Consider the following 266618-nt stretch of genomic DNA (forward strand, 5'->3'; position numbering starts at 1 on the left):
AACTAGCTACCATCACATGTACCTTAGCTTGACTTAAATGTATAATTAAGTGATATCAAAAATATAAACAACTAATGTCATGCAAACATATTAACAGAGCTCTCAAGTCTCACGCATTTGGCGTGAGACACACGCATTTCACTCCATTCACACGCTCACACGCCACACCTTGTATATTTCTCATGCAGAGATTTCCTTCCAGGGTCCATTTATATATACAGTCTATGATATAATCACACAAATTCTGTGTTTTATATTTAATAATTCTGTGTTCTTTATTTATTGATTGTTCAATACATATGTATAATATCAGTTAAAACAAGTGCTTCGACATAGTTAACATTGCTGGAGGTATGCAAAAATATTGATAGATGTCTTGTAATGCACTATTGAGGCACCTGCGACCCAAGTTTTTCATTCATTGCATAACTACACCGTTATGTATATGATATGTCAATAAAACTTAGAAAATCTTGAAATCTTGAAAGGGATGTGCAAAATAGTCATTATATACAGTCTTTAATTAACTATTAGTAGAGAATAACGAGTAATGAATATACTTTATAGGGATCCTATTAATATCTAATAATAAAAATAATGAAATTCAATAACATGCTTTAACCACTAGGTGTCCCTTTCTATCAGCTGTGCACCTTTATGGTGTAAATACAGCCTATCTACCAATTGGATCAAATATAAAAGTGAGCCGAATTGGTGTTGATACTGCAGGAGACGTATTGTGTGAAAAGAAATGTAAGATGTTGTTTAATTGCTGATATATTTATGATCCACGTCACGTTTTCAGTGTTGGCGGCAGTTCCTCATGTTTGTCTAGAAGTCTTCTCATCAGGGCTCTATAAATAGAGAACTACGGCAGATATGTAATATTTAATGCAGCCGAACCGTGTATTACAATGCCGTTATGTGATGAATTTCAAAGAGAAAAGCAAGCACACTCGGAATAAAGTATTATTTTATTTGTTTTAAATGTTTTCGGTCTGTTTCCGGTATTTGTTAATGACGATGTGATGTGAGATGTGAGACTGGAACTTCACAGGGGAAAATAACGTATCTATGCCACAATTTTAGATGCGGATTTTGTTAAACTAATATGTTTGCGCTGTGGACCAACACTATACATTGACGGGGAAGGGGGTAGCAATAAAGATAAGACAATTACAGTTACACAACATAACAGAAATAATATCGATAGCAGCGTCCCTAGCAACCACCTTGGTAACAATGAAAACGTTGTATGGACACAGTTTCCTGAAGTAATCTTCGTAATAACTAGCAAACTAAAGATCATGTACATCCACTGCACACATAATCTGATATAACAACTCATATTTCTCGCATCAAATGATATCAAAATGCATTTTAATGGCCAAACTAACTTTAAAATAGGCATTTTCCACCGAGAATAAAACGAAATTCTGCCATGTTTTTTTTTTGAAGAAGATCAAGTGACATAGACGCCAGCCATTGGAATGAATGGAATGCAGTTGGAGGTCAACCAATCACAGAGCTTGAGAAATAATCACGGGCAGCGCCATATAGAGAGAAGAGTTGCGACAACGGAGGTCCAAAATGTCATATCCAAAAATCGTCACGTGGTTCAGGGAGACCCAATAGTTTCCCGGAAGTTCGTGGCGGGCCATTTGAATCACGATTTGAATGCATTAATACCAGGATAGAAATGCAATTTTTGGTAATTAGTGGTGAATAAAGGTTTTGATTTGCAATATTTATACAACATATCAATATGTGTATGTAGTTACATCAATGTTTTTTTTTTTTTTAAAGTAACATTTGCTAATATTTGAGGATTAAGATAAAATAAGAAGTACTTTATTGATACCAATTGGGGAAATGTTTACGCTGCAGCAGCAAAAGACAAGGCATTGTACATCAGACAGTTAAAAGACTATAATTAAACATTCGAAAATGTACACATCTTAAATAGAAATAAAATAGCATTACAAAAAGTAGAAAATATACAGTGTGAACAGCTATCTTACCTGTTAACACATACATGTTAGGCTAACGTTGCCTTGGTTATAGAGCCTGTTTATTGCTTTGAATTCTTTAAAACAAATATTATCTTCTTAAACCTGTATGGTAGTCAGGAGCATCACATCCTAATGTTTATTGATATATTTAGAGGGAGGGGATGGGAAGGAATCCTTCAAAATTCAGATTAGATACATTTTTACCATTTCTTTAATTCATGTTGGTTTCAGTAATCCCCTGGTAATTGAGGACACAAGTAATCTAAAGTACTAATGTAATCCTTATGACTTTCAGAAAGGACAGGAGACCCACAGGTGCCTATCAATGATTGTCAACTGAGTCAAAGCACTAGCAGCAGCATGATGTTGATGTTAAATGTGTTGTTTTAGGAACATCCATTGTAAATAAATGGAATTCAATAAACATTGAATAGCATATCATATCATGCAGTTTGTCTGTGCCTTTTCCTCTGTGTTGTCCTGGCATATCGTCTCCCCCATGGTTTGCTGTGCTGCCTGGGGATGCTCCAAGCACTCAGAGAAAGAAGTACACATGTAAAGTTTCCCCACTGACACAGAGAGGAGGAAAGAATGGCTGGCTCAAGTCAGCAGGAGCAATTTAACCATCACAAAAGACAACAACAGCAACAACATGTGAGGTAATCATATTTTTCGCAAAACGAAGACCACACCATTGGGAAGCTTAACGTCTGTTTAATCAAAATAAGGAACAGGGAGAGGCTTGCAAAACTCTGGTAGTTGAGACTCAGGTGCAGGGTGAGGGTCTCATTGCAGGTCTTCAGGCTCCGTTGAATCCCCTTGGGGTTCTTGTGCTGAGAGAGGGAGACAGGAGAAAGGGTTAAATACATCTAGCAACCTATAGGATGGGAAATTGCTGACCTATTTGAAACTTACCTTGTGTTTTCACTCTCACTTCAGTCCCTCTCCCTTTGCCATCAATGCAAAATCAGCTGAGCTGCAACATAATACAGACAGGTAATAATCAACAGAATCACAAGGACATCATATGGCTCTGCTAAAAACACTCACCCATAAGTTACGTTTCTGTTTACTGTTTGGAAGTCTCAAATATGCACTCTAAATCCATATCAATAGCGATGTATCACACAAATAGCTCTCTTCCCTATTATTGTGTAACGTGAACGATATTATACTAGCAGGAACTCTAAAATGGATATCCTCATTTCACCATCTCCACCCACTACAATCACACGCCCCAATGTTATATTTAACTAATATTTAACTCCCTCCACCCCGGATAAAAGCACGTAAATAAGCCCCTTTTCTCGAATTCCACAACATTGGGTTGAAATAACATTAAAAGAACGGATTAATAGGCTGTTCATGGTTAACCTGTGTTGCTAACGTTATCCGGAATCCTAGCCTAATCTGTTATCTGTAAACGTTCCCTAAATCTACTGATTTAGGGATAATCTTCACGGAATCCACTAACATCCTTTAATAGGTTGGTTTCACTTGACGTCACACCGCTGCGTTCCTTTGGCGCGAAATTCCATTGGAGGTCAGGAAGTAATTTTTATACAGAGGATCTAGCTGCTGTTACCATTGTGAAAATGCCGGTGTGTTGTGTAGTTTACGGTTGTTCCAATCGATCCGGCCGAGAGAAAAACAAGAGGTTTTACCGAGTGCCGAAGGTTGTCGTCCATAAAGCTGAGCAATTTAAGAAGCTAACCGAAGAACGCCGGAAAAAATGGCTTTCAAACCTACATCTGCGGTCGGGAGGAGCAGAGTCGTCTAATGCACGTGTCTGCAGCGACCACTTCATCAGAGGTATTAGCTAACTTGGTTTTTGTGGCTTTGTTTATGTATTATTGGGTTGTGGTTAAATGCTTATGTACTTAGTAATACTGATCATGTTTAAGTTACCTGTAGTCTAATATGGACTTTGTTGGGACTTTTTAGGGTGCCCTAGCGCTTTGGGTGACGTTGAGTCTGTAGACTGGGCTCCCACTGTTAGCCTCGGTTACCACACAACAAGTACAGGACTGTCTCAGAAAATTAGAATATTGTGATAAAGTTCTTTATTTTCTGTAATGCAATTAAAAAAACAAAAATGTCATACATTCTGGATTCATTACAAATCAACTGAAATATTGCAAGCCTTTTATTATTTTAATATTGCTGATTATGGCATACAGCTTAAGAAAACTCAAATATCCTATCTCTAAATATTAGAATATCATGAAAAAGTATACTAGTAGGGTGTTCAACGAATCACTTGAATCGTCTAATTAACTCGAAACACCTGCAAGGGTTTCCTGAGCCTTGAAAAACACTCAGCTTGGTTCAGTAAACTAAATCACAAGTATGGGGAAGACTGCTGATCTGACTGCTGTCCAGAGGACCGTCATTGACACCCTCCATCAGGAGGGTAAGACACAAAAAGAAATTTCTCAAAGAGCAAGCTGTTCACAGAGTGCAGTTTCAAAGCACATCCACAAAAAGTCTGTTGGAAGGGGGAAATGTGGCAGGAAACGCTGCACAACCAAGAGAGATGACCGCAGCCTTAACAGCATTGTGAAGAAGAGTCGCTTCCAGAATTTGGGGGAGCTTCAAAGACAGTGGACTGAAGCTGGAGTCCAGGTATCAAAAGTCACTGTTCACAGACGTGTCCGGGAAATGGGCTACAATAGCCGTATTCCCATGGTCAAGCCACTTCTGAACTCAAGACAACGGAAGAGGCGTCTGACTTGGGCTAAGGAAAAGAAGCACTGGACAGTTGCACAGTGGTCCAAAGTCCTCTTTTCAGACGAAAGCAAGTTTTGTATTTCATTTGGAAGTCAAGGCGCCAGAGTCTGGAGAAAGGCTGGAGAGGAGCAAAATCCAAGTTGCTTGAAATCCAGTGTGAAGTTCCCACAGTCAGCGATGGTTTGGGGAGCCATGTCAGCTGCTGGTGTTGGTCCACTGTGTTTCATCAAGCCCAGAGTAAATGCAGCTGTGTACCAAGAGATTTTAGAGCACTACATGCTTCCGTCTGCTGAAAAGCTCTATGGAGATGAGGAATTAATTTTCCAGCATGATCTGGCACCTGCCCACAGTGCCAAAACCACCAGTAACTGGTGTACTGACCATGGCATTACTGTCCTCGATTGGCCTGCAAATTCCCCTGACCTGAACCCCATAGAGAATATGTGGGGTATTGTGAAGAAGAAGCTGAAAGACACCAGACCCAACAATGCTAATGAGCTAAAGGCCGCTATTGAAGCATCCTGGGCATCCATAACACCTCAGCAATGCCACAGGCTGATTGCCTCCATGCCACGCCGCATTGATGCAGTAATCCGTGCAAAAGGATTCCCAACCAAGTACTGAGTGCATTAATGGACATTTTCAAATGTTTGATTGTGTTTTGCTGTTATAAATCTTTTTTTTTTACTTGGTCTGAGGAACTATTCTAATTTTTTGAGATAGGATTTTTGAGTTTTCTTAAGCTGTATGCCATAATCAGCAATATTAAAATAATAAAAGGCTTGCAATATTTCAGTTGATTTGTAATGAATCCAGAATGTATGACATTTTTGTTTTTTTAATTGCATTACAGAAAATAAAGAACTTTATCACAATATTCTAATTTTCTGAGACAGTCCTGTAAGCCCAGATCAGAGGCATCTCTTCGACGAGAGCAGAAGATGGAGCTCAAGGAAGACCAACAAAGACAATCAGAATGTGCAGAGGCTTTGTTGGATCTCCTGCAGACAACCGAGAGCTCAGAACCGACGCAACCCCCGTCTGACAGCCCACAACCAGAGGACACCAGTGGGATATTAAATGACCAACAAGGTAAATTAACCACCAGCATTATTATTAAATATTACAAATGTGATTGTCAGAAAATCAATGCAAACTTTGAATTAGGTTTAGGTTTAGAAAATAGAGTACTAACTTGAGAATCTGCAATAATTGGAACAGAGAACTTGCATGTGTGTAAAAAGGTTATCAAAAAGATAACATCACAACAATTCACATTCATATTTGACTATTTTAAATAACTAATTATGCTTGCTACTGCTATATTGTATGCAGATGCAGGATGCCAGACTGATTTAACGATGGAGGACATCGAGAGGATGGAGGATGTTCTGAGACAGAACACAACAGAGCTGGGAGATCTTCGGACAAAGGCACTGGACACAAAGTTCAACCAGGAGTCCTTTGAGAACAACAAAGAGAAGACAAAGTTTTACACCGGGCTCCCCAACTTCTTAGTTTTACTTCAGGTTTTTCAACTGTGCGAGCCCTACATCACCTGTGGCCCGATGTCTGTGCTCTCCAAATTTGAACAGTTCATTTTAGTTTTGCTGAGGCTGAGACTAAATCTCCCTCTGAAAGATTTGGCTTTCAGGTTCAACATCTGTCTCTCCACTGCTTCTAGAATTTGGCATAAGTTAATTGACATACTTCATGAGAGTACAGAATTTATAATTGAGTGGCAAGAGCAACATGTACTTCAAGCTACAATGCCAATGGGATTCAGACAGGCCTTTGGATGTAGAGTTGCTGTGATTGTTGACTGTTTTGAAGTTTTTATTGAGAGGCCCTCTAATTTACTAGCTAGAGCACAAACATGGTCCAACTACAAGCATCACCATACTGTTAAATTTCTGATTGGTGTTGCTCCCCAAGGCTATGTCACTTCCATATCTTGTGCCTGGGGAGGAAGAGTTAGTGATAAACAGATCACAATACAGAGTGGGCTCCTAAAAAACCTGTTACCTGGAGATATTGTCCTAGCAGACCGTGGGTTCGATATTGGCGATAGTGTGGGATTTTACTGTGCTTCACTAAAGATGCCTGCATTCACCAGGGGGAAAAGTCAGCTGTCAGCATACGAGGTGGAAGAGACAAGAAAAATAGCTAATGTGCGTATTCATGTCGAAAGAGTCATAGGATTAGTCAGAAGAAAATATCAGATTCTGCAAAGCAGGGCTGTGCCCATAGAGCACATGCTAACAAAACCAGGTGAGGCACGAGCATTAATTGACAAGATTGGGGTTATTTGCTGTGCCTTGTCTAATCTGTCAGTGTCTGTCGTCCCATTGGAGTAAAGTCATGGAGCTGTAGTCTTGTAAATAAGAAACCATGTATTATTCAGTATCATTTAATCTTTTCAGTAAACATCTTTTTGTGTTCAAACATCTTGTGTTCAAGTCTTTTCAGTAAACATCTTTTTGTGTGTTGTAAATTGTGTAGCCCTAATCAATATACAACTTTCATCTACATTCAGGCTTAATTCATTCAACAATATTCTAGAGATGACAATTGGTCTGGTGACGCTCCCATGTATGGCCATTGAGGGTTATTGTAAATGTAAATAAGAAACCATGTATTATTCAGTCTTCTTAGTATCATTTAATCTTTTCAGTAAACATCTTTTTTACAATAGCAATATATCACACAGCCCTACTTCCTCTAGTGAGTGTGGTCAGTGAATATGAAGGTGCTGTAATGCAGGTTAAAGAGCTGCCACTGTGCAAATAATAATGCAACAAGGAGAGAACCACAACTTCCGCTCACAACAAAGTCTTCTGCCACCATGGGGCAGCCAATCAGATCCAAGGAGCAGATGAATGGTTCGGAGGTTTTTGGATCTATTCCGGCGATCACAGGCTCGATGTAGTATGGCCCAAACCTGATGAGAGCATGACATTTACCATTTATGCAGGTATTTGTGCCTACTGTAAGCAGCTTAAATGTGGACATGGGTCTATATTAAGTTCAGTGCACTCACCTCTTCTCGTACAACAGGTTGGACACCATGCTCATGAAGGTCTTGGGCTTGATCTGGCGACCCTCCTTCAGCTCGTACAGTATCAGTCTGAATTTAAGCCTCTGGGATCTACACACAAGGCAAAGACGTCCATCAATCCTCAGATATTTACATTGAATTCAGTCATCACAAATCTAACTTATTTCAAAGCTATGGATAGCAGAATTTCTAATAACATTTTCTCCCCTATTTATTAGAATGCATAGTAATACTATTCAACTAAAACACTTTTGTTGTTGGTATAAACATTATAGGTGTAGTATTGTACTTGACACTCCAGGCTTTCTCTAAATGAGAAGTCTTACTTAGTCTAGATCTGAGAGTTGTAGCTTTATAGAGTTGTAAATCAATCCTGTCATCATAGTACCCTGGTGTTCACAACTGTTTAGCCACTTTGAGAGAACAAGGTGGAGGTCTACACACTCACACTGTCTGAACATCAGTGGCCAGTCCTGCCAGCCCAATATACAGCTTATCTCCCATGGGGAAGATCTTCTGGAAGTCTGTGGTGAGCATCTGAGCCTGGATGCCAAACCTCCGGTCCGCTGCTATCGCCACACAGTTCTTCCCTCGCATGGCCATGAAGGCCCCTCCGTTATAGGACATAATAGACTGGATGAAGAAGGAGAAACGTAAGAAGAGTTAAGTTAGTCAGAGCTTAAACCATTGATAGATCAAACAACTGATTAAAGAGACAAATCAAACTATTTAAACATAAAGCTAATTTTTAAGCACATTCATTGAAATAAAAATTAAGTTTAAGTTGAGGTCCTTCTATACAGCAAAACATGTAAAGAATATCCTAAGAATATGTATTATTTGCAACATGCAAATAAGATACTGAATAATGTTGTCCTCAAAATAAATGACTGAAATCTATGTATTTCATTTAAGGACCAAAAACATGATTCAGGGTTATTTCCAACCCCCCAAATGTGTAAACATGGAGCATAACGTTCATCTAAAATCATTTCAACGATCAAAAGAAATAAAAGTAAGATAAAATAAAAAGTGTAGTTGTAGAACATTATTATTGAACCAAAGTCTTTATTATCCCGCGTTATACATGTTTAAATGTAATGATGCATAGTGAAACCTCGTTGCTGGGTTGTTGAAGTTGTTGCAGCTGTCTGCTGTCACATTAACAAATTGCTGACTAGCTTAGTAGGTTGAAGCTTTAGCTAACCAAACTAGCAATGTCTAATTAATCAAACGTTAGCTGATGTTGACCCAAACGCAACATCAGCCCTTTAAGTGAACCGGATTTATTGAATCATAATGCCATTAAAGTGAATTCGGGGAATGATTGTAACAGTTAAGTTAGCCTACAAGACACAACGTTAGCTCGTGTGCAGCTAGGTAAGCTAAGTATTTAGCATTGCAGCTATGCCCCGGCTACCATCACAATGAAATGTTTTGTATAATTAACTACAACATTGAATATATTGAAATGTTTAGAGTTGTGAGATTGAAGTTACTTGCAACCCCAAACTTAAAATATGTTTTCATTGAATATTTGCTAAGTTTAAGCAGGATGGAGAAATCCATAAGCTAGCTGGCTACCAACATTAGCTTAGCCATCTCTTGTAACTGTTACCCTTAAATACTAGTTACATTTGACCATTTACCTAAAAACACATTGGCATGTGATCTAATGTCTGGTGCTCTTACCATTGTGAGTGTGTTGTGATTTTTTCACGATATCTGCGGCGTGCAGGTTCATTTAATTGTTTGACAAAGTCGGTGTCCTCCATGATTCCTGCGTTGATGAATGATTGCGTTTTCACTTCCTGACCTCCACTTGAATTTTGCGCGTCATAGAAGTCACGTGACTGAAACCAAGCTATACACATGTTAATTTGACTCAGATGTGCTCATAATATCCGCAATATAAATCTTTAAACGTCTTCTTACCTTTAAAAGTCCAACACGAACGGTGTTGTAAATTCCCCTTGTTTTCTTTGGTCTGCGTTGTGTCGTTTGTGTTTTTTGGTCAGGCACATTTGGGGACAGCTAAGTAGCGCAGCCACGGGTCCTCGAGCTGTTTACCCATGTGCGTTTGATGACAGGACATTATTGCGGTCGCATCGTCACCTACATAATTACCGTCAAAGAGAGAATGCGTTCGTGAAGAATGTGAGCATATATGCAGATCTTTAGTGTTGGTAATGTTATGAGATTGTATGCATAGTGTCCTGCTGAGTCAGTGTGTTAATTAGTCTATTGATGTCCCGTTTTTATCTGCTATGCTGTTCAGAAATGGAGCTAATGCTACCGCTAGCTAGTTAGCTAGGTTAAGCTATTCAGTGATAGTGTGTGGATGAGATGCTAACTTAGCCTTGATTAGCCATGTGTGTGTTTGCAACGTGTCTAATGTGTGTTAGCCTCAATTAGAATGGCTGTTGCTTATTATTAATAACCAGAGTCTGGTTAGTTATTGTAATGTGAACCTCTATTTCTGTGTATTTTGCAGAAACCATTCAATCATTCTACATTCATTCATCAATCTCCATTCAACCATTCATTCATCATTTAATACTGCTACAGCTGTTGTAAGAAGCATTCAAGCTGAAATAAAGTCCAAAGACTGTATTTCTTGTCTCCGCGTCTACACTCTAACCGGAGTGCTGTTTTTGGATGAAGCGGCTCTGGCACAAACATCACACAACATAAGATTCCCCAACATTGGTCCTTCGAGCCGGATAGCTTCACCCACGACAGCGCCATGGATGCACAGGAAACAGCAACAGCTACGATTGGAGCTCATGGAGGAAGACAGCGACAGCTTCCAACACACCTGCAAGGCTATAAGGTCAGTTTACCACAGTCTCTCTTGCCTAATCCTACCCCCCTCCAATATGACAGTGCGCGTCAGCTGTGGTCACTTAGCCTGCAAACCGGGTTAGCAACCTCCCTCTTACTCTTTGCCAGGAGCAGCAAATAAGGCAAATGTGTGGGACATGGCACCTTATGCTAGCAGCATGCCTGACCTGCAGAATATGTGTGTGAGGCCTCGACTGCCATCTCCTTCAGAGCAGAGCTGCTACAGTCATCAATCGTCAGAATACAGCCTCAGTGAGAACGGATCTGGCCCCCTCTCGTCACATCCACCTCCAACCCACTCACACTGGTTGGACTCACAAGCAGATAACCGCACCTTACAGCAGCAGCTGTTATTCATCCAGCTGGGACAAGCCACCAAGCATCAGGATAAGCTGCCAACGACAACACTGCTGTGCACGACTACAGCGACATTCCAGTCTCAAGCCCTCCCAGCCTTCATGCCTAGTCAGAATCAGGAGAGAAGCATATTGACTCAATCTCTACCACCAACAGTCACATCTGCACGGTTGTTGTTCCTAAGCCAACAGCACTTCTGGCTAGAAGCACGGTCATGTCGTCACCTATCGTCCAAGGGATGCAGGCAGCCGGTCACGTTGGCCAACAACTGCTGACAACTACAGGGTACCAGCCTGCTCACCAGCCATACCAGCCTGTACCTCCTCCTGTGGCAACCATGTATGGCAGCATGCAGATGGCAACACAAATCCCATATCAGTTTATGACGACGACATCCGCAGCAAACCAATGTGTTCCGGCTGCACCTGTCCTACCACCATATCAACCACAGTAAGCACCAGCGCTGTACCCGGCTCATCAGCTACCAGCTACACAACAGCCAGTGGCCCAACATCCAGCTGTTATGCCTCAGCAATCTTCCTACGTGCCACACAACTGGTCTGTAGCGCCCTCACCTTATAAACAGTCTGATGTCCCCCAGCAGACAGCGTATCAGTCTCTGCCTGTCCTTCCGGCACAGTATGCGTACCAACAGCCGCAGTACCAGCAGCCGCAGTACCAGCAGCCGCAGTACCAGCAGCCGCAGTACCAGCAGCCGCAGTACCAGCAGGGCCATCTAAAACCGGCGTACCAACTGCAGCCTGGCCCATCGGCTCAGCCAGCCTATCAACTAGTGCCTTCCACCCCTGGTCCATTAATGCAGCAGCCTGTACCAGCCCTGCCAGTCCAGTATTCAGTTCAACCACAGCAGTCACTGTACGGGTCAAGTGCTCCCCTGCCTCCTAGACAGCCAGTCCCAGTACCTAAACTGCCTAAATTGGTGCGTGACAGCGAGAGAGAATTTACTGACCTAAAGATGGCGCTGGACCACTTACTCAGTGACCACACTGAACTGTCTGAGCATTACAAGTACCTTGTTCTCATGGAACAACTAGTTTTGGATGAGGCCCAGTTAATAGCCCAGTTCTGCAGGCACTACGCCCAGCCTTACACGGCCACCATGCAGGCCTTACAGCGGCAATATGGACAGCCACAACAGCTCGTACAAAGCGAGATGGCAACTATACTGAACTCTCCTGACCTCAAAGCTGGAGATACCAAAGCATTCCAGAGCTTCGCGCTAAGCGTTGACCTATTAGTAGGTATGCTGACGTCGCTGGAGGGACCCAACGGGATGGAAGTGATGTCGACTGGCCATGTCGATCGGCTCCTTAGCAAGCTCCCTAACCATTCAAGGGACGGCTTCGTGGAGCATCTACAGGTTCAACGTCGCCTTAACACAAATAGCCTAAACCCGTACAACCTCCGCGACCTCTCCAACTGGCTAAGGAGGAAGGCCGAAGCTCAACGACTGTCCGCAAGGATGGCACAGCGCCATCGGAGTGAAGGTATAAATCCCCTTAATAGAGACAATCAATTTCCTGCACCAAGGCCTCGCAACCATCAGGTCTCAGTTTACCATGGCTCTGACAAGTCTCCAGCTGAAAACCGTCATCCTTCAGAGACGACACGGCCAGAGGCTAAACAGCAGAAATTCAAGAGGATGTGTCTCTTCTGTAAGAGTGATGAGCATTACCTGTCACAGTGTTCAAACATCATCCAGTGCTCTCAGGAGAAGGTTGAAAAATGGATAGTAGACGGCAAACATTTTTGTAACTGCGGTCACACCAACCACCGGCAAGAAGCTTGTAACTTAAAGAAAGCATGCAGTGAGTGCCAGGAAATACACCTCAGAGTTCTCCATTGTGTTGCTAAGCCAAGTCCACGCGTCTACCTTATCACGCCAAAGAATCTTGCTCTGCTCTCCAACTCCAACTCCAAGCAAGGAGGGAAGGTCTACCTCAAGGTGGTGCCAGTCATCATCAGCCATGGGCACAAGTCCCTTGACACCTACGCGATCCTGGACGATGGAGCTGAACGAACAATGATGCTGCCAGCTGCAGTTCAACACCTGGGACTCAAAGGGGAAGCTGAGTCTCTCTTTCTGCAGACCATCCGCCAAGATGTGGCCAGCCTCACTGGTGAGTCTGTTAACTTCCATGTGGCCTCTCTGACACAGCCTCCTAAGCAGCATCTCATTACGAGTGCCTTTACAGCGGGTCAGATAGTCTTATTAGAGCAGTCCTACCCTGTGACCGCACTCCAGAAGCGTTATCGCCACCTGAAGGGGCTTCCGCTGAAGAACTTTAGTAAGGTTCAGCCGTTACTGCTAATTGGCTCGGATTGCACCCACCTGATCATAGCCACGGAGCCAGTCAGGTTCAGCCCCAAAGGTGGACCCACAGCCATAAATACAGCACTCGGCTGGGCACTTCAGGGTCCAGATGGGCTAACATCTCAGTCGACTTCATGCTACTTTGCATCTGTCAAGCCAGCAGCAGATGACCTCACCCGTGGCAAGACAGTAGCTGAGCTGGCGGCACCAAATCGGTGGATTCAAGGTCCAATATTCCTACGTGGCCTGTCTGACCAATGGCCGTCGCTTCCTGCCCCCACAGAGCCCAAAGATACTGACGAGCACAAACGAGCTACCTTCTGCGACTTAACGCGAACCAGTTCAGTAACTCCAACACCAGATGTTACACAGTTTGACACATGGACAGACTTAGTCGAGGCTACCAAGCAGTTACTTCACGGGGCTGCAACTGACCTTTCCTTGCCTCAGTCTGACCTGCGTGACGCTGAAAGCCTCCTGTTGCAGCGCAGCCAAGCAGAATGCTTCCAAGAGGAGATTGAGTGTCTTAGGTCTGGAAAACCAGTCAAACCTGGCAGTAAGCTCAGTATGCTTTCACCGGAGATTGATCCTGCAATGGGTCTGATCCGCGTCGGGGGAAGATTTTGCCACATGGAGACTTCCTGTGATATGGAAATTATCCCCATTGTTCTCGATCCCAGCCATGGAGTCACAAAGCTCCTCATTAAGGACATAGACGAGCGCTTGCTCCATCCAGGGCCCGACAGGGTCTTTGCTGAGACTAGGCGCCAGTACTGGGTCCTGCGTGGAAGACAGGCCGTTAAGCTTCATCGGAGGACTTGCACTGAATGCAGGAAGTGGAAAGGGAAGCCAGTGATACCGATTATGGCCGACTTGCCTTCTGCCCGTCTGCGGCTCCTCAAGCCTCCATTCTTCTCAACTGGGGTCGACTGTTTTGGGCCGTGTACCGTCAAGGTAGGGCGGCGCAGTGAAAAAAACGGTGGGGAGTCATCTTTAAATGTCTCACCACTCGCTGTGTCCACCTAGATCTGCTTAATAGCATCGATGCAGATGCTTTCCTCTTGGCCTTGAGGCGATTCATCGCTCGGCGCGGCACCCCCTTCGAGATTCTCTCAGATCAGGGGACAAACTTCCCGGGAGCAGCTAGGGAGCTTGATGAGGCGTTTGCTGGAATGATGCCCCAACTGCAAGAGGAACTTGCCAAGAAACAGATCAAGTTTCGCTTTAACCCTCCAGCATCTCCCCACTTTGGTGGTGCGTAGGAACGCGAGATACAATCAGTCAAGAAGGCTCTACAAGTGGTGATCGGCACTCAGTCTCTCCAGGGAGAAGTCCTCCTCACCTTGTTAGTTGAGGTGGAAGGTATCTTAAATGCCAAACCCTTAGGCTATGTGTCATCAGACCTCGCAGATCCAGATCCTGTGACGCCAAGCATGTTGCTGATGGGGCGGCGGGATGCCTCCCTTCAACAAGTATCATACGCTACAGACACCCTCAGCAAGAGGCGGTGGCGTCATTGTCAAATGATGGTTGACCACTTCTGGGTGCAGTTCATCAGAAGCTACTTGCCATCCCTTCAAGTCCGCCAGAAGTGGCGGCAGCACACTGATGGTCTTCTTCAAGGTACTGTCGTGAGGATAGTTGATCCTCAACTTCCACGTGCCCACTGGCCAGTGGGGAAGTTCGTCAAGCTGAAGGCCAGTGCTGATGGATGCATCCGGTCGGCTGAGGTTCAAGTCAGGGACAAGACGTACCTGCGACCCGTGGCACGCCTTGTGCAGCTACCCGCTCTATCGGACGACGATGCTGATCCAGGGACTTCCGCTGCACCTTAGGGAATTTATTCTGTTTTACATAACAGCTATGCTATTCTGGGGGCGGCTGTTGTAAATTCCCCTTGTTTTCTTTGGTCTGCGCTGTATCGTTTGTGTTTTTTGGTCAGGCACATTTGGGGACAGCTAAGTAGCGCAGCTACGGGTCCTCGAGCTGTTTACCCGTGTGCGTTTGATGACAGGACATTATTGCGGTCGCATCGTCACCTACATAATTACCGTCAAAGAGAGAATGCGTTCGTGAAGAATGTGAGCATATATGCAGATCTTTAGTGTTATTAATGTTATGAGATTGTATGCATAGTGTCCTGCTGAGTCAGTGTGTTAATTAGTCTATTGATGTCCCGTTTTTATCTGTTATGCTGTTCAGAAATGGAGCTAATGCTACCGCTAGCTAGTTAGCTAAGTTAAGCTATTCAGTGATAGTGTGTGGATGAGATGCTAACTTAGCCTTGATTAGCCATGTGTGTGTTTGCAACGTGTCTAATGTGTTTTAGCCTCAATTAGAATGGCTGTTGCTTATTATTAATAACCAGAGTCTGGTTAGTTAATGTAATTTGAACCTTATTTCTATTTCTGTGTATTTTGCAGAAACCATTCAATCATTCTACATTCATTCATCAATCTCCATTCAACCATTCATTCATCATTCAATACTGCTACAGCTGTTGTAAGAAGCATTCAAGCTGAAATAAAGTCCAAAGACTGTATTTCCTGTCTCCGCGTCTACTCTCTAACCGGAGTGTTGTTTTTGGATGAAGCGGCTCCGGCACAAACATCACACAACATAAGATTCCCCAACAAACGGTCTATTATGCTGCAACTCTACTGCGCTGCTAGCCGCAGATAGCCCCGCAAGTCAGCGGCAAGCTAACTTCCGGGGAACTATTTAGAGCTCCACGATCCGCCATTGCTGTAAAAAAACTGGTCCATTGGAGTGAACGGAGATGTCGTAACTCTTATATTTATATGGCGCTGATCACGGGGCTTGTCAAACAGAGCACATGGTGTAGTCCTAAACGATAGCGGGGGATTCTGGGTAGTGTAGTGCCTTCTGCCATCCTTTACTCCGAAAAAATATTTGTTTCTCTGAATCGAAGGGGAAAAATACAAAAGCATTGCACACAATTTAAACCAATCAATTTTGTGTAATTAACAAGGATAATCTGGTGTTTTTTAGTCGATGAGTAGTGCAGATATCACTGGAAAATCAATCGACAGTAAGGGGAATACTTACTTCCGGGTGTACAATTCTCCGTTATCCAATGGGAATGGACGCTCACATTGCCTTTTAAGGGCAGCCGAAACAAACGAATGCCATACTTCCATCAATCAATCAATCAATGTTTATTTATATAGCCCAATATCACAAATGTTACATTTGTCTCAGTGGACTTCACAGTTTGTACAGGATATCAATATGACAATACGACACCCTCTGTCCTTAGACCCTCACATCGTACAAGGAAACACTTCCGGAGAAAACCCCACAGTTTAAAGGGAAAAATGGGAGAAACCTCAGGGAGAGCAACAGAGGAGGGATCCCTCTCCCAGGACGGACAGACAATAGATGCCGTGTGTAAATTGAAAAGATAATACATTTGTAACATAAGTAGTCCAAATGTTTGTAAATGCATCTGTGTATAATAGGAAGATGAATCCACATATCCATCCAGGACTTATGATCCAGGACCACAGCCAGGACTCAAGATCCAGGACTCGTGATCCATGACACAGGACCGCAGGATCATCCATGACTCTGGATCCCGGCGTATATAGACACCAAAAAGAAATACATTTTGGGAAGCTGGGTTAATCGGAACATGAGAGTACACAGGTATAAACAGAGAGAAGGAAGAAGTAAGATGTGGCTGAATCTAATCATCTAATCATCCCTAACTATAAGCTTTATCAAAAAGGAAGGTCTTAAGCGCACTCTTAAAAACGGATAGGGTGTCTGCCGTCCGAACACAAACTGGAAGCTGATTCCACAAAAGTGGAGCTTGATAAGAAAAGGCTCTGGCTCCCATTGTACTTTTAGAGACTCTAGGAACAACCAACAACCCTGCATTCTTGGAACGCAATGCCCTAGTAGGACAGTAGGGTATAATGAGTTCTTTAAGGTAAGATGGCGCCTGCCCATTAAGGGCTTTGTAGGCGAGAAGAAGAATTTTAAATTATATCCTGTGTTCTATAGGGAGCCAGTGTAAGGCAGCCAGAACAGGAGTAATGTGGTCCCTTTTCCTAACTCTGGTTAGTACACGAGCTGCAGCATTTTGAATCAGCTGAAGCGACTTGACTGACTTCTTGGTACACCCTGATAATAAGGAGTTACAATAATCCAGCCTTGAAGTAACAAATGCATGGACCAGTTTCTCTGCATCGTTTTGAGGCAAGATATGCCTGATTTTTGCAATGTTACGTAGATGGAAGTAGGTGGTCCTTGAAATTGATTTGATGTGGGTGTTAAAGGATAAATCCTGATCAAATATAACACCAAGATTCCTTACAGTCTCACTGGAGGCCAAATTAATGCCTTCCATAGTTAGTATATCTTTAGATAATTAGTTTCGTAGATTCTTCGGGCCAAGTACAATAACTTCAGTTTTGGTCGTGTTTAACATCAAAAAATGTAAGGTCATCCACGTTTTTAAGTCCTTGAGGCAGTCTTGAATTGTATTTAGATGATTAATTTCATTAGGCTTGATTGATAAATATAGTTGAGTATCATCCGCATAACAATGAAAGTTTACAGAATGATTCCTTATAATATTGCCTAACGGAAGCTAGGGCTGAACGATCTATCGTTTTAGACCGAAAATCGCGATCTCAGACAACACGATTTTGGGATCGTCAAAGCTGCGGTTTTTCTTGGTGCATAATAATAATAATTTCGTCAATAATTTCACATGAATGCCCAAGGCTCTGTGCCAGCTACCAATCAGAAAGCTGCAGCCTGCGCGTGACCAGATGACGTGTTCTCCACCCCAATCAGTGTGTAGCTCGTCATTAAATTTCAAGCATGGCAGAAGCGGGAGCAGAAGCGGAGCCGACTAAATTAATACCAAAAAGAAACAGCACGTCGGTCATTTGGCAGTATTTTGGATTTGAGGATGATGATGAACACCAGAAACAGGTGATGTGCCAAACATGTCGTGTAAAAGTGGCTACATCGGCTGGCAATACCACCAATTTACATCGCCACTTGAGAGTTCACCACCTGAACTTGTATGAGCAGTGCATGGCGAAAAAGAACCGTGAAACATCAAGCAGCAACCATACTTCGGCAAGTCAGCCAACAATAACATCATCGTTCGCCAGTGTGACGCCTTATGAAAAAACTAGCCGAAGACACAAGGAGATTACCGCTGCCGTAACGACTTACATATCGAAGGACATGGTGTCTGTAAACACAGTGACCAAAGACGCATTTAAAAGTTTGCTACGCACAATGGATAAGAGGTATGTTCTGCCCTCCCACACATACTTCAATCAAGTTGCCATCCCACAGCTCTACACAGAATGTAAGGCCAAAGTTCTAAATGATCTGGAAAACACTGAGTTTTATGCGTCAACTACTGATCTGTGGTCAAGCAGAACGACCGAGCCCTACATGAGTTTGTCCGTGCATTTCGTCAACGCCAACTTCGAGTTGTGTAGCCGCTGCCTGCAGACAGCATACTTCCCCACTGACCATACAGGGGAGAATATTGCCATGGGGCTGAAGGAGTGCTTGGCCAACTGGGGTCTAAAAGAAGAGGCCCAGACGTGCATAACAACAGACAACGCTACAAATATGATCAAAGCAATGGAACTTAACCAATGGACCAGACTGCAGTGCTTCGGACACAGGCTGCATCTTGCAATTGGTAAGTACAAGAATGTGTGTTCGTGCGAGTGTGTATGTTTACAAAGTTACTACAAGTGTGAGAGTTCGTATTATCCTCGCAGAGGCCCTAGTCTCTGCTATATTACTCTGCCCTCAAACACAGTTGGGAGGGGGGAGGGACGAAGCGCCGAGAGGTTTGTTGTCAAGCTGTAGTTAGCTGACCAACTGTTAGCGCAATGCTACTTTAACATACTGTTTATCCTAGTGAGAAAAATGAACCCTTTCATGGGTAAACTTTAAAACCTCCCAATACTGCTTGCTTCTGTTTAATTGCGGATTGCCGAGAGATGCAAAGGCGGTCTCCCCTATTTTTGAAGCCCTTACTAATGGGTCAATGACGTTTTTGTAGTAGCAGATGTCAGGGTGGTGCAACCACAGCCGATGCCACTATATTACGAATTAAATGATTTTTTGTTTTTTAGTGGAATATCTAAAAAGCATATTCCTTGCTTGTACATTAATTACCAATTACAAATTAATTTATGGGCAATAACTTACTGTGGTAGTACCACCTGACGTCTGCTGCTAAAAAAACGTCATTGAACTTAATACAAGATGACAACAGATGTAATCAATATGTTATGAATTCTGTGTTATGAGCTATCCTTATGGCTTTTCATACTGTAATACATGTAATGTTTTCCACCAGAAAATGCTGTCAAAGATGATCAAAGAATCAAACGGGCCACAGGACTTTGCAAGCAGCTGGTTGCGGTCTTCACTCACAGCTGGAAGAAGAAGAGGGCATTCAAACAGGCACAGCAAGACTTAAACCTACCTCAACAGTCACTGGTCACTGAATGTCCGACACGATGGGGCTCCCGGCAGAAAATGATTGGGAGGGTGTTGCAAAATGGCTCAAAGGAGCTAGCTTATGAACTCTGCACTTTTAAGGTAAGACTTATTTTTTTGCTCCACTTTGTTGTTATAATTTATAATTTGTATGTAGCCTACGTTATTTTACAAAAGTGCAATTATTTTGATGCTGCTGAGCCATTGATCTTTTTAATGCTTGATATTTTGTTAATAAACAGTCTTGCATTTGAAATCTGTTGCCAGCCGTTTTCATGCTTGCATTATCTTAATGAAATTCATTGTTTTAATTAATTTACACTGAAACTTGATTTAAAGAAAATAAATCGTGGTTGAAATCAAAACCGCAATCTCTGCCAGAAAAATCGCAATTTCAATTTTTTCTTAAAATCGTTCAGCCCTAACGGAAGCATATATAATGTGAACAAAATAGGTCCGAGCACTGAGCCCTGTGGCACTCCATGGCTAACTTTGGTTTGCGTGGAAGATTAATCGTTGACACGTATAAACTGAGAGCGTTCAGATAGATAGGACCTAAACCAGCCTAAAGCAGTTCCCTGTATGCCAACTAAGTGCTCTAGTCTTTGCAATAGGATATCATGGTCGATAGTATCAAATGCAGCACTAAGATCGAGCAAGACAAGAATAGAGACAAGTCCCTTGTCTGAGGCTATTAGAATGTCATTTGTGACTTTAACCAGAGGTGTCTCTGTGCTATGATGTGTTCTAAAGCCAGACTGAACATCTTCAAATAAATCATAGTTTTTTAAGTAATCACACAGCTGTTTTGCGACTGCTTTCTCAAGAATCTTTGAGAGGAACGGAAGATTAGAAATAGGTCTATAGTTGTCTAAAACCTCTGGATCGAGGTTGTGCTTTTTAAGAAGCGGTTTTATCACTGCTACTTTGAATTATTGTGGAACATAGCCTGATAATAAAGACATATTCATAATATTTTATAAAGAAGTGCTAATTAATGGAAACACTTCTTTTAACAGCTTAGTTGGAACCGGGTCTAAGATACACGTTGATGGTTTAGAAGAGAGAATCATTGAATTTAATTGTTCAAGGTTTATGGCTGAAAAGCATTCTAGTTTACTATCTAGTGTAATATTAGAACTTACGTTTCCGGGAGCTGTTGATAACACTATACTGGTCAAAGGCAAGAGGTCATTAATTTTGTTTCTAAGAGTAACAATTTTATCGTTAAAGAAGCACATAAAATCATTACTACTGAGTGCTATGGGAATAGAAGGCTCAATCGAGCTGTGGCTCTCTGTCAGCCTGGCTACAGTGCTGAAAAGAAATCTTGCATTATTCTTATTCTCATCTATTAATGAAGAGTAGTAGGCTGCTCTCGCTTTACGCAGTGCTTTCTTATATTCATTGAGAGTGATATGCCAATTTAAACGAGATTCTTCAAGTTTAGTGGAACGCCATATCCTTTCAAGTTGTCTCGACTTTTGCTTTATTTTGCTGGTTTCAGCATTATGCCATGGAGCTAATCTATGTTGTTTTTTTTTTTTTTTTTGAGCGTCAAATCCCGCCGCAGATGGGAATACGATGCAATCAGTTGAAAGCTATTTGCGTCCCTTTTTATGAAGCTGAAGGAGCCTAGGAGTGTCACAACTGCACGCCACGGGACCCTGACCAAGCGTCGCTCCTGGACGATTATGGAGTGAGAGTGTGTTGACGTGGGAGGCATCTATGCCTGAAGATCGGTCTACAAGAGGGTTGAGGGTGCAATTAAAATCGCAACCCATTATAATGTTACCTCTAAGTGAAGAGATATTTAGAAAAAAATTACTGTAAAAAAGTTTGTCATCAATATTTGGCTCATACACATTTATTAAATTAAGTTGTCCACCCAATAAGGTACCTTTTATTATTATATATCTACCCCCTATGTCCGCATTGATGTCCGTCACTTGAAAAGGGACCGATTTATGAATGAGTATTGCCACTCCCCTTGAGTGTGAAGAAAATGACGCAGTTATGACCTGTCCCCGCCATCGTCTTCTTAAACGCAAAATCTCAGTGGATGTTAGGTGGGTCTCTTGCAGGTATACTACCTTGGATTGCAACATTTTAATTCTAGTCATTACTTCTTTTATTTTAGATAATCCCCCTGGCCCTCCAACATTCCATGATGATATTTTAAAAAGGTTATCAAGTGTCATTAAACCATCTCTCCAAAATGATCAAAAGGGACCTCATTGTAAATATTGAAACAGCAACTACTTGTCTACCAGACCACATTGTCACATCAAGGATCACATATAAACAAACATAAAAATACAAAAACACACCATAAGAAAACATGAACCCTCCGTCTCCCCAAACGAGACGTGAAACACTCTCACCAGCGGCCTTAACGAAACGCGCCGTCCTCCTCACCTCTTCCATGTAAGAGCTCCTAGGCCAGGGGTCTCCAACAGGTAGCTCGCGGGCAGCTTTTCAGCAGCTCGCCGCTCGATTATCGATTATATCGTAGTAAGGTTGCTTCTTGATTTTTTGGCCGCTGCTGGACAATAACGTTTTTTTATTTTAGAATTGTTTCTGACACACAAATATAAAATTGGTCGGTGACGCAGAGATCAAGGAACAGACGTGAAAGCAGCACAGCGACACCACATACGGAGCAGTCTGCTTTCTCCACCAACACCAGTCCAGAACCAACAGCAGAATGACCCGCTCTGAATCAGTCCGTGTCGCTGCGGCTCAGAGACACACAGGGAGGGATGTGTTTTTGAAAAACACTCGTTATCGTCATGTCAGGTTTTTGGTGGATTTAATCAAGTCTTGGATTGCAGAGTATGCATGTCCTCTTGCCAATTTCAGTTGATAAATGCAGGAGGAAAGCTTCCGTGATCACCGTCTCCTCCGTTCCTCCAAACCCCGCCCCCTCCTGAAAAATAATAAGTGACAGGCTGATAGTGACCCGATAGAAACTTTATTATTCACTTAATCACTGATTGAGATGATGAAGCTAACTTAGTTTCATACATTCATGGGATTTATGCAACAGTAAGACAAAGACTAAGTGTGCACCCACATGCAGTATTTTTGTGTTTATAATGCTGTTGTAAATACTCCTGTTGTCTGCTGTGTTCAGACTTAAGTCATGTGTGTGATGCCACATTCAAGACATTCAGTGTCCTTTCTTTAACAGAAGACTTTTGCTAGAAGCTGAAGCTAGACTGCAGAAGCATTAGTTTTTTGTTTTTGAGGATGGAACAATTTCACACACAGATATAGGGAGGCTAGACCTATACAATTGATTTATTATGGTTTATAATTTAATGTCAAGACGAAGACGAAGAAGAAGAAAAAGATGGCTGAACTGTTCAGTGTCAATCCTGTGGAGATGGAGATGGAGGTTATAAATCTCCAAAATCATGCTCAGCTTAAGTCTCGGCAAAACTCACAACATTTCTGGAGCCTTGTAGACCCAGAAAACTATAAGAACATTCACCAAGCAGCACTGAACATGTCTGCTTTATTTGGCTCTACAGACCTTTGTGAAGCAGCTTTTTCTGACATGAATGAAATTTAAATACAGAACAAGACTGACTGATGAACATTTAAATGACTCTATTAGAGTGAACCTAAGTGGGTCCAGCATACACCTGTATGGTGGACTCCATGCAGTGCCATTCATCTCACTAACTGAAAAAGAGTGAATGCACTTATTTTATACATGTGCCATAAGATGTTTGTACGGTGGTGATTAAGGTGATGTATTTACTATGTGGGCCATAATAAGAAGTGAAAATATTTTCTTTTTTTTCTTGGACATGTATTTGAATCTTCAGTGATTTGGGCCATAATAATATGTGAGACATTTTTGTTTTCTTGGACCTTGATGTGAAGTTAAGATTTTTGATAAGCTTTGGGTATTGATTTCACAAGTGTACAAAAGTAGCTTAATTCAACTGATGAGTGCTATGTGAATAAATGTAAGCGATGCGATGCAAGTAGCTCTTGGCCACTTTCATTTTTTCAAAGTAGCTCTCAGATGGAGAAAGGTTGGAGACCCCTGTCCTAGGCTATTTAACCGATCCTTTAAGACAGGGATGGGTAACTTTGATGGTGTTGGGGGCCACATAATTGGCCACCAGGGGGCCGCAGATTCACTTGGAACACACACACACACAAATTCCATATGTTGTATGTACGGTAATTATTAACAAATATACTAAGTCTGACATCTTCATTGACATTTTACAATCAAAGGGAACATCCCCAAACAATGGGAACATCTTCTAATAAGCTCACTAAACACATATCAGTTCACAGAAATGTTATTTCATTTTTACAAGTGGCATGTTATTATTGAACAGGTTATTAAACAGTGGAATAAAACTATTTTAAACTATTGGAAAGCACGGAAAATGTGTGTGTATTGAGATTAACCATTAAGATGACATAAACATGAAGTCATGAACACTAACCCAGATATTAGTTGTCTAACTTTAACCTAAAACACTTGTAGCCAGTCTCTGCATTCCCCTTATTCCACAATAAGGGGAATGTCACTAAAAAGACACCTGTCAGCCCGCACTCTGCTGTTCCTCAGCGCCACTCCCCTTCCCTCCCGCTGCATTATGAATGAAAAGCGTAGTAATCATAGATAACACGGCAGGGTCCGTGACAGTTTGTTTTCATCTGATTTCAAATAAACAAAGTCTTTATTTTAAGAATATTAAACCTGTTTCGCCAAATTCAGATGATAAATACAACTTTTACGCTTGTAAAGGCATAATTACAAGAGGCAACTTAACGTCACAGCAGACATAACAACAGCCGGTGTTTCTTGTGAGGGTTTCCCCGGGAAACAAACACAATGCACAGATTATTTTGCGGTATTTGAAATCATGTAAGCAGCTCGCGACGTAACTAGGAGTCTAGTGGACGGTATCAGTAGGCTACTACAAGTAAAAACAATTAAAAACAATTAATTTTATTTTTATTTTTTATTAATTACGTTGTTTATAAATTAATCTGAGGGCCGCAAAAAGAGGAGGTGGGGGCCGCATACGGCCCTCGGGCCGCCATTTGCCCATCCCTGCTTTAAGAGGAGCAGTTAAACCAATAACTAACCACTGCAAGAACCCCTCATCTTCGACCAATATATATTCGAGGGATGAAAGAGATCAAAAGCAACAAATCCGAAATATTGCAAAAACATTAAAAGAAATTAAACATCCATTCAGTATTTTTAACACACCCTAAACATGAAATGTGGTGCATTCAACACTGTTTTAAATCACTACCACAGATCGAGATAACGGAGATAAGCTTAAAAGTTAGTTGGGCGTTACAATGCATGAATGAGCTGTAATAAGCCTGAACAGTGATATGAATGCAGATGAACCTTCAAATGACGTAATGTGGATCGTATCATTTCCAAGTGAAAACTAGTGACCAATAGTATTAGCTTTTTATCTTAATTCCAGCAGAGCATCATTATTCCGTCCGGAACAAACTAGGGGCATAGCAGAGTATCAAACCTAGTGAAATTACAGTGCGTTCTTCATCAGTAACGCCAGGATATATCCATAGGCTTGAAGAGTTGAAGTCGGTATAAACCATAGTTGAAGTTGTACAGTCAGTATAGGAACAAAATAAAAACAAAAAAATGCTCCGCTGGATGATCCAAATTATGTAAACTCACCACATCTAGCCGTTATCTGTATCCTTTCCATCTCGAAGAAATGACTCAACCTCTTCAGGAGTATTGAACACACGTCTTTTCCCGTTGTGCAGTGTGTACTTCCTGGCAGGGAAAATAAGGCCGAATTGTATTCCCTGAGCTGTTGCTTCACTTCGCCATACTTCATACGCCGCTTCGTCACCTCCGCTGAGAAGTCGGGGAAAAACATGATATTGCGAGTCCCGTATATTACCTTTCCTTTGGCTCGTGCCGCCTGCATCACCCTGACTTTATCCCTAAAGTTTAAAAACTTGATGGTGAGAGGTCTCGGGGGAAGAGGGTAGTTGGGCTTCGGCCTGCCACCCGGGATTCGGTGAGCTCGCTCAATTACCAACGGTGTTGGGAAGTTTTAGGGACGGAGTACTTCTGGTATCCATTTCTCCAAAAACGATTCCACGCCTCTACCTTCGGCGTCTTCTGGGAGACCAATAACACGTAGATTTGACCTCCTATCGCGATTCTCAAGATCGTCTACTTTCTCGGTGAGTGCTGTAATCACCTTCTACATCCCGTTCACTGTGTTATGAAGCACCGTCACTTTATCCTCTGTCTCACCAATGCGATCCTCGGCCTGTGTTAATCTTCCCGAGTAGGAGCTGAGATCCGTTTTAATTTCCGAGATTGCTGCCAGAATCTCATCATTACGGGTGGTAACGTCTGCTCTTAGGGAGTGGATTGCTTCTAATATTTTGCCGTTAGATTCAGCTTGGGCTGAGCTAGCTATGAGGTTCGCGCTGGCTCCACCGGCATTGGCATTAGGCGTGTCCATCTTTAGCTTAGCTTGCCTGGTTGTTGGTGGAGTCCTTCGTGTTCAGGAACAATTCGGCTTCAGCTTTGGTATTTGTTTGGGCATATCAGATTGCCATTGCTTTATGTCTCAAACTGTGGGTTTTTATGATTATTTAACTGGTCAGTATTAGGTAAAAGGATGGAATTGATTGGAGAGTCGGGGCTCGTCACCTGTTCAGCCATCCGCCATTACCGGAACTCCCCTCCCCGTATTTAGTCTTGTCTCTTCCTGTGTTCCCCTGTCGGTTCATTGTTTGTTTGTCCTCCCTTCACGTCACGTTTCATGTTTTTCTCTCCGGTCTTCCTCCATGTTTTTCACGGTCAGTTTTTGTGTTATTCTTTTCCTGTGCTACGGTTTTGATTCATGCCATGTTTTGTTTTCAGCTTTTAAATAAAGCTCGCTTTTTGTTTCTAAACCTTTTTCCGTTTTTGTAGTCTGCATTTGGGTCCTACCTTTTTCCACGGTCCTACAGAGATCATAACAAGTTCACTATCTAAACACTCAGAGTCCTTTAGTTCACTGAGCCTCTCAGTCTGACAGGAGAGGACTCTCCTCCACCTTGTTGTTGAAAAAGCTCTTTATATCCGTTAGCGTAGCTCGCTAGCACCAGAAGCTAACAACAACGATCTCCGGCGCGCTCTCTCTCTCTCTCTCTCTCTCTCTCTCTCTCTCTCTCTCTCTCTCTCTCTCTCTCTCTCTCTCTCTCTCTCTCTCTCTCTCTCTCTCTCGAACACAAAATGGCTCGTTCCACGCACACACAGAGCCGAGCTTGAATGAAACAGAGACCCAGACATACTTGTACTGTATCATATTATTTTCTAATCAATAATATTTCAAATTATGATTTTTTTTAAAAACATTTTTTCTCCTGGTCTCTCGCCCCCTGTCATGCCTTTGCGCCCCCAGATGGGGCGCACCCCCCACTTTGAGAAACATTGACCAAGGTCAACCAATAACAAACAAGAGACTTTAGCTATACAAATGCTAATGCAACATTTGTTTAACAGTATGATCCCTAGCTATGCTCTGACTTTGACGAAATAAAGTTATTTTGCATTGTACTCTGCCTCCAGCGACTTCTTCTGAGCCTGTTAGAATTTTACTGCTACGAAATAAGTTAAAGTATTGAGAAGGAGGTCATGACTCTTCAACTGGCCAAGGCCAATATTTCTTCCAACAGCTGGAGGAGCTATAAATATATGATTGCTTCAACTGTGAATGGTGGGTTTTGTGGATCCATTTGGTATTGTATTGTCGTTGGTGGGCGAGACATTCGTGTTGGAAGTCAGGTGCCTCTGAGATTGTGATTTTTGTTTTGTATTCACTTTTATTCTGGGATATTTGTTTTCACCTCATGCTTTTTCTACCTGCTACAGTGCAGATGAGGATCTCTTTAAAGCAGATGCTCGGAGAGTGGCAATGAACCCTTCGGGAAAAACTACTCCATTTGGATTCTGTGTTATCTGAGCAGTTCTGGGAAGCCGAATTTAGTCTATCTTCCAGCTGTGTTTAAATGTTACGGTTGGCTTGCATTAACCGTTTCTCCAATCTGATATTGGACCCCAGCTCTAGGTCACGCAGGGTCACAGGGGGAATGGGAACGCAGGGTCATCCAGCATTCAAAGGATTAGCGTAGGCACTCAATTTCTCTCCAGGATGACCTCCCAAGTGAGGTGACCTGGGCTGCACTTGTCAAAATCTGGTATCAGGTTTATTCAGGTGGTGTTTAACACATGTAAAGTCAATTGCATTGATCAAAATGATAATCTATGATTAATCATGGTTAAAAGCGGCAATGAACCCTTCAGTTGTTTTTAGTCATGATTAATCAAAACTTTTAAATACTAGCATTTACTTGTATATTTGGGATAAACTTAATACATGTGTGGTGTTGTTGTTACCCTCTATGTGTACATAAGACATGATTGGTAGTATATGTATCGTATAACCCTCTGTGCTACACAGGAAATATGCTTCTGGTAGTATTGGTATTGAGATTAACCTCTGTAGGTTCCTGGGAGTGCACTTGAAGTATAAACTGGACTGGAGGGACAACACTGATGCTGTCTTCAGGAAGGGACAGAGCAAGCTGTTCTTCCTGAGGAGGCTCAGGTCCTTCAACGTGTGCATGAGGATTCTGCAGATGTTCTACCAGTCTGTGGTGGCCAGTGTGCTCTTCTTTGCCGTGGTGTGCTGGGGGCTGGCTCTGTTGTTGGAGAAAACGAGGTGGTGGAGGGGAGGATGAGGAGGGAGCTGGACAGTATCCTAGAGAACCCCTCCCACCCCCTGCATATAGAGCTGGTGAAGATGAGGAGCACCTTCAGCCTCAGACTCATCCCTCCTCGGCACAGCACCAAGCTCCTCGGACAGTCCTTTGTGCCTGCAGCCCTCAGGCTGCACAACAAGGGCTAACCATGTACCAGTTAAAAGTAACCCGTACTGGACATACATCAAATCTGCACTGTTTATACAAATGACTTTGACCTGCACTCGCTTCTGCACACTTACACGTAAATATATCTAAGAATTTGAACCCAAATATGTATATATGTTCATTCAACTGTTGTGATATGTTGTTTTAACAGGTACTATATGATGTTATTTTAAATATTTTGTGTTCTTTTTCTTTACCTTGTGTGAATCTTTACTGTCCTGTTTTGAACACTCACTCTGTTGCTGCTTTAACCTTAACTCCCGAATTTCCCAACAGGGATAAATAAAGGTCCATCTTCTCTTATTTTATTTATAACGCATTACAAAGGGCATATGTTTGTATGGGAGTAATCGTTTTGCAATTAGCCTCTGTATAAAATGCGCCACACAGGACATATGTTCATATGGTAGTATTCTTGCAGCTCCTATGATATTGCGAGCACTATCTGTTCCTACAGTGTCAACCTTGCAACGTCTGCTATCTCACACCTTTTCAAGAAACTGGGGCATGCTTCCGCAAAAATGCCTTTTCAACATTTTCACCACACCTAAATCTAGCGAGCGATTTATCGATTATTAGGTGTGCTGTTACACTGAGTTATACACCATGCGATCTATGGAGAACATCCGCTCTTCAATTACCGGAGGAGGTCAGGGTCATACTTGGTAATATGATTAAATTGCGTTATATTTTATTTTGTATGCGCTAGGTGTCTATATTAATCGCATGCGGTATGTGTTAACATTGACTGCCCTATTTTATGCACATGAAGACTGATTGCTAGAGTAACATTTATGGTGCGATATGCACTAAATGGATTACATTACACACCACATGCTGTATTAATTGGCAATGTTATCCTTGGAATTAAAGCATGGATGTGTGGCATGTGTGCTGTGAAGGTGTTGAAGGTGCAAAGCAAAATGATGCTAGGTGGCTGTCAGCTGAATGCAGAGAGACAGGACGTTGATAGCCTGAAAGCCCAGGTGGACTAGATCAACTGATCACTCTGCACTGACAGCCTCTAATCTGTGTTTAGTGTGTCAGGTTGGACATAAAGAACATGCTAACATACATACAGACATACATACTGTAGAGACTTCAGGAAACAAACTACAAGTCGTCGAGAGGCTGAGGTCAGCCCTTTGTCTGACAGGCTACCAACAAATGTGCTGAGACTAATTTACATTGAAAAATGTAGGTTTAATAAGATATGATACAATTATTATTTTGTACAAACACACACACACACACACACACACACACACACACTGAAACATAAACATGCGCATACGTACTTACATTATGTACAAAAACACACACATGTATACAGACACACACACACAAACGCACTACAGTGTACAATAATGTCATGTTATAAAAGCCTTACAGAGCCCTTGCTTTAATTTTACAATATAACATTTTCCACCATTTACTGAGTGTTTATACTTAAGTATAACATAAAATGTCCTTCATCTTTATACTTTTTTAAATACCTTAATCTTACAAGTAAATATTGTAACGTTTTTCTGCCAGCTTTAGTGACTCTTTTTGTATATATAATGTTCCATTGCAAAATGAAGTGATTTTAAATGTGTGTTTTAAATGAGTTTTGATCAACTTGTTGAGGTTCAAGGTTCAAGGCTTTTATTGGTCATGCATATATAGCTACAGTGTAGTTATGATGATGACAATACATCTTATGTCACAGGCTCCTCCAACAGTGCAACACAATAAAACAGAAAAACAGAAAAAATTCTGCAAGTAAATACAAAAAGAAAAATAGTAAAAAAGTGAAATAGTGGAATAGCGCAATAAGAGTGCAAGTGATTGAATATGATATATTAGATACATAATTTCTAAATTGCCACACAAACAAACACACACACACACACACACACACACACACACACACACATACACATACACATACACACACACACACACACACACACACACACACACACACACACACACACACACAACACACACACAGACAGCGTTATGAAATGCCTCTGTAAGCTATTTTAACTACCTGTATAATAGAAGTGTGCATTTGTCGGACTCAAATATTATCAGTGGCAATTTCAAATTTCTTTACCGCTGTAGGAGAAATTCTACGCAGGTTTCATCCCACAAGGAATAACGATAACAATTTCACATCCCAGTGAATGGAGGCCTTATTACAAACAGAAACAATCTGCAGCGTCATAACACTACAGCTGTCATTGCAACAATTAAGTCAGAGTTTGAAATACAGTATAAATTAATTAATTCCTGTTCTGTCCTTTCCAGAAACATAATCCTCTGAGGGTATAACAAATTGGGTCTTTTGTCTTTCTGTGCATGTGCTGCCCCAGATAGCCATGCTGTTTACCAGAGTATGGTTTACAGTTTGCCGCTTTGTGTATTGGAGATTGGCAGTGTGTCTGGAGAGCAACTTGGGTTTCAGGTCTTTGGAAAGTGCTATTTCAGCCATGTATGGCATGCCAAGTGCAGAGAATATCAATGTGTGCTCATGTTACAAACTCAGTGTTGATGGATAGCTGCACACGTCAGAAGAGCTGCTCTTCAGCCAGTGGGCGTGGGACTTTTAGGCCCAGGGTTATCCAGTGTAGAACTTGTATCCAGTTTTGGACAACTGATGGTGCAGTTGATAGGAGCAGCAAGGCAACGTCTTTCCAAGAGTGCACTAGCAGGCTGAGATCGGCCCTGCTCAATGGAAACTGCTGAACCTAAAACAAAATGAAGAAAATATTTTTCTTAAGAAATAACTTTGCACCTCAAAAAAAAAGTATCAAAGAGTTGTGTGATTGAGCTAATTTTAGATATAATGTAGAGTTGCAGGGTGCTGAAACACCTGTAGTCTGGATAAAAAAGTTGTACAATCCGACATACAGTAGGACCCCATTTTCAGTTTGACCATCCTTAGTTTCTCTCCTCCCATCTTAGACCCATTTCCTGCTCTGTTCACAGGTCAGAGGATCATGAACCATTGATTAACAAAATCTAAAAAAGATGAATGTCCCATGGTTGCATTCTGGTTGTGGTTTCAACTGATTTACGGGTAACTCATTAGACAGGTCTGGTGACATAAGTAATGAAGCGGGGGTATTTTCACTGAGGACTGAGTTACACCAAAGGCTATTTCGAGCAGTATCAACTGTGTCCTCTTGGCAATATACTACCCAAATTAAAGAGGGTAATATGAATACCGGTACTGTTGTTTAATGAGTTAAAATAACTATAAATAATGTTTACCTTTCCAATCATTTGATTTTGCTCACAATGTTCAGACAAGTAAACATGTCTATGTCAGGATTAATAATGCTTAAAATGATATATAAATGAAAATCTTACATAATATAAATATGAATACCTTCATCTGCACATCTCATATTCTTTTAATTGTATTATTGATTGCAAAAAAAGGTAAGGTTTAGGGTTACTATATTGAAACCTTAACTAACACTTGGTACCTATTTATTTGGAAACTCTGTTGCAGTTGCTCTGTGTGGCGAGGTCGGAAAATAACTAAGACTAAAAAGGGGTAGAATCAAAATAGTTTCCGACAACCCCACCTAGGTTAAAAGGAGCCTAGGACTCCTACTTAAAAGGCTACAAAGGTTCTTTAAAATCAGGGGTGAGCAGAGTTAAGAACCACAAACAAATAACGTTGACAACAGTTTATTATGTTAAAAATAGAATAGAAATGCCCCAGCCCAAAGTCTCTCGAGAGGTCTTGCGTCTTGTTCTTGTCCCTCTGGGTAGCCCGAGGACGCGCTCCAAGATCCCCTGAGCGGATAAAAACAATATAGTCAAGCCACTGTGTGAGACACACTTGGTTAAAAGCCACTCCACACAAACACTTCACGTCACTGCACACTTAAAAGTATCGGGAGTGTGTCTCGATTATTCAGGGTCCCGTGGTTGTAACCCTGTGACGTTTCACACAGAGGTCAATGGATAGACGATATGGGATAGACTTTAGGAGCTGATATTTGGACTATTCGAACGCAACCCTGGCCTTGCTTGTTGCTGATCTCCGTGGGCTCGTTGCTTCCTGCGATTTTCCCCATCTGCTCGTTGCCTCCTGCCTTCTCTGGCTGTTTCTCAATGTTGAGTAAAGCTGCTGCAGAGCCACTATTTCAAGTATACTACGTCATCGAATGGGGCTAAATGCTGGTCATTTAAACAGTCCTTCGGCGCCACACGATGACGTAGTATACTTGAAATAGTGGTTTTGCAGCAGCTTTACTCAAAGTTGAGTAAGCTGTCACCATCCATGTTAACCTCAGCTTAGTTCACTGAAACAAATTATTTTAAGTGCTGGGCAATTTAAGCATACTGAGAAGTATCATGAAGTGGGACAACATCTTTCCGATACTGTAGCATAGGTAGCATGTTGTTGTTTGTTGATGATTATTTGTGCTTTCTGAATTTATCTCCAGATTTACCCACCATTAATCTTGATATCCCGAAGAAATGTAAGACCCAAACCAATATCTGTTGAGTCAAACCGTGAGCTGATGACAACGTGAGACAGGACCAGAGCATGGTTCACATACCAAGATGATGTTCTGTTAAGCTTTGGGGATGGCAAGTATGTCTCAGTATGAATCTCTCTAGTTATTCCCGTTCAGTTGGGTGTCATCACCATAGCAATGCAACATGTATTTTTGAGGATCAGTCGACATTACAGTGAATCTTGAAGGACAACACATGGCAAGTGGTCAGAATAATAAAGTAGTATCAAAGTAGTCAAAAGCAGACTTATGCTGAGCAAGAGTTTTAGCCTGTAGATCAGAATGTAATGGTCTACTGTATCACATGCTGCACTGAGTTCTAAGAGTAAGAGGATTGCACAATTCCAATTGCTATCATCCTGATATTGATGTGCTTGTGCAATGTCTACCTAGGCTCATGGATTTATAGTGCTATAGGTCAGGGGAGGGTAGGAACTTAATGTGCGTGCTACAGAAGCCTACACTGATGCATAAAACACTAGCATACTATCAGGGCCGCCCCTGGCCAACTTGGGGCCCCAAGCGACATTGTGAGATGAGGCCCCCCCCCCCCCCAACCGACAGGAGTGAAAATAATAATAATTGGAAACAAAGTAGGCTACTTTGCAAATATAATTCCTGTTTATTAATATTATCAACACAGTTACTTTTTTATACAGTGAGGTAAATGGTAAATGTGCATGTATGTCGTTCAGTATGCGTTTACAGGGTAATGTCCACAGTAATGACATTTACATGTCTAATATGTGTAATATGTAATTGTAAAGCGCTTTGAGCACCTGTAAAAGCGCTCTAATAAAACATTTAATGCATTATTATTATTATTATTATTATTATTAATACGTCTGCATTTCCTGGCAAATCAAAAAGATTAAAAATAAAATGAATGCAAATAAACTACTTCTAATAATAATAATAATAATCAATAATATAAATACTATATTTTATTATAATATAGTTGTAGTCAAGACAAAACATGCTTATGACATGCTCAAAAACTGATATTCCTTAAATCTGTATTCCAATGTAGTTCCCTCTGTCAGCAATGTATCAACTACACACACATTTCTATCAGTATTTCTCTGTGTTGTGGTTGACATGATGATGACTGTTAGGAGTTAAGGGGAGAGGCTGAGCATCACCTTGAAATGTGCAAATTGACATAAAAATGAATAAAAAGGGGGAAAATGCTCCATGTTTTTTAGGCTGTAAACTTGAACTGTTATGTAAGCCAACTAGACAGACAGTTTATCACTCTTCCTCCTGTACATTAGCAGAAAAAAAGCATAACATACTTGAATGAATGGTAAATAAAGAATGCTGGAAATAACTGCATCTCCACTACCCTATATCAGTGTTTCTCAAACTTTTTCATACCAAGGACCACTTAACCAATAAAAAAACACTCGCAGACCACCTAACTCCACAAATATCCAAAACCACATCGTTTTTCTAGAACAAATGACAAATCACCTGAAAATTATACAAACAAGTGGCAACATGTGTGATGAAGGTTTTGCGCCGGGCTATATCATGCAATTGGAAATTAAACTTAAGCTCGCTCCATTGCCGAGATATTCCCGCGAGAGTGCGGAAAACTTAAATTCATTTATTTATTTCAAATGTGAAATGTTACCAATATACTCACGGACCACTAGGGGGAGCTCACGGACCACCAGTGGTCCGTGGACCACACTTTGAGAAGCACTGGCCTATATGCTATGCAGAGACTGCCTTCTTCATGTTGTGAATTGCAGCTGATGTTTTAATATGGCAATTGGCAATTTGACTTATACAACATTCGCAAGTTGTACATTTGACTCATACAATAACCCACCTTCGAGTGATCTTCTAGTTTCTTCATGTTTAGTTTTTTTCCCCCTCTTGCTTGCGCCGGACTGAAACTGTCTTTTCACCGACATCTCTTCACCTGCACAAGGGGCTGTATCAAAGCCGTGATTGGTCAGATGTCGATTCATTGCAACGGTGTCGGGTTACAGACGTGCTCCCCTTGTCACCTCTCACTCTTGCGTGTCAGCGGGGGGTGCGCGGAGAACTGCGCACAGTAGCCGAGGCCCTCTGGGCTGGGCCCCCTGCGCAAGGCGGGGCCCCATACAGCCTGCGTGATTGGCCTGTAGGGAGGGGCGGCCCTGCATACTATACACTGCAAGTGTTTGTGCAGGTTGTGGGAGTTCAACCCTGTCTCCTAAAAATTACGTTCCCACAGAACTAAACTGCATTCTCAATTTTTTTTTCTCCCACGTTACGTTCGTTATGAACGTATCTCAAATACCTTTATTTTCTACACATCTTCTAGAAACATATTTTCTCCCACGTTACGTTTCTTATGAACGTATCTTAAATACGTTTATTTTCTACATATCTTTGCCATTTATTGTCTTGCTTATAATAATGATAATAGTCATTTATAAATATCATTTTAATGTATGTAGATATTATAAGAAATGTGTAGAATTTCACAGTTTAATGGTGGAGGTTTACACACATATTGATAGATGTCTTGTAATGCACTGTTGAGGAACCTGTGACCCACGTAAATTCATTCATTGCATAACTACACTGTAGTTGTGTATATGATATGTCAATAAACCTTAGAACATCTTGAAATCTTGAAAGGAATGTGTAAAATAGCAATTATACAGTCTTTAATTAACTATTAGAAGAGAATAACGAGTAATTAATATACTTTATAGAGATCTGCAGATAAATGTTTAGTCTTCTCAAGCACCAACTATCAAATATCTTTCCTGATTGACAATCACCTTTCCCTGAATTTTACTCAGGTGTAACTAAAGTCGGCTTTAAGGGTTGTTTATATTTCACATCATTAATCAGAATCTGCAAAGTAAGTAAAATAAATGTAGCGGAGTAAAAATACCAGGTTAACCTCTGAATTGTAGTGGAGTAGAATTACAAAGTAACAATGAGCTGTTATGTGGGTATATATTAATGCTGCCTATTATGGATGCAAGCGATTTTCACCCTTTTAGTAATTACATGTTTTAAATTTGTACACACCAATGTGTTTCCTATCGCCTAAACCTCCAGGGCTGTACACCGTTTAATACTGTCAACTTCTAATTTTGGGAAAAACGAAAACGTCTTTAAAACTACAATTCCCAGTAGAGACGTGCCATAGAGAACATGTTGCGAAACACAATAGCCAGCATGTGTAGTTCTGGGGGGGCGTTCGAGTCCAGTTTTGAATAGTCTGCCGTGGTTTCGTTCCATTTCAAAGAGCTTGACGCTCGGCGTAACCTTGGCACTGCCACTCCAACATCCAATCTCAGAGCTTTAAGATTAATCATGGGGTTTGTCAACGGGACTGTAGTCCCAAACGAAAGCTGGGGATTATGGGTAGTGTAGTGTCTTCGGCCATCCTAAACTGAATTTTTTTTCGGATATCATATCGCATTAACAACACCACATCTGGCGTCACAGAGATCTTCTATTACTGTCCTTTGTTCTTAGAGGAAGTACAGAAACACGTAACTCTGGATTTTTTTTAATGTTTGAGGTGCAATAAACGACACAGAAGCTTTTTGGCATGTTAAAACTATTATTTTCTGCCTCGCTAATGAGAGTAACAGCTGGCGAAATTACAGCCTCACCTACTGATTTCAAATGTGTGCTCTAAAATGATATTTATAAATGACTATTATCATTATTATAAGCAAGACACTAAATGACAAAGATATTGTAACGTTCACAGATGGAGTCGGAAACAGGCTTCCAGTTATTAGGCTTTAATAACTCTTATTTTTATAGGATCACAGATTCAGGAACAGCTTGTGGGTTCAACCTCACACACTCTGACTCTAAGTCCCACACATACCCATATATATATCCCTGTCTTCGTCACAACTTCCCGCCCTCCCCCGTCTCCATCCCCAACCACAGGCCCGCACCTCAACCAGTATCACGGTACAGCTCTATGATTGGCAGAGAGATGGAGGATACCTGAGTGACACCCTCAGCATCCTATCAGGGTCGCTACAATATGTAGAAAATAAATGTATTTAAGATACGTTCATAACGAACTTAACGTGGGAGAAAATATGTTTCTAGAAGATATGTAGAAAATAAACGTATTTGAGATATGTTCATAACAAACGTAACGTGGGAGAAAATACGTTTCTAGCTAAACGTAATTGAGAATGCAGTTTAGTTCTGTGTGAACGTAATTTTTAGGAGACAGGGTTGGGGAGTTTTACTGCGCATGCGCCAACCGTTGCAGTTGTTCCGGTTAGATTTTTACAATTTTCCATCGGTATAGCTTCCGGACTGTTTGGGCAGCGTTTCCTTCAAACAACGTTTCTTTCAATGGCTTCCGGACTCTTGGGCCAACAAGGATTGCATTTGATGCACTTGATCATGTCTTCACCATTATCCTGAGTTCTCAGAGGTCTCTGTGCTGTGGAGGACGTCCTGTCCCTGTTTCACAAGGACTTTTTTGCACATTTTTACTTTAACCAATGTTTACATAAATATATATTTTTTCTTCTTTTGAATATAGTGCAACATTCACAGAACCAGGGTTTATTAAAGTATTTTGATTGATTCATTGAATAATAATTGTTAATTGGTAAAAGGAAGAAGAAGTATTGTGTATGATGAAACACTTTAGTAGTATACGTGGGAGTAGGGGTAACAGCAGTACTAGTGTTAATATTAGCTTTTTTTAACTTAATGGGTAGCTTCAAATGTAACAGAGCACATATGCACAACAGTATTAAAAAGGCATTTACTAAATGATTGTTAATTGTCCAAGAGGGAAATTAGTATAGATCAGGGGTTGCCAACACGTCGATCGCGAGCTACCAGTAGCTCGCGGAGGTTTTCCGAGTAGCTCACCAGAGGGCGCTAAAGTGCAGTTGACATGTTGAGACATATTTATTTATGTAGTATATTTTGAGAGTAAGAAAGATAGAGAAAAAGAGATGTAAGATGCAGTCATGACAACTGAGGAAGGTCCGTCAAAGAAGAAATCTAAAATATACTACTTTCATGACGAGTGGGAACATGAATTTTTATTTACGAGCATCAAAGACAAGTGTGTGTGTTTAATTTGTGGCTCGAGTGTTGCGGTGGGGAAGAAGGGAAATGTCGAGCGGCACTTCACAAAACTTCACGAAAACTTTTCAAAGGAGTATCCCGCCGGCAGTTGCCTTCGCGTTGAGAAGGTACAACAATTAAAAGCTACGCTACAAAGGCAGCAGTCATTGTTCACGAAGCCTGCCAAGAAAGCTAGCCTAGCTACAGAAGCATCGTTCCGAGTCGCTCAGTATTTGGCAAAGAACAAAAAAGCTTTCACTGATGGCGGTGTTCTTAAGGGAGCGATGTCTGTTATGGCAGAGACTTTGTTCAGAGACCACAAGAGCAAGTCGGAGATAATGTCTGCCATTGACGATGTGCAACTGGGAAACAACACTGTGGCGAGGAGAGTGTCGGCGCTGTCAGTGGATGCCATGGGACAGTTGGAGCGGGACATGGTCAGGTGCAAGTGGTTCTCCATACAGTGCGACGAGTCGGTGGATGCGAGCGACACAGCTCAGCTGTCTGTGTTCATCCGGATGGTGTTTGAGGATTTTACGGCGAAAGAGGAATTTCTGACACTGCTTCCACTCAAAACAACAACAAGAGGTGTGGACGTGTATAATTCTATTAAGAATTATTTCATAAATAAAGGCGTGCAAATGGAGAAGCTTGTATCCATAACAACTGATGGAGCCCCGGCTATGAGAGGTCGCCACAACGGTTTTATCGCAAATTGTAAGTCAGATCCATATTTCCCACGTTTCCTGAGTTACCATTGCATCATTCACCAAGAAGCACTTTGTGCCAAAGTTATGGACTTCAATCACGTCATGAAACCTGTGATACAAATAATAAACTCTATCCGAGCGAAGGCAAAGCAACACAGGAGCTTCAAAGTTTTTCTTGAGGAACTGTCAGCTGAATATGGAGATCTCCTTCTCCATGCTGAGGTGAGGTGGTTGAGTAGAGGGAAAATCCTACAGCGCTTCCTCTCCTTGCTGAATGAGGTAAAGCTCTTCATGGAAGAGAGGGGGGAGGACACCTCCATCTTATCTGATGCTGGTTGGGTTCTTGACCTGGCCTTTTTGACTGATCTGACAGGAAAATTAAACCAGCTTAACCTCCAGCTACAAGGCAATGGCAAAACAGTATGTGACATGATTAGTGCTGTAAAGGCCTTTAAAGCAAATCTGTGTCTATATCTCCAGCAAGTAAAGGGAAATAAATTGCATAATTTCCCCTCTGTTCAAAAAGTACTGCAGGAGAATAAAGCTGCTGCTGGCTTTCTTGACTTATCAAAGTACTGTGACTGCTTAACTAAGCTTGGGCAGGAATTTGAGGACAGGTTTCTTGACTTTAAACAGCTTGAGCCCTGTGCAAGTTTCCTTGCTAGCCCATTCAACATCGTGGATGTTACTGACATGTCCGAGCAACTGGCCAGCCTTTTCAGTCTCAGTGCTTCAGAGTTGGAGCTGGAGATAATCAATCTCCAGAATGACATTCAGCTGAAAGCACATCAGATGGACAAAGATTTCTGGAAGCTATTGGACCCAGAGAAATTCAAAAACATTCAAACTGCTGCACTGAAACTGTCCTGCTTATTTGGGTCAACATATCGCTGTGAATCAGCATTCTCTGATATGAACTTTATCAAATCAAATTCAGGACAAGACTTACTGATGAACACCTCAATGACTCAATCAGAGTGAATTTGTCAGGATACACACCCCAGTACAGTGCTCTGGTGGATGCTATACAGTGCCAGGTGTCACATTAGCTGAGTCAGGAGAAAGACAACAATGCAGTGACAGACTGAATGTTTGAAGACATATGTTTGCTTGATGCAAGCTGAGAAAAGCACAAGCCATATTCCCCTTTTACATGTGAAACAAATTTGTGAAATGCTTGAAATAATTTAAATTATAGAGCTAGAAATGTTATTATTACAATTAGGAACTTTGCACTCTTATCTGTAAAACTGTTTACTGTAGTTATTGATGTTAAAGCAGAACTCAGTATTGCATGGTGATTATTTGTCTTTTTTTCTCTTCATGAGAAAGTCAAGTTTATTCATGTTAATGTTAATGTTTCTGCTCTTGAGTCACGAATGTGATATGTGCACTGAAATCTATATAAAATAACATGAGTAGCTCTTGGCCACTTTGTTTTTTCAAAAGTAGCTCCCGGTTAGAAAAAGGTTGGAGACCCCTGGTATAGATGTTTATCCATAATTTGGTCATGTAGATCTTTAGATCTTTAACCTTTCTGTAAAAGACGCTCAGCAGAGTCGTGCGAGAACATAAGAACATGTAATGAAACACTGATTGAAGCCCAGATAGACTGTCAGGACACCAGCTTTAGATCTATCAGGACACCGACATGATGATATAGATAGAGTAGGCTTAGGTTACAGATGGAACATGTGCTGCACACACATTTTGAACATGCGCTGTATACACAATAATTCTTAATTTTACATGAATGTGTTTTAGTGTGAAAATCCAAAAACACTTCATGTGTGCACACCCGGAAGTACTCTAAACCCTTCCTGAGGAAATCAATTTACAGGAGCCATTGGTTGCTGTAGCTTTTGACCTAAAATGTCAATAAAACAGGAAAAACAGGACAAATCACACACCAGCAACAACTGACATAATTCAACTTGTGGAAGCTATTCAGTATTTTTCACATTTATTTAATGTATTTATTTGTTATTTTTTGTTTTGTAAAATTAATTAATTTACAGCCATATTATTTAACCTGTTAAGCCCCAAGGTCCCCTGGGTTTTTTGGAAGGACACTATAATTTACAGTTTTTTACCATGTTCAATCTGAATTTTCTTTAAAATAAAAAACATCTATATTGAATCTGACTTTTCTACATCCAACTGACAGGTTTATCATTACTTTGAGAAAAAAGATTATTAATTTAACCCTTTTAGAAGGGAAGATATGGTCATTTGTTCTGGGAATGTCATTTTCGAGCCGGAAACCTGAAAAACAGGCTCTGGGTTTATTTAAGTTAAGTTGTGTTCCAGCTAAAATGCTTTTATTTTGAAGGTGATGGGTCAATTTGGGCACACAGCTTGGTTTATTTAAGTCAATCGGGGCACAGCAGCAGTCGGAGGGCACTATGTTTTTTTTTACCAGTATCAGGGCTGAGTTCAGCAAACATTTCAACACCTTTTGCTGGATTGTTCTTGCCAAGGTGAAGCTAATAAATACCACAAAAACGTTGATGCCTTGTCTGGACAATGGAGTCATCACCAACTCAAGATCTGCGTAAGATCCACTATACCTGGTGCCTCAGTGGCCTTTTGAAGTTGTATTGTTGTTGACAAATAGCCACTACATAAAATAAAAAACCTCGCTTATTGAAGCGGACACTTTTATTGTTTTTTGGGGATTTTTTGCACTGCATGGACGTTTGGACTGGAATCACCACCACGCTCAAACGGAGATGATCATGCTGATCAAAGGACAAAGGAACATGGACGCCGGCGCATCAGCGTTTGATCTGGAGATCTGAGACAATGCTCATTGACTTTGTGAAACTTTGAATTGCATGTTAAAGACACGATCGGAGAACAGAGGACCACCCACGGCTTAAATGGACGCCGCACAAACCTAATCCACAACAACATAACATTGGTATGTGAAGGATAATCTCTCAGCTTTACTGGAAAAAAGCAAACTTATTTGGAGTGACTGAATTACTGTTTCGCTACAGGTTGATGAATATTGGGAGTTGTTGGACTTGAAAAGACATTTATTCATAAATCTCCGACATGAAGTGTCAATATAATTGCCTGTGTGAACTCAATCAGACAATATGGAGCAGCTGGTTGAGACAAACGAGACAATGCCTGTGGTTGATTCAATTGTTTCAAGTGTGGAGAATGTTGCTCTGCACGAGCCCTCTGTAGAACGGGGCCTCAAGTTTACCCCAAAAGGCTTGGCGTTTTCCTTAGAAACGTGCCAAGAAAAGAGATCGGCAAAAATCAAGCAGGCCAAAATACATTGAACCAATACGTGTCTGGATGAAATCTAATGACAATGTCTGTGCTAGCTCATTTGTGCAACTTCATCAATTGTTATGAGGACGCGAAGGACATGCATGAGTCTTTCATAGATATGGATTTGCCCGAGGAGGAGGTCAAAAGGCAAAATACATATTTCAATGCAACAATGATGACATTTTGTAATTTCACTGAGTCTGTAAAGGATTGTCCTGCTGCTGGGTACCCTCATGTGGAATCAAATGAAAATGTTGACAATGAAGTTGAAAATAATGACAATGTTGACAATTAAGTTGAAACTAATGACAATGATGTTAGCAATGTTGATGTTGAAACTGATGTTGAGACTCAAACTAAACAAAGTGCTGTTATTGATATCAATCCGGAGGACAGTGCCCCTAACATTTCAGGTCCAAAGGAAAGGCAACACAAAACACACTAATGTATCTAAAACGTCATCCACCGCATCTGCCAGGCTAAAAGCAGAGGCTGATAAAGCAGCAATTGTGGAGCGCATGAAGGTTTTAAAAAGAAAACATCAGTGTGAAGCAAAGGAGGAGGAACTAAGAAAAGAAAAGGAGGAACTAAGAAAAGGAACAGTTTGCTTTGGAGACCGAGCTAGCTGCAACTAATGCCAAAATCAATGTTCTGGAAACTAGCTCAAAATGCAGCTCCAAAAGGGATGGAATGAACTCTTATCTGGAAAGGAACAAGGCTCAGAGTACAAGGCAATTCAATTCTCAGGCTAATCAATTTGTCCCACAGAGAAATGACAAAAATACCATGCAAAATGAATTTCATCCTAATGCCCAAGCTGTCACTGTAAGACCAAAGGAAACCTCACAGACCATCAGGTTTAAAGACACATCACAAACTGTCAGGCCTAAACAAATGGCAGTGTTACAGACGGACCTCAGACCACTATACACTCAAGCACCAACAAAGGTGGTTTATGATGCTTAACAGACAGGACTAGCATCCTCCTTGAATATGACATGCAATAATGACACCCAAAATGACATTGTGAATATCATGCAACGCTGGTGGTGATGGTGATCCTTTTCAGTATCATTCTTTCATCAGATCCTTTGAAAATTGTGTTGAGGTTAAAACTGATAATGCAAGTGATTGTTTACATTTCTTGGAGCAGTTCACCAGGGGGCAACCAAGAGACCTGTTGAAAAGTTGTCAGGTGCACCTACCCTCTGTTCAAGGATACCAAAGAGCCAAATCCCTGCTTGCTGAACATTTTGGAAATGAATACAAAATTGCTTCTGCTTATATGGACAAAATTGATAGCTGGCCTCTGGTTAAAGCAGAAGATGTCAAATCACTGAAATCCTTTTCTCTGTTCTTACGGGAATGCTCAAATTTAACACAGCGAATCATGCACATGAATGAGTTGGACATGCCATCAAACCTCAGAAACATCATGATGAAGCTTCCTTATAAGGTGAGGGAGAAGTGGAGGAGCCAGGCATGTGATTTGCAGGAGAGACGTGGTTGCAGAGCACTATTCATTGACCTTGTGAACTTTGTTGAAAAACAAGTTGGAATTGCCTCTGACCCACTGTTTGGAAATATTCAGGACTCAAAATGTACCAGCTGCAACAAACCCCCCATTGTCAGCGAACCAAGGCATAGGAAACAGGGCACCTTTGCCACCGGTGTCACTGCAATGAAAGAAAGAAACAAAGGCTACATGGATAATAAGATCAAGTCCTTTTCTGCCCAAAGTCACAACAAATGCTGTTTATTCTGCCAACAAACCAGCCACTCACTTGAAAAATGCTCACAGTTTAAGTTAAAGACACAAAAGGACAAGATACATTTCATAAAGGAGCATGGAATTTGTTTTGGTTGCTTGAAACGGGGACACATAAGCAAAGACTGCAGGAGTCGATTGGATTGCAGTGTGTGTCAGCAAAAGCATCCTTCAGTCCTTCACATTGAGCAGAAGGGTATAAGTACACCTTTTAATGAAGCACAAGAACCTGTGAGCCCTCTGAGTGTAACATCTGGTCAGTCTCAAACATGTGGCCATATAGGGGCCAGAGATGAGTGCAATGCTGTGTTTTTGATTGTTGTAGTTCAAGTGAAAAGCCAAATGAGTGACAGAGTTGTACAGACCTATGCATTTTTGGATCCGGGGAGTTCCGGTACCTTTTGCACTTATAGCCTTGCAAAGAGACTGGGGCTAAGTGGCGAGCCAGCCAGTATTCTATTGCAAACAATGGGGCAAAAGAAAATTGTGAGTACCAATGTATTGTCTCACTTGGAAGTGTCTGGCATGGATAAGAATGATTTTATTGAATTGCCCAATGTCTTAACCCAAAGAGTTATGCCAGTGTCACGTGTGAACATTCCACGACAGGATGATGTGGAAAAATGGCCTTACTTGAGTAACATAAAGCTGCACGACTTGAATGCAGATGTGGATTTGCTCATCGGAACTGATGCAGCAAAAGTGATGGAACCATGGGAGCTGATCAACAGCCAAGATGAAGGCCCATACTCAGTCAGAACAAGAGTCGGCTGGGTCATTAATGGATCACTTAGGAGTGGAAGTAACGGCAGAGTTAAGACTGGCTACTCTTTTGTCACAACAAACCGCATATCTGTGGAACATCTGGAAGAGATGCTCATTAAGCAATACAACCATGATTTTAATGAAAAAACATCAGAGGGGCAATTGGAAATGTAAAGAGAGGACATTAAATTCATGAATATAATGAGAAGTACTACAGAACTGAAAAATGGACATTATTACATTGACTTACCTTTCAGAGAAGAGGAACCGGTCTTGCCAAATAACCACTGTGTTGCAGAGCAACGACTTCAAGGCCTGAAGAGGACATTTGAAAATAACATCAAGTTTAAAGAGGAGTACACCTCATTCATCAATGATATGCTGGTTCAAGGTTATGCTGAAGTTGTACCCATTGAACAGCTGGAACAAGATGAGGGAAAAGTTCGGTACATTCCCCACCATGGAGTACATCACCCCACCAAAGGAAAGCTGAGGGTTGTATATGACTGTGGAGCCGCATACAAAGGAACATCTCTGAACTGTCAGCTCTTGCAGGGCCCCGATCTCACCAACACTCTTATGGGGATCCTCATTCGCTTCAGAAAAGAGCCTGTCGCAGTCATGGCTGACATCCAGGCCATGTTTCATCAGGTGCGGTTGCCTGATAAACATGTGAACTTTTGTCGCTTTCTTTGGTGGCCTCAGGGCAACACTGACCAGGAACCAGCAGAATATCGAATGAGGGTACACTTGTTTGGAGCTGTTTCGTCCCCCAGCTGCGCCAATTACGCCTTGAGGCGAACTGCAGAGGACAATGCAGCTCACTTCCCTCCTGAAGTGATCAAAACAGTCAATCACAACTTTTATGTAGACGACTGCCTGAAGTCTACAGCCTCGGAGGGAGATGCAATTAAGCTTGTAAAGGATTTGACTCTGCTCTGCAGTCAAGGAGGATTCAACCTCCAAAAATGGGTGACAACCAGCCGTTGTGTCTTGACGTCAATCCCAGGTGACATCAGAGCAACAGAGATGAAAGAGCTGGATTTGGACACAGATCACCTGCCTATGGAAAGAGCACTTGGACTGCAATGGTGCGTGGAGTCCGACCAGTTCAGCTTTAGGACTTCATTACAGCCACGCCCACAGACCAGGAGAGGTATCTTGTCGGTGGTCACCTCTCTGTATGACCCTATAGGATTTTTGGCTCCTTTTACAATGCCAGCCAAGTTACTGTTGCAGGAGCTTTGCCGGCAAAACCTGAAGTGGGATGAACAAATTTCCCCCTCCTTCTCCAAACAGTGGTCTGATTGGCTGAGCGACCTCCAAAAGATGAGTGTATGAGAGGGAACTCGAGAGGAGACTTCAGAGGTGACTTGAGACGGTCGGTAAGCCGACAGGACACAGGAAGCTGGCATCGGCCGAAGAGCCAGTACTGGAGCCGAAACTGGAGTCGGGAACATGGCTACTGGGGCCGGTAGTGAAGCCGGAACCATGGCTGCTGGGGCCGGTACTGGAGCAGTCTGTAGGTGAGTGAACAAATGATTCATCTGTGCAGCCAGTTGTTGCGTGTAGAGATGTTTTCCTGAATCTCTGCCTGGCGTCCTACCAGCTCTTTTATTTCCTGGGCGGCTGTGCCCAGCTGTTCCCCGTGGTGATAAAGCTTCTTGCCTCGTGCTGACAGGGCAGCATGAAGCGTTCTTGGGTCGGCTGGGTCCATAATGGTCAGTTCGTTCTGTTAAGAACTCAGGCGCTTAGGATGTAGGACCCAATTGCACGACCCGGGAGACAGAGGTAAAGTATTGGTAAGATACTTTATTTTTCCAAAACAGGCAAGATGAACAAAAAAAGGTCACTATTGAATCTCAGGTTGAGATGACAAAAAATAAGAACAAAATGAAATCGCTCACGTAGTGAGGAACAAAAACTTATTAAGAGCACATAGAGAGCATAGACCTGACTGTGGCAAGAGACAAGACGAACTGACACTGAACCCTGGGAGACAGGGGAATTTAAGCACATGACAACAAGACACAGGTGAAAACAATCAGATGATGAGCACAGGAGACACACAAGGGGTACAGGTGAACACAATCAGACAATTAAACACACCAGGGAAACTAATGACAGAGAGGAAAACACAGGGAGAAGGACCAGACAATATACAAGGAGGAAAACATGACAGGGAGAACAGCAAAACACCCATAACAAGACAGACAAAACTAAAAACGTGACATAACACAAGAATCGTGACAGTAGTTATGCAATGAATGAAAAACTTGGGTCGCAGGTTCCTCAACAGTGCATTACAAGACATCTATCAATATGTGTGCATACCTCCACCATTAAACTGTCATATTCTGCACATTTCTTATACTATCTACATACATAAGAGTATAATTCATATGTATAATATCAGTTAAAATAAGTGCTTCAACATAGTTAACATTGCGGGAAAGCAATATATTAGACGTTAAGTACTTTGTCAGGCTTAATATTTATCTGTTGATACCCCCAAAGCTTTTTTCTTATTTAAAAGAAGACCTTAATCTAAAGTATTATTTAATGTTTAAATAAAGGTTAATTCATTTTTCTGTTTTGCACCTCCTCCTATTAATATCTTTGTACAACACACTCTCACTCCATAATCGTCCAGGAGCGACGTTTGGTCAGGGTCGCATTGCGTGCAGTTGTGACGCTCCTAGGCTCCTTCAGCTTCATAAAGAGACGCAAATAGCTTTCAACTGATTGCAATGTATTCCCATCTACGGCGGGATTTGACGCTCATGGAAGCACGGCATTCGTTTGTGTCGGCTGCCCTTAAAACGCGGTTTGTCAAACAGAGCACAAAGTGTAGTCCTAAACGATAGCTGGGGATTCTGGGTAGTGTAGTGTCTTCTGCCATCCTTTACTCCAAAAAAATATTTGTTTCTCCGAATCGAAGGGGAAAAATACAAAAGCATTGCACGCAATTTAAACCAATCAATGTTGTGTCATTAACAAGGATAATCTAGTGTTTTTTAGTCGATGAGTAGTGCAGATATCACTGTAAAATCAATCGACAGTAAGGGGAATACTTACTTCCGGGTGTACAATTCTCCGTTATCCAATGGGAATGGACGCTCACATTGCCTTTAAGGGGAGCCGACACAAACGAATGCCGTGCTTCCATGAGCCTCAAATCCCGCGCAGATGGGAATACATTGCAATCAGTTGAAAGCTATTTGCGTCCCTTTATGAAGCTGAAGGAGCCTAGGAGTGTCACAACTGCATGCCATGGGACCCTGACCAAACGTCGCTCCTGGACGATTATGGAGTGAGAGTGTGTTGCTTTGTACATCCTGCACTAGACTGTTTTATTGTAGAGATCACTTATAGTATGTTCTTGAATTTTTTATATTCTATATTTCTATCATTGACCTTCTACTTTCCCCCTATGAAAGTATGTACTCATACAAATATAACTCATAAAAACATATAAAGTGCTTTAATCACAAGGCGGTGCACACAAGGTACACACAGCCATAATAACTGTGTATTATTAGTGTAGGACACTTATGTATGTACAACATCTGAAGATGTGTAGTTGTATTCATGTTTTCACATAATTTTACAGCATATTTCAGACTTAGTATTTACATTCTTATATTCAAAGAAAATCAGTAATATCTTTAAAAACTTCAGGTCCTTTTATATCAGCTGTGCACCGTTATGGTGTAAATATAACCTATCTACGAATTAGATCTAATGTAAAAGTCAGCCGAATTAGTCTTGATATTGCAAGGAGACGTATTGTGTGAAGAGAAATTGAAGATGTTGTTTAATTGTTGATATATTTATGATCCAAGTCAAGTATTCAGTTTCGGCGGCATTTCTTCCAGTTTGTCCAAAGGTCTTCTCATCAGGGCTCTATAAATAAAGAACTACGGCAGATCTGTAATGTGTAATGCAGCCGAACCGTGTATTACAATGCCGTTATGTGATGACTTTCAAAGAGAAAAGCAAGAACACTCGGAGTAAAGTATTATTTTCTTTTTTTAAAAAATGTTTTTCGGATTTCATATCGCATTAAGACCATATCCCTACGTGCATTGCGGCTAAAACATCCAATCAGCGAGCTTAAACCATAGCTGAGGATCTTGGGTAATCAGTTCAGTGGCTGTGTATCGCAATGATGCTCGAAATGTCCCTTATAGGCCTACGTCTGTTTCCGGTTATTTTTATTTTGAAATTCAGTTCCTGATGGACGCCAAAAAAGCCAGAGATTATGGAATCAAACAAATAAATAAAAACAAGGATAATTGTGTGTTATTGGGTGAGTAAATAACAGTGTGTTATTTAGAAAAGAATAACCAATTAGAAGGAAAAAAAGATTTTAAAAAATACAGATTTCAGTATTTTGAGGCTCTGAGCCCAACACGTTCTCACTCCCAACCCGTCACATGTTGACGGACGGTCAGGGCCCCTCCCCGTCACTCTATTACGTACAGGGTACCCCTTGGAAGTCGGTTTTCAACGGGCAGGGCGTCCCATTGACTTGCATAGAGCTCCCTGAACGTTGGTAATAGAGGAGTTTGGATCGCGGCGAAATGCTATCCGCAGATCCATTCTCACAATGTTTATCAACCTTTTTCTTACTCATATCATGCCACACTTAATGTTTTTACTTCTTTATTTTAATTGAATAATGTAGGACTTTTGTTGCCTTCAGTTATGGGGAGAGTAGGGGCTCAGAATACTGAAATCTGTATTGTTTCATCATTTTTTCCTTCTAATTTGGTATTATTTTCTAAACCACACACTGTTATTTAGGCTACTCAACAATAACACATAATTATCCTTGTGTTTATTTATTTGTTTGATTAATAAACACAAGTTGAAGTCCGTCAGGACCGAGGGTCGGAGTAGCTCATAGTAGTTGCTTTAGAGAATTTTAGACCCGGAAGTAAGTATTCTCTCCGCTTCGTTTGACAAACCCCGTGATAGTCCTAAAGCTCTGTGATTGGATGTTTGAGTGTGCGCCGAGGGTTACGCCGAGCGTCGAACAACACTTTGAAATGGGATGGAACCACAGCAGACTGTCCAAAACTGGATTTGAACGGGTCCACCCCCGTTTTTTCTTATTCAAAATAAGACCTTAACCTAAAGTATTCTTTAATGTTTAAATAAAGTCTTGTTAGTTTGTCTGTCTGTGTCTCCTATTAATATCTAATAATACCAATAATACATTTCAATAACGTGCTTTAACCACCAGGTGTCCCTTTCTATCAGCTGTGCACCGTTATGGTGTACATATACCAATATACCGATTGGATCAAATATAAAAGTCAGCCGAATTAGTATTGATACTGCAAGGAGAAGTATTGTGTGAAGAGAAATTGAAGATTTTTTTTGATTGCTGATATATTTATGATCCACGTCACATATTCAGTTTAGGCGGCAGTTATTCCTGTATGTCTAGAAGTCTTCTCACCAGGGCTCTATAAATAGCAAACTACGGCAGATATGTAATATGTATTATGTAATGCAGCCAAACCGTGTATTACAATGCCGTTATGTGATGACCGTCAAAGAGAAAAGCAAGCACACTCGGAATAAAGTATTATTTTATTTTTAAAAAATGTTTTCGGATTTCACATCAACAGGAAGTCTGGTTAACTCATCAAGCTCCACTGGCTCCCCATCCCCCAGAGAATTCAGTACAAGATCCTCCTGATGACGTACAAAGCCCTCCATAACCTGGCCCCATCCTACCTGACTGACCTCCTCCACAGACACACTCCCACTCGCTCCCTCCGCTCTGCCACTGCCAACCTCCTGCCCCTCCCCACCCGGACCAACCTCAAGTCTTGGGGCGACAGAGCCTTCTCCGTTGCTGCACCCACCCTCTGGAACTCACTACCCCAATCCATCAGAGATTCTTCCTCCCTCACAGCATTCAAAACATCACTCAAAACCCACCTGTTCAACACTGCATTCAACCACTGACCACCCCCCTCCCCCCCTATTTTCTGTTTTGTTTATCTCTTTTTGTATTTCTTTGTCTTTTTTGTTGTTGTCTTTTCTTAATTCTCTGTCAAAGGGTCTTTGAGTTTCATGAAAAGCGCTATAAAAGTCCCATGTATTATTATTATTATTATTAACTATAATGTCCGTGTGCAACGATACCCCAACCCATAGATCCGCGAGTGAATAATAATCACCACATTACACACATCCCTTCACATTTAAATTTAAATGTACATTAAAGTATTTCGTGAGGCCTTCTAAAATGTTTTAAAATATAATTAGGGTTGTAGTTGAAGAGTTTGTAAATTATTGCATTGCACACTCCACACACATGGATTAACATCGATTTAATACATTAATGTAGCCTTTGTTTCTGCTAAAAGAGGTGTCGACCAGCTGGGGCAACAAGAAAATCGGCGAAATCGAGTGTGACTATTTAAAAAAGTATTATTATATTAATATTGACAATAACAACCGACTGTCGGGGTAGCATTTGCCGGGGAGCGTTCTCATGGCGTCTATTATCAACGCTATGGGAGGTCTATGAAGGTCTATGGGACACCCTGCCCGTTGAAAACTGACTTCCAAGGGGTACCCTGTCCGTAATAGAGTGACGGGGAGGGGCCCTGACCGTCCGTCAATATGTGACGGGTTGGGAGTGAGAGCGTGTTGCTGAACCCCATTTATTTTCCTCACAGACGACAAAAAAAATCAGACATTATACGATTTAAAATTAAAAACAATAATCATGGCTTGATATTGAGTAAGAAGATGTTTTTATGAACTCCACAGCTTCCGGTCTTCCAAGACCCGAACGGACAAAAAGACGTGCTGCAAGCACGAAACATACTACCAATAGAAATACATTGCTTTTAAAATCGTTCTGTGTGACAAGAAAAAAAGTGGAAAATCGTGTTGGTGAACACGAATCAATAAATTAAATGTCGTGACTATAACACGAAATGCCGTGAGACTGGGTTGTGTATACAAGGGGGTGACTCCATTTAGGTGCATTAATGTTCCGTCATACTAATTAACTATCTAAGTTTTAGTTTGAATTAAAACACCTTTAATTCTTGACATCTTAACTAACTATACATCCATTACTTCACTCAATTATCATAATTACACAATTACTTAATTTGTTTCTTCTCTCTGTCTCTCTGTTGAGTTAAATGAGTCGATTCCCACCCTGATTTGTCCTCTATAAATCCCTCAAGACTGGATTACAATATATTGGTGCCCAGCTAGACAGAAAGGCCCCAGACACTAAAGGTTCATTGACCAACAGGGGATTCTTATAAGTATTGTTGTCAGTTGGGCTAATCTGTGCTTATGATATGATACACTTTAGTTTCATCCATCCATCCATCCATCTTCTCACACTTATCCGTGGTCGGGTCGTGGAGGTAGCAGTTCCAGCAGAGAGCCCCAAACTTTCTTTTCCCTGGCCACATCAACCAGCTCTGACTGGGGCATCCCAAGGCGCTCCCAGGCCAGCGAAGAGATATAATCCCTCCACCTGGTTCTAGGTCTACCCCTTGGTCTCTTCCCAGCTGGACGTGCCTGAAACACCTCCCTAGGGAGGCGCCCAGGTGGCATCCTAACTAGGTGCCCGAACCACCTCAACTGGCTCCTTTCGACACGAAGGAGGAGCGGTTCAACTCCGAGTCCCTCCCGGATGACCGAACTTCTCACCTTATCCCTAAGGGAGACAACAGCCACCCTGCGGAGAAAACCCATCTCGGCCGCTTGTATCCTCGATCTCCTTCTTTCGGTCAGGACCCATCCTTCATGACCATAGGTGAGGGTAGGAATGAAAATGGAGAGCTTTGCCTTCTGGCTCAGCTCCCTTTTCGTCACAACGATGCGGTAAAGCGACTGCAGTACCGCTCCCGCCGCTCCGATTCTCCGACCCATCTCACGCTCCATTGTTCCTTCACTCGAGAACAAGACCCTGAGATACTTGAACTCCTTCACTTGGGGTAAGGACTCATTCCCTACTTGGAGTGGACAGTCCATCGGTTTCCTGCTGAGAACCATGGCCTCAGATTTGGAGGTGCTGATCCTCATCCCAGCCGCTTCACACTCGGTGGCGAACCGATCCAGTGAGTGCTGAAGGTCGCAGACCGATGAAGCCATCAGAACCACATCATCTGCAAAAAGCAGTGGTGCAATCCTTAGTCCACCGAACTGCAGACCCCCTCCCCCACGACTACGCCTCGAAATCCTATCCATGTATATTACAAACAGGATTGGTGACAAAGCGCAGCCCTGGCGGAGGCCAACCCTCACCTGAAATGGGTCTGACTTACTGCCGAGGACCCGGACACAGCTCTCGCTTTGGGAGTACAGAGATTGGATGGCCCTGAGTAGAGACCCCCTCACCCCATACTCCCGCAGCACCTCCCACAGTGACTCCCTGGGAACCCGGTCATACGCCTTCTCCAAGTCTACAAAACACATGTATACTGGATGAGCGTACTCCCAGGCCCCCTCCAGGATCCTTGCGAGAGCAAAAGCTGATCCGTCGTTCCACGACCAGGACGAAATCCGCATTGTTCCTCCTCAATCTGAGGTTCGACAATCGGCCTGACCCTCCTTTCGAGTACCTTAGAGTAAACTTTCCCGGGGAGGCTGAGTAGTGTGATGCCTCTGTAATTGGCACACACCCTCTGATCCCCCTTTTTAAAAAGGGGAACCACCACCCCGGTCTGCCACTCCTTCGGTACTGTTTCCGACTTCCACGCAACGTTGATGAGACGTGTCAACCATGACAGTCTTTAGTCTTTAGTTTCAAACAATTTTAAATGTGTAGACTTTCTGCCGTGCTGACATATAATATATAATCATTTGCAACCAGGATGACAAAAAGCTGTGTTCTTATTGAGGGCACAATGACGACAGAAGACAGGGAGGCTGGCTGCTATGGCAGGATAAAGTTCTTAAGTGACAGCAAGCAGTGCAGTCTTTGTCGAGAAGGTTGTTCTTATCTTTTAAAACGAGAGCTTGCTCAAGTGCTGCGGAAAAAAGAGACGTCCATCATTTTTCTACATCAGATGGGTTGAGTGTGTAGTTCATTTGAAGAGGGTTTACTTTTACTTCTGAGAGTGTTTGAAAGGCAACCAGTTTTAAACTTAAAGTTAAAGAGATATAGGTGACAATGGGAAGATGATCAGGAACAAAAGACAACCTTATACCCTGTTGCTCGAAGGTTAGAGGGGATAGGGTCCCAAGGGCAGGTGGTGTCACGATCTTAGTTTTATGTCACGGTTTTAGTTTGGTCTGTCTTGTCATGGTTTTATTTTGATATTCTGTTCTCCCTGTGTCTTGTCTTCCTCCCTGTCGTTAGTTTCCCTGGTGTGTCTCTTGTGTTTCTCCTTCCCTGCCCGGCTGTTTCTCGTCTCGTGATTACCCCTCCCTGTATTTAGTCTTGTCTCTTCCTGTGTTCGGGGTTGGTTCATTCTGTCAGAGTTGGGGAAAAATAGGACCCAAATGCAGATTGAGGAGGAAGCAGGTTTCAAAAGGAAACAAAAGGCGAGCTTTATTTACAAAAGCTGAACAAAACAAGAATCCATGAACAACTACGAGGTAAAACAAGAATCCGTGAACAGGTACGAGGTAAAACAAGAATCCATGAACAGGTACGAGGTAGCATCCAAACAAAAGGTGACTGTGACCAACATGAAGGGAGACATGGATGACAAATAATGAACCAACACAGGAAGAGACAATACTAAATAGAGGGAGGGGTAATCACGAGACGAGAAACAGCCGGGCAGGGGAGGGGAAACACAAGGGCAACAGGTGAACACAATCAGACAATTAGACACACCAGGGAAACTAACGACAGGGAGGAAGGCAAGACACAGGGAGAACAGAGTTGCAAAATAAAACCATGACAAGACAGACCAAACTAAAACAGTGACATAAAGCTAAGATCGTGACAGGTGGTAGGGCAGGCTGAGCTACAGGAGAAAGAACCTGATTGGAAGAAATGGGTTAGAAGGAAGAACTTTGGGGAAACAATGGGATAAATTGAACAGGGGAGGTCAGTTGTTGCTTTAGGAAAAAAAGAGAGTATGATTTCTCGGTAGAACGGCAGACTGAGTGGATGAGGAGGGTAGAGAAAAAGGAAAAAGAGGGTTGAATTTTAGATTGAGATTGTCAGCACGCACTGCGTTAGTAAACCAAGAAGACCCTGCCAAGAAGTGAGAGGACAAAGAGAGTCCAGATAGGGGTACACCGCAAGAAGAAAATGATATGTGGCAGAGACGAAAGAGTCAGATAAAGGGAGAGCTAAGTGCGGCAAGAGGAGATGGGGAGCGAAGGATACGGCAGACAGGTATAGTATTATATGAGATATCAGTTTGGGAGAGGGAGAGAGATTACTGTGAGCATTGAGGTAGAGCAGTTTCTTGTGAATATAAGGTCAAGATGGTTGCCAGCTTCATGAGTAAGCAGCAAAAGTTGCAAGTCTGGTAATCTTTCTGGCTGGATGTTGAAGTCAAGAACATAGCCATTTCCAGGCATGTTGGATAGAAGGTCGTTTAATTCCACAGAGAATTCAACCAAAGACCTGTTGGATGGTAAAGAACAATCTAGGTGACAGAGAAAGAAATCCATTTGTGGAAGGTCAGTAAACCAGTACCTAAACATTTCTATTAATACACCTAAATGGATGGAGGCCACAGCATACAAACCCAGTGACACAGCAACACTCAGTGTGTTGGGCTATAGGTGTTTAACAGCCTGCTGTGGTCAGCAGTGTTTAAATGTAGCCCCCTTGCCTTCATTATGCACTGTGTATAAGGTGGCAGTGTCAGGTAATTAGATTTCATTGCAAAAGTTACGTTTTTGAATATTGTTTTCTTAAATGTTTTTTTCACTTCTCATGCTCTATCAAGCCAGCTCTTCAAGAACAGATGTGCTGGATCTGTCCACCTTATATCAGCAATACCAAACCTGAACTGGTGGGTATGGGGACCCTAACCCTTGAGTCTTTTTGATATTGCTATAAGCGCTAAATTAAAGTATATTAATTCTTGCAGGCTCTCAAAATCGTTTGCAGAACACACATTGGAGCCGTGTTCTTCACACCTCTCTCTGTTCTGCACAGAAGCCTGGCAGCTGGGGGCTTTACGTTCTGTAGTCACTAGTTTGAGCCACGTCAGCAGAGCAAGTCAGCTGTTTAGCTGTCCTTGGGACTGATTATAAAAAGATTTCATATTCCGTATGATTCATTTGCAGATGATATCCAACTCTACTTTTCATTCTAACCTGAAGCTCTTATGTTGTCTAGGCTTCTTCGCTGTCTAAATGCTGTAAGTCATTGATCGGCTAACATGTTTTACAGCTCAAAACTGATAGATGGAGGTGCTGCTTGTTTCCCTCCCATGATTATTACATTGCTTTTATTTGGCTGACGCTTTTATCCAAAGCAACTTACAATAAGTGCAAAACAACAGAGATGTTCAAACTTGGAACAACAAGGAAAGGACTAACTTTTGAAATTGCTTTATTTTTATTTATTTTTTACAACAATTTAATGCCAAGGTACAATCCAAACAGATGCGTTTTCATGCATGCATCTGGTCTGCATGTCATGCATTTACATTGTATTTGATTGTGTTTCAACGTTTGCTCTTTAAACACGAATATGTCATTTGGTATGTTGTAAACGCCCTTGTAAAGCATTTTATTATGAATATCTGATTTATAAAATGTCACTTCAATGCCTACTAAGTTAGGCGTTAGTCTGTGCAACATTTTGGTCCAGAATGAAATATATCTCAACTATTGGACAGGCTATATGAAATTTATAAGATTTCCCCAAGGGGAAGAATTCTTGCACACACACACACTCACAGCAGGCTGTCAGTAGGAAACATTGGAGCCTCTGCCCCACACTGTTGACAGGGGTGATTTACATACACACTGGGCTCTTTTCACATTATACGATACACACGCACGCACGTACGCACGCACGCACGCACGCACGCACGCACACACACACACACACACACACACACACACACACACACACACACACACACACACACACACACACACACACACACACACACACACACACACACACACACACACACACTGCATTGGTCCCCTAACCAATGGGCAGGCTAAAGGCACAAGGGCATTTTAAATTTCAGCCAGGTGCTTATAAGAGCCGCTGGCACACTTGCTTTCCTGGCAGTTACACACACCAGTTTGGGGTTCCCTCACACTTGCTCCCAGTGAAAGGAGAAGAAGGGGGAAGGATTTTCTTTTTATTGCCTGTCTATCCATTGAATCCTAAACCGGCTGGATCAGAGAGACAAACAGATAACCCCATAGAAAACCAGACAGAGTGCTAGATTCAGATCTTCCTGCAGAGAAACAAGAGGAAACAGCCATCATGTTTGGTTACGGCCGAAAAAATTTCACCTGGAATGGAACGCTGAAAGAGCTGGAGGGCAGCTACCCAGGTAAGCACGATGTGAGAGTGTCTATGAGTCTGTGTGTGTTTTAGTCGTATCAAAAAGAGAGAGAGACAAAGAGATCAATATCCTACCCTTCATCTGGTTTTCATATTGAAATACAACTTAATAAGAATAGTCTGAGGTTCTGTTTGGAGTTACAAACCTTTTAACCTAACCAGTCATCTTCCTCACTAACATCCTCATCACTCTCAAAATAAAAAAACGAATTCACACATTGTTGCTGTGACTGACACAATGCAGTTTTTTCCTGTTTTGTTGAACCGTGTTCCCATTTCATGGTGCAGCACAGCTCTACACAACGCTCTATTTTTGGTGTTCCACCAGTATAGGTAGTAGGGGTTTCACAACTACCAATATTTACTAGTCAACACATTTTTCAAAATAGTAGTCGACTAGTCGACTAGTCGTTACGTCATAATAAAGACACACAAAGAGAGGTGTACAACTGTATTTTATATTGGAACTCATACAGTAACATTAAACACTGCATTTTAATTTGTGTTACATGGCTGAGTAAATAACAAACAGTAACTGGACTCACCAAAATCGACAGCAAAAAACTCTTGTTTACATAAATGCCACGTAAATCCAGTGCGCAACACTTTATTCGCTGTCCTCCACGATAACGTCCACCTTTCCATATTTTTGGTTTGGTTTGAACACCAATGCATCGACATGTGAGGGAAGGAGGCTTGACCGCTTTCGGGTGACAGTGTTGCGTGCCAGGGAAAAAACCCTCTCACTCGGGGTGCTTGTGGCTGGAATAGCCAGGTAGCTCCTCGAAAGCGGGGGAAGCGGTGCACGTTTTCTGCCCACCACTCCAGTGGATTATCCATTGTGGGGATATGCGGTGTCCGCTGGCAGTAATCCCGTAGCTCATCATCCGCATCACTGTTGACCCGTGTTTTCTTGCTGTTCGTTTGCCTCTGTTCAGTGCTGACGCTGGTCCGTTGCTCACTGGTGCTAGCATTACCGCTAGTGCTAGCTGTCGGCAGCGGGTGTCTCATCTTCAGATGGTTGCGCATAGCAGATGCATTTGTGTTTTACTTCAGTACAGCTGTACACAACTGACACTTCACTGTGGAGTTGGTTACATCTTCGTTGAAGTACTGCCATACATAAGAATGTCGGACGTGTTTTGGAGCATTTTGCAGCACCTCGTTTACCTCAATTTTTTTCACGACAAGTCAACTAGGGCCTACAGCGCCGACTAGTGGTAAAGGTAGTCGACTAGTCGACTAGTCGATTAGTTGGTGAAACCCCTAATAGGTAGTGGTAAGCACCCGGTACTTTTTTTTTATTACCACCTTGATCCAGGTTTTAAGCGACCTGAGCCCACACAGCTAAAACCCTTAACCTGCATCCTTCGATTGGTAGATTCAATTCCCTCTATGCATTGTGCTGGATGAGCACCAACACAAGTGTTTCTTCTGCCATTGAGTAAACCATGCCCACACCTTAGATTAGTGATGGCAAAATGAAGCTTTGAATGAAGCGTCGAACCACTTGGGCAATTGTGTCGGAAATAGGTTCATTTCTCGAAGCTTCAGTTACAGCGACCTCTCCTGGCGAAGTGCAAGGCTGCAGTGGGTTTAACGTATCTTTGCCTTGAAAAATATTCGATGCACACACACACACACACACACACACACACACACACACACACACACACACACACACACACACACACACACACACACACACACACACACACACACACACACACACACACACACACACACTAAGACTGAATATCATGTTCTATTTGCATTTAAAGATTGATAATAGTGTGTATTGGGTTATTGAGAAGAGACTAGAGAGTGCTTGACATTTTTTTGGGCGGAGAGGGCCTTTTATCAGTTATTAAAGTATTAAAGTTGAAAAGCAATGATTAAAAGTTGAACTATTCCGAGCTTTGAACCAGCTGCGCAGAGGATATCGCCACATCCTGCCCGCCGGCTCTATCCACTGGACTATCAATTCCTTAGACCATCGAAGTGTTTTTATATTACTCATTGTCTTTTTGTTCACAACTTCTCCACATTTCGAAGTGTTTCACGAGCCAGAACGACCTATTTTTCTTCCTGGCTTGCTCTATAATGATCCAATTCAAATGCAATGCCAACAACAACTCAACAGCAACAATGCAAACTACGACAACAACCCACACATTGCGCATTGTTTAGAGCGGTTATAAAGTGTTGAAGCGCTCAAATTTGAAACTGTTTCAACCTGTCACCTGTCAGGATCGAGACGAGGCAGTGCATTGAATCACCTGATTGGACGGCGAACCAGTGAGTTGATTAATTCAGGAAATGAAGCAGTTGCTGGTTCGGACGTCGCATGTCACGTGATTTGAAGCAGTTGCTGCTTCGGACATCACATGTCACGTGATTTGAAGCAAGCTTCGAAGCACTGCTTCTATGGAATAGGAAGTCCAGGGTTGAAGCTCCGTTCGAAGCTTCAGTGTCAAACTGCCATCACTACCTTAGATCTCTTGACTCCAGACACTTGAATGGATAGAAGGATGAGGAGAGAAGACTTTTAATTGCTTTATTCTTAATTGCATTTTATGATTACCTATCCTGACCTTTACATTACTATTAGTTTCCTGAACAAAATAAATAAATAAACATCTTATGTTTCATGTTTCATAGCCCTCTATACTAAATGTGTCTGCATGAGTAACCAAGATCACTTCCCCTGATGTGTTTGTCAAAGCGTTATTGACCGCTTCATTTCATGTTAGAATAAAATAATTGTAAAAATGCATTACTGCAAATCAGTAATGCATTTTTGATGCATTGTTTTTTGCATTGATATACAGTGTGATGTTTGCCAAAATTGGAACATGTTCCACCAACTGCAGCTACTTAAAATGTTAAGTTTGTGTGTCGTTGTTGCAACCATTTTAGGTACTTATTGGATACCAAGTTGTGCGCAGAGCAGATAGCAACACTGCTGTTCAATTTTAGCACAACATAACCTTTAGAATCCTGTGCTCTTGTAAGTATATAGGTGTATTTTTAATGTAGGTGTTATGCAAATCATATAGCACCCTATATGAGTGTTAAGAGGGGGCGAGTTGGGGCCATTGCTTTACTGCTGCATCATGTTAAGTAGCTATAAGCAGACTTGTGAGAATAACAGCACAGTTCATGGATTAGCTTATTTTCCACTTCAGCCCTGCCATACACATTTAACAAGCAGACACACCTATATTGTTATCTTAAGTTATTTCCTGATCTGAAATTGTTTTCTCTGTCAAAGGAGGTAAAGAGATACTTTTTTTCTTTTTCATCTCAGCTGTTATTAGATCCATTATTTCCTCACTTCATTGCATTATAGGACACAGTTTCTGTCAAAACTGTTTTCACAAGTACAGTTACCAGCCGAGACACAGAGGAAGTACCACATAGGCTGGAGTACTTTTTCTGGTGTTATTTTTCTGACAGATGTTGTCATTCGAGCGGCAGTCAGGGAACAGGTGTGTAGTTAAGATCGAAATGAAGGGCAGATTTGACGATGGGGTTAGTCTGAGCACGGGCACTAAAGTAGGGGGCAGGAAGCAGGGAAGAGGCCACTTCCGGCACGCAACTTCAATGTTCTGGATCAATTTCAGCGTTGTTATAGAGAACAAGCTCTTAAAGCTAAGACACACTACCAGCTAAGCAGAAGACAGCTGCCAAACTAAGAGAAAGAATACCTGGCGAAAAAAATAATGGAGTCGGTGGGGACCAAAAACAGAGCAGAAAGAGAAATAATATATTGGTATTAAATACATTAAAGCTCACCTATTAGGCTATATTTTAACAATATATTATATGGCCACAAAACATGCCTCTGAGAGGTTTTGCTCAGAATACCAAACAGATCACCCCTCTATTTCAGCCCTGTTACAAAAGTGCTGGTTCTGGGTCTGGCCCTTTAAATGTAGCCGCTGCTGGCCACGCCCCTTTGGAGCGTCCGCATGCAAGCAGTGAGCTCTGTGAAGAGAAGGCTGTCTACCAGCAGAAACTCAGCTAAACGCTGCAGTGATTAAACACCATATTATGTTCCAAACCACTGAGTGTTAGCGATGCTTGCTAATGTAAACACAGACCATAGTACGTCCAAAACACGTCACGCATTGTTTCTGATACAACAACGTTTCTGATAGGGGACGATAAGGCCGTGGACATAAAGCTAGCCCACATTTCCATAATGTCGTCATGAACGCAGCAAATCTGGATCAGCTCCGTTGTACCCCCGTTTTTAGAGATGTGGGTTAGGAGGAAAATAGAGAGGGGTGTATTTTCTGATACTTTGTGAGTCTCCTGACACACCGGGGACACATATTATATAAAAGACATCAAAAAGTGCATTTTGCATAATGGTGAGCTTTAAAGAGGCCCCTTTCCTGTAGTGTGTTATATAGGTTATTGTGCATTGAAATGGTCTGCGTAGGCTTTTTTTGAAAGATCAGTTAATGCATGTTTAAAGAATACTGTGCAACAGGATTTTCTCAATTAGTCCGTAAAGATCTGCCTTTTTCAAATCTAATATGAATACTTATTATTAAGAGCATATCTGGTTAATTTATGGCCATAACATTCTTTCTTACAGTTTGACAATGTTAGCGATGTTTTCTTTAAAGTTTGGTTCTTTCAACTAATGGTGGTGGTGCTTTAGCTTCTATATTTGGGAAGGAGCTGTTTGTTCAATGCTCCTGAGTGCACGCTTTATGATCACAGGAATCGTAAAAGGGGAAACGTGTGTTACAGTGACTTTTGCTCCTGAAGTATTTCTTGTTGCATAGGAATGTAAAGTGGTTTGACCCTGACTTCAGTAGTTACTACCGTGATCATGCAACACGCATGTAACTATGGCAACGTCACAAAGATGTTACAGATGAGGGAAAAGGGAGATTGACAGCAAGAATGTGCGTCTAGCTGTCCCTCGAACACAATGAGCGCTCTTAAAATCTCTGAGTCTACCAGAGGCTTGTTGAAGGTCAGCATTGAAATTACTCAGCATATCGGGCAAATCTATTTGAATTCAACTTTTAGTATATGAAAGCTCTAAGGGTGATCTGTGTGTGGCCTCAGAGAGATTTCTCTTTGACTTTTATGCTTTGATACTGACACTGCTGACTTGCCTCTTAACCTTGTTGGCAGTCAGATTTCTATCAAACTACAACAGAGTTGACAGAAAACACTCTAAATGCAATAAAAATAGCGCATAATGCACTAGAATTAGAGTTTCTGCTAGATCATAGAGCTATTGTTTTTGGTGGTTACTATCAGCAAACACACTCTTCAGACTAGTGTGGGCACCGGAATCAGATTTCTTCCTATCAGATCTGTGCTGCTTTTATACTGTATGTTGTCCTGAATCGAAATTGGGTAATACAAACAGCAGGAACTCAACGCAGAAACGAAGTGCGAGTTTTATTTAGGGTAAAGCTGGCACAAAAACTAAGGGAGCAGATGTTAGTCCCATTTTCTTTTGTGATGACTTTTGAGAGTTAATCTTCCATGACATTTTCTGGTGAACAGATGATCCCAAAAAAAATAGAAGATGGGATACGATTATTATATTTTAGATAAATTAGTTATATTTTATGATAAAAAAATGATTGCATTTGTAGTTCCTGTGCCACCTAATGAATCAAATCTTAGTCGTTCTTAGGTGTATTTTACCATTCTATCTAGATTGTATTCCCTTTACATGAAGAAACTTGAGATTGCGCTTTATTTATTTAGACACAAGGGCAACTCAATCATACAATCACACAGGCAGGAAAACAGGAAGTAAAACCACACAAGACACAAGTAAAGACAGGAAGTAAAACCACACAAGACACAAGTAAAGATAGGAAGTAAAACCACACAAGACACAAAGAGAAAATGCATTTCAAAATAAAACATTAAACACCAGGATCATGATAATGTACACAAGAAGTAAATGGAATGTATATTTTTAGCGATTTATCCAGTTTTTATGAAACCTCAAAGCACTTTACATTTACAAGTCATCATTCACCCATTCACACACATTCATAAACCACCATACCATCGGGAGCAACTCAGGGTTAAGTATCTTGACCAAGGTCATATTGACATGTTGACCTGCAGGAGTGGATCGAAACGTTCCAATTGAAAGAAGACCGCTCTACCTCACGGCCACAGGTAGTATTAAAAGACTAGAGTGTATATTTAAACAATATAAACATAATGACTCGGTGAGAGAATAAACTGAGTTAGGGTCTAAAATAGAAGCAAAGTAATGTGGGAGAGATGATACTGTCACAGCCTGTTGTCGGCAGGCATCAGAGGAGAGGCTTAACGAGACAGCTGCAGCAACACACAGGGTCTTCCCTCATAATTAGGGAAATGGAAATGTGTGTGTGTGATGAGCCTGGAGAATCTTATCTGAGACACAAGTGTGTAAGTGATTTCACCTGTGGATTAGCATTCTATCCCCCGAGGGGAGGACAAGGCCTATTTCAGTGGATCCATTTGTCTGAAAGCGTGTGTGTTTGATGCCATGTTGGGATTACCCTTGGTGTGTGTGTGTGTGTGTGTGTGTGTGTGTGTGTGTGTGTGTGTGTGTGTGTGTGTGTGTGTGTGTGTGTGTGTGTGTGTGTGTGTGTGTGTGTGTGTGTGTGTGTGTGTGTGTGTGTGTGTGTGTGTGTGTGTGACCTTTTGAGGAGATAGCATGCGGTAAAGTTCATGCTGGCTGGAAAGCTGGCTATGAGCTCACTGGCTGAAAGTTAGGATTAAAGATGGGTATAAGCAGTGTGTCCTTCAGCATTTGTCCAAGTCTGTCTCCATTACTCTCTCTCTCACACACACACACACACACACACACACACACACACACACACACACACACACACACACACACACACACACGCAAACTGGCACTTCATCTCATCTGGCAAAGGAAGAAATGAAAATAGATATGAGATGCTGATGAGGGGAAAGACAGAATGGGACAGAGATCCACCGCATAATAACATATGGCTTAATTGAATACTCTTCGCCGATGGTTAGTTTTGGACATAATGCGGTCTTCTCTTTTTTTCGATATTCGACTATTTCTAAAAAGGATGCTTTGAGAAAGGGCCTGTGTGCAGTTATATCAATGCGCAAAAAGAAGTGGAGCGAAGGGGCGGAGCTATCAGAACAACGAGGCGCAAGCTTGGGTCAGTCACACACAAGTGACTACTGTTGCCCCTTTCACACCAACGCAGCTCCCGTTCTAGCTCCGTGCTTCGCTCACAACAACAACAACAACAATGGGGGACTGCGTCGGGTCGATGACCGTGTTACTTTTACTACTTCTCCAACCTTGTACTTTTCTCCAGAGTGTCCTGGTTCATTGTTTATTAATGTGGTACAGCGGCATTTACCGACCGCTGCAGTGCTGCTCGTCCACCGGAGTTTATTCTCCCGTTAACTCACAGCAGCGGCCGCTGTAAAGTATTCACTGTCTGACTGTCACACAAGCAGCTGATAAATATCCCCAATTCCCCAAGTAAATGTGTTTCAGTATGAATTGACACTGTTTGGCATCACAACGCTTTTATGAAAGTTTCTCTGGTATAAAATGGGTGATGTGAGCATAGCAACCGAAGCTAAACTGACTATAATGACTTGTAGCTTGTTGTTATAACTTGTGGCATAGGCTAAGCCATTTTCTACAGGCACATTTTACAGGCGTATTTTTTTTTCATTATGACTCTACTTGTGATAGTCGGACATGACAACCTGAGCAGCCCATGTATTGATTCCATCTGATAGCTATAATAGAAAACAAAACGTCTGCCCCCTCCACAATGATCAATAACAGCGAACGGATGGTCAAATAAAGAGAATCACACGAAGCCTGGTTACTGGTTAGTGTTGCCTGACTTTATAAAGTGTGTTTTCTTTACAAGTGTGTGTGGTTGCGTTCTAGTCACTTTGCTCAGCGCTACTGCTTGTTTCAACTTTTATTTGCCGTATAGGCTAGGCTACTCTCCATAAACTGTCAGTTCAGGTTAATCTCGCCCCCCTCCGACGTAAGGGTGACGTATGTGGTTCTTGCCTAGACCGACACATTTTTTGTGCTTGAGAGGTTGTAATAACCAAGTTGCAGTTGTAATGGAAAATATATTATAAATATACATATTTTTCAACATGAACGTGAACATTTCATCACTAAGTTCATTGTTTTTCTACAAGCTACAAAACTTTTTTTTTCTTCTGTGACTTCAAATTTGGTTCCGTGGATATTTTTATACAAGTGTAAATGTATGCACACAAGCTCAGATTTTTTTTCTGCAAGGGCTCACATCAGGTTTACACGCTCTCGCATTTTGCACCATGTCTACCTTCATATTTAAATGCCATTTTGAATACATGAAATCGCTTGTTTTTTTCATGATAAAAACAGAATTTTTTTTATTTTCCATAATACATATCTGGGGAATGGCTTTTTTTTATCACAGTCTTGGATATGTCAAAGATTAGCAACAACATTTATTTTTTTCCATTATTATTTTTTGCACAAAATCGGATTAAACAAAAAACTCCCACATTAGTCATTCGGGACAAACATTTCCACTTCTAAAAACTGCTATAAAATGATAACAACTTTTTGGGCGTAAATCTTTCAATCAACTTCAGTCCTGATCAAAAATACCAAATATTTAATTGTTTTCAGGATTTTAACCCTTTAACTGCCAGTTTGAAAACACGAATTCGCGTTTTCTATGAAAAACGTGCACAAAAAGTCAGTTAATTACCATATAATAAATGTTGGGGGGGTGGCTTTTTTTATCACAGTCTTGGATATGTCAAGATTAGCAACAACATTGATTTTGGTACATTATTAGTTTTTGCACAGAATCAGATTAAACAAAAAACTCATACACACTCGTACATATTAAACCTCCTTATACCTTTTGTGTGTGAGTGATTGTGTGTGAGAATGAGACAGGACTAAGTGTGCTCTCATGGCGTTTTGTTTTTCATTTGTGCTGTTTCATGTGTCTTAGAGGTAAACAGATGTATGATCTTGACCCAGCTTGACCTCGATGTTTTTGAATTGTTTGGAACTTCAAAGTCCTTTGATAACGTCTCTTTAGCAAACAGACATACATACACTCCTTCAAGTAAATCAAAACACCTGGCTGCAAAGCCAAAGCTTCAAATATGTGTAGTTTGGCTGGCTGGTCATTTAATTCCTGTGATACGCAACAAGCAGCAAGATGAAGAGGAGCTACTCTGTGTGACAAGAGGTCTCATGCAGCCCGTAACTTCAGCTGCAGGACTCATCCTCTGAAACAGAAAAACCCTGAGAAGGAGACTCTGGTGTGGACCTACCCAAACGGTTATAATGGGAGTGAATGGGACATTTGGTGAATGTGTGAGTTTTTTGTTTAATCTGATTCTGTGCAAAAACTAATAATGCACCAAAACCAATGTTGTTGCTAATTTTGGACATATTCAAGACTGTGATAAAAAAAAAAGAATTATTATATGGAAAATAACTGCCTTTTTGAGCACGTTTTTCATAGAAAACACAAATTCATGTTTTCAAACTGGCAGTTAAAGGGTAAAAATACTGAAAATAATTTAATATTTGGTCATTTTATAGCAGTTTTTGGAAGTGGACATTTTTGTCCCGAATGACTAATGGGGAGTTTTTTGTTTAATCTGATTTTGTGCCATAACTAATAATGCAATTTATTTTTATTTTGCTGCTAATCTTTGACATATCCAAGACTGAAAAATCCATTCCCCCGATATGTATTATATAGAAAATAACTAATTTTCTCTGTTTTTATCATGATAAACAACAGCGATTTCATGTATTTAAAATGGCATTTAAAGGGTTAAAGTCCTGAAAATGATTAAATATTTGGTATTTTTGATTAGGGCGGAAGTTGCTTTAAAGATTGAACCAAAAAAAAGTGGTGAATAAAATATTTTAATATAATGTTTTTATCAAAGTCTTTGGCAGCGGACATTTTTGTCTTGAATGGTCAATAAGCGTAGTCGATTTCTAACACAGTGAATTAAAGACCGATTTGAAAAATGTAAATTGGAATTCCAAAAAAGATTGAGAAAATAGCCTTGTTACAAAAAAATCAGGCCATTTGCAACAACACAACCAAAGTTATTACAAAATGAAATGTGATAAATGACCCATATGGACAAAAACGTCCACTGTGATACCGGAGGGTAGAAATGAACTTGTGAAAGTTATGCTGCTGTTGCTGCTGTTCCAGCTGTTAAAAGCATGGAACGGACAATTTTTTCTTTGCAGAAGCAATATCAATCAATCAATCAATGTTTATTTATATAGCCCAATATCACAAATGTTACATTTGTCTCAGTGGACTTCACAGTTTGTACAGAATATCAGTATGACAATACGACACCCTCTGTCCTTAGACCCTCACATCGTACAAGAAAAAACTTCCAGAGAAAACCCACAGTTTAAAGGGAAAAAATGGGAGAAACCTCAGGGAGAGCAACAGAGGAGGGATCCCTCTCCCAGGACGGACAGACGTGCATTAGATGCCGTGTGTAAATTAAAAAGATAATACATTTGCAACATAGGGAGTCCAAATGTTTGGAAATGCATGTGTGTATAATAGGAAGATGAATCCACGAGGATATCCATCCAGGACTTATGATCCAGGACCACAGCCACGACTCAAGATCCAGGACTCGCGATCCATGACACAGGACCGCAGGATCATCCATGACTCCGGATCCCGGCGTATATAGACACCAAAAAGAAAGACATTTGGGGAATCTGGGTTAATCGGAACATGAGAGTACACAGGTATAGACAGAGAGAAGGAAGAAGTAAGATGTCCCCTGACAAACTAAGCCTATATCAGCAAAACTAGGGGCTGAATCTAATCAGCCCTAACTATAAGCGTTATCAAAAAGGAAGGTCTTAAGCGCACTCTTAAAAACGGATAGGGTGTCTGCCGCCCGAACACAAACTGGAAGCTGATTCCACAAAAGTGGAGCTTGATAAGAAAAGGCTCTGGCTCCCACTGTACTTTTAAAGACTCTAGGAACAACCAACAACCCTGCATTCTTGGAACGCAATGCCCTAGTAGGACAGTAGGGCATAATGAGTTCTTTAAGGTAAGATGGCGCCTGCCCATTAAGGGCTTTGTAGGCGAGAAGAAGAATTTTAAATTCTATCCTGTGTTCTATAGGGAGCCAGTGTAAGGCAGCCAGAACAGGAGTAATGTGGTCCCTTTTCCTAACTCTGGTTAGTACACGAGCTGCAGCATTTTGAATCAACTGAAGCGACTTGACTGACTTCTTGGTACACCCTGATAATAAGGAGTTACAATAATCCAGCCTTGAAGTAACAAATGCATGGACTAGTTTCTCTGCATCGTTTTGAGGCAAGATATGCCTGATTTTTGCAATGTTACGTAGATGGAAGTAGGCGGTCCTTGAAATGGATTTTATGTGGGTGTTAAAGGATAAATCCTGATCAAATATAACACCAAGGTTCCTTACAGTCTCACTGGAGGCCAAATTAATGCCATCCATAGTTAGTATATCTTTAGATAATTTGTTTCATAGATTATTCAGGCCAAGTACAATAACTTCAGTTTTGGTCGTGTTTAACATCAAAAAATGTAAGGTCATCCACGTTTTTAAGTCCTTGAGGCAGTCTTGAATTGTATTTAAATGATTAATTTCATCAGGCTTGATTGATAAATATAGTTGAGTATCATCCGCATAACAATGAAAGTTTACAGAATGATTCCTTATAATATTGCCGAACGGAAGCATATATAGTGTGAACAAAATAGGTCCAAGCACTGAGCCCTGTGGCACTCCATGGCTAACTTTGGTTTGCATGGAAGATTCATTGTTGACACATACAAACTGAGAGCGTTCAGATAGATAGGACCTAAACCAGCCTAAAGCAGTTCCCTGTATGCCAACTAAGTGCTCTAGTCTTTGCAATAGGATATCATGGTCGATAGTATCAAATGCAGCACTAAGATCGAACAAGACAAGAATAGAGACAAGTCCCTTGTCTGAGGCTATTAGAATGTCATTTGTGACTTTAACCAGAGCTGTCTCTGTGCTATGATGTGTTCTAAAGCCAGACTGAAAATCTTCAAACAAATCATAGTTTTTTAAGTAATCACACAGCTGTTTTGCGACTGCTTTCTCAAGAATTTTTGAGAGGAACGGAAGATTAGAAATAGGTCTATAGTTGGCTAAAACCTTTGGATCGAGGTTGTGCTTTTGTCACGATTCTCATGTTATGTCACGTTTATAGTTTTGTAGGTTTGGGTGTTTTTGCTGTTTTCCATGTCATGTTTTGCTTTGGGTTATTGTCTGGTCCTTTTCCCTGTGTTTTTCCTCTTGTCATTAGTTTCCCTGGTGTGTCTAATTGTCTGATTATGTTCACCTGGGCCCCTGTGTTTTCTCCTCCCTCCTCACCTGTGTCTTGTTGTGTGATTGAATCTTGTGTGTATTTAAGTTCTGGGTTGTCTGTCTGTCTTGGTCGGTTCGTCTTGTTCCCTGACTAGTTCTGCGGTGAGTGTTCTGTTTGTGTCATTGTACATTTATCTCATAGCCTTGAAATAAAGGAAGTTCAGTTTATATCTGCATTTGGGTCCTGCTTGTTTCACAAACCGTGACAGTACGAACCGACCAAAAAATGGGCCCAGCAGATCCGTTCGAGTCGGAATTATTAAATGTTTCCTTTTTTTTGGCTAACTGCTTGGATAGATGGAAGAGAGCACCCGGAGTTCAGCAGCGGGAGGCTGTATTGTCGGAGGCGCGCCAGATGGCTAGGGAGAAACCAGGTATGGTGAAGTTCTTACCTGGCTGGATTTCAAAGATCCTCCCTGTGTGTGATTCCCGGCCTGCTAGCCCCAGGCATGCTAGCTCCCGGCCTCCCAATTCCCAACCTGGCACCATACGCCTTGGTGGGTTCCGTCTGAAGTCAACCCGTGCTTCTGCCCCAGTTCCTGCTCCTGTCCAGGAGTCATATTCTGGAACTCGTCTGGCTTATGGAGGTCCACGGAGTATTCAGGCGGCTGCTAAGAGTAGGAGTCGCAAGGCCAAGCTAGCAGCTCAAGCCCCAAGAGCCATGGTTCCGGCTCCAGAACCGGACCTTACAGCCATGTTTCCGGCTCCAGAACCGGACCTTACAGCCATGTTTCCGGCTCCAGAACCGGACCTTACAGCTATGTTTCCGGCTCCAGTGCCGGCCCACACAGCCATGTTTCCGGCTCCAGAGCCGGCCCACACAGCCATGTTTCCGGCTCCGGAACCGAACCTTACAGCCATGTTTCCGGCTCCAGAACCGGACCTTACAGCCATGTTTCCAGCTCCAGAACCGGACCTTACAGCCATGGTCACGGCTTCAGTGCCGGCTCCAGTAACCATGGTCCCGACTCCAGCACCTCGTCTCCGGTTGGCTGTCCGTCCGACGCCAGCTCCCCGTGTCCTGATGGCTGTCCGTCCGACGCCAACTCCATGTCTTGTCACGTTGGAGGTCCCGCAGACTACTCTTCTGCCGGGGGTCCTGCCAACCCCATGTCCTGAGCCGTTGGAGGTCCCGCAGACTGCTCTTCTGCCGAGGGTCCTGCCAACCCCATGTCCTGTGCTGTTGGAGGTCCCGCAGACTACTCTTCTGCCGGGGGTCCTGCCAACTCCATGTCTTGTCACATTGGAGGTCCCGCAGACTACTCTTCTGCCGGGGGTCCTGCCAACTCCATGTCTGGTCCCGTTGGAGGTCCCGCAGACTACTCTTCTGCCGGGGGTCCTGCCAACCCCATGTCCTGAGCCGTTGGAGGTCCCGCAGACTACTCTTCTGCCGGGGGTCCTGCCAACCCCATGTCCTGTGCCGTTGGAGGTCCCGCAGACTACTTTTCTGCCGGGGGGCCTGCCAACTCCATGTCGTGTCCCGTTGGAGGTCCCGCAGACTACTCTTCTGCCGGGGGTCCTGCCAACCCCATGTCCTGAGCCGTTGGAGGTCCCGCAGACTGCTCTTCTGCCGGGGGTCCTGCCAACTCCATGTCTTGCCACTTTGGAGGTCCCGCCGACTACTCTTCCGCTGGGGGTCCTGCCAACTCCATGTCCTGTCGCGTTGGGGATTCCGCCGACTGCTCTCCTGCCGGGGGTCCTGCCGGTCCTGTGTCCTCTTCCATGGGGGATCTTGCCGACACCGGCTCCTGACCGGCCTCCGGAGCTGTCTGGTCTTCACCCCTCCTCGGACTCTGCCTTGCCCCCGGGCCGTCCGCCCGAGATTCCCTCCATGGACTCTGCCTTGCCCCCGGGCCGTCCGCCCGAATTCCCCTTTTTGAACACTGCCTTGCCCCCGGGCCGTCCGCCCGAATTCCCCTTTTTTGAACTCTGCCTTGTCCCCGGGCCGTCCGCCCGAGACCCGTCCTCCAGACCCCCTCCACCCACCCTGCTGGATTTTTGTTTTTTTGGGACGTCTGGAATCCTTCCCTTGAAGGGGGGGGTTATGTCACGATTCTCATGTTATGTCACGTTTATAGTTTTGTAGGTTTGGGTGTTTTTGCTGTTTTCCATGTCATGTTTTGCTTTGGGTTATTGTCTGGTTCTTTTCCCTGTGTTTGTCCTCTTGTCATTAGTTTCCCTGGTGTGTCTAATTGTCTGATTATGTTCACCTGGGCCCCTGTGTTTTCTCCTCCCTCCTCACCTGTGTCTTGTTGTGTGATTGAGTCTTGTGTGTATTTAAGTTCTGGGTTGTCTGTCTGTCTTGGTCGGTTCGTCTTGTTCCCAGACTAGTTCTGCGGTGAGTGTTCTGTTTGTGTCATTGTACATTTATCTCATAGCCTTGAAATACAGGGAGTTTTCAGTTTAAATCTGCATTTGGGTCCTGCTTGATTCACAAACCGTGACAGCTTTTTAAGAAGCGGTTTTATCACTGCTACTTTGAATGATTGTGGAACATAGCCTGATAATAAAGACGTGTTCATAATATTTAATAAAGAAGTGCTAATTAATGGAAAAACTTATTTTAACAGCTTAGTTGGAATCGGGTCTAAGATACACGTTGATGGTTTAGAAGAGAGAATCATTGAATTTAATTGTTCAAGGTTTATGGCTGAAAAGCATTCTAGTTTACTATCTCGTGTAATATTAGAACTTACGTTTCCGGGAGCTGTTGATAACACTATACTGGTCAAACGCAAGAGGTCATTGATTTTGTTTCTAAGAGTAACAATTTTATCGTTAAAAAAGCACATAAAATCATTACTACTGAGTGCTATGGGAATAGAAAGCTCAGTCGAGCTGTGGCTCTCTGTCAGCCTGGCTACAGTGCTGAAAAGAAATCTTGCATTATTCTTATTCTCATCGATTAATGAAGAGTAGTAGGCTGCACTCGCTTTACGCAGTGCTTTCTTATATTCATTGAGAGTAATATGCCAAATTAAACGAGATTCTTCAAGTTTAGTGGAACGCCATATCCTTTCAAGTTGTCTCGACTTTTGCTTTATTTTGCGGGTTTCGGCATTATGCCATGGAGCTAATCTATGTTGTTTTATTTTCTTCTTTTTCCAAGGAGCAACAGAGTCTAATTTTATTCGCAGCGCATCTGTAGCACTATCAACAACATGATCAATTTGAGGTGGTGTACATTTTGTATAAGTTTCCTCCCTTACATGCAGACATGCTATCGAGTTAAGTATTGGTGGAATCTCTTCCTTAAATTTGGCTATAGCACTAACGGATAGGTTTCTGCTGCAGGAGCTTTTGGCTAATGCTTTGTAGTCTAATAACAGTACTTCAAAAGTTACTAAGAAATGGTCGGATAAAGCAGGATTATGCGGTTCGACTAATAGTTGCTCAATTTCAATACCATAAGTCAGAACAAGGTCAAGAGTGTGATTATAGCAGTGGGTTGGTTTATTTACACTGACAGAAACCAACAGAATCTAATATAGAGTTAAATGCAACAGTAAGGCTATTTTTATCTTCGTCAACATGAATATTAAAGTCACCTACGATAATAACTTTATCTGTTTTAAGTACCAAAGTTGATAAAAACTCAGAGAATTCTGATAAGAATTCTGAATAAGGACCTGGTGCACGGTACACTGTAACAAATAAGATTGGCTGCAAAGTTTTCCAGGTCGGATGCGTAAGACTAAAAACGAGGCTTTCAAAGGAGGTATAATTTAATTTTTGTTTAGTATTGATAAGTAAACTTGAGTCAAAGATTGCTGCAACTCCACCTCCTCGGCCCGTGCCTCGGGCAATAAGAGTATTGATATGGCTGGGTGGAGTGGCCTCATTTATGCTGACATATTCTTCATGTCTCAACCAAGTTTCAGTGAGACAGCATATATCAATATTATAATCTGATATTAAATCATTTACCAATATTGCTTTAGATGCTAGATATCTTATGTTTAAGAGACCACATTTAATCTTCCTGTTTTGTTGCACTGTAGTAGTTGTTACATTGACTTTTATTAGGTTATTATGTATGACACCTCTATTAGGTTTTACCTTAAATTGTCCTTGAGCAGACACACACACCGTTAATATTGGGTATTTTATTGGGTTCGGGATTCCTATGGATGACTGCCTAGGAGAGAGCGCAGAGAAGCGTGTAAGACTGCGACTCTGCCTCCTGGTCTCAAATCCAGTTTGTCATGGATTAAGTCCACAAAGCCCTGAAATGTTTGCCGAAATGAGATTTGCACCTTCCAAAGTAGGATGAATGCCGTCTCTCTTAATCAGACCAGGTTTTCCCCAGAAGGCTGTCCAATTATTTACGAAGCCCACATTGTTTGCTGGGCACCACCAAGACAACCAGCGCTGAAATGATGACATGCGGCTATACATGTCATCATTGATCAGATTGGGGAGGGGACCAGAGAAGATTACGGTGTCCGACATTGTTTTAGCATAACTACACACCGACGCCACATTAAGTTTGGTGCATTCTGATTGGCGTAAACGAACATCATTACCACCGACGTGAATAACAATCCTACTGTATTTACGTTTATTTTTAGCCAGCAGTCTAAGATGCGCCTCAACGTCGCCCGCTCTGGCCCCCGGAATGCATGTGACTGTGGACGCTTCGGTCTCTAAATTCACGTGTCTCATAATAGAGCTACCAATAACCAGAGTTGGCTTCTCAGCGGGTGTCTCGCTGAGTGGGGAATATCTGTTAGATACGTGAACGGGTTGGTGGGGACCTGCGGGTTTCGCGTTATGCCCCTTCTGAACAGTCACCCAATCTCCCTGCTGCTCGGGAGTTGCCGGGGGACGGCTAAGAGGAGCTACCTTTTGCCGGTCCGCACCGGCTAACATGGGCTTTACTGTAACTGAGTTATTTTCTAAAATGCGGAGCCGGGCTTCTATGGCTATGATTCCCGCCTCCAACCTAACAACTATACTACATTTAACACACACACACACACACACACACACACACACACACACACACACACACACACACACACACACACACACACACACACACACACACACACACACACACACACACACACACACACACACACACACACACACACACACACACACACACTACTGAAACTGATACAAGGCTCAGTTCCAAGGAGTCGCCATACCTGTAAAAAAGCTTCAGCTGTGTAATTTCAGCTTGCAGAGGGAGAGTGATCCATGGAGAGAGCGCTTTTTGCTTTCTGTCAGAGAGATGTGAAGGGACAAGAGGACATGAAGAAGAGGGTCAGGAGTTCACGTAAGCTTGTTGCCAGCAACTCAGTATAGATCATTTGGGCGAAGGGGGTGGAAAAGGAGGGGTACACTCATTAAGTTGTGTGACAGAGAATGTTCTATCATCACCTCTAATGAGAAGAAGTAACTACAGATGGACGCTTGTGCTCATCAGACACACACCAAAAACAACATTCCTCCAAATGGATATTTGTCACTTTCCTTTAGTTAGAATTGTCATGGTTAAAAGGAACCAATATCCACTGTTGACAGGAAACCGGAAACATTGATCTCTTTGTTTACCAAGTCTTGTTGACCCATCCTTCCAACCAAACCAAACACATGTACACACACCACTGATTCTAGGCTGGATCAGTTGGAAGGTCTGTGGTTGGAGTGTCCTTGGGAAATCAATCAAATTGTATTTATACAGACCAATATCACAAATTACACATTTGAGGCTTTACAGTGTGTACGGTATACCTCGGTGGGGACAAGATGAAACTCCAGAAGACTATAAGACAATCGAAACTGAAATAAATTGAACAAACCTTGGGGTGAGCAGGGCCGTTTCCAGCTTTTTTGGGGCCCTATGCAAGATGCTGTTTGGGGGCCCTAGTTTTTACAGTTTTTTTTAACTACAATGGGGGGGATTCCGAAGCCTTTAAGAAGATCTGTGGAGATGCATCAATCTGTTAGACTTTAATAGGAAAACAGGCTAATTTCACGAAAACCAAGCAATTGAAAATTACAAAAAATGATATTAAAAAGGTAAACAATAAGGCTCCTCTATGTCAATAAATGCAAGAGATGCAGCATTTTCTCAACAATGTTTAATTTACATGTTTCCTCTTCCTCAGACGTCACTCATTGGCTGACAGCCCAACGATGATTTGGACTTTATTACCCCAAAAACACAAGCCACAGCTTTGCTATCATTGCAGTTTAGTCGTGTTTATATCCTACATTGGATTTTTAAGCATATAATGCTTCACCGAACACAGGAGGGGGCTTGGCTGTATACAAATAAAGACGGCTCATTTGAATTCTCCCCAAATATATTGAGGCTGAACCTGAACTTTGAATTCACTGCTGCCATCATAATCTTGGCGATCTTGTTAAAATTGTGAATGCAGAATTAGAAATACTATGTAACTGGTTTGCAGTTAATAAATCATCCCTTAATGTGGCCAAAACAAATTACATGTTATTCAATAAAAAATCTGATAGTAGAAATGACTGCATTATACGGATTTGCAATACTGAGATAGAAAAAATTGTGCATTAGGACTGCTTGTTGACGAAAAACTCAATTGGAAGCACCATATAAATTATGTACAGACTAAACTGTCATGTGTGTGTGTGTGTGTGTGTGTGTGTGTGTGTGTGTGTGTGTGTGTGTGTGTGTGTGTGTGTGTGTGTGTGTGTGCGGGAGCTGCCTGGACACTGCAATCGTGTTGCGTGCACTATCCGCGCTGAGTGTGCTGACTTTTCCCACAATGTCCCACTGTCTGGCTGCCTGCATGAAGTGAAGTGCTCGGCGCAGTTGTCGGCGCAATGTCACTCTGTTTTCATTTAAACAGCTCCTTATATCCGTTAGCGCAGCTAGCTAGCACCAGATGCTAACAACAACAACAATACACGTAAGGTCTCTCTCTGGCGCCACACATACACACGCCCTCCCGGTCCTCCTGATGGCCAGTCAGTGCCTGCCGGTGAGCGTGGAAGTGTGGTCTGCCGCAAGCGGACTACATTAGCTTGTAGATGGTATTTTAAACTCGAAACTACGGGGCGGCCGAGGACAAAAAATACACATGCGTTAATCTCGTCAAAATAATTAGTGGCGTTAATCTTTTTTTGCGTTAACTTGACAGTCCTAATTTTTATTATTATTCATTTGCCAAGTAGCCTACATGTGTACATATGTATATATTTATATATAGTATTTTCATTTCCAAAAAAAGACAGTGCTATCGACATGTGCAGAAAATGACATAATCCGCCTATAGGAAGAAAAACGGCCCTGGGGGTGAGCAACAGGAGGAGGATCCCTCTCTCAGTACGGACAGACGTGCATTAGATATGTGTGTATAGTCAACAAAAAAAAAGATAGTAAAATTACGCAATCAAAATGACAGCAAATAATGTAAACGTATATAATCCATAAAATGGATCCAGAAATGTGTCAAAAATCTTTCAAATGTTGCAGAAAAATAAGAATGTGTAGCCTCGAGATAAGCCTGATTAGGGAACTATTTAAGTAAGTACAAACTTTCTGAGAAAGTAGGCCTATCGGCAGGGGCGCGGGAAGGGGGGTGCTGAGGGCGCTGCAGCACCCCCTAGTGGCGGGGAGGGGGAGTGGAGCACCCCTGCTTGCAAATGTATTTTATTTGTATTATATATATTTATTTCATTTAATTGTGCCTGAGATTATATTTTACATTATATATTATTATTTAAATGATAATTTAAAACTATATAATACATTATTTTGCTTCAGGGAAGAAAAAAAAAAAAGATGTGGAAAAGAAGTTTGTTGATAGTTTTCAGTCGGCTACTTTTAACGTGACACACAACAACACAAGTAACTGACATGACGCAAAAACGGATATCGGAATTTTTTCTCTCTAAAAGCGCTAAATCTGCTAAAAATATTGAATTAGAAGATGCAGGGGCAAGACATTTGTCTACTACAACCAACGAGCAGCAGCCTCCTAGCAGCAGCACCGATGAAACTGGAGCTAGCAGTTCAGCTGTGGCTAACGCTAGCCATGGCCATACACCAGGTGGTGCAGTTGACAAGCTAGACCCGACACCTACCGTTTTGGGGTTTGATGAGCCGTGTCGACCAGACATACGTTTTCCTGCCAGGAAAATTGGGACAGAGACCTTCGAGCGGTCATTTCAGAAAAGCTGGTTTACCCGGTGGAAATGGGTGCATTATGTCACGGAGAAAGACACCGTTCTTTGCTTCACCTGCTGCAAAGCCATAGAGAAGGGCTTAAGACATAATGACAGAAAGAAAAGTTCATTTACAGTAGGAGGCTTTTGTAACTGGCATAAAGCAACCACAAAGTTTAGCCAGCACGAGTTGTCTGACATTCACTCAGAATCGGAGAGAATGCTTGCTTCGCTGCTAAACACTCCCATTAATGGTCTACTGTAGGAGATTGTTGAGAAAGAGCAAAGAACGGCCAGAACAGTCCTAGAGCTAATATTCAGATCAGTAAGATTCATCGGCAGTTTAGGACTATCATTAAGAGGCCATAACAATCGAGATGGGGTGCTATGGAAACTGATGATGGAGCGGACATTTAGATTGCCAAAATGCCGGGAGTGGCTGCAGCGAAGAGACAACTGGATGTCCGACACGGTACAAAATGAAATACTGGAGATATTCGCCCATTCTGTTCAAAGAGAAATTGTGTCCGAAGCGAGAGAGCATCCTTTCTATGGTCTTACTGCAGATGCGACCACTGATATAAGTACATCAGAGCAATTTTCCATTACTTTGCAATACGTGGATTCAAAACTTGAGGGAGTGAATGCTTTCCTTGGATTTTACAATGCGCCTGATTCAACTGGAGAAACACTTTTTTCTTGCATAAAGGATGTTTTTCTGCGCTTGCATTTGCCACTGGAGCGTCTCAGGGGATTTTGCTTCGATGGTGCTGCGAATATGTCGGGCCGCATCTCGGGTGTGCAAGCCAAACTGAAAGAGCAGTGTCCATCTGCACTATACAGATGTAGCACTCCAGATAGGACTCACAAGGGTGTGTCCCAACCAAAAGCCCAGCGGATCCCAGTGGCTGGGGGTGTTGCCAAATTGCTAGAGGTCGTTGCCAAATTTCCCCATTTGTTCAATTCCAGGATTTAACCATGAGATGGCGCTTCATTCACAAATACACAAAGACAACTGGGTGTTGTAGAACCTAGTCTGTTTGCAATGTTTGCAGCTCTGCAGTTGTGTTTGTTGAATACTGTAGCATTTAATCACTTATGGTTTTCACAGGCTACTATAATGAAAAAACATCAATGTTTTAGATCAAATAAAGTATATAGTTTGCTTTATGCAGTATACTTTTTGTAATATTGTTGGGGTGTTTTTACACAGTACAGTAGATTGAAGTAAATCAACTTATACATTAAGATAATATAAGATGGACCTTTATTAATCCCCGTGGAGAAATTCAGTAGTTCAAACAGCAACAGGGTAAGAGTGAAAAACAGGATAGCACAGATTCACACAGATTAATAAAATCAAAAATAAGATGAGCGATAAAAATAATAATAATGACAAACTATGAAATAAGAAATGAATAAAACTCAAATGTATCATATATTATAATGTATTGTATTATTGTAATATCCTACATTAACCCCATTATAGCAGATGCCACATTGAATGGATGAACACATTTATGCATCAATAATTACAACAGAGTATTTCTAAATACAAGTTGTAAAAATACTTATATGTATTTAATTTGAATAACATAATGATTAATTTCAGATGATAATACTTTTCAGGGTTGCCCGTGGGATTAGGATTATCGGTAGTGAGAGCCGTGCTGCATTTTCCTCCGGTCGGTCGGATGTGATATAAAAACAAAGCGATTATTTTTGTTGTGTGTAAACTCACGTGGATTAAACTACATGTATTAGTGCATTCTTTTCAATTCGCGAACATATGATACATTAAATGATCGTGAGGATGATGATTAAAGATCGTTAGTTTGAGCCGGTCTGCATTTCCTGACAAAAAAACATAGCGATGGTTTTGTACCATCGTGGATTAAACAAAAACCTACGTGGATTAAACAACATTATTTTGTTAAATAAAAACATGGTGATGTTTTGTAAATGATTACATGTCTCTTATTTAGCAGAGAATATGATCCTATCCGTGACATATGGATTTGAACAAATATCCGCTATATCAGATTCCTGTAGATCTATCAGCTGTTTATTTCAAAGACACTACACTACCCATAATCCCCAGCTATCGTTTAGGACTACTGTCCCTGTGATTAATCTTCAAGCTCTGGGATTGGATATTGAGGTGGCAATGCACCAAGGTTACGCCGAGCGTCAAACAGCTGTTTGAAATGGAACGAAACCACGCCAGACTATCCAAAACTGGAATCGAACGCCCCCCCAGAACTACACATGCTGGCTATTGTGTTTCGCAAAAATGTTCTATGGGACGTCTCTACTGAACGTTTTCGTTTTTCCCACAATTAGAAGTTGCCAGTATTAAACACATTGGTGTTATCAAATGTAAAACATATAATTAATAAATGGGTGAAAATCGCTTGTGTCTATAATGTGCAGCATTAATATATACCCACATGACAGCTCATTGTTACTTTGTAATTCTACTCCATTACAATTTAGAGGTTAACCTGGTATTTTTACTCCACTACATTTATTTGAGTTACTTTGCAGACTCTGATTAATGATGTGAAATATAAACAACCCTTAAATCAGACTTTAGTTACACCTGAGTAAAATTCAGGGAAGGTGATTGTCAAGTGCCAACAATCAGGACAGATATTTGATAGTTGGTGCTTGAGAAGACTAAACATTTATCTGCAATTCACATGAATGGAAACGAGTAATAAAGTATATTCATTACTCGTTATTCTCTACTAATAGTTAATTAAAGACTGTATAATGGCTATTTTGCACATTCCTTTCAAGATTTCAAGATTTTCTAAGGTTTATTGACATATCATATACACAACTATGGTGTAGTTATGCAATGAATGAAAAACTTGGGTCGCAGCTGAGGTTCCTCAACAGTGCATTACAAGACATCTATCAATATGTGTATATACCTCCACCCTTAAACTGTCATATTCTGCACATTTCTTATACTATCTACATACAGTACATAACAGTATAATTAATGTGTATAATATCAGTTAAAATAAGTGCTTCAACATAGTTAACATTGCAGGAAAGCAATATATTAGACGTTGAGTAATTTGTCAGGCTTAATATTTATCTTTTGATACCCCCAAAGCTTTTTTCTTATTTAAAAGAAGACCTTAATCTAAAGTATTATTTAATATTTAAATAAAGCTTAATTTGTTTTTCTGTTTTGCACCTCCTCCCATTAATATCTTTGTACATCCTGAACTAAACTGTTTTATTGTAGAGATCACTTACAGTATCTTCTTGATTTTTTATATTCTATATTTCTATCACAGACCTTCTACTTTCCCCCTACGAAAGTATGTACTCTTAATATTTGTTTCATCAAATATAACTCATAAAAACAATAATTCAATAACGTGCTTTAACCACTAGGTGGTGCACACAAGGTACACACAGCCATAATAACTGTGTATTATTAGTGTAGGACACTTATGTATGTACAACATCTGAAGATGTGTAGTTTTATTCATGTTTTCACATACTTTTACAGCATATTGCTATACTATTTCAGACTCAGTATTTACATTCTTATATTCAAAGAAAATCAGTAATATCTTTAAAAACTTCAAGTCCTTTTATATCAGCTGTGCACCGTTATGGTGTAAATATAACCTATCTACGAATTAGATCTAATGTAAAAGTCAGCCGAATTAGTCTTGATACTGCAAGGAGACGTATTGTGTGAAAAGAAATTGAAGATGTTGTTTAATTGTTGATATATTTATGATCCACGTCAAGTATTCAGTTTCGGCAGCATTTCTTCCAGTTTTTCCAAAGGTCTTCTCATCAGGGCTCTATAAATAAAGAACTACAGTATGGCAGATCTGTAATATGTAATGCAGCCGAACCTTGTATTACAATGCCGTTATGTGATGACTTCTAAAGAGAAAAGCAAGAAAACTCGGAATAAAGGATTATTTTCTTTAAAAAAAAAAGTTTTTCGGATTTCCTGTTGCATTAACACCATATCCCTACATGCATTGCGGCTAAAACATCCAATCAGCGAGCTTAAACCATAGCTGAGGATCTTGGGTAATCAGTTCAGTGGCTGTGTATCGCAGTGATGCTCGAAATGTCCCTTATAGGTCTACGTCTGTTTCCGGTTATTTTTATTTTGAAATTCAGTTCCTGATGGACGCCAAAGAAGCCAGAGATTATGGAATCAAAAAAATAAATAAAAACAAGGATAATTGTGTGTTATTGGTGAGTAAATAACAGTGTGCTATTTAGAAAAGAATAACAAATTAGAAGGAAAAAAAGATTTAAAAAAATACAGATTTCATTATTCTGAGGCTCTGAGCCCCATTTATTTTCCTTACAGACGACAAAAAAAGTCAGACATTATACGATTTAAAATAAAAACAATAATCGTGGCTTGATATTGAGTAAGAACATGTTTTTAAGAACCCCACAGCTTCCGGTCTTCCAAGACCCGAACGGACAAAAACACGTGCTGCAGTTACTACCAATAGAAATACATTGCTTTTAAAATCGTTCTGTGTGACATGAAAAAAAGGGGAAAATCGTGTTGGTGAACACGAATCAATCGATTAAATGTTGTGACTATAACACGAAATACCGTGAGACTGGGTTGGTTTAGGATCATCCACCATCCCTGCTAGCATGGTAAACAAACTGGTTAGTTTTTAGGTTGGTTGTTAAATAAATGTTGATAGAAAGATGACTAAAGATGTTAGAGTGATTGGCCCATGGTTTTTGAGGGAGCACGCCTTGTTTTTCTTAGGAACCGGGATGATTTTTTAGGTCATTAGCTTATAGCATATAGCAGTTAGCTTCTGTTAGCTCCTGCGGTGCTGGAAATTGCTACATTGGCAGTGAAGTGTACAGTTCAACTGGATTTGAATAAATAAGATGGAACAATACACATTGTTAGCGCTCTCATGCTAAGACGCGGGTAAGCATTTGAAGTTGAACTCTTTTAAATTGTATTTTTAAATGTATCATTATTTTCTGTTTCCATATAGAGAACCGCAGTGACGCGTCCAAAAACCCGGAAGTAAGTTAGCATTTTTAGCACTTCCGGTTCCTTCCTCAAAAAGCAATGCATTCTTTTCATAGGGTTTTGGAAAATAGCTCGAAATAAGGTCTGTGGTTGACACAAATTTAAGAGATATATCACGTTTTGTTCTACGACATTAAATACATCAGCAGTGACCCCACTGGGGATTTTTGAAGAGTTTCGGTGTCTGAAAAACGATGGTTGTTACCGAGTGGCTGAATAGGACTACAGAAATTGTTGAGGCCGTTGTACGTCATTACGCCGAACACGTAAACACTCCCGCTAAGTTTGTTTCGCCCTGCGTTCTGCTTGAAAGCAAGTACCTGCCTATCTTTAGTATCTGTATATCTATATCTGACCATTAGAATCTGTATTTTTGAAATTGTCGTTTTTAACCCCGTAGTTTTACAAATTATAGAATAATTAATTACCAGTGTTTTCCAATTTTACTCGGCAGTTCGTTTCATTAGCTAACGTTAGCTAAAGCTAGCGCTACTAGTTAGCTACGCAATGGTTTGTTGCTTTGCTCCGGGTTGCAGCCACAGGTCTTCCCATGAAACGTGCTTGTTCTATCGTTTCCCAGGCAATGTTTTCCAAAGGAGAGTTTGGATTCGTGCCATGAGGTAAGCTGACGTTACATTTTTGTCCATGTCACGGTGAAATGTAAATGTTTGGTAATGACTGTATCGCCGTTTTAGAGATGCACTGCTGAAAAGACCGCAACATAGGTAAAGATAATGAATACATCCTATTAAAACCTGTGTGGCTTATATGATAAGTCTAATTAGTACAAGCAGCATGACGTTTCACCATGTAACTAAAGATTGTAGTCAGGGAAATCAGTTTGACATGTTGAACTAATAACAAATCGCCTCTGGCTGGCAGAGAACTCTCTGCTCCATAGCTTCTCTTGGACGTAAAATCACATGTACATTTTACATTTATATTCAATTTAATATTCCATCCCTCACATACTTTTGTATATATAATAACTTATATTTTGTTTTTCTTGTTATGCTGCTGCAACACAAACATTTCCCAAATTGGGATCAATACAGTAATATCTTATCTTAATTAATTAAGAAATATAACTATAATTAGTGTAGCAGCTGACACCTATTTTCAATATGGATTAATCTACCATTTATTTCTTTAGTTCAATTTTCATCTATAAAAATGTCAAAATAGTGAAAATGTTCACGAGACTTATCAAATTGCAAGGTTATATCTTTAGATGTTTTGTTTTAGCCTATGTACTGTATGTCTTAATGCTCTTATATGTGACGGTGTGACTTCCATGAAACTAATATTTTATATCTTCCCAACAGATGAGCTGACAGGAAACCTAACACTCTAACAACCACAACATTGCAAAGGCGAGTAAATGTAAATTAAAAACAATTCACATTTTTTTTATTTCTTCTTCCTTGCAGTGAGGTGAAGCTGACCTCACACTTGGTGCCAGTAAGGATGTTCCTCACGCAGGCTGAATGTTTCTCCTTCCTTACTGACACAGAAGCCCTTGATTTACAACGCTTCACTAATTGTCACTTCCCTGGCTCCGTAGGGACACTTTACCTCCAGCACAGCGGAAGACCCTACCAGACCATCTGGAGATGCCCCCAACAATCCTGATAGCGAGAGCCACAAATCTGACTCATGGACCTGCATCTGGGTTGCAGTGGTGAATGCCCTGACGCCCTCATATTCATTCATAGTCCCCCACTGTACAGACAAAACACCATCAAGGGCCTGTTGTTGCCCTAGCACCCTGGCAATAAAGGAAGCAGTCACACGCTTTGACCTCAGGACAGCTCCAAAGTTGCTGGCAGTCAACCTTCCTTTCCTGAACAGATGCCAGTTTGGGTTGGTTCGCTGACCAGTGGTAGCCACCTGAATTGCCCTCTGTTGCTCTTCAGACAATGCCATGCTTGCCACAATTGCCTCAGGTCCCTGATTCCCAACAGATATGATAATTTCAGGAACAGTAAGTGTTTCCAAGCTGTAGTGTTCCTCTTCTGGCTCGGGGGAGAGAAGCCAAGAAATTCCTGAAAACCTGCCCCCGAGTCTGTCCCTCAGCCAGTCACGATCTTAGGAGGTGGGCTCTCTTGTCAGCGGGTTCAATTAGTTATTGGTTTCAAAAGTGGATCACATCGCTCCTGTTCTGAAGTCTTTACACTCGCTTCCTGTGTGTCAAAGAATAGATTTCAAAATACTGCTGCTCGTTTATAAAGCACTGAATGGTTTAGGCCCAAAATACATTTCTGACCTCCTGCTAAATTATGAACCATCCAGATCTCTCAGGTCTTCAGGGACTGGTCAGCTTTCTGTCCCCAGAGTCAGAACTAAACATGGAGAAGCAGCGTTCAGTTATTATGCTCCAAATATCTGGAACAAACTCCCAGAAACTTGCAGGTCCGCTGCAACTTTTTGACGCTGCTTTTAATTTAACTATTCATATCTTAGACTGCACTGTAACTTTTATCCATGTATTTTTTCTTTTAATGTTTCTTTTATTAGCTTTTCTTTTTAATGACTGATTTTAAATGCCATTTTCTTAATGTCTTTCATTTTTTGTAAAGCACTTTGAATTGCCTTGTGTTGAAAAGTGCTATATAAATAAACTTGCCTTGCCTAATAAAGATTTAATGTGACACATAAAATTGATTTGTTGATGGGAATTAATGTGAATAAATTAACTCTAGGTTAACGGTACTCTTGCTATCACTACTCACCGACACTATAAACCTTGTCCCTCATGCTAGCCCTGACAACACCGGTAAGCACACCTTCATCTAGGCTGCACTGTTACGTGTCCTGACTTGTAGTGGTTCTCTCCTATCTACACTCTTGTCATCTTTGTAAAACGATATCAGACTGGTAATTGACACAGCCATGACTTCTAGTTAAATTCAGTGTGGCTAAAATGAAAAGCTTTGTTAAAATATGCAAGCGCGCGAAAGTCAAAGTCAGCTTTATTGTCAAAAATTCTACATGTGTTATACATCCAGAAATATCGAAATATCGTTTCCCACAGTGTATACATAAAACAAAACAAAAAGGGCCTAGATAAACGTGGTATACATTAAACAAAACAAAAAGGGCCTAGATAACCGGGGTATACAGTTTAAAATGTTAATATATTTAAAGTGTTCAAAGTGCAGTTTCAGTGCAAGTCAGTTGAAACGATCTTAAGTTGGCGTGACGTTGAAGTCGTGCGACCCTGCTGCTGCACTGGCTTGTAGTTCGTTTATAGCATAACGTTAGCATTTCGCTTTTGGTGACTAGATTTATGATTCAAAAATTATAAAAGTAGGGTTGACATGTGGAGATTATCCGGCTGAACAAAACGTGATCCCTCTCTTAAATGTGTGTCAACCACAGACCTTATTTCGAGCTATTTTCCAAAATCCTATGGAGAATTTGCATTGGTTTTTCACGAAGGAACCGGAAGAAGTTTACTTCCGGGTTTTACGACGCGTCACTGCGGTTCTCTATACAGTAGAGGAATTGCAGAACGTTGGATAATTATTGTGATACAGATATACAGTAGGTGTTAATTCAAGCTTCTCATAAAGGTATTTTCACCTGACGTGTCTGTGCTATCTATAACAATCACAAAAAATATTCTCATACAAACTTGTTCATTACCATCGTCTAAGTTCATGGTTAATTGTTTTTCAGCCATCAAAAACCTTGTTGGTGGAAGTCTAGCACTGATTGTTGTGTGTCCTGCAGCTGCCAGTTGGCCTTCTCAAGGCCTTTTTATAGTGGCTGCCTTCTCAACACTGCAGCACAAATGCTTTCTGGAGCGCTTTATCCTAGAGGGGATAGGGTTACACTTGCGCAGGCACGCACTTAGACACAAATACCCATACATTTAACCACTTTTATTGTTGTAAATGTGTCTAATAGTGTTATGGAACATGGAAAGAAACTTTGCTTTTTGTTACAATAGGATGCATCCTATTGTATTTCTATTCTATTTGGTATAATGTGCAGCAAGATGTTAAAGGTCCCCTATTATACTGTTTTTCATCAATATATGATAGGTCTCAGATACAAAACATGTCTCTGAAGTGTTTGGCTTGAAATACCAAACAGATTATTGCAGCATCCCATAGGCCCCTCCTAAAGTGCTGATTCTCTGTCTTTTACTTTAGATGAAAATACTGAGCCACTCCCCACGCCCCTCTGTGAGATATTTGGTTAAAAATAACACAATGGTGCTCTAGGAGGAGATTTAGGTGAACGAAAAATGACACTTTTAGAATCTCTTTCCACAGAGGGGACACATGTTGATGTAGAAGAGACATGAAAAAGTGGATTTGCATAATAGGTGACCTTTAAAAAAAAGACACAATCCCTAGAAAACATTTAAAAAACTGTACACAAACAAAATATACAACAGTGAGAAACACACACACACAAACACACACACGCACCCTGCTCTGGATGTTACTCAAAGCCAGGTTAAGTCAGGGGGAGTCTCTGTGCCTCTCTCTCTCTCCTGAGACAAAGCAGTAATGCTGCGTGTGTGCGTCTGTCTTAGTGTGAAATGGAAATGACGACAAGACTGATGCTCTGAGTTTCATGTGCGTGTGTGACTCTGGATACACAGTGGTGAGGACGCACTTTGGATTTCCTCCCTCTGAGTGCCTCCGCTATTTCCGTCTGTCCGACTTCTCCTGTCCTGTCTTTTTACGACCACTCCGTCTGTGTGTTTGTCTAACAGTCTATTTGTCTGTCTGTCTGGCTGTCTGTGTGTGCGGTACAGAACGAGGTCGAGCAGCTATGACAGCCCCCCTGAGCTCGTCCAGTGGCTTGGAGGTCCTCCTCTCCACCCTGCAGGTAAGGATTGTTTAGTATTGTTTATATTTTTCAATGCTGCACAACTAACCACACAGCTGAGCTGTTTTTGAGTTTTTGCTTTCTGAAATTAAACTATGTTAACTTTGAATACCTTTTGCTTGTATTTATTTTTCTACCAAATGACTTTATTGCCATTAAATGTATGGAAATGTGTCTTTCTCACCATACGCAGCACAACATGAAGTTCACACACAATACACAACAAGTATGCATCTTAAAATCTAAAAGTGGCAGTCATTCTAAAAGTGCAAATTGGATTGGTCCATTAAAAATATCAAGAAAGAGCATGAAACACAGTAATATTAACAATAAATACATGCATATACATAAAATGAATGATGGTCTTGGTTTTAGAATATCCTAAGAGGCATCCTTAAAGGTTCGGAAAGGGAACTTTGAAATGAAGCATACATGAAATATTTAATTTAATGCAATGCACAGACTTACGAAACAATAATTTGTCCTGTATCCACATAAAGGTTTGGAAGCTGTTGCTGCTTCATTTTATTTTAGTATTTCATCATTTGTAAAAGCAGCCATGGATAGTTTCAAACATAAATGTCACCAGTTGATGCACTGCACCAGAGCTTTAAAGTAATGTGTATCTGCTGTTCCTGGGCAGGCCAAACCGAGTCAGAATACAGTATGTTCACTGTTAATCCTCTAGCATTATAAATAGCAGTAGTAGGAGGACTGGTCATATACGTATAAGTAATACGTTCAAGTACTACAGAAGAAATACTTCTGTGGCAGCCTCACAGTTAATATTTCAAATCAATCCTCTCTAACTCACTGTTGCATATAATCTTTCTTTAAAAAGCAAGGAATTCTGACTGACTCATGATAGATTTCATTACATCTTTCTGAGAGTATCATGACCGAAGTAACAGCTGTAAGGATGCTGTGCAGGTGGTCAGAAATGTCTCCTATAGACAGATAATTCACAGATTAAATTACATTTACCTTCAAGTGAAGAAAGGAGACATATATCTAGAATGTGTGTAAAACAAAAACTATGTACAGTATGTTTGGCTCGAAACCACTGGAGATAAGTGAGTTTTTGTAATTTAGGAAAACCGTGTAGGTGCTAGTTAGTTTATTAGGGCCTATGTACACATAGTGCCTTTTTCACCTCAAGAAAAAGCATTTCGCCAAGTGTCTTTTTACTGAGCGCAATGAGGTTTACGAGGTTGAGTTTGTTTTTGGCTCTGTCTGTAGATGAAATAATCACAACAAAGTCCCAAAAGCGAATTTGTTCGATCAGATCTGCCGGTGGACACTTGATGAGGCTGCCGGTGAATGTTGAACTTTTATCTCCCTACGTTGATCATCCTCCTAACTGTATGGCTGTCAGACTGAACGGTAAAGATCAATCATACAAATTGTAAGAGCAAGAATCTTCAGATTGGTGTTCATGGTAAAATAACAATGTCCAACAAAACTATATATAGAACAAGGCAAGGGAGCAATGCTAGGTTTCTCTTACAAAAGAAGAAATGTTTGTCAAGTTTCTTTACGTCCTAATGTTTACTAGTCAAATAGGTCAACTTTTTTAGGCAACATCAGTTTTATAAAATTTTGATTATCCAGTCTGGGACAATAAACAATGTTAGAATCATTCTGCTCTCCTTTTCTTTTGTTTTAAGCTACAACCCTGCTTTATTTAACGGCATGTTGAGTAGGTGGAAAACCTATGTTGTTATGTAAGAGTCTATGTTTAAAGGTTATTCCATGTATCAAACGAACTAGCTGACCAGAGGCGGATATTAAAGCCTTCTTTCTGAGTATGAAGTCCAAGTCAGCACTTTGCCAAAGTCATGGCAGAAGGAAAGAGCTGTAACACCAGCTTCCAGATTGTCTTGAATATAGGCCAGGGACTTCATAATGTGGCAATAAACCTACGTGTATTCCATTACAGCTAGAAAGAAATACATAGAGAGAAATAAAATAACTAAAAGGGTACGATCACATCAAATGTATGTATAGCTTTTGATATGTATGGTAGTACAAGCAGGGTTTAAATTGGGATTACATATGTGGGGGGGCTCATTCACTAAGCCGAAAAAACTATATTGGTCACACTGATCTACTATTTTAAAGTAAAGTCAACACAAATCGACCCTAAATATAGTCTATATTAAGAATGAGAAAGGTTTTAACATATCGTTTTTTGTAAACATATGACAAATTTGCGAGGGTGATGACGTCAGAGCATCGTCCTATGTGCCCGGACAGCCCCGGCCCAATTGAACCACTGAGTACAAACATGAATGTGCTTGATTTGGCCTGCTATGAGTTTCGCTGTATCAAATGGGAATCAAACTTGTACGTACGTCGTATATCAGGTTCTCAGAATTTGGTTTGTGGGTGACACTGGAGCCTTGGTACGTGGGGGGATATTTAGACATGAATAATACTATTCCCTCTGGTCTCTCAACAACATTGACTGGTCTTGAAAGAAGCTTTGAGCTTTGATCGCAACTGCATTGAAAGGCGCTGTTCTAAAACCTAAATCCTAAAACCCAGAATTGGTTTGCATTTTACCACCTCTGTTTCCCTCGTCCAGAAGTCTGCGGTCACTTCGACTGTGTTATGGTTATAGGCCTAAAATAAGGTCTTTGGTGAACACAAGGTTAAGTGATTTTCAAGTTCTATCTCACACAGGCTCCGCCCTCTACTGGACTCTATGGGTACTACTCTCATCAATGATACGCGAGCGTTCACACACTGAAGTTGTATAAATGTAGCCGGCCAATCAGGGAGAGCCTACCTGAATGCGCGCGCAGGCTCACATACAGGACTGTCTCAGAAAATTAGAATATTGTGATAAAGTTCTTTATTTTCTGTAATGCAATTAAAAAAACAAAAATTTCCTACATTCTGGATTCATTACAAATCAACTGAAATATTGCAAGCCTTTTATTATTTTAATATTGCTGATTATGGCATACAGCTTAAGAAAACTCAAAAATCCTATCTCAAAAAATTAGAATAGTTCCTCAGACCAAGTAAAAAAAAAAGATTTATAACAGCAAAACACAATCAAACATTTGAAAATGTCCATTAATGCACTCAGTACTTGGTTGGGAATCCTTTTGCACGGATTACTGCATCAATGCGGCGTGGCATGGAGGCAATCAGCCTGTGGCATTGCTGAGGTGTTATGGATGCCCAGGATGCTTCAATAGCGGCCTTTAGCTCATTAGCATTGTTGGGTCTGGTGTCTTTCAGCTTCTTCTTCACAATACCCCACATATTCTCTATGGGGTTCAGGTCAGGGGAATTTGCAGGCCAATCGAGGACAGTAATGCCATGGTCAGTACACCAGTTACTGGTGGTTTTGGCACTGTGGGCAGGTGCCAGATCATGCTGGAAAATGAATTCCTCATCTCCATAGAGCTTTTCAGCAGACGGAAGCATGTAGTGCTCTAAAATCTCTTGGTACACAGCTGCATTTACTCTGGGCTTGATGAAACACAGTGGACCAACACCAGCAGCTGACATGGCTCCCCAAACCATCGCTGACTGTGGGAACTTCACACTGGATTTCAAGCAACTTGGATTTTGCTCCTCTCCAGCCTTTCTCCAGACTCTGGCGCCTTGACTTCCAAATGAAATACAAAACTTGCTTTCGTCTGAAAAGAGGACTTTGGACCACTGTGCAACTGTCCAGTGCTTCTTTTCCTTAGCCCAAGTCAGACGCCTCTTCCGTTGTCTTGAGTTCAGAAGTGGCTTGACCATGGGAATACGGCTATTGTAGCCCATTTCCCGGACACGTCTGTGAACAGTGACTTTTGATACCTGGACTCCAGCTTCAGTCCACTGTCTTTGAAGCTCCCCCAAATTCTGGAAGCGACTCTTCTTCACAATGCTGTTAAGGCTGCGGTCATCTCTCTTGGTTGTGCAGCGTTTCCTGCCACATTTCCCCCTTCCAACAGACTTTTTGTGGATGTGCTTTGAAACTGCACTCTGTGAACAGCTTGCTCTTTGAGAAATTTCTTTTTGTGTCTTACCCTCCTGATGGAGGGTGTCAATGACGGTCCTCTGGACAGCAGTCAGATCAGCAGTCTTCCCCATACTTGTGATTTAGTTTACTGAACCAAGCTGAGTGTTTTTCAAGGCTCAGGAAACCCTTGCAGGTGTTTTGAGTTAATTAGACGATTCAAGTGATTCGTTGAACACCCTACTAGTATACTTTTTCATGATATTCTAATATTTAGAGATAGGATATTTGAGTTTTCTTAAGCTGTATGCCATAATCAGCAATATTAAAATAATAAAAGGCTTGCAATATTTCAGTTGATTTGTAATGAATCCAGAATGTATGACATTTTTGTTTTTTTAATTGCATTACAGAAAATAAAGAACTTTATCACAATATTCTAATTTTCTGAGACAGTCCTGTATAAGGCAGCTACACCTGCTGACTGTCATCCTTTTCTCTTCAGCGAGCGGGACAACACCTGAGAATAGCATTCGAAACAAGTAAAAAGTATCTTACCTCCAGGCAAGTGAATGGAGTCGCCACTGCAGGAAACCCGGGCCTATACCTGATGCCCAGCTTAATAGCGGGCGCCAATCCCAACCAGCACTGGTTCGAGTTCCTGGGACTAGACCACGCCGAAAACGAGCTCGAGGTGGTGGACGTGGGAGACCAGGATATAGCCCGAGGCGACCCCACCAACATTCGCCATCCCAGCCGTGCAGGTTATGGCTCTGCTTGCTGAAGAATTAGAAGGTGACTTCGCCTGGAACTGGTGCAGCCGGACGATTGGTTCAGAACCATCGACCTGAAGGACGCTTACTTTCATGTTGAAATTGCTCCAAAACACAGGAATTATTTACGTTGTGCTTTCCAGGGGATAGCCTAGGACAGGGGTTCCCAAAGTGGGGGTCGTGACCCCACGGGGGATCGCGAGAGATGATTACAAAATAAAAATGAAAAAAATTATAAAAAAATTAATTAAAAAAGATTGTTTAATTTTGTTTATATTTTTTTTTTTACAATTATAATCAATAATAACGTTTGCATAGACATTGTCAGGGGCGGACTATAATTTCTCCACAACGAGGCTCTGTTTTGTCAAAACAAACAAACAAACTTTACAAACAAATTAATTCACTAGCACCCCCCCCCCCCACCCCCCTAGACAGGGGGTCGCCAGTCTCTGGCACTGTTATTTTGGGGGACGCGGGCTGAAAAGTTTGGGAACCCCTGGCCTAGGAGGTCCACAGACTACTGTTTGGCTACTCCCTGTCCCCACGCACGTTCAGTGTACGCCCCCATCAAGAGCGAGGTGTACGCCCCCATCGAGGGAGAGGAGTATGCCCCCATCGAGTGAGAGGTGTACCATGCGTCACCTACAGAGGTGGTTTGCCAGCCTTCGTTTAGATCCCAAGAGGCATAAACAACATCTGGTGACCATCCCCCCCTTCAGTAGAGGAAAAACTCCGATACTGGGGGTCCCCAAAGCATTTGCTGAAGGGGAGGGACCTGCCTAGAGACAGCTATAGATGGTGGCTTGCCTCTGACAGATACCCGGCACCAGAGGTTGCGCTAGACTTTTCCGCTGCCCGTAATTTTTGCGGACAGGATCGTCAAATTGAGAATGACCCATCGGCCTTTACACAACTCTGACGAGGGAGGGGGGGGGGGGGGGGTGACAGCATGCTCGTGAACTGTCAACGGGGGGGGGGGGGGGGGGGGGTGCGCCGTGTTATGCATGCCCACTGCACCTCACGGGAGCGCGCAGAGTCAAGCCAAAACTCACAGGGATGTCAATGATTTGTACGGCAAAGTTAGGTTTGGAAACGTTATCATTTCCTTTTTGGAGGGCATGCATAACACGGCATAACACTTGAGCCTCGCTGCGGGGAAACTTTGGCGCTGTTCCGAGTTTGTTCTAATCGGTCAAAATGACGGATTGCTTTCAGATTTTTCCGGCTTTGTTAAATATTCGGTTAACTCGACCTCTGCCCGGCACATCAACCTTCTCGAGCTACAGGCAGTAGTACTGGTCCTATATCACTTCAAACCCTTACTACAGGGAAAACATGTGCTGGTGAGGAGCGACAACCGCACCACAGTGGCTTACATCAACAGGCAGGATGGAGTCAGCTCCGCCGCCTTGTTGAGCGCAGCGAGTAACCTGTGGTTGTGGGCCTCAGAATGTTTTTATCTCTAAAGGCCCCCCACATTCCGGGACTGGAGAACAGTGGGGCCGGCCTCATGTCCAGAGGCGGGCCCCTGCCAGACGAATGGTGGTTCTCCCTGGCTCTGCAGAACAATCCACCCTTGGGGGTGGACACGTTTGCATATGAGCCATGGCCAAGATAGCTGCTCTACGCCTTTCCACCGCTGCGTCTCATTCCCCCACTCCTGGAGAGGGTGAGACGGTAACAGTTGTCGGTCTTTCTGGTGGCCCCAGGTCGCCGCTCGGCGCCGTGGTGCGCAGAAGTGACACAAATTATGGTGGGCCAGCCCTGGACAGTTCCTCAGTTCTGGGGGCGCTGTCTCACAAGGCGGGTGCAATAGGGGCGTTACCCACTCTGGGCTCCAGGCTTGGCTCCTGAGATGGACAGGCTGAGAAGGGGTGGGCTGTCTGACAAGGTTATTCAGACTATCCAGGCAGCAAGAGCGGGAACCACCACAGCCTGTTACAGGACAAAGTGGTTGGGATTCCTGCAGTTACTGGAACTGGTGCAGCCGGGCGTTTGATTCACAACCATCGACCTGAAGGACGCTTACTTTCATGTCGAAATTGCTAGAAAGCCAAAACATAAGAAGTATTTGCGTTTTGCCTTCCAGGGGAACGCACGTTCAGCAAATGTGTGGCCACAGTGCTTCAGCTGCTTCGCGACCATGGCATGAGGGTTTTATTTGATCTCAACGACCTCATAGTCATGGCCAGTGCCAGGGAATGGGAAGATGTTCCACACAGACCAATTGATCTTACACCTAACCAAGTTGGGGGTTTGCGGTCAATTGGAAGAAGAGCAGTCCCATACCCCATGCTGGTGAAAAGAGTGGGGCTGTGGGTCGGTAAGCTGTATCTGACCCCCTGGGACATAATACACTTACATTTTCCCATGCCCCTTAGGGACCTGGGAAACATGGTGCACAGTAAGCCCCATAGGCAGGTGGGGAGAGCCTTCCCCACTGAGGTCCGTGCACTCTCTACACGAGGTAAGCGTCTGAGTGTGGAGGACATAGTCCACTTAGGTTTTCCCATGCTCCTTAGGGACCTGGCAAACGTGGTGCGCAGTATGTAGTCACTTGCGCTGGCACCTGCAGGGTGGAGCTATGGGCTTACACAGACGGAGCCCTCTACCTAGGGGCCCTGTCTTCCCTATGCCGCTCGCTGAAGAGGGTATAGGATGACAGTCAGGAGGTGTTGTTGCCTTATAGTGAGCCGGCGCGCGCATTCAGGTAGGCTCTTCCTGATTGGCCGGCTACATTTATACAACTTCAGCGTTTGAACGCTCGCGTATCATTGATGAGAGTAGTACCCATAGAGTCCAGTAGAGGGCTCCGCCTGTGCTTATAGAACTAGAGTTACAACACGTAACCCCTCGTTTTGTTCCACAACATTAAGTACATCAGTAAATAGCCCAATCGTAAATGTTCATAGCTTCTTTGTATCATGAAATTGGCAATTATATCTGAACGTGAAATCATATGACCATGATGTAGTTATTTAAAAAAAATGTTTTAACACTAGCTAACTTCAACGTTAGCTTTTCAGTTTTGGCGACTCCATATAGACTTAAGAAATCTTGTTTATTTTGAACAAAATGTTTAATTAACATGTTTTTGCCACAGATTTAATTTTCTGCAATATTAGAAAATCCCTTTGCTATTTGTCGAGGGAGGCTTTGCGATGGTAACTTCCGGGTCGGCTTACAAAAATACGCCATGACTGCACCACTTATAATGAAGAAAAAAATGATCCACTTCTTAGAGAAAAAATAAAGCTTTCTCTAAATGCGAGAAGACACATTTCATACAAACATATAAAACATTTAGGAGTTTACCAACAGAAAGCTAGCTTGAAGATACAAGTTTTAAGGGCATGTTTGTAATTCCTGTATATTTCTATTCAATGTGACCATCTTGGCATAATGGGTTGGCTAACTTTGCAACCAACAGCTCTGTTGTAGAGTTGGGGGGGGGGGGGACAAGACTGACACAAGTGTTTATTGCTGGTGGGTCATGCGCAGCGTATGACAATCCCATAATACTCCTGAAGACTCTTCACTCCTACAGCTGTTAGCGAAGTCATTGTAACATTTCTGTTAACCAATTTTAAACAAGTTAAAATTGCTCTGCAGCAAAACCTTGCATTGTGTCAGTTACATTAAAGTTTAGTAAATTAATCTGGAAGGATCACTGTTGTCCTTGTTTGACTTTTAACTGAATTATTTTGATAGCTGATAGCTGCTCAGAGCTGATGTAAATACAGCAGAGGGCAGATGGTTGAGGCCAGCAGGACATAGGTTGTGGATAAAACCGTAAGAGAAGGGAATACACAGGAGGGAACAATCCATGAAGGTGCAAGAGTGGAGTATCAAGGGAAACATAACCATAACTCACACAAAAAAAACACACACATGTGCTGTCACACAAGATCTGAACATCAGTGCTGGGGACAACGTGATTGCTCAATATGACTTGTGTATTAGTAGAGAAGAGTAGGTGTACAGCTCTATAGATATAATTTGATAGCTCTATCTATAGACATGCTACATGCTACCACCATGCCTCCACTCACCTCAACCGCGGGATGCAACGGCTGCCTCCGCCTAAGCCAGAAGATCTCTGAGTTGGAGGGTAGAATATCCGTGTTGCACCACATCCGAGACGACGAAGAGATGCTGGACTCGCTGATCACCATGGGCCCCGCTGCCACAACAACTGCCTCGCTGGACTCGCTGATCACCATGGGCCCCATTGCCACAACAACTGCCGGGGAACTGGACTCCACTGTCGCATGGATGGGCGTCGCTGCCTGATCGGACCACTGGACCGTGCTGGGAGCTAAGCCCAAGGCCCCGGTTAGCTCCACTCCGAGAATGAACCATGGATGGATGCCCGCCGGGGAAAACACTGTGGGAAACTCACATGCCGTCCCACTCCACCGCAGGCCCTCCAGCTGACAAATCAATTCTCCATCCTTGACGAAGAGGACTTCTCTCCACTCGCCGGTCTTCGCCCTCCTTCTATGTTGCCGAGGTCCGGTGTTCCCATGCCGTCCCCACTCTGCACGACTGCGTCCAGAGCCTCCGAGCGTCCTGCTGACCGCCGCTCTCGGCGACACACCCCCTTCTCACGTCCAGGCTCTACGTCGCCGAGGTCCAGTGTTCCCCTGCCATCGCTGCCTCCAGTCTGCATGGCTGCGTCCAGAGCCTCTGGACGCCCTGCTGACCGCAGCTCTCGGAGACTTACCCCCTTCTCACGTCCAGGCTCCGTCCAGTTCACCCCTCGCCCCGCTACAACAGGCGACCGGGTCTAGACATCCGGGCTGGAGAGCGAAGGCTCCATACGAAACGCCCCCTCACCACGATACAACTGCATAACGTCATCTGCTCGTCCGGTATCCACAAACCCGACCAAGACCCCCATGCCATTGCCTCCTGCTTCACTGATTATTGATGACTCCATTGTCAGGAATATTTAATCACAAACTGCTGCAACATATTGTTTCCCGGGTGCATTACATTACATTACATTACATTGCATTTAGCTGACGCTTTTATCCAAAGCGACTTACAATAAGTGCATTCGACCAGGAAGATACAACCTTTAAGAAAACAGAATCATATAAGTACATCAGGTTTCATAGAGCCAAACATTTCAAGTGCTACTCAACTGGCATTTAGAAAGCCAGCCCTTTATTAGTATATAAGTGCTTTGTTAGTAATTCTATCGCTCGAAGTGGAGTCTAAAGAGATGAGTTTTCAGTTTGCGTCGGAAAATGTGTAAGCTATCTGCTGTCCTGATTTCAATGGTGAGCTCATTCCACCATTTTGGAGCCAGGATAGCAAACCCACGTGTTTTTGCTGACGGGAACTTGGGTCCCCCTCGCAGTGCGGGTGCAGCGAGCTGTTTGGCTGATGCAGAGCGGAGTGCACGTGCTGGGGTGTACGGTTTAACCATGTCCTGGATGTAGGAAGGGCCAGATCCATTCGCAGCATGGTACGCAAGTACCAGTGTCTTGAAGTGGATTCTAGCAGTTACTGGAAGCCAGTGAAGGGAGCGGAGGAGCGGTGTGGTGTGGGAGAATTTGGGAAGGTTGAAGACCAGACGAGCCGCTGCATTCTGGATGAGCTGCAGAGGTCGGATGGCACATGCAGGTAGACCAGCCAGGAGGGAGTTGCAGTAGTCTAGGCGTGAGATGACGAGAGCCTGGACCAGAATCTGCGCTGATGTCTGGGTCAGCTGGGGACGTATCCTCCTGATGTTGTAAAGCGTGTATCTGCAGCAGCGGGTTGTAGCAGCGATGTTTGCAGTGAAGGACAGTTTGTTATCTAGGACCACACCCAGATTCCTTGCAGTCTGAGTCGGGGAAACAACAGAGGTGCCGATGTTGATTGTTAGGTCAAGAGTGGGACAATCTTTTCCCGGAAGGAAGAGCAGTTCAGTCTTGTCAAGGTTGAGCTTGAGGTGATGAGCAGACATCCACCGAGAGATGTCTGCTAGGCAAGCAGAGATGCGTGCGACGACCTGGGTCTCTGAGCGGGGAAAGGACAGAATTAGTTGGGTGTCGTCAGCGTAGCAGTGGTATGAAAAACCATGCGGGCTAATGACAGACCCGAGCGAGTTTGTGTACAGGGAGAAGAGGAGGGGACCAAGAACCGAGCCCTGAGGGACCCCTGTAGTTAATTGACACGGGTCGGACTCGGACCCTCTCCAAGTAACCCTGTAGGTGCGGTCGTTGAGGTATGAGGTGAGGAGGGAAAGTGCAGTGCCTGAAACTCCAAGTTCTTGGACAGTGCGAAGGAGGATCCGATGGTTCACCGTGTCGAATGCAGCAGACAGGTCCAGAAGGATGATGACAGAGGAGAGGGAGGCTGCTTTAGCAGTGTGCAGTTTGTCAGAGACAGCAAGGAGAGCAGTTTCTGTTGAGTGACCTGCCTTGAAACCAGACTGGTGCGGATCCAGAAGGTTGTTCTGATGGAGATAAGAGGAGAGTTGTTTAAAGACAGCGCGTTCAAGTGTTTTAGACAGGAACGGGAGGAGAGAGACGGGCCTGTAGTTAATAACATCAGACGGGTTGAGAGTGGGTTTCTTAAGGAGAGGGTTTACTCTTGCCTCCTTGAGACTGTTTGGAAAGTGACCAGAAGTTAGAGAAGTGTTGATGAAATGGGTGAGAAATGGTAGAATATCAGGAGCGATAGTCTGAAGGAGGTTTGAGGGGATAGGGTCCAGAGAACAGGTGGTAGGACGGGCAGAGGTAACGAGGGTAAGAACCTCACTTGGAGAGAGAGGGGAGAAGGAGGTCAGTGTGTGGGTGAAGGGAGGGTCTGGTGACCCAGAGGTGAAGGAGGTCACTGTGTGGGTGAAGGGAGGGTCTGGTGACCCAGCGGTGAGTAAAGGTGAGTCAGAAAAAGAAGAGCGAATATCATCAACCTTTTTTTCAAAATGGTTAACAAAGTCGCTTGACAGAAGGGAGGAGGGGGGAGGTGCTTTGGGGGGGTCCAAGAGGGTGGAGAAGATAGAAAATAGTTTTTTGGGATTGGAATAGGAAGATTGGATCTTATCTTGAAAGAAAGTGCTTTTTGCCTGAGAGATGGAAGCAGAGAAAGAGGAGAGGAGAGCCTGATAGGTTAGGAGGTCGTCATGGTGTTTGGATTTCCACCATTTCCGCTCTGCTGCCCGAAGGATGGTTCTATTAGCACGCAGTGCATCATTTAGCCAGGGAGCAGGAGGGGACTGACGAGCCGGCCGCGATGTGAGAGGACAGAGAAAGTCCAGAGAGGATGAGAGAGTCGAGAGGAGAGTTTTTGCAGCAGTGTTTGGAGGCAGGAGTTGGAACGAGTCAGAGGAAGGGAGGGCTGAGAGCACCGATGAGGCAAAGGTAGAGGGGGAGAGGGAACGGAGGTTACGGCGGACAGGAGCAGAGTTAGAAGAGATTAGGTTGTTATGTTTGGAAAGGGGTAGAGAGAATGAAATGAAGAAGTGATCGGATGTGTGGAGCGGGTTTACAGAGAGGTTAGAAGTAGAGCAGTTCCTTGAGAATATGAGATCAAGGACATTGCCAGCTTTATGAGTTGGTGGGGATGGAGACAGTGAGAAAGCAAAGGTGGTTAACAGAGATGTTAGTTCAGATATCTTCCCTGTCTGGAGGTTGACATCTCCGAGAAGTACAGCGGGGCGGGAGGGCCAGTTTCAGGGATGTGTGAGAGGAGATTATCTAACTCCTCCAAGAAGTCCCCCAAGGCGCCTGGTGGACGGTAGAGAACAACAATGGTTAATTGTATAGGATGGGTTACTGTGACGGCATGGAATTCAAAGGTGGAAGGAGTGAAATTAGGTAGCTTGAAGAGGGAAAAGCTCCATTTGGGAGAGAGCAGGAGACCAGTGCCACCTCCTCTGCCAGAGGGTCTGGGTGTATGGGAGAAGGAATATGCTGTGGAGAGAGCTGCTGGGGTGGATGTGTTGGATGGAGTGATCCAGGTCTCCGTGAGAGCAAGGAAATCCAGAGACTGCAGGGAAGCGTAGCCAGAGATGAAGTCAGCCTTAGGGACAGCTGACTGGCAGTTCCACAGGCCCCCTGAAACGAGATGTTGGATCTCAGTGGAGCATGTGGGATAGACGAGAGCAGGCCGGTGAGATCGATTAGGAGAAACACGGGGCCAGTGATAATTGCGAGAAGACACATGAACAGGAATGCAGAAAATACACATGATTATAGCATGAGGGGCTAGAGAACCCAAGAGAATTGAATAAAACTAAATAACACCAGCGATACTTGGCGCAATCAGAGTAGGATTTGCCTCCTCTTTGCCTCCCACGTGACTCCCACAGGACTCTTAATGTCTTTGTCAGTCTTACTCCCACAGGACTCTTAATGTCTTTGTCAGTCTTCGTCTGGCTGACGCTGAAGCTGACGCTCCAGGAAAACGCAACCTAAGATGGATACCTGATTGCTCAGTTCTCACAGCTTTGGGGGCACGCCCCTGTAATTAGTTAACTATTTTCTGCTGATGGGCGACAGCAGAGTCTTCCTACCTATTGTAATGCACACTTGAGGGGCGTGACTCACTGAGACCTGAGTTACGCCTGGAGTTGAGCAGATCTGAGATTTTAAAATCTCTCAGAAATCGCCGTTTTAGCTACAATAACTACAGAACAATTATACAGAGTAGAATAAATGAAACAGAGAAGTCTATTTAAACAAGAATATAACTTACAGTGATTGCTGAGTCAGTATCGATAGTGTCCTCACCGAGTCTGGAAGCACACTGAGTTATTCTGATTTGAAATGCGCTATTTAAAATGTTTTTCAGCTGGGAAGCGTTTTGCACTTCACGCAATCAGCAGAGTCTTCCTACCTATTGTAATGCACACTTGAGGGGCGTGACTCACTGAGACCTGAGTTACGCCTGGAGTTGAGCAGATCTGAGATTTTAAAATCTCTCAGAAATCGCCGTTTTAGCTACAATAACTACAGAACAATTATACAGAGTAGAATAAATGAAACAGAGAAGTCTATTTAAACAAGAAAGGGTGCAAGAGTTTTGGACCTGGTCGCACAAGTTCCGTCACTTCTAGGTAAGTATCCTCTAGCCAGAAACTTTGTCATCCACATCGGCCCCAACAACACTGCATACTATGGTGGCCCTGAAGTGCAAGACACCACAGCATTTCAGAAAACACAACAGCGTTTCAGAAAACGCTACAGCATTTCACAAAACGCCACAGCATTTTACAAAACACCACAGCATTTCAGAAAACGCTGCAGCATTTCAGAAAACGGCACAGCACTTCAGAAAACACAGCAGCATCTCACAAAACGCCACAGCATTTCACAAAACACCACAGCATTTCACATTGGACGGAAAGGGTATTCGTTAGGGAGAACACTTCTTGTTTGTGATTGGACAGAGCCAGCCAGAGAAGCACTGCGGTTGTTTTTGCTGCCAGTCAAGAAATGACGCTTCGTGATTGGCCCGACACATCATCGTTAGCACACAACACACATCGTTAGCTGTTAGCACACACTCAGAGCTCACAGCTCCTCCTATCTGTTCAGAAACTGGACAAAAGTTAAACATATACAAAACACAGACTGTCTATGTCATGGTGAATACAGTCGCTGCTTTATTTATTTCTGTATGACGTTGTTGTGAGTGTGGACGGAGAAGCGACAGGTTAGTTTAGTCCAGGGGTCTGCAACCTTTTTGATATAAAGTGCCATTTAAAAAAAAAATGTTATCAGCGTGCCAACGATCGAGAATTATCAACGGGGGGGGGGGGGGGGGGGGGGGTTGAGGAGCTTGACGCTCGTCAACTATCAGCAGGAGGGCGCGGGAGCCTCGCTGCGGGGAAGAAGTGTGTGGACCTGTCAGCGCAACTTACATGATGCCGAATTTAACAAACACATTTAAATAATTGGTTTAAACGGCATAATAATAAGGACGATCGTCTGTTCTGTGATTCTCCAGAGCACACGTTATGATATTAGGGTCATGCAGAGTGAGATGAGATCGCTGTCCCTTTAAGAGAGAGAGGGGTGTGGCTTGTGCATGTGTGTGTGTGTGGATGGTAGAGCGACAGTGAGGGAACGTGTGTATGTTTCTGGAAGTGAAACGAGGCAGCAGAAAAACAGAGGTCTGTGATGTATTTTGTGAAACAGAAGAACAGCTAAATAAATGCAACGGCCTCCCAAGAAGAGCTCGCGTCTCTCCAGTCATTTAAGCTAAAGTGGGTTATTGAACCTGAAGCTTGTTGCTTCTGCCCTCCTCGACTACGGTCTGGGAGCGGACAGGAAAGTTCAACCCACAAGATGGCCAGTCCGCCCCTTTGAAGCATATTATTTCGATAAGAGATTAACAGATCGCCACTGGGCTTTCAATTAAATTCACAGCCACGCAAAAACTGCAGCATTTGTACAGCTCCTTATGGGTACTGCAATTAGTGAAGTGCTTTCCTCCGTGGTGAAACGATCAGCACTGCACCACTGAGGAAAGCGGCAGAAATTCACCTATAAAGAGAGCGGGGCTGCGTTGCGTGCATGGCTTCCTTCCGCAGGTAACGGGGAGACGCGCTCTGGCTCGGTCAGGATCCAAAAATACAATTTAAATATTTTGCACACTTATTCCACTTATTCCTGGTTACGGTGCCGCGTGCCAATGCTGGCACGCGTGCCAGGGATTGCCGACCCCTGGATTAGCCTGATGGATCCGACCTCGCCCCCTCTCCAGCGTCTTGTTTGAATGACAGGAGTAAACACAGAATTAATGCTTTATTAATTCATGGTTTTTAAGGGGCTTATCTCCATGTAAATACTATGGTAGACTACCCAATATTGGCATCACTCTAATCGCTCGAGTTTCCAGTAGGGCCTGGCTCATTTCGTGGCATCTGCAGGCAGTGGCAAGTACTTCCGGCATCTGCCACAGAGGCCGCTACTCCGTGGTATTGAAAGCAATTCTAGAACCCTGAAGGCAAGAGAGACTGAAAAGAGTCAAGGGAAGCTTATAAAAGTTAACAGCATTTAATTACACAAAATATGCGGTGGTGTACAAAATGAAATGTGCGAGTGGAGGCGCTCTCCACATCCGACCGGTCAGTTCAGGTCAGGGGGTCGAAGAGATCAATTCTTGGCTTGCTCTTCCTGTTGTCATCTGAGGTCTTCTCCTATTGGCCGGCGTTGTCGGGGGGCGGGTCCAATGCAATTCCTGCCTTTTTCTGTAGCTAAATTGCATCATTCTGGCATCTGTGGTTATTTAAACTTCCCCTGCTACACATTATTCAGCGTCAATAAATGAGTGATAATCCCAGTGTGCTCAGTGTACAACATCACATGTCATTTCACCTTGGTTCAAGGTTTGAAATCGTATGATTCCGCCAGATGCTAAATGCTAACCGGAAGTGACGAATTTTCAGAATAAAAGTGTTAAGCTAATAGTGAGAACTTCCGGTTTTTCAGAATAAAACTGATTTAAATCAAATAGTGTATTTAATTCAAATTACGCCATATCAACATTGATTTTAATTTCTAACAGTATCTGTGGCAAGTATATGCCACAGATGCCACAACTTGCCGTGGCAAGTATATGCCACAACTTGCCGTGGCAAGTATATGCCACAACCATGCCACAACTTGCTGTGGCAAGTAAATGCCACAAGTTAAGAGAAGGTTTATGGTAGCTGCCACTCGCCTTCCGTGGCAAATGCTGATATTTAAACCCGTATTTATCGCGTAAAATGTCGCTGTTTTGGCATGACTCAAGAACTCGAACAATATAAATTGTTCCCCAGTTTCAAAACGCAATAAAAGGGTGTATAAAAAAGCATGCATTGTGTCTTGATTTTTAATATACTGTCATGATTGTCTTAACGGAATAACATGGTTTGTTTAGACTCACTGATATCAATATCTAAATACGAATAATCTGAAGCATTTAAATAAAAATGTTCAACCAGAATTAAAATATTAAACAACAAAACAGATACAATGACATTAATCTGTTTATTAACAACGAAAATAATACAAATTAATGACATATGCCTGGATTTAAAATAACACATTTATACATGTGTACAATCAAATATAACTGTCCTTTGCCTCATTTATAAAATATAAATCTTAACATCTCACTAGCAGTGGAAACTGCAATCAGTTACAGCTACCCTAAGTCTGTAGCCAAGTCTAATAACACCATTGTACACATTGCTGTGTCAATACAGATATTTATTTTTTAATTATTTGTCTTTACGAGTAACAATACACCTGGTTATCGTAGCAAGCAGTGTAAACTCCCCTCAAGAAGCGACAATTGCCAAGGGCTTGCGTTGCAACGCTCACTTGCCAATATTTCTTTTTTTATTACAATATAGGCCTATGTTTAGCCTACTATCATAGATAGAGCACGTTTGTTTATTTTAGCAAACCACGTAGGCTATTCCAAGTAAAATTGAATATAAATGATAATTTATTATCTTTTTGAAAAATAGAGATCGCACATCAGTCCTGTGTACAGATGAGTCCGATAAAGTCATGCCTAAACAGCTACATTTTACACGATAAATACGAGTTTAAATATCAGCATTTGCCACGGAAGGCGAGTGGCAGCTACCGTAAAACTTCTCTTAACTCTGGCATCTTGTGGCAACTCCCGTTCAGCATGCGCAAATGCCACGGCAAGTTGTTGCATATGCTTGCCACGGCAAGTTGTGGCATCTGTGGCATTTACTTGCCACGGCAAGTTGTGGCATATACTTGCCACGGCAAGTTGTGGCATCTGTGGCATATACTTGCCACAGATGCCACAGAGTAGTGGCCTCTGTGGGAGATGCCACAAATGCCAAGGCACACGCCACGGCGAGTAGTGGCAACACTCATTGTGTTCTAGTATGATAAATAAAATAACATTGTACCTTGAAAATCAATGCATTCGTTCATTTGACACGTTGGTGGTTTTAGGTAGGCTATACAGCGACCCCTGGCGGTTCTAGTGTGAAGTAAAAGTAGAAGTAGCCAACCTAAATGTTGGAAAACTCTGTTACAAGTAAAAGTCATGCATTAAAATGTTACTCAAGTAAAAGCGCAAAATGATTAGCATAACAATATACTTAAAGTGCATATTACATGTTTTCATTATAATGATTGATCATGAAAGTGTTCTCAAAGCTGGTAAAGGTGCAGCTAGTTTTAATGACTTTGTATACTGTAGTAGGGTATCTTGTGAATTTACTCCAGGAGTAACTATAAAGTCTGATTTAAGACTTGATTATATGTATCATCATTAATCAGAATCTGTAGTGAGTAACTAAAGGTAGCGTATTAAATAAATGTAGGGGAGTAGGCTACAATTACACAATTTACCTCTGAATTGTAGTGGGGTAAGTAGCCTACTACGTAACATACCATTTACATACTCAACTAAAGTGTAGGCTATTTCTAAATCACAAGTACAGTACTTGAGTATACAAGTTAGCCTATTTCCCACCTCTGGTCAACAATGTTAGATCTTTATGTCAACTTACTAATAATATATCTTGAGTATTATCATAAAAATAGCACGTTTATTTATTTTAACAAACCACGTTCTCCAAGTAAAATCTATAGAACATATAATGTTTAATCTTTTTGAAAAATATGATCGGACCATCAGTAACAGATCATCAGTCTTGTGTACAGATCAGTCCGATAAAGTCATGCCAAAACACCGACATTTTACGCGATAAATACGGGTTTAAATATCAGCATTTGCCACGTAAGGCGAGTGGCAGCTACCGTAAACCTTCTCTTAACTCTTAACTTGTGGCATTTACTTGCCACGGCAAGTTGTGGCATATACTTGCCACGGCAAGTTGTGGCATATATAAGTTGTGGCATATACTTGCCACGGCAAGTTGTGGCATCTGTGGCATATACTTGCCACAGATACCACATCTGTGGCATATACTTGCCACAGATACCACGGAGTAGCGGCCTCCGTGGCAGATGCCGGAAGTACTTGCCACTGCCCGCAGATGCCACGAAATGCGCTTGCTGTCTCTCCGAGTTTCACCACGGCTGTCAGCTGTGTTTGCTCCTGTCATTCAAACAAGACGCGCTGGAGAGGGGGCGGGACGTATCTCCATGTAAATCCTATGGGAGATACCAACTACAACAACATGAACATACACGTTTCAAAGTGATGCCGAAGTAACTACATACTGATAACGGTTAGTAAAAACCATGAATTAACGTTTTGACAAGTCTGCAGACAAGACGGCAGGCGAAAAGCTTTTCAAATGCGTGTTTTCTGAATGGAATAAGATCCATTAGGCTAAAACTAACCTGTAGCTGCTCCGTACACACTCACAACAACATCATACAGACATAAATAAAGCAGCGACTGTATTCGCGATGACATAGACAGTCTGTGGTTTTTACATGTTTAACTTTTGTCCAGTTTCTGAACAGATCATAGGAGCTGTGAGCTCTGAGTGTGTGCTAACGGCTGATGTGTTGGGACCACGTTGGGACATATTGCGCTGTCGGGCGTTGACCAATCACGAAGCGTCATTTCTTGACTGGCAGCAAAAACAATCAATCACAGCAGTGCTTCTCTGGCTGGCTCTGTCCAATCACAAACAAGAAGTGTTCTCCCAAAGGAATACCCTTTCCGTCCAATGTGAAATGCTGTGGCGTTTTGTGAAATGCTGCGGCGTTTTGTGAAATGCTGCGGCGTTTTCTGAAATGCTGCGGCGTTTTCTGAAATGCTGTAGCGTTTTGTGAAATGCTATGGTGTCTTGCACTTCCGGGCGACCGTAGCATACAGACAGTCTGAGGTGTTGAAGCAAGATTTCGCCAGTCTCTTTAAAGTACTTCAGGAATGCAATAAATCTGTTTTTATCTCCGGGCCGATCCCCTCTATTCGCCGAGGGGTGGAGCGTTTTAGTAGGCTGCTCAATCTTAATACATGGCTACAGTCAGTATGCTCTTCACACAACTTGGGATTCATTGACAATTTCAATCTGTTTTGGCAGCGTGATTCCTTTCTCATTAGAGATGGCATTCACCCCACTCCACGGGGCACACGTGCCACAGCTGCAAATATTTTTCACGCTGTCTCCTCGGCCAAACGCACATGACAATCTGCTGCAGCATACCTGGACACAACACCGGTCACTGATGGTAACTCTTCTTCACTGCAACATACACACCCCATCCTGCTCACTGACACCACCCAGCGGCCCATAAGGTAACCTTCTCTTCACAACGATGTTTCACACAGACTGTCAGACTGTTTACCCGGTTATCCATGTGTCTTCTCTGATGGACATGATGAGGAGCGAGGGAACTCAAAGCCTATACAACTCCCTATCCCTGTGCTCAGAAGCATCAACAAAAGGTACCCACCCTGCCCTCTACGTACAAGAAACAGTGCACACCTGATAACTGTCCCCATAACACCCCACTCAATTCAAGAGAACGTAGTGCACTTGGCTGTTTTAAACGTCAGGTCCTTGTCAGGAAAGTCACTTTGAATTAATGACTGTATTAACAATTATAGCCTTAACTTCATGTTTTTAACAGAAACCTGGCTAGACGAGAACAACAGTGGAGCTGTTCTCATTGAAACAGTCCCGCCGCATTTTAATTTTTTGGGTGAAAACAGAGCACACAGAAAAGGAGGAGGTGTTGCTACTATATTTAATAATGCTTTTCAAAGCAAGAAAATAGCAATTCAATAATTTCCCTCTTTTGAATACCTAGCCGTTCAATGTAATTCCTTCTGTCGAGCCCTGTTTATAACTATCTACAGACCACCAAAATATTCTGCACAATTTTGTGATGATTTGTCTGAACTATTGTCGATTATTTGCATAGATTTTGACTTAATACTCATGGTTGGTGACTTCAACATTCATGTTGACAACCCCAAGGACAGTAGAGCTATCGAATTTAATAATATTCTGGACAGCTATGGACTAACCCAGCATGTGACAGGGCCCACTCACAAATTGGGCCACACTCTTGACCTAATTATAACCAACGGTCTCAATATTTCTAACCTCATGGTCACTGATGTTGGCCTCTCGGATCACTCCTGCATCTTTTTCAAAATGAATATCAGCATTTCTAATAAAGGGACAACACAGACTCTCACAAAACGACACATAACTGAAGACACAAACAAGTTGTTTATTGAGGCTTTCTCCTCCACTATCAGACTTCCATCCAACAGTGTTGATGATATGGTGCATAATTGCAGGTCAAAAACTACATGTCTGATTGATGCTCTTGCCCCTGCTAAAGCAAAACCAACCGCTGGTAATAAAGCACCATGGAGAAATGCCACGCTAGTGAGGCTGCGCAAACAACATTGTAGAAAAGCGGAACGCAGGTGGCGCAAGTCACATCTTCTCATTCATTTTGAGATATTTAAGGACAGTCTTCATAGTTATAATCACGAACTACGGAACGCAAGATGCTCCTTTTTCTCTGATATAATCAGCAAAAACAGCAATAACACCCGTGCGTTATTTTCAACCGTTGACTAGCTATCAAACCCCTGCATACCAATTGCCCCTGAACTCCTCTTTACTGAGTCATGCAACACATTTGCATTATTTTTTATAACCAAAATTGAAAATATAAGATTAACGGTGAGTGCCTCCATTTCGGGAAAGGGGTCTATGGCAACCATTCATCCTCTTAAAGTACACTTAATCCGCGAGACACAGTTTGATCCCATCAGCCATAATGCCCTTGAAGACATAGTGTTGCATTTAAGTTCTTCCTCCTGCTGCTTAGATAGTATTCCCACAAGTTTCCTGAAATCTGTTTTAACTGCATGGCATCAGAGCTACTAGAGATAGTCAACACCTCCCTCAGCTCGGGACAGTTCCCAAAAGCACTAAAAACAGCAGTAATCAAGCCTCTTTTTAAAAAAAAACAACCTGGACAGCTCAATCATGCAGAATTATTGGCCAATTTCAAACCTACCCTTTTGGGTAAAATTATAGAAAAAGCTGTTTTCCATCAACTCAACTTTTTTTTGGCACAAAATAACTGCTTTGATGCTCTCCAGTCTGGATTCAGAGACCATCACAGCACTGAGACCACACTTATGAGGGTCTTAAACGATATATATTTAAACACAGACAAGGGACAAATCACTATTTTGGTACTGCTGGACGTCAGTGCCGCTTTTGATACAGTGGACCACAAAATATTACTGGACAGACTAGAAAACTGTGTTGGTTTATCTGGCAAAGCACTTCATTGGCTCAAATCGTATCTGCAGGACAGGGACTTCTTTGTGTCTGTTGGTTCTTTTAAATCGCAAGAAACTGCAATGACTTGTGCAGTTCCCCAAGGGTCGATTCTTGGTCCAATTCTATTTAACACATGCTTCCACTAGCCCAGATCCTAAAAGTTAACAAAATGTCATACCACAATTATGCAGATGACACTCAGTTATACATTACAATAAAGCCTGGCGACTACGGACCATTACAATCACTCACCAACTGCATGGAACAAATCAGTAGCTGGATGTGCAACAATTTCCTACAATTAAACAAAAACAAAACAGAGACAATTATCTTTGGTGCCAAAAGGGAGGAACGGGCTGAAGTAAGCGCTAAACTAGAAGCCATACTGCTAAATACATCGGAAAAGGTGAGAAATCTAGGCGTAGTTCTGGACCCCGACCTCAATTTCAAATCCCACATCAACACAATTACTAAATCGGCATACTATCACCTGGAAAACATAGCCAGACTTAGAACATTCATGTCTTAACAAGACCTTGAAAAACTAGTTCACCCCTTTGTTTTTAGCAGGCTTGATTACTGTAATAGTGTATTTACAGGTCTCTGTAAAAAATCGGTTAGAAAACTACAACTAATCCAGAACGCCGCTGCCAGAGTCCTGATCAAAACAAAAAGAGTAGAACACATCACCCCAGTACTCAGGTTTCTGCACTGGCTACCAGCAGCTTACAGAATCGATTTTAAAATAAACAATTATATTGTTAACTTATAAAGCATTAAATGGTTTGGGAACCCAATATATGTCTGACATGTTGCCCTGTTACGAGCCCCACAGAGCTCTGAGATCATCGGGGACGGGCTTACTCATTGTTCCCCGGCTCAGAACCAAATACGCCGAAGCTGCTTTTAGTTTTTATGCTCCCCACAAATGGAATAAACTTCCAGAAAACCTGAGGTCTTCACCAACGCTGAGTTCTTTTATGTCGAGGCTAAAAGCACTACTTTTTAGAGCTGCTTACCCAGAAGCCTTTTAACTTGTTTTAGCACTTACCGTATTTACAATGTCGTTTTTAAACTATTTTATATCTCATTAATGCATTGTTTTTATGAAACTGTTATTCCATTATGTTTATTTATTGTGTTCCTCTCTGTTCTACTATCATGTGTTAATGATCATGTAAAGCACTTTGAATTGCCTCTGCGTCTGAAATGTCCTATATAAATAAACGTACCTTACCTTACCTTGCCTATAGACAACAGGCTTACAGGCGGAAACTCAACATGACTCAAAGTACATGAGTGTGTTCCATGATATTGTGTTACAACAAGAAGCATGTAACTGTGAGTACACTACCACCACGAGGACACTTAAGACAGCAAATATGTACTGTTGTACAGTCAATGGCATTCAGATTGGTGGTTTTGTGTAGTTGATTATCTCCATTTCAACCTTTGTTTTTTTAATAATAGCTTGCTCCATTCCAATGAGACCCTCGCAGGTCAGTGAAGGGCCCCTACTGGGTCCTTGATAGGTCATTGGCTGAAAAAGAAAACCCCTGTGGATAACATATTGAGCGCTTGGCAGATTCGTTCCGCCCCCATGGCACATGTGGAAATCATTTGCATGGTGACATTTGACACAGATACCTCTGTAGTTATTAGGGTCTGTTGTATTCCATTTTAAAGATAGGGGTGATCAACCCATGGTTCCTGGCATCGGAAAAACAGCACCATGTTAAAGGGGCCCTCTAATGATTTTTGGGGGTTTCCCTTTCCCATAGCGCGTTATACAGGTTTGTGTGCATGTAGATGGTCTGCAAAGGCCTAAATCCCTGTGTTCCCTTTAGAGGGAGTTTCTCTTCCCTTGCCGGAAATGCTTCCATTGGACTCCTTTGTTTACTTCTGTAACATAGTGACATCACTATGTAACACTAAAACTTCTATACACACTTCTATTCACACATCTCTTAACAGTTGACCAATCGCAACAGAGCCGGCCAGCTAACCAATCAGAGCAGACTGGGCTCTGGTTTCAGACAGAGGGTGAATAGAGGTGCTGCAGCACAGGCAGTATGAGAAAAATAAAGACCATTTTGAACATTAAAGCATGGAGACATCTCACAGTAGAGGCACAAAATAACATATTAACCTGAAAATGAACATAATATGTCCTATTGAACAGTTTATCAATTACTGTTTTATTTTGTATGCAATCTATGCGAAAAAGCTTTTATGAATTAAGACTTTTCAGTTAGGGCTTGGATTAGGGTTAGGATTGACATACATTTGGTAATCTAATCAGTTTTGGTTATTTGTAATGGTTTACTCAAAGTTGATGTATTTTTCTCAGATCTGTAGGTGGGATAATTTGGGACAGAAAGATTAAAATACACTGAACAAAAATATAAACTCACACACTCACCCCCTGTCTGAAACGCTTCCATTGGTCTCCTTTGTTCCTTTTAGAGAGATTAAAATACACTGAACATCGTGTAGTTGTCCCCATTGCTGTCTTTATCTTGTATTGCTATGACAGCAACCCTCTACCATACAAAACAACGCCTGTAAATAACCCAATTTGTGTTCTTTGAAATTGAAAAGGATATTGCATTGTGTTTGTTACTTTCATTGCAGTTGTATGTCTTAAGTGTAATTTGGCTTGGCTTCCTATTTTGTATAGACATGCTTTTATTTTGAAGGCAAGTTTACACTGTTGACAGGAAGTTGTTGTTGCTATGGAAACAATGTGACGGAGAAAAGGAGCGAAGGTTAACGGAGAAAAAGTAATATCTACATCAGGGGTGCCCACACTTTTTTGGCTGGTGAGCTACTTTTGAAATGACCAGCTAACCGAGGTCTACCAACCAAAAATAAAAACCCAAATTGCAAGGGTTGCTGAATAACACGTTTTATTTTTACATGGGATAACTACAATAGGGCTGCAACAAACGACTAATTTGATTATCGATTAATCTATAGATTAATGAAACGATTAATCGACTATTCGGACTACTACTGTGTGCCTTGCACAATTTCTCAAACGCTCTTATTTAGCCATCAACTTTTAGATTTAGTTTGAGGTTGTTTTAGGCATGTGGAAACTAACAATGATGACAATAAAGATGAATACTTGATTCAAAAATACATATATTATTAAATTAACTTAACAAATTGTGAACAAAATTAACATTGCTTTTTATTTGAATTAAATAAATAATATTTCACATCAAAAGAAACAACAATGTTTTAACAAATCTTATTAAATAATCTGATGACAGAACTGGAAACAGAATAGCTGAAACTTTAACAAAATAAATAACTCAGTTACCTCTAATCATTAACCCATGTTTGTATAATGTAGTTAACTCCGTGTGTTGCTGCTAGCATACATAACACCTGACGTGGAAACGTTACTCGTGGATGGGGCTACAGAGCTACTCGAAAGACAGTCGAACCCGGTGCATTCCTCCGTCTGAATGTGGTGCACTTTTGCTAAATGTTTAGACAAATTGCTCGTGTTACCGCCCTTACATGCTAAACACTTTTGGTGACGAGCATTGTCCACCTCAAGACGGGTAACATGTAACCACACCTTGGAGCGCTTCTCTCCACCATCTCCTCCGTGTGTTGCTGCATGTAGCAGATGCGTGTGTGTAAACTGCCCCGCCCCCTTGCAAACAGACGGGGGAGAGAGAGATCTCTTCTGGATTGGAAAGATAGAAAATACACCGACCATAGACGCATTTGTTTGTCTTTTTGCATGTTAGAAACGAGTTGGCGACACTAAGACTAAGAGATAATGTTTGTGTAGCAATAATACATGACCTTTCTCTTTCTCAACTCGCTACTCGGAGGGAAGTCGCTGTCATATACCTTGTGAACACTCCGATAATGCCTCTCCACGTTACCTTTCTTTGGCAGAGCGACGCTTGCTTTACAAATAAGGCAAATAACCTTTGAATGTGACATCACACAAAAAAGATTCTCCCTCCCATTCTGTGTGTAAGTGGTATGTCTTTAGCTTTTTGTTCGTTCCCGCACTCATTTTGTTGTTTGTCTCTCCCGGCACTTGACTGATTTTGTATCGCTTTGCATTCTGTGTTAACAGACTGGAAAGCAATAGGTCGCTTTTTCTGTCAATCAAGTCAACTCCTGAATTAAGTGGCAGGGAGGCCAAAGGAGGAGGGATCAAAACCTGTTTTGTCTATTTTAACGGAGCTGGATTTTTTTAAATTTATGAATGACTCGCGATCTACCAGCATTGCCCCCGCGGTCGACCGGTCGACCGCGGTCGACGTACTGGGCACCTCTGATCTACATATAAAGACGGAGAAAGTAAAGGATAAAGTTTAAGTGTTAGCACCCCCCAAAGAGGCACAAGCTCTTACTGTAGCATTTCCCTCCGAATAAGGGTCAAAGACTTGACTGTTGATATTGGAGATTTCAATAAATTAATATCATCAGGCAAGACTTCGACCACTATTCAGACTTATATAAACACCTATCATGACAAGGCACCCACAGCTAAGTAACAATTAAAAATGAATTAAGTCGGCATGGCGGCCCACATTGGAAATTACTCAGGCCTACCTTAGATGATCGAATCACTTAAACACAAAGTCCATCCTCGTGTCCTTTTGGATGAAGTACTTGATGGCGGGTTCATGCAGCTGATCCTTTGCCACTCCAGTTTATCATTGTAACTCAATCTTGAAAATGACTCGGTTAACATTTTCGAAACTATGTCATCAGTGATGACATCGTGAACGAGTTTATGCTAATTCGCTACTTCCGCCTAGCTTGACCCGTTGTTATTATAAAACATGCATAAACTTCACAGCGGGCGGAACTTGTCATAAAGTCTGCGATGATAAAGCCCACCCATTTAGGAGGAATATATGATTGGTAAATGTTACTGTCAGTTTACATTACTCTCTCGTTGAGCTACTATAGAGGGCCCTCTGTGAATTCATAGCTGGACCGCCAATCAGCTCCTATCTTCACAGTAACTTGCAGAGACGGCTGAAGGAGCTCCTTTCATTTAACCCTTCACATTCCAACAGAAACTGAATAGGCAGATTTGAAGGATTTATTTCTTTGTAAATATTATTTTAAATACAATTAAATCAAGTTATTTTGGTAAAACTAATGAAAAATATAACCTATTAAAATATTAAAAAATATATATATATATTTTTAATGTTTTTAAATATTATTTTGTAGAATATCTTAGGCCTCAGAGAGGGCCTACAGATGTAGCGATTCATTTCAGACAGTTTGAAACGCGAGGGCCGTGATTGGTACGTGATCTGCCCTCGCTCAAGGGAAAACCTCCAGCTTGACTTGAGACCGCCCCCGTGATAGATAAATGTTATTATAATGAAGCCAGCTGCAATGGATCATTGATCCACCAGGGGGTAGAGTGGGGTTCCACACTGGAGCTCATGTGAAATAAAGTGAGATACAGTACGCTGGATGTACAGCGGAACTTTGTTAAGATCCATATGTCACGGATATCATACTACTGTGCTAAATAAGAGACATGTAATCATTTACAAAACATCACCATGTTGTTATTTAACAAAATAATTTTGTTATTCGAAAAAAACGAACGGGAGGAAATGCAGCCCGGCTCTCGATTTTTAATCCTAATTTAATCATCATCTTCACCACGATCATTTATGTTTATGTTCGCCGAATTGACATGAAATCACTGACACATATGAATATACTGTATTCAACTTCATTAAAACGTTATTAACGTGCCTAAACTCAGTAATTCATCAACAATTTGTATATTTTAATGGAGCTTCGTCGGTCGATCAGGATCCCAAAGTGTAGCGGACGGATCCTCATCTGGATGAAGGGTGTTATTTTCCCCATAAGGAACAAGTCGCTGCAAATTATCCCGCTTATTACATGGCCACATTCTCAACAAAGTAACGACATGACTCCCAATATTAATTGAAATGCTTTTATCGATTTAGAAAATGTTTTTATTGATTTAAAAAATAGTTGTATGTATTGATTTAAATTGACATGCATAGAAAAATAGTCCGTTGTTACCGTTTTTTAAACAGTCTGAATGAAACGGCAGCTCTCAGCTGTGTATTTACACAACTAATGGCCCATCAACCACAGCTCTCTCCCCCCCCCCCTGATCTTTCTTCTCCAGCAGCTAAATTAACAGTAGGTTACTCTGAGTGACCATAGACTGTATGTGACAAGCTTACAGTTAGTGACGTAACAACACCATAAAAGCTGGTGGGTTGAAAGCAATATGGGAGGTAAAAATAACTAGAATAATTGTGATTTATTTATTGTGGCTTTTATGTTTTTAGGTATAAAATGTTAAGTAATTCAGGCTTATAGTTCACCCTTCTCTAAAAGCCTTCAACAATGACAATATTCATTGTAATTTAATAAATCATTCCAACACATTGTAAAAAATAGCCTACTGTAAGTTAAGAAATCATTTCAATATGTACATCCTCTGATGTAACAACAATAACATTATAAATAGTAACATAGCTGAACATGGTATTGCACATTTAGCTTTGAGTGTTACTGACCTGAGATGTTTTTATTACATGAATTAAGGTGACTGAGGCTTTTTAACATACAGGGATGCATACTCATCAGGTATGAAAAAGGTGACAAGGATCCGAGCCCCCGGCTCCCCCACCCCACGGAATGACAGAGGATTTTAGCAGTCAGAACAACTAAAGCAGCAGTGTTAATAATAACATAAACGCCAAAGAGTCACATCTAATAGAAATATATAAAAGGATTTCTTTAAATTGTGGAGCAGTCAGTTTATAATTTTGGCAGCACTGTTGAGCATTTTGAAAATGTATTTTCATGCCTCTGTGCAAGGCTTAAGTCTTTTTATCTTTATAGCCACATGGTGTAAAGTAACTAAGTTCATACACTCAACAAGTACTATACTTGGGCACAATTTTGAGATACTTGTACTTTATTTAAGTATTTCAATGTTTTGCTACTTTGTTCTTCTGCTCCACCACAGTTCAGAGGTACATGGTGTACTTTGACTCCACTACATGTATTTAATACCTTTAGTTACTTCACAGATCTGGATTAATTAAGTGAAATATAATCAAGTGTTAAATCAGACTTTAGTTCCACCTGGAGTAAATCCACAAGCTACCCTGCAGTATACAAAGTCATTCAAACTAGCTGCATCTTTACCAGCTTTGAGAACACTTTCATGATCAATCATTATAAAACATATCATATATATTATTCTGAAATGGACCAATCTGCACAATGACTACTTTTACTGTCGCTACTTTCACTATATTTTGATGATAATACTTTTCTACTTTTAATTGAGGAACATTTTGAATGCAGGACTTTTACTGTAACAGAGTATTCCTACACTCTGGGACTATTACTTTTACTCAAGTACAAGATCTGAGTACTTCTACTTTTACTCAAGTACAAGACCTGAGTACTTCTACTTTTACTCTAGTACAAGATCTGTGTGCTTCTACTTTTACTCAAGTACAAGACCTGTGTGCTTCTACTTTTACTCAAGTACAAGATCTTAGTACTTCTACTTTTACTCAAGTACAAGACCTGAGTACTTCTACTTTTACTCAAGTACAAGATCTGAGTACTTCTACTTTTACTCAAGTACAATATATATATACTTATACCACCTCTGTTTATAGCCTATGAAAAAAACTATTAGAAATAGAAGGCTAAAGCTAACATTAGCAGATAGTGACAATGTATGCTAGCTAGCTAGCTCAACGATTCCTTAAATAATATTGCCACAGAAAAACTTTTCAGTTCACATCACGCTCTGCCGCTCCGACAGGGAGCTCTGCTCTGAACACCTGAACAGCCCGTTCTAACAGCTATTCACCAGCGGTCCAGTCTGTGCCACAGTGACTCCGGATGCACAGTTAATATTAACGAACGCACCCGTAGGTAATGTTGCTGCTGAAGCTAGACCATCATCTCGGAGCAGCAGAGCCTTATTCATCCATGAGCAGAGCCGACAGGCAGGAATACTCGAGCACACAGCTCGTACTTCATTATAATATATATAAAAAGAACACCATGCGTGTCATGATGGCACATAACAGCTCACGGCCGCAGATTACTCCGGGTCCCAGCCCCCCCCATACCCCAAAAATATTTGTATTGCAGATCTACATGAATCACACAAACGACTTATTTTGGATTCAAAACGGCGAATTTCGCCAAAAGGTGACAAGTTTGCATCACTGAACATAGACAGAGCACAACTGAAACACAACATCTGAAACGATGTAACAACATAATACACTTGTGGGGATGCTTGGGATGTGAGGAGTGAGGGACACGGCTTAGAACGGGCGTGTCGCCTGGCAGGACAGGAGAGTGTGCACTGTGCACCAGTCTGCCTTGATCTATGAATTCATGTCCGTGACACTCACTGCTGCCCACAGCTGTTTTATAGAAGGAAATTCCTTCACTTCATGAAAGTGTTTTAACCACACACACACCTCTACACACACATGACGGGTGTTATTTTCCCCATAAGGAACAAGTCGCTGCAAATTATCCTGCTTATTACACGGCCACATTCTCAACAAAGTAACGACATGACTCCCAATATTAATTGAAATGCTTTTATCGATTTAGAAAATGTTTTTATTGATTTAAAAATAGTTGTATGTATTGATTTAAAAAATAGTTGTATGTAGGCTATTGATTTAAATTGACATGCATCCGCTAAGAAAAATAGTCCGTTGTTACAGTTTTTTAAACAGTCTGAATGAAACGGCAGCTCTCAGCTGTGTATTTACACAACTAATGGCCCATCAACCACAGCTCTCTCCCCCCCTCCCCCCTTGATCTTTCTTCTCCAGCAGCTAAATTAACGGTAGGTTACTCTGAGTGACAAGCTTACAGTTAGACACAACACTGTCATTGCAAGTGACCCTCAGTTAGTTGACTTTTATGTTCAACTGCTAAATTCGTTACTGATAAAAAAGGGCTTCTACTGTACCTAATTACCTTAACACTAGAACCGCCAGAGGTTTTTGTATAGGCCTACCTAAACCCGTCAAATCCCGCTATTAGAATGCAATTTTTAAAAACATAGGGTGTTACATAACACACTTTCAGGAAAAGTCACGGACTGGGAGACTTTAATATTTTATTGAAAAAAAGTTGCATTGCACACACACAACACACATCACACAAATTGACCCGATTGGCGGTTCTAGTGTTAAATAAACTCACTAATTAATGAAACCAGTTCAATACGCATTATTCTTATTCTTATCATTCTTTATGAGCGCAGAAATAGTCTTAAAATCAGATATGTTTTTTAAATGAAATCTGACGGCAGGCAGTTAGCTCTGATCACCTATGATAAATGCGCCGCACCTAATCGCTGGCCATTCAGCCACAGACACTGTTCGAAATGGGGGGGAGCTAGGGGGAGCTTGGCTCCCCCGAAGAGGGAGGGAGCTCCCTTGATGGCTGACTTTGAGATAAATAGGGGGAGCCCAAAACAATCGTGCATATTTGTGTCACACAGATTAGAAATGTTGAGTTTCTGTAAATAACAGTTCTTGAAATAAATAATAGTTATTGTTCATTACAGTTTCTGAATATTTGTTTTATATTTGTGAATATGTCTGGGTGTTGCCATCTGTACGTGGCGGCGCTGCATTCTTACTTACGTTGCTATGGTTATGGTGGTGATGCCGGCGCGGTATTTGAAATGTTCATATTGATATTTTTTTAACTCTGGCTGTGTAATAAAAAAATATGGCAAAACGAAAACAGCCAATCGTCACAGCTTTTGGATTCACAAGCAAAGAAGCGAAGGAGTCTAAAAATGACAACGTGAACGGAAAACAACTTTTAGTTGGCCGGCTGTAAGCGGCGTTAGGGTCGAGTTTGACAGCTCCACACCGAGGGAGAGGCCTGCCGATGCGGAGCCTGAAGAGGCTTCAACAACGGCCACATCCGCCGGCATAGTGACACCGTCTGTATTAGTAGAAGAGTGTTTTTATAGCAATTGATCGCATCCGCGCTGCTGCGCCAGTCAACAGAGCGTGCGTGTGACATATTTAGTAGCAGGATGTGCTCTGAAAAATAGGTTTCCCCGAAAGCAAATGGGTAATTCGAAAACTGACAGAGCTCCCTCTATACAAATCAAACTGTAGACGGTGTGAAAGCACCTATTGTTTTAAATAATGGTCGGAATGTGACCTGTGAGCCTTCTGAATTACCGTGGGACAGCACATTCTAAACTAAAATGTTCAATCAATAAAGTAACATCTTATCTTATCTTAATAATATCTTCATATTAATAATAATAATAAATCATACAGTATGTGTCCGAAAGGGAGCAGGAGGAAGCAAACACAAAAATATACTGCATATTAAAGCAAACGATTGTAAAGGTTAAAGTATGAGCATAACAAATAAAGAAGTGTAATGTAAACATTTACATTATAATTATGATTATTTAATATATAAAGACTATATATTATTGAATTACAAGATTAGATATACTTTAGTTGATCTAAAATATTGATGTGTTCAAATGCTCTTCAAAACACAACTGAAAGTCCATGAAACTTGTCTTTCTGTATTTGTGAATGAAACGCCATCTCCTGGTTAAAACCTGGAATTGAAAATCTGGCAACGCCCTCTTGGAAAATAGTGGGAGGGCTTAACATTCCTCTATACTGGTCTTTGGCAGGCCGTAGGCAGGAAGCTTTAAGCTGGAGTCCGAAAGTCAGTGCTACATCTGTATAGGGATCTGACGGCTCGCCACTGTTCAAAGTATTTCTGAAGTGGTGTAGGGTCATGTTGGTTTCTGTGTTTGTTATCTGATAACAGGCTTTTGTGTTTTCTTATTTCTTCACATTTACCATCAAAGCATTTTTCCCATAGGTTTTTGGTTTATTGTTTAATAGTTATTTAGTGTTAGTTTTCATATGCTTTCTTACTTTGTTCTCTTGTCTCTACAGAATGCAGGGGATGTGGAGAGTACCTTAAATATTCTCAATGTCCTGGATGAACTTCTGTCTGCTGGTAAGTTTAGGTCTAACCCCTTGACTGCAATTCAATAAATCAATAGTCAATGAAGCAGGGAGGAATGACCTGCAGGTAATAGAATGGGTGGGAAGGACCAGGTAAGGAGAATCAACACATCGAAAACATTTAAATCCATCAGACTCTTTCAGAAGTCCGACCTCTGTCCTTCACTTCAAGCCAACTTCAGCTGTTTTGAGCTCTAGTATCTCTAGTATCTCTCTCTGTGTTCAGGTACGGATCGTCGTATCCACTATATGATCAGTAAGGGTGGCAGCGAGGCCTTGCTCAGCGCACTGGTCACCACCGCCCGCAGCTTCAGTCCCAACTACACCGTCCTACTGCCACTGCTGCACCTGCTGGCTAAAGTTGGACAGAGAGGTGAGAATGGATGAAAAGGTAAATTAATGGAAAGTTGATATCCATGTGGATCCAATGAGCCGTATTGTATCGTGGAATTATGTCAATACGCATAGTGGTCATTACATTGGTATGACACTTGACTTCACTGAATAAGAAAAGCTGTTTTGAGTGTTCGGATTTTCACAGCCTCGTGAAACTTTACAACCACAAACTACTGAGTAAGATCATTCAGAGGATTACTTATATTGACAATAAGGATATGGTATTTTCAGAACGGAAGTGCTCGCCACCCATGCCCCAAACTTTATTGATCCCAACTCACAGCATTCCTTTCCATTGTCTTCCGCAAGATATTGTCCAAACAATATTTGCTGAAGGGATATTTGGCCCTTTTATCTGATTTATGATTAAAATAACTTGACATACATTTCTGAGCTGAGGCTCCAAGAGTTCAGATGATGTACACCACATAATGTTGACTTTGTATCTACCCTTAAACATTTCTAGTAATGTGCCTATTATAAAGATTCCAACTATTTGTGCACACAAATTGCATGATTTAGACACCTTTGGTGTAATAGGGGAACCTAGACATAACATCATTATGCGACTTTCTCCTCTTCTTACTCCAAATAAATGGTAAGCAACATAATGTAACATCAAAACTAGGAGTTTAAAACCTTTTCAGGTGAGCAATACATTTGTTTTGTGTGTAAGCCAACAGAGCCAATCACGGGGATGGATCAGTAGGAATAATGAATATTGATTATAAAATACATTAAATGGTTAGCTGGTTCTGAACTCTTCAGCTGGACATTGCAATCTAAACATACTGTACATGAATACTTTTACATTTGTGTCTGCACAGACCGCCGAATCGGTATGAAGGCAGATGAGGCAGGAGCTGTGCTGCTGACGCTGAATCTGCTCAGAAAAAACGACCAACAAGCAAACAGGGCAGCAGCGTGCCTCTGGGTAATCCAGGTGTTCTGTTCATCAGGTAGGAAAATGTGTTATGGTTCACCTTAACTCAGCACACTTTACTCTACAGATCGTCCTTCACTGTCTCATTACTTTCAGCTTCCCAAACTATTTTCCCAGACACTAACATCACACAATTGTGTGGTAAGTTCTCACAGACATGAGTATGAATAGCTTTCACCCACTAGATGTTAGTAAAACAGCAAACCACTCATACTAACTGATGTGATAACTTGCAAATGCTCCATTATTTATCATATTTCTCTGCTTGAATCTCTTTGGACATCATCTTTATATTATGAGCAACAATGAAAGCAAGAAACGTGGAAAGAACCAGTAAATGTGTTATTTGATTTTATGTGTTACGTTAGGAAATCTGACTGATTGGTAAAAGTGACTTTAAAGTTAGTATTTTCTATCACATTATTCACAATCTAAGGACTTTCACGCTTTGAGCAGGAGGTCAGAAGAAAATGCATTAACAAAAGGGAGGCAGGTATAACAAACAAAAAGCGAGATTTAAAAATCAAAGGACCAGGCAAAATAATACAAAGCACCTAAACTAAAGATGGAATCAACTGGGATGGCAAGGGGAACAAAGTAGTAAAATGATGGTCAGCTAGGGACGCATGCCAGGCTGTCGTCTGTTTTACCTGATGTTGCCAGAGAACACTGGTAAAGACGGACATATACAGTACTGTGTACTCACAATACTTATGACAAAACAAGACACAGCTGTGAAAGGTAGGCAACACAAAAAGGTCAGAAAAGGTTCAGAAGGTTCAGAAAGGTAAAAACACACAGGTGGAAAGAAGCAGGGCGGGGCAGACAATCACAAAAGGCAGGAAAACACAAAGACAGGAATTTAAAGAAAAAAAGTAGAGGGTTCTACAAAATATAACAGGAAACCCAAAAGGACCAACACCAGGATCGTAACATATCTATAGTAATGACACAATATTTAAGTATCAGAAGCAATCTTGTTCCCATTTTTAGTCCAAGCATTATTGGCCAATAGTTTTATGTGCTTTGGTCCAACTGATGATGGGTTATATCTCTCACAGGCTCCGCCCTCTACTGGACTCTATGGGTACTCCCATGTATCCTATTCATGCGTGCATTCCTTCACTGAGACTTCCATAGAAGTGGCCGGCCCCTGGGCGGGCTTACCTGTATGCACGCGCACCTCATCGCATAAGAGGCGGCCTTGGCTCCTCATTGCTATCCCTTTCTCTTCAGCTAAGCAGCATTGTAGTAAATGAGTGAAGAAAGACGGACAAAGAAAATATTTTTCAAGAAACCTACGGACAATGGACTCATCTGTGGAGCGCCCCTGTCCTTTGTGTCCGGGCTCCATCGACCCCCATGCACGGTGTATCGAGTTCTGGGGTCCGACCACGCGGCGGCTAACCTAGCTCCGACTGCAGTTTGCAGCGCCCTTTCGATTGATTCCTCGCTCCAGTCGCCATCAGAGGTTGGCGTTGTTTGAGGGGTGCTGCGTCTCGCCGGTGGAGGACCCAGAGCTCGACGTGATGGAGATTGAGGACCTCGAGCAGGGAGTGCTCTGCGCATTCGCCATCTCAGCGCCGGACGGGTCCGAGCGTCGGAGAGAGGGACAATGATGAGGACACCTCGTCGTCCGAGATCTCCGGTGACTGTCAGGAAGGCCATCAGCAGAGCGGGTCTGCACGACAGGGCTTCTCAGCGGACTTTGTAACGCTTCCCTCACCGTTGCCACAGAGGCCGGTGAGCCGCCTGCGTCAGGGCTTTTACGGCCCGTCCAGCACAGCCGGCCTTCGTTTCACCCCCCCCTGCCAGACGTCCAATGGTGTTCGGAGACCACGTGGCGGCAGCCACTGAGAACGAAGGCTCCGGTGGCTACTTGGGCTGGAATCCCCTCGGACATGGAGTGTCCTGGTGTGCCCCCGCTGGAGGAAAGCCTAGCGGCCCATCTGCTTCCGCAGACAGCCGGGATGGCAGAGGAGAGAAGGCCCCTGCCCCCGCTGTCGCGTGACCGCGAGAGGCTTGTATATATGGATAAGATATTCAAGTATTTTGCTAAGCTCCTGCTGCAGCCCCTGCTCTGGCCCCGCTCCGGCCCCCGCTCCGGCCCCCGCTGCGCCACAGCAAAGGGGTACCGGGAGGGGAGCTTCGTCCTCCAGGATTGGACTGACGGTGGGAGGAAGCGTCCCGGCGGAGAGAGGTGATTTCTCCGGCCAGGACGCAAGGGCGAATCCCGCCTCCTCCCTGTTTGACCCATTTGTTACAAAGTCTTCTTTTCAAAATAAAAAAAAGATAAAATGTATTCTAGTTTTGGGTGTCTCTTCTTTCCACACACCCACAAAGCCACGTAATGTTGATCTTACAGTTTTCCCACTCGCTGCCCAAGTTGTAACTCCAGTTAAGGAGGCAACTAGTGCGCATGCGCGGGTGAGAGTGATAAATTGCGCTATGCGGGTAAAGGGACATTATGGCCGGCGTAGCAGGGTTAGGAAAATGGGTAGCACTTTACAATAAGACTACCCTTATAAAGGGTTTACGAATAGTTTTTAATTAATTTATTAATTAGGTTGTGAACACTTTATAAATCCTTAATAAGCTTTTATAAGACATGAGATAAACAGGGCGACTGTGACCGGTTGCTTGCCAAATAGTGAGCCCACATCTATCTGTACTTCTAAATCTTATTAGAGATGGTAGTGACTCATTAATAAATGTACCACAGAGAGTACCACAGCTTTATCGCTGGGGCCTCACAGCTGGTCGCACATCACCTATCATAGTGTTATGGGGAATGGAGGCACAGCTACGTGTTAACGGAGTCGATGAACAGGACGCTGAGACTGAGTTATTCACTCCAGTTCTTTTTCTCAGAAGAGGTTCAGGCCTTGGTGCAAAAACAGGCAGTGTCTGCTGTGTGCACGCAAGACAGAGAGGCATTATTCCCTGTACTTCCTGGTTCCCAAAAAGACAGGCGAATTCAGACCCGTTCTGGATCTTCGCAGTCTGAATCTCCACATTGCACGCGAAACATTCCGGATGTTAACTGTGAACAGTTACTGGGACTGGTGCAGCCAGGCGATTGGTTTACAACTATCGACCTGAGGGACGCTTACTTTCATGTCAAGATTGCTCCAAAACACAGAAAGTACTTGCGTTTTTTTGCCTGGGGAGAGCTATAGGTGGGCGCTGGTCTCTAACAGAGACATGGCACAGCAACCTCCTAGAGCTACGGGCAGTAGTGTTAGTCCTCCAACATTTCAAACCCTTAATCCAGGGAAAACATGTAATGGTCAGGAGCGACAACAGCACCACAATGGCAGCGGGGAACTTGTGGTTATGGGCTGCAGAGGTGGTGTTATCTCTGAGAGCCCTCCAAATTCCGGGTCTGGAGAACAGGGGGGGTGACCTCATGCGGAGGGGCGGACCCCTGCCAGGCGAGTGGGCGCTTCACCCGGAGGTGGTGAAACGGATCTGTTCGCCAGCCAGGGCGCAACACCCACTGCACACTGTTGTGCTCCATGGCTCTGAGCGACGACCCGCCTTTGGGGGTAGACGCGTTGCACACGAGCCATGGCCAAAGAAGCTGCTTTACGCCTTTCCACCGTTGCGTCTCATTCTCCCTCTCCTGGGGAGAGTGAAGCGGGAACGTCTGTCAGTCATCCTATTAGCACCGGATCGCGTGGGAGTGCCGTGGTACTCAGAGATGACACAGATGAAGGTGGGCCAGCCCTGGGCGCTCCCCCAAGTTTGGGGGGTGATCTCCCAGGAGGCAGGTGCAACCGGGGCGTTACCCACTCTGGGCCACCCCCTCCAGGCTTGTCTCCTGAGGGGGATAGGCTGAGGCAGGATGGATTGTCTGATAGTGTTATTCAGTCTATCCAGGCAGCTAGAGCGGGATCCACCACAGCCTGTTACAGGCCAAAGTGGCTGGGATTCCGGCGATGGTGTGATGAGCGGAGAATAGAGCCCCTATCTTGTAAATTGGGATCTATTTTGTCCTACTTACAGTTGTTGGTGGACAGAGGGCTTGCTCATTCCACAGTGAAAGTGTATGCAGCAGCCATCTCATCCTGCCATGGGATTTGGCGGCAGGTCAGTTTTTTGCTCAACCGCTAATGTTGCGGTTTTTGCGGGGGGTCAGGAGGCCCAGTGGTGCGTGCCTCTGCCCCGCAGTGGGACCTGCCGCTGATGCTCGAGGCTCTGGTCACAGGACCATTTGAGCATCTGGAGCTCTCTTCCCTGTAAGCACTGTCATGGAAGACAGTGTTGCTACTTGCCTTAACGTCAGCCAAAAGAGTGTCTGAGTTAACCGCTTTATCGGTGCATCCGAGTTGTTTAATCATCCGGGGTGACCGAAGCGGGGCGACACTCAGACTGAACCCCTCCTTTGTGCCCAAGAGCCTAAGGAGTGCGTTCAGGTCGAGGGCTATTCAGTTTGGGGGTTTTAATCCCCCCCTCCATAGTGGGGCGAGGGAGGCTAAATTACGCCTCCTCTGCCCGGTGCGTGCGCTGGCATGTTACGTAGAGCGCATGGCTGTCCTTAGACACACAGAACAGCTGTTTGTGTGTTTCGGGGTGGGGTAACTGGAGAAGCTTTGTCCAAGAAACGCCTGGCGGGCTGGCTTTGCGAGTGCATTGCACATGCCTACGGACAGGCGGGGAGAGCCTTCCCTACCGGGGTCCGCGCACACTCTACACGAGCCATGGCTGTATCAACAGCCTTATTTAACGGCGTTAGTGTGGAGGACATATGCACAGCGGCATCTTGGTCAACACCAGTTCCCTTCATTAAGTTTTATCTCTTGGACATCTCTAGCTCCTTTTCATCGTCTGTGCTTGCTGGTGCAACACAGGACTGGTGAGGAGGGAGAGGGGGGCTGTGGGTCAGTGGGAATCTGACCCCCTCGCCGGGCGTAATGCGCTTACGTTTCCCGGGTCCCCGGCCCCGGGGGTAGTAACGCACACAGGACTCTTTTTTCCCCCTGCATTAAGACAGGAGGAGGAAATCCTCTACGTTATGGCACACCTCCGCGGGGTAAGCGTGTCAGGGTGTGCTCGGCCAGCTGCAGCCTCTTTCTCTCCACGGTTACGACCGAGGGGGAGGTGAGGGAGGCGCAGCGGCTGCTAAACAGGAAGCCGGTCTGAAACAGGGTGATGGAGCGGTGTTGTTGCGAGACAGCAGAGCTGGTATACATCGGGTTCTGCACCTGTACCCATAGAGTCCAGTAGAGGGCCGAGCCTGTGAGAGATATGACGTCGGGTTACGTATGGTAACCCTTGTTAAATAAGCACAGCGGAGCCCTCTACTTATGGAAGCACTGCTGTCCTATGCTGCTTAGCTGAAGAGAAGTAAAGGATAGCAGTGAGGAGGCGAGGCCGCCTCTTATGCGATGAGGTGCGCGCACATTCAGGTAGGCCCACCCAGGGGGCGGCTACGTCTATGGAAGTCTCAGTGAAGGAATGTGTGCATGAATAGGGGGGGGGGGGGGGGGGTATTTTAAGTATTTTGTTAAAGGAGGATGAAAGCGTAATTGAGGAGCACTATTGGAGTGACTTTGATGGTTATTGGATGAAGAAATTAAAGGACGGCGCAGGTGGAAACAATTCACAAAGGGATTAAACTGTTTAAAACACATGCTCAAAGTAAGCCGGATTTTGCTGATGTGTTTATGTGGATTCAAAAGTCGTAAATAATCTACAAAATGGAGGAGACCGATCTGATCGGAGCAACTGTGAAACTGTGAAACCGGCATGGACAATGACTATGTTTTAAAAATGCGCTTATCCAGAAAAGCCTGGTTTGGACACTTTACGGGCAGAAGAAACATTTATATTTATGTTAAAGAAAGATCATGTAATAAAAAAAAAGTCTAAATATGATATTTGGCCTCAAATCATCTGAGGCCTGGCGCCCCCCCTGTGAGCTTTGGCGTCCCCAGGTTGGGAACCACTGCAGTAGAGGGCTCCGCTGTGCTTATATAACAAGGGTTACCATACGTAACACAACGTTTTAAGACTAAGAATAACTCCCTCATCAATAAATATTTTAAAACATATTAATTTCAATTAAAATGACACAATAAACCTCAGATTTTATTTGCCATGTTATCAGTTTGTTAATGTGTGTTATTTTTGAAGTTTCTACAGCAAACCTAATAGGAGAAAATCAAGGACTGGATGTCATCTATCGCCTCATCCCTCACTATGCCATTAAAAATCAGCACACCATCAAGTAAGTATATCCAGCCTTCCTGCAGTTGACACTTATATCCCATATCTCTCGTGATCAAACTCAGTCTCTGGATAACACGAGCTAAAGGACAGATATAGTACTCTGCATTATTATCACTCAGTCATCACCTCCAAGCTAGCATCCTAGCCTCAGCTTGGAGGTGTTAGCTAATGTGCAAATGATTGGTAATTTATGGAGGTTATGGCCCCTGGCTGAGCAACAACATTAAATAAATTCCTTCTCACAGCCCAGAACCAAATTATGATGGGCCACTGACATTCAATCATTTGTTAATTCAATGAGCACCTTATTTATACTTTGGCAGATGGTGTACTTAGCATTAGCTTCTGGTTTCAAAGGCCAACATGAACAAAACGCTTAATTTAAGCGTTCTTACCCTCTCATTTCAAATGCTCAGTGATGGTTTCAGATGTCTGGTTGGTCCAGTTTAGATCTGGTTCATTTTGATCTCTAGATATTTTCCTGAATCCAATAGCACTTCCAGTAGCTGCTTTCTACAGGAAGTTCTTCTTGCTAAAAGAAAGTTCACTTCTAGTGTAAATGTACACTAGTCTGATATCTGATCATTTATCAATGTTGTCTGAATTATGTAATTCTCATCAAGCTTCACTACAGAAAAGTCAACCACCAAGAAAAAAACCAAGACGTTTTTCTCTGTGTTTTTAACTGCATTTTGTGTTATGATCAAAATAAACCTTTATTCGTAAAGCACTTTTCATCCACAGAATCAGCTCAAAGTGTTTTAAAAACAAGGCATACTGTACAACACAAGATAGACAAAAAACAAGATAGAGAAGCCAATTAAAGGGGGAAGTCGCTTATTAACCCTTCTCTTGCGTTTTGGGTCAAAAGTGACCGAATGACTTTTTTTTCATAAATATTGTGTTTTTCATCCAATTGCCTCAATACCTTATGTTATCCTCCACACTAGGCCTCTGAACATACACACTTGATCAGATTTGACCGCCATAGAAAATGAATGGGTGTATTATGTTCATCCTGCAGATGGAAAACATCTATATACACACACACATACACACACACACACACACACACACACACACACACACACACACACACACACACACACACACACACACACACACACACACACACACACACACACACACACACACACACACACACACACACACACACACACACACACACACACACACACACACACACACACACACACACACACACACACACACACACACACACACGTACGTTACGGGAACCTCTCCCTTTCTCGCACTGCATGATACAATGTATCATACCTTCTCACAGGTGCGAGCTCTGTGCCCCTCGAGAAACACAAACCGCAGTTATATTTGTGCCTTGCTCACATTTGACTCATTGACACAATGAGCAGATGACCGATTAGGCTATTTTCTGTACGAGGAGCTCTGGACACATTTTTGAACCAGATGAAGAGGAGATTGAACCAGATGAAGAGGAGATAGAGGAAGATGTCTCAGAAATGGAAGACAACAGCGATCCAGACTATGAGCCTACAACAGACCAGGAAGAGGCACCTGACGGAGAGGCCCCTGATGGAGAGGCCCCTGAGGGAGAGGAGCCTGAGGTGACATTCCACAATTTTGCATTGCCAACCATGTGCGTGAACACACGTGAACACACGTGAGCGCACACACACACACACACACACACACACACACACACACACACACACACACACACACACACACACACACACACACACACACACACACACACACACACACACACACACACACACACACACACACACACACACACACACACACACACACACACACACACACACACACACACACACACACACATACACGCACACGCACACATGCACACACACACATGTTCTGTTGTGGTATATTTCTCTTTCAATAAATGTTCATTGAAAAAAACAGTATCAGTATCCCATACATCATTGGAACAGTAAGAATCTCAGCTACAACACTAACTAAATCATTTCCATCTCCAGTAAACACAGCCTACATGGCAAGCATTTTTATAATATACTGTACAGTAATGTAAAATAAGCACTATCTTTGAACTTACTATCAAAAATAACATGAAATTCACCCCTGGTGTCATTATGTCTGTCATCCCTTGATTCTACTTGCTTTGACTGTTCAAAGGAGATGTCAACCATCACAATTGGATCAGGGGTTCCAGAGATATCACTATGCAAAACCCACCGGTCAATTTTGACCGAAAATAGCATGGGAAGGGGGGTATGACATAACACAAGAGAAGGGCTTATTAAAAGGTATTCTAAAAAAATTATGTTTTTAGTTGATATTTACAAATGTCGACTGAGTTTGCCTCTCTAATATTTCCTGGTAGGGTGTTCCACAGCTTGGGAGAATAGTTGACAAAAGATGGTTGCCGATTGGCTAACCCTTAACCCAGTGGTTCTCAAACTTTTTCTGTCAGGCCCCCCCTTTGGAGAGAAAAAAAAGTCGGGCCCCCCCAACACAAATAGTCAGGCTCAGTGGCGGCGCCAGATTTCTTTTGGGGGTGCTGTGGGGTAGCTTGACGTTTCATAGAGGGTGCTCAAACATTTAGGGTTTCCCATTGATGTACCGGGCGCTACAGTGGAACTTTCTACTGTGTGGACCTCACATAGGGGGGTCCGGGGGCAAGCTCGTCCGGGAAGATTTATTTTTAAATATTGTTAAGTTAAATGCATCAATCTGGTGCACTTTGAGAGCAAAATTAAGAGACACCAATTTGAAACAGAACTGTAAACAGATTTACTTTTTCTTTATGGATATTTTACAAATCACCCTTTTAAACTTTATTCTTGTTTTACTTTTATATAGTATTTCATACCTGTTTTTCATTTATTCTCTTATTTTTTTATAACTATAATGATCATATAAACGTGTGCCTCGGAAATAATTGTTTACATTAATGGTGACCAAAATGTTTGAGACCCACTGAGATAACACTGAGAGAGTCCTTTAGCTCACTGAGTCTCTCAGTCTGACAGGAGAGGACTCTCCTCCACTTTGTTGTTGAAAAAACTCCAACGATCTCCGGTACCGGTGCGCTCTCTCTCTCTCTCTCTCTCTCGCTCGCCTACACAAAATGGCTCGTTCCACACACACACAGAGCGAAGCTTTAATGAAACACAGAGACCCAGACGTAATAGTAATGCATCAGATAGACCCTCCAGAAAAACGCGATTCTGCGATCGCAGAATTTACCGCATAATCAGCAAAATGGCGCAGATTTTCCAAAGGCCGCATATTTATCAAAAGGCTGCATAATCGCCGCATTTTTCCACATAAAGTTGAGAAAAAAAAGAAGTTAACTCGTCTTGACGTGACGTCATCGGCTCGCGCATCACAGCATGTAAACAACACTGTATAGAGTGAACGTGTGGAGCTCACACGATAGAGAAAACACCAAGATGAAAAAATCTAATCCATCTCATTTACCGACGAACATTTCTACTAAAGACCGGGCAAAAAGTGGGGGAAAACTATTCTGCACCCCGTGCAACTGTGTGTTGGAGCAAAAGAGAAAATCGACGGTGACGACCCACTTTGATTCATTCAAATATTCGAAAATGCTTTCTGCTGCTGCGGACAAGAAAGCCAAACAACGCACGTTCACCGAGGCATCAACCTCCAAAACCCTTTCGAGGGCTACAAGAAACGAAGTGAGTAGCCTACAAAATGGAAGCTGGTCAGATAACGAACGAATAAATGAAAACAGAATGAGGCGGAGAAGTGTGTGTGTGTGTGTGTGGGGGGGGGTGTGTGTGTGTAAATAAACATTGAATTTGTTTAATGGAATAGTAAAGGGGTTTAACGTTAGTGGCGGGTTGTGTGTGAGAGAGAATAAATAAGACAGCCCAATATCTTACATTTTTAAAATTCTTTTTTCCCGCATATTTCGCAACTTTCCGCATATTTCGCAACTTCCCGCAATTTCACCGCATAAAATCACATAAAAACCCTGCATGTTTAATCGCAAAATCAAGGATTTTAGCCCGCATAATCAAGGAATTTAGCCCGCATAATCAAGGATTTTTGCCGCGTTTTTCTGGAGGGTCTAATCATATTATTTTCGAATCAATAATTTTTCAATTTATGATATATATATATATATTTTTTTTAATAACCATTTTTCCTAATGGTCTCTCGCGCCCCCCCTGGCATGTCTCTGGCCGCCCCCCCACTTTGAGAACCACTGCCTTAACCTAACCCTGACCCTCTTTATTTCATTGGCCCCAGAGAGAAGAGTCTGAATTTTTGCTTCCTAGCTTTAGTCCAGAACTATGTCAGGCCAGCGTTTCATCGCAACAAAACATAAATCAAATAATCCAATAAAATGGCAGAAACATAAACATGTTTTGGGTAGTTTGCAGTACAATCGGCTGGCATAGTGGACAATTCATACAAACAAGACATTTTTAGCTCCACTGAGGCTCGAACCACATTTCCATCCCAATGTCTTTTTCATAGACGGTATCATAGACGCCACTAGTATCATATCAAACTACATTTAGCTTGATGGTATGGCACTATGAAAGTCTTGGTCACTGTCTGCTTAATTGAAGCTAAATTACAGTTTACAGGGAAACAAGATCAACATATCAACATATTCTCTGTATCAACACCTCATCATTTCTCCCAACTCATGCGTAGACTCTTGACTCTTATGTAAGCCACCATCCTTTCTCCTCTTGGATCGTGTGTCTTCTGCCCATCTGTCTCTGTCAGAACTGATGGCATTTGGCTCAAATAGCCTGCATCCTCCAGTATACCAAGTGGAGCATGCCAAGAGCACCAGAAGTACTGGCCTCTCTGTCCGGCTTCATGCCAGGCATACCAGCTCCTGATCAGCCATAGTGAACATGAAACTCCCCCGCTGGTGTGAGGGAATCGGATGCTTTGAAATTACACATTTATAGCCCTCAATGTGAGTTTTCTGTATCATTTCATACAGAATCCAGCTGTTAATTGTCCTAACACAATTTGAAAAACTCGGAGATTCCAGATATCAAAGCCAGCTGCTACTTTGGATAATTTGCTAAAATTGGCAACTGTGATATCCAGTGATGTAATAAGAGAAACAAGGTCGTAGATATGCCATTTCCCTTCAGTGTGAGGGGAAGTTAAACATGCCTGTCACAGTGATTTATCCAATTATAGCTATGATATGGCGACCGTCAGATATGTCGGTTGGCTGCTGTGCACACTTTTAAAGCAGTAAAGTAAGTAAGTCAGCTGTACAGCTAAATCTGTCCATCTATTCTCAACTGTCAACAGCACTTAATCCCTCAGTCCCATCTGTTAGATTGCAAGGCACCTCAGCACTTCTTACTATCCTCTTTACATTGTTGCAGGTTAGAGCTACTGCAGATTGCAAAGGAGCTATTGCTCTTTGATTGAGAGGTTTTAAATCACAAATAGCTTGTAATGCATGCAGGGGATGTGGAGGTCTAAGGTTTAATTTTGTTATCGATTTACCTTCCGGTTCCCCAGGTTTTCTGGTTTTGGAATCTTTCCTTGTTGACTTCCTTGATATTCGATCTGTCAATTATTTTTGATCGTCTTACCAATATTTTGAAATCAATTATCCAATTTTCAAATTCATGGATAAAGCGCACTGGTACAGACACTGAAGCCCAAGAACACGACACAGAAGCAGGCAGAACATTCAGGAAGTTCGGTTTACTTCAGTCATGCAGGCAGCTTCGAAACTGGGAAATCTGTCAAACATTGTCTGTTTGATAGATTGTCTATTTCCCAAATTTCAACAAATCCTACAAAGGGCATGCACACTAATCAGGGTCCAAAATGACAGGGGGGGGTGGGGGTCAGTAATGGCCAAAACAGATACGCAGACTAATAACTAACAAAAATTCTGGAGAGCTTGGCAGTTCATGTTCAATACGATCAACTGCAATCAATTGAGAGTGAACTGGTAGATATGCTGTGGGGTTAATTAGGTAATGAATAGCAGGTGGGGGGGTGAGCTGAGGGACCCAAGTGAGAGGAATGAGCTGATTGCAAGGGCAGTATATGAATTGACAAGAGGGCTAATGAAATGCAAAACCAGATTAAAAAATGTAAACGGACAGATCCGGGACTTAAACATGCCATTCTCTTTTCTCTTTCACCTATTCACTTCAACCTTACAAACTGAAGACAAAGGGGAGAATATATACTTAAGATGAAACCGTTTTTGGAACAAAGGGCTAACTTAAAGACAAACATTAACAACTACACCACAAATTGAACAAAATAGGACCGTAAGTCTTTCAGCAGTGAGCTGAAACAAAAGCACAACAAAAGGTTGCCAATGTAATCTGGTACATTCTGATTGACTATCTGTTTTCAAGAGTTTGGCTTCAGGAACACATCTTTAGGAGCACCAGCATCCTTAGCACTTGTGACCCAAATAAATATAAAATGCAAACATAGAAATTACATTTCAGGAAAAGTTTTCTTTTCTTATTTGCATATTTCAGATCGGTTGACTTGACTTATGGCCAAGTACACTGACTTAAGCTTTGTTCGTGTTTAACATTAAAAGTTGCAGATCAACTAAGTGTATATTATTGAGGCATTCTTGCATTTTGTATTAATTGATTAGTTTCTAGTGGCTTTATTGGTAGATATAATTGAGTGTTATCTGCATAACAAAGAAAGTTAAAAGAGTAGTTCCTTATAATATTGCCTAAAGCAGGGGTGGGGAACCTTTTTCCTCTCAAGGGCCATTTCAATTTTTTCAACATCCTCCGAGGGCCGTACAAATGATTGACCTCTGCTTAAAAATACTAAAATCACAGCCCATTCATTTCGCCTTTCTTTCATGCTGTGCAAAGAAAAAGCAACCTCTTAATCCAGATATCTTACCATGTCTCGCGCATGCATTCACGTGCACGGTTGTGGCATTACCACCAAAACAGAAAGATATGGACACAAGATGTGTGCAAATGTATTTAGTTTCCTATCCATGTGAAAATTATTTAAGTGGGGGAAGATTTTTTTTGTATATGTTGAAGTTAAAAGCATCAATCTGGTGCACTTTGAGAGCAACATTATGAGATCTATGGATACATCAACATCCATATGAAACAGAACTGTAAGCGGATTTTTCTTTATGGATATTTTACACATCACTCCCCTTTTAAACTGTATTCTTGTTTATTAATAACAACTTTCTTTTACTGTCATATAGTATTTTATACCTGTTTACTTTATTCTCTTGTTTTTTATAACTATAATGATCATATAAAGATGTGCCTTTACCTCACTGGTTGTAAAAAAAGCTTATTATATTCGTTAGCATAGCTAGCTAACCAGATGCTAATAACAAAGAAGTTATTGACTGTATGATCAGTATGACAGATTGATAGATCGCAACTGGGCTTACAACTAAAGACACAGCCACGCAAAAAGTGCAGCATGTGTACGGCTCCTTATGGATACTGCAATTTGTGAAGTGCCGGAGCCACGTTCTGGTGTCCTCCGTCAAAACTGCACCCCTGTCAGACGAGACATAATACCACGTGATGACACGTTAGGCTCGTGTTGTGTTCAAGGACCCTGACCTTGGCCAGGATAAACAGGCACTCGCTTGTTTAATTATTTTGCGGTCTAGATTTCTTTAATTTTTTTCTTTTTTGCGTGTGTTTATAAATTACCTCGAGGGCCGTACCAAATGGTCTCGCGGGCCGTATACGGCCCGGAGGCCGGAGGTTCCCCACCCCTGGCCTAAAGGATGGTGATCAGAAAATGTCCAAGTACAGAACCTTGTTGCACTCCATGACCAATCGTAAACACATACAAATTGAGACGGTTCAGATAAATACGAATCAAGTCAGCTCATAATACTGTTTGTGAATACTTGGACATTTGGAGGACTATCAATTACTATTAATCTCTTCCATAACACATACATAATCACAGTAACACAGTCGTAGCTGTCCCTTTGAAGAAGTGTAGTATTTCCAATCCTCAGTAAACATAGTACAAACCCTGAGGTCCTGACCCCCCTGTGAGTAACACCCAGGTTTACTTGCTGCTAGAAACTCTACACTGCAGAGATACATTCTTCTTCTCAGTACACATGTACAGCATGCACGTGTCTGCTGTCAGGCAGAGTAGAACTAAATGTCACCAAAACAGCTTCTGTACTTGCCAAAGCTCCACCACACAAAGCATGTCAGGCCAAATTATTAGCCATGTGAAGCTTGAGTTGTGGAATTCTGTAGATGTCACTTAAAATATACAAGTAAGAGAGAAGAAACACATTATAGAGACGACAGGATGGAGGAGGAGAGGGATATGATATTAAATGACAAAAAAGAAAGAGAGAATGGTACTGGGGAAAATATTTTAAAAAGTAATTCCATATCACATATAACCTAACTTACTGTACCATGACTGAATAACGCCCCTAATTAAAGTCTCAAACTAGATGCTGACTTTTCTATGACAAGGGATAGAGTTATAGAAGGATGTGATGTTCTTACAGCAGTTTATACATTTGATATATTATGGAGAAGACTGTGTTTTTGTATTGTGTCCAATAATATACTGTTGTGCTGTAAGAGCAAATTCACACATACAATCAAAAATGAGGGTTAGGGTGTTAAAGCGTTTGTTAATTCAATGTCTGAGAGACTAACTGCTCCCTCTTTTTTTTCCAGGGCAGCCATTGATGCCTTTGCTGCTCTGCTGTGTACGAGTAAGTTGCCATGATTTTCATTATTTACCAGCTGATGGTTCTCATCATATACTGTATGCTGTACATCACCATCATTATCATCACTACACAACACTACCCAAACCCTTTCCCAGGTTCACTCAGTGTTTCTTGGGGGATTGTCTTGTTTAATTATATATTTATCTTGTTCCATATACTGTATAGCTGTTCATGCTTTGATAGCGTGATATCTCACTGTACCTCATATTGTACGTAGTGCAGCTACAGTTGGTTTGAATAGGAGAAGCATGAAGGAACTTGTGAAAGCTTGTAGCTCAAGTAACACTAACCGCTAACGTAAATTCAGTCAGTTATTTATCTGTTAGCTAACCTCAGTCATCTGTGCTGCCAAGACTCTGAGCTCTGGAGCATTTTGTCTCAGAAAAATCTCAGTTTAGCACGTTAACATTCTAAAAATGATGACACATTAGGATCCCTAAAGTTATTGCAATTCATCCTGAGAAGAGCATAAATGTTCATCAAACAGTTATTTAATGGAGGACAAATCAAGATATATTGTTGTGTTTCAGCTGGACTGGGTTTCAGAAATCTGGAGATACTAGTTGGTAATTTCAAAATAGTTCAACGCCCACAAAAATATTAATTGTTGTTTATAAATTTAATATATATTTAAAAAATATATATATTTTGAGTTTTCATTTATATAAAATCTCCCTTCCTCTCCTGGTGGTAAATGTGATAATGGGTGGTTATGGGATGTCTTTGTTGTAATGCTTATGTTGTTCCTACAGGGGTCACTTTTGCTCTTTTTTTCAGAACTGTGTCATTTACAAGCTGCGCAGTTGATGGATGGCGTGTGTGTGTGTGTGTGTGTGTGTGTGTGTGTGTGTGTGTGTGTGTGTGTGTGTGTGTGTGTGTGTGTGTGTGTGTGTGTGTGTGTGTGTGTGTGCCATATTACAATAAAAACCATTGGAAAAAAAAAACTCAGTGAAAACACAAATTACATATATATATATATATATATATATATATAAAGCATTCTAATAGTGAGAATAAAAAAAGAGGTAGCCAACATGCAGAGGAAATCATTCCAATGATTACGGCCGACAATTGCAAATGTGTAGACAGCCGTAGATCGAGGAGGATGATCCTAGTACGCCAAAACATGTAAAACAGTCAAAGGTAGCAACATTCTGGGTCCGCCCGACTGATCTGCTTTAAAAAAATAACTTTATCTGGTATGTTAGCTTTCTCTATGAAATAATCTGCCAAAATCAATTTCAAAAGTGCTAGGTTCAGATAAAGGCTCTATGTGGACACAGACCCTAACTCCCTCCTGGCTTCTACAGTATATCACACATGCATCCCCACACCTCTCTCTCTGGTTACTCCAGCATGTTGAAACATGAAATATCCTCCAGAGTGCCGAGGCTCTATGATTTTCATCTGTAGACAGTATGCTCTCTGGGCTTAAGGCCCCATCATGTATTCCTGGTAAAGGAACCAAAGAATAAAAAGTATCTGAGGTCTGAAATATGATATTTTATTATAATACTAACATCCTGAAGTCCTTAGTGGTCCCTGGATGCTGGACGATTAGACAACATGAAAGTGTTGGACCCATTTCATGGTACTAGATGTGTCCTCAGTGTTGTCCTGAATGTGCTAGAGGTAAGGGCAGGGCGCTCCTATAACAGTCGCTTGGCTCTTTGGTTCCCTGGCTGTGTGCCCAGGAGGCATGCTTGGTAATCCATCCATGTTTCATTGGAACAAGAGGTAAACTTGTCCTGAAAGTGGTACTGGAGGAAAGGTCTGGGGGATTATTGACAAAAACAGCATGCCTTTTAATTCGTTTTGGACAAGCTGTGAATTTATATGGACTTGTTACAGAAGACAGATGGACATGGGAAGGATGTTAATATGGACAAAACACAATGATGTACTGTGTGTGTGCGTTCATGCATGATTGTGTTGTTCAGGTTTGGGAGGGTGACTTTAAAAATGAGTTATGTTACAATAACTAAAACCTGTATCCTGATTACTGGATTCTCTTAAATACAGTGCAAATAAGGACAAAGGTGAAATAAATATAGAACATAAATTATTTTGAACATATTTTCTCTCCTTCCAAGACAAAATAATTGTCACATTTCCCTCCAGTGAAAGTATTTTTCTAACTTGAGACCATGATAATGAACTAAAATAGATTTGGTTTCAATAGAGTGCCGATCCAGTGGTCGTTGGACGCGGGGGATCGCCGTCCCCCCATTTATTTGGAGTCCCCACTTTTTTGAAGCATGATTTTTTTTTATTATTCTAATAAATATAAAATCATTGCCAGTGTTATCAGTTGCAAGTGTGAATTTGTTTTAATAATGACGAAAACACAATACATTTCACAGTAATTATAATAAAAACGTAGCTCAAGTATTTATGCAACTTGATTTGAAGCGTGTTTGTGTGTGTGTGTCAGGGGCAGCATCCTGTGTCTGTGTGTAGGGTGACCAAGTGTCCCGCTTTGTGCGGGACTGCACACACAGCATTTTATTTTTCAAATATTTTTTATTGAGAAGAAGCATACAAGTGGAAGCAATAGTGCAGACTTCTTTGGGGTGGAAATCATGGTTCCCTTTTTCAACATAGAAGACAAAAATAACAGCCAACAACAAATAATAATAATAAAAAAAAACATAGCATGACAGGATGCTATGTTTCATGCTTGATGACATACCTAACCATAGTGGGAAAGAACATACAAAATAGTATATAATACAAAGGAAAAATAAACATGTGGTGCAGATGAGCCCAGATTACCTCCCCATCCTTCCCTCCCTGAGCAGTGACACCCAGCCATAAAAAAAAAACGATTGTTTGTGCAATGCATTCCAGCCAACCGTCCCCCTTATTTTAAAGAAACCATTGGACCCCACATCCTTTCGAATTCCCCCAGTCTATCTTTTCGGCTATAGCTGTCATGATTCTTGTGTTTTGTCACGTTTTTAGTTTTGTATGTCTTGTTATGGGTGTTTTGCTGTTCTCCCTGTCATGTTTTCCTTCTTGTGTATTGTCTGGTCCTTCACCCTGTGTCTGTCCTCCCTGTCGTTAGTTTCCCTGGTGTGTTTAATTGTCTGATTGTGTTCACCTGTTGCCCTTGTGTTTCTCCTCCCCTGCCCGGCTGTTTCTCGTCTCGTGATTACCCCTCCCTGTATTTAGTCTTGTCTCTTCTTGTGTTCAGTGTTGGTTCATTATTTGTCGTTCATTTCTCCCTTCATGTTGGTTACAGTCCCTTTTTGTTTGGATGCTACCTCGTGCCTTGAACCTGTTAATGGATTCTTGTTTTTCAGCTTTTGTGAATAAAGCTCGCCTTTTGTTCTATTTTGAAACCTGCTTCCCTCCTCATTCTGCATTTGGGTCCTATTTTTCCCTAACCCTGACAATATCGAATTATTTTTAAATGCAGATTATCAGTCAATGCCGTCATCCAAGCTTTAAAACTGGGCACATTCTTTGATTTCAATAACAGGAGAATACATTTCTTTGCACACAGGAGAACAATAGGACATGAACATGAAGTTGTGCATTTTGAAGTGTGTTACATTGTTCAGATGTGCCCAGTATCACCAACACTGGATCTTGTTGTAGTTGGACTTTAAATGCCTTTGAAAAGAATGAGAATATTGCGACCCAAAAGTTCTGTAGTTTAGGGCATAGCACATAGCTATGAAGTAAGTCTGCCTCTGATTGTTCACATTTCTCACAGATTGGTGACACTTCGGGAAAGATTCTATGGAGTTTTAATTTAGAGTAGTGCATCCTATGTAAGATGTTGAACTGTACGTGGCAGTGCCTGGCACTAAGGGAACATATACTCATATAGTTCAAGGCCTTGTCCCTGGTGTCCTCTGCTATTTCCTTAAACTCTTTTTCCCAGTGTTTTTTTATACATTTTGTATCAACTTGTCCATAGTCTTGTAGTACGTCATATATAAATGACACTGTATGTCTCTCTGCTAAACAGTCTCTCATACAGTGGTCGAGCTTGTCAGGTATTGCAGTCTCAAAGTCATGTAGGTGGGTCCTCACAAAATGCCTAACCTGGAGATATCTAAAGAAATCCGCCCTAGCCAGCCCATACTTTTCCTGAAGCTGCTGGAATGATGTATAAATCGCCAACACTACCCATTCCTAACTCTCTCCATCTGTCAAAGGTTCCATCCATAGTTGAAGGGGTAAACGATGGGTTTGATGATAGGGGAACATTGAAGGACAGGGCCCTAAGTTTAAGCTGTTTTGTCATTTGTCTCCAAATCTGAATGGTATTATGAATAATCGGGTTATTATTATGGTATGACTTTTTAAGACGCACGGGAGACATAACTATGGCACCAAGAGAGGAGGGTATGCAGTCTTCTCGTTCCAAGTCAAGCCAGTCTGTGAGTACAACTGTCTCGTCTAACCAGTAGGAGACACAACGAATATTTGCCGCCCAATAATAGCGCATAAAGTCTGGCAGAGCTAGCCCCCCTTTCGTCTTAGTCTTGCACAAGTGACCTTGCTTAATCCTATGGGACTTATAGTTCCAAATAAAGGGGAGAATTATCGAGTCTAGTTTTGTGAAAAAGGCTTTAGTAAGATATAAAAGTAAGTTCTGAAAGAGGTATAACAGCTGAGGGAGAAAGATCATCTTCACTGCGTTGATCCTACTTAGTAAGGAAATTGGCAGTGTTTTCCAAAACTCTATTTTTGTCTTAAATTGATCTAGAATGGCCACAAAGTTTGCGTCAAATAGCGATTCAATTTTTTTTGTGATCTCTATTCCTAAATAGGTGCATTTTTCCGAAGCCAATTTGAATGGAATACTCTCTAGCAAGCTTGTGTCTTTATAGCATGGGCGTCGTAGCCATTATATGAAGGTGGGACAAGTCCCCCCCACCTTTTAAAATGATTAGTTTAGACCCCCCCACACCATGTGGAAAGTCCGTGCATCGGTCTATCCACTCGCCGCTCTTTGTAGAGCGCTGTGTCAGTGCTTCATTATCAAATCCATTCCACTTGCTTATTGTGCGAATGCCATACAGTCTATGGAGAATGCCCAAATCAATGAAATTCCGTACCATGTTTTCACTGCTACTTCGTACCAAGGCAGATTCTAAGAGCTGTACACATGAGCTGTACACATGCTGCGTTTTTTGCGTATCTGTGTCTTTAGTTGTAAGCCCATATCATACAATAAAGCCATAGAAAAGAATAGGATACAGCATTAAAAGTTATTCTGGGTCTTTGTGTGTCATAGCTCGGCTGTGTGTGTGGCACGACGAGCACATTTTGTGTGAGCGAGAGAGAGTGAATGAGAGAGCGCTAACGTACATAAGGAGTTGTCTCTCCAACAAGGAGGAGGAGAGCTCTCTCCTGTCAGACAAAATCTTATGACGTCAGCTCAGGGAGGTAAAGGACCCTCTGAGAGTTTAGATCGTTGACTTTAGTCTAAGTTATCTCATGTAAACAAGTATTTCCAAGGCACACCTTTTATATGATCATCATAAAAAAACAAGAGAATAACAGGTATATGAAATAATTCCAACTCATACTATAGGACAGTAAAACAAAAATACAGTTTAAAAGGGGAGTGATTTGTAAAATATGCATAAAGAAAAAGTAGGTCTGTTTTAAACAGTGCTGTTTCACATGGGTGTTGTTTAGAGATGTGTGTGTCCATAGATTTAGTCCCTAACTTTGCTCTCAAAATGCACCAGATAGATGCATTTAACTTCAACATTTAAATTCTAATAAAATAGAAACCGAAGACTGTGGTTCCGTTATAAACATCAAAATATTGTCCGCGTATAGTGACATTTTATTTGTAGGGTAGTCTGTATGAATCTCTGTGTTGGCTCGGATTGTTTCGGCCCAGGGCTCTAATGCAAGAGCAAACAGTAGAGGACTAAGTGCACGTCCCTGCCTTGTTCCCCTTTGCAGGTTAAATGGTTCTGAGATAGTCCGGTTAGTGAGGATTCTTGCATTTGGATTGGTGTAAAGCAACTTAACCCACAAGATGAATCCTGTTCCAAATTAAAAAAATTCTAGAACTTTATATAAGTAGGACCATTCCACACAGTCAAAGGCCTTTTCCGCATCCAAACTTAGGTTAAACAAATCCCCTTCCAGCTTTATGGAAGAGTACATAATATTGAAGAGGCGTCTGAGGTTATGAAATGAATGTCTGTTTGGAATGAACCCAGTTTGGTCAGGGTGTACCAGTTTAGCCATATGTGACCTGCTCCATCGAAATCCTTCGCATTGACACATTTGGAGTTGTATACACTGTTGGAAAGAGGACATTCCTAGCTTTCTAATAATATCAGGATTGTTTTTGTACTCCAAATATTAAGCAAAATATGTCACATTATATAATGACTGTCACCAGGTCATCATTTTGAGAAAAAGGCCTTTAAAGTTTCCTCTTCTCTGGAATCCATCGATCTGATTGATTATTAGCATGAGCAAATGATCAAAATACTACGGAGGGAAGATATTTTGGTTTGGATTACTGGTCTGGGGGAAGCTCGCGAGTGTGTGTGTGTATATTGGTGGAGCTCTATGGCACAGGCTATGATAAACGTACAATAATATACAACAACCTTTCATTGGTTCTATCTCATCAGAGTACCTGGTGCTTGTACTGTGTCTACCGGCAACTACTCTTCAATTCATGTGAATAAGAGCGCTTACTGTAGCAGAGCATCCACAGAGAAGTGATTGTGAGTCAGCAAACATTGTCTATCCCGTCATAACTTTAGCTCTTCTTGTTCTATCCACAGTTTTTCTCATCCCCTTGGATACATTCTGTATGGTGACAGTTTAGAGAGTCCCTAATCCATAGGGCTCTGAGCTTTTCATGATTTATGCAATATCCTAGGCACTGCATGTCAAAGTGCCAATTTGCAGAGAACATCAAGGGGACTGCGTTCGCTTATAAACTAGAACATCGAAATGAGCCTGCTCTCAGTGTTCCACTTTGATCTATAATGCAATGTTTGGAATGAACATAAAGGCAACAATTACGCTGATATCAAGTCATATTTGTAGAAAGATTTTCCTTCCTGGCGACTAATATTTAGGTTACAGTTTCCCACAAACTGTATTAAGTAATACACTCTAGTGTTGTAGAGAAAAGGACTATAGCTGGAAATTTTATGAAGAATGAAAATAAGCTTTCATATTCAGTTTTGAAAAGCCTTAACGTTTTTTGAAGCAGCATGTACAGCCCTTATTTTTGCAAAGTTGTTGAAGTTGTTCTAAAAACGTTTCTAGACTAAATAATGTCTTTATTAAAAGGGTGTTTATATGTATCCTTAGAAAGCATGACTATTCTCGCGTTAGCATGACTATGCTCATTTTCTGCTACCCAAATTTAGCACTGCACTCCTGTTATATTGCCTGATCCACGTTTGATTTACATAAAAAAAACCAGATGCACCAGAACCAGAGATATCATCTATTTGTTCAACACCTTCTTGCTTGTCATAACTTGGAGCCTACATTACCCACAATACAACTTGACCATAATGTAATACCAGCAGAGATGAGCGGCAGCTACAAAGGGCTCTCTGCTTTTTGACTCCACTCCTTGAAATTAGTATACAAAACTGTAGTCTTCAGCCGACCCAAGTGAAGCCAAATCCCCAGGAAGTGAGCTGGGCATTGACGCACGTTTTCGTAGTGGTGGTGGCAGTCTGTGTCCTCATTTTGGCCCAAAAATACTTTCCTTATTGACTTACATTCAGAAATGTGTGTCTGTAAATCAGCCTATAATTATTACTAAGGTAGATTTGTGTCCAATCAGCCACTTTTGAAGTAGTTCTCACCGGTAGACTAGTAGCTACTGATGCTTTTCTCTCCCTCCTCTGTGTCTGTGTCTCTCTCACAGAGGCTAATGTGTGCTGGGTGGTATCTAAGGGTTACATCTTTGGCCTCCTGCGGCTCTACGAGGACTGGCACAGCAACGGAGCTCAACATGATGCCATTCCTATCCGCCACTCCCTGCTGCGCTGCCTCCATAAGGTCACTAACAGTACTGCAGGCAGACAGGCTTTCATGTTGCATGGAGGCATCAGAGTGCTCTACGAATCTACGCAGGTAAAGTTCAAAGTCTTATAGTATATTTATTTAGAGTCTGTGATGCTGGGATATAGCGGGGGGTTACGTATTGTAACCCTAGTTCTATAAGCACAGGCGGAGCCCTCTACTGGACTCTATGGGTACTACTCTCATCAATGATATGCGAGCGTTCACACACTGAAGTTGTATACATGTAGCCGGCCAATCAGGGCAAGCCTACCTGAATATGCACGCATATAAGGCAGCTAAACCTCCTGACTGTCATCCTACACCGTCTTCAGTAAGTGGCATAGGAAAAACAGGGCCCCTAGGTAGAGGGCTCCACCTGTGCTTATAGAACTAGGGTTACAATACGAAACCCCACGTTCTATCTCACACCGGCTCCGCCTTCCACTGGACTCTATGGGTACAGTGGGTGGAGCCCCGATGGATAAACGCCCTGTCGCCCTACAACATCAACCCACCACACAGCTACCGCACCCCAACTTCCTATCATCCGGTTGTGACCGTGGAGAAGTCGGGGCTGCAGCTTACTTGGCTGGGTAGAGCCTAACGGCCCGTCTACACTACAGGCATGAAAAAATCTTGAAGCTGGGCGTGTCTGAAGCTTGGCGATTTTTTGCGAGCAACCAATCACATGAATCTCCCGCCCCCGACATACAAAGCAATAGCAATGTTAAAACGAAGTAAACTGGATATAAACTCTCCAAACAGGCGAAAAAACTATCAGTTTCACCCACTGTCTCTGCCACCTCCCTCCATGCCTGGTTCCTCCGGTTTGTATCCCGGTAAATAGTTCCAGTCGTAAAGAACCGGGTGATTTGCTACCGTAATATCTCGTTTGGAATATGAGGAAATGAACTGCGGTCTGGCTCTCCCAGCTTGCACGCGGTTTGATTGGCTGAGCTTGCACTGGCGGGATTTGCATAAACGGAATTTGATTGGCTGATGCCGATAGATGCTCGTGATGCTTGCAAAGCCATGCCATGCTCCCCACAATGCAGTTCGGCGAAGATTAAAAATCTTCTACGTCACCCCATTCAAGTGAATGGGCGAAGCGTTGAAAGCATTTTTTGATGCCTGTAGTGTAGACGTACCGTAATTGGTCTGAATAAGCCCATAGCTCCACGCTGCAGGTGCCAGCGCAAGTGACTATACACTGTGCAATACGTTACTCAGGTCCCTAAGGAGGATGGGGAGAACGTAAGTGCACCATGTCCCCCACACTCACACACGCTTACCTCGTGTAGAGTGTGCATGGACCGTAGTGAGGAAGGCTCTCCAGACCAGTATGGGGCTTACTGCGAACCACGTTTCCCAGGTCCCTAAGGAGCATCGGACAACGTAAGTGCATTATGTCCAAGGGGGTTGGATACAACTTACTCACCCACAGCTCTCCTCCTTTCACCAGTCCTGTGTTGCCCCAGTAAGCACCAACGATGAAAAAGGAGCCAGACATGTCTAAGAGATACTTACCTCATGAACGGGCCTGGCGTAGACCAAGACGCCGCCGTGCATAGGTGGACGACTAAAGCCGTCTAGCTGTATAAGCCTCGACCTGGAAGAACTCCTTAGGTTCTTGGGGACCGAGGAAGGGTTCGGTCTGAGTGTCGCCCCGCTACGGTGACCACAAACCAGAAGGCAACTCGGGTGCACCGATAGAGCGGTCAATTCGCATACTCTCGGCAGAAGTCAAAGCAAGCAGCAAAGCTGTTTCTTTTTGCTTCTCTCTCTCTTAATGATAGTGCCTACATGGAGGAGGGCTCCAGAGGCTCAACGGTTCAGTAACCAAAGCCTCGAGCACCATTCTTTTATGGCAGTTCCCATTGCGGGGTGGAGACATGCACCACTGGGCGCCGTCTCCTGATCCCCTGCAAAAAAACGCTTCATAAGCGATTGGCTAAAGACTGGTCTTCCGCCAAATCCCACATGATAGGACGAGATGGCTGCTACATACACCTTGACTGTGGCATGAGCAAGCCCCTTGTCCGCCAGTAACTATAACTAGAATAGAATAGAGCCCAATGTACCGGACAGAGGCTCTAGACTCCCTTCCTCGCACCACGTCTGTCTGTCCTCTAACAGAGTGGCACGTAGCCTGCCCTCCTTCCCGATGGGGCATACACCTCGCTCTTGATGGGGGCATACCCCTCGCTCTTGATGGGGGCTGCATTGAGCAAAATCCCCAGATACCCCACCTCCTGGTGAGGCATGGGACTGCTATTCTTTCAATTGACCGCAAACCCCCAACTTGGTTAGGTGTAAGATAAATTGGGCTGTGTGGAACATCTGCCCATTCCCTGGACCTGCCCATGAATATGAGGTCGTTGAGATCAAATAAAACCCTCATGCCATGGTCGCAAAGCGGCTGAAGTGCTGTGGTCACACATTTGCTGAACGTGCTTGGGGACAGGGAGTAGCCGAACAGTAGTCTGTTGTACTCGTAGGCTATCTCGCCTTCAGTGGCTGTCGCCACAACGCCTCCACACTAGGGATGTTAAGATTCACCGATTCGCATCGGTGCACCGGCATAAACATTCAAGATGCGAGTGCACCGGTTGAAAGAGTGCACATCGGCTAAAGTTTGGGTTGAACTCGCGATGCATCGATTGAAGCGTCTTTGCATCAGTAAAAAAATGATTCATGAATATAAAATCCTGTCAGCACTCTGCACTTTGATCTTTGCTTCGCACTACGGAGGCCGAGAGTCTCAGTTATCAACACACATGGAAGTCGAAGAGAAAGAGAAACACAGCGCAACGAAAAATACCTACAAATCAAACGTTTGGCAACACTAGGGGTTTCACAACTACCAATATTTACTAGTCGACTAGTTTTTCAAAGTAGTAGTCGACTAGTCGTTACATCATAATAGAGACACACAAAGAGAGGTTTACAACTGTATTTTCTATTGGAACTCATACAGTAACATTAAACACTGCATTTTAATTTGTGTTACATGGCTGAGTAAATAACAAACACTGGACTCACCAAAATCAACAGCAAAAAACTCTTGTTTACATAAATGCCACGTAAATCCAGTGCGCAACAGCACATTGCGCAACACTTTATTCGCTGTCCTCCACGATAACGTCCACCTTTCCATATTTTTGGTTTGAACACCAACGCATCGACATGTGAGGGAAGGAGGCTTGACTGCTTTCGGGTGACAGTGTTGCCCGCCAGGGAAAAAACCCTCTCACTCGGGGTGCTTGTGGCTGGAATAGCCAGGTAGCTCCTCGAAAGCGGGGGAAGCGGTGCACGTTTTCTGCCCACCACTCCAGTGGATTATCCATTGTGGGGATATGCGGTGTCCGCTGGCAGTAATCCCGTAGCTCATCATCCGCATCACTGTTGACCCGTGTTTTCTTGCTGTTCGTTTGCCTCTGTTCAGTGCTGACGCCGGTCCGTTGCTCACTGGTGCTAGCATTACTGCTAGTGCTAGCTGTCGGCAGCGGGTGTTTCATCTTCAGATGGTTGCGCATAGCAGATGCATTTGTATTGTACTTCAGTACAGCTGTACACAACTGACACTTCACTGTGGAGTTGGTTACATCTTCGTTGAAGTACTGCCATACATAAGAATGTCGGACGTGTTTTGTAGCACTTTGCAGCACCTCGTTTACCTCCATTTTTTCCACGACTAGTCGACTAGGGCCTACAGCGCCGACTAGTGGTAAAGGTAGTCGACTAGTCGATTAGTTGGTGAAACCCCTAGGCAACACTGAAAAATCCCTCGCAAATTGTAAACGATGCCGTGCCGTTTTAAAGTAGTACGAGGAACTTAGCGACGCACATAAAGGGGCGACATGGGGTCTGCGGCTGAAAAGAAAAACCTGAAAGTTAGACGTATGAGTTAAATCACTCAGTGAGGTGTTATGTCAGAGAGAGTGATGTTTAGTTTACAGCAGCCTGTGACTGCCAATAATAGTTTAAATGTCTTCCTTACAATTGTAAGCAGTTAAACCTGTTTGTGAAAGGTTATTTGTATTCTTTATTGTTCATATAGAAACCACACCACTGCTTTCTGCTCACTGGTGAGTTAGCCTATGGATGAGTGTTAAGCACATCAGGCTGGCAGTTGTATGGGCATTGCACTAGTTGTTATTTGCACATTGTTAATCATTAGGCAATGCATCCTTAAATTGTTTAACTGTGAGGTGTTATACAATTGTACTGTACTCTGGAGAGTTTTTTAAGGTAAAAAAAGAAACAGCATAAAGGGATGTGCAGTACTAGTAGAGAGAACCAAATATGTAAAGCACTTTTTTGTTAATTTATGATTTGCTGCATATAAGGAATAAAACAAAAATCGTACCATATTGAATTGTATCATTATTTTGCATCGTGTTGAATCGCATCGTATCGCATAATGTTGAATCAAATCGTGTCGAACTATATCGAAACAGGGCTGAATCGTCTGGTCTTTCGAATGTATCGTTAATGTATCGTGGCAACGTATGCATCGCATCGGCCTCAGTGATGGAGATGCACATCCCTACTCCACACACTGCCACATATCTGGCAACGGGGGCGAAATGAAGGCTGGCTGCGCCGGGCGGACTGTAGAACCCCTGGCGGAGGCGGCTCACCGGTTTCCGCGGCAGTGGTTGGGGAGCGGTAGCCCTACACGCTCCTCCGCCATGGTCATCACCAGGGGAAAGTGAATGGCACCATATCCTGGTCCCCCAAACACTCGAAGCAGAGGTGGTTGGGATCGGCGCCCGCTATTAAGCCAGGGCACGAAGGACAGGCCCGAGTCTTTAGAAGTGGCGACTTCATGAAGGTATGATAACTTCTTTCTTCTTCTTTCAAACGTTTTACTTTTCTCTGTCAGGTGTTGTCCTGCTCGCTGAAGAGAAAAGGATGACAGTCAGGAGGTGTAGCTGCCTTATATGCGCGCACATTCAGGTAGGCTCGCCCTGATTGGCCGGCTACGTTTATACAACTTCAGTGTGTGAACGCTCACGTATCATTGATGAGAGTGGTACCCATAGAGTCCAGTAGAAGGCGGAGCCTGTGTGAGATAGAACATGTAGTCTTTTTAAAATCCATCAGACAATAATACTCTTATTTTTGGCTTTACTGTTCCACAATGCAACACGCAACGGACAGAGAGCTTTTAAAGCTGGACAACCACATCAAATGTGTAAAGTGTGGTTAGATCTCACAGCACAAATGCATGCAGTTTTTTGCTGTTAGAACATTCCATTGACTTTCTATAAATCACTATATTACCTGAGTTTTCATCCGTGTTTGCTTCTCTGCAGTCATGTTTGCTGAGTAAAGGTCTAGAGTCTCTGGTGGAGCCGTCTTTGCAGCTCATGAGGAAGTGTCTTCCTACAACTCCTCTACCACTGACTTCAGATCAGTCTGCATACACCTTCCCCCTGCCTGGGAGAGCACACACTGTGCCTGACATAGAACCAGAAGCAGGTACAGCGTCACTATGAGAGCAGCTACTCACATCATTTGTGGATTTGTAAAATAACGACAAAAAACATAATGAATACAATGTTGAATGCAGTATTGTCCTTTTTGAATAGTTGTAGGTAATATTGCTAAAGTTTATCCTTTTGTATTTGTATTTTTACTAACATGTATTTTAATGTAGTGTTGTCCATATTCCTAGTGGCATACAGTGGAACAATGATTTTACATTTTCAAGACATCTTTCCCCAGCTTGAAATTATTCTATGTCTTTGGCTTTGATTCTTACCATCTGAATTCCCTTTTTCAAATTGGTGGTTATGTAATGTTACTGGTTTGCAGATGTAAAAACTGTCAAATGTAAAACATGTTTACAGAATTGCCTCTAATCAGAGCAGCAATACATGTGCTACTAAGTTTGACATGATTGGTTGGAAAAAGTAAATCAATAAAACAACCAATCACAGCCATAAAACCGAACGCTGACATTGGCTGCTCTGTTCCCTATTGTATCCAGATATGAGAAGTGAAGCGATTGATGATGATGATGATGATGATGATGAGGAGGCTGAAGATAACCCAAAGCCAGACTATGTAAGTGACAATTAATGTAGCAGAATTGGTCTGAATGACAGAAAAAACACATTCTGATAAGATTTTACGTAACATAAATACTGCATTAAATCATACTCCTGAAAAATAGTTGAAGTGTGTTAATTCTTTTTTCGAAACGATATGACTTTCACCCAGATTGTATGTCTCCATGCACCCACAATGTGTTTGGTAACTGCTGGGAAAGTACTGCAGTAAATGAGGTGTCCCCTAAAGATTAGTAAAATACGAATTTATGAGAGTCTTACCAAGGAGACTAGAAATAAGGGGATTCAAAAGTTTAATGCAAAAAAAACAACTGCATAATGTTCACAACCTCTTATAAACTCATCGTGAAAAGTCAAATAGAAAAATGCAAACAAGTCCGCTGATTTTCCTGAGGCCAAAAGACACACAACTAAAATGGTACTGGGGTTATTATGAGTACACTGAGATGTGCATGATTTACTCATCTATAATATAAGATTTACATAAATGACTGTATCCACTTTCAGGGCCGGACTGGGACAATAAGTCAGGCCGGGAATTATACACCCAGCCAGGCCACTACCAGTTTTCTTTTGTGCAATTTTCCTGGATTTATTTGTCAATATTTACAGCATTTCTGCCCATAGTACGGAGCCCCCTAGGGGACATGGAGAAGAAAAAAAAGATTATTTGAAAAAATATATATATATAAGTTTTGCGAGATATCGCAAAATCCCGTTGCAGTTTGTAGACGGTCCCTAAGCACTCCTCTCCCTCCTCAAGCTGCAGATTGTGACCAATTCTTGATGTTTAGCTCGGATGACGGCACGTATCAAACTGTTCTGATAAAAACGACTCTGTAGCTCGTTGTCTACCTTGCTATGATTGTAAAGTCATGTTGTTTGTATTTTTACAACGTTATGTTCATGAGTTATTGATGATCGAAATGTTGGACTTAAATGCATCAATTTGGTGCATTTTCAGGGGGAAATAAAGAGACTACACCCATATGCAGGGCCGGCCCTTGGCATAGCAGTATAGGCGAATGCTAAGGGCGCATCAATCAATGGGGGCGCCAAAAATAAATAAATATTTCTTAACAACACAATTTCCAGATTTTGGATCAACAAAGTACATCTTATTATCTTATACTAACAGAACTATGCCTATATTGCGTACAGCGCCCATAAACTATGGTGCAAACCCCCCCCCCAAAACCAAGTTGAACCGCCCCAGCCCCAGTAAAAACCAGAGGTTTATGTGAAATAGTTCTTTTTTGAAATAATGGTTTTAGTGTGCAATTATAGGTTTTAAATGTTGTATTTGTGTTAATTTAAAATAAATTAAACTCCTAAAAAACGTATACAGCTTTTATTACCATTGGAATTTACTGTGTAAGCGGCCGCGGGGGGGGAGAGCTTTAGAGAGCTCTCTCCTGAAAGACTGAGCGGCTCTGATGACCTCAGCTTAGTGAGGTAAAGGCCCACCTTTATATGATCATTATAGTTATATGATCATTATAGTTATACAAAAATAAGAGAATAGATTTTTATCTATTCTCTTATAGTATACAATACTATATGACAGTAAAAAAAAGTTGTTATCAATAAACAAGAATACAGTTTAAAAGGGGAGTGATTTGTAAAATATCCATAAAGAAAAAGAAAATCTGCTTCCAGTTCTGTTTCATATGGATGTTGAGAGATGTTTCCATAGATCTCTTAATGTTGCTCTCAAAGTGCAGCAGATTGATGATTTTAACTTCAATATTTAAAAAAAAAATCTTCCCAGGGGAGCATGCCCCCGGACCCCCCTAGAGGAGGTGAGGTCCACCCCCCACTTAAAACATGCTCAAATAGATAGGAAACTAAATTACCAGTCTCTCAGTCTGACAGGAGAGGACTCCAATCGAGGGCATTAGTGTATGATCTGTATGAAAGTGGCAGAGTCAGACCCACATTTGCGCAGCGTTGCATTCACAATACATACATAAAGAAAAAAATCCTCAGGCCAGCAGGCCACTTAACAGGCCAAGCCATCGGGAAACCTCCCGGTTCTCCCGATGGCCAGTCCGGGCCTGTCCACTTTACTAAAGGAGTAACCAGTTTTTTGTAAACAAAGTTTTGGCGAACAGTCCAAATACATTTTAGCCTGTAGATATTACTAATGTTAAACGTAATTAAAGCCAGTCATTACATAAATAAATGCCCTGCTTTCTAGGCAACGTTAGCTAGCTAACGCGTTACCAACTTGACTCAATAACACTGACAAAAGCATTTGTTTAATTGTACACCCGACAGGCACACAGCAACCCCCAGGACACAAAATATATTTTTGCTAAATGCCAAATTAAGGCCAAGTATCTATTCCAGTGTTTTCCCTACTGTACTGTACTTAACTAGTGGCAGACCGCTAATTAAATCCTGCGGAGCACTGCGGTAAGTCCATTAATGAGACAAGTGTCTGTAGTTAGTTCACAAGTCTGTAATAACCATAAAGTCTGAGGTAATAACAACAGAAGAGTAGTGTATGTTATATAAAGTCAGTTTATCAAGTGAAGTGAAAATAACGTTGTCAGTAGCCTTCACGACATGAACAGCTTGGTAAAGCACGTTACGCTAACGACAGGGATTCTGTGTTTTTATGAGGGAATCTGTTAAACGGTAGTCTGCTACTCCTTTACCTTCTACTTGTGCTCCCAACTACCACACGAGATGACTACATGGTTAAAGTGCTTGTCTTGTCTTTGCTTGTGGGCCAACCATTTTTTAATAGGATTTTGGTTGGTGCTGCCTGTGTTTTGCCTACCAGCTACTGCGTGTCGTCACCATTGACACCAGCTTGGTTACTTTATATTAACAGTAATGAAAGCTTTCCCTGCCTTCCATCAACATACAAGTTAGAAAGGTTTTTGTACAGCTATCAGTGCCATAAATAGTTCTTAAATAGCCGTGCTTCAATAAGCATTGACAGACAAATGTGCTCAATAGAATAGAAAGCCTTACGTTTTAGGTTAGAGTTGTTATTATAAATATATTCATGTCAAGATGAGGGACGCACATAAAGATTAGTCGTCTGAAAGGAGACAAATCATTATTCTGTTGTTGTGCCCTGGGCTCTGCTATTTTAATGTATCTCTAATTGTTTGTGCATTAATGGTTTTGCATTATAAATAGTGCAATCTAAATGTAAGAAACACAGCTCCTCTGTTGGAGGTAAAGACAGCGAGCAATAATGTATGGCACCATAAATGAAATTACTTTAGAAACAATATAATTAATATGCATATATAGTGTTGCTCTGCTCTCAGGGGATTATACCGAATGTTAATCATTAATATTTGCAGGATAGAGGCGGCATCCATCAGCCTCTCTCTGTTATCTATTATAGATGATGCTTCCATAACTCTCTTATTCTGATTTAAATGACACATTATAATCTTATTTAACATAAATATGTTTTATAAGCTGAAATATAACAGCAATGATTAGTTTGACAAGATCATCTTAACTCAAGGTCCAACAAAAAAACAAATTCTAGGGGCTTCCATACCAAACTTGATGGATTTAATCGTCATACATAGCAAAAATGTGAGAATGAATATGAATTGTATTTAAATGTAAATTGTATTCACATGGAATAAGCAGAGGGCCCCATCTTAAACAAAGAACACATGTTTGCCAATCAATGTAATCCCAGGTATTCAAAACTATTAATTGGGATTATTAAATGACTTATTACAACCAATAATGTATATGTCAGTATTTAATAACAAAAAAATAAAAAGTACTGCTTTAGTCAGTCAAGAAAATCTAAAAATATCCATGAGAAATACATGTCTAGATTTGGTGAGTCATTATACCCCTATTGTGATTTTCACAGGTTTTATTTTACTTAAAAGGTCAAAATGTATTTTGAGGTGTTTCACATAAGCTTGAATAAGGATTTCAAAAAGGAAAAGCTATATACTAAATGGAATACTCTTTACACTTTTACTTTGACAGTCCAAGTTGGGATCTCTTTTCATAAAAGTAGCTTACTCAATGATACTTTATAATAATAAAGCTATGTTACAGTTGTTTTGCGTTTCCAATTTAATACATTTATTTTTAAAACAGCACCACACAACAACACTGCCGTGGCTCTGTGCACCATCCTATTTAAAATGTTTTCAAAGTTGGTAAACCTACTTATTAGTGTCACGATAAGCAGAGCAGGGTGGATCCAGATGCAGGAGAACAAATTCTTACAGAAACCACTTTTTTTTTTAAAGGCCTTCTTCAGACAAAGCAAGGCATTGCAAAGCTGAACAGAACTTCCCAAGAAGGACAAACACTGACAAAAACTGCATGTGTATAGAACGTCAGGTTGTTGCAGACCTAATGGCGTTCATGTGAAACTAATAAGTCCAGGACAGACAATCTAAACTAGCAGGAAAACACACAAAGACAGAGAGAAAAAAACAGACATTACACTTCGGCATTTGGGACCTATGTAGCATTTGCACTTGCATTCTTTCTTTAAGCCCGCCTCCAAATGGGGAAAAGAGGGAAAATAACTCATTTATGAAATGTGGTCGCAAATGATTTTAATAAGGACCATTCAAGAGTTTATCCAAGCTAGTTGATTTATGCAAACAAAATATCTGCTGATTTAAGGACTTCCCCTTCCAAGCCTATGTCAATGAAAAAAATTCTTCTGGGGGCTTGTACTGGATCCCATTGGTGGGTACAGATTGAACAAGTCTGTGTTCTGGAACAATGATACTAACTCTGTAAACCTAACTGTCATGACAACTCAAGCACCACACTGTTGTTCAAATAGATCCTTTGTGCTGAGGTTCCCCTCAGAGACAAAACCATCACAAGTAAGAACATTGTGAGTGCTTTTATTCTCTCTTGAGTAATATATAATCAAAATGTCAGTAAACAGGCAGACTGCCAGTGACTAACATGAGGCCAATATGAGAGAGCGCAGGATATTTATGGAGTAATATGTGTGGAAGGAGCTCTGTTCTTCTTCCTCTTATTAGGCAGACACTGCTCATTGGACAGACTTGATTTACATACAATGATTTGTTTATCGTGACTCAGTTACTGACTAATGCTGCAGTCCCAGTGTGGCAGATGTTCTTTGTTTTCTACAGGGGACTGTCAATAACTATGCCAGCAGCAATGGTGCTAAGTGCCACCCACAACACCCACTGATACTGCCTATCAGAAAATGTTCCATTTGTTTTCCACATTCTCGCTGAAGTAAGATATGGGGCATTCTACCGAATTGATGCAAAGTGCGGTCCCACAACAATTTTTTTTTTAACAAAACAATTAATATTCAGACATAGATATTTACTAAGAATATGTTATGGTCTATTTAAACATAAGGAATTCAATTATATAGTGATAAGCTTAATATATACAAAAACATAATTTATAGGGTACTTTCTATTGGGAAGTAGCTGTCCCCAACCCTGACATCTACATTTCATGTTCTGTAAATAACACTTAAAACATTTTATTTTATTTTGTTGAATGGTGTATTTAGAAGAACTTTATGATTACATTCAAACAGAAGTTGGAATATTTATATTTATTGTGAGTTAAATGTTTTAATAAAAAAACTATACTCAAAAAATCATGTCCCCAGTTTTCATGTCACTACCGAAACACAAGGGGTTTTAGTCCAATGGCTGAGCCTGGTTTTTAGCCACACCCCTGCACTTTTGACAAGGCAGTGACACTGCATCCCTGTCCCTCATGGCTGAATGTGTCACGATTCTTATGTCATGTCACGGTTTTAGTTTTGTGTGTCTAATGGGTTTTGTTTTGCTGTTCTTTTCTCCCTGTGTTTTCCTCCATGTCGTTAGTGTCCCTGGTGTGTCTGATTGTGTTCACCTGTTGCCCTTGTGTTTCTCCTTCCCTGCCCGGCTGTTTCTCGTCTCGTGATTACCCCTCCCTGTATTTAGTCTTGTCTCTTCCTGTGTTCGGTGTTGGTTCATTGTTTGTCTTTCAAGTCTCCCTTCATGTTGGTCACAGTCACCTTTTGTTTGGATGCTACCTCGTGCTACAGTACTTGTTCATGGATTCATGTTCTTTCAGTTTTTGTAAATAAAGCCATGGTTCCGGCTCCAGAATTGGCCCCAGTAGCCATGGTCCCGACTCCAGCTTTTGTAAATTAAGCTCGCTTCCCTCCTCAATCTGCATTTGGGTCCTATTTTTCCCCAACCCTGACAGAATGGCAAGTAGCTATATCCCATACGTTTGATAAAAATTAGAAAATCGGTGTGTAAGAATTGTCACTCCCGAACACATATTATCTTCAATTAAGTAAACTTTTTCTGAGTTTTATGCAAAGTATTAGGTTTTTATTAGGGCTGTGAAGTTAACGCGTGAACGCAAAAAAAATAACGCCACTAATTATTTTAACGCGATTAACGCATGTGTATTTTTTGTCCTTGGCCGCCCCGTAGCTTCAGAGCGCATCAAGTTTAAAATACAATCTACAAGCTGATGCTGACAGCCCCGCTCCTGCCATCCGCTTGCGGCAGACCACACTTCCACGCTCACCGGCAGGCACCGACTGGCCATCGGGAGGACCAGGATGGTGTGTGTATGTGTGGCGCGAGCGAGCACGGGCATACCTTACGTATATTGTTGTTAGCATCTGGTGCTAGCTAGCTGCGCTAACGGATATAAGGAGCTTTTTCAATGAAAATAGAGGAGCGACATTTCGCCGACAACCGCGCCGAGCACTTGACTTTATGCAGGCAGCCAGACAGTGGGACATTGCACACTCAGCACGGATAGTGATAATGATTGCAGCGTTCACGCAGCTCCCGTTCGAGCATATGCCTTGAGTTGCACATAGCTCCAATGATCCATCACAGTGTCTCTCCACACAAACACACACACACACACACACACACACACACACACACACACACACACACACACACACACACACACACACACACACACACACACACACACACACACACACATTTACATTGTATTGTATGAGAGAGGTTCCAGGTTGAATTGAGGCGAATATTTGTAATGTTCAGAGGTTGTTATGTTTAATATTCATGAGAATATTTGTCATTGATCAAATGATAATAACAAACATTTGCATAAAGCATATTTGTCCACTCATATGTTGATAAGAGTATTAAAAACTTGAAAAATATCCCTCTAAGTATCATTTAGAACAGATAAAAATGTGCGATTAATTTGCGATTAACTATGGACAATCATGCGATTAATCGCGATTAAATATTTTAATCGACTGACAGCCCTAGTTTTTATGTGTGTAAACCTCTTCAAAAACGTGTATGCTAGCCATGTACTTGCTAGCATTCTTTAGTTATGCTCAATTTTAGCTAGAATACACACTACTGAAACATATGGTTACGGTAGTGACAAAATGGAATGGTAAGCAGATAAATCCCATAGTTTTGAAATAAGTGTGTTTTAAAGTCTGAAAATCAGTGTGTTACTTTAAAGGTCTCTTATTATACTATTTGTAGGCATATATTATAGGTCTCAGATATATAAAAAACATTTCTATGAAGTTTTTTGCACAAAATACCAAACAGATCACCCATTCTAGCCTCATCCCCCTCTATTTCAGCCTGTTACTAAAGTGCTGATTCTGGGTCAGTAGCTTCAAACAATCACACTTCAACATAAGGCATGTTATGAGTAAAGATTAAGCAATAAGGTTGAGGGAATATGATACAACCTTGAGAACTAAATACTGTGGTCACTACCGAAACATCCATCCATCCATCCATCCATCTTCTCCCGCTTATCCGTGGTCGGGTCGCGGGGGTAGCAGTTCCAGCAGAGAGCCCCAAACTTTCTTTTCCCTGGCCACATCAACCAGCTCTGACTGGGGGATCCCAAGGCGCTCCCAGGCCAGCGAAGAGATATAATCCCTCCACCTGGTTCTAGGTCTACCCATTGGTCTCTTCCCAGCTGGACGTGCCTGGAACGCCTCCCTAGGGAGGCGCCCAGGTGGCATCCTTACTAGGTGCCCGAACCACCTCAACTGGCTCCTTTCGACGCGAAGGAGGAGCGGTTGAACTCCAAGTCCCTCCCGGATGACTGAACTTCTCACCTTATCCCTAAGGGAGACACCAGCCACCCTGCGGAGAAAACCCATCTCGGCCGCTTGTATCCGCAATCTCGTTCTTTCGGTCATGACCCATCCTTGATGACCATAGGTGAGGGTAGGAACAAAAATTGCCCGGTAGACAGAGAGTTTTGCCTTCTGGCTCAGCTCCCTTTTCGTCACAACGGTGCGGTAAAGCGACTCCAGTACCGCTCCCGCTGCTCCAATTCTCCGGCCCATCTCACGCTCCATCGTTCCCTCACTCGAGAACAAGACCCCGAGATACTTGAACTCCTTCACTTGGGGTAAGGACTCATTCCCTACTTGGAGTGGACAGTCCATCGGTTTCCTGCTGAGAACCATGGCCTCAGATTTGGAGGTGCTGATCCTCATCCCAGCCGCTTCACACTAGGTTGCGAACCAATCCAGTGAGTGCTGAAGGTCGTAGACCGATGAAGCCATTAGAACCACATCATCTGCAAAAAGCAGTGGTGCAATCCTTAGTCCACCGAACTGCAGACCCCCTCCCCCACGACTACGCCTCGAAATCCGATCCATGTATATTACAAACAGGATTGGTGACAAAGCGCAGCCCTGGCGGAGGCCAACCCTCACCGGAAATGGGTCCGACTTACTGTCGAGGACCCGGACACAGCTCTCGCTTTGGGAGTACAGAGATTGGATGGCCCTGAGTAGAGATCCCCTCACCCCATACTCCTGCAGCACCTCCCACAGTGACTCCCTGGGAACTCGGTCATACACCTTCTCCAAATCGGATAAGCGTACTCCCAGGCCCCCTCCAGGATCCTTGCGAGAGTAAAAAGCTGATCCGTCGTTCCAGGACCAGGACGGAATCCGCATTGTTCCTTCTCAATCTGAGGTTCGACGATCGGCCTGACCCTCCTTTCGAGTACCTTAGAGTAAACTTTCCCGGGGAGGCTGAGTAGTGTGATGCCTCTGTAATTGGCACACACCCTCTGAACCCTCCTTTTTGAAAAGGGGAACCACCACCCCGGTCTGCCACTCCTTCGGTACTGTTTCCGACGACTACCTAAACACTAGTAGGATATATATGTATGTAAGTATATTGACTTATCAAATAAAACGATATGATACTGATTGGTTTAATGAATGTTCAATTTCAACAATCATCAACTCTGCAATCAATATGATCAGTATTATGCATTTTACAAAGAAAAATTGTTTGGAGATTTTTATGAATTGTATAAATTGAACTTTGAAATTTGATTAAAAATTAAATTGTATTGATCTAATTGTGAAAACCCTCAAATATTTGTTAAAATAGGTAAAACAATCTTAACAGGTTAATATAATACCTTTTGACTACAGTGTGTGTACTATGTTTCGGTCGTGACCATTTTTGGTAGAGGAAGAACATTCCAATACAGTCTGAAAAAACAATATAAAAATGTACGGTTCTTTTACTAGGTATGTGTAATTTAGATATGGTGCAAAATATGGACAACGTTTTGGGAAAAAAACAAGCAACATTTCAAAAATGTTCCAACCTGACAGCCTGACCTGACCGGCCCATTCGGTAGAATGGCCCATACTGTATATGTACAAACTTTAACCAAATGTTTTTATTGTCAAAGATCTTAGGAAAACACTGGTACAACATATTTGGTCTGAGGGAAAAAATCAGGTTTGACTTGACCGTACCATTTAGTCTTTATGGTTACCTATGAGTTAGAGATTATGTTTAATAACTTAAATACAACAACAATATCTGCTGCTATGCTAGCATGATGCTAATGCTACGACTCTTGTGTAGACATAGGAAGCAAAACGTCTATGACATACAGAAGCTGTTTTAAAAGATGATATTCATTCTCTATTTTTTGCGTTATTGCTCTATTATATACTTAAGCAATAGCTCACGACAGGCCGTGGTATATGCTCATTATATCACAGCTAAGGGGCGTGGTTCGGCCCGACGCGAAGCTCAAAAGTGAGCTATTGCTTTTATAAAACGGTTACCAAGTGTGGCAATATGAAAGAAAAATACACACTCTAATTTAAATAGTTTTTATTAGTAAATAATGATGTTCAAAATAAATAGTCCTTCCATTGCCTTCTGCACAAAACATGCTATTCAACAACACTAACAGCTAGCGAACATATTAGACAGAGAGCGTTGATCCATTATTTGGCTATTTATTTACATTGTATATGTTGCCGTTTATTGGGCACCCACTGAAAAACTGTCCAGCATCAGTAGAATGGCTTACGTGGTTACTTGTATTGGTTGAGGTTGTTCTAGGGCTGTTGCTTGGCGTGGGGAGAATATTGCTCCACTTTCTCCGGTCCCCGAGATTCGGCTTGGAGAGAGCTTTCGCACCTGTGGCAACTAACGGTCATAATTTCTCTGCTTTGTTTCAAGACCCGCATCAGAAAGCTTTTGAATGGTGGTACTTTTCCAGTTGGTCTACCTGCTCTTCACGTAGCTCTGCATGTCGTCGTTTAGGTGCTTTTTTTCTGGAGATAGGCACTCGTCAATCCACTCCTCCATAGTAAGACCCCCCCCGGAGGTCGAAGTTAATCTTAAATGTTTCCATTTTATGCTTTGTAAGTTTGTTTCGTAACGGAATAAATGTATATTTATAAAACGGACAAGTCAAATCAAGCAATATGATTGGTTGATAGCGTTTTTGCGGACCTTTTTGATTACTGATTTGAAGACATCGTTGCTTGCTTTAAAAGTAGCACAATTCATGATGTCAAACCTTGAAAATTATCTAGATATCCCTGCCCTAATGCCAAAGGAACTGCACACTGAATATGTTTTGCCGTTTGATGTCTATGTCTGGACCGCTGCGTAAAAAGGAGGGTTTCTGCCCTGTTACTTCTCCGCTGTTTTCTTGTCCCAGTTTGAAAAGCTTTCAGCCCAACTGTATACAGTATTTCTCAGACGCGGAGGGATACTGACTTGTCGTGAAAAGTAACTACAATTCTACCCGTGGTATACGCTCAGTATATCACGGCTAAGAACCAATCAGATTGATTGATTTGACTTGTCCGTTTTATAAAGTATTATATATAATTTTATATGACATACTATTCATTTTTCAACCATACTTTAATGACCCCTGGTTTTCCATCATTGAAGTTTTGAATGGCAGCATAAGCAGTTTTTCAGTTGTTGTTTTAAAAAAAAATGTTTTTACCTGATCTACTGGCTATCGGTTCCTCTCATTACATATGCTAATTAAGTTGTCATATGTGAGTAGGATCATGGTGAAAAATATGCCAGTATAATATGCAGGTCGAAAACGGAAAATGCCACAGTGACAGCAACAAGTCCTCAAGCATTTGGTTAATAGTTGTGGAGCATGAGGTTCGTACCACTCCAGCGGTTGTGCTGGAGTGGTCGTTCTTCAATTCATTGTCTGGTTCAAGACACTTTAATTGCCCAAATACTTGTCCAATTTAAAAGTCTTTGAGTACGTTTCTGTTTAACTCTTTCTTTCCAGGATGATGATTTGGAGACTGACCTGAACAAACTTCGTTTCCGTCCCGACCCGGACAGACCCAAAGAGCTGCTGCCACAGTACAGCCGCCTCTGTCCTGAACTCTCACATGACTTCCAGGTAAATACGTGGTAAGGTTTCTGGGTCTCTCCAGTTAGATATTTTTGTTTGAATGACAATTCTTCTTTAAGCTTGGAGATGGGTCTAGCTCCAATCTCACAGTCTACCCACTTCACTGCACAAAAACCCCCCTTGAGATATTTTCCTAACCTTAATTGTTTGTTTGCTGCAAGACCTACTTGCCCTAGGTTATTTTTCTTCTGGTATCACACTTTTTGGACAATAAGGGTTTAGGGTTAGGGGTTTGAACTCTATACTCGGATTAGCCAAATTGGACTTTACACACACACTGCTGGCAGCAAAAAGTCTGAAAGATCTCCGGTCAAAATGATTCCGACATTTGTTTTCACAAACAGCTCCTCTGGGTAATATCAAGATAATTTCATGGTTGCAAGGTATGTGTGAAAGGAGCTTGAGTTCAATAAGGTTGAAACAACAATCTGTTGAAGAGCCGTGTTGGTAAAAGGTGAGCTGATGAGAGGCAGCTGAGCACACTGAGGACATGGAGAGCTGATTGCAGGCATGCATGATGAGCAGGAGGGGAAACCATGCCAACACACAGACAAAACATGTTCGGGGTCGAATTGTCAATAACCGGGAATGCACCTGAATGCCTACGTTTGGAAATTGTAATAGAACCATGGAAGGGGAAACACTAGCAAACCCTGGATAAAATTATAGGGTCATGGCTGTTAAACACAGAGGCAACCATGACAAATACAGAATCTGCAAGAAATGTACGTTTTGGAAGAAGGAGAGGAAGTGAAGATGTATTCTTTGTTTCGTAGCCAGGAGAAAGTTAAAAAGGAGACGAATGGAGTCTCGGAAAGTTCAAAGAAGTAATTTAATAAAGTATCGTTGTATTGGATCAAACAAGCAAGTCTTCACAGCGCTGTGTACAGAAAGAGAGCCCGTGAATCCGCGTGCAGTGTGTGTATATATATACAGTGGGGCAAAAAAGTATTTAATCAGCCACCAATTGTGCAAGTTCTCCCACTTAAAAAGATGAGAGAGGCCTGTAATTTTATCCTAGGTACACTCCAACTATGAGAGACAGAATGGGGCGAAATAATCCAGGAAATCACATTGTAGGATGTTTAATGAATTAATTGTAAATAAGTATTTGGTCACCTACAAACAAACAATATTTCTGGCTCTCACAGAGCTGTAACGTCTTCTTTAAGAGCCTCCTCTGTCCTCCACTTGTTAACTGTATAAATGGCACCTGATCGAACTCGTTATCAGTATAAAAGACACCTGTCCACAACCTCAAACAGTCACACTCCAAACTCCACTATGGCCAAGACCAAAGAGCTGTCAAAGGACATCAGAAACAAAATTGTAGACCTGCACCAGGCTGGGAAGACTGAATCTGCAATAGGTAAGCAGCTTGGTGTGAATAAATCAACTGTGGGAGCAATTATTAGAAAATGGAAGACATACAAGACCACTGATAATCTCCCTCGATCTGGGGCTCCACGCAAGATCTCACCCCGTGGGGTCAAAATGATCACAAGAACGGTGAGCAAAAATCCCAGAACCACACGGGGGGACCTAGTCAATTACCTGCAGAGAGCTGGGACCAAAGTAACAAAGGCTACCATCAGTAACACACTACGCCGCCAGGGACCCAAATCCTGCAGTGCCAGACGTGTCCCCCTGCTTAAGCCAGTACATGTCCAGGCCCGTCTGAAGTTTGCTAGAGAGCATTTAGATGATCCAGAAGAGGATTGGGAGAATGTCATATGGTCAGATGAAACCAAAATAGAACTTTTTGGTAAAAACTCAACTAGACGTGTTTGGAAGAGAAAGAATGCTGAGTTGCATCCAAAGAACACCATACCTACTGTGAAACATGGCGGTGGAAAAATCATGCTTTGGGGCTGTTTTTCTGCAAAGGGACCAGGACGACTGATCCGTGTAAAGGAAAGAATTGAATGGGGCCATGTATCGTGAGATTTTGATTGACAACCTCCTTCCTTCAGCAAGGGCATTGAAGATGAAACGTGGCTGGGTCTTTCAGCATGACAATGATCCCAAAAAGTATTTAGTCAGCCAATTGGTGGCTGACTAAATACTTTTTTGCCCCACTGTATATATATATATATATATATATGTATATATATAATCCCTTTCTCCTCTTCCCATTGGCTGCTTCGACGATGGGCGGATCTTCCTCCCGGCTTTTTTCCTCTGGATTGATATTGCATCAAATAAGGGGATTTAGACGTTGTGTGTTTGTTTCACAACTCCACAAGCATTTTCTCCTCATATTCTCATTCATGACTTTTGATTTAATACTTGCTAACGGCTGAAAACATAGATAACGTAAAACCGGAAGTGACGTCATGTAAAATAAAACGGTGCATTCATTTAATATTCACGTATCATATTGATTTGAATTTCTTACAGAAGCAGAGAAAGATACACCAGGCATGGCAGAGAGGGACAGATGATGTTTTTCTTGTCTTGTTTGTTAATGTTTCTGACAGAGGTTCATTTAGAATGTTTTGTATTACTGGCTTCAATAGCTGTGTTCCAGAGACAGAAAGGCAGGACTGATTTATTTATTGGCAAGAAAAATCTACAAGAGATTGTACAGTGCAATCAGAGAGATACAGTATATCCAAGTTTTTGAGCAAGTCCACGAATCCAGTCTTTGTCAAGTCTGTCACCACCTTCGCGCAGCTGCTGGCGCCACTTCGTCCGGTCCTCCGCCAGCCTCTCCCAGTTATCCGTCGCAATGTCCAGGGCCTTCATGTCACGTTTTACGACATCCTTGAAGCGCAGCAGTGGTCGTCCTCTGCCTCTGGAACCAGCACTCAGCTCGCTGTATAAGATGTCCTTTGGCAGGCGGCTATCTGGCATTCTGCGAAGGGGACCAAGCCACCGCAGCCTCCTGACCTTCAGTGTTTGGAACATTGACTTGCTGCCCGTACACGCCAGCACCGCCTCGTTCATGACCTTGTCCCGCCATGTGATCCCGAGGATGTTGCGCAGGCACCGCATGTGAAAAGCATTTAGCTCTCTTTCGTGCCGCGCTTAAGTTGACCACACCTCGGAACCATACAGCAGGACGCTGACCACGCAACATTGGTAGATGCGTGTCTTAGTGCGCTCGGTGAGGTATTTATTGCTCCAGGCTCTTGAGCGCAAACGACTGAAAGACGTTGCGGCTTTGCCGATACGAGTCTGAATCTCCTTAACCAATGACAGGTCACTGCTGATTGTTGAGCCAAGATACGTGAACTGGTCAACAGTCTCCAGCACATGCTCGTTCACCATTACCGGTGACGCTGCGCTTCCTTCTTGGTGCATAACAACTGTCTTTTTGATGTTGATGATCAGTGCAAATTCAGAGCATGCTGCACTGAATCTGTCCATCAGGCGATGTAGACCAGCTGCACTGTGAGACACCAGAGCTGCATCGTCCGCGAATAAGAGCTCACAAACTAGCACCTTCCGTACCTTTCTTTTCGCGCGCAGTCGGGCCAGATTAAACAGCTTCCCATCTGACCGCGTGTGCAGGAAAACGCCGTCTTCGTCCACGTGATCGCTGAATGCATGATGCAGCACAACAGAGAAGAAGATGCCGAAGAGCATGGGCGCTAACACGCAGCCTTGTTTGACTCCACTGCGAACGGAGAAGCTGTCTGAAGTAGATCCTTCAAAGAAAACTGTTGCTGACATATCCTCGTGAAGCGATTTGACCAGCCCGAGCAGTGTCGGTGGGCAGCCGAGTTTTTGCAAGATGGCGAACAGTCCTTCCCGACTCACCATGTCGAACGCCTTCGTCAGGTCGACAAACGCCATGTGCAGTGGTTTGTTTTGCTCTCTGCACTTTTCTTGCACCTGGCGCACCGTGAAGACCATGTCTGTTGTTGATCGGCCACTTCGAAACCCGCACTGTGACTCTGGGTATACGCGAGCGGCCAGTTTCTGGAGCCGCACCAGCAGAATTCTGGAGAAAACCTTGCCAAGTACGCTCAGTAGCGAAATGCCACGGTAGTTGTTACAGTCCCCTTTGTTGCCTTTGTTCTTGTAAAGCGTGATTATCTTGGCGTCCTTCATGTCCGATGGGAAAGAGCCCGCTTGCCAGCATTGACAGAGCAGCTTGTGCATGTGCGGCAGTAAGCAGCTGTCACATTTGAGGAGATCAGCCGGGATGCCGTCCGTGCCCGCAGCTTTGCCCTCAGCAGTGTGCTTCAGCGCGTTCACTAGCTCTTCCATGGTTGGCAAGTTGTCCAGCTCAGCATTGATGTCAAAGCTGGGTGTTGAGGCCAAAGCCACGTGGATGATGCTCCTTGGTTTGCCATAGAGCTCTGAGTAGTGCTCAACCCATCGTGACATCTGTTGCCCTGTGTCAGTGATCAGTGCTCCTTCTGCAGACTTCAGCGGACAAACCTTCTTTGCTCTCGGCCCAATAGCCTTGTTCAGGCCCCTGTACAGTTCCCGCAGGTTACCAGTGTCTGAAGCCTGTTGGATGTCATCGCAGAGCTTGTTCCAGTACTGGTTAGCACAGGATCGAGCTGTCCTCTGAAGTTCACGCTGCGCATCCTTGAGTGCAGTGAGAGAAATCTGTGTTGCACGTTGCTTGTAGACTTTGTGCGCCTTGTTCTTGGCAGAGAACAACGGTTCCAGGACTACAGCATTTTCGGCCATCCAGTCTTCTTGCGGCGGCCTTTTCGTGCCAAAAGATTCAGTTGCCGCGTCATGCATAGCAGCTCGCAAGCTCTGCCAGTTCTCTTCTGGTCCTGTGCCGGTACTTCTTGCAGCCATCTTCTTTGCAAACGACTTCCGGAATGCCATGACATTTTCTGCGCATTTCATTCTTGCGGTGTTTAGGCGCAGCTTCTTTTTTTGTCTTGGGGTAGGTTTTCGTTTAGGCATGTTCATCTGGGTTAGAAGAAACAAGTGGTCGGTATCACCATCAGCAGTGTGGTAAGTTCTGGAGCATCTGACTAGGCCAATGTCACGTCTTCTGACCAAAGCTAAGTCTAGCTGGTGCCAGTGCTTGGACCGTGGATGCATCCATGTCACCTGCCGACGTTGCTTCTGCTGGAACCAAGTGTTTGCGATGCAGAGCCCATGTTGACTGCACAGCTCGAGAACTCGCTGTCCGTTTTCGTTGATTTTCCCAACACCAAAGTGACCGATTTCATCCGGCCATAATAGATAATCGGCGCCGACACGAGCATTGAAATCGCCGAGCAGCATCACGCAGTCCTCAGGGGGAATCTTGTTCAAGATGCCAGCCAGGCTTTCATAGAACTGGTCCTTAACCGCAGCTTCACTCGGCAGTGTGGGGGCGTAGGCACATATCAGATGTATTGGGCTGGCAGATTGCTTGAGCGTCAGGGAAATTATCCTTTCTGACACACAGACAGGGGTGTCAAACTCTTTCACCAGCTTGTTGGACACTGCAAAGCCTACGCCGTGTGTGCGGTGTTCATCTTTGGCTTTTCCCATCCAGAAGAAAGTGTAGTTTTGCTCTTTGATAGAACCAGAATCGGCTAGTCTGGTTTCCTGTAGCGCGGCGACGTCGACTGCAAGCTTGGCCAGCTCCCGGTCGATCAGTGCTGTTTTGCGTGTTGCACCTTGTCTTTGTACGTTGCAGTCTGGATCCGTAGTGAATCCCGGACACATGGTACGAATATTCCAGCTTCCCAGCCGGAGATGTACATTTAAATTAAAATTTGAATTCCGCTCTTTATTACGGTTTTTAGTTTTTCTTTGATTGGTAGGTGAGATTTTAACGTCCATGGTTGCTGCGACCACCCCATCGAAGCAATAGACGTGGCGGGTCAGAACCCAACTGGCCAGGGGCTGCCTGGCTTGAGGCGGGCGGTTGATGACCATTGGGGCATGATGACCCCTCCCACCGACGCAGACGACCCGTGGCGATCCGTCTTACGCCAATCTGACTGGAGCTTATAACCCGTAGACTGTCGCTCTGCCGTGTTGTTTCCCCGGCGTCTTTACGCCGCCGCGATGAAGTGTCCTCTCCATTGCACTTGCCCGGGCGGGAATGAGGGCTCCAGCGTTGCCCAAGCTGCAGGAACCACACTTGGCCTCCGCTGACAGGACTCCAAGGAAAGACAGAGGTCAATACATTGGCGCCAACATTGGCTGCAGGAGATGGCCGTTGGCTCACGAGGAGCTCATCCGCCCTTTGACAGGTTTTGTATTTAGTCCTGCTGGGTGTCTCCATCACCCTCCACACAAGACCGAGGCCAGGTGGGGGAGCCGGTTTAGTCGCCGACGACCCGACCATGGAACAGCTAGCAATGGTTTACATGGTACCAGTGGAAGTCCAGGACTTAGCTGACAGCTGTGTTCCAGAGACAGAAAGGCAGGACTGATACTGCTGCTATATCATCACCAATGTATTCTACGGAAACACATATAATCATATTGTTCCAAAGAGCAGCATCTGTATTGAATATATTAAGAAGTATGTGGATATGAGAGCCCCATCAGTTAACTGCTTTGATAGCAACATTACCTAATACATGTTTGACGGGTAATCGGCTGCAATATGAATCCTGTAGGACAGAATTGCTTCCCCCGAGGACTGAGAAGTTCAGTCATCCGGTACAGACTCAGAGTTGAGCCGCTGCTCCTTTGCACCTAGAAAGGATGCCGCAGGGCTTCCTCCATGAGGTGGGTGTTCAAGTCTCGAGGACCAGGTCGAAGGATTATAGCTCTACAATGGCCTGGGAGTGCCTTGGTATCCCCCAGTCAGAGATGGTTAATGGTGTCAGGGAAAGGGAAGTTTGAGCCTAGTGGAACTTTTAGCTCTATGATGCGATTCCGGATAAGCAGTTGAAGATGGATGAAGGCGTTGTACCAAGGATCAGATCAGAGGGTCATGGGTCAGTGTATGACACCAGAGACAGCGTTTCTGTTTACTGACAACATCCATTGGCACTTTTCTTAACCATGACCATAGAGGCTGGTTCACTCTATGCGGCAAGAAAATCAGGACCCAAATGCAGAATGAAAAGGAGGCAGGTATTAATGTTTAAACAAAAAGCAAGCTTTTAATTTAATTTCAAACCTTTATTTAACCAGGTGAATCCCATTGAGACAATCGATCTCTTTTTCAAGGGAGATCTGCAGCAGCAAGTTAAACATGAAGACATATAAACAGAAAACAACAGAAAAACAAAAAAGGACATCATACAACACAGTTACAGGTGTACAATTGACATACCTATCAACATTTATAGTTACCAACAGTATGAGATTGCATAGCATCTATCCATGCTTTAAAAACAGGCAGTGGAACAAAGTTGCTCAGTTTCCATTATTTTCGCAGACTGTTCCAAGCAAGAGGAGCTACGCACATAAAAGCTTTCGTCCCTAGGTCAGTCCTAGCACTTGGCACATTTAACAAAACCATCATTTTTTTAGATCTCAGGCAATAGCTACTTGCAACTCTCTGTGTGATCAGAGAGCAGATATAAGATGGGAGTTTACCCAACATGGCTTTATATATGAACATGTACCAATGAGTGAGCCTCCGTACAGTAAATGAAGGCAAACCTGCCCTGGAATACAGGGTAGTAGGTACAGTGATGAGTAAGTGCTTTACAACTAGTAACAAATCTCAGTGCACTGTGATAGGCGGCATCTAACTTGTTCAGGTAATGGGCAGGTGCATTCATATAAACCAGATCACAGTCCAGCACAGGTAAAAAGGTCACAGGGACTGGCCTTTTCCTGGCCTCAAGTGAGAAACAGGACTTGTTTCTGAAAAAGAAACCTAGCCTAACCCTCAGCTTTTTAAGCAGATTAATGACCTGAAGTTTAAACGAGAGACAATTGTGGAGGAAATTCCACTTTAAAAACAGAAACAACCTGTTTGGCAAGAAATGAACAAATAATAGAAGTTTAAAGCAAAGTTGTGTTATTTAATAAAGTCAATAAAAGTCAAAAAGCATTTAACAGAGTTAATCTATTTCAGCCGAAAGGACAGAGTCTCGCACCAAGAAGCCAGCACCAGAACTGCCCTCATCCAAAGAAAATACCAATACTTTATACACTACAAAAGGAGGGAAGTGGAAGGTCTTCAGCAAGCAAATTCACATTACAAGAAGTGTTGACCAGACGGTTGAAACTTACATACATGTTAATTACAAACTAGGGCCGGGACTTTAACGCGTTAATTAAGATTAATTAATTACACAAACATTAACGCGTTAAAAAAATTAACGCATTTTAATCGCACTTATTTTTGCCCTGCGGAACGTTTCTCACTGGATGAGTTTCAGGCGTACCGATTATACTGGAGCACCAACTAACGTTCATGACTTCAGACAACAACAAACCACAGTGAACAATAGTCAGACATGAAAAAAGAAGCTGATGAGACCGCTTTGGTTGGCCCCTTGGATGGGACATTTTGTTTTAAAAACGGACAGATGGAAGCGTTGATAAGAGCACGGTTGTATGCAAAAAGGAATTCGCATATCACCGCAGCACATCAAGCCTCAAGTATCACCTCAATGCAAAACATATAGCAGCTAGCGTGGAAGCTAGCGTGGACGTTAGCCCGACTCCGAGTACAAGGACCCACACCATAGTTGCCCTCAGAAATCGGGAGCATTTCGAAATGCAAAATTTGCGGGGGGGGGGTGCTAGTGGATCGCCGGAGCTGTTAGATTAACATTAACATGCTTATTGTAGTTGTAAGTGCACTGCCTTGCGGCCTGTAGCACCGTCCTTGATGGAGTATATGTGTGGACTGGACCTGCATTTTACAGGAAAGGAGTGAGCAGAGAGTAGAGTAGTTGTCGATTATTTTATCTGTTTTCTGTGAATATCTGCCTTACCCTCTCAGACTTTGAGTTGCGCGCGCTACTAAAGAGACGTGTTACCATGGAAACCAAACAATGGTTTAGCTGTATTAAAGTCCGAGTGGAAACAGTCGTGTGTAAATCTGATTTTGTCAGAAATCGGGAGAAATGCGGGAGAAATATGACCCCGGGAGGAAACCGGGAGAGGGCAATGAAATCGGGAGTCTCCTGCGAAAATCGGGAGGGTTGACAAGTATGACCCACACCCAACCCACACTCAACCAGATGACTGGTTTCAGGGCCAGGATAACTAAGTCCACGTCTGAAAAAAATAACCAGCTCACTGGATTGCACTCGACTGTAGACCACTTGGAGTGGTAGAAGATAAGGGGCTGCAAAAGGTACTACAGATTGCATCGTCTGACACAACATATGAGCTGCCATGCAGAAAGACAGTGACAAAAAGAATCCAGCAGCTTTATGACAATGAAAAGGAAGATAAAGAGAATTTATTGGAGAAAGCCGAATGTGTTGCCCTGACTGGGGATCATTGGACCTCGGTAAGCAATTCAAATTACCTCTGTGTGACGGCACACTTTATTGACATCTTCTCACTGTTATCAGGTCAAATATTTATATGTGATTAAAAATGCGATTAATTTCGATTAATTAATTACAAAACCTCTAATTAATTAGATAAATTGTTTTAATCGAGTCCCGGCCCTATTACAAACCAATGGTTGCAGAGACAGACTTTGGTTTGTTCTAAGGAAGATTAAATTAGAGGCTAGATGTGAATTAAATCAGTGGGAAATAAACAGATAATTAAGATACAGTCATACTTATGATTAAATTAGACTTAATGATAAATTAGTACAACAATTTCCCCTTTGGCCGGACCACCGGCCACAATACATATTACACAATTTATCATGACATCAATGAATACATTTCAAGAGTTTTACATAAACACATCATACACTGATAAAAAGGGTAAGTAAAAATGCTAAAATACATTTCATGTATTTAGTGGTTGGGCCAAGGGAAATAGTTAGTCTAACTCATTATGTGGAGGCCAGATTCGTCATGATATGGAGGTAACTAGTCAGATACTGGAAAATTGTCATGTGTATGTTCAAAGTCTTTGAGAAGTGGGAACTGTTCAGTTAGGGATAGGAGCCTCTACTGGTTCTGATAACATAGTATTTTCAGGATCACGCTGAGGTTGTAAATTCGAACAATACCACAGAATACAGTTTCGAATGTCACTGTCCACTTGCATTTTCCTGATTTTCCAAAAGCTCAGAGTTTCCATTGAGCACCTGTGTCGCTCCTGCATCAGATCCTCAGAGTCCCAATCAAAACTAAAATAATAATGTACAACTGCCAACATTTCTGACAGACACACTGATGGAGTGGACCTAAGCGAAAATAACTCAAACCATGACACAGGGGGACCCTGTATTGCCAGAATGGAGGAATTTCCCGAATTTGTCTGTCTAGCAAGATAAGTCAGGAAAGAATACCAGGAATTCTTATCCCCTTCTCCTGGATCACCAAATCCCCAAGGCTTCAACTTCTTCCCCCCATACAAATTCCTCTTCTGCCTCCGTAGCTCATCATGTTTTTCTGATGTAACAGTGAGGCTTCTGTTGGGAATAGTTTCAACAATGTCTGTTGTTTCCTTGTGTGACTCCGCCCTCAGTAGCAAAGAACATAACATGAGGCAGATTATGAGAATTAGGCAGCAAATGCCATCTCTTGTGCCACACCCCATTCTCCTAAATGGGCTCCATTTCTTCCATATCGACTCCATGCTCCGAACCCCTTGTAGCCGAGGATGTCGTCAAAGCTCAATTTAAATTTCCCTGTGGATCCTTCGGAATAATATGTTCCTCCAAGGGTGGCGCCTTCCTGCAGTGACTGGCGTGAATCCAAGTTATCCTCTCAGCAACCTTCACAGCCGAGTTGGTCACCAGCAAAACCTGGAAAGGCCCAGTCCATAGGCTTCCTCCAATGCCGTCTCTTGTAGTCCTTCACCACGACCCAGTCTCCTTCTTCGACTGAATGCAGACATCCCTCCAATGGAACTGGCAAAGCTGCTTTCACCTGTGAATGCAATGCAAATAGTGGATTCTGGTCCGTCTCTGTAGTCCGTTCCACCCTCCCTTGCTCTCAGTCAGATGATGTAGACACAACGTTTTCGGTAGACGGCTTTTTGTTTTTCAAACAATCTTTTCTCTATCTTGTACCAACTTCCCGGTGCAAGACTCCGTCCCCTCAGCCGAAACAGACCAACTCCGTACATTTCCCTAACATGTTCTTTCTCATTCTCTTTCTTTCTCTTAATTCTGCTTCTTCCCTCCAAACACAATATGCTCTCCAATCTGGAATACATTGTTTTAGACTATCGTTGTCTCTGTCAAACATTGTTTGCATTATTGAGGAGAAGACTGTTGCTGGACTAAGATCATCCTCAGACACAGTTTTACTGTTAAAACTACCCATTATCTCTCTATAATTATTTTGCCTCTTGTGAGATGAACAAAATCTGGTCAAGTTTTAACCAGATCCACCAGATAATAACAACCACTGCAATAATAACTAGACACGTCTGTCTACAAAGAGTTCCCAGTAATACACTTAATTGTGTTAAATAATTGTTGAACAAAGAACAGTATTATCTATTCTTTAGGGCTGTCAAACGATTACAATTGTTAATCAGATTAATCACAGCTTAAAAATGTATTAATCATGATTAATCACCATTCGAACTATGTCCAAAATATGCAATTTCTTTATGTATATATTGTTGTGGGAATGGAAAGATAAATGAAAGAAGGCGGATATATCCATTTTATCATACAGTATGTATGTTTATTATAACATTGTTCTGTGTGTCAAAATGAAAGACAGCCCACACACCTATCAATCATCAAACCGTGGGGTCTTAATTCCTAACGTGTTGATTTCTATCAACGGGGGAGTACTTCAGGAAAGTCTATGGGGGGGGGGAGTTAGTGGAGTACTGCGTGACTACAGAGTGTGAACGTTGTGATCAGCTGTTTTAGCGCAGTTCTCCAGTGAAGGGGGCGAGTCTCCCTCCGCAGCCGGTTGGCGTAGTTTTGGCACAATTCCGTTGTACAGACCAACGTTAACAGCCCTGTCTGTGCACACGGAGACCGACTCTGTCGTCCGGTGATCTAACCGCCTTCTGGAAAAGCTTCACAAGTACGTCGGTACGCAAATGCTCTTTGTGACACAAGTGACGGTACGCATTTCAGATTACGCACACCTGCGTAGCAGTTATGTGGTAGAGTGATTTAGAACGAGGAAGAACTGTGAAAAAGAGAACTGAATGAGTGGGAAGTGGGGAGCACCCCTGTTCTACACATGGTACTACAGCAAAAGTATTTTCCGTCGGGACTTCCTGCAACAACACCACGCCGTTATCTTGATTCTGATTGGCCAGAAGACATTATCAAAGATGTTCTATTGAGAAGACGATCACTACGTGACAAAAGTTTTCAAAACCGTTTCTGGTCTTCGGTGTTTCCAAAGTGGCTACTCAAATCAATCTTACTAACTACTGTCTGTGCAATTCTCGGCGCGAGTTGGCGCACTTTATTTTTCTTACTTTAACATCATTTTTCATGGTGGGGCTAAGCCATTTCTTGGTATGGGTGAAGCCTACCCAGCCAATTAATTACCGCCGTTAACGCGATAATTTTGACAGCATTGCTATTCTTGTCTTACCGCACAGGCTTTCCCTTAAATCTGGATAAGATCTCTGGTCGGGTCCTCCTACCTAGTTCAGCTTCTCACCGGATAGGGAGGAATTTTCTTTTTTTTTTAAGTTGGCCGTCTGTTCTCTTTGGAGTCACCGCCAGTAGTCTGACCCTGCTCACAGCGCCAAGTTTGTGGAGGAAATTCCACTTTAAAAACAGAAACAACCAGGTTGGCAAGAAATGAAAAAATGATAGAAGTTTAAAGCAAAGTTGTATTATTTAATAAAGTCAATAAGCATTTAACAGAGTTAATCTATGTCAGCCGAAAGGACAGAGTCTCGCACCAAGAAGCCAGCACCAGACCTGCCCTCATCCAAAGAAAATACCAATACTTTATACACTACGGAAGGAGGGAAGAGGAAGGTCTTCAGCAAGCAAATTCACATTACAAGAAATTTTGACCAGACGGTTGAAACTTACATACATGTTAATTACAAACCAATGGTTGTAGAGACATACTTTGGTTTGTTCTAAGGAAGATGAAATTAGAGGCTAGATGTGAATTCAATCAGTGGGAAATAAACAGATAATTAAGTTACAGTAATACTTAATGATACATTGTTTACAACAACAATCATCAAGCCAGATACCAACGTATTTATAACAGGCAACCTGTTACGGCTGCTGCCTTCCTGATCGTCTGAGTGTTTTCAGCTGTGTGTTCTATGTAAATGAGCTGTGCGGTTGCCCTCCCGGTATTGGCTCCCATCTCCTGGTCCGCCTCCTGAAGATTGCGATTGGAGCACGCCGGGCCCGACGCACTCCAATCGCAGCGCACAGCCGGCGCACACCTGCTGGAGATGACTACAAAGCTTGGGGACAATCCTCATTCTGGAGGCTCTGTATGTGGACAGATGCCTCTCGCTACTTGCTCTCTGTTCTGGGGTTAAACTTGTGTGGTTAGTTAGAGTGTAGAGTAGCTTAGTTAGTGTTTAGAATAGTTTAGGATTCGGTGACGGTTGCCTGTAGTTTAGTTGTGGTGTTGTATAGATTCTCTAGTGATGGGATAATGATACCTCAAGGAGTGTATTGACACACTATACAAACTGTGTCGGCACTGTATTGATACTGCGCCGGTCACCCAATAGTGCCCCCTGCAGTTGTTAGAAAATCATTGCAGGTAAAGAAATTCCTTGTTTGTGTAAATGCTAAACTGAGTTGGCATGTAAAATTTAGCAAATTTGAGTTACAATTCAGAGTTACAATTTGTGACTTATGTACACAATTTTGTTAACTTAACTGTTCAATCATATGAAATAAAATACTTGAGAAAAGAAGTGATTTGTTTATGCATTTTTATTGAGGAGCAACAGCTTTTGTAGTGTCTTTGCTCCAAGGCGATTTCTCCTCTTTGATACCAGTTCCCCCGCCTTAGAAAATACTCTCTCACACGGCACAGATGAACATGGTGAGCAGAGACATTTCAGTGCAAGTTCATGAAGGTGTGGATACGCTCTTTTGTTGCTCTTCCAATATTGCAATGGGTCTTGTTTTCTGGGTAAGTTGCTTTCTGCCAGGTAGCGTTGGACTTCTAGTATCGAATCAGCTGTGGCATTGGAGGTCCTCTTGTTGTCCTCAACCTCCATGTCAAATGTTTCCCAGAGATTGTGCCCTAAAAAAAATATAATAATAATAATCACAAGTATATTATCACATGACAAAGTGCCACAGAAATATACAAATAAACAGAAAGAAATGTGTTTTCATACCTGAACTGGGTTCTGATCCATGTGAAGAGCTAGGCCCTTCTTCTGCTGGGTCACGCTCTTGGCTCCTCATTTGGTCAGCACACTCCAACTTCAGTCTTTTGACAGCTTCAGTTGCCTTCAGTGAGCTGACGAATCCAATTGTTTTGAACCTAGGATCCAAAAGTGTTGCCAGTGTCATCACACTGAGTGATTCCATGCTAGAGATGCATTCTGTTAGCCGCTTTCTCAGATTTTCTGCAAGCTGTTTAGCAGCTGTTTTTCTTGACGGTGAAGCTCAACGTGGACCATTTTCAGCATGGGAATAACCTTTGACCCAGAGACTCTTTTTTCCTCAGACAGTTCAGTTGTTGCTTGGTCAAAAGGAGCAAGCACCCTGAGCATCTCTTCAATGGTTTCACAGTCTTCCGTAGTCAGTGGAGTGATGTCCCTTTTAATGAGGCCAGTGACACCCAGACTGCCTCCTTCTGCTCAGCCATTCTTTCAAACATGTGGTAGGTGCTGTTCCATCTTGTTGGCACCTCATTGATTAATTTATGGACCGGTGTTCCCAGCTGCTGCTGTATTTGAGTGAGCTTCTCTTTGGCAGTAGTGCTCGATCGAAAGTACGTCACTATTTGTCGTGTTTTGTTACGTATTTCTGTAAGTGTTTCGACCTGATCACATGATTTCCTCACCATTAAATTCATGGTATGGGCTATACAAATGGTATGGCGTATTTGCAGCATCCGAGCACATGAAATCATGTTTGCTGCTGCATCAGTGACAAGACACCTGACCTTTGCAGCTATGCCCCACTCCTCCATGAGGCTCTTTTTAACTGTGGCCATGTTTTCAGCAGTGTGTTTTTCAGGAAAATGCTGCACTCCCAAGACTGACGTATGGAGTTCATGGCTTTCTTTGTCCACATAGTGGCAAGTAACCGCTAGATATGCCTCCATATTCATGGATGTCCACATATCAGCTGTTAAACTAACAGCAACGGCGCTCTGGAGGTCCTTTTTTGTTTTCTCCTTTTCCTTCTCATACCTCTGGCTCACCAAATCCTTGATGGTCTGAAAATAACCATACAAATATTCTTATACCAAAATATAGTTATATAGTACAAAAACATAATAATAACCTTTCTTAAACATACCTTCCTGCTTGGTAGAACATACGAGGGTATGATGAGCTTCAAGAGCTCCCTGAATCCCTCATTTTCAACCAAGCTGAGTGGCTGACAGTCTTTGATGATCATGTTGACCACTGCCTCATCCACTGCTTGCTTAGGAACTGCAAGCCAAAAGGAAATATTTCGTTAAAAGCTTATTTAAGGTCTGTATTATTATTTTTTAGAAACAATGTTAATCTAGCAGAGAAATGCAATAGAGGAAAACTTCCCTGATCGGGAATTGAACCGAGGTCACTGGGGAGTGAGCTCTGAATCTTACCCACTAGACCACCAGGGCTGTAAAGTTAATAAGGAGAACATGTCAACATACCTGGGGTATTCTCACGGGTATCTGCTGATTCTTCATCGCCACCATGCCGAGCTCTATAATGCCTCAGCATTGATGAAGTGCTCTTATTGATGTAAGATAGCTCCGTAGAACAGAGCCGACACTTCACCTACAATGACATAAAAATTTAATTTATCAGAAAACTATTCAAACCACTTACCAGAACAGAGTAACAACTAAGGTGGCGCACTGCATTCACTTGTCAAAGAAAAATGACAATGACATAGGGTATCTATCAGGATCTCCTAATAACAAGATAATATGAATAAAGCAACTGTAAGGCTATTTCACTGACTATCATATGTATCACAGGTGACGTTGTGACGACAAAGTGAATGCAATGCGCCACCCAAAAAACATATGGTATATAATGGAAAAACTAACAGTAAACAGTGCTCAAAGGAGAAAAAGATTTACCTTGTTTGGCGTCAGAAGATCAAAATTATTCCACACTGGGGAAAACTTCCTTGAACGATCCATTATAACGCAACAGCAAAACTCCATCCAACAAACCCACGACATGTTGATGCAGTTTGATACCTTATAAACACACTTTGGCGCAACAAATTCAACCGATACACTTCCTGTATCGGTCACGTGATTAGTTCTTAAAGCAATACACGCACCAATACGGGGTTTCACTCTTGGGCTCTCGGCACAGTGCTGACGCACCAGTGTTGCTCGTCCCATCACTAAGATTCTCTGTGTTAGTTGTACCACTTTTAGAGTGAGGTTTTGTTTTGTTCTTTATTTAGTATAGTATTTATTTTCCCTGTATGTCTTTAGACTCCCTTTTTAGAGTCCTCCTTTAGTTGGTTATTTGTCAACCTGTGTCCTTTTGGCTCCTTTGTTTGTTTCAGGCTGTTTGCCTGCTATTTTGTTTACAGCTGTTTTAAATAAACACTTATAATTAATACCAATTCCATACTGGTGTGTGTTGCATTCCTCTTCCCCTAGTTGGGACGTAACATACATGGGGGCTCGTCCGGGATATCAACTACTTTCCTGGGGTTATAAGTGGTTGTGTATAGCTAAAAACAATTTGGTAAGGTTTGGGTGCAGTTTTAGCTGAGTATGGCAACTTTTGATTTGGAGTCGTTTTTGGTCTGTCCTTCTCATGAGCAGTTAGTTCAGTGTCGTAGAAACGACTTATATGAGATAGCGCAACATTTCGGTCTCCCAGTGGCAAAACAATTGTTAAAAAAAGAGTTAAAGGCTCTGGTGGTGGATGAGTTGGTGGAAAGGGGTTTTCTGGTGCGGCCTGCACAAGCTGAGCTCACTGTGCCAAATGACCGTGCTAAACCAGAGGGTAGTGGCAGCGAGGGGGGCGAGCCGTGTGAAGCACTGCTCAGGCCGCCTCGTAAATGTCCACCCTCTCCGGTTGGTAGTACAGATTCCCGGGAAGGGAATAAACTTAAAGTCCGCCTCGCCCGACTTCAGTTGGAGGCAAAAGACAGGGAGCAAGACAGGCAGTTTCAGTTGGAGCTAAAGAAAATCGAGGCAGATAAGGAAGTCCAGATACGGATTCGTCAGCTGAAGCTAGACTCCCAACTGCGCGCATCCGGTGCTTTTGACTCTGCCGGAAGAAACTTGCCATCTCCACCTCCTCCACCTGCCTTTGACGTGAGTAACCATATTTCGCTAGTGTCAACATTCTGTGAGACTGAGGTGGATGCCTATTTTGGCGCATTCGAGAGCATTGCTACAGCATTGCGGTGGCCGGTTGAAGTTTGGGCTCTGATGGTAACGTGCAAATTACATGGAAAAGCTCGGGAAGCAGTTGTGGCTCTCACGTTAGAGGACAGCCTGCAGTATGACTCAGTAAAAGGTGCCATCCTCAGAGTGTATGAGTTAGTTCCTGAAGCTTACCGGCAAAAGTTTAGACACGATAGGAAGAGTCCTGATCAAACGCACGTAGAGTTCGCTAGGAAAAAGGGAATGTGTTTTGCTAAGTGGATTGCTTCATGTAATGCTACGGATTATTCTTCTCTGAGAGAATTGATCATGTTGGAGGAGTTTAAGAAGTGTTTGCCTGATCGCATTGCGGAGTACGTGAAGAAACAAAGGGTAAACTCTCTCTCTGCTGCCGCTGTGTTAGCTGATGAGTATGTGCTGATGCATTAAACTGTGTTTTCCCCTGTCTCTACGGAGAGATCCCGCCGTGTGTCAGCCGCACCATTTACTCAGCCAGCAAATGTGTGTAACGTGAACAGAGAAGAGAGGGAGTGTTTTTACTGTCATAAACCTGGACATGTCATCGCCAATTGCGCAGCTCTGAAACGCAAGGAACAGCGGCAGAATATATCCCCGCCTAAAGGCATTGGCCTGGCTACACGCGCACGCGAACAGGCAAGTAAATGTGACCCTGATGTTTCATTAGCTGATCCTGTGATTGTGCCTGTGCCTTCAGATGAAGCTGTGTCCGAGGAGAAGCCAGAAATTGTGGCTCCCCCTCCTCCTCGTGAGGATGTCGCGAGACTGGCGCAACACGCCGGCTCAGACAAGCCTCTAGACTTCTCGACACTCCCGGTAACCCGAGAGCGTCAGCTCGTGTATCGGATCTTAGTGTTAGTGTTGGCTCTACAACATGCTAAGATTGATGTTGGACCCAGCCTTTGGCCAATTGTGATGTGTACATGTTACGATCCATTCATATTCTGCCCTAGCGTGTCCACGCACAATCAGCGTCTCCTGCAATGGGCTCGGATTGTGCGGGACTACAGCAGTAGACACCCGTCATTAAAGGGTTCAGAGAATGTGTTGGCCGATGCTTGTCCAGGTTGAGTTTGTGATGTTAGTGTGTCAGGTTGAGTTTGTGATGAATGTGTGTTATTAGGAATTTCGTTAGAGTGCTTAGGTTCACAAAACCTGTGGGTTTGTGTCTTAAGGGGGGGAGTGTTACGGCTGCTGCCTTCCTGATCGTCTGAGTGTTTTCAGCTGTGTGTTCTATGTAAATGAGCTGTGCGGTTGCCCTCCCGGTATTGGCTCCCATCTCCTGGTCCGCCTCCTGAAGATTGCGATTGGAGCACGCCGGGCCCGACGAACTCCAATCGCAGTGCACAGCCGGCGCACACCTGCTGGAGATGACTACAAAGCTTGGGGACAATCCTCATTCTGGAGGCTCTGTATGTGGACAGATGCCTCTCGCTACTTGCTCTCTGTTCTGGGGTTAAACTTGTGTGGTTAGTTAGAGTGTAGAGTAGCTTAGTTAGTGTTTAGAATAGTTTAGGATTCGGTGACGGTTGCCTGTAGTTTAGTTGTGGTGTTGTATAGATTCTCTGTGTTAGTTGTACCACTTTTAGAGTGAGGTTTTGTTTTGTTCTTTATTTAGTATAGTATTTATATTCCTTGTATGTCTTTAGACTCCCTTTTTAGAGTCCTCCTTTAGTTGGTTATTTGTCAACCTGTGCCCTTTTGGCTCCTTTGTTTGTTTCAGGCTGTTTGCCTGCTATTTTGTTTACAGCTGTTTTAAATAAACACTTATAATTAATACCAATTCCATACTGGTGTGTGTTGCATTACTCTTCCCCTAGTTGGGACGTAACACAACCACTTCAAGTATTTTTCCTTGCAATATCCAAAGCGGTCCCTGGTGTCTTCTTGGCTTTTGAAAATAGCATTACCTTAGTTTTTTATCAACATTTAAAAAAGAAGCTTTAGCTCAGAGAGCGGAGTCTGAATAATATTAAAAAACAGCCTGCAATTTAACAACAGCCTGGATGGAGGGACCTACTCAATACATCACGGTATTGTTCGTATAAAAAGGTAAAGTTGCTCCATCCACATTTTGACCTAAACTGTTGAGATGGAGAATAAAAGTGGACCTAAAACAGAACCTTGGGGAACACCATTTGTAATGTTTAACCACTCAGAAGACAGCCCATCAAATTGAACACATTGGGACCTTTCAGAGAGGTAGTTCACAAACCACCCCACTGCATGGCTGGATATGCCAATACTGGCCAGCCTCTGCTTCAAGATGTGATGATCGACGGTATTGAACGCTTTGGAATGATCAATAAACAGAGCTGCATATCTCTGCTTTTTGTCTAAAATACCAGCAATATCATTCACCACTTTCATTGTGGCAGTGATGGTGCTATGTTGCTTTTTGAAACCTGACTGATGTTTACATAGGATGTCATTTATACATAAAAACTCCTTTACCTGTTCACTCACTAGGCTTTCAAGAACCTTAGCCAGAACTGACAATTTAGAGATTGGCCTATCATTATTTAATAAAGTGGCCTCCCCACCTTTTAGTAAAGGCAGGACATGAGCTGACTTCCATACTTTTGGAATTGCATTTGTGCTGAGGGCGAGGTTAAAAAGAGTAGTCAGAGGTGGAGCAATGAAATCTGCAGCTATCTTTAAAAAGAAAGGTTCTACATTGTCCAGGCCAGCCAGTTTCTTAGGATCTAACTTGGTTAAGGCTTCATGAACAACATCAATAGTAAAAGGATCAAAACTGAAAGGGTTTTCCAGACCACATTGTTCAGAGTCACATACTGTGGTGTTCACAGAAGCAGAGTTAGTAACAGAATCAAACAGAGAGCTGCAGGACACAAAATGCTCATTAAAACAATTTAACATAGTGGCCCTGTCCGATATAGTGCCAGATGCTGTGGTAAGGCAAGGATGTAGCTCATTACGGATTTAATGGCTTTCCAAAATTGTCTAGGATTATTTAGGTTTTTTGTGGTAACTGACAGATAATATTTAGACTTGGCACTTTTGATTTGTGATGTGAGGCTATTTCTTAGCTGCCTAAATCGAAGCCATTCTACCTCTGAGCCTGATTGCCTAGCCTTTGCCCAGGACTTCTTTCTCTCATGTAGGAGACAATTCAGCAGAGAACCAAGGATTGTCTCGTCCCTTCACTCTAAATGTACGCAGGGATGCATGTCTATCAATCATTTCCATAAAAATAAGACCGTGCAGTTTCAACATCATTACACAGATCGATTTTTCCCCAATCAAAGCCAAACAGATCATGTACAAAACCCTGCTCCACAAAAAACAAATTATCTCTTTATTATAATGCAAGGTTTCCCCTTTTGGACCTTTGTGTCCCTAATTGAAACACAGTGGTCACTCATATCGTTTGCAAATACTCCCACAGTTGAATTAATTATTCATTAGTTAAAATTAGATCAATTAAGGAGGATTTATTAGGGGACTTAGTATTTGGGCGAGTAGGACTGTCTACAATCTGAGTAACATTTAATGAGATACAAAGGTTTTTACAATCCTCTGACACTATTGTTAACCAGTCCCAGTTAAAATCGCTAAATAGCACTATTTCCTTGTAGTCAAGTTGAGATAAAAGATTTGCTAACGAAGACAAAGAGTCCTTGACTGCTGAGGGGGGTCTGTAACAGCTCACCGCCATGACCTGTTGACCGTTTGCCACTTCAATATTCAAGGCTAAAAAATCAAGTTGCTTACTGATTGATTTGGAAACCAACGTGGTTACACTAAACTTATTCTTCACATAAATGGCAACGCCACCACCTTTATTAGGTCGGTACGATATACATTGTAACCATTTAAGGAGATGTCAGAGGCCAAAATAGATTTATTTAGCCACGTTTCTGATAAAACAATTACATCAGTCGAGCTTGCCCAAATGCGGACAAAATCTAGTTTAGATAAAAGACTGCGCACATTCAAGTGGATGAATCCCAACCCAGACTAGATTTAAAATCTGCAGGAGTAGCGATCTGACTACTACTACTGGGCGGACCAGGATTAGGTTGTACATTTCCAGATAACAATAATAACAAGAAAACCAGGCATCTTTTTGTCTTAATCGACACACCTAAACTGTCCTCTAATTTTAAAATCACCAGCAAGGTCTGCGAAAGTGTGATTAGAGCTCAAGAAGCAGTCCTGAAGAACCATCATGGCAGGCAAGCAAAAAAGCGAACATAGTTTGCCGAACTGATTGACTGAGACAAGGCAACTGGAAATCGTTCGCGAAACAAACCTGATCCTTTGCAGGGGATGCCCACTGCGCGCGGCAGAACAGACCTGAATCCAGTCGACTTCTCAGGATGACGAGATAACTTCTCACTGTCCAAAACAGCCATCAGGCACAGCAGAATCATGATAGGTGCCATTTTCCCAGACCAGCACAGCATCCAAGATGTTTTCGGGGGAAAACCTCCTCCGCACAGCAGCACAGGCCTTGGAAGTCCTGCGGAAGTAGGCCCCAGCCCAAACGTGGAGCCGCTCCGGTCTCTCCGCGAAGTCCCCGGGGTAAAGCCTCCTCAGAACAGCAGTACAGGACAGGTGGAGAGAAGGCCCCAGCCCGAAATGTGGAGCCGCTCCGGCCTCTCCGCGACGTCCCCGGGGCAAAATCCTCCTCACCACAGCAGCACAGGACAGGTGGAAACAGGTCTCTGCTACAGCAGGACAAGGACAGGCAGAAACAGGCCCCAGCCCGAACATGGAGTCGCTCCTGCCTCTCCACAATGCCCTCGTCGCAAAACCTCCTCTCCACGCCGGAGGAAGAGAGGCAGCCCTGCCCCCCACTTTCCCCGCTCCGTGAGGCGGATAAACAACGTCTCTGTGCCCGGTGTTTAAACCTCTCTGGTGGGACAGCTTGATTTTTTTGTGACTTGGCAGAGAATAAGTTGTAATGATGTACTGTTTCAACATTAAAGGTGTTGGTCAGCACACATACAGCTGCTCCATTCTCCGCACACACAACTCACACAGTCCACCTGCACACGAGGTGACGCAATCAATTGAAACGAGGGGTTAAGTATGGTAACCCTTGTTATATAAGCAAAGGCGGAGCCTTCTACTGGGCTCTATGGGTACTACCCCTTGATCATATCATGCAAGCATTCATCCACTGAGACTTCCATAAACGAAGCCGGCCCCGGGTCGGGCCTACCTGAATCTGCACGCATATCACCGTATAAAAGGAGGCCTCGCCTCCTGACTAGGGGTGCAACAACTAATCAACTTAATCGATTAAAATCGATTACCAAATTAGTTGCCAACTAATTCAGTCGTCGATTCGTTGGTGATGTCATCACGTGTGTTTTACGCGCCGTTAAGCTCCAACGTTATTGGTCTTTTTATCGGTACTGGAGACATTTAAAAAATATATGTCATGTATTATTGCTACAAAAACATTATATCGCAGTCTTAGTGTCGCCAACTCGTTTCTAATATGCAAAAAGACAAACAAATGCGTCAATGATGTATTTTCGATCAGACGAGATCTCTCTCCCCCGTCTGTGTGCGAGGGGGCGGGGCAGTTTACACACACGCAGCTGCTACATGCAGCAACACACTGCGGAGATGGCGGAGAGAACGCGCTCCGAGGTGTGGTTAAACTTTACCCGTATCGATGTGGACAATGCTCGTTGCCAAAAGTGCAATAAGAGTTTAGCATGTAAGGGCGGTAACGAGTAATTTGACTAAACATTTAGCAAAAGTGCACCACATTCAGACGGAGGAATGCACCGGGTTCGACTGTCTTTCTAGTAGCTCTGAAGCCCCATCCACGAGTAACGTTTCCACGTCAGGTGTTATGTATGCTAGCAGCAACACACGGAGTTAACTCAATTATACAAACCTGGGTTAATGATTAGAGGTAACCGAGTTATTTCGTTTGTTAAAGTTTCAGCTATTCTGTTTACGGTTCTTTTATCACATTATTTTATACGATTTGTTAACACTGTTGTTTCTTTTGATGTGAAATATTATTTATTTAATTTAAATAAAAAGCAATGTTAATTTTGTTCAAAATGTGTTTAGTTAATTTAATAATATGTATTTTTGAATCAAGTATTCATCTTTATTGTCTTCATTGTTAGTTTCCACATGCCTAAAACAACCTCAAGCTAAATCTAAAAGTTGATGGCTAAATAAGATCGTTTGAGAAATTGTGCAAGGCATACAGTAATAGTCCGAATAGTCGATTAATCATTTCATTAGTCGATAGATTAATCGATTATCAAATTAGTCGTTTGTTGCAGCCCTACTCCTGTCTGTCATCCTACACCTCTCTTCAGCGAGCGGCATAGGGCCGACAGGGCCCCGAGTAGAGGGCTCCGCCTGTGCTTATATAACAAGGGTTACCATACGTAACCCCTCGTTATATCTCTCGCAGGCCCCTAAAAAAAGCCCCGATATATACACACCCTGTCGTCCAACCACACTGTTCCACCTCACTGCCCCTGACCGGCTTTCTGGTTAGCAGCCGCTGCACCGCACCCTCCTTTACCTCAGTTGTGACCGTGGAGAAGTCTGGGCCGCGGCTGACAGAGCACACTCCGACGTGCTTACCTCGTGAAAAGTGTGCTCGGAAAGCAGCGCTGAGGAAGCCCCCAGCCCTGTATGGGCTCACTGTGCACCACCTCTCCCAAGTTCCAAAGGAGCACGGGGAGAGCGCAAGTGCCCCATGCCCCCCACACACAGACACTGACCCCGTGTAGAGTGTTTATGGACTATAGTGTGGAGGGCTCTCCCCTCCTGCCCCTAGGCAGATGAGGAGAGCCCTCCAGCCCCGTATGGGCCCAGCGCGCACTACGTCCCCCGTTTATAGGAGTCTCAGTGGATGAATGCTTGCATGATATGATCAAGGGGTAGTACCCATGGAGTCCAGTAGAGGGCGGAGCCTGTGAGAGATATAACATATTGTTAATAAAACAAAGCTGGTACAAAAGAACAAGTACCAACACAAAACAACAAAATTAAAGAAAGACTGAACAAGTACAGACCGGATGGCACAAGGTACAAGAGTGGGAACACAGGCAGGACCTCAGGGAAATAGACAGGAAAACAGACGACGAACTGACAAAAAACACAAGGGGAGACAGGCCTATAGACTAGGGATGTTAAGATTCACCGATTCGCATCGGTGCACTGGCATAAACGTTCAAGATGCGAGTGCCCATCGGCTACAGTTTGGGTTGAACTCGCGATGCATCGATTGTAACGTCTTTGCATCTGTAAAAAAACGATTCATTCATATAATATCCTCTCATCCTGTCAGCACTCAGCAGAGACGATCTTTGATCTTTGCTTCGTACTACGGAGGCCGAGAGTCTCAGTTATCAACACACATGGAAGTCGAGGAGAAAGAGAAACACAGCGCAGCAAAAAATACCTACAAATCAAACGTTTGGCAACACTTCGGATTTTTCAAGAAAGATGGTCAACTTGAAAAATCGCTCGCAAATTGTAAACGATGCCGTGCCGCTTTAAAGTAGTACAAGGAACTTAGCGACGCACATAAAGAGGCGACATGGGGTCTGCGGCTGAAAAGAGAAACCTGAAAGTTAGACATATGAGTTAAATCACTCAGTGAGGTGTTATGTCAGAGAGAGTGGTGTTTAGTTTACAGCAGCCTGTGACTGCCAATCATAGTTTAAATGTCTTCCTTACTGTAAGCAGTTATGAAAGAGCTGTTTGTGAAAGGTTATTTGTATTTGTTATTGTTCATATAGAAACCACACCACTGCTTTCTGCTCACTGGTGAGTTAGCCTATGAATGAGTGTTAAGCACATCAGGCTGGCAGTTGTATGGGAATTGCACTATGTTAGTTGTTATTTGCACATTGTTAATCATGAGCAATGCATCCTTAAATTGTTTAACTGTGAGGTGTTATACAATTGTACTGTACTCTGGAGAGTTATTTAAGGTAAAAAAGGTAAAAAAAAGAAACAGCATGATGGGATGTGCAGTACTAGTAGAGAGAACCAAATTTGTAAAGCACTTTTTTGTTAACTTATCATTTGCTTCATATAAGGAATAACACAAAAATCCTCTGTCGTACCATATTGAATTGTATCATTATTTTTGCATCGTGTTGAATGGTATCGCCCCGAATCGCATAATGTTGAATCAAATCGTATCGAACTGTATCGCAACAGGGGTGAATCCTAGCATCGCCTGGTGTTTCAAATGTATCGTATCATTGGCAACGTATCGAGATGCGCATCGCATCGCCTCAGTGATGGAGATGCACATCCCTACTATAGATACACAAGAAACAGAAGGCAGAATCAAAAGTGGCATGATTATTACAATCATAAAATCACAAAAGGCAGCAAAACCAAAAAGATACAAAAGTAAAACTAGATAAGATACAAAGAGAAAATACATTTAAAATGATGACAGGAACATTAAACAGCAAAACGTGAAAGATCATGACATACATTTGCCAAGGAAGGCAGACTTTGAGCAGAGGTGTCACATCAGAAATCTCACACTTAACACCTAAGGGTTTGTCTATTGTTTAGGCGAGATTAGGTTCACTATTATGGAGCATCGTGTTGGGTAGTAAGATCAAAATCAGTAAGAATATTGAGACAAAGAGCTATTTTTGAAATGTGCAGGATATGATCATGATTTACATGGCTGTTACTGCAGGAGGACACGACGGATTAGAGAAAGAGGCAGGCAATGACACGCTGTGTGTGTGTGTGTGTGTGTGTGTGTGTGTGTGTGTGTGTGTGTGTGTGTGTGTGTGTGTGTGTGTGTGTGTGTGTGTGTGTGTGTGTGTGTGTGTGTGTGTGTGTGTGTGTGTGTGTGTGTGTGTGTGTGTGTGTGTGTGTGTGTGTGTGTGTGTGTGTGTGTGTGTGTGTGTGTGTGTGTGTGTACATGTGCGTGCTCGGGTGCTAATGTCATACATGGTCATGATCATCGTGACTTCCATGGCTCTTAGCAGAGGTAGACATGACTAATTCTACAGAGAGTGGAGATAAACGTTCATCAAAGACATGCTCAATGTCAACACACCTGACACATTTCTAAAGGGCATACTTGTGCTTTAGACTCCTATATTGTATCTATTCACTCCGGTGATGTAGGGTTGCATTAAGTAGGGTGGGAATAATATTGCATCATAAAACTTCTGCCTATATACAGTACATGTACACGTACATCAGACACAGAGCATGCATGTGGAGTGGTGCAGCTCTTAAATGTCAGTCCAATATGGTGTGTATCCAATAATCCTTTTTAATCCTGACAGAATTGTAATTGATGATAAGTGGAGCTTTCACTTAAGGCCTGTGATCACGTCTTAATTACAATGAGTGACTATGAGGAAGAAGGCGTAAGCGTTACTATGAGAGATTGCTGCCTTCACATATGCTCAATATTATTTTTAATTGATAAAACTGACATTAGACCCCAAGCCTGTTTTTCAGGTCTCAGGCTCGAACATTGCATTTCCAGAACAAATGACCATAACTACACTTCTAAAAGGGGAAAATGAATAATATTTTTTCTCAAAGTAATGATAAACCTGAGTTGGATGTAGAAAAGTCAGAATCAATAAAGATGTTTTTTATTTTAAAGAAAATTCAGATTGAACTAAAAAACCTGTAAATTATAGTGTCTGTCAAAAAAATATTTGTACTTATATTGAACACTACCCTTGGATGATGGGTTAGTAGACTAAAAGCTTTATGAATCCAAAGTACAACATACAATAAGTACCGTGTATCAAGATAGATGCAAAACAAGTGACATTTTACCTTTTTAGAGAGGTTTAGCAAGAAAAACTCCACCTCTGGGGTCATTTGGGTGGAAATGGGCATTTTTGCCATTTATCTGGAACCAATTGGTCGATTTTGATGATTGACATCTCTTTTTAACCGTTAGAGCCAATGTAATCGAGGGAAAGTTACACATACAGGTTACCAAATAAGGAGTGAGAGTGTTCTCCGATTTTTGCATAAAAATTTAATTATGGATTATCAATAATTTTTTCAAAGTGACAGACACATTGGATTAACCTATGGATTAACCTTCAGTCGCATTTTTTTTTCGTTTTAATCCCATTGAACACGAGTTTTGATCAGAATAACAGCTAAGGTGAGCATATCTCTGTGTTTTGCTACCTAAAGCTACTCGTGTTGTCTGTATTTGCTTCCCCTGTCACAAGTTCTGATCGCACTGATGATCCTTATATTTCTAGAATCTGTGGACTCTCAGGATGTTATCTAAGCTTGTTTGTGCACAGTGGCGTTTTTATATGTACAAAAGTGGTGGGGCACAAACAACTTAGATGTCTATATATAAGCTTCTGCAGTTAGGTTCATGGCTGGTGAGGGACTGGCACTGACTCTTCAGGTTCACAAATATTATATTTTGACCTAAATCAAGATATAATATTATTTTCAAAAGCTTTTTTTGTCTGATGCTTCGATTCATTTTAAACAGTTCAACAAAAAGGATATCCAATTTATTTATTTTTTATCATTTCAATATTGAATTGTTCTCTCTTAGTAAGATCCCATTTTCAATAAAATGTTGGTCTTACCTTGACTTGAAGATGAAGTCCATTTGCCTATCCTTCTAGACAAAAATCTCTTTTACTTTTTTGTAAAAGTCCTCCTTATCTTCTTGTAGTTTCAAAAGACTATCATAAATCTAATCGATAGATTTATGATTAGAAAATTATAAAAGTAGGGTAGACATGTGGATATTATCCGGCTGAACAAAACGTATATTTATCTAACTGGTAAGTTTCCCACAGATCTTATTTTGAGCTATTTTCTAAAATCCTATGGAGAAATCTCATTGCTGTTTTGGGGAGGGAACCCATGCGCAGCTTACTTCCGGGTTTTAGGACGCGTCTCTCATCTCCTCTTCACCCACCACACCTTTTGCGGCACACGTACTTACAACCAATCAGCTCTGAATTATGTGAGATGACGTATGGTGGGGATGGCAGCTCAGTGCCCCTATGGTCATTATTTTTTTGCCACACACATTAAATAGGACAATACTCTGAGCATGCACAGTATAGTAATGTTTACAGTCACCGTTCACTTAGACAGTGAGAGGGAGGGGCATGGTCGGGTTTTGTTCCACATGGCTCTAAACAGCTCAATAGGCACACACTGTAGGCACTAATTAGAAGAACACAGACTAAAACAGCAATGTACAGACGAATCAGATGATTAACCATGATCTTAAAAGATATATATTTTTTATTTTTGCATTTTGTTGTAATCATTATTTTTAATACTTTCTGCTGACACTAGGTGGGGCTGTATAATGAACAACCCGATATCACGGCAAGACGTGAACATGTGACGATTTACCATGCTGGGAGACGTGAAGATTTCATGATTTCGTCCCTTCAAACGTGACAGTTACACGGTATTGTTAACCCATGTTAACCAGTGGAGAAATAACCGGAAATACCAAGCAAATGCTACCCCGACGTAATGATTTATTTTTTAATAGTCACACTCGATTACGCCGACTTTCTTGGTGCCCCAGCTGGTCGAGACCTCTTTTAGCAGAAATAAAGGCTACATTAATGTATTATAGCGATGTTAATCCATGCGTGTGGATGTAGAATTAGCGGACGTGACGTTGTGCGATTGAGTTGCCAAGCAACAGCTTCGGTTCATGTTCATTTACAAACTCTTCAACTACAACCGTAGTTATATTTAAAAACATGTTAGAAGGCCTTACGAAAACGAATTATGTGATGTGAAATCTGAAAACGTTTTTTAAAAATAAAATAATACTTTATTCCGAGTGTGCTTGCTTTTCTCTTTGAAAGTCATCATATAACGGCATTTTAATACACGGTTCGGCTGAATTAAATATTACATATCTGCCGTAGTTCTCTATTTATAGAGCCCTGCTGAGAAGACTTCTAGACAAACAGGAACGACTGCCACCAAAACTGAAAATGTTACCTGGATCATAAATATATAAGCAATTAAACAGCATCTTACATTTATTTTCACACAATACGTCTCCCCGCAGTATCAACACTAATTCGGCTGACTTTTATATTTGATCCAATTGGTAGACTGTATTTACACCATAACGGTGCAAAGCTGATAGAAAAGGAAACCTGGTGGTTAAAGCACGTTATTGAATTGGATTATTTTATTATTGATGATCTTCTAGCTCAGGTTGGTGTCAGTATTTCCCGGATGGACACAAACTACAGGCGTTCCCTCTCAGCTGCGGAGCGCCTGTCAATATGTCTCCGGTAAGTAAGGATCAACAGCAGGACCTCAGAGGGACGTCAGAGGGAATCCCAACGCTGATAGTCTTCCGTGAGAATGCGTCATGTGAATTTGACGCCCGAGTTGAAAAATTGGAACTCTCGCGTTTGACGCGGCGGCCCCCTTCAATCGCCTCAATCGCGTGATTCGCGCCGCGTCCATCGCTTCATGCGCGCTGTCGGAGCGAATTCGCGTCTGATCGCGTCTCTGCATTGACTTTACATGTAATCGCGCCGCCCCTAAACATCGCATCGCGTCTGGTCTGAACAAAGCATTAGCTGTGATATAATGAGCATATATCACGGCCTGAAGTGAGCTATTGCTTTTATAAAACGGTTACCAAGTGTGGCAATATGAAATAAAAATACTCACTCTAATTTAAATAGTTTTTACTCGTACATAATGATGTTCAAAATAAAATAGTCCCTCCATTGCCTTCTGCACAAAACATAGTGCGAGGTGGTTGCTATGCAACAACACTAACAGCTAGCGAACATATTAGACAGAGAGCGTTGATCCATTATTTGGCTATTTATTTACATTCATTTGTATGTTGCCGTTTATTCCACTGAAAAACTGTCCAGCATCAGTAGCATGGCTTACGTGGTTACTTGTATAGGTTGAGGTTGCTTTGCGTGGCGAGAATATTGCTCCACTTTTTCCGGTCCCCGAGATTCGGCTTCCAGTAGCACTGGAGAGGGCTTTCGCACCTGTGGCCACTAACGGTCATAATGTCTCTGATTTGTTTCAAGACCCGCATCAGAAAGCTTTTGAATGGTGGTACTTCACGTAGCTCTGCATGTCGTTGTTTAGGTGCTTTTTTTCTGGAGATAGGCACTCCTCAATCCACTCCCCCATAGTAAGACCCCCCCGGAGGTCGAAGTTAATCTTAAATGTTTCCATCTTATGCTTTATAAGTTTGTGAAATGTAAATATATTTATAAAACTGACAAGTCAAATCAAGCAATCTGATTGGTCGATAGCGTTTTTGCGGACCTCTTTGAATACAAATTTGAAAACATCGTTGCTTGCTTTGAAAGTAGCACAATTCATTATGTCAAACCTTGGATTTCTTGGGTTTCTGCCCCGTTACTTCTCCGCTGCTTTCGTGTTCCAGTCTGAAAAGCAAAGCCCAACTGTATACTGTTTTTCTCAGATGCGGAGGGATACTGACTTGTTGTGAAAAGTAACTTACAATTCTACCCGTGGTATACGCTCAGTATATCACGGTTAAGAACAAATCAGATTGCTTGATTTGACTTGTCCGTTTTATAATGACCTATACAACACACAACAGGGCCTCTTAAAAACACATCTTTCTCATATTTCGACAAGTCCTTTAAATTAAGCTTTTGGCAGACATGTTGGCCTTCGAGCAAATAAAATGACCATTTGTGTCCCGCAGGAGCTGGATTTGAGTTCCGAGCCCGAGGAGGGTTCCACGGCGTCCTCGTCTTCCTCAGACGACGAAGCTGTGCTGCTCAACACTTCTTCTTTCGGCTCCTCCAGGAGGAGGAGTTCTGCCAGCTGGGATTGTTCCACCTCCTCCTATGGGTCTCACTCAGAGACAGAACCAGACCCAGCAGGTCAAAGCCAGGGCCAGGGCAAATGTAATACTACCATCTATATTATTACTGAGACTACAAGAAGATGATAACATTTTCATCATCTAAGAAAAACACAGCATGGTTTTCTCCTCTTATTGTTAAAAGTAGAATTTCATAGTTTCTATTTTGTTTCCTCTCTGCAGCTGCCTCCCATTTAGAGGCGTGTGATTTCCACAGTGACAGCAGTATCCTCAGCACCAGCCCCAGCTTTAGGACCATGGTTAGAGAGGCAAGGTATACTGGCTTCCTCTGCATGGATAGATAAGGCAATCTGCATTAATTATGAAATGAAATGTAATCTGTATCCACAAAGGAAATGAGGTATATCTGAAAGAATTACCTGAGGTCATTCCTTTAAAAACAAGACATGGCCCAAACCTCACATCCTCCACCCTGATCCTCAACACCGGAGACCCTCAAGGCTGCTTACTCAGCCCTCTCCTCTACTCCCTGTTAATACACGACTGCGTAGCCCCACACAGCTCCAATACCATCGTGAAGATTGCTGACGACACGACCGCCATCGGCCAGATCACAGACAGCGACGACACTGCATACAGGGAGGAGGTCGAAAGCCTGAAATCTTGGTGCCAGGATAACAACCTCCGTCTCAACGTCAGCAAAACAAAAGAGCTGATTGTGGATTACAGGAAGCAGCAGAGAGAGGGACACGCCCCCATTGCCATCAATGGTACTACGGTGGAGAGAGTCAGCAGCTTCAGGTTCCTCTGTGTCCACATCACTGAGGACCTGACATGGGCTCTTCACACCACCACCATCACCAAAAAAGCTCGACAGCGGCTCTTCTTACTCCGCAGGGCAGGCTGAGGATGTTCAACATGGACTCCAGGATACTCTGCAACTTCTACAGGTAGAGGATAGAGATGATCCTGACCTTCTACAGGTGCACCATAGAGAGCATCCTGACCTTCTACAGGTGCACCATAGAGAGCATCCTGACCTTCTACAGGTAGAGGATAGAGATGATCCTGACCTTCTACAGGTGCACCATAGAGAGGATCCTGACCTTCTACAGGTGCACCATAGAGAGCATCCTGACCTTCTACAGGTGCACCATAGAGAGGATCCTGACCTCCTGCAGGTGCGCCATAGAGAGTGTCCTGACCTTCTACAGGTACACCATAGAGAGAATCCTTCTACAGGTGCACCATAGAGAGGATCCTGACCTTCTACAAGTGCACCATAGAGAGCATCCTGACCTTCTACAGGTGCACCATAGAGAGGATCCTGACCTCCTGCAGGTGCGCCATAGAGAGAATCCTTCTACAGGTGCACCATAGAGAGGATCCTGACCTTCTACAAGTGCACCATAGAGAGCATCCTGACCTTCTACAGGTGCACCATAGAGAGTGTCCTGACCTTCTACAGGTACACCATAGAGAGAATCCTTCTACAGGTGCACCATAGAGAGGATCCTGACCTTCTACAAGTGCACCATAGAGAGCATCCTGACCTTCTACAGGTGCACCATAGAGAGCATCCTGAGCTTCTACAGGTGCACCATAGAGAGTGTCCTGACCTTCTACACATGCACCATAGAGAGGATCCTTCTACAGGTGCACCATAGAGAGGATCCTTCTACAGGTGCACCATAGAGAGGATCCTGACCTTCTACAGGTGCACCATAGAGAGTATCCTGACCTACAGGTGCACCATAGAGAGTGTTCTGACCTTCTACAGGTACACCATAGAGAGGATCCTGACCTTATACAGGTGCACCATAGAGAGTATCCTGACCTTCTACAGGTGCACCATGGAGAGAATCCTTATACAGGTGCACCATAGAGAGGATCCTTCTACAGGTGCACCATAGAGAGTGTTCTGACCTTCAACAGGTACACCATAGAGAGAATCCTTCTACAGGTACACCATAGAGAGAATCCTTCTACAGGTGCACCATAGAGAGTATCCTGACCTTCTACAAGTGCACCATAGAGAGCATCCTGACCTTCTACAGGTGCACCATAGAGAGGATCCTTCTGCAGGTGCACCATAGAGAGGATCCTGACCTTCTACAGGTGCACCATAGAGAGCATCCTGACCTTCTACAGGTGCACCATAGAGAGGATCCTTCTACAGGTGCACCATAGAGAGGATCCTTCTACAGGTGCACCATAGAGAGTATCCTGACCTTCTACAGGTGCACCAAAGAGAGTATCCTGACCTACAGGTGCACCATAGAGAGTGTCCTGACCTTCTACAGGTACACCATAGAGAGAATCCTTCTACAGGTGCACCATAGAGAGAATCCTTCTACAGATGCACCATAGAGAGGATCCTTCTACAGGTACACCATAGAGAGAATCCTTCTACAGGTGCACCATAGAGAGGATCCTTCTACAGGTGCACCTTAGAGAGGATCCTTCTACAGGTGCACCATAGAGAGGATCCTTCTACAGGTGCACCATAGAGAGTGTTCTGACCTTCTACAGGTACACCATAGAGAGCATCCTGACCTTCTACAGGTGCACCATAGAGAGAATCCTGACCTTCTACAGGTGCACCATAGAGAGGATCCTTCTACAGGTACACCATAGAGAGAATCCTTCTACAGGTGCACCATAGAGAGCATCCTGACCTTCTACAGGTGCACCATAGAGAGGATCCTGACCTTCTACAAGTGCACCATAGAGAGCATCCTGACCTTCTACAGGTGCACCATAGAGAGGATCCTTCTACAGGTGCACCATAGAGAGTGTCCTGACCTTCTACACGTGCACCATAGAGAGGATCCTTCTACAGGTGCACCATAGAGAGGATCCTGACCTTCTACAGGTACACCATAGAGAGGATCCTGACGTACAGGTGCACCATAGAGAGCATCCTGACCTTCTACAGGTGCACCATAGAGAGGATCCTGACCTTCTACAGGTGCACCATAGAGAGTATCCTGACCTACAGGTGCACCATAGAGAGTGTCCTGACCTTCTACAGGTACACCATAGAGAGAATCCTTCTACAGGTGCACCATAGAGAGGATCCTTCTACAGGTGCACCATAGAGAGGATCCTTCTACAGGTGCACCATAGAGAGGATCCTTCTACAGGTGCACCATAGAGAGTGTTCTGACCTTCTACAGGTGCATCATAGAGAGCATCCTGACCTTCTAGAGGTGCACCATAGAGAGAATCCTTCTACAGGTGCACTATAGAGAGGATCCTTCTACAGGTGCACCATAGAGAGGATCCTGACCTTCTACAAGTGCACCAAAGAAAGGATCCTGATCTTCTACAGGTGCACCATAGAGAGTGTCCTGACCTTCTACACGTGCACCATAGAGAGGATCCTGACCTTCTACAAGTGCACCATAGAGAGGATCCTGACCTTCTACAGGTGCACCATAGAGAGGATCCTTCTACAGGTGCACCATAGAGAGGATCCTTCTACAGGTGCACCATAGAGAGGATCCTGACCTTCTACAGGTGCACCATAGAGAGGATCCTGACCTTCTACAGGTGCACCATAGAGAGCATCCTGACTGGCTGCATCACGGCCTGGTACGGCAGCTGCACCGCCTTCAGCCGTAAGACTCTACAGAGGGTGGTGAAAACTGCACAGAACATCACCAGGACGGAGCTGCCATCCATGGAGGACCTTTACTCCCAGCGGCTCAGGAAGAAAGCCCTCAGGATTATCAAAGACCCCCATCACCCCAGCCACAAACTGTTCAGTCTGCTGCCGTCTGGCAGGCGTTACCGCAGCATCCGGACAAAAACCACCAGACTCAGGGACAGCTTCATCCCAGAGGCCATAAGACTGTTGAACACCTGAACTGTTGAAATAAGATCTGTTAAACATCTTGGGCCTCATTTATAAAGCTTTGCGTAGGATTCACATAGGAAGGTGGCTTACGTAGGACAAAGCAAATAAATACGCACACAAGTCTTCCGATTTATAGAACACAGCGCACGCACGTCCTACGCCGTTTTCCCTTTATAAATCACAATCAACTCAAAATGCGGCGCAGCTTTTGCGGGCTTCACGCAACGCCCATATTTGTCTATAAATAGTCAAAGAAACGCCCCGTATTAATATTCATTTAGTCTGACTGCAGGAAGAAGTTTACAGGAAATGACGACAGAACAGCTAAAAAAGACATTTCACACCGAGTCAGATTTTGGTTCTTTTAGGGAGGTGGAGACAAATCACATTGTTTGATGGATGCAGTTTGAACCAGAGTAGCAGCATGGAGGTCGGATCGTCACCAAAAGAAATAAATAAGTGGTCCGAAAAAAGTTAATGACAACAAAAATACACATAACCTTCCTCAGGCAGTGTGTCAGTGTGTTTGTGCCGGGGACAGGAGACCCCCCCCCCCCCATGATGAGAAGCTGTAATAAATGATCGGGGAATCCCTCCGTCGTGGAGTCATGACGACTGGATCTAAAGATTTTCTTATTTTATTTTGTGGTTTGTGTTCCAGCTGTCGATCAGCCGTGTGCAGCGTCTCCACTGCAGCCCCCGCAGCAACTCTATCCACCAGTTAAATGAAAGTTTTATTTATATAGCACATTTATAAACGATTTTTGGTCGAGCCAAAGTGCTGTACATATAATAAAAATAGCCTACAGTAGAGACACTTTACAGCTAACACAATAGCACAGATTGTTCAGAATATCAGTATGAGAAAGAACGACACCCTCTATCCTTAGACCCTCACATCGTACAATGAAAAACCTCTGGAGAAAAACCCACAGTTTAAAGGGAAAAAATGTGAGAAACCTCAGGGAGAGCAACAGAGGAGGGATCCCTCTCCCAGGACGGACAGACGTGCAATAAAAGCCGTGTGTAAATCGAAAAGATAATACATTTTACAGCATAGGTAGTCCAAATGTTAGGAAATGCATGTGTCTGTAATAAGAAGATGAATCTACGAAGATCAACTTCAATCCTGTGGGAGCCTTCAGGGACACAGCATGACGACACCAGGCAGGACCCTAGAGACAGGTTAAGCCACGACCCGAAGTCCACGACTTAATCCAGAACTCAGGATAGAGGATCCAGGACACAGGAGCACAGCAAGAAGATCAGCCTCGACTCCGGATCCCGGCGTAGATATAGACACAAAACAAGAACAAATTTGGCTGGGTTAATCGGAACAAGAGAATACACAGACACAGACAGACAGACGGAATAACAAGCACTCCCTTAGAATAGGTTGAGGGCAAAGGGTAGCAAGTAAGAGAGTAAGAAACATAGGTGGAGAGGCACACTCAGGGAACAAGATCCCCACTGGAGCCTTAGTTGGAAATTGATGAGAGATAGGGAGGTACGCTGTGTCTACGAATCGTAACACTCCCCGGCCTATCTAAGCCACTCTACAAACCGTTTCCCTCTCATAAAACCTCGAGAGGTTAGAGAGGGAAAAGGTCCTGGAGAATAGTTATTCCTGATAAGAGAAGCCTTGAAGGCAAGAGAGAAAAAGTGAGTTTAAAGTGTTGATTTAAAAAAAAAATCAACACTGTACAATTGACCAAATATGATGTTCTTAGTTTCCATACCTCCTGTGTTTTACGAGCGACTTATCAAGTATTGGTGAACGGCACAAAACATGATTAAACATGTTCGTATCTATACAACCTATAGAAAAGCAAAACGTCGTCAGCTTAAAGTAATCTGTCCTTCCGTTTACCTCATCATTTATGAGAATACATTTCTTAACAAGAGAACATAATCGAGGGGTGATTAATAACATTTCCGTATTTATTTATTTATTTCTCCAAGTTATGTTTTGTGTACACTGAGGAGTCTCAAACAGGAGTCTGTTTAATCATTTTAAGATTGGCTTTAATCAGTTTTTGAAAATCCGTTCTTCATATATGATAAATGAGAGGTAACATTTTATTTATGGTATTTTTATGGTCTCTCCCGTTTTTGTGCGTACCGCGTACGGATGGTGGAGGACCGCACATTTTCCCGTCAAGTTTGTCTTTTATAAATCGCAAAGGTTGCTTAGAAACTGGCGTACACCATCTTTTGAGCGTACGCACCGTTTATAAATGAGGCCCCTGAACTGTTGAAACATCCATAACATTAATCTGGCTGCTACTTAGAAATTATTTATCTATCATATACGAATAACTCGCATTTAGACTCTTCACTATTTCACTTTTTTAAACTATTTTAAACAATTTTTCTTTTTGTATTTACTATTTATTATGTACCTGCACTATATTTTTATGTTTATCTGTTTTATTGTGTTGCACTGTTGGAGGAGCCTGTGACCTAAGATTTTCATTGTCATAACTACACTATGTTGGTATGACAAATAAAAACCTTGAACCTTGAACCTATGACTGGACCAATGTTGGAACATTGTATAGTCAATGTGCTCAATCAGATCTAAAAAGCTACATGTTGTTCTCAATAATGTGTTGTTCTGGATGATTCTGGAAGGTAATTGTGGTGTTTTTTCAGTCACTGGGTAATTAGTTAAGTAATATGTGCAATTACTCTACAGCTTAATTTTCTACCAGCAGTTATGGGAATAATTCCAGTTTGGCAGAATAAAGCTGCATGTCTGGAATGAAAGTTTGTAGAATTATACTGAAGGCCTTTTCTATTTGAGCTATTCCAACTGGAGATATGAAGTTATTGCCAAGACACAATTCACATGGCAAATCAGTGACTCTTAATTGTAGTACAGGTAGATGTGCATCTTTCCTAAACAACATGTTGATAATGTTGTATACGTTTGAAACTTAATTGTGTCCAAAGTCCCAGATATTAAGTTTACTCCTCTACAAGTGTCATGTTGCCGATCGCCTTCTGATAAAAGTGGTAAAAATCGTGTTTATGATTGACCATGATCGTCATAGCCTGTATTGCAGCTTGAATCATGTTTTTTCTGATCGCACTTTGGCATTGATCTGGCCATGAAGCTGGTTTTAAAATGATCATTTTAGAAAGTCACAAGTTCCCCCCTGTCCTGGACTTTTAACTTATCTTCAAAACTTACAAACTTTATTTTCTTATTGTCGCAGTTTGCACTTATCATTGTTTTCTTTTCCAAGGGAAAAAGCCCCTCCCGGTCAGAGAGGGGATGAGCTGGATGATGAGGAAGACGCAGAAGAATCCCACCATGTTACCATGATAGACACTCTATTGGAGAGACATGGAGTTTGTATTCCCCACCATGAACCCAGGCTGTACCGCGCTGCTGCTGCCAAAACCAAATCTATTCCAGGTTTCAGCATCCTGGCTTTCCCTGATTTCTGGGGTCACCTCCCACCACCAGGGCATGAACCCATGGCTCCACGTAAACCCAACGTTCAGAGGTACTGCATGCTCAATACAGCTCTTAAAGGTGCAATTAATAACATTGATAACATGTGGCCACTTGATGTTGCTAACCTTATCCCTAGAACCTGCTTATTTCATGAAGGAGGAAATATTATGCTCATGTTCAGGTTCATGTTTGAATTGTTCACCTCTAAGGTTCAAAAAGCTCTTTATTTTTCTCATACTGCCAGTAGGCCTACAGCAGCACCTCTTTTCACCCTCTGTCTGAAACCAGAGCCCAGTCTGCTCTGATTGGTTAGCTGGCTGTGTTGCGATGAGTCAACCGCTTAGAGATGTCCCGCCCCTTAGCTCCATTTACATGCACAAACACTTACAATATATAACACACTACAGGAAAGGGAAATCTCAGTTTGTGTAGATTCCCAGTAAGCTAACTAGCTAAACCTAGCTTTAAATTACTAGTCAGGAAGACAACTGGCGGCCTGTGCATGACTTAAGTCCTTCTAACTCCTTTAGTTGACTCAAATGAACAAAAGAAGAACCAATGTTTAGTCTGGTCTCCTTTGGCACTGAGAACAGTAGCCTGCTGTCAAACTCGTTTTTCTGATCCTTAGTTACAAACTGGAAACCAAAATATACCATATGTTGCTAATGTTGTTATACTATTGGATCGCATGGGAGTCCGGACCTGTCACATTGTTTAGGTTGTTACATTCTGTTTACCCTTGTCAATAAAAGATCTCAAAAACTGGTTATAGTTAGTTTATTTTGGGAGACTCATGAGCTGGTTGAGGAGTATTTTTCTATCTGATGTTTTTCCCACACTTGTACAGTCTTGTCAGATTTCATTATTTCCCAATTGGTTGTTTTATTACGCAATCTTCCCTTCCCCCAGTAGGTGTGACAGCCATGATAGTCCAATTCTGTGTCTGCTTCTTGTTCAAATTGGTCTCTGTGAGTGTTTCTCTTATTTCTTCCCTTCATTATCCTTGTGTTTTGCTTCTCTTTTGTCCATTACATTCTCTGCATCACCCCTGTGTCTATCTTTAGTGTGTTATCTAGACCCTCCAGAAAAAACTAAAATCCTTGATTATGCGGGCTAAAATCCTTGATTATGCGATTAAACATGCAGGGTTTTTATGTGATTTTATGCGGTGAAATTGCGGGAAGCTGCGAAATATGCGGAAAGTTGCGAAAAATAATAGATTTTTTTTAATTTTTTATATTGGGCTGTCTTATTTATTCTCTCTCACACACAACCTGCCACTAACGTTAAACCCCTTTCCTATTCAATTAAACACATTCAATGTTTATTTATTGTAAAAGCTCTCTCTCTCTCTCTCTCTCTCTCTCTCTCTCTCTCTCGCTCTCTCTCTCTCTCTCTCTCTCTCTCTCTCTCACTCACTTCTCCGCCTCATTCTGTTCTCATTTACTCGTTCGTTATCTGACCAGCTTCAATCTTGTAGGCTACTCACTTCATTTCTTGTAGCCCTCGAAAGGGTTTTGGAGGTTGATGCCTTGGTGAACGTGAGTTGTTTGGCTTTCTTGTTCGAATGTTTGAATGAATCAAAGTGGGTCGTCTCTCTCTCTCTCTCTCTCTCTCTCTCTCTCTCTCTCTCTCTCTCTCTCTCTCTCTCTCTCTCTCTCTCTTCTCCGCCTCATTCTGTTTTCATTTACTCGTTCGTTATCTGACCAGCTTCAATCTTGTAGGCTACTCACTTCGTTTCTTGTAGCCCTCGGAAGGGTTTTGGAGGTTGATGCCTTGGTGAACGTGAGTTGTTTGGCTTTCTTGTTCGAATGTTTGAATGAATCAAAGTGGGTCGTCACCGTCGATTTTCTCTTATGCTCCAACACACAGTTGCACGGGGTGCAGAATTGTTTCCCCCCACTTTCGTGCAAGACATCGGGGTACTGCTTTGCCCGGTCTTTAGCCGAAATGTTCGTCGGTAAATGAGATGGATCAGATTTTTTTTTCATCTTGTGTTTTCTCTCTCGTGTAAGTTCCACACGTTCACTCTACGGTGTTGTTTACCTTCTGTGATGCGCGAGCTGATGACGTCGCTACTTCACGTCAAGACGAGTTAATTTTTTTTTCCCCACAAGTTTTTTTGGAAAAATGCGGGGATTATGCTGCCTTTTGATAAATATGCGGCCTTTTAAAAATCTGCGCCATTTTGCTGATTATGCGGTAAATTCTGCGATCGCAGAATCGTGTTTTTCTGGAGGGTCTAGTTATATGTCTTCATAAAGCAATGCATAGTAGTAATGAGATCAGAGTTTCAACAGATCTATACATACTAGATTATTTCAATACATGTTTAAGTGGCCCTGTCAGTTTGGTCTGTGAACACACATGCAGTAATTAAACATGATACATACAAGGAGCATTTGGCCATTATGTATGTGTCTTACACAGACGTAAGGGGCTGATGACACAGGGGAGGGATGTTTATGTAACACTCTAAAACCCTGTGCTTTGCATTTTAATGTGGCCCTCCTCATCTCTATGCTGATTGCGTGTGCCACATTTTGTTTATGTTGATCTCAACTACAAGGTTTAGTAACTGCATGTTGCAGGGTTGCGACAGACAATCCGACTCACCATGAGGAAACCATATCAGTGTTCAGTGCCGTGGCAGCTGGGGTTAGACTTATAGTTAGCTTAGGTATAACTTTTCAGACCTTGCAACTCCTTAAGCTGAATGGATTGAATAAGAGCCAATGTTTACCATGGTTCTCTTTCTCACTGAGCACTTTAGGCAAGTTATTTTTCCGTTCTTTCCATTCTAACTGGTAACTACTACTGTAAGACTCTAAATCGCTGACAACACAAAGATACCATATGATTCAATGTTCATTGATGTGTATTGGATCAACCAGAAGTCAGACCATGTCAGGGTAGAGTTAGGGTTAGCCTAACCAACTTGTGAGCCTATGGAGAAAGTCACTTCCTGGGTAGGGTTAGCCTGACCACACAACAGAAGAGTCAAACCCAAGAGTCTCATACGTGAAGTGACACATTTGAGATAACAGTGGTGCTTGAGGAAAGGATGGGGTTTACTTGAATCGGTAGTGGCTGTATTATTGTCACAGAGCAAAGGAGGCAGTCACTCCCTGCTTCGGGAACTATTATCTCAAATGTGCCACTTAAATGTATGAGACTCTTGGGTTGACTCTTCTGTTGTCTCTCAGCCTTCAGTGGACATGTTACCTTCCAAAAAAGGAATGTTTTTATAGTCCTTCTTCCCACATGAACTGTATGGGAACAGTTGTAAATACTTGGATGTGACGCACTAGCAAACCTTTATTGGGATGCTAATCTTGGCAGGAGGGAATGTATTAGATGGTGAAGCAACAATAAGCCTTTGGAATGGTGACACCAGAATATCTCTTGCCACCAAGTCTCTTAAGATATTCCATGTATTTTCCTATCATACACTTAAAATAAATACAGATAAAAAAACACTGTCTAGATCTTTTTTTTCTAATGTTCTAATCAGTGAGATTTTATAGTAATTGTCACACTTTACCAGAGGGTTACCGGAGGGTTAATTGTTAGGCCGGTAACATATTAGTTTAACATAGATGGCTCAATACCAACTTGTATACATACTACATATCTGATTATTTTATATGTTAGCAAACATCTAACGTGTAGATGAATCCTATGTTAAACCACCACTCTCTCTGTAAAGCTCACTGGGGACAGGTAGACTCAAACATAAGACCATGACAGAGAAACATCTGAATAAACAGACTCAAAACTAACTGAATGCTACAGAGCAGAAACAAACTACAATTGGTCTAAGCTCCAATGCCACTGGATCATACTGGAGACATACATATTTAGAATTCCCTCACACACACATAGTTTTATTTTTTTTTAAAAGCACACAGTAGTTCACTAAAACACCTACTCATTACTTTTTTAATTAAATGTAACTCAAACAGCATGAAATAGGGCTATTGTTGGGGACTATTTAAAGCGGAGGATTTTACATTTGGTAGTGATAACTTGTGGCAGCAGGATGTGTGTGGGATTGAGTGAAAATAAAGTAAAGTGTGTGTGTTGGTGTAATGAAGGAACATGTGAGCCAGTGCAACTGTGTGCTTATTGATGAGTTTCTAACAATGTCAAATTTGTTGACATATGCATAGAAAAAGAAAAATCACCAGACTTGTTCTTTACCTGAAATGCATTTGCTCCAACCTTCAGTGTTAGTAAAAAGCCCACTTCCTAATGCAAATGTGTTCTGCCCTGATGTTAATGTGGGCTAACCTCAGTCACTCAAACCTTTTGTCTTGTTTTAGAATGTGCTGGTTATATCTGTGTATGTACAAGAGAGAGATAACGCTCCTCATAGACACTTCCTCAGCACTTTCAAGAGACCAACAGACGCTGACATTTAGAAAATGTTAAGGATGCAATTTCATTCTGATTAAATTGCCAGTCTGTTGGCGCTTACATAAAAATGTTTTGAGTTGGCAGGCCCTAATAGAACTAATGTTGATGCCATTTTTGTCAGGGCTGCTTTGTGAGTAAACTGTCTCGGGTACAGAATATAATTATTCTAATGTGAAGGACCTTCAATCTCTGTCTCATTTCAAACCCAAATCTTGTCCTCCAGTGTACCCCTTCTCTGTCTTCTTTGAGACTATTTTGATTTCAAATGATTTATAGAACTGTATATCATGGAGCTAAGCTGCACATTTTTTTTTATTGGACTCTGAGTTGACACTGAATATTATAGTAAAACTGCTGATATTGGGGCTAATTTTCTATATTCGCTTATAATGTTGACACATTAACAAAGACTCAATCGTTAATCATCATCAAGAATCCTTCCTAGCCTCAGAAAACGAAGAATGGTGGAACAGGCTAACAGGTGTGCGTCATATGCAAGGCCCCGCCTTATCCCCCGCGATTTCCGACAAAGATTTTGGAAATTTGTCCGTGCGCAAAGCATTGTGGGGATTTTAAGACCGCGGAGGATGCAGCCTCGAAATGTCCCGCAACGAAGGACGCCTTCCTCAACATTGAGAAACACCCTGAGTTTCCCATACACATGCTAATTGGATTAGCATTGCGTATTGTTTTAAAGTTCTCACACATGACCCTCTCACACGGTGCAAAACTCTGCCGAGCAGAAAGGGGCAGCACAAGTTAAACTTAAAAGGGAAAATCAACACAGACCCCACAAGAAGAAATGCCTAAAATGACCTATTTGGAGGTTTTCGTAACAAGGACTTTAAACTCCTTATCAATGACTCTAGTGTCCATCCCATTGGCAGGTCATGGTAACAGAAGGCCTAGCGGAATTCCCTCTCCCCAACAACTTTTTACAGTCCAGTATGCCAAATCACTACCTTTTGGTCACTTCCAAAAGCTCATGACCATAGGTGAAGGTTGGATTTCCTACCGAAACACTAACCCAAAATCGACTGGTAAATTAGGAGTGTGTGAGGCTGAAAGTTGGGTAACGTCATCATAATCACTGTACCTTCTCATATGCGTTACACAAGTAGCTAAAGTTGTCAATTAAATGCAGAAGAACACAATATCTTATTCTGAAATGTAGTGGAGGATAAGACACATGAAATAAACATTCTCAAGGATAATTGCCTTAGGATTGTGATAGAAGAAATTGCTATTCAAAAACAATATATGTAGCATCTATAATCATATCTCAAAACAAATATGCCAGGGGAGCAATGTGGGGGTACAGTGCCTTGGTCAATGGTTGTGGTTAGGGTTAGCACATTGCCAGTGCCCTTCATGTAACCTGGCACCTTTGGATAGCCAAACACAGTTTGTGTTAAAAAGCATTTACCTTCAAATTATTTTGTGTGGGATTAATGGAGACAACATGTGTTTAATAAAACACAGAAAAATCCCTCCCTAGAGTTATTTGAAATGTATTTTAGCAAGCAATTAATGTAATTTCCGGGCACTACGCTCTCCTCAATTCCAGTTGTAACAACACTTTTTCAGAGAGCATAGAGAACTATGGGATGTACGGTTTTTGAGTGCTGACTGCTTAGAAATCATCGAAAACGTATGTCTTCTTCTATTAACATCTGAAACTCCCTTGATAACCCAGTGGGACCCCCCCCCCCACCTGCTGGAGAACTTTTTACCGAACCTTTTCAATGTTAACGTTTGTTTCTGCATGTGCTTGTCTTTGTCAGACAGAAAGTGTTTGAAGATGTCCAACGTTTCCTGAATCCTGACGACATCATCGACCAGGTAGTGTTTGACCTGGAAGACAGCAGGTAGGCAACAACACAAACACAATCGGAGAAACAACATTCATCAAGCCTTCGCTTTCACATTTGTCTTTATTCTTTGCCCAAATGGGAGGCGAAATAATAATTTGGGTCCTCTTTGTCTCTTTTTCCTTCAGTCTTCAGTGTCCATCTGATTCCTTGAGGTTTTATTCTAAGTTTGAATGTGGGAACCTAAGGAAGGCTGTTCAGGTCCGAAGGTAAATAAATGTCTTCTTCACTTCTACACAGTCCTGGCTCAGTGTTTTCCACTCATTATCGTCGCTTTTCCTCTCTTCTTCAGATATGAATATGACCTCATACTGAACGCGGATGCTAACTGTAACCAGCACACGCAGTGGTTTTACTTTGAAGTCAGTAACATGGTCCCATGCACCCCCTACCGTTTCAATGTCATCAACTGTGAGAAGAGCAACAGCCAGTTCAACTATGGTGAGAAGGGGTGTGTGTGTGTGTGTGTGTGTGTGTGTGTGTGTGTGTGTGTGTGTGTGTGTGTGTGTGTGTGTGTGTGTGTGTGTGTGTGTGTGTGTGTGTGTGTGTGTGTGTGTGTGTGTGTGTGTGTGTGTGTGTGTGTGTGTGTGTGTGTGTGTGTGTGTGTGTGTGTGTGTGTGTGTGTGTGTGTGTGTGGGGGTGTGTGTGTGTGTGTGTGTGTGTGTCACAATTGAATTGAAGAGCAATAATAAGTGACACTTGTTAATTTGTTAAATAAATGTTATGCCAAACTTGGAATGTATGTAATTTGGTATTCCCAAATATTGTGTTTTCTAACTGGCAATAATGCAGTGCCAGAGTTTTATGGAAGGTTTATTGCCATTGGTACAAAATGACCTCAGACCCTCTTACGCCCCGCTGTGCTCAAATTTCAAACTATATCAAGGTTGGTTGCAAAACTGGACACTCTTTAGTTGTCATCTACTCCTAGTTTTAATCAGCTACTAGTTCTCAGCTATTAGTTGTCAGCTACTACTAGTACTCGTGGCAAAAACTGAATGCCACTTCTCTATATGTCTTAAAGACAGCGGTTGGTTACAAGTGACTTAAAGAGACATAAATGTCACCACGCTGAACATTAGCTGCCTTTAGCTTAGTCGTGGTGATGTGAAGTCAGACAAACACTTACCTACTGATACATCAGAGGCAGGAAAGGCAAGAGTAAATGTAATATTGTTCTATTTGATGTTTGTTTGACAAAGCGGTGTTGAATGTGAATCATTTTTTCTCCATGTTCAATTTGTCCTGTATTTATTTCATTGGTGATGTGTCTACATATTTGACATGTATAGAGCTGACATGAGGAGACATCATTCACTGGGACACTAAAAACACAAGGCTGTATGAGCATCGTTGCCCTGCTCAACTCTCTATATCTCTCATAGTGTCTTCAACACTAAAACCCTTCATCAAAGTTTATTTTGTGTCACACACACACACGCACGCACGCACGCACGCACGCACGCACGCGCACACACACACACACACACACACACACACACACACACACACACACACACACACCTCTACAGGCTCAGCAGTGGTTCCTACCATAATAGACCATCCATTACAACTAAGTACGCAAACACACTCTGTATCTCCAGTAGCAATCTCACTTCTTCATACAACACACTGATTCATACAATGCCCTTTGTACCGGAAAATTGCTCTTTTTAACATCCCTTGGGAAATCGGTTTCTTCTTAGGAAGAGGTGAATGAATAGAAGAAATGATATCTCTTCCAAAATAGTCTATATGCCATTGAACAAAAAAATCCTCTTTGCCCAAAAAGAGTGTAATGTGCTGACAGAAAAGAACATAATATAACTATCAAGTTTTAGCCCTCGGGATTTGATGGTTTTTAAATCATGAACAGTGGATATTTTCTAGCCCAGGGTTAAAAGCCAGCGGAGAAAAACACAGAGATACTGAGATACAGAGATACACCAGGCGTCGAAGCAAATGTTGCCAAACAGTGGTACTACAACTTCTATATCACGTGACGTCATTGGGCCCCAAAAAGAATGTTTCCCATTGACTCACATTGGAAAAGAGACGTATGTAAACCGGCGGATATGTTTTTTATAGGTAATCCAATTACCCAGTACCAACACTTTAATATCCCTTATTTAATGTGTTAAGATGCACATTTGTAAGATGAGTTTCAGAGTTATTTTGGAGGGAAGCTGCCTTTTGGTAGGAACTGACTGAAAGATCTGCAGGTTTGCTGAATTTTTTATTTCAAACCCTGTATAAAATTATTCTAATATTGCTATCAAAATAACAGTGTAGAAGATAGGGAAGGTTGAGGAAATAAAGGTGGTAGTCCATTATTCATAGGCTTAGGACTGTGTTTATATGTCAATGTGTAAGTCTACTGACCACAAAAAATGCCAAGCCAATGTTCACAAATTCTCACACACATTCATAACCGGTGGCAGGTTGCCAGGCATATAACCCTTAACCTTTTCATTACTATACAACAGCTTTTCCTCCTGACCCGTGACACCTCAAATGTCTTTCAGCAAGTTCATATACACCTCCATCAATTGTGTGTGTGTTCTGCAGGAATGCAGCCGGTGCTTTACTCTGTAAGGGAAGCTCTGGGAGGAAGACCACACTGGGTCAGGTCTGGGACTGAGATTTGTTACTACAGGTATGAATTAAATGCACACATGTAATGTGTTTCCTCTCTAGCTGCAGTCCAAATGTCATTACTTTTAACAAAATGCTGGTCATCCAATCTTGTGGTGTGACTAAATCAGACTGCCAGGAGTGGGTTCAGTACAGATAAGGGATGCAACTTACTAATAACTTAATTTGTGGTAAATAGTTTATGTAACAGCCCCCATTTCTGTTTAGTCTTCTGGGAGATAAGCTGTTTGAGCTGCAAATGCGCTAGTTGTATCCATATGCTGTGAGTTTACTTGTAATGAATACAGTGTATTAAATATATTAATAAACTCAAATATGTCAACAATGGAACTATTCTTACATCTAGTTTATCTTATAAACAGAAAAATACAACCATAAAAAACGTATAGAAACTATATAGGACTCATCAACAACATCTTGGTTAGTCGTGTCATTTAAATAAATTGCCGCGCACCATTTACTCAGCCCAGTGCATAAGATAGAGACGTCACCTCCATACACTGCTAGAGAAGGACCTTTTAGCTACACATATAAGTTACTCTTTGTTATTCTCCTCCAGAAACCACTATTGTCCAGCTCGGGGCAGAAGGAGAACCACCTTTTATACTCTGACCTTTACCATCACCTTCAAACACAGTGAAGACGTCTGCTACCTGGCCTACCATTATCCCTACACGTACTCTGCTCTCAAGGTACTAATCACCATCCTTCAATCCATCCTTCCATCTTTCCACTAATCCATCCATCCATTTGACCATCTTTCATCCATCCACCAACCCATAAATCTGCCCATCCATCCATAAATTCATCATCTGATGACTTTTAATATTAAAATAAAATCACCACATCAATTTGCCAGTTTAAAGTCTAGCTACGGGACATTTGTCCCCATGTCTCCAATTTATTTTTGTCTCTCCACTGTCTGCCTGAAATTCCCAAAAAATACTTTTAAAAACAAAACCAAATAGTTGTTGTCTATGAAGAACCATGAAAAAGTTAATCATTTGGTTGTCACAAATATGTGTTTTTTTTTCTGATATGTACAAATGCTTCCTTATGATGACCATAAACACCATCAAGCTTCCGTCAGAATATGTATGGTAAACCAATTAGTTTGATACATAGATATTAGTGGTCTCATCGAAAGTAATGTTATCGTGTTAATCACCAATACATCTTGTGATTAATAATGATTCATCTCAGTATTTGTATTTTGTGGGGCGACTGTGATGTTGTAATACAGAAATGCATTGCAGACTGATAAGAGAAATCTACCTCGTGGCAACTTTACTGTTAGCTTTATGTGTGATGAAAACTGAGGAAAGGCATTTTGCTGAAACATGCGCCAGTTTCTTAAAGTTGCACAGGAGTGTGAGATAGTGCAAAGGGTCCCAGATATGCTCATAGTAAGATAGCAGCAGAGATAATACACACTGTGTAGCACACATTATACGGAGGGTGATCACAGCGGCTCTCTGTGACAGCAGCTTTGTCGATGCTTTAGCTTAATGTCGGAAATTCATGCCAATAATTCAGCCATCTTCAAAACTAAGCTGAGATGTTAAAACAAAGTAAAAAACCCTGTTATGATTCTTACTGATTTACAGTGGTCTCTCGACAGTGAAATACATGTAGCGTGTAACAATTTCCATGCTGTCTTTGTCTTTTCACTGCCATGCGATTCAGTTCTGCGTTGGTATTCCAGGAGGGAGTTGTAATCAAACTTGATGATTTGATTAATTCGGTTTGAGGTTTTCAGATTAATTCTGTGCGTTAACCGATCAAAGTTGACAGCCCTAATAAATACACATTTGTATAAAAGACAATGAGATACAGAACCATCACTCAGGGTCTGCCCTGTGTCTCTCAGGCTAACCTGAAGCTGCTGCAGAGGTCAGTGGATCCTACCAAGGTGTTTTTTCAGCAGCAGGCTCTTTGCAGCAGTCTGGCTGGAAACCCGTGCCCAGTGGTGACCATCACTGCCTGTCCTGCCAGCCGGAGCTGGAGAGACATGCACCAGCTCCGTGAGTAGTGTGTGTGTGTGTGTGTGTGTGTGTGTGTGTGTGTGTGTGTGTGTGTGTGTGTGTGTGTGTGTGTGTGTGTGTGTGTGTGTGTGTGTGTGTGTGTGTGTGTGTGTGTGTGTGTGTGTGTGTGTGTGTGTGTGTGTGTGTGTGTGTGTGTGTGTGTGTGTGTGTGTGTGTGTGTGTGTGTGTGTGTGTGTGTGTGTGTGTGTGTGTGTGTGTGTGTGTGTGTGTGTGTGTGTGTGTGTGTGTGTGTGTGTGTGTGTGTGTGTGTGTGTGTGTGTGCCATGCATGCTGACAGAGACAGATACCCCATTCCTTGTTTGTTTTCACTCCTTAATTGAAAGCCAGTGATCCTTAGCAATTGGAAGTATGAAGAAATCATTTGTTTGGGGAAACCATATGAGATTCATTATAGCATATCTACATAAACATAATATAATACCCGACTTGCGTGGCTGATAGTACACACAGGGCATTTGTGCATAGCAATTATGCCATTTTATCTTCTCCTTTTCCCAAAATGCTCCAAAAGCCATCAGCGCTTCAGGCATTGAACATAATTACTTGATTTCACTATTGATGCTCATGCATTTTAATATGATACAATGTCCTCGGAATGTAAAATGCTTCCTCTGATACGTCCAGTAAACAAAGGTCATCAACACAGACAGAAATTCAACTGGCATTAATATTCACTAGGGAAGCGATTTTCAAAGTGTGAGGCGCGCCTCCCCTGGGGGGTGCCAGAGAGCTTCAGTGGAGGCGCAGCGTGAGAAAAAAATAACGAGAAACAGTGAAATCTAGCTATTTAACTTCAGCTAACTTTATATGAGCAGCAACATGGATCGATTTTTGGTGAAGTTACCTAAAGTGAAAGAGGAGACAGTGTCAGGCAGAAAACGTGTGTCACTTGGGGCGAACTGGTCCTCTGTAGAATTTGGAGAATCACAGAACGGCCGGTCGTCAAGGGCCGTTGACAGTCCGCCTTGTGGAGAACGAGTTCCCCCACCTCGCCAAAAAGGCTGTAAAAGTGCTCATTCCCTTCACCTCCACCTACCTGTGTGAGTGTGGGTTTTCCGCATTGACTTTGATCAAAAGCAAGTACCGGTTAAGGCTGCAGCCAGAGGATGATCTGCGATTATTCCTGTCTACATTGCATTCCCGCATCATCCGCCATGTGCGCATCAAAGATGCGGACTCATTGTTCCCACTAAAGTAGGGCTGAGTGTAATAAGGAGGCAAAAGGCGCGTTCACACCGCAGTACTTTTCCAACTTTAGTTCCGATATAGTTCCGAAATATCGCATTCACACCAATAAGAGCCGGAACTCAAATTAGTTCATGAGAACCTTTTTACCCCCTTTTCTGTCCCTGCTAGAGAGCAGGGACTTTCGTGGGAGAAAAAGGTTTCTACAGGACTGTCTCAGAAAATTAGAATATTGTGATAAAGTTCTTTATTTTCTGTAATGCAATTAAAAAAACAAAAATGTCATACATTCTGGATTCATTACAAATCAACTGAAATATTGCAAGCCTTTTATTATTTTAATATTGCTGATTATGGCATACAGCTTAAGAAAACTCAAAAATCCTATCTCTAAATATTAGAATAGTTCCTCAGACCAAGTAAAAAAAAAAGATTTATAACAGCAAAACACAATCAAACATTTGAAAATGTCCATTAATGCACTCAGTACTTGGTTGGGAATCCTTTTGCACGGATTACTGCATCAATGCGGCGTGGCATGGAGGCAATCAGCCTGTGGCATTGCTGAGGTGTTATGGATGCCCAGGATGCTTCAATAGCGGCCTTTAGCTCATTAGCATTGTTGGGTCTGGTGTCTTTCAGCTTCTTCTTCACAATACCCCACATATTCTCTATGGGGTTCAGGTCAGGGGAATTTGCAGGCCAATCGAGGACAGTAATGCCATGGTCAGTACACCAGTTACTGGTGGTTTTGGCACTGTGGGCAGGTGCCAGATCATGCTGGAAAATGAATTCCTCATCTCCATAGAGCTTTTCAGCAGACGGAAGCATGTAGTGCTCTAAAATCTCTTGGTACACAGCTGCATTTACTCTGGGCTTGATGAAACACAGTGGACCAACACCAGCAGCTGACATGGCTCCCCAAACCATCGCTGACTGTGGGAACTTCACACTGGATTTCAAGCAACTTGGATTTTGCTCCTCTCCAGCCTTTCTCCAGACTCTGGCGCCTTGACTTCCAAATGAAATACAAAACTTGCTTTCGTCTGAAAAGAGGACTTTGGACCACTGTGCAACTGTCCAGTGCTTCTTTTCCTTAGCCCAAGTCAGACGCCTCTTCCGTTGTCTTGAGTTCAGAAGTGGCTTGACCATGGGAATACGGCTATTGTAGCCCATTTCCCGGACACGTCTGTGAACAGTGACTTTTGATACCTGGACTCCAGCTTCAGTCCACTGTCTTTGAAGCTCCCCCAAATTCTGGAAGCGACTCTTCTTCACAATGCTGTTAAGGCTGCGGTCATCTCTCTTGGTTGTGCAGCGTTTCCTGCCACATTTCCCCCTTCCAACAGACTTTTTGTGGATGTGCTTTGAAACTGCACTCTGTGAACAGCTTGCTCTTTGAGAAATTTCTTTTTGTGTCTTACCCTCCTGATGGAGGGTGTCAATGACGGTCCTCTGGACAGCAGTCAGATCAGCAGTCTTCCCCATACTTGTGATTTAGTTTACTGAACCAAGCTGAGTGTTTTTCAAGGCTCAGGAAACCCTTGCAGGTGTTTCGAGTTAATTAGACGATTCAAGTGATTCGTTGAACACCCTACTAGTATACTTTTTCATGATATTCTAATATTTAGAGATAGGATATTTGAGTTTTCTTAAGCTGTATGCCATAATCAGCAATATTAAAATAATAAAAGGCTTGCAATATTTCAGTTGATTTGTAATGAATCCAGAATGTATGACATTTTTGTTTTTTTAATTGCATTACAGAAAATAAAGAACTTTATCACAATATTCTAATTTTCTGAGACAGTCCTGTATGTCTGATTGGCTGGGCGGATTGCAAACCACGCCCCGTAAAACTCCCAAAAAGTTTTGTGAAGCCGCCATTTTATTTTCCTCGCATTGCATTATTAGCATTAGCCCAGCGCAGAAACGAAGAGAGACTAACTTATGGCAACACAAAAGAAAACATAGGAGCGGTGGAGAGGTGTCGGCGTTCTGGCGATTTACTCGGAAGGCTTCAGTAGAAGCTAACTCCGGGGACTTCCGGCCGGGGATTTTGGGCGGCAGTATACGCCGTGAAGTTGTTTGTGGCCTACCAGTAAACCCAAAGCAGAAGAAGAAGAAGTGACGTCAGCGGCTTCATTTGCCTAATCCACCCCCAGGGACTTATTCCGGTGTGAACGCGATCTGTTGAACTAAAGTGAGAAAAATACTGCAGTGTGAACGCGCCTATTGTTGACGTTCAACGTTAACGTTGTTAATGTTTTAAGGAGGTGACGCAATCAAATCGGTGCAGTCAGTGAGTCAGCAGCACGATAGATTCAAACACACAGAGATGAGACAAGAAGAGAGAAACAGTCGGAGTAATTTCAAATGGCGTGCTCAAAAAAGAGAAAGGTACAGCGAAAACAGAGCATTTAATGAAATGTTCTCTTACTGGACCTCTTTGAAATGCAATTGAATACCCCTGCATTATAGCAACAACAACAATAATAATAATAATAATTGGGAGGGGGGGCGCGGCTGTTCTTATGTTCTCTGAGGGGAGGCTCACCTTCCCACACTTTGAAAACCCCTGACTAGGGGATGTGTAAGGGCTCATTTCAACTGGTGACCCAGCTGTAGATTTCTCACATGAGCATTTCACCCTCTTCCCCTCTGTGTTTGTCTTTTCTCGTAGCCCAATTTACACTCCACATCGATTTGATTCAGTTCGCCGAATCCCATTCTTGCTCAGGCTGTTTTTGTTGATCTCTAGTGTTGGCCTTTAGGTGGAGTGGAGAGGACATTTTCCTCTGTGTGAGGTTCCGTTAAACAAAGCAATTAACCTTCTAACGGAGAACACAACTCCCTGCTATGCTTATGGAGATCTGACTGTGAGGCTTCTGTATACCTGAGGGGTAATGTGTGTGTGTGTGTGTCCCCTTCCTTGGTATGCCAATGAACATGCTAATACCAGTAGCTAGGTCAGAGTATAGAGCTGTGGGCAACTTATTGAATACAAATGTTTGAATTTTAAGTTTATTTGAGTTTGTAAACATGTACAGTGTGCATGCGTTAATGTTCAAAAAGCTCTTTATTTTTCTCATACTGCCTGTGCTGCAGCACCTCTTTTCACCCTCTGTCTGAAACCAGAGCCCAGTCTGCTCTGATTGGTTAGCTGGCCGGCTCTGTTGTGATTGGTCAACTTAGATGTCTCATTTCTCCTGTGTTAAAAAGCATCATGATGATGGCGAAAATCAAGTTCTATGCCTTATCGTTGATGTTTTTCTTCAACATACAAGCTTTTCTTTCAGAACGGAAGGAGGGAAGCCTACTTCATGTCTCAAATTGAAAAAGTATTCACTGCAATCACAGCTCATCTCTGAGAGCTGTTCATTATCAGACATAATGTCATTTAGCAAGACAGGCATGGCAGGCAGCTGGAGCTGGGGTACGATGGTTCCTGTGTCACTTTGTGCTTTTTTACATTCTCTTTTTCCGGAACTCTTTGAATTCTCTAGTTCTCCATAAAACTGACAGAAGCCTCCTGTCACAGGGTATGGATGGAGCAGAATGCTGAAATAAAGCTGATGTAATATACTGCGAAACAAAAATCTAAAAGGAGCAGGCTAAGGTAGCACAAAACAAAAGCAACAAGAACAAGAAAGAAACTGGGATGGCACGAGAAACACAGGAAGCTAATTCACAGTTAACACATGTGAAAATCACAGGTAACATTTCAAGCAATGGGAAACATTGACGACGGGCTGAAAGAGAACACTGGGAAAGACAGGCATATATAAACACAGACCCAAATCCCATTGACAAGGCACACATGGGGCAGATAATCACAAAGGCGGAAAAATACAAAGACAGGAAGTCAAAGCAGGCAAGAAACAAGGAGAGAAAACCTAAAAAAGAAAAAAGACTGGAAACAGAAAAAACAAGTCTGAGTCTGTTCAAGTGGAGCTCCCTGTCTGAGTATCTAATTGTTTTAATACTTTATTTAAAATATTCCCTTAAATATAAATGCAAACAATAATATTATTAATTGGAGGGAAAGCATGATAGCCTGCATCTTGTTGTAGTATGTTTTAGAAAACATAACTGCAGCAACTGAACTGAATTCCCAAAAGACAGAAGGCTTTTGCTTGTTTCTCTATTTCTGTAATCACTCCTACTCTGTAAAGTAGGAGTCTAATAAACATACCTTCCAAAGGTATTTTTGTAGAAACAAACCAATACAAGTTTAAAGACGGGTGTGCCATTATCTGTGACAGGAAACAATAATTTGACGTGACAGTCTAATAACAATAAGATCTAAAAAAACTTACCTACAGAACTAAAGTTAAGCGGCGTTAAAAACTGTAAAAGTACAGATTAATAATCAGCTTTGGAAAATAGTGACAAGTGTTGTTGAAAACATGTTTTCATTATACATACACAGCCCATCATTTCCACTCTGAAATTATTTTGTACTTAATGGTGTGTCTCTGTCCCTGTCCAGGTAATCGCCCCTGCATCGTGCTAACATGCCGTGTCCACCCAGGAGAGTCCAATGCCAGCTGGGTGATGAAGGGCACCCTGGAGTTTCTGTGCAGCAGTGACCCGGTGGCCCAGAGTCTGAGGGAGGCCTTTATCTTCAAGATCATCCCCATGCTCAACCCCGACGGAGTCATCAACGGCACGTGAGTGTGGGGAGGCCAAGGAACCCACTGACAAGCAGTGGATGGAATAGAATAATAATCGAGTACCTCCTTTAATTAAATCTTTAGTATTGTACAGATTAGTCTTCAGCATCCTCTTGTTTTTTTCAGTTCATTGCTCCAAGAACTCCATTCAAAAATCTCATAATACATGCCCTCTCTCTTCTGTGGTTTGTCCCTGCAGGAATCGCTGTGATCTGAACGGTGAGGATCTGAATCGTCAGTGGAGTAAACCAGACCCCGTCCTTAGTCCAACCATCTATCACACCAAGGGCTTCCTCTACTACCTCAACAGTATAGGACGGACTCCACTGGTGAGACATGTGAACCTTTAAACTACTAATGTCATTTATCCGAAAATATTGTGGTTACATCAGTTCTAAAATCTCTCCAGCTTTCCCCTGAAATCAGATTGAATGGTTATAGTGTTTCGGTTTGTAAATGCATTAAATCTTCAGCACAATAGATGATATTAGTGAGTGGATGAGGTGCTGGCCTATGTATCTCTCAACTTTGGACACAGAAAGGGCAGCTGTTTCTCCCTGTTTCCAGTCTTTAGGCTAAGCACAACACAAATACTTTATTCAAGAGTGATATCAATCCGAACATCTAACTCTTTGAAATGTCCTTAACCTTCAAACAGCGAAAAGCTTGTGCTCTTTCAAATATATTGTGATCCACACATGAAAAACATGAGGCTCTTGGAGACTGTTCTAACCAGAAAAAAAACTGCCGTGCTGTTCCAACAGTGTCTAGTGAATCATGCACATGCGAGAGGGGGGTTGTTTGCTTTTCTCAGGAATAGTGACATTGAGAATATAATCACATACTTGTTCTAACCGAAAATAGGTCATTTGTATAATTTGTGTATTTCAGACAATTTTCCCTTTGTTACCTGTCCAATTCTTGGGGGTGAAGGATAATAGCTTACACACAAATGTAAAGCTTTTATATTCCAAATTCAGAGCAGAGGTATTGTCTCCACACGGTGAACATGGCTTAGCCAGGGGCTAGCAGCTAATGGTGCTAACAGCTAACACTGCTAGTGTTACGCCCCTGATAAAAGAGAAGAATTTTGACAAGAGTCAAAGTTAGGTTTCATTCTCCGGTACTTTACTCGAGTCAGTCAACAAATGCAACACCTTTCAATAGCACATACAACTTGGCTATTAACACTGTATTTCAATCATGAAACTTCTTAATTACCACAATATCATTGATAAGATTATATAATTGACAACATATTACATATAACTGTGTCGATACACAATACACAAGATGGCGGCAAATGCAACACCTTTCAACAGCACATACAACTTGGCTATTAATACTGTATTTCAATCATGAGACTCCTTAATTACCACAATATCATTGATAATATAATATAATTGACAACATAGCAGAACCCTCACAGAATTATTTAACTAAAATATAAAGACAACATATTAGATACACAATACACAAGATGGCGGCAAATGCGCGCTACGCAGTGTTTGTTCATGAAGACGTTACTACACACATTCTCGGCTATCAACCACATCAGCCCAAGCTGATAAAACGTAATAATAACACACTCAATATTTCACACAACCACTTTAAAACACTCCTTACACATGTTATGTTATAGTTTGGCCCAATTTTGACAAGAGTCAAAGTTAGTTCATTCTCCGGTACTTTACTCGAGTGAGGAAAGCACCGCGAAACCCCCCAGATATGTGGGTGGAGACAAGAGCAATTGATCTCCATCTCCCAGATCAAGGCCATCTAGTCGATCACATATATATATATATATATATATATATATATATATGTAAGTCCTACATGTGCAAGTCATGAGCAAGTCTCAAGTCTTGACCTACAAGTATCAAGCAAGTCCCAAGTCACTGTGGTGAGAGTCAAGCAAGTCAAGTCAAGTCATAGGAAATTCTGATGAATAAGCCCAGTTTCCGCATTTAAATCAGTTAAAAGACAGTGGTTATGAAAACGGATTCAACCCACACTATGATCTTCATTACATATACAGTTAATCATTTTAAATCTAATTTAGACCGATGACAATCATATTAAAACAATATTAACCCAAGAACTGCAGACAATATAGCTAGGACTCAATCAAAAAGTCTGCACAAAAAGGCAGAACTCCAGCTAAGAAAATCATATGGCATTTGCAACATACATTACAACAGCCAACAGCATCAGCACCAGTGTTGGCCAAGTTACTTTTAAAAAGTAACTAGTAATAGTTATAGTTACTGCTCTCAAAAGTAACTAGTTACTTTATTAGTTACTGAATTGTAAAAGTAACTAACACGTTACTTTACTTTACTTTTAAAATAATAACAATACAAATACAAGTTTTTGTGTTGTTTTTTGCTGACTAGTTCTCTGAAGACATGCAACAGACTCGACCGTTGCGATGGGCAGCATGTCCTCAACAACATACATGGCAATCAATCTGTTTAGTTGACTCTGGGTGACATGTGGCGATTTAAAAAAAACGTTTTTTGGCTGTTTAGATGGTGTTGCTCCATCTGGGTCACTGACGGTGGGGTCTTTGGCGACTAGTTTTATAGCCCCATGTACATTACTTAGGTGCTTCAGGAGATTGGCATTGCTGTTTTTCGATGTGGACAATGCTTTCTGTCCTGCACACAGTTTACATTTTACCGTAATATTTTTTGCGTCCTTTATCCCCACAAATTGAAAATAGTGGTTATATTTCCAAGTTGCAAATGCGCTGCTGCTCTCGCTGATACTTGCATCTGCCATTGTGTGTGTGTGTGCTGGTGGTGAGCCGTTGCCGTGTGTGTGTGTGTGTGTGTGTGTGTGTGTGTGTGTGTGTGTGTGTGTGTGTGTGTGTGTGTGTGTGTGTGTGTGTGTGTGTGTGTGTGTGTGTGTGTGTGTGTTAGCATTAGCAAGTGTTGTTCGTGTGTGTGTGTGTGTGTGTGTGTGTGTGTGTGTGTGTGTGTGTGTGTGTGTGTATTTTCCCCATAAGGCAAGATCCGCCCAACTCTGTCTCTGATTGGCTTACCCTAAAATGTTACCCCGCGTTAACCAATCATCACTCCTCTCTGGTTACTTTCACTTTTCCATGGTGCTGTGAGAGGACATCGCTGTATTCGCCTGAAAGTTACATCGGCAGGGAGATTAGGTTCAGTTCCATCACATAATGTAACGCAGTAACGCGCCCATTTAAATCACAGTAACCATAACAGCGTTACTTAATGGGAATATGTAACTAGTAACGCGTTGCTTTACTGCTACGCAAGGTCAGCACCTACATAGATATCATTTTCAAATTATTTAATTTGTTCCTCTTCATAACTTCCTTATAAACAAAGCAGGACGATTTAAGACGCAGTTAATTGGGTTCATTTAGAAATTGCTTCAGTTTATCATCATAACACATCAAAAAGTTCAGATTCATTCCAATAAATCAAGGAATTATGCACTTCTACAAACAAAAACAACATAATTAAAACATTTAAACAAACTACTAAAAGTAGAACTACATTATTCAACAGATTACAGTAGCTTCTGATAACACAGGGGATATAAACGAGGCATCTTATTTCCTCTCCCTCTCCTGACAGCCCGTCATTATCAGGGTTAGTTAAAAATTAATCCCTTAGAGGTTCTAGTGTTAATTTACCGTGTTGTCTTCTCTTCTCACTTTACTATTTTTGGAGTAAAACTAGCCGCTGCCATGTTAACTGTTACTCCTGCCTACTAGTGGGTTACCAGGTTTGCGCGCATGGCGCTATAATCACTAAATGTAGTATCTCACTACAAAAACAAACGCAAATATTTCATTTTAAACAGTCAAGTCCTTTCAAGTCATCTATCTCTAAGCTTAAGTCAAGCCTCAAGTCATAAATACCAAGTCAAAGTCAAGTCAAGTCTTTTATCAATGTTAGTCAAGCAAGTCTCAAGTCCAAAAATATGCGACTCGAGTCCCCACCTCTATTAAAATATCATATTCGAATAACTTGCGACTCTTATTGCACTATTTCACTATTTTAAACTATTTTTCTTTCTGTATTTACTATTTACTTGCACTATATTTTTCTGTTTATCTGTGTTTTGTGTTGCACTGTTGGAGAAACCTGTGACCTTGTGATTTTCATCGTCATAACTACACTGTAGCTATGTTCGTTTGACAAAATAAAAACCTTGAACCTTGAACTAATGATCTGAATATTGAATTGAGTTACTCAACTATAGTGAACCCAATCATCAATTTAACTTAATTTATAGATACTAGTCCCCTTGTGTGATGTAGCTTTTAATGCATGTAAACGGTCTGCAGAGTCACACACCCTCAAAGTACACCCTGTAGCGAGTAAAACTCTAATACAGAAAATACCTGTCTATGCTGCCCCAGAACGCCTCGTTGGAGATTTCTCATTTTCCATTGTTTACTTCTTGGGTATAGTGACGTATTTGGGTATAGTGCCGTTACGTTACGTCCGCAGAGCCGTTACGTTTCCGCGGACTTCCTCACACACACATACTCGGTGGGACGTTGCGAGACTCGCTGCTGCGAGGAGCGGGCAGCGTGAGCTGGCTCACTGGTGTGGGGTCGGCGAGACAGCGAGGCACGCGGAACTCAGCCTGAGCACACACACATGTGTGTGTTTCGGGCTGTGTTTCGCTGTGTCTCACTGTCTCGCAGACGGCCACTGGGCTCACAGGGGGGGGGGGGGGGGGCTCCAAAAAGCCGTTTAGGACAGAGAGTGAATACACATACTTTACAGAGATGCTGTATGAGAAACCAATGTGAGTTTGGAAAATCTATTTTAGTAGACCTCAACAATGGAATTATGATCAGTACAAATGGCCATGACATGGGACCTTTAAAGCACATAACCTGGATTATATTAATCTCATATATCAGGTTCGGAGTTACAAATTCAAAGATTTTATTACAGCAGCTATCATTTCATTGAATAATTTTCATTTAATTGAATAATTCCAGATGAAATATCTTCAGAAAACAGGGAACTGTATTTGAGATGCTTCTCAAATGCCTTACATTTTATTACCAAGATGTTTAATGAAGCCCTACAAAGCTATGTCTCACTTCCTGTGTGTCTTCCAGGTTTTCTGTGACTACCACGGCCACTCCAGAAAGAAGAACGTCTTCCTGTACGGCTGCAGTCTGAAGGAGACCCTCTGGCAGTCTGGCTCTTCTGTTAACACTATGGGATTAAAAGAGGACCCTGGATATAGGGTAACACACACACACACACACACACACACACACACACACACACACACACACACACACACACACACACACACACACACACACACACACACACACACACACACACACACACACACACACACACACACACACACACACACACACACACACACACACACACACACACACACACATTTCAGAAAACAAAACATCGGTTATAATCAGTGTTGTGCTAGTTACTGAAAACCAGTAACTAGTTACAATACTAGTTACTTCATTTCAAAAGTAACTCAGTTACTTTACTGATTACTCACATCAAAAAGTAATGCGTTACTGTGAAAAGTAACGTTGTAGTTACTTCAAAAAAGGACTCCCAAAAAAAAAAAGCTCCCATTAATGCCCTTATAGCCTTCATTTAAGTACTGTTACTGCTTTGGAGAATAATACAATCTGTTGATCAACTTGACATGCATTCGCATCACTGAACTCTGCTAAGCAATGTGGTCTATACAAACACAAAGATATGTTTCAAAGTGCCAATTTATCGTCGTCAGAGAGCGATTCCGGTTGATACATGGCAAAGGCTTTCACAAAGTTAGAGCCGTTATCAGTAACCGTGGAGGTAACTTTTGGTGACACTCCATACAAAGAGTGAATGTGGTCAATCTCACTAGCAATAAGATCGTACGTGTGCCTACCCTTTATCCTTTTACAGGCCAACGCATCTTTCTGGCGTTGTAAAGTGGTGGGGTTTATCCAGTGAGATGTTATCCCGAGGAAGCTTCTGTTGTGGACAGACCAAATGTCTGCGGTGGTCGAGATGTATTCCAGCCCCTCAAATGTTTTCTTTAGCTCGCTATCCATTTTGGTATATTCTTTCTCCAGGTAGTTGGAAAACGTTTTGCGTCCCATATGCCGTGTGCCGCCCGGACATGGTATCATGCTTACTAGCTCCCTGAAAGCGGGTGACTCCACTGTAGAAATAGCCTGCACGTGTTCAACAACATACCGTGCAATGGCTTTATCCACTTTCACCTGACTAGCAGTCCCTCGGTTGAAATCCAGCCGCTGTTGCTTGGGTGGAGGTGGGGTGGCGTCGGATGGCTCTGGGTCTGTGGTCTTAACTAATAGCTTCGTCCCAGCATGTTGTTTTTGCAGATGTTTTAACAGATTGGAATTGCTGTTTTGAGCAGTAGATAGGATCTTTGACCCGCCAAGACACAACTTACACTTAACTAACACATTCTTTTCTTTATGCTCGAGAAAAGTAAAATAGTGAGCATATCTTCATGCGGAGAAACTCGACTTGTGCTCCGCCGTCGCCATGATAGTATTGTTAGTAGGCTAACTAAACACAAACACGCCCACAAAGCGTCTCCGCATGTGACACAGGAAGTATCTAAGTACATTTACTCAAGTACTGTACTTAAGTACAGTTCTCATCTCTGTTCGCCTCGCTGTTGGCGCCGCTCACCAACGTCTGGGAGCCGAGACTATATAAAAAAAATAACGGAGTAACGCACCATGTAGTAACGGTAACTGAGTTACTGAATTTAAAAAATAACGCGTTAGAGTACTAGTTACTGCCAAAAATAATGGCGTTACAGTAACGCGTTACTTTGTAACGCGTTAGTCTCAACACTGGTTATAATACAGTTAAAAAATAAGATAAGCCGAAAACAATTAGTTTTTACTTGTGTTTTAGTTGGTTTATTGTTAGCATCTGTGTTATGACTAAAGAAAATCTACTCAGTGTGTGTTAGTGTGTGTGAGCTTCTGTGTACATGCGTAAAATAGCTCTACTGGATATATATAATTTATAAAACTTCTTTGTTCTTTTTTGTGAATCATTATTTGAAAACAACATAAATGTAGTCAATTACTGATCAGAAGTGACACATATGTTCAGTTTGATTTCTGTAATAATTCAGATTGATTCGTATGAATTTGTGAAGTTGCCATTTTAATTAAAAACAAACCTAGCGTAAAAAAAAAAGAAAAATAATTCAGCTCTGTTTACCATTCAACAACCACCTTCTCTCTCTCTTTCTAGACCATTCCAAAGACCTTGGATAGCATCGCACCAGCCTTCTCTTTCAACAGCTGCAACTATTTGGTAAGAAAAACCACATCTATATACAGAATGTAAATATATTTAATTAAACAAAATCAAGAGCTACATTGTGATTTGCACAGGTGGAGAAATCCCGCTCTTCCACAGCCAGGGTGGTGGTGTGGAGGGAGATGGGCGTGCTGAGAAGTTATACCATGGAGAGCACTCACAATGGCTGCGACCAGGGAATATACAAGGTATGCCATTACATGTGTCTATACATAATTTCAACATGAATATACAGAAAAGTCTGGAGATAAGCATTTAGAATATCAAGTATGTAACTTATTATATTTTTGGTGGAGGTAAAGAAGAGATGGTGATCAGAGGGCTCTCCTATGTTCACATGCAGGAATCCAAATAGAATATATTTTGCAAATACAAATGGGGATATGTATATGGTTGAGGCTGATTCTAAATAAGCAGATATTACATTTTTTCTTGGAAATAATCAAATGAGAGGGTGTGCATATATTTAGTTAAAATCCTCTCTTTTCCTCTTTTTCCACCACAAACTATATTGTTAGATGGCACAGCAGCCTATTAAATAAAATGTTACAATTTGTTTATGAAGGTCAGTTGAGGTAAATGTGCTGTTATAAGTAACAAAAAAGTTAAATAAACAGGGGACAAAGACATTAAGATAACTGAATTATAAAACAAATTAATACACTGAAAACAAAAAGGTTTTCCAGCCTGTGACGGGGTTCAATTGTCCGTTCAAAAAATGGCTTAGTCGGTTGGGTTGAGCTCCAAAACACTTTAATAACAGCATCAAAAATAAAATAACGAAACAGCACACCTTAAACAAACAAAATACAAGACAAAGGCCGTCCATCACTCTTCAGAGTAGACGTGTTCTGGCTGTTGCCTTCTCTGCAAAAAAAACCCAGAACACGTCCCAGCTGTTGCCTTCTCTGCAACATTCTTCCGAGTTTCACAGTCCTCACTACCACAAGGAACCAACACCGTCCCTTTTGAACCCATGGCACCTCCCACAGGCTCACCGTCCACAGGTGACACAATCAACTCAAACGACATTGTCAACATAAAAAATCCGACCCAAACATAAACAGGTTAACCACCTCTTAACATAAACATTTAACAAATTCACAATCGCACAATAGGAGAACGGTGGCAGTGAAGGCAGAGGGTCTCGACGGACCAGACGCCGGCGACAGAAGCTGGCTTTGGGGACGTGGAACGTCACCTCTCTGGGGGGGAAGGAGTCGGAGCTTGTGCGGGAGGTGAAGCGTTACCAGTTGGATCTGGTTGGGCTCACCTCTACGCACAGCGTCGGCTCTGGAACCTTACTTCTGGATAGGGGTTGGACTCTATTCTTCTCCGGAGTTGCTCAAGGTGTGAGGCGCCGGGCGGGTGCGGGGATACTCACAAGTCCCCGGTTGGGTGCTTCGTTGTTGGAGTCTACCCCAGTGGACGAGAGGGTCGCCTCCCTACGCCTGCGGGTTAATGGGGGGGAAAACTTTGACTGTTGTGTGTGCTTATGCACCCAACAGCAGTTCAGAGTATACGGTCTTCTTGGAGACCCTGGAAAGAGTCCTGTATGGGGCTCCTGAAGGGGACTCTTTAATCTTGCTGGGAGACTTCAACGCACATGTGGGCAATGATGGAGACACTTGGAGGGGAGTGATTGGGAGGAACGGCCCCCCTGATCTGAACCGGAGTGGTGGTTTGTTACTGGACTTCTGTGCTAGTCATGGATTGGCCATAACAAACACCATGTTCGAACATAAGGATGCTCATAAGTGTACGTGGTACCAGAGCACCCTAGGCAGAAGGTCCATGATCGATTTCGTTATCGTATCATCGGACCTGAGGCCGTATGTTTTGGACACTCGGGTAAAGAGAGGGGCGGAGTTATCAACTGATCACCATCTGGTGGTGAGTTGGGTCGAGTGGCGGGGGAAGCCTCTGGATAGACCTGGTAAGCCCAAACGTGTAGTTCGGGTGAACTGGGAACGTCTGGAGGAGGCCCACGTTCAGGAGGCCTTCAACTCACACCTCCGGCGGAGCTTTTCGGGCATTCCTGTGAAGGTTGGGGACATTGAACCAGAGCGGTCAGTGTATAAAGCCTCTATTGCCGAAGCCGCGGCGGGGAGCTGTGGTCTCAAGGTCCTAGGTGCCTCAAGGGGCGGTAATCCTCGAACCTCCTGGTGGACACCGGTGGTCAGGGAAGCCGTCCGACTGAAGAAGGAGGCCTTCAGGGATTTGTTATCCCGGGGGACTCCCGAGGCAGTTGCAAAGTACCGACAGGCCCGAAGGGCAGCAGCCTCAGCCGTGGCCGAGGCAAAGCAGCGGGTGTGGGAGAAATTCGGAGAAGACATGGAAAAGGACTTTCGGCGGCACCAAAGTTGTTCTGGAAAACTGTCCGACACCTCAGGAGGGGAAAGCAGGGAACCATCCAAGCTTTGTACAGTAAGGATGGGACGTTGTTGACCTCAACTGATGGAGTGTTAGGGCGTTGGAAGGAGCACTTTGAGGAACTCCTGAACCTGACAACTCCGCCCTCTATGTTAGAGGCAGAGCTGGAGTATGACGGGGGATCGACACCAATCTCCCGGGGGGAGGTCACTGAGGTCATCAAACAACTTCACAGTGGCAAAGCCCCGGGGGTGGATGAGATCCGCCCAGAAATGCTGAAGGCTCTGGGTGTTGAGGGACTGTCATGGTTGACACGTCTCATCAACGTTGCGTGGAAGTCGGAAACAGTACCGAAGGAGTGGCAGACCGGGGTGGTGGTTCCTCTTTTTAAAAAGGGGGATCAGAGGGTGTGTGCCAATTACAGAGGCATCACACTACTCAGCCTCCCCGGGAAAGTTTACTCTAAGGTACTCGAAAGGAGGGTCAGGCCGATTGTCGAACCTCAGATTGAGGAGGAACAATGCGGATTCCGTCCTGGTCGTGGAACGACGGATCAGCTTTTTACTCTCGCAAGGATCCTGGAGGGGGCCTGGGAGTATGCTTATCCGGTCTACATGTGTTTTGTAGACTTGGAGAAGGCGTATGACCGGGTTCCCACGGAGTCACTGTGGGAGGTGCTGCGGGAGTATGGGGTGAGGGGTCTCTACTCAGGGCCATCCAATCTCGGTACTCCCAAAGCGAGAGCTGTCTCCAAGTCCCCGGCAGTAAGTCGGACCCATTTCAGGTGAGGGTTGGCCTCCGCCAGGGCTGCGCTTTGTCACCAATCCTGTTTGTAATATACATGGATAGGATTTCGAGGCGTAGTCGTGGGGGAGGGGGTCTGCAGTTCGTTGGACTAAGGATTGCACCACTGCTTTTTGCAGATGATGTGGTTCTGATGGCTTCATCGGTCTGCGACCTTCAGCACTCACTGGATCGGTTCGCAACAGAGTGTGAAGCGGCTGGGATGAGGATCAGCACCTCCAAATCTGAGGCCATGGTTCTCAGCAGGAAACCGATGGACTGTCCACTCCAAGTAGGGAATGAGTCCTTACCCCAAGTGAAGGAGTTCAAGTATCTCGGGGTCTTGTTCTCGAGTGAGGGAACAATGGAGCGTGAGATGGGTCGGAGAATCGGAGCAGCGGGAGCAGTACTGCAGTCGCTTTACCGCACCGTTGTGACGAAAAGGGAGCTGAGCCAGAAGGCAAAGCTCTCTGTCTACCGGGCCATTTTTGTTCCTACCCTCACCTATGGTCATGAAGGATGGGTCATGACCAAAAGAACGAGATCGCGGGTACAAGCGGCCGAGATGGGTTTTCTCCGCAGGGTGGCTGGTGTCTCCCTTAGGGATAAGGTGAGAAGTTCGGTCATCCGGGAGGGACTCAGAGTTGAACCGCTCCTCCTTCGTGTCGAAAGGAGCCAGTTGAGGTGGTTCGGGCACCTAGTTAGGATGCCACCTGGGTGCCTCCCTAGGGAGGTGTTCCAGGCACGTCCAGCTGGGAAGAGACCAAGGGGTAGACCTAGAACCAGGTGGAGGGATTATATCTCTTCGCTGGCCTGGGAGCGCGTTGGGATCCCCCAGTCAGAGCTGGTTGATGTGGCCAGGGAAAAGAAAGTTTGAGGCTCTCTGCTGGAACTGCTACCTCCGCGACCCGACCACGGATAAGCGGGAGAAGATGGAAGGATGGATGGACAATCGCACAATAAATAATAAATTGCATGGTTAATTTTTAGGAAGAGAGCAAGAAATGTTTGGTGTGTGTGTGGTGTGTGTGTGTGTGTCGGCTGTCAGTGGCAGGGTCAGTCACTCTGTGACCCGCTCCGTCACACAGGCAAAGGACAACTTTCTGAAAAAAGAAAGTGGTAATAGTACAACCAGGTATAACAACAAAACACAACAATTCCTCAGCTTAATGGGGCACATCCCTTACACTAAAAAACAACAGAGCCACTTCAACACACTGCACACACACCAACGTCTAGCAGTCAGAGATGCAGCCTTCCTCAGCCTTTATGCAGTCAGACACAAACAACACAGCACTTAACATTAAGAGATTATATTCATATTTACCTACTAACAATGGCAGCCAGACCCTTTGATGATCGCACTTTAAAACGTCCTTAAATAAAGCTTGGAATTATGAACAATGTATCTTTGAAGTAGGTCCTCCTTTCCCGATTAACAACCCTTCATCAAAAGTAATATTGAAAACACTCACACAGGGCCTCCAGACAGGAACCAGGGAGCTGCAGGAGATGGGCCTGAAGTTCTGCCACAGTCTGCTGTCCTTAACCAAAGACATGAAGGCTCTTTACAGCACCAGAACCATCAACCACATTGACCTGGACCACAAGTCTCACAAGTAAGACACATCCTGTTAGAGCCTGTGACTCTATCGTTTGTTAAAATGCTTTCTCAGGAAATGAACAAGAAGAGCAATTCTCCAAAGTGTGGACAATCTCCTGCTAGTTAAATCTTAAGTTGCAGGTTAGGGTTAGATGAGATGAACACGTTAAGTATGGCTCACAGGATACTGACAATGCTGTCAAAAGTTTAGCCAGTTTGAATTTCAAATGGTATAAAACGTTTATAGATAAAGCTATATAATTTAACTCCTGGTGAGAGGTCCTTGTTTTTGTTTCTAGTCACGGTGCGATTGTTGGAGCAGAGGGAGCTCAACCTTGTTCGTTTCAGTTTTTTGGGCATCATTGTCAGCCTTATGCCTACCTAAGGGTAACCCTCACTGGCAGCCTTAGGACTGCTCAACACCAGTATAAAACACAAAATAACCCAAGCCCTACTTACAACCTTCTGTGATTATCATTATTCGGACTTCTTTCATTTTTTCTTGACACATACGTCACTCTTAACCCGAACCCTATTTCTAACCCATGTAAATGAAAAATGCTTAGACGCTTAGTGCCATACTCCGGGAGATGTAATTAAAAAAAACACCAATTTTGGAGGTCTAGTCTGTTAGTTAATAGATTCTTATTACACCTTTATTTTAATTAGTTTTTATTGTCTCATAAAGTGATCACTGAACAAGTGAGACAAGTACAGAGACACAAATGGACGAAAGCGAATAAGCAAGTAAAACGAATAAAAAAAATGACAGAGCAGGGGACCAAAGCATCTGATTAATACAACATGTGTACGGACTGGTGGGTGTGCTGTGTTTTTGTGTGCCTGTGTGTGTGTGTGTGTGTGTGTGTGTGTGTGTGTGTGTGTGTGTGTGTGTGTGTGTGTGTGTGTGTGTGTGTGTGTGTGTGTGTGTGTGTGTGTGTGTGTGTGTGTGTGTGTGTGTGTGTGTGTGTGTGTGTGTGTGTGTGTGTGTGTGTGTGTGTGTGTGTGTGTGTGTGTGTGTGTGTGTGTGTGTGTGTGTGTGTATATTGTTAGACATGAGCCCGGTTAGCTTTGATAACAGCACTTGTTGGCTCAGGTACTCTTCGCTGCAGTGATTGATGTGTGGATCTAAAGTGGAGCTGAATGGCTTCCATTGATTTTCCGACAGCTGCTCCATCTCCCCAGTGAGCTGTGACAGCTGGAGGTGTGGGCAGGTCTCTCTCCTGAAGGCAAACTATCTCTTCTGTATTTCTCCTTTTATTCTCTGAGTAGTTTTTTTGAGTTTTTTCATTCTATTCTTCCCTTCATGCACCTGTCTCCCGTCTCTTTCAATACTTTACTTGGTTGAAGTGTACTGCATGCCTGTCAGAACCGTTAAGCAGCATTATTCATAAAATGTCCTCCACAGTTTAAATGTGAATGAAAGAAGATCCATCACTGATTGCTTGTCATTTACGGATAATTGAATGCTACGCTTGCTGCACTTTTTCATGTGACCGCCTACCTTTCCCCATCGTCTGCCTATCTTTATCCATCACACCCAACCCAAAGGAAGAATGGGCTGATACTTTTTAGTTTTATTTTAAAAAAGCGGTTACACAGGCTTTGGAACTGGAGCTACCTGACGCTTCCTTCATGATCGACCCAAACAGAAATACAAACAGCTCAAATTACAAGTTGTTGTTGTCAGTGTTTGGGTAGTTACTCACTACTGAAAGTAATGCATTACAGATTACTAGTTACTTTACAAAAAGTAATGCCTTACTTTACTTAGTTACTCACTACTGAAAGTAATTAATAACACTATTATAGTTACATTACTTTTGGATTACTCTGTAACATCACCTGAGATGCACCATCAATCAAATGACAAATAACAATATATAGTTTGACCTCATGTATGCCAGATCAGCTCAACTCCTTTATCTGTTAAGGACAACACTGTACACACAGACCTCTGTTTCTGCTCTTTATTTGAACATCAGCCATGTTTTCATTAGCTCAGTCTCCATCATAACACTGGTCCAGGTAGCCAGCCCGTTACCTGTGTCTTGCTCAATATGTTTTAAGAAAGATGGTGATTCCATATTGGAAACGGTCAACATTTCCTCCCTGATGTACTTTGCAACAAGCCTGTTCATCTCTGCTATGAGCCTTTGACATTTCTGCTCCGTCTCCTCATCCATGAACTCGCGAGATTAGTTTAGAAGAAAAGGGACGTTTGATTTATTTTTCTGTCCTCTTGTTATGCAGAGATAAGAAGACCTAAAGTGACGGGATGATTTTGCGCTTAGTGACTGTAATGTTATTACTGCTGATCCTACAGTAACGCATTACACTACTGCGTTACAGACAAATGTAATCTGAATATTGTAACCCTGTTACTTTGTAGCCTGTTACTTTGTAGCCTGTTAATTTGTAGCCTGTTACTTTGTAGCGCGTTACCCCAAGTTATGTAAAGGGATAACATGTAGGATTTGGTGGCAAAACCATGGCAACACAATGGTATCTTCCACCACTGTAGGAGCAACACAATGTGTTAGCATTGTCATTGAGAGCAGGTTATAAATATATATATATACGATATAAACATTTGCTAGCATTTTTAGGCTGTTGGCCTAAAAGATATGGGGTTTTGGGGTTGGCCTAAAGAATACGTCATCAGTGCACTAGTCTATATAGGATCCTCTTACACAGAATTGTGTTTCAACCCTGATCTTCCTACAGTACATCAGGCCTCATTTTCACTGAGTCATCACTTCATACTCTTAATCCACTATAACATGACACTCAGCCTTTGTAAACTACGCCCCAAAACTGTGGAACACGTTACCCAACAATATTAGGGCAGCCAATACGTTGCCTCTGTCTTTAACAAAGCATTTTACTGATTTTACACGATTATACTGCACTATTCTCTGTGATTGACATTGCACTATTTCTCTGTTTTATTCTCCATGTTTTTATTTTTAATTATTTTATCCCACTTTATGCTTTGCTCTTGCTGCTTGTTTTACACAGATTTGATGTCTTATTTCTTACTGATGTAAAGCACTTTGAACTACAATCCCCTGTATGAAAGGTGCTATACAAATAAAGTTATTATTATTATTCAACTGAAGACGTACTAAATAATCATTTGTTGGCAGCACCCTGTTCTTAAAGTGACTTCATATCGAGCTCAGGCCCATCGATTACACACTGTTAGGACTGAAATCAAAGCTACAAAGATGCATTTCAGAAGAAAAAAAAATATGAATCCAATCCAATAAGTCTGAAGGTCCACCAATACACCTTTGGTGACACTCTGAGGATCAGCATTACAATAAAACAAGCTACACTTCTTATTTTCATTCCCAGCGTGCACACCCACCAACCCACACACACACACACACACACACACACACACACACACACACACACACACACACACACACACACACACAAAATGAGTGGCTGTCATCAGTATGCTAGACATCCACTCTCTTTCCCTTCTGTCTCTTTCACTTGCTCAGTCTGTCTCTCTCCTCCCTTCTTTTTTCTCTCAATCTTTCCATCCCTCTCAATGCCACGGTAAAATGTTGATCAGTTTGCGTGTCACATCCTCTCTTTCCCAACACAGTCCCAGTGAGTCTCTGCATGCTCTCTCACACATATACACACACAGCCAGCATCTCTCACATTGTGTGTATAATCATATTACTGGTTGGTTTCTTGCAGCTGTAAATCCAAGGGACAGTAGCTCAAGGTCACACCGACATATATTTTTAAAAAAATGCTGAGCTGTATGATGCGTTCAGGGGCCTAACATTCTTCAACTTGTTTAGACCCACACAGTTCATTTTAGGATTCTAACAGAGACTCATATGGCTACACAATTAATTGTAGGATTCTAACAGAGACCCTGAAGTAAGAGCTACCAAAGACAAGATAGATATCAAATACATCATGGTGAATAATGGATAAAACAGACATATAGGCCTACTGTATAAAACATTTTAATTTGAAAAAAAGTGAACATACAACTTTGGTTCTAAATAGCTCACTATATGAAAACCTGATGACATTCATATCAATTGTATGTGATATTCTCACACGGCTGTAATCATCATAGTGTCACTTAAGTTGAAAGACCTCGCACTACAGTCTCCGGCATTTCTGGCTGCGAATGGCTGTATCAAGATTTTCAAGACTGATACTTGCGTCCCTCACCAGGGGCCTCATTTATAAAGCTTTGCGTAGGATTCACGTGGGAAGGTGGCTTACGTATGACAAAGCAAGTAAATACGCACACAAATATTCCGATTTATAAAACATTGCACACGCACGTCCTACGCCGGTTTCCCTTTATAAATCACAATCAACTAAAAATGCGGCGCAGCTTTTGCAGGCTTCACGTAACGCCCATATTTGCCTATAAATAGTCAAAGAAACGCCCCGCATTAATATTCATTTAGTCTGACTGCAGGAAGAAGTTTGCAGCAAATGACGACAGAACTGCTAAAAAAGACATTTCACACCGAGTCTTTGGAGAGTTGGAAACAAATCACATTGTTTGGTGGATGCAGTTTGAACCAGAGTAGCAGCATGAAGGTTGGATCGTCACCAACATAAATAAAGAAGTGGTCCGAAAAAGGTTAATGACAAAATACACATAACCTTCCTCAGGCAGTGTGTCAGTGTGTTTGTGCCGGGGACAGGAGACCCCCCATGTAGAGAAACTGTAAGAAATGATCGGGGGATCGCTCCAGAGTGGAGTCATGACGACTGAATCTGCATTGTTTTATTTTTTTTGGTGGTGGTTTGTTTTCCAGCTGTCGATCAGCTGTGCGCAGCAACTCTATCCACCATTTAAATGAAATAAAACAAATGTGTAGTGTTATATCAGCTGTACAATTTACCAAATATATGGTGTTCTTTTTCCATACCTCCTGTGTTTTATGAGCGACTTATCAAGTCTTGGCAAACGGCATAAAACATGATTAAACATGATAGTATCTAATATCTATACAACCTATGGAAATTCAAAACGGCCTCAGTTTAGATGTAATTCTGTCCTTCTGCTTACCGCATCATTTATGAGAATACACTTCATAACATTAAGAGAATTCGAGGTGGTTTTCAATAGCATATCCGTATTTATTTATTTCTCCAAGCTATGTTTTTGTGTGCACTGAGGAGTCTCAAACAGGCGTTTGTTTAATCATTTTAAGATTGGCTTTAATCAATTTTTGCAAATTAATTCTATATGATACATGAGAGGTAACATTTTATTTATGGTATTATTTCCACATATTTCTCTCCATTCTTCCTTCTGCCAACGGCGTCGCAGTTTCTCATCTCTCCCGTTTGTGTGCGTACGCATGGGTCAGAGTGTCCATGGAGGACCGCACATTTTCCCGTCAAGTTTGTTTTTTATAAATCATCTTTTGAGCGTACAGCACGTTTATAAATGAGGCCCCAGGTGATCTGTGAAATGTAGCTTTCGACCCCTCAAACTCTTCCGCAGGATAAGAGTTCACATTTAATAGGAAACAGTGGGTCTTAATAAGATACGGGATATTGCCATAGGCCTATATCGGTTCTTCCAGGATAGACTTTGTAACCTGCAAAGAAGATTGGTATATCATCTGTTGAGACGATGATGGACTGGAGCGTTGAGAGTCCCCTTTCATTGAACAGAACTAAAAAAAATGAAATAAAGATTACTAATATGGCTACTTTAAGGGAACGTTTGAAGTCAAACTGCAATTGAGAAGCTAGCATGGCGATAAACTTGTTGATTAAGTAAGTCAGGACAGTGTTCCAGCAAGAACCCTACCAGGAGCATCTAAATGGAATCCGCCTTGTTTTATTTGTTTACTATTAACGCCATCATACATGTTACACTGTCCATGTTTACATGTCTGCAGATAGAAACACCTGCTAAAATTAAAAGCATGTAAGCGAAACAGTAAAAACTAGTCAAGATTGGTTTCAACTCTTAGGACTCATCTGGTCCAAAGCCTCGATCAGACCCCTTAGAAAGCAAATCAAATCAAGCAAATTACATGTTAAATGTGTTCTCTCTTCTGGTCTTTCGGTTATATGATTTCAAAGTTAAAGGAGTCATAAAACACAAAGAAGAAAAACGATGAGAAACAGGAAGTATAGGTGGAGGTGTCTAAACTAAAGACTAGCTGTGATCGTGATTGGAGAAAACAAAAGTACCGTATCCCCTTAACTAATTAAATGGAATAGATGAATTCACTATGTCATGCCTGCGAAAGTAGAGTAATCATTCAGTTTCTTCCATCACACCAATAGACACTTCGGCTAACATAACTCTGCTCTCCTTTCATGTAGCTGCTTTGAAGACGATGAGCCTCCATGTATCGAGCAGATCGAGTATTCCATAGATTGTCCCTTGCATAATGGCACTGATCTGGACTCAGATGTCAACAGCAACATGGCCCGTGCTGATGAAAAGGAGGAGGACAACGATGAAGGACACAGGGGGGGAACACTCAGCCGAGGCAGCAATGGCCAATCGCAGCAGTCAATGAAGAGCTATCTATTCCCTCACCCGATGAGACAGACCTCCAGTGAGAAGAGAAGCATGTGTAACAGTGTGAGCGCCAATGGACAGATCATGAGTTAAATCATAATTTCTACATGTTTTTTACAACTTTTCTACAAAAGCTCTTTTTACACCAGCTGGCTAAATGATTCATACAAACTAAAAACAGAAGATTGGGATAATACATCAAATCTCTTTCAACCTTAAAATACAGTGAGACTTTATATAGAAACAAAACACTGCACTACACAAACTCCTGGTTCACTCATCTCACAAGAGTAATACATTCTCATGGAGACGGATCAGTCGGCATAGCGATACTGGAGCCCACTCCACCACGTTCTGATCAATAAAGAAGCACTGCAAACTCTTTAAATGTGGATCGCTAGTGTTGGAGCTCCCGCTTGAGCAATTTGATATCGTTGTTAATTACGGAAAAACCCGTAGCATTCTGCGTTATCCGGTAGTTCTGGCTCCCCTGTTAGCTCTTCCTTGTGTTCGCTAGCTGTTTCAAAAAGTCCTAGATCGACTTCAGCTTCAAAATGATTCAATAAGAATTGGTTATGAGGACTCAGGATAGTCTTAATGGTGTGGACTGGTCTCATGCAAGCATGAAAAGCCATTACTTTAAGAAACATACATACTATCTTTTTTTTCTTAAAATAATATCTCCAGTTTCTAACATTCAACACAGTGGCAGATATTTCTCATCTTGGAATTATTATATATTGTGTTTTTTAGTCATTGTGTGGGAACCAAATATATGAAAGTGTGTTCTTAATATTTAGTAGTATTATATTACCGTAATAAAAAACAAACACCTCGTTAACCACAAACACTTAAGATAATCTCTCAATTAAAATGCGAGATTTAAAAAAAAAAAAAAAGGTGGTTTATTTATGTCTGTAAACTATTTAGATTAAAACATTTAAACAGCACTTCAATATCATTTTTCTATATCATAGATGAAATTGTGCATTTAATATGTAAACTACAGTGTAGGGTGTTACCTTGGTTTCTGATCGGTTTGAACAATGTTGTTGTATGGATGTGTTTTTCATCTAGATTTTCAAAGATTTCAAAATGTTCAGTGACACATGTCAAATTTGAGGCTTGTAGAATAAAGGTGTTTGTTTTCAGAACATTAAATGTTGAACAAAGAAATATATCATGTTTTGTCCATTATTCTTTGTTTTATCCTTGCTCGTTAAGCCCCTTGAGTCACCGCAAAGCAATAGAATACAAGTAAGTAAACTTTATTCATTATGGGACTTTTCTTAATCTTGATAATATCCTTTAGTGTGATTTGACAAACAATAACAAAAATTGAATTATAACATCATCTGCTTAGGCTACTTTTGAGATAATGTTTCTTATAATGCGTCAAGTAATCCGACATACTTTGTAAAAAAGTATACGGAAAACTGTAGGCTTTCCACTTTTGACCAAAGAGCAAACTTTTATCTTTTCTCAAAATTATACAAAAGTATCTTAACAGTTCTAAATAATATTTTTCATAAATCATACTGTAACACAAACTGTTTCATCCTTATTGAAAATGTCTCCAACAGCTGGTGTGGGTTTTCTTCATATTAGAGAGAAGATCAAGTTTGAAGTTGTTCTAAAGTGTGTTATCCAACCCAATGTTTAAAATCAGTGAGGATGTTGAAACTCCTGTAGTCTGAGCCTTCAGTCAGCACGCTATGATCTACAGTCTCAAAGACTGCCAAATATCTAGAAGTAAAAAAATGGAGCATAAACCCACATCAGAACACAGCGTTGTTTACTAGTAACAGAGTATTCCTACACTCTGGTACTGCTACTTTTACTCAAGTACAATCTGACTACTTCTCCCACCTCTATTAGATTAAAGGCACTTTAGATATGGGCCTGTAGTTTTTTGTCAGCGATGGAACATGGTGGTTTTTTTTTAGGAGAGAGCCTGAACAACTAAATGTTTTAATAGAAACCAGGCGTGGACCAAAAGACTGAAGACCCAACAGGGTCTGAGCCAGGCAGATTTTTAGGCACAGAAGTTGTTCAGGGTTGAAGTCCCTAAATGGACAAAGGTTTATTATTATTAAGATCAAACAAGACTTAAGAGTGGCATGAGCAGGAGAAAATAAGGAGCGTGGTGGATTTCCAGCCCTCCTAATCTTATGCTAGAAAGAACGTTTAGCGAGATACTAGGAGACATTAATGAAACAAGTCTCATTTACTTCCAATATGACATAGCATTGTGTATCTAAGAAGTGGAGCAGGAAAACAATATCATCGTGAGAAGACAACATTTCACTTGGGTATTTAAAATGATTTAATTTGACTTCTTCGCCCTCTGTTCTGCTGGTTCGCCCTCCTATTGTCATACTTCATATTCCTTGATATCAGATCACTCTTTAAAAAAGCAGCATTCCTTATCAATAAGCCATATTTATATTCCAAGATCTTTAGGATTGAAAATCAGTTTAAGATAGATTCTTACCTGAAGGTTATCTGATGGTGCATTTCCACTGTTGCGCGTAGCACGGTTTAAGCGTGCCGTGCCAAACCCGGACCGTTTTTTGTTGCGTTTCCACTAGGGTTAGTTCTGGCTAACGGCTACTCTTTCACAGTTTTTCTGGCTCTCCAAAATCCAGGTTCTTTCCGGGCCAACAACCGGGCTGAATATGCTAAACTAGTGAGGGAATCGCTGGCAAGGGGGCTACAACTACAACAAAATGAACATATTTTATGATGATAAATATGATTTAATTGTAATACCCATTTAAAAAATGATGCCGAAGTAACAACATACTGATACCGGTTAGTAAAAACCATGAATTAATGCTTTGACAAGTCTGCAGACAGACGGCAGGCGAAAAACCTTTTTAAATGCGTGTTTTATGAATGGAGATCTGCTAAGCTAACGTTGTATATGCTCCGACCGTCTACACTCACAACAACGGCCTATGCAGACATAGATAAACCAGCGACTGACTGTATTCGCCATGATACAGACAGTCTGTGGTTTGTACTTGTTTAACTTTTGTCTCGTTTCTGAACAGGTATGAGGAGCTGTGAGCTCAACAGCTAACGGCTGATGTTGGTTTTGTGTTTCGCATTGAAGATGACATCCCGGCTCCCCCTACACTGCGTTACTAGTTACTACCCCAGTTCCTAAACTGTAATGGAAACGTAGCATAAAGTGAGCCTGGCCTGCCAAGGCCTAACTATACCTTACTAAGCCATGCAAGGCCCTGCAGTGGAAATGCGCCATTAGGTCCTAACTTGCACTGACTAAACCAAACCAAAGAGTTTGTGTGATTTTCCTTAACTATTCTGATGCTACATAGTTCAGGACTGGAATTGCTAAAAACTGACAAACTTGAGGAAGAATGAATAAGTTGTCTCAAACTCTGATGAAGATGAAAGACGAGGGCTGACACTACAAATTACCAAACAGACCATCCAGGACTATTTATGCCCCAGAGGCCCAAAGAACGGAGGCATATACCTCATTCACACCAACGCAACTCCGGTTCAAGCTCCGTGCTAGAGCTTTTCAGGTTCATAACCGGTTTTTCGATTTAGCTCCGGCTCTTTTCACACCGCCCAGAGTCCTACTGGTGCTGCGTCATTGCGTCATCGTTTGCGTCATGACGTAACCGTTTGCGTGCCTGCTTCATAAAGCCAAACTGCGCGGAAACCCCTCACAGCTCACACCGACAACAACAACAATGGCCGATTGTGCTCCAGCTTCCTCTGTACCTCTTCGGAAGACCAGATTCCCAGTAAGTAGCTGGTCTCTTCAGTGGACCACTGCTGCTTGTTAAGTTTCTCCATCGTTTTTTAAAACTGGATAAAACGCCGGCTTTTTGTTGTTGTTCAGGAGTTGATCCTGTCTCTGCCCCTGCCTCGACGTAAGCGTGACGTATGCAGTGCTTTTGCTCTAGCCGGACAATTTGTTGGTGCTTGAAATGAACCGGATTCCGGAGCTGAGAGGCTGCTCCGCTGAGGTGTGAAGAGGAAAACCTGGTGCTTTTCAAGCTCCAGCTCCGAACCGGCCCTGAAACACCATTGGTGTGTATGAGGTATCAGTCACACCGCTCAGTCTGCAGTGGGATATTTTTTCATCTGTAAAGCACCTACTGAGTAATCTCAACCCACTCTGGCTGGGAACATTCCAACAGGGGGGGCCGTTCAGTCTCAGAGCAGCAGAAATGCACTAATGTCAGCATAGTTCTCCACAATCACAGAAAGCAACAGCGGCTGACACTTGAGCCACATCAAAGCTAGATTTCTTTATTTGCAGCTCTCTTCTTTGTATGGTACAACTGTATAAACTTTTTATTTTTATGAAAAAGCAACATCATTCTGAAAAATGATGGAAAAATATTTTGCCTTACAATAATATTGTGTAAATTAATGTTTTCTTCTTTTGTAACAGAAAAGTATTTTTACTCACTGACTTCCTTTAATAATATCACTTTGTGATTCCTACTTGCTAATGTGTATCTCTAATTACTGGCTTTCACGTATTTTCTAAGTTGGAAAAAGTCGATTGTTAAGAAGATTAAGTTGTTATTTTCCGTCACAGCACAGTCTGATCTTCATCTTTTGCTCAACCTAAAACATTCTGTTATCACTTTAGCAAAGAGGTACTTTGTGTGAGTTGTGTCCTTGTACCATCCAGTACTATCAGGTGTGACCCTCCTCCCCTTCTCCTCTCTCTGTGTTTAATATGCAACCCAAACTCTCCTCTTGGTCTTTCACTCTGCAGATAGTGATGCTTTCTGAACTTCTAGAAAGAATCAAATACAACAAAGAAAATGTAATGGTCCATTCTTCATTCACATTTAATAAATACAAGTGCAGACACACCTTGAACCAGGTATAATATACAGTTTTGAAATAAAGGGGTACTATACTGTTCCGGTACCATCCTAATTTAATGTGCCAAACTGCACCTATTGTTCTAGAAGTGAAAGTTTCACTTAAATACAAAATGTGAAACTTGAGCACATGAAAATGACAACACATTGTTTGTTTCACACAGGACATCATTTCTGGTCTGCTGTAGGAAAACTCAGTTTTGTGTACTATTCATAACCCCTGACCTCCAATCACTTTGTACTCACTCTTTATACTGTCCCCTGATTTCCAACTTTACTACTTCTTTCTTTTATTCTTAGTACAAGGACTTTGTTATGAATTAGAGTTTTGTTCCCTGTTTTATTTTTGAAATGTTTATTATTATTGTGTATTGTCTTGGGGCACCAGTGCTCAGTCTGTAGGGACTTGGCTTGGGAACCAAATGGTCGCCGGTTCAAGTTTCCATCTGACAAAACACAGAGTGTGGACTTGAAGCTGGAGAGTGCCAGTTCACCTCTCAAAGCTCTGATGTCACCATGTCATCATGTCAATTGGTAGATATAATTCCAAAGGCTCTCCATGCAATTGTTTTATTTTGATCTCATATGATCTATATTTATTTTCCACACTATACGAGTTTAGTTTTAAAAATGTATTTGAAAAAAAAAGCTTTAATTAAACCACGGCAAAAAGCACCTGAGGCCTGTACTACAAAGCCGGTTCAACCTAACCTGGGTATGTTTGAGTTACCCGGCTTAACTAATCCAAAACAAACGCACTCTCGCTAAACTGTCCTACAATGCTGTTTATCAACTCGTTAACTCAAGCCAGCTTTGCCCTATCTAGATAGGCACGCGTTCACATGAAAGGGGTGGTATTTGGAGCATTCGACCAATCACAAACATGGACAAGCGCACTGACAGCGCAGCGCGTCATACTTCCTGAATGAAAAGTCAACTATAAATAGACAAATATGAAGACGTTAAACTTTAAACATCCATGACTTAAACACTTTATCCAGGATAAAAGCCACATAGTTGCACCTGCAAGGTGAATACAGCTGGTAAAATAAAAAGTGTTTGAATGCGTACATTAACAGGTTTATGATATATCTGCTAAGACAGAGTGGATCTGACTTTAATTACATTTGACTCGAGTGTTTCGTCAACTTAATGTGTTGCTTAAAATAATAGTTCTGCATACAGTATGTGACACTGTAAGTGTTGCACGGCCAGATACGGCTCAAGAAGCTGACTCAGATAAGAAAATATATGATACATTATGATGTGATATGCCGCGGACTGTACGTAATGTTACTTTGATCCGGATGTTGTGGCAGATATTTAAGTAAGCTTTCTTAACGCTAATGTTATAATAGTCAGATTGCTCCTCTGAAGATGGGAGGTGATATTCTATTAATTTTCACGTTCACACAGTCGGTGATTTTTGCCGGCCGTCTTTCCTGCAACGGCAGTCTAAACTGTATTTCCTTTCTCCTGTAATATGACTTGATCGCTTTAAACTCCGCACACTGAGCTCTGATTGGTCAGCAGGCAGTGCTTTCACTGAGTTGAGCTCTTAGCCTGGAACCTAACCTGCTCCGGACCAGGCTAGCCATTCAGCATAAGTTACCATGGAGATCTAGCCCGCTAAGAAGTGAACCAGCGTCGTAGGACCGGAAACCCAGAGTTTTCCCTGAAGTTAGCTTGCAAAGCGAAAATCCGGCTTTGTAGTACAGGCCTCTGGGCTGAAGTCGAATAGTCCAATTAGCTTAGGAACCTTCCTAACCGAGTGAAATGACCCGGAAGTCCCTCAGTGGCAGCCATGATAAGTGCCGTTTGAATTATCTAGAGATCAGGGGTTCCCAATGTGGGGGTCGCGAGATGATTACAAAATTAAAATTGAAAATTAAAAAAAAAAAAAAATTGATAAATATTTGTTATAATATATATTTTTTAATTATTATTAATAATAACGTTTACATAGACATTTTTTCTTTGACAATCCTCTAGCGCAGTGTTTCTCAAACTTTTTTTTTTTTTTCTGAAATTAATTCACTCGCAGTCTCTGGCACTGTTATTTTAGGGGTCGCGGGCTGAAAAGTTTGGGAACCCCTGCTCTAGATGATAGGAAAGGAGGTTTCAAACGTCCTTTATAACCTCCTTTACTGTAGCTTAGGAACCACTGGACCTTCGGAAAAAGAGGAGAAAATGCTGCCCCACAATGCCTTGCAGCCGCATAATTTGCCGGCCGTTCACGGACACAAACGATTATGACGTTGAAATTATATCATGAACGTTACGGTGCTTATTAAGCATTTTAAAAACGTATGTGGTAAGTTGCCAAAGTGCTTTGTTTTGAACGTTCATCAGTATTATAATCAAAAAGAGAAATATGAACATTAGTTTTCACTGAAATGATCAAATAAAGTCAACATTTCACTGAGCTGTTCGGGGTTTGTTCAACTTTTAAAATATGTTTGAATGGTGAGATACACAGTGATAGGTGTTAAAGACTAACGTTTATAATAAATACATTTGTATTAATTTTAAGATATTTTCATAGTTCATACAATCATACGTATTGGGATCATTTGTATTAAGTTTCACTTTCATTTTTTATTTCAATTCCAACTTTGGTCATGGAGAATATATTTCTCTGTTGTTCATAAAGCATAAAGCAACAGCATCAGAGCACGGTGCAGAGTCTCTAGATGAGTCCGTCATTCTTGTTAAACATCCATGTTGTCCGTTGTATAGAAAACTGTAGTTTCCATAGTTTCCCCACGGCAGCAGACGCACAAAATGACGTCCGCTGGCGCATCATAAACACGTCGGATAGTGAAAGTGCAGTCAAATTCTCTAAAGTACCGCAGTTTCTTCTCCTAAATCCTTTTGAATTCTCCTATCCACTCTCCCTTAACCCCGTGACGTTTCACTCAGAGGTCAAGGAATAGACGATAGGGTTAGAATTTAGGAGCTGATTTTTGGATTATCCGACCGCAGCCCTGGTGACTATGGGATTGGTTTTGTTTCATAAAGATAAAGCAACACTTACTCAGAATCAAGCAAAACTAAGAGTTTAAGAGAAAGAAAAACTGAGTCAAGCAAAATAAATGTAATTTAAAAAATAAAACTATAAGTTGCAAACAAATCATTTGTGTAATCATGTAAACTATAAGTCTTTTATTTTTGTTTTAACATATCTTTTTGTTTGCAGTTCTCTTTGCTTCTTTCTCAATGATCAGACTTTTGCTCTCGCTGCAGCTCTCTCGTTTGCACCCCCTCATTTTTTGTTTTCGATTCTGACACAAACGTCCCAGGTAGGCGGGACTTTCAGGGTTGCGTCCCCATTGGCTACTCAGTTTTTGAGTGACAGCCCACTACACCACAGATCATACAGTGCAACTCATGCAGCAACTCCGGAGTCCACTGGGCCACCTTAGTGTCGGTGCCTCCTGGGGAGTTTTCATGAACATCGGACTTATCTTATGGATTGCTGTGCATTAGACTTGTGATGTGTAGTTTATACTTTATTCCAACTTTAAATATTGTAATACCTGAACACACTGCTGCTGTTAAATAATTTCCTAATTTGGGAAAGTGTCTGTCTGTCTATTTTATAGATTTTCAAGCTAAAGGTGATACAATATATCAATCAATCAATCAATGTTTATTTATATAGCCCAATATCACAAATGTTACATTTGTCTCAGTGGTCTTCACAGTTTGTACAGAATATAAGTATGACAATACGACACCCTCTGTCCTTAGACCCTCACATTGTATAAGGAAACACTTCCAGAGAAAACCCACAGTTTAAAGGGAAAAATGGGAGAAACCTCAGAGAGAGCAACAGAGGAGGGATCCCTCTCCCAGGACGGACAGACGTGCAATATATGCCGTGTGTAAATTGAAAAGATAATACATTTGCAACATAGGTAGTCCAAATGTTTGGAAATGCAGGTGTGAATAATAGGAAGATGAATCCACGAGGATATCCATCCAGGACTTATGATCCAGGACCACAGCCACGACTCAAGATCCAGGACTCGCGATCCATGACACAGGATCGCAGGATCATCCATGACTCCGGATCCCGGTGTATATAGACACCAAAAATAAAGACATTTGGGGAAGCTGGGTTAATCGGAACATGAGAGTACACAGGTATAGACAGAGAGAAGGAAGAAGTAAGATGTCCCCCGACAAACTAAGCCTATGTATATCAGCCAAACTAGGGGCTGAATCGAACTATAAGCTTTATCAAAAAGGAAGGTCTTAAGCGCATTCTTAAAAACGGATAGGGTGTCTGCCGCCCGAACACAAACTGGAAGCTGATTCCACAAAAGTGGAGCTTGATAAGAAAAGGCTCTGGCTCCCATTGTACTTTTAGAGACTCTAGGAACAACCAACAACCCTGCATTCTTGGAACGCAATACCCTAGTAGGACAGTAGGGTATAATGAGTTCTTTAAGGTAAGATGGCGCCTGCCCATTAAGGGCTTTGTAGGCGAGAAGAAGAATTTGAAATTCTATCCTGTGTTCTATAGGGAGCCAGTGTAAGGCAGCCAGAACAGGAGTAATGTGGTCCCTTTTCCTAACTCTGGTTAGTACATGAGCTGCATCATTTTGAATCAGCTGAAGCGACTTGACTGACTTCTTGGTACACCCTGATAATAAGGAGTTACAATAATCCAGCCTTGAAGTAACCAATGCATGGACTAGTTTCTCTGCATCGTTTTGAGGCAAGATATGCCTGATTTTTGCCATGTTACGTAGATGGAAGTAGGCGGTCCTTGAAATTGATTTTATGTGGGTGTTAAAGGATAAATCATGATCAAATATAACACAAAGATTCCTTACAGTCTCACTGGAGGCCAAATTAATGCCATCCATAGTTAGTATATCTTTAGATCATTTGTTTCGTAGATTCTTCGGGCCAAGTACAATAACTTCAGTTTTGGTCGTGTTTAAAATCAAAAATGTAAGGTCATCCACGTTTTTAAGTCCTTGAGGCAGTCTTGAATTTTATTTAGATGATTAATTTCATCAGGCTTGATTGGTAAATATAGTTGAGTATCATCCGCATAACAATGAAAGTTTACAGAATGATTCCTTATAATATTGCCTAACGGAAGCATATATAGTGTGAACAAAATAGGTCCAAGCACTGAGCCCTGTGGCACTCCATGGCTAACTTTGGTTTGCATGGAAGATTCATCGTTGACACGTACAAACTGAGAGCGTTCAGATAGATAGGACCTAAACCAGCCTAAAGCAGTTCCCTATATGCCAACTAAGTGCTCTAGTCTTTGCAATAGGATGTCATGGTCGATAGTATCAAATGCAGCACTAAGATCGAGCAAGAAAAGAATAGAGACAAGTCCCTTGTCTGAGGCTATGAGAATGTCATTTGTGACTTTAACCAGAGCTGTCTCTGTGCTATGTTGTGTTCTAAAGCCAGACTGAAAATCTTCAAATAAATCATAGTTTTTTAAGTAATCACACAGCTGTTTTGCGACTGCTTTCTCAAGAATCTTTGAGAGGAACCGAAGATTATAAATAGGTCTATAGTTGGCTAAAACTTCTGGATCGAGGTTGTGCTTTTTAAGAAGCGGTTTTATCACTGCTACTTTGAATGATTGTGGAACATAGCCTGATAATAAAGACATATTCATAATATTTAATAAAGAAGTGCTAATTAATGGAAAAACTTATTTTAACAGCTTAGTTGGAATCGGGTCTAAGATACACGTTGATGGTTTAGAAGAGAGAATCATTGAATTTAATTGTTCAAGGTTTATGGCTGAAAAGCATTCTAGTTTACTATCTAGTGTAATATTAGAACTTAGGTTTCCGGGAGCTGTTGATAATACTATACTGGTCAAAGGCAAGAGGTCATTGATTTTGTTTCTAAGAGTAACAATTTTATCATTAAAAAAGCACATAAAATCATTACTACTGAGTGCTATGGGAATAGAAGGCTCAGTCGAGCTGTGGCTCTCTGTCAGCCTGGCTACAGTGCTGAAAAGAAATCTTGCATTATTCTTATTCTCATCTATTAATGAAGAGTAGTAGGCTGCTCTCGCTTTACGCAGTGCTTTCTTATATTCATTGAGAGTAATATGCCAAATTAAACGAGATTCTTCAAGTTTAGTGGAACGCCATATCCTTTCAAGTTGTCTCGACTTTTGCTTTATTTTGCGGGTTTCGGCATTATGCCATGGAGCTAATCTATGTTGTTTTATTTTCTTCTTTTTCAAAGGAGCAACAGAGTCTAATTTTATTCGCAGCGCATCTGTAGCATTATCAACAACATGATCAATTTGGGGTGGTGTACATTTTGTATAAGTTTCCTCCCTTACATGCAGACATGCTATCGAGTTAAGTATTGGTGGAATCTCTTCCTTAAATTTGGCTATAGCACGAACAGATAGGTTTCTGCTGCAGGAGCTTTTGACTAATGCTTTGTAGTCTAGTAACAGTACTTCAAAAGTTACTAAGAAATGGTCGGATAAAGCAGGATTATGCGGTTCGACTAATAGTTGCTCAATTTCAATACCATAAGTCAGAACAAGGTCGAGAGTGTGATTATAGCAGTGGGTTGGTTTATTTACACTCTGACAGAAACCAACAGAATCTAATATAGAGTTAAATGCAACAGTAAGGCTATTTTTATCATCGTCAACATGAATATTAAAGTCACCTACGATAATTACTTTATCTGTTTTAAGTACCAAAGTTTATAAAAACTCAGAGAATTCTGATAAGAATTCTGAATAAGGACCTGGTGCACGGTACACTGTAACAAATAAGATTGGCTGCAAAGTTTTCCAGGTCGGATGCGTAAGACTAAAAACGAGGCTTTCAAAGGAGGTATAATTTAATTTTTGTTTAGTATTGATAAGTACACTTGAGTCAAAGATTGCTGCAACTCCACCTCCTCGGCCCGTGCTTCGGGCAATATGAGTATTGATATGGCTGGGTGGAGTGGCCTCATTTATGCTGACATATTCTTCATGTCTCAACCAAGTTTCAGTGAGACAGCATATATCAATATTATAATCTGATATTAAATCATTTGCCAATATTGCTTTAGATGCTAGAGATCTTATGTTTAAGAGACCACATTTAATCTTCCTGTTTTGTTGCACTGTAGTAGTTGTTACATTTACTTTTATGAGGTTATTATGTATGACACCTCTATTAGGTTTTACCTTAAATTGTCCTTGGGCAATTTAAGGTAAAGGTTATTGAGTTCGGGATTCCTATGGATGACTGCCTAGGAGAGAGCGCAGAGAAGCGTGTAAGACTGCGACTCTGCCTCCTGGTCTCAACTCCAGTTTGTCATGGATTAAGTCCACAAAGCCCTGAAATGTTTGCCGAAATTAGATTTGCACCTTCCAAAGTAGGATGAATGCCGTCTCTCTTAATCAGACCAGGTTTTCCCCAGAAAGCTGTCCAATTATTTACGAAGCCCACATTGTTTGCTGGGCACCACCAAGACAACCAGCGCTGAAATGATGAAATGCGGCTATACATGTCATCATTGATCAGATTGGGGAGGGGACCAGAGAAGATTACGGTGTCCGACATTGTTTTAGCATAACTACACACCGACGGCACATTAAGTTTGGTGCATTCTGATTGGTGTAAACGAACATCATTACCACCGACGTGAATAACAATCCTACTGTATTTACGTTTACTTTTAGCCAGCAGTTTAAGATGCGCCTCAACGTCGCCCGCTCTGGCCCCCGGAATGCATGTGACTGTGGAGGCTTCGGTCTCTAAATTCACGTGTCTCATAATAGAGCTACCAATAACCAGAGTTGGCTTCTCAGCGGGTGTCTCGCTGAGTGGGGAATATCTGTTAGATACGTGAACGGGTTGGTGGGGACCTGTGGGTTTCGCATTATGCCCCTTCTGAACAGTCACCCAATCTCCCTGCTGCTCGGGAGTTGCCGGGGGATGGCTAAGAGGAGCTACCTTTTGCCGGTCCGCACCGGCTAACATGGGCTTTACTGTAGCTGAGTTATTTTCTAAGATGCGGAGCCGGGCTTCTATGGCTATGATTGCCGCCTCCAACCTAACAACTATACTACATTTAACACATGTATCGGTATCAGTAAAGGAGGTAGGGAAGTAACCAAACATGAGACAGTTAGAGCAGGAAATAGCACCCGAGGGTGGGGAAAGAGCCATGGCTAGCTATCAAGCTAAAGTAGCTACAGTTAGCAAACCCGAAAAGAGTGTAGGCAACTGTGGAGTTACAGTCACTAAGAGAAGGAGAGTTGTGAGTGCTTAAGCTGTAGTAACGTGTGATTACAACGTCAGGCAGTTGCCGTGATCAAGAGTTTTAAAACGATCGATTAAGTTAAGATAATAAGCTATCAGCAACAGAACAGGCACACGGGATACCCGGAGATGACAACAAGAACCGGAAGTTACAACATGCTTACCGCAATAGTGGTCCGTGTAGAAACAACTATATGAAACAATATAGACTGTTATTTTTTCCAAGACATGTTACATTTCAAAAGCATATATTGCTATGTTTAGGATAAACAATTAAAGACTGCTTTAATTCTACAATATAAAAGTGGCAGATTTGCTTTATTAAATAGACCAGACCTAGGTTGCAAACCACATCTTACTATGTTGGTCTGAAGAGCTGAAGCATTCACACACAATGGATACAAACTGTGTTGTCTCATTCTATATCCTGTGAGAAAATGATATACAGTACATTTAGCATTAAAAACTTGACATACTATTCCTAGCCTGAGGAAGATATGAATAATCAACAGATTTGAATGGAATCTCTAAAATGTTCATGTAGAATAAATACAAAAGAGTGATTATACAAATTACATTTATTGAAATTTAAACCAGAAGATGAAGTCTCAAAGAATGTTTTAAATAAAAGGACATAAAACAAAAAGGTGGATAATAATATAATCTATTAAATGTATGTGTAAAGACTATTATTTGGTCAAATGAAATGACACTGAGCCAGTGATAAGTAACAGCAACGCCCAGCGTGGATGAAGCTGGTGCAGGTCTTTCTTCATGCCCCCCCTCCTTGCTTTCCCCTCAGAGGAAGTGGGAAAACGGGATAAGACACCACGCTGTCTCAATGATCCACTGTTAATATGAGAGGAAAATAAATGTTTTAGGAAATGAAAAATATGAAGTTATCAAATAAAACACAGCTCAGGGGCATCATGGACGGTAGGTTTTCCTAAAAAGTTAACTCAGCCTCCATTGATTTTCATATCAAATTAGCGTGTTAATAAAATATGCTATTGTTACGTGCTCCCTTTTCTGTTTTCTTCTCTGTCTCTCTGCTGCACAGGTACACCTGGTCCGCCCCTGGCTCCGCCTCCCCCGGGTGTCCTAAATCCATTCAGCTTAAAAGGAGAAGCTGGAGGAGAAGAGGCTCTATCTCTATCCTTATGCCGGAAGACTTCGTCGATGAACATTACTCTCTGCTGTTTAGGATCTGTAGATCCCTTGTGTTATTTTGTCTATATATGTACTCTGGAGGACCAGGTAGTATAGGTTTTTGCGGCTTTATTTTACCCGTAGGGATTTGTTTGATCTCTGGGTAGGGGAGGGAAGCTCTGGGTCCTACGGCCCGTGGTGTGGCTGACCCAGGCCCCCTTCTTCCTTTTGTTGGTTTTTCCTGTCCTCCAGACCTTGTTCATTTGCCGATTGGCCCATGTGAGTACGGTGGTGTGTCTAAATAAATGAACGCCATTAAGTGCTGCCTGTTTGGTGTGTTTTATTTTATGTTGCGGGTCTCCCCACGAGCCACTACCACTAAGTAGAGGGCGGGTCGTAACATATGGGGGCTCGTCTAAAGGCTGTCTCGGGCAGGTGCCGGTGTGGTGAGTTGTGTTTCTTTTGTAGAATGGCCCTTGACAGCATATGTTTGTGTTTGTTTGTGTGCAGTATAGAGTTGCCTAAATAGCCTACCTGGTTTTAGTGTTGTTGTTTTTTTTTTGTTAGGGTGAGTTTCAACGTGGAGATATGGATTGTGACTTGGAGGAGTTTGTTATTGATCTAACTCGGGGGAAGTTGGATGCATGTAACAAACAACAACTTGAACTAATCGCAGGCAGGTTTAACGTTGCATTTAGTAAGCAGAGCAAGAAACAAGTAATTAAAGAACAGCAGTTGGCTGCGCTGGTAGAGCAGGAAGTGTTGTCGGAGGAGGAAGGGGGCGTTGCTTGTTTTCCCGAAGACGAGGAGAAAGAGGTCGCTCCGACAATGAGCGAGCTTCAACTTCAGATGGAGTTGCACAAGCTGATTATTAGGGAGAAGGAGATTGAAAATAGCCTGAGAGAGAAGGAGATTGACAATAAACTGAAAGGGAACGAGGTCGACTGTAACCTCGAAATCAGGAAGGTTGATGAGGAGACTAATCGCATGTTTCGTTTGAAGGAGCTGGAGTTGACGACATTATCGCACCAGACTCAGCAGTTGGACTCGGCACAATCTCATGACTTTGACGTGGGTAGATATACTCGATTTATCCCAGTGTTCCACGAGAGGGACGTTGATAATTATTTTGTCCTTTTTGAACAGGTAGCAACCACATTGAAATGGTCTAAGAACATGTGGACTGTTATGCTGCAGTGCGTTCTCATGGGTAAAGCACAGGAGGTGTATGCTGCATTATCTGAGGAGGTTAGCCTGGATTATGAGCAGGTAAAAGCTGCGATTCTGCGCGCCTATGAGCTGGTGCCAGAGGCATACCGTCAGAGGTTTCGTAGTTTAAAAAAAAATGATTGTCAGGCTTATGTGGAGTTCACCCGTGAGAAAGAGGTTCCGTTTGAATGATGGTGCTCGTCGACCGGGGTAAAGTCTCTAGAGGACCTGAAAACCTTATTACTCATGGAAGAATTTAAAAACTGTTTACCTGACAAAGTGGCCACATATCTCAATGAGCAAAAAACTGTCAGATTGTCTGATGCTGCGGTTTTGGCTGATGATTATGTGCTTACTCACAAGTCTGTCTTCAGTGAGAGGGGTAGGGCACAGGCCCGGTTTGTGGACAACAACATCAGGGAAACCCCAGTCTCCACTAACATGCCATGGCAGTCCAGCAGGCTAGGAAATGTTGAGGAAAAACCGGGAGAGGTGAATTGGGGACCTAGGGATAGCCCAGTGTGTTATTTCTGCAAGAAAAGAGGTCATGTTGTTGCGAATTGTTATGCTTTGCGGGATGAGGAGAAGCCTGTAAAGACGGTCGCCTTGATGAGTACTTCAAAGCCAGGGTCTCTCAAATCAGAACTGGAAGTTTTTGCTCCGTTTCTCATGAAAGGAATGGTGTCTTTACCGGAGAAGAACAACAGGGTTCCAGTGACCATTTTGAGGGGTACGGCTGCGTCACAATCCTTTATGGTGAGGGATGTGTTGCCCCTCTCTGAGGAGTCTGCTGTGGGTTCGGGTGTTCTTGTGAGGGGGTTTGACATGCAGTGTGTGGGTTCGCCATTGCATAATATTCACCTTGAGTCAAATCTGGTCACAGGTCTGGTAGCTGTCGGGGTTCAGCCATGTCTTCCCATTGAAGGGGTAGATTTGGTCTTGGGGAATGATTTAGCCGGTGGCAGAGTGCTCGTTAAGCCGGGGGTGAATGCGGTTGCAGTCACCCGCGACAGTTGTACGGCTACGGGATTGGACAGACCGATCAGGGACCCTCCATCGTGGCGTGAGGGTGGGAAGGAAGGCACGATAAGCCCCGGGGCTGTTCATAACCCTGTCGCTGCCTGTGTGATGGCGCTGTCCAGTGCTGAAAGTGGCTCCCCTGTCACCTCGAAGGCCCCGATCGCTGCGGAGACTCTGGTAAATATTGAGTCGCATTTAGCCCACTTGCCTGATGCGCAGCGTGCAGATGTATTGGAACTGATCGTGAGGTGGAGCGCACTGTGTCATACCACTCCAAGAAATTCCATCCCCCACCAGCTTGTGTAATCGGAGAGTAGTCTCCCGGTGTAATTTTAAAATAAATCTGGGTGTCGTCTGCATAGATGTGATAGCTTAGATCGCTCTTTTAAATAATTTCAGCAAGAGGTAGCATATAAACATTAAAAAGCAAAGGTCCTAAGATGGAGCCTTGAGGAACCCCGCATGACATATTTATCAGGGTTGATTTGTAATTGCCTATTGAGACAAAGTTTGTTCCGTCCTTCAAGTAGGAGCTAAACCAATTTAGAGCTTTTGCTGAAACTCCCACCCAGTTTTCAAGACGGTCTAACAATATGTTGTGGTCAACAGTATCAAAGGCAGCGCTGAGATCTAATAATACTAACACTGATATTCTGCCACTGTCTGTGTTCAAATGGATGTCATTTCAGGCCCCGGCCACACGAGGACGAAAACGGTCGTTTGCGTTACTGTTTAGTGTCATATAGACCGTTCGGCCACACGAGGACGACCACATATGACAGTAAACAACTGCGGAAACGATAACGGGTCCCAAGGTGGATAGAACGGCATACGCAGCACTCTGGGGGATCCAACGGCTCCGTGTGTACGCACTATACGATCATTTTCTGATAATGATTCTGCAATAGCCCCGCCTCTCCCCACCTCTGCTGCTCACCTCTGCGTACCCCGCGTCATTGCTGATGTGTTTCGCCACTAACAACAACAACAGTGGCGGATCACAGAGTTGCTATTGTGCTCCGGACGCTACTGGACATGCTACAGTTCTTTGTGCAACATCTACAGCAGACCCTCCATCAGCAAAAACATGACATGGAGAACATGACCTACATATTGCTAAGACTACAGCGGGGAATAACCAGAAGGGCAACCAGGAGAAGGTTTTGGGTAAGACCGGGCAGAAGCAGCAGTTGGTGGGACAATTTTGTCAATGGCGTTGTCGTGGATGATGAATGGAGGGAGAACTTCTGCATGTCCAGAGCCTCTGTCGTCGCCCTGACCGAAGAACTGTGCCCATATATCGAAAAGGAAACAACAAACATGAGGGCACCAATTGATCCACTGAAAATGGTTGCGTTAGTACTGTATTACCTGAGCGATGGGGGAAGGATGCGGAAGACTGCTAACGCCTTCGGTGTTTCGCGCCAGGCTTTGTCCCTCATTATTAGGCAGACATGCAGAGCGATCTCCATCCACCTGGGTCCAAAATATATCAAGCTGCCTTTTACTGATCCCGAGACCGCGGATCTGGTTGAGGGGTTCCATTGTGCACATCGCATGCCAAAATGTTTAGGAGCAGTGGACGGAACCCACATCGAAATCAAGCAGCCATCTAACAACTCCACTGACTACAGATGTAGCTTTTCATTTCAGACGCCTACCCGTGCGGGTCCGTGATCTGCACGGGGTGGGCCCCTGCTGAAAAGGAAACCCCCCCGCAGGACTTGATACGCCCCATTGATAAATAAATGTAATTTTAATGAAACCAGCTGCAATGGATCATGGATCCACCAGGGAGGGGGGCGTGAAAAGCTGCCACACTGGAACTCATGTGAAATAAACAGCTGATAGATCTACAGGTGTCTGATATAGCGGATATTTGTTAAGATCCATATGTCACGGATAGGATCATATTCTGTGCTAAATAAGAGACATGTAATCATTTACAAAACATCACCATGTATTTATTTAACAAAATAATGTTGTTTAATTCACGTAGGTGTAAGTACAAAACCATCGCTATGTTTTTTCATCAGGAGATGCGGCCCGGCTCAAACAAACGATTTTCAATCATCATCCTCACGATCATTTAATGTATCATATGTTTGCGAATTGAAATGAATGCACTAATACATGTAGTTTAATCCACGTGAGTTTACAACAACAAAAATAATCGCTTTGTTTTTATATCACATCCGACCGGAGGAAAATGCAGCATGGCTCTCACTACCGATAATCCTAATCCCACGGGCAAAAAATAATATGTACAGTGTTAATAGTTTACTGTATTATTAGTGTCTAATATTACTGCTATAACAATCACACATTGAGTTGTTAAGATCAGACCTTTTTTTTTTTTTAAACAGTCTGAATGAAACGGCAGCTGATCAGGTGTGTGTTTACCAGTGTTGGGACTAATGTGTTACAAACTAACGCATACAACTACCTTTTGTGGAAACTAATAACGTTACTAGTTTTAGAAATTTAAAATCAATGTTTTGATGGTATAATGTAGTTTAAACATACTGTCAAGTTAAATGCTCTTTTATACTGAAAAACCAGAAATTCTCGTGCACAACCAGCTAAGCTTTTATTCTGAAAATCCTTCATCTCCCGTTAGCATTTAGCATGTGGCTAATATACAATTTCCTAAAGAGGTGAATTTAGTAGCGAAATGACATGGAGTGGTGCAAACCGAAACCTACTGATTTAACACTACAACTATAGATGTCGAGATACTACCATGCTGAATCTTAAATGAAGGTACAGTTTATTTGAATACAATATTGTTTACAGACGAGAGTAGCATGTGACAACATCCGGAATGACCGGAAACCAAACCAGCCGTGAAGTATTTTCTGTATATTTTAGAGTATTGATTACAGCGTTTAGAATGTGTTACATGAAAACTGATGTGTTGAGATTTGATGGGATATATGTCCTCACTTGTATGTGGTACTGTACTGTTCCATGTGATGTGCAATGTTGTGCTTGTGCCACAGTGAGGCGCAAGGACAAGGGGTATAGGATGCATGCCTGCCTCCTATAGGCTAATCGCAGCTCTTGATTGCCACGTGTGTGTTGAACCAGTTCATTCCAGTGGAGGCTGTCCCCGTGAGAGTGATGCATGCAGCCCTTATAATAAAATATGCCAGGCTTGGCTAAATGGATTACATCTCCGTGTTTTTCTCCGAATGCAACGTTAAGCTGCAGAACTAAGCGTAACTTAACAGGTTATGGGCCCAGGAGTCCTTCGGAAGAAAAGTTTGTCGGTTTCCACCATGTAGTAGTCGCAACAAACAGCGTGCTAACGGGTTTGCTAAGCTAGCAAGGAGAGCAAGCTAGCATCATGGATCAACGAGGAACAAGCAGGTTGCCTCGACTGGCGTTCGACGGAGATGAGACCAAATATGAGATTTGGGAGACCAAAATGTTGGGACATTTCCATTTAATTGGACTAAAACACACGGTCCTGGGAGAACCGAGGACTGAAGCGGAAAGAGCGGCAGACGACAAGAAAAATGCCGACGCGTATGCCGAGATGATTCAACTGTTGGACGACAAGAGCCTCTCATTAGTTATGAGGGATGCTGCCGACGATGGAAGAAAGGCTCTAAACATATTAAGAGAGTATTATGCCGGGAAGGGAAAACCCCGGATAATTAACCTGTACACCATGCTTACATCGCTCCAGAAAGCGGGCGACGAAAGTATTATGGACTACATCATCAGAGCAGAAACAGCCATCACAGCACTGCGAAATGCAGGTGAGACGTTGGGAGATGGTCTACTAGTAGCTATGGTCTTAAAAGGACTGCCTGGGAGTTTTAAGCCATTCGCAATACATGTGGCACATACAAATGATAATATCACATTTGCTGAATTCAAGACTAAGCTACGAAGTTTTGAAGAAACAGAGAAGACAAATGCAGCTGAGTTGGGCGACAGTGTGATGAAGACCCAGGGGAGAACCGGGCGGCGACCCGCCAAGACAAACACACGTGACCGGTACAAAGAAGACACAGAGATGGTGTGCTTCAAGTGTGGCACCAAAGGTCACCGAGCGAAAGACTGTCGACAGAAGACATGGTGTAGTCGATGCAGAAGCGACACACACAAAGACGCCACATGTAGGCGTAAGGATAAGGACGGTAAGGACAAAAGGGATGGAGCGTGTAAAATCACAGAAGATGATGACGGCACCAACTTTGCGTTCAAGATGAGGGACGGGGAGCAGCAGCCGGCGAGCGGCATCCAGGAGAAGGGCCTGATGGTGGACACGGGAGCCACATCACATATCATCACCGACGTGACCCAGTTCAAAGATTTAGACAGCGCGTTCAGACCAGAAAAGCACAGCGTCGAGTTGGCAGACGGCACCCGATGCAGCGGGGTCACTCAGAGAAGGGGAAATGCTGAGGTTTCCCTAATCGACAGCGGAGGACGGCGACACAAGGCGACGCTGAGAGACGCTTTATTCATACCGTCGTAAGAGGAAGACTCACTGATAACCAGAGACGGTACCAGATTTGACATTCATGTTTATGGAAAATTGTACTATCTGCATACTGAGGGTGAGTCTAATGACAAATGTAATGCATGTCATGACATTCAGACATGGCATGAGATATTAGGCCACTGTAATTATGACGATGTTCTTAAGTTGCAGAATGTGGTTGAGGGTATGCAGATCAAGGGCAAAGCAGTTAGGCCCGAACATGAGTGTGAGGTGTGTATTCAAGGAAAGTTTGTCCAAACGAGAAATAGAAACCCTGATACCAGAGCAGAGGCTCCCTTACAGATGGTGCACACAGACCTAGCAGGTCCTGTAGCCACACAGTCAGCAGATGGTTACAAATATGCGCTGTCGTTCACTGACGATTACTCGAGCGCAGTGTTCGTATATTTTCTGAAAAAGAAAAGCGACACAGTACAAGCTACGGAAAAGTTCCTAGCAGATATATCCCCTTATGGGAAAGTGATGTGCATGCGATCAGATAACGGAACGGAGTATACATGCAATGATTTCCAAACACTGATGAGGAAAAATAAAATCAGACATGAAACGTCAGCTCCGTATTCCCCGCACCAGAACGGGACTGCTGAGAGGGGTTGGCGTACTCTATTTGAGATGGGCAGGTGCATGCTAGTTGAAAGCAAGCTACCAAAACAGCTATGGCACTATGCAATACAAACAGCAGCGGTGGTACGTAACAGATGCTTTAATAGGCGTACAGGGCAGACCCCTTACCAGCTGCTGACAGGCAAGAAGGCTAATGTATCTAACATGCAGAAATGTGGGTCTGTATGCTACATGTACAAACAGGATAAGGGTAAACTGGATTCCAGGTGTGACCAGGGGTGTTTTGTGGGATATGACAAAAACAGCCCGGCGTATTTGGTATATAATCCAGATACTAATAAAGTACACAAACACAGGCTAGTGAAGTTTGTGAGCAGGGCAGCTGTAGAGAAACAGACACAGACAGGAGAGACAGACCCAAATGATGGCTATGGCCATATGAGACAGCCTAGGACTAGCGAGACCAAGCAAGAGGTCAATAGGAGAGCGGAGAATGCTCAAGAGCCAAGTGTGCGGAGTAGAAGTACACATAGTGGTGGTCCAGGTGCAGTTATGAGGCCAAATGGCCATAACCAAACACAACAGAGTGTGACAGGTGATGAACCTGAGACTAGGAGGTATCCAACTAGAGAAAGGAGGAAACCTAGTCACTTAGATCAGGGGTTCTTAACCTTTTTGACCTTGAGGCCCAATTTTTATAGTACAAAGTGGCCCGGGGCCCATTAAATATTAACACTGTATTGGTTTAATTGACCTCATTCTCGGTTTGATTTGTATTCAATAATAAACCAAATCCACTAACTGTTTAACAAGCAAAAACCTTATCAAATAAAATGACATGATAAAATGGGATCATCACAAATACTTTTATTAAACATGTGTATGTAAACCTACACATACTGTATCAAGACACCGAACAGGCTGATAATTCCTGGACCAAATCAAGCTGTGACAAGAAAAAATGTCAAGGATCAAGTCAGGCTTTTAAATAATAATAAAAAAGACCAATATTAGGATTTTACTTTAAATTAATAAAAAAAAAATATATATATATATATATATATATATAAATAATCAATCAATCAATAAAAGGGGGTGATAAAATAAATGCATTCAAATAATATAAATCTATTTTTAAATTAAATAAATAAACTAAATGAAATTGAAATAAAGTGCAAATGAAACTATAGCCTTATAATCTGCAAAGCTATTTGAAAATTGCTTCAGCAGTCTCCATTTTTGCATGGCAGAACCAGAATAATCTTTATATCTGTGACAAATGAACAATGACACAAATAATAACAACAATGAACAACAATAACAACAATAATACAACTCCCTTTTTATCTTGACCTCTTAATGAGACACTTGGGCCTGCTTCTGAGACATAATCAGATCCAGTCTGGGTGGAATGGGAGAAAGGCTCACTCTCAGAGTAGACTCCAGTGTTGCTCTGAGTCTGTTTCGGGCTTTGGTCTTAGTTGTGGCCACAATGGAGAATCCTGATTCACACAGGTACGTAGTTGTGAATGGGAGAAGGAGTTTCACAGCCCTCAGTGCAAGACATGGGTACTCCTTTGAGACAGCAACCCAGAATGAGCCCAGGTCCAGTTTGCCCCACTGCAGCTTTAAAGTGCTGTCAGTGGAAACGTCCAGAAGCGGGGATTCCAGGTGTGAGGGCAAAGCAACATCATTTGCAGTGGGATCCACTGAAAATGGGTCCAAAATCCACATGTTTCCCTCTCTGGGATCCTCAGGAAAGTAGTCACCAAATTTCTCTGCCAGTTGTGAGAGGTGCTGGGAGACTGAGTCGCTGATCTTCACCTGAGGGGAGTTTTCCAAAATGTCAGACAAAAGTGGAAACATGTCCATCCTATTTTCCTGGGCCCTCTTGGTCCACAAAGCAAGTTTCCTCTTGAAAGCTTCAACTTTGTCTGCAACACAAAATATGTTGCTGTTTCTTCCTTGAAGTGAGGTGTTCAGTTGGTTCAGTCGTGAAAAAATGTCACAGAGGTAGGAAAGTTTTGCTGTGAACATTGTGTCAGCATAGTAATCTACAAGATTAGATTTTTTCTCACTGAGAAAAGAGAAGACCTCATTCCTCAGTTCAAACAAACGATTGAGGACCAGTCCTCTGGAAAGCCATCTCACTTCACTGTGATATAGCAGTTGGACATGATCTGCTTCTATGTCCTCACAAAGCTTAGCAAAACATCTGGAGTTCACAACATTGTTTTTAATAAAGTTTATGGTTTTCACACTTACATCCATCACCTGGTGGAGGTCTGGTGACATCTTTTTTGCTGCAAGGCTTTCACGGTGGAGAAAACAGTGTGTCCATTTAGCTTCTGGTGCACGATCAAGGATCTGTCTAATGACACCATGATGCCTGCCAGTCATTGATGCTGCACCATCACTGCACACCCCGACACAGTTCTGCCAGTCCAGGCCGTTCTCAGTGAAGTAGTTATCCATGCAGCGGAAACATTCCTGAGCCGTAGTTCGTGTTGGTAGCTCTCCACAAAACAGTATGTCTTCGTGCAAACTACTGTCCCAGCGATAGCGAACAAAAACAAGCAGCAGTGCAGCATTCGTGACATCCGTGGACTCGTCTAATTGCAAAGAAAAAAAAGGGCTGCTTTTTATTCTTTCTATAAGTTGATGCTGTATGTCTGATGCCATGTCCGCGATACGGTGACTCACAGTGTCGTTTGAGAGTGGGATGGTCAGCAGCTTTTTTGCAGCGGCCTCTCCGACCATCTCACGGCACATATCAACAGCGGCAGGCAGAACCAACTCCTCCGCTATGGTGAATGCTTTCTTACTCTGTGCCACACGTCTGGCTACGAGGTAGCTCGCTTTCAATGCACATTTAGAGTTGCTTGTCAGTGACACGACAGACCTTTTCTGCATCTGCAGCCCACTTTCCTTCCTCTTAAAATATTCCACCGGCTTTCCCACGAGATTCGGGTGCTTGGTCTCTAGATGCCGCTGTAGTTTTGAGGGCTTGAGGGCTTCGTTGGACAGCATTAGCCCACACTCCACACACTGGGCTTTTGGCACTGCCTCTGTTCCTCCATTTACGAAACCGTATTTAATGAAGTCGAGATTGTATTTCCGTAAAAACTTTGTCTTTTGGGTGGGGGGGTTGGCAGGACATTCGTCTTCATTTTTTCTTTTTAAAAACTTCTCCATTTTTGCCGCTTCATCTATGTGTATTGGCGCTTGTTAACAACTGAGTGGTAATAAAGATACATTGACAAAAAAAAAAACGCCACCACGTGGTCGAAAGCTGCACGCAGTCTCGCGGCCCTTGCGGCCCACAGGTGCAAAACTGAAAGTTTTCTGTGGCCCTCTGGGGGGCGCTGGCGGCCCAAGTGTGGGCCGCGGCCCTATGGTTAAGAATCACTGACTTAGATGACTTCGTAGATGAAGACAGCAGGGGTGAAAGTGGTTTGAATTTCTTGCAGGTACTATAATGCTACCCCGACCTTCATTGGTTCATATTGTTCTCCTCCCGCCCCCAGCTTCATGCATCCCTGAACACAAACTTCACATTTTTAATGTCTTTATGGGGTAGAAATTAGAAACACTTGACAATATGTATAGTCAATTATTTATTTTCAATTGTGCATACAACTTGTGTCAAAACTTAACAGACCATTAGCAAGGCATGTTGAGGGACGTAAACTACACACTTTTCCACATTTTCCACAGAGGGCTGAAGTAGCTCTCCTCTTCTGTGTACCGGCAAGCCATGCAGCTTGTTGAGTGGGCTGCTCTTCTTCCTTTGCCCAGCCAGGTCTTCACATAAGGCAGTGGATCCCACTGTCTGCATGGTGGTCCCACAGAGCTGATGAAGAGGAGATTTGCTGCATTTTTTGTTGTAAGTTTGCTCCTATACTCAGTTATGATGTTATTCATTGTGCTGAACCCCCGTTCACAGTCAGCATTGCTTGGAGACAGTGCCACTGCCATGAGCAACTTCTTCATTTTGTTGGGAATGTTTCTTCCTCCACTGGCCTTGTATTCTGTGAATCCAAGATGGGCCTATTGTTGGTTCACATGTAGGACATCACACAAAGCCCTAACCTCATTATCTCCAAATCGAGGATTGTCATGGTCCCAGTTGTCAGGGTTGAGGACTGCCATTTGATTGATAAGGCTGTTATAAGCCTCTTTTCGGTTGGCTGCAACACTGGCCTGTGCTCTGTTTGCTGTGGTTGTGAAGAGTCTTTTTTTCATATTGTCTGCCATTGTCTGCCTGTTATTGTATATGTAATATTTTTCCTTCCCTTCTCTTTTTCAAGTGAGGGTGCATAACATTCAACTGGGACCCTTATGCACCCCCGTAGAACCGGGCCTGGAGGTGGCCAAACTACGGCCCGCGGGCCACATGCGGCCCGTTGATGTGTTTAATGTGGCCCGTCCAATATTGGTATAAATGAGCCAGGGTTCCCGCGCTGATCTTAAAAAGCCTTAAAGTCTAAAATACAACGATCCAATTTTTATTTATGTTATCCCCCACTGTCCACACGTCGCGCGCGCCGCGAAAAGTCCCTTCCTCCCTGGTCGTCGCAGCTGCGCGTGGACGTCGCCCCGCGCGCGGGAGAATGAGATTAAAACAACCCTCAGCCCGACATGAATCAAGACGGAACCAAACAATGCCCTCCGGCCCGGCTGTCACATTGATACATCATTGTGGCCCCTGAGCCAAAAAGTTTGGCCACCCCTGTTGTAGGACATTAACGATAAAACAGAATATTGTTGTTCTACTTTTAGACATCTCGAGATCGACTGGGGATCGACTGGTTGGACACCCCATATAGAGATATACAGTTTGCTAGTTAGCTAACTTATTATATTCATCATGGCCAGGTTCATGTCCATTCTCTGGGCTAAATAAGCATCATCACCTGTGTCATCTGTGGGCGTTGTTTTTCAAATTTTAAGCACATTCTGAGTTTCTTCATCTCTCTCCTTTCTCTTAAACATCTGAAGAGTCGTCGTTTGCATGTTTGCTTTAATTACCACGTAGCTGTCATTCAGTCACTCCATTCTTTTCTCCTCCCGCTGTTCTGATCAAGTGGGAAAAAGCTAATATGTGACCCGCTCTTTCGAAATCAGTCGGAAGTCGCAACGGCTCATTTCAAAATAAACGTGGATTTGCGTAAAAAAATAGTTTTCCGGGGTTCGGGTGTTTTGTTTGATTTTAAATAAACAAAGTCTTGGCTTTCAGAATATGAAACTTGTTCCGACAAATTCAGATGATAAATACAACTTAGAAGCTTGTAACGGCATAATTACAAGCGGAGAACGGAGTAACTTGAGGTCACAGCAGGCATAACAACAGCCGGTGTTTCTCGTTACTGTTTTCCCCGGGACACAAACACAATACGCACAAACGCAAAAATACACAAACACACAGACATACACACACACACACACACACACACACACACACACACACACACACACACACACACACACACACACACACACACACACACACACACACACACACACACACACTCGCGAGCTTCCCCCAGACCAGTAATCCAAACCAAAATATCTGCCCTTCGTAGTATAAATTCCACGGGTGGAGCTGTCAATTCTTCCTGGTCCTCCGGACCGCCTGGAAATCTCTTACCGGTACTAAGGACCGGGTAGGACCGGCACACTTTCAACACTGGAAGACAGTGATAGTGATGGGGTTCATACCACTGTAGACTACTGCTACAGAGCGGTATATGGTGTTCCACAGACTTTTGGGGAGGCTATGAGGTCGGCTAACTCAAAAGAGTGGGTAAAAGCCATGGATGAGGAGGTCCACTCATTAAATGAGAACAAAACATTTACCCCAACAACCCTGCCAATAGGCAAGAAAACAGTGGGGGGTAAATGGGTTTACTCCATCAAGAGCGATGTAGAGGGAAGAGACAAATACAAAGCACGGTTTGTGGCCAAGGGTTACAGCCAGGTAATGGGAATAGACTATGGGGAGACGTTTTCACCCACAGCAAACCTGACGAGTGTAAGGGTGGTGTTACAGAAAGCAGCGCAGGAGGACCTGCTCCTACACCAGATGGACGTGAAAACAGCGTATTTGCACGCTCCCATAGACTATGATATATATCAATCCACCAGAGGGTTATGAAGAGAAGGATGATGGTCTAGTGCAGAGGTGCCCAGTACGTCGACCGCGGTCGACCGGTCGACCGGTCGACCGCGGGGGCAATGCTGCTAGATCGCGAGTCATTCATAAATTAAAAAAAATCCAGCTCCGTTAAAATAGACAAAACAGGTTTTGATCCCTCCTCCCTTGGCCTCCCTGCCACTTAATTCAGGAGTTGACTTGATTGACAGAAAAAGCGACCTATTGCTTTCCAGTCTGTTAACCCAGAAAGCAAAGCGATACAAAATCAGTCAAGTGCCGGGAGAGACAAACACCAAAATGAGTGCGGGAACGAGCAAAAAGCTAAAGACATACCACTTCCACACAGAATGGGAGGGAGAATCTTTTGTGTGTGATGTCACATTCAAAGGTTATTTGCCTTATTTGTAAAGCAAGCGTCGCTCTGCCAAAGAACGGTAACGTGGAGAGGCATTATCGGAGTGTTCACAAGGCATATGACAGCGACTTCCCTCCGAGTAGCGAGTTGAGAAAGAGAAAGGTCATGTATTATTGCTACACAAACATTATCTCTTAGTCTTAGTGTCGCCAACTCGTTTCTAACATGCAAAAAGACAAAAAAATGCGTCTATGGTCGGTGTATTTTCTATCTTTCCAATCCAGAAGAGATCTCTCTCTCCCCCGTCTGTTTGCAAGGGGGCGGGGCAGTTTACACACGCATCTGCTACATGCAGCAACACACGGAGGAGATGGTGGAGAGAAGCGCTCCAAGGTGTGGTTACATGTTACCCGTCTTGAGGTGGACAATGCTCGTCACCAAAAGTGTTTAGCATAAGGGCGGTAACACGAGCAATTTGTCTAAACATTTAGCAAAAGTGCACCACATTCAGACGGAGGAATGCACCGGGTTCGACTGTCTTTCTAGTAGCTCTGTAGCCCCATCCACGAGTAACGTTTCCACGTCAGGTGTTATGTATGCTAGCAGCAACACACGGAGTTAACTACATTATACAAACATGGGTCAATGATTAGAGGTAACTGAGTTATTTATTTTGTTAAAGTTTCAGCTATTCTGTTTACAGTTCTGTCATCAGATTATTTAATAAGATTTGTTAAAACATTGTTGTTTCTTTTGATGTGAAATATTATTTATTTAATTCAAATAAAAAGCAATGTTAATTTTATATATTATAATTTAATAATATATGTATTTTTGAATCAAGTATTCATCTTTATTGTCTTCATTGTTAGTTTCCACATGCCTAAAACAACCTCGAACTAAATCTAAAAGTTGATGGCTAAATAAGAGCGTTTGAGAAATTGTGCAAGGCACACAGTAGTAGTCCGAATAGTCGATTAATCGTTTCATTAATCTATAGATTAATCGATAATCAAATTATTCGTTTGTTGCAGCCCTATTGTAGTTATCCCATGTAAAAATAAAACGTGTTATTCAGCAACCCTTGCAATTTGGAATTTTATTTTTGGTTGGTAGACCTCGGTTAGCTGGTCATTTCAAAAGTAGCTCACCA

The 266618-nt window shown here is 42.3% G+C and overlaps 7 protein-coding genes and 2 long non-coding RNA genes across 16 annotated transcripts; 5 read left to right on the plus strand and 4 right to left on the minus strand.

Annotated features, from left to right (window-relative positions):
- Positions 1 to 2117: 2117 nt before the first annotated feature.
- On the minus strand, positions 2118 to 4065 carry LOC307041398. The gene is made up of 2 exons (XR_013808743.1): positions 2928 to 4065; positions 2118 to 2845 (listed from the first exon to the last, which is right to left on the minus strand). It is a non-coding gene; the product is annotated as an uncharacterized lncRNA (long non-coding RNA).
- Positions 4066 to 5652: 1587 nt separating this feature from the next.
- LOC307041388 (uncharacterized protein) lies at positions 5653 to 7187 on the plus strand. Its single transcript, XM_079684760.1, has 2 exons — positions 5653 to 5834; positions 6078 to 7187. The coding sequence occupies exons 1-2, from the start codon at positions 5684 to 5686 to the stop codon at positions 7097 to 7099; spliced, it is 1173 nt and encodes a 390-aa protein (XP_079540886.1). The 5' UTR covers positions 5653 to 5683; the 3' UTR covers positions 7100 to 7187.
- Positions 7188 to 7388: 201 nt separating this feature from the next.
- Positions 7389 to 9779, minus strand: LOC307041395 (proteasome subunit beta type-3-like). The gene is made up of 5 exons (XM_079684776.1): positions 9736 to 9779; positions 9493 to 9653; positions 8249 to 8433; positions 7783 to 7890; positions 7389 to 7683 (listed from the first exon to the last, which is right to left on the minus strand). Exons 2-5 carry the CDS (start codon positions 9493 to 9495, stop codon positions 7464 to 7466), a joined length of 516 nt encoding a protein of 171 aa, XP_079540902.1. The 5' UTR covers positions 9496 to 9653; positions 9736 to 9779; the 3' UTR covers positions 7389 to 7463.
- A 41-nt stretch (positions 9780 to 9820) lies between these two features.
- On the plus strand, positions 9821 to 27472 carry LOC307041383 (uncharacterized protein). Of its 4 annotated transcripts, XR_013808728.1 has the most exons (4): positions 9821 to 9957; positions 10295 to 15417; positions 19707 to 19951; positions 21475 to 27472. XR_013808728.1 is itself a non-coding variant. In XM_079684755.1 (2 exons), exon 2 carries the CDS (start codon positions 11525 to 11527, stop codon positions 14360 to 14362), a length of 2838 nt encoding a protein of 945 aa, XP_079540881.1. In that variant the 5' UTR covers positions 9821 to 9957; positions 10295 to 11524; the 3' UTR covers positions 14363 to 16615. The 4 variants fall into 4 exon arrangements, 1 of the variants encoding a protein (XP_079540881.1); XR_013808729.1 differs by lacking the exon at positions 21475 to 27472 and having other exon boundaries at positions 19707 to 20118; XR_013808730.1 differs by lacking the exons at positions 19707 to 19951; positions 21475 to 27472 and adding an exon at positions 15760 to 16617.
- Positions 27473 to 57174: 29702 nt separating this feature from the next.
- agbl1 (AGBL carboxypeptidase 1) lies at positions 57175 to 238508 on the plus strand. 4 transcript variants are annotated; one of them, XM_079684749.1, is made up of 27 exons: positions 57175 to 57434; positions 87910 to 87983; positions 120951 to 121014; positions 121249 to 121395; positions 122246 to 122377; positions 128500 to 128593; positions 137298 to 137335; positions 145242 to 145450; positions 150703 to 150868; positions 151380 to 151456; positions 163048 to 163164; positions 194377 to 194581; positions 194722 to 194812; positions 201613 to 201876; positions 208031 to 208114; positions 208246 to 208326; positions 208410 to 208558; positions 210686 to 210773; positions 211332 to 211464; positions 212643 to 212796; positions 218495 to 218675; positions 218878 to 219007; positions 223795 to 223926; positions 225956 to 226018; positions 226099 to 226212; positions 230660 to 230799; positions 237129 to 238508. In XM_079684749.1, the coding sequence occupies exons 1-27, from the start codon at positions 57365 to 57367 to the stop codon at positions 237421 to 237423; spliced, it is 3492 nt and encodes a 1163-aa protein (XP_079540875.1). In that variant the 5' UTR covers positions 57175 to 57364; the 3' UTR covers positions 237424 to 238508. The 4 variants fall into 4 exon arrangements, with proteins under 4 accessions (XP_079540875.1, XP_079540876.1, XP_079540877.1 ...); XM_079684750.1 differs by having other exon boundaries at positions 194377 to 194557; XM_079684751.1 differs by lacking the exon at positions 57175 to 57434 and adding an exon at positions 87694 to 87755.
- On the minus strand, positions 57850 to 149130 carry LOC307041399. Its single transcript, XR_013808744.1, has 2 exons — positions 148531 to 149130; positions 57850 to 58082 (listed from the first exon to the last, which is right to left on the minus strand). It is a non-coding gene; the product is annotated as an uncharacterized lncRNA (long non-coding RNA).
- LOC307041385 (uncharacterized protein) lies at positions 69721 to 72718 on the plus strand. The gene is made up of 2 exons (XM_079684757.1): positions 69721 to 70012; positions 70208 to 72718. Exon 2 carries the CDS (start codon positions 70266 to 70268, stop codon positions 71994 to 71996), a length of 1731 nt encoding a protein of 576 aa, XP_079540883.1. The 5' UTR covers positions 69721 to 70012; positions 70208 to 70265; the 3' UTR covers positions 71997 to 72718.
- On the minus strand, positions 177032 to 179652 carry LOC307041387 (zinc finger BED domain-containing protein 4-like). Of its 2 annotated transcripts, XR_013808731.1 has the most exons (5): positions 179379 to 179652; positions 178944 to 179070; positions 178598 to 178734; positions 177463 to 178514; positions 177032 to 177365 (listed from the first exon to the last, which is right to left on the minus strand). XR_013808731.1 is itself a non-coding variant. In XM_079684759.1 (4 exons), exons 1-4 carry the CDS (start codon positions 179649 to 179651, stop codon positions 177873 to 177875), a joined length of 1179 nt encoding a protein of 392 aa, XP_079540885.1. In that variant the 5' UTR covers position 179652; the 3' UTR covers positions 177032 to 177872. The 2 variants fall into 2 exon arrangements, 1 of the variants encoding a protein (XP_079540885.1); XM_079684759.1 differs by having other exon boundaries at positions 177032 to 178514.
- LOC307041391 (uncharacterized protein) lies at positions 179749 to 182463 on the plus strand. The gene is made up of 2 exons (XM_079684768.1): positions 179749 to 181490; positions 181899 to 182463. The coding sequence occupies exon 1, from the start codon at positions 180036 to 180038 to the stop codon at positions 181083 to 181085; it is 1050 nt and encodes a 349-aa protein (XP_079540894.1). The 5' UTR covers positions 179749 to 180035; the 3' UTR covers positions 181086 to 181490; positions 181899 to 182463.
- Positions 238509 to 266618: the final 28110 nt, after the last annotated feature.

This window comes from Notothenia rossii (genome assembly GCF_949606895.1).
Source record: "Notothenia rossii genome assembly, chromosome: 5".
Classification (NCBI taxonomy): Eukaryota; Metazoa; Chordata; class Actinopteri; order Perciformes; family Nototheniidae; genus Notothenia; species Notothenia rossii.

Excerpts from the sequence above, each read along its gene's own strand:
- LOC307041387 (XM_079684759.1), bottom strand. The coding sequence starts at position 179,651 with ATGGGACGAGCAACACTGGTGCGTCAGCACTGTGCCGAGAGCCCAAGA. Across the intron at positions 179,071-179,378 it reads ATCTTCTGACGCCAAACAAG|GTGAAGTGTCGGCTCTGTTC; the intron begins GTAAATCTTTTT and ends ATGTCATTGTAG. Across the intron at positions 178,515-178,597 it reads ATGTTCTACCAAGCAGGAAG|ACCATCAAGGATTTGGTGAG; the intron begins GTATGTTTAAGA and ends GGTTATTTTCAG.
- LOC307041383 (XM_079684755.1), top strand. The coding sequence starts at position 11,525 with ATGCCTCAGCAATCTTCCTACGTGCCACACAACTGGTCTGTAGCGCCC.
- agbl1 (XM_079684749.1), top strand. The coding sequence starts at position 57,365 with ATGTTTGGTTACGGCCGAAAAAATTTCACCTGGAATGGAACGCTGAAA. Across the intron at positions 150,869-151,379 it reads TGACATAGAACCAGAAGCAG|ATATGAGAAGTGAAGCGATT; the intron begins GTACAGCGTCAC and ends TATTGTATCCAG. Across the intron at positions 194,813-201,612 it reads ACCATGGTTAGAGAGGCAAG|GGAAAAAGCCCCTCCCGGTC; the intron begins GTATACTGGCTT and ends TTCTTTTCCAAG.
- LOC307041391 (XM_079684768.1), top strand. The coding sequence starts at position 180,036 with ATGGCAACTTTTGATTTGGAGTCGTTTTTGGTCTGTCCTTCTCATGAG.
- LOC307041388 (XM_079684760.1), top strand. The coding sequence starts at position 5,684 with ATGGAGCTCAAGGAAGACCAACAAAGACAATCAGAATGTGCAGAGGCT. Across the intron at positions 5,835-6,077 it reads GATATTAAATGACCAACAAG|ATGCAGGATGCCAGACTGAT; the intron begins GTAAATTAACCA and ends TATTGTATGCAG.
- LOC307041385 (XM_079684757.1), top strand. The coding sequence starts at position 70,266 with ATGGCTAGGGAGAAACCAGGTATGGTGAAGTTCTTACCTGGCTGGATT.
- LOC307041395 (XM_079684776.1), bottom strand. Across the intron at positions 7,891-8,248 it reads GCCACTGATGTTCAGACAGT|ATCCCAGAGGCTTAAATTCA; the intron begins GTGAGTGTGTAG and ends CCTTGTGTGTAG. Across the intron at positions 7,684-7,782 it reads AACCTGTTGTACGAGAAGAG|GTTTGGGCCATACTACATCG; the intron begins GTGAGTGCACTG and ends TGCTCTCATCAG.